The 288,358-nt window shown below is 43.1% G+C and overlaps 3 protein-coding genes across 13 annotated transcripts in view; all 3 read right to left on the bottom strand.

The window, feature by feature from the left end:
• Positions 1-52,428, bottom strand: part of PRR5 (proline rich 5) — a 76,436-nt gene extending 24,008 nt beyond the window's left edge. The window contains exons 1-7 of one of the 2 annotated variants that reach the window (XM_041484452.1): positions 52,308-52,428; positions 31,562-31,700; positions 20,247-20,360; positions 12,086-12,166; positions 7,044-7,092; positions 6,358-6,415; positions 1,187-1,278 (exon numbers count right to left, since the gene is read on the bottom strand). In XM_041484452.1, coding sequence (XP_041340386.1) covers positions 1,187-1,278; positions 6,358-6,415; positions 7,044-7,092; positions 12,086-12,166; positions 20,247-20,350 — 384 coding nt within the window. In that variant the 5' untranslated portion in view covers positions 20,351-20,360; positions 31,562-31,700; positions 52,308-52,428. Of the gene's footprint in view, positions 1-1,186; positions 1,279-6,357; positions 6,416-7,043; positions 7,093-12,085; positions 12,167-20,246; positions 20,378-31,561; positions 31,701-52,307 lie in introns of those variants that run through there. The other variant, XM_041484451.1, reaches the window with a different exon arrangement.
• Positions 52,429-102,140: 49,712 nt separating this feature from the next.
• On the bottom strand, positions 102,141-199,648 carry ST8SIA1 (ST8 alpha-N-acetyl-neuraminide alpha-2,8-sialyltransferase 1). Of its 2 annotated transcripts, XM_041484481.1 has the most exons (5): positions 198,882-199,648; positions 172,722-172,866; positions 144,660-144,769; positions 140,708-140,800; positions 102,141-104,587 (listed from the first exon to the last, which is right to left on the bottom strand). In XM_041484481.1, the coding sequence occupies exons 1-5, from the start codon at positions 199,124-199,126 to the stop codon at positions 104,101-104,103; spliced, it is 1,080 nt and encodes a 359-aa protein (XP_041340415.1). In that variant the 5' UTR covers positions 199,127-199,648; the 3' UTR covers positions 102,141-104,100. The 2 variants fall into 2 exon arrangements, with proteins under 2 accessions (XP_041340415.1, XP_041340416.1); XM_041484482.1 differs by lacking the exons at positions 102,141-104,587; positions 140,708-140,800; positions 144,660-144,769; positions 172,722-172,866 and adding an exon at positions 196,903-198,745 and having other exon boundaries at positions 198,882-199,145.
• A 13,958-nt stretch (positions 199,649-213,606) lies between these two features.
• C2CD5 (C2 calcium dependent domain containing 5) lies at positions 213,607-271,567 on the bottom strand. 9 transcript variants are annotated; one of them, XM_041484385.1, is made up of 27 exons: positions 271,402-271,567; positions 268,021-268,107; positions 266,462-266,633; positions 263,023-263,118; positions 262,366-262,521; positions 259,298-259,496; positions 256,590-256,741; positions 253,556-253,750; positions 251,186-251,271; positions 246,371-246,479; positions 234,034-234,148; positions 232,138-232,326; positions 230,223-230,414; positions 229,529-229,715; positions 228,411-228,575; positions 227,947-228,087; positions 226,233-226,296; positions 224,932-224,993; positions 224,389-224,487; positions 223,887-223,976; positions 223,572-223,659; positions 222,419-222,505; positions 220,724-220,774; positions 219,602-219,703; positions 218,598-218,788; positions 215,656-215,802; positions 213,607-215,015 (listed from the first exon to the last, which is right to left on the bottom strand). In XM_041484385.1, the coding sequence occupies exons 1-27, from the start codon at positions 271,489-271,491 to the stop codon at positions 214,896-214,898; spliced, it is 3,432 nt and encodes a 1,143-aa protein (XP_041340319.1). In that variant the 5' UTR covers positions 271,492-271,567; the 3' UTR covers positions 213,607-214,895. The 9 variants fall into 9 exon arrangements, with proteins under 9 accessions (XP_041340319.1, XP_041340320.1, XP_041340324.1 ...); XM_041484386.1 differs by having other exon boundaries at positions 232,231-232,326; positions 271,402-271,566; XM_041484390.1 differs by lacking the exons at positions 253,556-253,750; positions 256,590-256,741 and adding an exon at positions 257,697-257,821 and having other exon boundaries at positions 232,231-232,326.
• Between the last annotated feature and the right edge of the window lie 16,791 nt (positions 271,568-288,358).

Here is a 288,358-nt window from a genome sequence, read left to right as displayed (position 1 = left end):
GAGCTGTGAAACTGTTTCTCTTTCTGGCATTAGGGGCTTTTCCTTGGCTATACTTGGCTGTACATATGGGAGGTTTGGTATTCAACTGGTGTTGACTTAAGTCTGGAATAAATAAGCCTGACCCAACCCATTCCTTTTCACTTCCTAAATTATTTAAATTGAAGACAAGAAGGCCCCAAATCTGCTTCAGTTGCTAATGAATAGAATTTACAAGAGCACATAAGCACCAACTGGGCTTTTGGAAGAAACCTCAAAAGATGAGCAACAAGATCTATTTGAATTTACATGGGACTTAGGATTCTTAAATCCTCAAGGTTTCTTTGGAAATTCAAGTAATTATTTCCATCTGATAGGGGGTAAGACTTGTGTTACTAAAATATTTTCAAAGGCCTCAGATACACAACAGAGTCTAAATTCAGACTTCATACCTGTAACTGTCTGAAGATGCAAACAGTAATATCGTTAAAATCTGAGTAATCATTTTAGGCATAAAGTCCACTTGAAAAAATGGGAGAAGGTTTCTCAAGTTTCTCCAGATATACTCAGGCACCCAGTTCCCAATAAAATCTGTAGGCATCTCTGAGCAACTGCAAGGATCACTTGCACCTGTGTGGTACAGATTTCCTTAAGACTTCCGTGATAAACAATACTCCCTGGCTATCACTACATTAGATGATCAAGTACCTATTGTGCATTTAAAATTACTGGAGTCAAAATCTGTGCTCATCAAACTCCATTGACTTTTGCTGGCCATTTATCATAGCATAGAATTTGATCTCAGAAATACAATTCCTTTTCAAAAGTGGAGGTACTTCAAAGACAAAATTCACATTGCAGAGAAGGAAATGCATATATTTAAAGCAACAGAACTCAATGTATTTCACTGTGCAACACTTCAGTTTATCATTCATAACCTTTTTTGACTTTTAGTGTGATTGTCAGATGCACTAACCAGCCTTCCTGCACTCTACATTTGTTTTCAAAGTTCCCCTTCATCTTTTCCATCTAAGCCCTTCAAACCATTTGCATAAGTAACTTATTTGCATGACATGACTAAACAGAACAGCTGCACTGGGAGGCTGGCCCAAGGAGAAAGACTTAAGCATTGCATCAAGCTGCTGATGAACCTGTAAAGTTGCTTTTTCCAGTTTTTCAAGATTCTATGATAACAGAGTAATTTTTTCACCTGCACAGGATAGAAAATAGCCTGCAGCATGGGCAGGACATCACTGAAGAAAAAATCCCAGGTTTCAGCTAAGGTATCCAATAGCTTCTGCCCTGCAAAAACACAAAACAAACTAATGAAGAGTTTTGGTTGTTATCAGCTAGCTGGAAAAAGTAAAACATGCAGGAAACAATGTGAATCTGCTATATGCCAAGATGAATCATGCAGCAGCTACTATTAGTAGTATGGAAATAGTTTTCCATAGTGGTGTATCAGATCCTTCCGTATTTCTGTCTTTTCAGGTGACTCATCTAATATTGTTAATAAACTCAGAGTCTGAGGTTACTCAGGAAAACCCTGTGAAGAATGAAGAGTAATGGCCCAGGCTACATCTTCCTCTTGCACTAATACTTGCTGGATGGGACTGTGGAGGAGAGCAGGGGGAGAACACAGCAGGTTAAATGTGGAAGCATTCCTGCAGAGGAACTTACCCATCTGTGCTCCCTCCTGCCTTTCAAGCTGCAGGGCAGTAGAGCAAACCACGCTCTGTGGAGGTGCTTTGTAAAGCACCCTCTCAAACTGATCCCTTGTAGCTTTTCCACTGTTCCCTTTTCCACTTACACAGAAAAACTCACCCAAGTCCATGGAAAAAAACAATCATGTTAGGGCTGTAATTTTTACTCTAACTTTCAAGCCATGCAGTTAGAATTTGCTATGGGGCGAGTTCCCCACAGTCCTCACAACAAGGCCACCTCCATGTCCATTCCTTCCCAAGCTGCAGCCACCTGGAATCCTGCCCAGCAGGATCTGGAGAAGTTCTGGCCAGGCTGTACAACCACGCTGGATATTGAGTTCCTCACGGAACATTTTACACAACACAGAGGCAAATGCAGGAGCGAAGATCCCAGAGGAAATCTGGTTCAATAGGTGGGTTCTGGCTTCAGATCCCTGTTTCCCAAAATGGCCCATGTGACCTTGGACAAGCTCTTTATCATCCCTACAACCCCAACCCAACTGTGAGAGGAGAGCAATGCCCCTGCACCTCCACCAGCAAGTGTTATGGAGGACATGACATCAGAGACTGTGATGTATCCAGACAAGACAATATGACTTATCAGGAAGCAAATTCAGTAGCAATCAATCAATATTGCTGCTGGTGTCAGAATGTGATGCTATTCTTAATTTTTGTATTACAGCATTACTTGGAGCCTCATCTAGGGAGTATTTTGCTCAGAATTACACACATATCAAAATTATGCATGAAAGCAATCAACAAAGCTAACTGCACTCAGAGTTAGCCAATCTTTATTATGGGATACTTGATCCCCCTGCCTTTTTAAGCACATGATGAATAGTGACAACTCTGATGAATCTGCAACTCCTGAATTATTTCCATGTTGATGACTTTAAGTGCTTTCAGTGACAGATGTGGATCATCCTGCTATACTGTGTTCCACAAGCTGCTGGTTTGTGGAACACACCAAGCTCTTATTTTCAGCACCACCAGGCAGGAGTTCTCTCTGTGCTGCACACTCACGTGCAAGACTGAAAAAAGTGTTCTCTGTTTCCATTTTTAAAACATTTTTTTAAAAATCTGGTTTTCATTAGTTTTAATGAAATACAGCAGGAAACCAACTAAAAAGACTTCTAGCAGCTGTTAACAGTAGTAGTAATAATAATAATAATAATAATAACAACAACAATAACAACAATGATAGCAGTAATAGTAATAATAAATGTGCTGGTTTTGGCTGGGATAAGTTTCTTCCCAGTAGCTGGTAGGGGCTGGAACAGTGCTGATAACAAAAGGATGTTTTTAGTTATTGCTGAGCCACGGCCTTTTCTGCTCCTCTCCCACACCACCAGTGAGGGCCTGGGGGGACACAAGGAATTGGGAGGGGACGTGGCTGGGACAGCTTTTCCCAGCTAGCCACAGGGACATCCCAGACCATATGGTGTCATGGTCGGCATACAGAGCTGGGGGAGACGGAGGAAGGTGGGACATTTGGAGTGACTGCATTTTTCTTCTCAAGCCACCATGGTGCATCATGGAGCCCGACTTTCTTGGGATGACTGAACACCTGCCTGCCCATGAAAAGTGTGAATGAATGCTATTTTGCTTTGCTTGTGTGCATAATTTTTGCTTTATCTATTAACTTGTCATTATTTCAACACACCAGTTTTTTTCACTTTTACCCTTCCAACTCTCCCCAGCATTCCATGGGGGAAAGTGAGTGAGTACCTCCACAGGGCAGAGATGCTGGCTGGGGTCAAATCACGAAAATAACCTTGCATTTTAACATCCAATATTAGTGTCTGAAATATCAAAGTGCTTCCAAGATATAAACTAGATCATGAAGGAGAAGTCCAACCACTACAACCTGAAGGCAGAGTTTTAAAGAGTTAAATTTAGTCTGAGTTAAATTTAGTTCTAGTTCCCACAAGGTGAGGTTAAATGCCCTTATAAATCTGGTCCTTTTCCAATCTTGCTGCTAGAATAGTATTAAGTAATTTACTCTGTTGAGATAAATATGCCTTTACCATTACGCATTTATTCCATCTTGTGGGCAGCTTGTTTTGAGACGTAATGAATTCCTGCACAGCAACTCAGAAAGGCTGCAGAGTCCAATGATATAGGTGGGAAGGCCTTTTATTGAGGGAGGTGGAAGAATTCCTATGATTTGTTGATGATGAGCATCTTTCACATGAAGGAACGTGACTAACATGCGCTATCAAGGATAGATCCTTTTCTTATTGTCAGGCAAAGATCTCTACACTTAGTGTAAGCATTTGTTGGATTCCAGGTCTAAATGCTCATTTTTATGAAACACAATATAGTCAATTTTGTATGGCATAAAAATGCATTTGGTACTTTTCACAGAGCTTCTAAAAGTTAATTGAAACTCATGAAAGAAAGGTAAGAATAAATAATTAGATATTAGGAGTAAATTCTTCGCTTAGAGGGTGGTGAGGACCTGTGCCAGAGAAGCTGTGGCTGCCCCACCCTTGGAAGTGTCCAATGCAGGGTTGGACAGGCCTTGGAGCAACCTGGTCTAGTGGAAAGTGTGCCTGCCCATGGCAGGTGTGTGGATCAGGATGATCTTTAAGATCCCTTCCAACCCAAACCATTCTGTGATTTCCAAAACATTCTGCAGGACAAAACCCCTCCAAAGTGTGGGGTTTTTTTTCTTATGAAAACTTCAACACCAAGCGGAGATGGAAACTCAAACCACAGGATGGGGACAACCTGAGATTTGAGGGCAGGACTGCTGCTTCTGCAGACCCAAGAAGGAAGCCCTGCTCAGAACGGGAGCTCCAAGAGCTCCACGCTTCCAGCTCTGTCTTGGGTGTTTTTAGAGGCACGGGGACACTGACTACAGGATGGACTCTGGGGCAGGGCTGCATTTGCTGCCAATAAACACAAATGCCAGCCTTGGAAACTCAAGTCCACCAGCAGCTCCCCAGGAAAGCTGTCTGTCAGAAACAGCTCTGCCTCTGAATCAGATGCCTGAATTACTGCTACCTTCCTGTGACTTGCCAGTTTTAGAGAGATAACATTTCTGATCATAGACCTGGAATAAACATGACCAGTTTAATTCTCACCTTACCAGAATTTCTGACCATATCTTATGGGGTAACCACAAAAAAACAAAATTAGTTTAAAATCAGCAGCTTGCTGAAATTTGGTATTTCCTAAACATGGTCCTATATTTGAAAGCCCTTTAGTGGTCTCACATTTTAGGTTTTCATCTAAGCTTCGATCTCAAACACCAGATACAGTATTTGAATTTTTGATTCTCAAGCTGGTAATCCTAGGGGGGAAAACAGGATTGGACATAGTCTGTATCTCATTTGCTGATTTACTCATAAAACAACTTCCTTTGTGATTTACAAAGCAGCTATGAAGACTTTGCAATCCCTACAGCTCCCCTTGTGCTCTCCAAGCTGTTATTTTATATGACTGTGGAATCTGGTGTTCAGCTTAAGGACTTTCGGTACTTTTTTGTGGGCTTTGGGGTTTTTAATGTGATACTGGTTCTCTTTTTTGCGATGTTCAGGTCTACTCTCTTTTCATCAGAAAAGCTTGATTCCATAACACCACCTTAATCTGATCAACTGTACTGTCAGTAATGAAAGGTCACACCCAGGAGTTATCTGAGACTAATGAAAACAACAATCTCCAAGCTCCTGCTTAAGCAGTATATTTAGACTAAGTGACATTATGACTACAGATATGGAAAAAGAAAGATGCATTTCTTTGAAACTGCCTTCGTTACCCAAAGACCTTTAGAATGTTTACATGAGCAATAATTCTTGAAGCTATTATGAAACCATTTCACCATCTGATATACAGAATCACAGAATTGTTTAGGATGGAAAAGACCTCCAAGATCATTAAATCCACCCAAGAAGCCATCACTATCAAGGCCACCTCTAAGCCATGTCCCCAACTGCCACACCCACATGACTTAAATACCTGCAGGGTTAGTGACTCCACCACTGCGCTGGGCAGCCGTTCCAATGCCTGAACAACTCCTTTGGTGAAGAAATTATTTTATAACATGTAATCTAAGCTTCCCCTGGCACAATCTGCATGCCAAATCTAGTACAGGACAGTATATTTAACAATACATCTAAACACCACATAATAGCAGAAGACAAAATATTGGTGACTATAAAGCAACACACTGGGTGAAAGTTTATCCTTGATTTTACTTCCAGAGGTGGCACCTCCAGGTAGACAGGTGAATGAAGCCTTGCCTTTAAAACAAGAGAGACGGTGCCTGACCTCATTTATGTCAGCATGATCCAGAATAACTCTTAAAACAAGCTACAGCATTTTTTTGGACTTAGATACTTAAACTAACTGGGATCTTTGTGCTTAGTTTTTTGTTTATTACGTGTCTCAGTCTATTTTCACTTTTCCTGAGCAGGATGTAACTGAAAGAGAAGGAAGTGTCCTTGCTGGAGGCAATCCTTCCCTGACTCCCTCAGTGCTGCTCTAGGCAATCACCTCCCCTTTATGAAGGGTAATGAGAGCACCAAGGCAGGACCCAACAACAGACTGCAGGAATAGATTGAGACATGCTAATCCATAGTCCCAGGAAGATAGTGGAAAGCATGCCAGCGCCTCCAGAGTGCATCTGCTAAAACACCTGTGACATACATAGCCATGCTAAAATCCAAGTTACCTTCATAAAACCAGATCTTGTCCCTTAGGATCACCATGCCTTTTGTGAGCAGCTGATTCTGTAAATAAAAGACAGACTGCATTTACTCAATTCTGTACTTCCCCACAACCATCATATTTCACATTTAGATCATTCTTAACTTTAGACAGTGAAGGGGGTCTTTTATTTTAAAAATTAATCATCAAAGAACTCTTGCTGTGTCCATCTTATTTACCTCACTTGGGACACTTGTGAAATGATGCTATAATCACCTGCTCTTTTTAGGACAGAGGATGTATTTTGTGCAGTACAAAGTGATTCCAGAACTTCAAATAACTGACCTACAAAACAGGGACTTAGAGAAGCAGAAAGAATATTGCTTCAACAGACGGTGGTACCTACTTCCAAAAGTCTTTCCCAGTACTCTATTGCAATGAACTTCACTGGTTTACTACAGGACTTCAATTTTAAGCTAAAAACCAAGGTCTGAAATCTCAAGAAAGACAGCAGTGACCTACAGAAACACCATGACAGGTTGGGCTTTCCCTATCTAACTAGATGTATGTATACAAAATCCCAATCTCATTCACAGAGAAGTCAGTGGACATCTCTGAATGGTTTCAAGGGTCTCCAGGTCATCATTTAGAGCGGGCAAAATTATTAGCATAAAACAGAATTGGACTTAAATAAAGAAAACACAGGCCTACCTGCAGATACTCAGTGAAAAATGATCCCAGTTCTGTTTTCAGTAATTGCCTGTATTAAAAAGAGCAAGAAAAGAATCTGTGTAATCAGCAAATCACATTAGCTGTGCATTCCATGAATGAGGGCAAGTCACTAATAGCAAATTACTTTAGTATGAGCACAGAGACTGTCATTAATGACTAACTATAAAGAGAGCAAACAGGGTCAACAATACCAAGACTCAAAACAGCATTTTGCATGTTGAAAAATATTTGCTGTAATTTTAGATGCCTCAATTGCACACACAAAAGGAAATTGACGAAAAGAGGGTGCTTTCCATCCTATGTCCACTCAGGAGACTAGACAGCTGAAGTTTCATATGGTTTCAGTGAAAAGGCAGGGAGGAACTTAACAGTTCAGCTCTGCCCTTCGTGATCCCTCTACACTAAAACCTACAAAGCAACCTCAGAGAACAATTGAAACTCCCATGCAAAACAAAATCCCACAAAAACTCTCAAATTCAGAAACTGAATTCAACTCAGTCCATAAGCCTGTTTGTATCCAGGTAAAATTCACCACATGGCTAAAAAGGTGTGTTATTTAAAGCACACACGCTGGATGCTAGATAACTCTTCAGTCAGGTCACTATTTAGACACATAAATGACAGCTTGGACATTACAGAAATGCAGCCCCAGCTGGGTTTTCTGAACACATCTAAATCTCTTGAAAAGCTGTCTGCGTGACCATGTCAGATCCTATGAAGAACTGATGTCAAATGTGACTTAAAATCTAAACACCCACTTCAATTATATATTCAATAGCGTGTCCTTTATCCCTTTGTGTTGTATCTTTAACTGACAACTGATCAATCAAATTATTTAACTAGTAAACAATAAGACATCAAGTCCAGCATATCCCTATATTCCATCAAAGTCTACAGGACTTAATTCTGGTGTTTTTCCAACACATGCTTCAGCACAGCCTCTTGAGATCTCCTCCAAGTTCAGGGAAGAGAGGAGTATTTCTGTCTTGAGGAGGCTGAAATATGGTATCTTGGTTTTTTTATCCTAAAGCACATGTCCACACTGACCTCACAGCTCTGGAAGGTCTAGGCAGAAATTAAACAAAGAATAAACAGAGGGAAGGGCATTTTCAGATGCTCCTAAGCATCTAAGTCCTTTTCAGCTAGAAGCTTGATTAATTTGGACAAACTATTTATGGAGACAAGTTCTGAAAGCCAGCTGAGGCATTATCCACCCGATGCATTATCCATCCTCCATCTCCCGTTGTCACAAAGAGCTATTAGGTCAGCAGGGCCCTCGGCACGTGGCCGCAGTGTGGGAGGAGAGCTCTGGCAGAGCCCTGGGACTCTGCCCTGACAGTAACACTCACAAGCCCCTGGCAGGGGTTAAAAACCACCTCACTCAAAGGCTGCTCAAGTTCCAGTGCCTTAAAAGAAGTCAAGGAGAATGAGGCTGTAACAGCCAAATTGTAGCGTGTTCACTCCAAGTGGAGATTTCCTTCCAGTGAGGTGACCTTTTTCTAGATCGCAAGTGATGACACCAAAGGTTCATCACACTTTGAACAGGGACAGACAGACCATTTTTAGGTTGAACTAACAAGAAAGTTGCAGATTTGAATTTTCCTATGAGAGTGACAATTTATTCTCATGTATCTCTTTGTGCCTCTGTTTCAAGAAAATACTGATACTTGATGCTGACAGATCTTGCTTGGTTTTCTACCCTCTCCTCGCACTAGCAGCTCCAGATGGATTCCTCACAGGCTCAAAGAGGTGATGTGCAGCTACCTTTTCTTTTAGTATTTTAGGCTCTACTGATAAATTCTGGTATTTAGGTCAGGAAATAAAAATGTACGTTCTACTTATCCAACATCCAGCTCTCTGATAAAACAAGATCCCACCACACTTCTATTTTTTCCAACTGAAATCAAACAACCAGCTTGTAGGTAGTTATATGCACTGGAGTACACCACACCAGGCCTACATTTACATTGTTGTTTACAGGGCAAAAGAACTGACAGCACAATTCATGCATCTTGCTTTTTCAATCTGTAATAATACTTCAAGCTACTTAATTAATTTCTAGTGAAACAGTGAGGCCCTCAGGCCAGATTAGAACACTGGTGTTTGATATTCTTTGTATATATTCATTTAAAAGAGATCCACAGCAAAACTGGATCCAAGACATTGCTTGCAGCTTCTTTTTCATCCCTGCTTAATTTCCTTTAACAAAAACCAGTTAGGCTGTCAGATTCTGAATAATTCCAATTACTGACCAACCTTATCTAGACATGTGGATGTCATGGTGGAATCCAGGTAAAAATCTGACTAAACCTAAAGGAGATCCCTGACCAGAGAGCAGATCTTATTTCAAGTACATTTGATTTTTAAAGCAAGCATTTTGCACTCATATGTCCATCATTGATATCAACTCTTCATTGCCTGTTTAATGACTTAATAAATTGAGATGATATAAATTCCCTTAAAATGTGCTAAAATAGCTCCTGACTTTTTCTTTTCCCTGATGCTGCTTCATTGGTTCATGTTGAAATTAACTTTTGCAACATTACTCAGAATGGAAAGTGTAACACCGCATAATAGATGTTAAATAAAGTTGAATGAAGCAAACAAGTGATTTTATTGGGTTTGAACTCTGGCTGCAAAAGAGGAAATGCCACTAAAAATGTGCTTTGTTTGCATCACATCAGCATCCTGAAACTCAGAAAAGAGGCAGCTATAAATATGCATTAGCTTTAATACAGGACATCCAGCTTCCACTGTGTTTCCCTTTGCTTCTTTTTCTTGTTTTAAAAGCGGTCAAAATGAACCCTTTGAAATGACAAATGGTACATGAAATGAAAAAGGAGAAAACACTATTTGATTATTAATATTGCAGACATGGATCAAGAGAAAACTAAACAGTCCATATATGCATTTTTACTACTACACTTCTGACTCAGTCTCTAATAAATCACGCAGTAAGGGCCCAGAAGGAGGAGTGCATATGTCACGTATTGGGGATACTCCCAGTTGCTGGGACTTTACTGTGCTTCATCAGAGGAACTCAGGAGCTCCAGCAGTGTGAGAGAGACTCAACTCCCACACTGGTTTCATTGCAATAGGGATTCTGAGGGCTGTGTATGTGAGTTTGTATTTAAGGCCACTTAAATACAAATTCCTTGCCACAGGAATGCAAGAATGGTGTCAAAGGGCATTGGTGTAAACAAGTGGCAGCTCTTATGAAACAAACTTAAAAGAAAAGTAAATGGTACTGGACAAATTTGTACCCACTGTTGTTTCCATAAATAATCAGGGTTCCAAACCTCGAAACGTGTGTTCAGAAGTTTTACATATTTGTTTGCATGTGTGTGACACATGGTAGTTGAATATACCTGACATTCCAGTCAAAACAATGGTGTGCAAATATTGTTCAAATATTTACAGTTGATCTGCGAGTCAACTTGGATATTCAAGGGTTTATTATGAAAAATATTCAGAATCTGCTCCAATACAAGTGGTGAAGTAAAATAACTTCTTTTACTGGCCTGTAACTATTAAAAAAAGTAATGAACTAATTTTAACCATTTACCTGAACACTTCCACACTTGAATTCTGCCCAGTGGAAATAATGGACTCGTGGGAAAATGCAGGTAAAACAATCGTGAGGCAAGCATATACTTGTTCTGAGTCATGTTTATGTATCAGGTATTTGTATGCTCAATAATTACATCAACTCAAAGAAAGTTATTTTGAAGTAAATAGCAAAAGCAGTAAGACAGGTAATTTTTGGCATGTATCAAATCAGTGATTTCATCATCAGCTCAGGTATAAGGTACCAGGCATTCTCCCTGAAGTGAGCTATCAGCTGAGATACCAACAAAGCAGCATTATCCCTACCCAAACAAAAACAAAGGGCCTATCAAGTGCCCTTCATAAAATGGAAAAAAAAAAAATCAGTGCATTTTTAGTCAGCTTGCATGTTCAGCCACATGAGATGCTGTAATAAATTCAACTCAACTATGTTACCAAGCATCATTGTGGTGCAGGGTTTATAGCCAAGTAAATTAAAGCAAAATTTGGGCATATTTCTATCTATTTGTTGGTTCATACCAGATTATATTTGTCTGACACATCAGCAGAAAATTTCTCTTCTGTCCCTCACCAGCAGATGAGCACATTAAGGGAAATGCACTGGGCCAAGAAATCTCAGTCCAGAAGTTCCTTTTTTTGTCATTCAGATAAAGCTGAATAATTCTAAAGGCACTTACAATAATAACATTGATTAACCATTATTCCAGTAAGGAACTCAACATGATTGATGGATCATGCTAACTGACAGACATCCTAGAAAAGCTACTCTTTGTATGTCATTTTCTCACCAGCAATGTAACAAATAACTGAAGAGTGAGTTTATTTTAATTTCAAGAAGAGCAAACACAGGCCCAATATCATCTGGCTGGACTTTTCTGAAGATATTTTCACAATTAAAGGAACCAGACTGAGCCAAATATCCCAGACTGGAAATCAGACAGGGACAGATAAACCCAGAATATCTATGTATTTTGGGGAATATACTGGAGAGTCTGACTTCAGTGCCCAGACAAGAGTAGCAGTAAGCAGTAAGGGAAAGGGAATAACTAAGGATCATATCTGAAGACAGCTAGGGAATGTAATAAGCTGTCTATCTTTTGTAAGTGCAGATTCTTTTCCACCATTTATTTTATAAAGCATTGGACAAATTTCTATAAGGAAATCTGCTACTTTGCCCTTGCCAGTTAGAGGGTTTGGTAAGTAATAATAAGTGCTGAAAAAGTAGTAAAATGTGAAGTGCTACAAATCCAGATAACAGCTTATATCTTGGTAAATTTTCTTTTCAACTGTAGCTTAAATAACTGAGCGATTACTGAGGCAAAATGGACTGCACTAGTCAAAACTGCCACTGGGAGAAAAACCTGAGCGCTCTGCAGAAGTGTGCGCTGAGTGCGAGGGCTGGCAAACAGCACTGAGCACCTGGCTGGGAACGCCCTGCGCGGCCGAGGTCTTACCTGACTCCTTCATTGAGGTTGTACAGCTCATGGTCTGGGAGACCCTTACGCTGGAATACTGCTATCACTCCATTGTGGATACTGAAAGAGGACATGAAGAGTCATCAGCGCCCAGCAAGACCTGAGAAGGGTATCACCTCCACAATTATCCTAGCATTTCTGTCTAGACACTTCAGGACCTTTTAAAAGTCACAGATGACTTCTGGTACTCCACCCATCCCAGATGCCTAAAAGGAAATTACTGCCTAGAAAATAGGTAACATTTTTGAAAATCAGTTCCTTTTGATTTGTTCCAGCTCAGTGACTTCAACAGCTGCACATCTGAAATCAGTAATTTCAAAAACTTAGGCCAGTATTTTTAAGTACTTCAAGTATGTCAACTGTAACTTTTAATACACTCACATATTAAGTACATTTGAAGCATTTGAAAGTATAGTTTTTATCTCTGTGGCTCAGTACAGAGACAATTAACAGCTTCCATTGCACTGGAGTCTGTGCAAGGCAGCAGCAATCAGATTTAGAACTCTGGAAAGCAGGACAAGGACCAGACCTGTACAAAGGAGGGTGTGGGGTTGCTGTGCCTTGTCAAGAAGAGCTAAAGGTGGTCAGTATCTGGTATAAGGTGTCCAGGGGATTCCTGCTGGTGCAAGAAGAGCTTATCATAGAATCACAGGATGTCCTGGGTTGGAAAGAACCTAAAGATCATCCTGCCCCCCTCCCTGACATGGGCAGGGACACCTCCCATTAGAGCAGATTGCTCCAAGTCCCATCCAACCTGGCTTTGAATGCTTCCAGGGATGAGGCAGCCACAGCTTCTCTGGGGACCCCGTGCCAGGGCCTCATCACTCTCACAGGGAATATGGGAAATTCCTTCCTAATATCCAGTCTCAACCCACTCTCTGTCAGTTTGAAGACATTCCCCTTTTTCCTGTCATCACATGTCCTTGTAAAATGTCTCTCCCCTTTCTCGTAGGCTCCCTTCAGGTGCTGAAGACTTGGTCAGCTCTGGCCTGACCCAGGGCCAGATCCAGCTGCACAGGGCTGCTCCCACTGCAAGGGGATGTCATTGCAGGAGCTATGCCAGGCAGCAGCAGAGATTGCCTTGGGAATGACAGTGTCCACGTTAAACTTTCCCAGGCCCATGCTAAGACAGCACCTTTCAAAGCTGGCTGGGAGCAGAGGATTGGTTGGAAGGTAAACTCCACACTATTCACTGAGAGATTCAAAATGCACGCACACAATAGCAAAGAGATGCACTATCAGAAAAGTTCAGCCACCTTCATCTAAGGAGAAAGGAAATGAAAGTGGCAGGTGAAGGGTCTGACCCGCTGTGCAGAAATACAGATGCAGACAGAAATAAGAACAATAATCCTCTTCTCTCTTTTGTTCCTTTGAAGATGTTTCCAAGGCCTTACACACAACTGCTGCCACAGCAGTCCCTCTTTCCCCCCTACACCCACAAGCACAGATATACATTCACAATCTAACCCAGATTATTTTGGCTGCCTTATACAGACACACTCAATTTATGATTACTTGAAAATCGGCAGATAAATGTCTCTGGTGAAGTGACTTGGGTATTTTAACATTATGAGTAATACGGGAAATAAGATCAATGTAGTGAATAAAACAAGCAGTCTTTACACGCTCTTCTGATTCAGAAATGAACTTTGCAGTGTTCCCTGCCAAACTTCTGCAGAGAAGAATGACTAAATATCTCTCCTAAAAAGCAATGTGCTCTCTCTTTCCCTCTGGCACCCTTTTCTAAATGAGGGAGAGGTCTTCTCCCTCCAGCTTAACAGGTCCATTATTATTCCTCAAAGAAATAAGAGAGAACAAGCTTTTTTAACCAGAAATAAAGGGTTGTAAGCATTTAACTTACTGTCTGTACAATAGAACAACATCTACATAAAACATCCTAGCAGTGAACTTTTCATCTGCCCTGATCTCTCTTGTAGTGAGGGACAATATCCTTGTCTGGAGAACAAGTCTTGGCCTCCTTAAGTTGACCACCTGCCTTTCCTTCCCATCACAGAGAGCAATGCTTGCATGGAGGGTGCAGGATATAGCCCCAGCCTGCAGGTTATGTGCGATGCTGTTGGTGGCCTCAGCTGATGTAAGGATAATGAAAAGTTTGCTTAAATCTCCTTAGTTACCTTAAGCTAATGAAAAAAACAAACCCAGGCCTTGATTAAATCAATGGGTTTCTATAACAAGTGATTGCTTAAAAAGATTTGGTCAAAATGGTTCAAATTTTTGCTGTAAAGAAAATCTGAGCTGTTGCTTACACACAGAAATCCTGCAAGATGCTTGAGGTGGGTGAATCACTTGACCTGTGCCTTCAACCAGCAGTTGAGGCTTAAGTCAGTGATGTACATAATTAAACTTATATTGCAATAGTTAACCTGAACTGAAAATGCCTTGTAAACTCCCTTCTCTAACTCTTTTACAATGTGAAAGTTAATAATGGGTGCCCTCATGCACTAATATTACTGTGAACACCTCCTCTGTACTTGCTTTGCGTGTGCAGAGGGACACAGGAAACAAAAGAGTCCAATAGAGCCAAAAAAACTCCACAGAGCAGGCTCACTGGAGAAGGGGAAACCAGGTTGTGAAAACTGAAGAGATCTTTTTTGGGGGCCTGCCTTTAGAATGACAACAAAATGTCAGATGGCTCCAGTATTGTGTTGTACTGATCTATCCCATGGAAGCCACAGATTGCCAAAGAAAACTACCAACAACCTAGGCAGCACTCACAGCCACAAAAATCAACTCAGCAGCCTAAGAAACTTAATCTCATTCAAAAGACAACTCATTCCACATTTGACTGAATCTCCAGAGGACGAGGTGGCTCCAGCTGACCAAAATGGGGTGAATGGCAGCTCCAGCACACACAGCACAGACTTTCCCCACCGTTAGCTTCACCATGAAGGGAACTGGAAGGTGTAAATCCCTGAAGCACAGAGCTGTATGCTTGTTGATGGCACCCCCAACCAGCCTAACAGGGGCAGGGTCAAGGTGGGCAGGGTGGGGTGGATTATTCTAATTTTTACATAGTATTAATCAATTATAGGCTACAGAGCTCAATACCACCAAAACACACATTTCTCCTGGGTTGCTATTTGTCCATCCAGACACCACTAGGGTGGGAGGCTGGCTCCCCTCCAGTACCACCCATAACTCTTCTTTTACTGACATCTGGAAGCCAAGAAGGAAAAACTATTGTGATTAAAACAGTTTTCTGCCAGGTCAGAATCAGTTTGGCCACAGAGATGAGGAACAATTCCAAAGCTGGGCTTGCAAGTTTTTTTAATCCTGATCTTCTGTGTTTTCAGCCATGGCCCCCCCAGCTCAGCATTTCCAGGCAAAGCAGCAGGATTGGCCAATGTCGATATTCCATAAACATCACACAAGTAATTTTAGTTCTCTAAAGCAGCCACTGCCTTTGTGTGCAAACAGCGTAGGTGAAAATACCACCATGATTTTTATGCAGTGTTTGCAAATTCTGCCCTTCCCAGAGCTCTGGGTGAAGTCCAGAAGAAAAAACAATGCTGTGTGAATAATCACACCCTCTGACTACCAGGCAGTTAAAGACAACATTTTCACTTTCAAAAGGGACTAAATTAGTTAGGGCAAATTTCCTCTGCACAGTTACATGAACAGCTAATTAACAATAATTAACCTGATATACTTGCATCAAAACCTTCTTGAAGACACCCTTGGTTCCAGAGTAAAAGGTAATTTTTCTGAATTAGCTTAATCCAATTGGGAAGAGCCCATTTTCAGCACAGCTTCAGTCCAGCTGCAACTCCACCAGCTTTCCATCAGGCCTTGACCCTTCCAACATAAGCTTGCAGACACTAGTTCACTTACGTTCCTGGAACTTCTACCCAAAGTAAGGCAACCTGCAAAGAGGGATAGGCTGCAATTAAGCACTTGGTCATACAAGTGAAAATAAGCTGGTCTGGAAAACTCCCTCTTCAAAAGAGTTTGGAGGCATTGGTTCACTCACCTGACCAACTATAATCACAGCTCTTACACACCTAGAAATTTGAGACAGACAGGTGAAAGGACTTCCCAGTGTTACTAAGAGTTAATATCTCTATGGACTATAGGATGAAGAAGACTGGTTTCCTGCATTCAAGGAAGTATAAGTTATTCTGGAGGGCTACAGGGAGCAGCAATTCCCTACCACCACCACCACCTTCTGTTACAGCAGTCATGGTTGGAAAATGCTCCATGGAGAGCAGCGCTGGCTGGGCCAGCAGGAAGTCTCCTTCACCAGCCCTGTTCTCCCTCCCACCCCACAGTGAGATTTTGTCTGCCACACATGCACACAGAGTGCCAAACACTCCACAGAGGGCTTCAAATAAAGGGTCAGGAAAAAAAAGGTAATCCTCAGACAGGCAGAAATATTTTAAAATATTTCTAAATAAAAACTGAATAATGGAAGAAAGAGAAAAATATGCTGGTCTGGAATATTTTCTCCACTGGAAAAGTCTTCCTGTGATCTGAAAAAACATTTATCTTAAATTAGGAGATGAAATATCGTTTTCATGGCTGTAAAAGTTATTTTACAGCAAGTTGTTGTGCTTACTACAACCCTGTAAAAAATTAGCTCAGGCCATAATATCCTTTCAGACAGTCTCCCCAGATTTACTGCTGATCTCGCTAATGCCACATGCAACTTACCTGTTTCTTTGCTATCTCCTACACCTTCACGTTTCTGCAAATTTTCCATATTTTCTTACATCAAAGAGGATCTAAGAGCCTTTGACTAGAGGCTTTCTCAGAGAACAACTCAGACAGTATCAGCTCCTGATTGGGCAGTCTGTGCTTTGCTAGCTCAGAATGAAAACCCTGCCACGGATTTTATTTGGCCTGAGTGGGCCCCCTGGTGTGTGAGCTCAAGATTAAAACCCTTGGGTTTCTCAGTCCAATTGGTTTAGTCAGCATTCAGCCCTCATTTTTTGCCTGAAGCAGAAATGGGGGCTGGGGGGGAGAACAAGAATTGAAGACAGTGCTAGTGAAAAAAATCTAAACTATTTTAATCCAATGCAAATTCTGTGAGCTGTAATGAAGTAAATTGTTCCGCTATGTTGCCATTGGTTGCTAGTTAACTGCACTGTCAGTGTTTTACTGCACAGATCTGGGGTCCATGGGAAAGCAAGCTCTGAAAAAGCCATGATATAAAGTCTCATTTGCCTAATAGCAGGCAGCAGCTTGGCACCAATTTCCCTTTGATGTTACAGTGCTGAGAAGTTTCACTGCGCTTTAGTTCAGACGTGAAGGGAAGTCCTCAGGGAGGAAGTGACCTTCCTTGCTACCACGGTGCTCCGTTCCCCCAGTAGGCTGAATTTGGCTCCTTCAGGTTGTCCTGCCCCGGTGTCTAAATGCAGAAGTAATTCTCAGGTATGAGAATTCAGCCTGAGCTGAGACTGGTGTGAAGGGGGCAGAGGCAGTGGAGGGGACATTGCTGGACCATGGTGACCACACACAGAACAAGCGCAGAAGGGCAGCCACGCATGCACTGTCCCTCCGAAAATGCCCGCAGTGACAGAGCTGCTGTCCTGCAAAAGACTCCACTAGCAGCACTTCAGCTTTTCAGTTCCTGCTATGACCAGGGCAGCATCCTTGCTCTGCCTCAAAGATCTGCCTTTCAGCGTGGGATCAGCCTGTTTGTGCGGGGCCGAACCTGCTGCGTGTTGCGCTTCAACTCCCCACTTCAGTTCTCACAGACTCCATTCAAAGCTTCTTTGAAAAGCAGATACACACATGCCACACCCAGGCACAGCTGCTAACATTAGGCAAGAAAACAGCAGACATTTAAATATAGAACAGCCAGCCTTGGTGAGAGGGGAGAGCTCTGCTGGTGCATCTTGACTTCCTTGATCAGCAAGCTCTTATGCTTACACAGAATGAAACAACACAAGCAATCATTTCATTTGGAAGGAAAAATATTCCTGTAAACCAGAGTGCAAAGTGTCCTATGTTGGGTTTTTTCAGTTTTGCAGCAGAAAAATAAAAGAAATTCCACAGCCCAAAATTTTAAAAAGCCAGACCAGGTTTGTGGTGAGTCAAACTTTAGATGTCCAGGAACATTAGTCTCTCCAGGAGAGACGAACACAGATTCCCTCAAGACTAGACCCTATTATATATGTGAAGATGGGCAGGCACTGGTTATAGGCAGAAGGTACAGTAGATAATTTCTTAATAATCCAGTATCATTTAAGGTCTGGCCTTCCCCAGGATAAAGACCCAGTTTTACAGCCTGTAGAATATCTGACGTTCTTAAGAGCAACAGATGATACAAGTCTTTGTGAGCCTGAAACAAGAATTACCCTCACTCTTTCACTCAGAAGAAAGCCTTGCCCTGTTAAATAAGAAATCAAGGGCCTTTCCTTTGCCCGTGCAGTGCAACCAGCTCATATCTGCAATACCTGTCGCAGTTCTGGGCAGCTGTTAAAGCAGCACACAATGCACACCTGACCTGCACGACAACCCCACTAGTGCTGTCAGGCATTTCAGGGGAGCATGCCATCAAAAGGATTGACAGCCTGGCAATCCACGTGCTGGCAAAAGCCAACCCAGGGGTGGAAAGCATGGCTAGGTCTGAGTTCATGCAAAGCAGTGACAGGATGACTCACGGACACCTAGCCAAGGAACAGGCAATGGGACAGTTGTACATTGTTTGGATGAAACGTCCAGATGTCCAGCTCATTGACTGGCAAGCACTTCTGGCCAGAGCTGTACCTGTTCTGTCAAAATTACACTCTTGCTTGCTAACAAACTCATCTCAACTAGGAAAATCCTCTAGTCTGAATATCAGCAGTCCCAAGCTTGGAACTCTCCCCCTCCCAGCAAGCCGGGTGCCTGACCTGCTCTCCATTCACATCAGTCTCCACAGCTCCCTCCCCACATGCAAAACCTGGAAAAACTAACCTCTCCCAACAAAAGCTGTCATCACACCATCACAAAAAGGGTCTGGGGACTCTATTCTGTCACCTTGATCCCCTCCCAGGAGTCTCTTACTCCCCGCTGCTTCCCTTAGGGCTACTGGCCAAATAAAGTCCAACTGGCACAACCCAAGATGGCCCAACCCATCCTTGAACAACCACCTGCACATCAGGTAGAACTCAGGGTCACACAAACAGCATAATATTTGAGAAGAAACTCAGTCTCTTTTGTGATCAGCACAGTTTCAGATTTTAGTGCACTGCTGGCATTCAACAACTAATTCTTAATACAGACATGAAGCTACAAATCAAGTGGTGAGAAGGACAGAAGATATGATATTTTATTTTTCTCAGAATTTTAGCAAATATGTCTGTAGTTGATTGGTATTTTTCTTCCTACAGTTGTACCACCATACAATTATAAAATACTACAGATGACACTTTACAAGCTGTGATCCAGAAGGTGACATTTCATTTTCAAAAATGACCTAAGAATTTAATGCCTAATGATTTAGAGACTTGAATTAATCTTTTAAGATTGTCACCAAAATGGACATTAAGAGGCTTTCTGAATAGCTGAGCTAATTGATGCATTCCCAACATAATGTTTGCATAGGTATTCTTGTGAAACAGCCATAGAATTAAAATTTATAAATACAATAAAGTAAACAATCAGGGCTTATTTTCCCTGTCCAAAGTGCAGGTGCTTGCATGTGTACATGCACACATCTATTTGTACTAACATGAGTAAATTTAGTAGACTTTGTCATAACTATATCAACTACCAGCAACAGCCACAGATATGCAGATAAAAAGTATGTATTTTAATAGCTGTGCACAGGTAATTAGAAAAAAAACCAAAACCTAAGCCAAATAAACTTTGAATGAGAATATCTAGATAGACACAAAGTTATATTTGTAGCTGGACTCTATGAAACAAGTTATTGTCTGTCACAAAGGCTGAAAGGAAGGCAGGGACCCCTCTCTGTAACAATCCTTCAGAGAAAGATTAAGAGCGCGGGGGAAAGAGGCACTCCTGTGTTTATGTGAGTGGGAGCTCCAGTGCGTGTACCAGCCAGCCTGTGAGCCCGCCGAGGCGGGAGCCAGGCAGCCCAGCCTGCGGCCACGGAGCAGCCACTTGCACGCCAATGCCCCTGCAGGAGCACGGGGAGCCCGCCAGGAGCCAGCACACCGCGCGACCTTACCTGTTCCAGGTGGCGTTGGAGCAGGCCCGGCGCTGCTGGGTCCCCCGCTCATCCAAGGCTGCCTGCTCTCTCTTGCCCAGATCACTGAGGCTGGGCGAACTCATGAACTTCAACCTGCGAAGAGTCCTCATGGTCAAATGTGTGTTTGCGTGTGGCAGCTACAGATACACCATCCTGTTTACACACATACACACGCAGCTGGAGCAGCGGCAGCAGCAGTGCGAGCAGTTCCCTCCGTTTGCTGTTCAAAAAAGAAACTTAAAAAAAAAAGAAGAGAGAACCAGTCTCTACGGAGCACACCTCTGCCAGCAAGAAAACAAACCTTTAATCAGATCAACTCTGACGTCATCAACTGTGGTTAATAATTTCTCCAGTCCTTTCAAAAAATAAGTCAAACTTCTGGCTGCTGATACAGCACATTGAAGGGGCCCAGTGTAACCACAGCTGCCCCGAGCGTGAAGGCTTCCCTTCCCCGTGGCCCCGGGCACCGTGTCCCGGGAATCTCGCTCGGCACTGCGGTGCTCCACCTGTCATGGGAACTGCAGCAGCCTGGGGGGGTCTTGCAGCATTTCCCAACCTCTCCCACCTCTTCCTGCACTCATAAATGGAAACAAAACTGGAGGGCAACCGACAGGAAAAAAAGAAAACCAAACCACCAAACCTAAGTAACTAGCAGTGACGCACTGAGACTTTATTGTGAAGTTTCCTAACTGCCTGTGCCCTGCCACGTAACAACATTGAATACTCACACTCTCACTCATACGTCCACATCCACACCCTCAGAGGCTGCTCTGGCTCAAAGCCTCACACAAAGGATTTGCAAGCAATATAACTGCAGAACGAAAGTGATGGTCTGGGGTTTAGCATTTGGAGGAATTTTTGGTGGTGCACAGAAGAGCCAGATGCTTTGTCTTTCTCTGCCTTTTACTGGTTTTGTTTTATTTTTAAATTGTGATAACAGCTGCACAACTTGGGACGTACTAAGTTTCTACGAAAGCCCCATGTGTCTTATCTTCAAAGGAAAAATCTTTCTCTGACTGCAGCAGTGGAGCTGAAGGATATGCTGCTACAAGACTCCACCCCATGCTTAGTTTGCTGTCACTCACTTGCAGTTCTGTTTCAAATCCAGGAGTGCCTGGCTAATCTTCTGGGATAGTTTGCAACAGACTGAGCCAGAACGTAAGAACGGCTCTTCTGTTGCTACGGCATTGATCTGCAAAGTCTGGTAAGCCACAGAGGCTCCTTGCAGAGTAACCTCACACTCTGCAAAGCGCTACAATAGAAGAAACTATCCTTTCCTTTTTTTTTTTCTTCCTGTTTTCTACTTACTCTTTTCATCTGTGATAGCCTGTTGTCTAGATTTAGGCTATAACCAGATTTGTTGGTGTCCAAATAATAAGACAAAGCTTACATTACAGGAAAACAGTTTCTCACAGAGAGCTCTGCCCCATGTGCATCATATACTGACACATTTTAGTAAAAAATCAATTCCTCTCGCTATTCAACCAGGTCAGATAAGATTATTTCATATAAATATTTACTTCCAAAATTTGAATTTGGTGTTAGCTTCATGGGAACTAACTGCAGAACTACTTAGAGAAGAAATAGATCTATTTTTACCTTGTGCCACTTTTAGCCACAGTTGTTTTATCCAGCTGCTTGCATTAGCATTGTATTGATTGCCCTTTCCACACCAAAATTCTCAAGTATACAAACCAACATCACAGTAGATGGCATATAACATTTCATTTTGGAAGAGACCTGCAGCCCCACATCTAACCTATGGACAAAGACATTACTGTCCCCAGTCTCTTCCAGATGTTTAAATCCTTCAAATAAACAACAGTCTATTATGTACATGGCAGCAAAAGGAAAACAAATACAACCATATATATATATCTCCATCTCCATATTTTAAGGGATGAAATGTCTTCCACAGCATACAAATGAGGGAGCAAACACAGCTCCAGCAGAACACTGCTTTATCCAAATAGGATGAAGGGCACTCTATTTCTGTGGACATTATGGCTGGGGAGAGCAGAGGAACACAACTCAGCCTAAGCTTCTGCTAAGGGCTCAGATAAAATGTTTGTCTGCCCTGTTAAGTGAAACAACTAGTTAGATAAACAAGAGGCAATATAATTCCCTCTAATTTCATTTTCCACCTAGCTCAGTTGCTTTTCTGCTTGTCACTTGCTGTGAATTTGATAGGTTTTGCAAAATGTTATTATATTGGATTAGATCCTTGGATTTTTAAACTCTTTTGATTCCACCTGTATGATGAAATACTACACCTGTAGAAGTCATTCTATTTATATGCCACATCATCAATCTCAGTAACCAGTACTAGACTTAGAGCCAACACATGCACCAAAAACTCACAGGTCAGCCAGCATTTCAATCTCCTGAAAAATTTTTAACAGGGGACAGGCTTTCTCTACACTCCTTTCTCCATTTTATGATTACACCCAACCAAACGTTGATTTATGATAAAATAAATAATTTTCAACAAGGGCTACCTCCACCCGTAATTGCAGAGTAATACTTCATATTTACACCATGCTGTGAGTCCACAGACATGCTTGACTTCATCATTCATTAACTTGACCTAAGCAGCTCTTGGGAATGAAGGGAGAAGATAAAATCTGCACTTCAGCATTATGGGTGAAGAGAGAGGTGGTGTGACTTGCCCAGGCCACCCCATAAGCAGGTGGCAGAGACATCAGGAGATCCTGGACCTCTATTTCCCATTCCAGCAGAGGAACAAGTGGATCCTGCAGGGAATAGGTAGCTGGGGATTTCTGGGGTCTGGGCGGCCAGAGGGCAATCAGGAGACAGAACTCCTGGGAAGGGCTTGTGCTGAGCTGTGCTTCTGCAGCCCCTGGGGAAAAGCTCTCAACGCAGCGCTGCCTCCAGAGCAGCTCCGCAGCGCAGACTGCTCGCCACCGGCCATGGAGAGGGATGACAGCACTGCCGGACTTCCTGGGAGGGAGGGGAGGACTGGGAGACCTCCCAAAGGCTCAATAAGGAGCACTGCAAGCTTCTTAAATAGAACAACTGTACTCAGCACAATCTCAGAGCTGAGACTGTAAAGTACTGGTAGGTTAATTCATTTAAACCCAGCATGCCATACATGGCACTAATACCACTATTTAGCTCACACAAAACCTGCAGCTCAAAGTAAGTAATTTAATCAGAGCCACACAACCACCTCAGTGAGGAAGGCACTGCCAGCCCTAGCTCCTTCTCCTCCCCTCCAACATTTCTCGTTGTAAAAACAGGCCTGTCTTTACTAGAAAGATTCTTTGATCTGTGGGGCCCACCTCCTGCGAGTGACGGCACAGCAAGTCCCAGAGCCCCCAGAGTGCCAGAGCCACAGGGGAATTTCTGCTCACCTGGACTTCTATTTCAAGGCCTAAGACAATATAAAGGTAGACAAATACAGGCTGAAAGTTGAAGAGGATTTATGCACTAGAAAATATGTTAACATACAGATCCAGGAACTTGTATTAAACACTGCTTTTAAAATCACAAGGGTTACTCCACAGTTACCTCCTGATATGTCATTTATGTTTGCAATATTCCTCCTGGGACCTGTGGTTTAAAAGACTGTATTGCTATTATGAATATACGAAATTCATAATAAAGCTGTGACTGCTATGGGTCAGCATGTTTTAGACTACACCACTCTGCTACTGCAATGGCAGGTGAGCACTGCAGTGGTATTGGTACCAGTGAGAAGATATAAACAGTAAGAGAGTTTACCACGTCAGCTTTATTCACCATTCAGAGCTCTGCCATGAAACAAAAGAACTCAATAAATAAAAATTTTAACTGGAAAAGAAAAAAGCAGCCCACTACTTCACTTCATCTCCCTGTCTCTTTGGAGAAGAGAGCAGAACCTCCTGTAGTGATGCTGAGTGGTGTACACTTTGCAACCAAAGAAGAGAATGGTAAAGTGTCTCTGTGGCAGAAAGGAGTTAAAAATCTCCCTAGAAAAATGCATTTCAGTTTTTCATAAACTACACCACAAAACTTAGGGCATGCCTTGACACATGCCAAAGCTCAGGAATTAGTCCTCTGACAGAGCAGCACAGCCTTCTTAAAGGCACAGCATATCCTGCCACACCAGCAGTCAAGGGGTGAGGCAGAAAGGAAGGAGATGCAATCATCAGGAAAAAATAAAAAGAGCCAGGAGGAAATGAAGTTGTAAACCTTATGACTCATCAATTCTTCTTCTACAGTATCTACATAAAGCTCCTTTATCATCAGAAAAGAACGAATAAAGAGAGTAAAGAAAGAATGAAACCAAACAGGGTCTATTTGCACCCTTCCTCCTCCATCCCACTGACACTCTGCAACCTCTGGACGTAAAGACATTTTAAAGGATGCCTTTTTGTTTATTGAGGTTAGTCCTAGGACACCCTTGGTTTTGCTAATCCTTTATCTTATTTTTGCCTTCACCACAGCCAAGTACTGATTTGTAAGAGAGTAAGGTTCCCAATGTTTGGAACACTTCCTGTACTTCTGCATCCTGTGACCAACCATGCCTGCATGACCACAGCTGCCTCTCTTTGGACAGAGTTGGGCTTTCTGCCCCTTCACCTCCATGTGGGATTCACACATGGCATCTCTCTTTTAGGTTGTGACAAAGAAATGCTCATGACAGTATCTCCTTCCTAAGCAATCACAAGGTGACAGCCCAGAAGAGCCCTTTGTCTAGGGCTAGAAAGGGATGCTCAGCCCCTGTCACTACTTCTGCAGTTACCAGTCCACCCTGGAAAGCTTCAGACCTGACCTTCAGGCAACCTACGGCTGCTGCAGCTCCACTGCCTGCCTCAGATACACTGGCTTCCACCAAACCTGGCCATCCATGCCATGGCAGCCTGCAGACAATCCAGGCCCAGTTCCTGGACCTTCCCTTCCAGAAGTTTTTCAGTGTGAGGCAGAGCAGCCTGAGTGTGCCTAGATTTTCTCAGCAGAGAGGCTTGCATCTGACCAAAGAGCCATCCAGACTGCAGCAACCATCAAATTCTAGTTTCTTTTCACAGTCTACAGATGGATGACATTTATTACCTGTACACTCAGCCCCTCAGCCTCCCCACTTTGCTTCCTTCCTGCTTCTCCTTTACCCATTGCTTTTGTACTCCCTCTTTGGTTTTTGTCTCTCTTGGTTAGCTAATTCTTCCTCAGGCAGTTTTTTAATATAAAGGGAAAAGAAAATAGTTGATACTAACACAGATTTGCAAACCACTCTTCAGCTGGCTCTCAGGGAATCAGGGCTTCAGTTCACCTGTTTGGACTGTGAGCTGTTCTTTACCCTTTCCCTTTGGGGATTCACTCTGTTCTTCAGCCAGCAAAACATGGCCCTAAACTCAGATACAGACCCCAGTCCCCAGCATAATCTAACACAGGTTATGAACTGAGCAATACCTGCTGAAAGCATCCATGAAATCCCACGACCTTTGTCAGCAGTTTTTGGTTTTACAGAGCATAGCAATACAAGCAGCTCTTGAAATACAGTAGACAGCTAAATCTTTTTTGTCTTGTTCTTCAGGATAAAGGCACTAGGAAAGAATAAGGACAGGAATAGGCCTTTTACACCCCCATCCAAAATATCAAGCTTTCATGATAGATCAATTCTCATGGCTTGTAGTATTGCTCCTAGTTATCTCTGTAAAGGTTCTGGGAATTAAAGACAGTGCAGTGGTCCAAACAAATGCAGTTGTTCTGCTGGAGGAAGTAAGGACCAATGTGCTGGATTATACGGCCTGTGGCATTACCACCTTCCACTCACATGCCCCCAGGAAAGGAGATGGGGTTCCGAGTGCCAAATGTACCTGTTTCAGGTATTACTATTGCCCACTCAGTGAATTAACAACCCATTAACCCAGTAATCAGTATACTCCAAGACAAGCTCACAACTTTGCACTTAAACAAGAGCCAAAGCTTAAATTTTGATTTAGAAAGCAAGGTCTCAAGAGTCCTGCTCAGTAAGTAAATCAAACATTTAAAATACTTTGTGCTCTTATTACAAGATCATGAGACAGTGGAAAATTAATTTTACAAAGTAATTGAGCTCATAATACACATGAATTTTGCCTTCCGGAGCTCTATGTCAATTCTTTCCTAAATTGCCATCTTGCATAATGTTAATTGGCTCCCAGAACACCACAATCTTAATGCAGCAGCTACAATATCTCAGTGTTGTCTTCTACAGTTATACATTGTACCCTTCCTTCCAAATCTGTGAACCCTGAGAGATCAGAAGCATGTACTGCACAGTGCTATTTTTCTTATATCCAAATATTTCTGATTCAAAGTCTTCCAAGAAGGCTCTGATTGCCTTGGAAGGTCACCAAGACAAAGAACCCACTGCAGCAACTCACTGAGTTTCTAATGAGCTGCACTGGTGGGCAGCTGTTAGTTACATGTAATACCCTGTCTTTCTCTCAAAGCCATGATATTGCTTGTGCAATGTTCTCCCTGAGCATGGCTAGAAACATGAACTGTGCCTTGAGATTACTGTCCCCTCCTGTGCCCAAGGCAGGGAGGTTACTTCAGACCCGAGCAATGCATGAGCCAGCTGTGCTGACTTGGGGAATCTTTGACTCTGGTGGTATTACACTGCTGTTATTTGCATGGTACTATATAGCTCTTTGGAACAAATCCTGTAGTCCTGCAAGAATCAACAAAAGCCTGGTGTTCAATATAAATGGATTCCTTCAGAAAATTCATCATTCTCCCTTTGCTTCACAAGGATATCTTTCTGAATGGAAAAATTGCCAAAGAGATTTAAAAGACAATCCAAAATTGCAACATCTATCTGGTGCATTTGGACTCTGCAGCACTCAGTGTGATGGAACTTTCATAGGAACTTAAAAATGAGGACTTTTTGCCATCCTTCACACACACATCCTTCACACTGCCTCATGCTGAGACAGTCCCTTCAGACTGAGATATTGGGCAGTGGAAACAGCCAGAGAATAAAAAGCCTTAATTGCACAAATTATTTTACACTTGTACCTTTAAATCTTCATTTCACCAGGTCAGCAAGTCCAGTACTACGACCTCTCATGTATGTATCACATTCTGAGTGTTTTCTCAGGATGCTCTGGGAAATAATTTATCTCAAAGGGCAGAGTGATGGAATTTTTTAGACTCCACAGCAAGATTTGGAAGAACTCTTCACTGTCACTGCAGCTCATTAGCCAGTCTTAGTCTTCAATTGGACACAACATTATATCAACATCTGAGTTATCACGTAGGTGGAATGTAATCCTCATCATTTAACTTTTGGAGGATGATTCAAACCTCAGTGATGTGACCTGTCCTCCTGGAGAAAATGAAGGAGGAATGAAAAGTACTACTTTTACCTTTCTTTACTTTCTGCAAAATTCAATGTAATAAAAGGAAGACTTAAGCTGTTTTATGGTAGAATTATTTCACATAGTATTAACAGGCAGATCTATAGATAGAATATTTTGCTTGTACCTATGCTTTACTACTGCCTGTATTCGTGAGATGGCAAACAAGTAAAAGGATGAAAACTGGAAACAGCATTTGAATTACTTTTTTCATTTTGATTAAATTCTCCATAAGAGCTATGAAGAGAGACAAGATGCTCATGACCACAACATGAGCAACAGCAGTGTCGTGGCCTGGGAGGTCAGAATGGGGAGGTGCATTTAAGACACTCTTGGGATAAAGTTCTGTCGTTCCAGTTTCGTCTTCCATTTTTTTAAGCTCATTCAGCTACTAGAAAATTCTAGTACAGGAAAATTCAGATCTCATTCTGTAACTGCTGGAGAAAACGGAGCAGATTCAGGGTGCAATGCATCCTTTAAAGAATATTTCAACCTGGTCAGGAAAGTCATGCTGGGTTATGTCCCTGTCTCTCCACTGGCTATAAAGATACTATAATGTGAGTAGTTTGGATATGGATATGGTATTCCAAGCTGTAAACACCTAAAATTAGATTACATGAATGTCATCCCCAGGATTTTTTCACCTGACTGATCATAATACAGGTACAAATAACCTGGCATCCAATTAACGAATGTTTAATTTCCTCAAGTACATGATCTGACCCTGGATGAAGAAATCTTTGAGAGCTATCACTCTAAAAGCTTGGTACAAGCTCAGCTGGTATTTCAAGTTGGGAGATATTAAATTAGTATTTCTAGGAGAATCTGCTGCTGACTAAAGGCATTGAGAGATTGAGAGGAAAAGGACAAAGGCTTTCATGAAACAGCCTCAACAGAAAGACTGGCTAAGAACATCTTCTGGCTAGGGAATCAAATGAAATTTTAGGGAGACTTCCGCTTACAGTTATACCCTTCAGCAGTGAACAGTAATTGAACAATAAATGAAAAATACTGCCAGATTCTCTTCTTTGTATTTGGAGGAGGTAAAAAAGGGAACAAAGAAAGACTTACAATTTTGCCAGGATTTTCCCATAATACTAATTACTATAAAAGTTAGTGCTCCTCTGCTGTGACACAGTAAACCCGTCTAACCTCCTTTATTATCTCAACACTCTCCTACTGACCTCTGTCTCCTCATGAGGACAGCAAATGTGTCACTCTGCCATTTCTGACTGGCCCTGACATGCCAAGGCTTCCGCATGTGCTGGATTTGAAACCCGTGACATTTCCATGAAATAACACAGGACACATCCAGAAAGTAATGTACAAACCAATGTACAAACACTTACAAAGGCTGTGGCCTGCAGATGTAAACTAATGGGGGCCAGAAGCCACCAATACCTGTTACAGTACAGCCATACTCCTAAGATCTTTAGATTATAGCATACCACAATGAACAGCAAGTAATACTGATGACTATAAAAATATGTTGGAATATAAAATTTGAATACAATAAAACTGTAAACATTGCTTAAAGTTTACTATATTGCCAGCCAAATAATGAATTTTTGCAAAGAAAAAGACCCAACTGGTTATAAAATACTGGGTTTGCAGGGGGAAGGCAGTGATATTTCATTAGATGTTGATATTTCCAGTCAGCAAATACTCTGTCAGGGTGCTGGTAAGTTGCTCAAGGCATAATGTTGAATAATGTCCCCTTGCATGGTGGGAACTCTGATCTGACTGTCCATCACACTAAGGTTACAGATCACATGGCAATCTATAAGCAGTTTATAATAGGACAGTTTACAAATGCTGCACTAAGAACAAAGGGCTTACATGTGTGTCTGTTTATTCTGAGTTATTTAGAATACCAAGAATAAAAGGTTTAACAATGAACAAACCAAAGACGGGTTGTACACAGTCAATGTCTAAAACATTCCAGTGAAGCATGAAAGCAGCTGTTAGTTCTGCTGGCAGTGGCTGAATCTTCCTAGGAGTATTTGGAGTTGCAGCTGACAGAATACATGTTTGGTAGCAGATTAGTTGGTAGACTGTTAATTTAGCTAAGAGCAGATGTAGGTATTTGTTTTAGGGAGGGTTGTAAAGTTCAGAAGCAGAAATTTTCTGGGTATGCTTGAAATAATGCAGGCAGAGATAGCAGGGATTTCCTGCCTGAGTAATTATTCCCTCACCTTTTCCAGATGAATCACTTACGAAGAGAAAAGCAATGCCCATACTCCTCATGACTTGGGACTGTCAAGTTCCCATTGTACAATATCCCCTCTCTGCTACTGACATGCTTAACTCACGTGTCAGGGAGTCCAGAATGGCAATACCTAAACAGCACCCTCGAAATCCTAAGGGACAAGAAGTGCAGCACAAGTGAAAATGAGGGGGCTCATTGTCACCTCAGTTTGAAACACCTATGCCCAGTTTACAGAACAAGATAAATTGTGCTGTAATTTCAGCCTTGCACACATCCCTGGAAGTGTTCAAGGCCAGGCTGGACACGGCTTGGAGCAAGCTGCCCTAGCGGAAGGTGTTCCTGCCCATGGCAGGGGGATTGGAACAAGATGATTCTCAAGGTCCCTTCCAACCCAACACTGTGACTACGATTAGAGCCATGCAAGGTTCTGGCAAACTGCAGTTTACACAGGACCATTTACTCCTGCAGCCTGGGATGAGACCAAGTAACACTGTAGGAAAATGCAGCTATCACTGCAATAAATCAGCACAGAACAGGAATTCCCACTATTCCCACGTCACACAGATTGGGAAGAAAGCATGCATTACTACCAAGGAAATCAAAATAGAAGTTTTCAAGAGCCAACCCTTTAGAAAAGACCTCATTGCTTAAAAAACACCCATTAGAAAATACTTCATTCCTTAAAAAACAAAGGAAAAAAACCCAAAGCCATGGCAGAGGTTAGATTCTGCAGTTTAGTGATAAAGCAAATAAATATCTATATGTTCAGAAAGAAAATCCTTTTGCAGGAGGAAACTGACAATTGTTTTCTGGAAAATTTCTAAGTTGTTTCAAAAAAACCCAAGAGTTTCTACATGTGATGATAATGTTAAAAGGAAAACAGAACAACATCAAAGACAGAGTAAGCACATTTACTTTCTTTTCACATAAATGCACTTGCACACCACCATACACACTCCTTTGATGACTAGCATTTAACAGAAGTGATTTCAAGAAATCGTTAAAAATCTTTTTCTTCCTAAAAACCTTGAATCTCAAACACAAATCTAATTCTAACAATGAATAATAAAGGTCTGGCCAGGCCCCCCTGCAGAAAAGCTGCAGCTGTGTAATTTCTACAGCTCAGCTGTTCTTGCCACACCCATATATATATCTATATATCTATATATATATATCTGTGAATATATATATATTTATCAATCATATATGGGTCATTTGAGAATCACTTGCTGCTTTAATGCACACCCAGCCAGGGCAGCTAAATCTATTTCTGCAACACTGACTGTGATCTTGGGGAAGAGTAGCTGAATGCTCTTGTTCAGCTTGAGGGCACTGTGGGGGGTGACACCCCAGCCTCTCCATCACCCACTCTGGCTCTCCTCTTCAGGGTTTTTTTCCTCAAGGACACAAAGTTATTTAGAGGCTCCTCTGGGGCAGCAACAATTCAAGCAATTTTCTATATTGCTTGCTCACAATCCTGATTCAGCTCTAAATAGATTCTCAACTGAAAGCTCATGCATTGCATTTTTTCAGTTGCATTAAAGCTAGATGGATGCAGACTGACATGCACTGATGCTAAAGACTCCAAAGTACTGCACTATTATTCAGGTATTTTCCTGTGGCAGAAATTTTGGAGGAGAGATGTTAACCCTGTGGAGTTCAACAAAATGAACTTTCCAGGTGTCTGAATTTGGAAACATTTTCCAGTTGGAATTAGTATTGCAGAAACACATGCTTACCTGCTAAAGGAAGAAGAAAACAGGATTGAATAGTAAACAGGGAAGACTCTCCAGCAGGTTTCTGAGAATCAACATGAAAATTCTTGACAGGCAATACAAACTGGTTGAAAAAAGTCAGGCCCTTGCAAAAAAGTCACCTCTGCAACAAAAGATGAACAAAAGATCAGTATTGTAAATATTACTATTCTACAATATGTTTCAAGAGTGCACTAATAAACCCATAATGATACACACAGAAGTAAAATAAGCACAATAATCAGTGCTGTTCTACCTCATTGCTGACTCAGATATTTATTCTTGCACTTTTTTCTGTTTTATTTTCTTCATGGGGAGCAATTCATTGGCACCATCACTTATCTCTAAAGAAGGCAAAGAGAGCTTCCACGGGCACAACCAGGGCAAGCAGTTCTGTGTCCCAACATTAAAGAGGTGACAGAAGAAGGTTTGAAATATGCTGCATGACCTACTGTGATTAGCTTTGAAGAGAAGATATCCTGGAAGGCCGAAGAAAGCCTTAGATGAATAATTTAGAAATACTGGGAATTCTTTCTTTAGGGCTTTAAATGACGGGTACAATATTACTGCCTGTCCCGGGCTGGTCTTGAAGTGCCCCTCTGAGGTGACTATTAACACAGTTAACAACCCCAGAGTGGATAAACAGGGGAAGCACAGAATGAAGAATTATGTGACTTCTAACCCCAACATAAACATCTTCATAATAAAAACATTATTTTTTCAAATAACTGGCCAATAAATATAGAACACTATTAGGAAAATAATATACGTGTGTGTATATATAAACACATACATACATATATATGTACATGCACATACATACATGTACCATACACACAGATACACAGTGGTATTCACATGCATCCACATTCTGAGTATAGTTCTTCATGCCTTGCACTTTGCACAGTTTTTAGTACCAACTCTAACACACTGCTAAATTTAACTAAAAATACATACATGTCCTCTTTGGCTTAGTTCATCCTGGGTATAAGTCACTCTTGCTTTTGTTTTGCGACATTTCATACTCACTTTGCAAAGATGTGACTGCAGGTGTTTAAAAATATGTATTTTAAAGTTAATCTTTGCTGCACTTGAGGGAATGAAACAATCCCCTTATACTCCCCCTTTGTCTGCTCCACGGGTATCACCTTCACTCTTTTACCACTTATTTTAGGTGAACTTAGAGGTGTTAGCTGAAGTCAGAGCACTGGGCAAAGTCAGTGCATTTTGCCTGCAATGCATTCAGGAGCACAAACACAGCAGCTCAGCAGAGAGCCGCAGAACTGGAGAAATCACTCTCAGCTCGGAGGCTGCAGAGCCTTGAACTGGTGTCCTGAGCACCGGGGCCAAGGTGGGAAAAGCAACCTGTCAGCAGCACGCGGCAGTAACACGGCAACTAAACCCACACGAGGTACACACATCGTCACCCAGAGCAACAGCAACTCCTGTGCACACAGCTGGACACTGCACGAGTGTATGAAAACAGCCCTAATTGTATTGAGAAATCCCATTGATGTGCTGAGCCCGAGCAGCAGGCCTCAGCCAGAGCTGCCTTACAAGATGGACCCTGGGCACTGTGGCTGACACCATCAGTATTATTTAGCTAAAAATACATGACTGAGACGCTGATGCTGTCTGTTTAACACCAAACCAAACTGCTTTGGTAACTTTCACATAACCTTGTGTAGTTATCTGCAAGAAATGCAGCATTCCAAGGACCTTTCCCAACTGACATGAACAGACTTGGTTGTAGAGCATTTTACAGAAAACCCTCCCAGCCAAGGCGAGGGCCCTGGCCAAGCCCTGCTCCCTGCTGGCCTGGAAGTGTGCCATCAGGTCCAGGAGTTTCTGTGATAAAATACAATCAAGCCACTTGGACTTGCTCATTTGGGCCTATCAACGCTGGTCCCACTTTTGGGGTGAACCTGGAGACCTCACCTCTGGGTGGAAGCACTGTGTAGGATTTTCCCAATTGCCAGGAAGGGTTCTCCAGGTCCTTGCTGTGAAATGGGGCTCCCCAGCACTGTGGGCTCTGGATGATGGAGTGTTTAGGCAATTGGTGATGTATCTCTCTCTCTCAATCACTACTCTTTCTCTTGTACAGTAACAATTAGGTGCATTACCTTTCTTACTTTTGCTTGCTGCTAAAGCCAAGCATGTAGTGTTATTGGATTATCATTTCACTTTTCTGTTGCCTTAAAATTCACAGTAAAATAAGACCATTCTTTCCATTGTCATCTGTGTCCTTTAAATTGCCTCCATCAAGTGGCAGAATACCTCCTGACTTCAGACAGATATTATCAACAGAGAGCACAATAATAGCTAATTTGTTCTTAAAAAATGAAGTGCTTCTGGGTATGAAAATAGTGTTTTGCTTGGAGAACCTGCTTTGACATTTCTATGCTAGCAGATTAAAAAAAAATCCTCCATTTTGCCTACAACCAGTGATAATTTGATCAGCCAGGATAATAAACCTACATCATAGTGCTACTCTTTAGGATTTAAGGGGGTCATTTAAGAATAAAATTCCACTGCCTTTTTTACTTAAACTGACTAACTTTGATGATTAAATCTCAGCTATTCTATCAATGCAAGCATGAAGTACAATTTTTTTTAAAAACTTGTTGAAATACATTCATCTTGCCTTTATCTAACATTCAATATATCTAAACTACTTATAGGGTCAGGAGAAAAGAGAATACCTAGAAAAACTCAACTCATGATGCTGTTGCACAGAAGTTCTGGGAGACTGTAATTAAACATTCTGTTCTCCAGCTGAGCAATCAGTGCATTCTTTGGCAGATAAAGCAAATGAAGATTTCATTTGTCATCAAGTATCGATACCATCCCTTAAACCAAGCATTTCCCAGAAGCAGAATTTCAGAACTGCATGACAGTTTTCTCAGGCACACACTGCTGGCCTACCCCTCCACTTCACTCCAGGGATAACAGAAACAGGAGGCTCTCAGGAGAATCCCTGTTAATGACCCAAAATTACCTTCAGGTTGTAGCTTTAGAGACCTCCTGACCAGCATGGAAAGACATATGACTCCAGAGGTTTTTGGACCCTAAAGCTGCCACAAAATCCAGACGCATCTCAAACTGCCCTGAGCCACAGGGCAGTACAATTTCCAGGTAAATTCCACATGTGAGGCAGAGGAGGAAAAGGCGTAGTGTGGTTAGTGATGGTGTTTGTGAATTTGTTCAAAACCAAAATGTTACTCCTGGCAGCCTGTTTCTGTTGCATGTATTCTGACTTTGCTTTCTTTTGCATTAGTTACACTTAGTCTGCTTTTATATCTCTGAGGACATAAACTAATGAAGATCAAAACCTAAAGGAAATAATTCTCCTAAAAATCCTTTGTGCTACTCTTAAAAGAAGCCAGATGAAAAAGCTATAGAAAGTTCTGCATTAGAAAGTGTCAAATTTAACTCTGGAGACAAAGAGAAAGCTAGAATGTACTGAAAACAAAACTGAAAATTTAAGGGGCTGATTACAGGATTAACATAGCGTAAAAGCATCAATATATCCCCCATCTTATCTCAGATTATGACTTCTCAATACTCAAGGCTCCTACTTAAAAGCTCTCTTCACACTCACAGCTCCAGGAATTCGTATTTAGAATCTCTCATTCTTCACTTCCCATAGACTGACTCTGAAGCATTAGGGACTAATTGATCACAGGAACAATGATGCACAGATCCCTGCCAGCTGCCTACATGGGTGAGAGTGGTGATGTTCCACTCTGCAGGGAGCACCAAGTAAACTGCCTTTCACAGCACCCCAAGCTGAATTCATATTCAGCTAAGTGAAAGCACCTCACAAGCGAAGCTTCCAAATGCAACTGCAGCACTGCCGGCATTTTCACACTCCAAGCAGGCTGTGAATTTAATCCCAGAGGTAGAAGAGTAACACATTTTTGAAGGGGTGAACCACAATTTAACAAAACAGATAAAAAAACCCATCGTGATGGCAATGTTCCTCAAATTCATACACGCCTTTATAGACTGACGTTTCAAAATCTTTCTGTTCTGCCTTAATGAAAATAATAGAAAAATATTGAACAATTTCAGCAGGAAAAGACCAGAAAATCCTATTCAGTGTGCATAATTTGAAGTTCAATTCACCTTTGATGTATTAGTGCCTTGGTTTACAGGCTGCCCATTTATAAGTTTCACATTAAAGTCAACATCCCACAGTGATTTCAATAAAACATTAAAATTTCAGATTAACTCAAGGAGAAGAGCTCTTGGACGGGTGGGCACAGCATAACTAGACACTAAAAGTTCCCTTTGAACTGCCCATGAGCTCTTTCAGGACACAACAGAAAGGTCTCTCCTTTGCTTCCATTAAAGCACTTGAACTCATGAATTTTTGAAGTAGCATTTAAAGGGTTTTAGTGCTAGAGGATGCAGTGAGTGTAAACAAGGTAATTTTGTAGGAATTTCAGGTGAGAATCCACTAGATCTCCTTTCCTGGCTCAGGCACTTTAGGAATCTCAAGAGACAAAAACTGTCAACTGTTTCCCCCTGAATTTGAAAACTGAACAAATCCAGGCGGCAGCCTGGCACTACCTCTGCAGCAACATTTCTCTGCCCACCACAATTTAAAAAAAAAAAAAAAAAAAAAAAAAACACATTCCACTTCATCTTCCTTTGTTTTTGACTGAAATTCCAAATGCCAACATCACCATTTCTTACTGGTTTCCTTCCTCATTCCCAAGAACTGTAGGAGGTGGGAAAAGAAAATGGGAACATGTCAATTTGTCCTCCAATTTATAAACAATTCCTGTACGGTGGGGAGGTCCTGCTCAGAGTCATCCTCACCCAATGAGCCCAGTGCTCAGCCTGTCTGCTGAGGTGTCAGACCCCATGTGGAAAACACCTTCAGGAATAGCAGCTTCCTATTAAGAACAATAGCAACCCTCTAAGGAGATTAAGACAGTGATGGGTCCTGGGCAACTGGGACTCACAGCCAGCTTAGAGAAACAAATCTCACCCTTCTCATCCAAGCTACTGCTGCTGGCACGGCCAGCAGCAAACAAGCTTTGGAAGGAGCATGAGGAGAAGGGGAGAGAGGCATCTGACAACAGAGCAGAGCCAAGAGTGACTTCCAGTGCAGTAGGAATTTACAGTCTGCATGGCAAAAAAAGGAATTAAGTCACAACCCACAAACCCCCCTGAGAACTTTATCTGTCTCTTTTCACACTTCTGTAGACTTTGCTGAACATGCTCTAAGGATCACCAAGGTTATCATGAACATCTCTACTCAAACCACCAGGCTTCTGGCACATCACCTTTCAGGAGTTCACCTCTCACATCGCTCTATTTTCAGAGCACAGCTGGGCTTATTTCCAGGGTGGGAATCACAGAGCCTGACGATGCCAGCAATGGCACCAGATAGAGGCATATGGAGAAATGTAGTGGAGTTTTACAAGAGATACTCACAAACCCCAGTGGCAAAAAAAAAACACTCTGAGTGGATGGCAGGGATTGGGCAAAAGCAATGGAAAACATTGTAATGCTCAATTCCCAGGGCCACTATGACTACAGGGAAACTTAAAAATAAGGAAAAATAAAAAGGGTTCCATCCTTACATGGACAGCACTCTACTGCCATGAATCCGGAAAACAGAAGTATTTGTCACTTGCATTTAACAGTATGAGGGAAATAGGAAAAAAATTGAATATTAAGCAGGCGTTCATCCTAAGCTCATTAGAGATGGCTTTCAAGACTGGAAAGAGAAATTTAAGAAACGATGCCACTACTACTCCTTCTGCCCCACCAAAGCAAGGATGGTCACAGGACTGTGTTTTACTGTTGCTGTGTAAATCCAGTGGTATCAGCTCTGCTGCCAAGGGAGGTGAAGCTTTGCTGAAGCTGCCAGATGCAATAGTAAGATAACTTTCTGCTCCAGCAGTCTTGCAGATTTTGAAGAAAGGCAGCAAATAGCTGGGGGCAGCAACTTCTTATATTTCCTCTGACATTTCTACCACATTCTAAGACTCAGATTCTGACTCTGCATGAGATGGCAGATGCTTAGTCAAAAGCTTCCCCAGGAAACCCAGAAATATGAGAACACAGCCTGCATCTGCTGATGTTCTCAGAGCACACACTACTGCCTGAACCCCTTGAGAATAACAGAAGAAAAGGATATAAAAGAAGCTTTTGTCTCTCTCTCAGTGAGGCTGATATGCCTGGACATCAGAGAACAAATTACTGTGGGAGGAGACAGAGCAGGTCTCTCATCTTTTAGCTCACAAAGTCTGGGGTGGTGTGAGTGTAGGGCTTGGACTTCTACAGAGGTTGGCAAGTTCATGGCTCCATTGATTCTCCATAACTGAAAGCAGCCCGAGGCTGGATAAGCTGTGCACCAAAGAAGTTAGGACTTGGTGTGCTGGAGGCAGTATGTAGGGAATGGTTTTGTGGGAAATAAACTAACAAAAAAAGAAGAGCTGAATAGAAGTAGCAGCAATTACAGGGCTATCATAAAAAGCACTTGGATTCAACTCTGCTTTTTGTGCTCCTGCCATCACTAATTTATAGTCCCACACTGCAAATATATGTGATGAAAAGACTGCCATCCCATCATGACCTCCTTGAACAGTTTTGGGAGACACCTTGAGCCCCTAAACCGTATTCAGATTTTCTGTAATGACTCAGTTGCAGAGCTATTCTCAGGGATTTACAACTGCCTGAATGGTCCTTCAGGCTCAAGAAGGGACACTTGCCAGTGACTCATCTCTGGAAAATATTTATCATCATTAATAACTCCAGGAGAGGAGAATCCAAAATTGTGCTATGCTGGATTTTATTTTTTTAGGTTGGGTACACAAAGTATTCTTCTACGGATGTCAACAGTACTGGATCAGGACCCAGGTTGTCATGAGACCACCTGAAAGAACCTGTCCATCACAGAAAATAAAACAGCACAAGACGCGTTCCTAGCAGTCCCGTCCCGTTCGCGATTTGTACCTGGCCCCCGGCTGGCAATAAGGAGAAGTAAACCCCACATTCCTTGCCCTGGGTGAATCCTTCAGATACCTCTTGAGTGTCCAGCTGATATTTCAACAAAGCTATTTACAGCCATTCACAAGAGCACACTATACCTTTGGAATTTTTGTTTAGTTTTGTGTCTGTTACCTTGCAGTTCATGCTTGCCTGCTTTCCACAGCACTTGATGCAAAGAACATTTTCTTCACAATTACAAGGAGAGCATCTTCCACAAATCCCTGGAACTGGGACTGTCAAACTGTGAAGCTCTGGGTAGCAGACAGACCCTGAGCTAATGAAGCATTTTAACACATCCTTATTTTAAGCACAATAGTAGTACCACTGTAACTCCAACTGGCCATTCCCTTTTAGATAACCTATCAATGTTCCAAATTCCTATCAATTCCTAGTTCCTATCAGTTCCTCCTACTGTGCTGCAAAGATAGAGGATTTGATCCAGAAAAAGCATGTGTGCTGAAATGTTTGGCTCCCAAATGGTGTAAGCTTCTGAAGAGAAGTGCGAATTGAGAGGGAGAGGATTCTTAAGGTTTTCAAGCAGTTAGAGGCTTTGCCTTGCGGTATATTTTGTGACCAGGCTATTTAGTAGTATTAATCTTCAGCTAATTTGTTCACGATACAAGTCATTTGGCTGTCTGCACTGAGTGGAGAGACAGCAACCTGTCAATGGCAGAGCAGCTGCACCACTCCAAGCAGACAGATGGTGAGGATGCAGCTCAATTCTTTCCTCTCTTTATTTCCCTCCTACATTCTTATTTTAGCCAAGCCCCGTCTCCCCCCGCCCCCAGTTCTTTCGGCAGGGGGAAGGAGACTTACTTGGACCCCAGTGTGCTTAAAGAGCAAATTATGTTTTTGATCCAATTACTTCCCGAGTCTCTGTAGTAGCAATCTGTCCTCACCCCAGACAGAAAGCAACTGCTGTTGCACAGCTGGTCTGGCACCAGCAGTGCTAGCAGATGAATGGCAGGGCAGGCAGGTGTGATGTCAGTTTGGCTCATGAGCTGCAAAGAAATCAAGGAAGAAATCCCTGCCTGTTGCATAGGGGAATGTAATTTGGAAGCTGTTCCTGCAGAGTGGCTGGTGGTTAAATCTGAGAAAAGCCTAATGGATGAGTCCACTAATTCTTGGATCATGCCAGTTGGCAATGGACCTTTATTGGAGGACTGAAGGATGCTCTCAGATCCTCACAGGCATCTAGCTGCCATGGTTGTGGGCACACAAACACAAATGCTTCAGGATCATCTTGTGGGCAAGACTGGTATTAGATGAATTAAAGATAAATAACCTTACCACAAAAAGAAGGTAATAAAAGGAGCCCAAATTCATCAATATAAAGAACAACCTAAGACTTCTTCCCCATTCTCCTTCACTCTATAAAGCAACAAGTTATTTTGGATGACCCAACAGGTTGCTAGCTTGGCTGAAGTTCTATGCAACTTCAAGCTTTTTAAAATAAAAACCCTTTTCAGTCTGGGTGCTGGTGTCTTTTGCTTCTCCATTTTCATTTGCCAGGTTGACCTCAGAGACTTTCACTGTCATGTTGTCACTCCTACCAAAACTTCCAAGACCACTGAAATTTTCATACACGAATGAATGGATGAGTTTGTTTCCAGCAAAGGAAAAGGTATGACCTCCTGAGAGAACACAGACCTTCTGCTACTAACATTGCACTCTGTGAGCTTTGTGACCCTGTACGAAGGTACATGGACGAAAAAGAGACTCAGCCTCAAGCATCAGCCTCTCACCAGGCAAAACAGAGGAAAAGAGCTGATAGAAAAACAATACCATTTGGAGAGGAATGTAAAGGCGAACATTTTGCAGACTAACACATTATCCAAACTACAGAACCCTCCAGCTCTGCCAGAACAGTTAAATAGATTTATCTAAACCAGTCAAATCTTCTGCCTGGACACTGTCACCCTGTGCAAACAGATTTCCTAGAGGGTGCAAGCAGGAGGGTTAAAGCAGTCACCAACCTGGGAATCCCTCCTGCCCGGCCAGAAGAGGAGCAGCCAGAGCAGAACTACAACAGCCATCCTCACTGAAGCATCTCCTATCCACGGGTTAACCTGAGCTTTTTGATTTTACCTCAACTGACTCAGCTCTGCTCAGCAGACACATGCAAGACATGACCAACTGCTGGCAAAGGGGCATGACCAAACAGCCATAGCAAAAGGGCCTCTCCATATTTTAATTGGAGTTTGCAAAGTTGATGGCAGTGCAGCACCTTTGCTGTGCTTTATCTGAATCATCCATCAAAAGCCTCAATGCAAGTTTCTGATGGGAAAAGAACACAAACCTATGAGTTTTTTAAACACTAGTTCCAGTGCCCTGTCGCAAGCAGGTGACAACCCCGAGTGAGTAGCCATAGTAATTTAAAACCTGAACAAAACTGCTTCTTCGACAAAAGACGATACAGTTGAAGAGTTTTCAAGCTTCCAGGAAAAGAGAGGAAACACTAGAGATCCGATATGACAAGTAACTGAAGAACAACACGATTTAGATTTTAGATCCAGTGGCACAACCCAACCAGAAGATTTTGCTACATATGAAACCAAACTCTGGAAAATCTTACAAAATTACAATAGCAAAAATTAGGTGATAACTGAAGTGGAGGAAGAGTCTGGGTAGCAAGGCATACTGGGGAGCTTGTTGCATCTGTGATGGTGGACAATACCAACTGATAAGAGCTCTAACCCTCACAAAATTGCCCAACCTCTATTGAATTAGAGAGCACTGTTTCTCCACTCCTTCCCATCACGTCAGAGAACAGTGCTGGGAAGCTGCCAAGGGTCTGGGCAAAGCAAACGAAGAGGGGAAACTCCTCAAAAACTAATTCCAAACCTGAAAGATGTTCAAAAGCCTGCACAAACCTAAGCACCGTTTCTTAGACTTTTAATTCAGGAAAAACTCTCTCTGACCGTCAAGGGCAATCCCACCTTGAAGGTGTGATTACACTCAGTAAAAATTAACTGCAAGTTAGGCAATTATTCCCCCCAGGCCTTATTGAGCGGGCTCCTAAGCATTTACCAAATAGCCTAAAAGCAGTTGTATTGAAAGATTTAGAATTCTTATTTCTTGGGGTTTTCATTATTCTCAAACTGTGGAACCTCAGTAACAGACTCACAGACCCAAATCTGACAGAGGTAGCTGCTGTGGGAATGCAGCACAAAAAAAGATAATTAAGCATTAAGCAAAAATAGAAGCATGTGTTCTCCCAGGATACATTCTAGGCACAATCATTTATGGGTAACTAAAGAACAGTGAAAGTGTTTCCACAAAACCTCCCAGCAAGAAGCCAGATGACTCAAAAACAACCTGAAAACCCCTATATCCTTTCATTTTCAAACAATGAGGGAGAAAAAGTCAAGATGCCACAAAAGGCTGGTGGACTCCATTTATGCCATGCTGAGTCAGCATCTCACTAAATTCCAATGACATCACTGAGATGATGATAAGGCAGCAGTTCCTAAGGAAAGATGGGCCAGAACCTTGGTGCTATGTTCTCCACACAGGGTCAATGCAGATTTTTTTACTCCTCAGCAGCACTTTACTTAAGGTAATTTAAAAATTAGTTCCATGCCTCAAAATTAATTCAGCTTCTTCTCAGAAGAAGCTGAAAGACTACTATGAATGCTGTATGACTGCTGTTAAGTCCAGGGTTTTCCTTCAATTTGTTTATATACACACCAGAAATATCCTGATTTTGCAGAAATATTGATGGGATGATGTTTAGTAGCTCTCTCCTGCTAATTAAAGAGAGGGGAAAAGAGAGACAGTCTTTCTAAAAGGTTACATTTCTGTCATGACAGTGATGCTCAAAGAAATGAAAAAAAAAACCAAAACAAACAAAAAACCCACAAAAAACAAAACTAAAAAAAACCAACAACAACAAAAAACCCCCACCAAAAACAAAACAAAAAACCCAAAAAAACCAAAACAAAACAAAAAAACAAACAAAAAAACCCCAAACAAACAAAAAAAAAACCCCAGACAAACAAAAGGAGCCCCCCAAAGTGAAAGACAAAACCAAAATGAAGGGAAAACTCCTCCCTCCCAGCCCTCCAAGTCCATTTTCTTCAGGGATGGAGCAGTCTGTAGGCAGGCCTTCAAGGGCTGATTTAATATGCCTAAGGTGGTAGGATTTGACCAGACATCTTCAAGTTTTGTTAAAGAAACAAATGCAAGAGCCCCTCTTGCCTTGCCTGTCCTACTACAGTAACAGAAACAGGCTGAGCTGGATCTGGCATGATACTAAAAAAAAATCCAAGAGAATTAAAGAAGGGTGTAAGTGCACTTGTTTTCCTTCCATAGTCATCTTCAAGCCTTGAAAAGTCAGGTTAATCCCTCTTATACGTATTTGTTTCTAATCTTTACCAAATGTGACTTCCATCTTGGGACAAAGCTGAGAAAAAGGAGGCAGATAAAGGCTGGAAGAGAATGTGAAATCACCTGCAAAATGAGAGATTAACACAGATGCCTTTGTGCTCACGGAAAACATACAAAGAAATGTGACGGGGGAGACACTGCCAGGGAGCCCTGAAAGCACAGCTAACAGCAGACTGCAGGAGGCAGTAGGCAAACACACCGGAGAGAGTCAAGGATTTTTGATTCAGTAAAAAGCTCTGCTTGTTTCTGCTTGAGCACAAATACTCTCTGTGGAAACAGAGGACCTGCAGGCTTGGTATTCCCGTAAGAGGAAGGCTCTTCCCCCAAGATGACATTAGCCAGAATGGCTTCAGGTCCAAACACAAAGGCATTTTGGTGGCTGAACCAGAAATAACTGAAACAAAGGCCAGATTTCTGCTCTCCACCAGAGGCGGTGGGTTGAATTGGTGAGTTTTTAAATTGCTCTAGCTTCATGGTGACTTCAGAAAACCCAGGTTTTCTTGGGAATCCTTTCTGTCCTTGTTTCCTGCTGCTACTGTCCCCCACTGCACAACCTTGCTGGGACAAGGCACAAGGTCACAGCTGCATCCAGCTGTGCTGTGCCAGTATCCATCTTTCACTGAGGTACCAGAGAGCTGCACTGCACCTTACTTAGGTGAGGTACAGCAGAGTTGGCCATTCTGCATCCTTCCCTAAATTATTCCATGCATAAAGGACATAGTAAATCTTTCCCTTGTATTCCTTCAGGCTTGCAAGATTTGCTCTTACATTTAGTAGAAAGTAAAAGCCTCCAACATGACCTAGTACCTTAATTCACATGATTTTATCTTTAAGGCTGTTGAACAGTTCCATTTATTAAAATGAGCAACAGACAAACATAACCCCAGAGAGTAATAGGTTTACTCTAGTAATTTACAGTTCTTACATGGAAGAAACTGAAACTTAATCACAGAGGGTGGGGAAGAAGGAGGGATGGGAAGCAGGACGGTGCCAAGACACAGCTGCCAGTGCTGCAGGATTCAACTACAGCCCAAGATAGCACTGTTGGCAGGGGGAAGCTCCAAGGAGGAGGGCACATGGTGCTGCTGTACCTAAAAACTCAGTACTGAATAATCAGCACCTTTGGCTATTCTAAATGCACAGGCATCACTCAGCTCCGTACTCACTGATTTCTTACCCAGTGCTCCTCCAGAATTCACCCAAATCCGCAACAGGACAGTGCAAGCCCGGGCCACTGCAGCTACAAGACGTGAACACAGAGATCTCTTTGCATCAGGGCTGGAGTCACTATTCCCAGACATCTCCTGTCACCTCCCAGAGAGCCACAATCCCTTTTATTTCCTCACAGTAAGCCAAAACCATCATAAATTAAGAACAAAACTGAATACTGGTCTGAGCAGGATCTGCAGCACTCACATCCTAGAGATTTTTGTTCCCAAGGTAGGAAGATAAGGGCTTTGCTGTAGTCAGCAAAATAAAGTGTTTCTAAAGCATAATCAAAGCAAGTCTCTTAAACAGCTTCAAATATCCCCTATGACTTTGCAAATCCTGACCAAGGGCAGCATCTTGCAAGCACTTTATTCCAGCAGAGCATACTGTGCTGCTCAGTGGTATGAACTGTCTTCAAACTCCACTAAATCCACTGTTTTTTCCTGTTCTTTATCAGCTTAATAAATCTGCTCCACTGCTGTCTCATTCATACAGGCAGGCGGGAGAATGTGCATCATAGTACATGCAGGAGTTAAAAAAACCAGAAACAACACCAATAAGGGGGAATCAAAGCAAAGGCTTTTACTTGCTTATATCTGGGATCTTTGTGCTCTGCACAGAGCTCTGCAGCCAGCCAAAGCAGTAGCAATGACTACCTAAGTTCTGTCATGCCCCACCAGAAGGTCTCCTAATCACTGTGGCCATCCCAAACCACGACCTGCCTCCAGACTACATGGGATCCTGTAAGGAGTTGGGTCATAGCCAAAGATCAAATCACTGCCCCAAGTTATATGGATATTGTTTGGTAGGGCTTGTGGATAGCAAGCCATTCTGAGCTCTTCAAGGCTCTGCCAGGTTTTGAAAAACTCAGATGGATCCAGCAGGAATCCCAACAGATGCAGCCTTCATGGCTATGCAGCATTCTCCACATTCCCTGTAACAGCATGAAGCAAGGAGCATCCAAGGGTATGTCCCAGAGTTTAAAGCTGCATCCAACCTTCCCAGCAGCTGATGGGATCACCTCACAGAGGCCATCCAGGGTCTGGCTGGATATGCAGTCTCCTGGCTGAAAAGAATGGCAAGTCGCATACACATTTTCACCAGCTGTGTCAGTAGAAGAAATACATCATGTAGATGCATAATGTGAGCTTCTGGGAGTCACATGCCACGTAATTCCCCAAACAAGGTTACACCAGGCCCTAGGGAGGACACACTGCACACCCAGCAGAGCAGTGGCTGCTGGTTTAACAGTAGTGGCTCAGCTATCATGCTCAGTCTGCATACACCGAGTGTGTCTGCATGTTTATCCATGTACATCTGTGTCCCTGCATGGAAAACCAAAGGAAAAAGAAGGAATGCTTAAGAAATGCTTAGGAAAGAGTCTAGCTCAGTTAACTGCCTTACCATCCACAAGCTCCCACAAAATCATACTCCAGGCTCAAGTCTTCCCAGACTTCAGAGTGCTCCACACACAGGAGTCTGTGTTCAGCAATGCAATGATCTGCAATTTCAGTGTGCTTTTATCACTCTTCTTACCAGAACAGACTTAAGGACAAGAAATGAACCCTTCTAGTTTGACCACCTGTGGGGAAAGCAGGACACCCTTCTTCATAGGATTACACAATATTATTTTCATGTTATAAATGTTTTTCTTCTCCTGTTGTTTAACACTGTGAATGGAGAAGCTGTTGCAAGAAGGCGAGCAAACAAGGAGGCTAATAGGGATACACAACTTCCAAGCATTTATCAGCCCACTGGCTTGAATGAGAGCAAAAGCAAGGCAGAAAAGAGAGGAAAGAGCATCACATTTTTGCCTATGCATGCAGATGACAGTCTTTATAAACTTATTCTTGCATCTTCCAACAAGCACAAGAATTTTTTCAGCAACAATGGCGCTTCATTTTAATTATTTTTTTTCCCTAAGCTGGAGATTTACTTTCGAAATGTGGCTGAAGTGGCAACTGAGTGTCTGTAGAGGTCTGAGTACAAGGCAGTTAAGAGGAATCTCCCTCACATAGCCATAAAATGAAAGTGTTAATGTGCAAGGCAGGGAATGCACTTTGCTTTGTGTTTATACTCTGCCTAGTACAGGGTGGTCTTAGTGCCTCAGCCCAGGGGTTTAAAGGCAGAAAAAAAATCACCAATAAACAACAGATACTAAGGCAGATAAATGAGGAACTGGAACTATTTGTTAAATAAACATGACAAAGGCCAATAGAATTAGCATCTATGGGACTTTCCTTATGCTACAAAATAATTATGAAGGTCAAGATTAAAGTGTGAATGATCAAGAAACCTTCATGAAAATTCAGCAAAGATCTCCATGTATTCAGAGGAAAGTAATAGCTCTGCAATTCAGTTACATCTCTCATTAAGCATTGTTAAAAACTCCATGAAAGGGAAATGAAGTTAATTGAATTTAAATCAGCTAATAAATATTCTTTTGCATACTCTTTTCCCAACAAAAAAATTTAAGAGAGATTATGCCAGAAGTGTATTACTAATGTTAAAAACAGCAAAAGAAAGAATTTACTGTACATGAGTACAATAAGCTAAGCATAAACCTTGTATCTTACTCGTGGTTAATAATAATAAGATAATAACAAGATAATTCTTCAAATCAAATATTCAGGTAAACTGAGAAATGGTGACTGAAATACAGTATACATAGTACATGGGAAAAATTTACCTTTTAGCCTGGATTAATATTTTCTGTCTGTGTAACTGCAGACAATTCTGGTAGTCACACAGGCACACACTTAAGCCTGAGTATCTCCAGGAATTAGCTTAATGATGATAAATGAACAGAAATCATGCAGAATAAAAAAGAAAATCAACTCACACTGGAATTATACATGGCAGAATTAATTTGGGAAGCATGCTGTAATGCCAAATTTGATTCATGCTAGCAGATCTCACTAATTCAGGCCAACATCTGGTTTCTTATCTGAACTTTGCAAGCTGCTTCTCAGTTACACAAAACCGACTTGGATATTTTATAAGAACGAAGTCTTTCTCAAATTTTCCAATACTTTCTGTCATCAGGGATGCCAGAATTACCACAAGTATGTATTTTTCCTGGCACTGTGAACTGGATTGATCCAGACTCCACTGATAGGTGTCCTGGTTTGAAGGCCAGGTATCTGCCAGGGAAGGCGGGAACCTACCTTGGAATGGAAAATGTGACCCCCTTCCCTCCAAATCATTATAACCTTGAAATTAAGTGGCTTTTAGGCAAAGAAACGGGAAAAGGAGTAGCAGTTCCTTACCAGCACGTATGTGTGTACCACAGCAAAGGAGCGGAGCACGGACTGGGCCGCAGGGTGCAGTTCCGCTCGCAGCCACCGGGGGCGCTGCTGGCTCCTGGCCGGGCAGCAGCTGCCATGGCTCCCCGCGGCTGCAGGGGGCGCTGTGGCGCGAGTGCCTCTCTGCGGGCGGGTAATGGCGGGCGGGATGGACGAGCAGTATTTCCAGCCCAGCCCACTGCGCTCACCACTTCCATCACTTGCCTCCTTCCATATTCCCTCACCGCCTCTCTGCAGGTGGGTAATGGCGGGCGGGATGGACGAGCAGTATTTCCAGCCCAGCCCACTGTGCTCACCACGCTCACCACTTCCATCACTTGCCTCCTTCCATATTCCCTCACCATGTGTGATCAGAACAGAGTACAAGATGCTCCAGCATTTGTTTTACAGAATAACAGCAGCCAGCTGATGCTCATGTATTTCCTGGATCAGAGGCTAAAGAGGGAACAAGACCTATTAATTCATCCATACAAATCCAAGCTACCAGGGAATGACTGCCCTTTCAGCAGACTACAGAGGAGGGCTTAGCAGCCAGCTCCCAACAGAGGAGCTGACCTGGCAGCCTGAAGAGCTTTGTTTCCAAAACCTGCACCCTAACCCTCAGGCACAGCTAAGCCAGGGAAGATGGGACTCCAAATGACCAGCCGTGCAGAACATTTGTCCCAGCTCTGTGTGAGTGTTATACAACACCAAACAACGTTACCACCATTTTTCATGGAAGATTATTTAGCTTCATTGCAAGCAGCTTTTCTTGATGTTCAAGGTACCTTCTCTTTTGCAGCCCATTTTGTACAATCACACCCTCTTGCAAAGGCTAAGAGATTATGATTCTTGAGTAATCATACCTGAAATCAATGGAGTCTTTGCTTCTCAGATGATCTATGTTAAGTATTTTTAATCATTCCTCAGAAATCAGTCACTTTGCCCTCCTAATCAGCTCTTTCCGTTCCCTCAGAAACTTTCCAAGGGCAAGCACCTTACAGTAATGCCAGGGAGCTAAATATGCATCCAGACTGCATGTGTAAAGCCTGTTATTCTTCTATTCATAACTGGGATATCATGGACCACTGTGCCTCTGTGGAACTGCTGCACTGCAGCAGCCACAGCCAAGCACAGGCCTTTGATTTGTTCCAGCCCTGTGACTGCAGGTGCCCTTTCACACCCAATACACACATTAACCTACCAATCATTTTCTTCTCTCTTTCCAACCCTCCGTCTCCTCAGATTGTTCTGCATCATTGGTGTGTCTGCACAGCGACAGTTTATTGCCAATAACTGCAGGCACACAAGTTTGACACATGAAAAGGTAAAACTCACCAATCCCTTCTGATGCCTCCCATGGTCCCTTTCACATTCCTTTCTCAGCTGCCGTCATCCTGGTTTCTACATCTCACTACTCCTGAGCAGAAACAGGATTTACTCTTGCTCAGGAAATGTGGTGATGCATTTCCTGAACAAGCTGCTGCTTTGTCTGCCCGCACAGGCAACATAAAGGTACCTCTGTGGTGATACCCAGTATCTTTGGGATGACAGCTGTGCCCCAGTCTACTCATCAGCCTCCCAAGCAGATTGAATTTCATCCTAAGCAACACAAAGGAGCATATTGTGGCTATCTGATGGGCAGAAAGAGATTTGCACTTTACAGTTTCTGTGAGTTTTCAAGCAGTTGCAGGGTAATGTGACAGAAAGCAAACATATTTCACGTGAAAATATCTCAGAATGAAACTGACATCCCATTTGTTTTCAGAACCAGTCTTCATTTGAGATCCATAATCATTAAAAGAAACAATCTTCAACTCAATTGTGTGAGCAGAGGAATGCCCAGCACCACTGAGTGGCGTTTTCAGTTAGCTGTTAGGTTTCATTTAGCATTCTGCGCTGGTCTTACAGCTTGGTTTGCCTGGAAATTTTAAATGCAAATGTATTTCCAGGATGACCTGAGAGAACAATATCAGAATTTTACCTCACATGACAGTTCCTTGCTTAGTTCCATTCAGCTCCCTTTTTCTCATTCCCATATACACAGATTTGCTGCTGCTAAAAATATGGCTTAAACAAGAAAACCTTTACCTATCATTTTTTTTTCTGTTGAAAGACTTTCCCTCACTCTTCTGTTTAAAAAAACCTAAACCACAGCTTAAATAAGGCTTTAAAATTTCCTAGAGCTCCAACTTGAGACACAGAGTGAGCAAAGAATTTCTTTAATAGCAGGGAATAAAATTCATTAATTCAAATCATCCCCATACATTATTTTCCATCTTCCAAGGGCTAAATATGCACTAGCTAATTAATCACTCTTTTAACGACACCTCAAACTCACCAGCCTTATCCTATGAAACTGGGGGAAAGCAAACACCTCCAAGAGGATGTGCTGCTGGACAAGCACTTGTCATTTTCTTCTCTTCTTTGTGCTCAGTGTCAATGAGTCCCGAGCCAGAGATGTAGGCAGATAATCACCAGCTCTCACAATTCAACAGTTCCTTGAGAGGCTGCGACGGGGCTATTGGAGAGGCAAATTTTTCACTGACCTTTTTATGAAGGCATTTATTGAGCAGTGACATTGAACCACTTCAAACAGTGTTAAATGATCAGAATCAGACCTAACAGCTCTCCCTGACACAAAGATGTTGTTGCCCACGTGTGAGACCAGCCACTCATGTAAATGGAGGCACAACGTCAACGCAGCTCAGCAGTTTGTGCTGAGCTACATGGCATCAGAACACATTCTAGAAATTACAGTGCCTTCATGGTGCAGCAAAACATGCTCCAATTTTCACTTTAAAGAACAGCTTTTTGATTTGCATTTGTGATTTATTATCAAACACACACACAAAAGTGATACTTTAAAGGAAAATAAAGAAGTAGGCCACGTCAGCAAGCATGAATGATCTGAGCCTCCAGCTCTGGACCACTCTATCTTGCTGCAGTCTATATCCATATTTAACTCTACTGTTGAAAGAGGAAATACTATTTTTAGCCATTACCGATTACTTTTGTTCAGAGATTAAGTATCACATACTATTACTGTATTTACAGAGGTGCTCATTAATCCCAACAGCTTCTACCTTATAAAAAAAAAAAAAAATTAAGGTAATTTTACTGGCGTGCCTTATTGTGGCTAGATTTTACAACTGTAATTCTATCTGTTACACAAATTAAATGGAAGTGCCTCCAGAATGGAAGTGGTAGGAGTTATGACTGCAACCCAAGGATCAGATTTTTTTAAGTGCTCAGGGTGTGATTTTCTCATGCATTGAAGATAAAGAATTTGGCCTCACTGTCTCCCAAAGCACTCTGGATATAAAAGTTTGAATACTGAAAAGCAAGACCTGAAAATCTAGCAATTAACTCTGGAACCTAAATACAAGCTAGGAGTATTCAAAATCTGTCTGTGTCTTGGGTGATGAGTAAGAACTTCTGAAAATTCCTCTTACACTGGCTGCACTGCAATGTCTTTTTTACCGAGTTCCACTGGGACTGTGTCTTAATTCCATATTCCATCCAGAGTTTTCCCCTAATTAGATTATTAGTAAGAAACAGTGAGATGAAGCATGAAGTCACTCAATCAACAATGTATATTATAGATATGAAATCCCTGTCGATACATGTTTCATAATAAGCCACTTACCAGTAGTCTGCCACAGAGGAACTAAATTTATACACTGTATTCACCTGACTCCTAGAATGAAGTTTTAGCTCTGCTTTGGCTATGGGAGAAGTTACAGACAAAGAACAGTTTTGCCAGGCAGTACCAAAGCTCTACATTCAACTATGTTCTAGACGACAAGAGGGTCCATTATTCTGTAGCTGGCCTACAGTGAAGTATTCCTTTAATTAAAGTTGTAAGAAAGCTGCCTAATCATCACCTAATAATTGTCTTTCCCTAAGAGCTAACAGGTGCAACAGACAGAAGAAATTACAAGAATTTATTTTAAATGAAGCATCAAAATTTAGCTTTAGACCTATCTTCTATTATTCATCAACGCGCTAGTAAATACAAAACCTAATTGTTTCCTGCAATTTACCATGACTTGCTTACAAGTATGCCAGCTGGAAATGATAAGCATTAGGAATGCTAAACAATTTCCTTTAACCTTCTTTAAAGGCTGTTCACTCTTGTTGCTTCTGCAATATCAAAACACAGGCACACATCCAGCCTAATACATTGCTGAAGAACATGAAGACACCGGACTTTTACCAATGATCACTTAGGAGCTGCCAAAACTAACAACGACCGCACACACACACATTGAAAGGGACAAGCCCATCTCCTGCATGAGCCATCCGAGACTGTGCATTTCAGGGTGGAAACATGCAAAACAATTCTGCAAAAAAATCTTTTACTCATGCATGGAGGTCTTGCGTAAATAAAGCTTACAGCAGTCAGACCACAGGAATCACATTTACAGCCAACTCCAGTTACCTGAGATCGCTATTGCAGACTGGAAGAGAAGGAGAGCAGTGTCTGCACAAACACTGAACACTCACGCAGGGAGTAAAACCTGCGAGCCCGAGCTCCAGCGTTCCCAGGGACCTCCCGAAAGACCGCCAGGGCTGTCTCAGCGCAGCTCACAGCCGTGAACAAAGCCAGGAGCCCCCGCGCCCACGGCTCTCACCGAGAGCCCCCCGACCCTCCGCCCGGCCCGGGGGTGCTCGGAGCCGCTCCCCGAGCCGCCGGCACCGCAGCCCTGGTCCGCCCGGCGGGGGCCGAGCACAGACCTCCGCCCGCTTCGCCCAGCTCTTCGGGGCGAGCCCCGGCTTGATGGACCCGGCGGCGGCATCACCCGCTCCCCCCGGACCGCACGACCCCCACTCACCGCGCCCGAGCCCGGACGGCGCCCCCGAGGGAAGAGCTGGCGGCGAGGCCCGGCCCGGCCCGGCGGGGTCGGGGGCCCTGGGTGGCCACGACCCCTCCCAGAGCTCCGCCCGGGCAGCGGCTGGCGCACAATGCGCGGCCGCGGAGCCACGCCGGCGGGGCGGGGACGGGCGGGCCGGGGGGCGGCCCCGCAGGGCGGAACCTGGCTGTACACCAGGAGCTGGAACCGCCGGAGCCGCCCGAGCCCGGCCGGCAGGGCCGCCGGGGGCACCCCCAGCCCCGGAGTGGGTCGCGGCGGGTGCTGCGCCACGGCCGGCTGCGCTTGTCCCGGTTTGTCCTGCGGAGCAAGCCCGGGCAATGGGCCCCTTCCCTGCCCCAGCCACAGAGAGACAAGGGAGCAGCGACACACAGACACAAGAGAAAGGTGCAGGGGCAGGCAGCAGCGCATTCACGCGTGTCAAGGAGAAATGATGCTGCTCCAGGTGCTCCACTGCTGGAAGGCCACCAGGAATCATCACACCCTGCTTCCATTGGCACACAGACCCGAGTACGCAGCGGGCCCGCGGGGGTTTTGCTGGAGCACGCAGTGCAGCGTGGGGCTGGCCGGAGTGTGCTCCACGGCCCCTCTATCATCCCAAGCGGGTGGTTTTGCCGGAGCTGGAAGGGGTAGTTTTGATCTGAGCTATGGGATTTTAGGTACACGTTGCAAGGGTTTAAACCAAAGGAAGTTTTATAAAATCAATTCCACCTTGACTTTCAGCCACATCAAATCATAGCGTGGTTGGGATATCTGGCAGGCACTGGTCTCATACCTGCTTCAGCTGTCCTGCTTGAGGGAATGACAGTGCCAATAGCCAAGTTCAAACACATGACAGCTGTGTTTGCATGTTACTGCCACTATATCATGTCACAGTACCATGGGTTTCAACCTACACAGTCTTAGGGACTGTTCATGCTTCATAGTCTACCAGTGGAAGCTGGACATCACTATTTACCGTAACTATTTGATCCAGTTTGCATTTCAACTAGAATGACTTAAAATGGTGACAAGTATTTGAAGGAATCTAATAGAGGAGAAACAAGGATCATATAAAGGAGTCCTCCTTGGCAATGTTCAGGGCAAATTATTACACTTTAAAAGCAATTGTTACCTATTTCCTAACTGCAAAGAAAACAGCAGCAGTGTATGAGTTGTTATTGGGTCATCATCTATACCAGCCAAATTCATGAAATCTTCATGATTAAATGGTAACAACCAAATTCATGACTAAGAGTCATGTAAGCCATAAAACTACAATCCAGCATAAAAGTAAGCCATGATTTTTTATCAGCTTAAGTGACCCAGAAATCTGAGAAAGACAACTTTGCCCTTCCAAATCTTTGGTGGAGGAATGAGAGGAAATTCCCTGATTGCCCTTGTCCCTGAATGCAAGGAAGAGTTAATCTTAAAATTGAGCAGCAGTTTCTTCTCCAAATCTGGCATTTTTTTTCAAACAGTAGGTCCCTAGGACAAACTGAAGCCCATGGAAGAGACATTTTCATCACTGTCTGTTTTAAGTTGTCTCTGTTTTATAAAATCTAAACCAAATTATTAAAACACAATTATGTATCATGCAAAGGAACTTCAGTTGGGTCTTTGATCCAAGTGTTACAGAATCACTACTAGGCCATACTTTTTTGGTAGAAAGGGGTATCTGAATTTGTCATCAGAAGCCCCAAATACATTCATTTGTTTATTTGACAAAGCAAAAATGTACAGGTGACATTCTCTCTGGAACTTTGCCAAAAGCTTTGCTTTAAAAACTACAAGCAAACAAAAACCCAAGAGAAATTGGTACTTACAATGAACTTTAGTGATGACTACAGGATCATAGCTAGAGCTGAATGAGCTCTGTACTTCTCTGCAGCTCAGCTGCCTTCCATCAAAAGCCATGGGCACGAAACTTCTGGAACCTCTTATGGGATCAGAACCTCACTTGGCTGGATTAATTTGTGATTATGGAGGTAGGTGAAATACCACCCCAATATAGTGTCATGATGTGAGAAATATTTAGTTTTCACAGCAGGAAAAAATACCAAAGATTTCAAATAAATCTTGGTGCCAAATGGAGTCACATCAGCCAGAATACTTTGCTACCAGTCACACAAATCCAGCTGCATTAGAAAAAAATTATCACTAGCAACCTCTTCCTGCTTGGGTCTAATCTGCATACTTACACTTCTTGCTAGTATAAATGCAAGAGATAATGGGCAGAGTTTAGTGCAGCAGAACTACACTGGAAACAGTTCTAACATGGAGAAAATAGTTCAGAGAAAGCATCAACTGATCTTACTGCTCCCTGTTAGTTCCACACAGATAGAAGTGCATCAGGAAGCAGACTAGGAGTGCTATAAACTGTAGTCAGCCCCAGTTCCCAGGAGAGCAAAACTGCCTGGTGGAGAGTTATCTGTACATAGGAGCCAAGCATTAATTCTAACCCCTGCCAACCATGTTAATGTCCAGGGCAGCCTGAGTGGCAGCAGTAAAGTCCAAGGTGAGCAGTGAGAACATCTGTAGAAGTCATACTGGGCTGGGCTGGGCTGCCAAGCTCAAGGAAGGTCTTCAAGAAAGAGTTTGTAGGGCTTTGGGAAATGAAGGGTGATAGCTGGTAGTGTACTTTTGTGTCCTCAGCAGTTCCCAATTATCAAAACAAAGGCAAACCTCTTGCCTCCTGAAGTAAAAGCTGCATAACAAAGTTGTGGATGGAAGGAAATTCACACCACAACAAGCACAGGAAACCACAGAGCTGCAGGAAGGACAAGTTAATGGAAAAACGCTGATGTCCTGATACTGGGTAAAGGCTGTGGAAAAGTGCCATCTCACACTGTGAAAGAATATGACTGCCACAGTGGCCTTGGTTAAGCTGTAGCGTGCCCAGTCCAGGCAACTTCATTCCACAGGTTTTACTGGGGGCAGATATTTCCCTCCATCTGCAAGAACAAAAAACTCACTACCAGTCATCTTTTTAAACTCTTGAGGTAAAAGCAGAGACAGCTCAGTTTTCACCAGCTGGTTACAATTAATATAAGGCCAGATTTACTTTATTGGACACAATTACAGTGTTTGTGTGCACACTTGTTCTACATGTCCCGACTGTTACATCTAGGGATTGTTGTCAGGGAAGTTGAAGATGGGAAGCTCAAGGGGTGTCAAGATGACCTACAAACACAACATTTTAAATAGGGCTTATAGTACAAAATTACAGTCACAATAAGTGGAAAAGGGAGCCCACCGAGGCAACCAAGGCAGAAGTGATTAAATAATTTTCTCAACTGTAGGACTCCTGAGATAAAAACCTCTAACTTCTAGCTCTTAATGGAGCTGTAGGCCTTTGGTTTCCTCCATAGCCTGAATAGCTTAGTGGTTGGATGCTTGTCTCAGGCTTCTTCCCTTCTCTAACCACAAAGTAATTAACACCTTAGCATGGAAGCCTTTCTATTGTTTCTTAGCTAGTGAAAATGTTCACTACAGAAGTTGGTTTTTTTAAATCTGAAAAGGACAAATCTCTGATTAAGGATGTCTTCAGGCAACTTTGTCTTGGTTTTTGCCATCAGCCAAAGATAATACAATTATTTAGGAATAGAGTGGAATTTTGATTTGCAAAGGGATAATTTGTTTTTCAGTAGTGTCTTCTCTTCAAGAATACCACATGCTTCACTAATGTTAATTAATTGGTTCTGTCATAGCATCTAGCTGAGATGCTGATAACTATTTTGCAAAATAGCTGCAATAGCTAAAACATCAAAATGAACGTAAGGTTACTTACAACAAAAGAGGTGGTATGAGCTGCTGAAGGGTATGTAGCAAATCAGTGATGTACCACTGATGTGTCTGAGACATCCTCTATCGCCTCTTCTATTGCTTCTCAGAGGTTCAAGAACTTTCCAGCGTCAAGGTATCTCCAGGTGTCCTGGTAAGTTAAGCATAAGTACAGCAGTAGATGGCTGCCACCATGGTTTCAACACAAACAGGTTTGAACAACAGAACCACTTTTTGTTTTGGAGTTGTTTTGGCCAACAGTGCAGGATATATGAAATAAGCCAGAAGTTTCAACTTGACAGTCAGCAGGAAAGGAAAAGAAACTGTGGTTCAGCTGACATTTCAAAACCCAGCATCTTTGACAATGCAATTCAGCACAGTGTCAGCCTGAGCAGAACTCCTTGTAACAGCACTGTAGTACTCTGCAGAGGTACTGGTTGGGATCTCTGCTCTTTCTGCACATAGCACTGCTTCACCCACTCAGTGAAGTCTGGCAGGGTCCACAGCCACAAACCCGTCATCCCAGACAGCAGCTGACTGTGAACCACAGTGGGGAGAGAGATCCTCCTGTGTTTTATCTAGGCTAAACTAACCGGTATTGGGTAATTTTTGAGTGAAGCATTATTTAGGAAGATCTGAGATTTTTCATCCCAGTCAGTGAGTCTGCCCTGAGAATATGCAATGCACCTGAAGGCTGAAGATGTTTTTCCAGAATGCCAGGGACCCAAAGTCCTGTTTTGATTCAGCTGCTGAATTTGCAGGCAGGTCTCACACAGCGTCTGTAGGAACAAAACTACAACAGTGACTGGCTGCTTGAAGGAGGATCCATCTCCGTCTTTTCTTTGCAACTATTAATTTTAGTGTGAATTGTTCACTATGAACTGGGCAAAGAAACAGGCTCTTGCCCCATGACCTTCCCATTGGACATGAGAAAACTGCAGTGACAGTGTGAATCCTGTGAGTCCCTAGCACAAGATCCACCAGCAGAAAGCATCTACCAAAGAAGCTATTGCTGCCCTCTCACCCATTGCCACCCATACTGGCAGGGCCTTTGGAGAGAGGGTCACTTTTCCTTACCCTGCAGTAGGGCTGCACACATCACTGCCCCCATGTCCTTTCATTTCCCAAACCTCCCTCATGTTCCACACTGTCCCTGCCTCTCTCTGGCCAGCAGGTATTGGGACTCTGCCAGCCAGGACACTGTCTCATGACCTCCTCAAAAGCAGAGCAGCGCTAATAAAAACAAAGTAACAAACCAAAACCAGCCAACCAACAACAAAAGAAATGAAAACACACAAAATATAATAATTTGAATTTTGAAGTATCGCAGGAGGTAAAAGCTGTTTCTGCAATGCTCTGCTGCACATACTGATACAGGTAGTTTTTTGCTATCATGCTCTTGCCCTTCCAAATTTGTCACTTACTCAGGTCCAGGGAATTACTCACCAGATTTCTCTGGGTATCTTTCTAAGATTTTAGGTGATTAATAAATTTGGACTGCTGTTGGCCTTGTTACTAAGGGGTTGCCACATTCCATGCCAGTGCTAGCTGCATTTCCCTGATTACAAAAAGGGATTCTTAAGTCTCATATCATTAAAAGTTTAAGTGCTAGCGGTCTCTTCAGCTAAAGAGCCCACATGCATCATTTGCAGGGATTTCAACTTTCTACAAAAATACTTTAATTTTAAAAAATTTTCCTTTTATATTTTTGATTTGTTTTGTGAACAACTTGTTCATTGCTGTTGAGGCTCTTCCTTAAGGGAGCCTGTTTTCTTTTTTAAGTACTGTTTTTAGTACCCTGAAGAACAAACTTACAGTAGCCCTATATAATGTATTTAAAATATCAATAGCAGTGCACTAGTAATGGTGTAGGGAATAATACCTTCTTTAAAATCCATTCACCAAAATTACCTTAATAAATAACATTATTACTCTGATACTAGACTAAAAGGAATGAAATCATAAATCCTTACATATTTGCTGTTTGTTGAAACAATTCTTTAAAAAAATTACCATAAAAGTTCTGAAATTTCTGTAAGACTTCAACAGCATATCCTGTTTGTCTTTGAACAGACACTACTTTTTCCAAATTAAACAGTGTTAAATCTCTCAATGTATCCAGACATATTGTTCCCCTAATAACTGGCTGCCCAGAACTGTTCAGATCTGTTCTACATCATTTATCCTTTGGCTAACACCTGTTTGCAGCAGCACCTGTAGCTGACCTTTCTCCAACAGCAAATATAAATCTTATATATTTGAAGGTTAGAAGTTTTTTGAGCTTAAGCTGCTGGCATCTACTGGGTCCATCAAGCAGTGAGGCATCAACACAGACACCTTGGAACAACTCACTGTGAGGGAGAGGAGCAATAATGGAAGACTGAGAAAATTCCAGCTGTTCATGAACATTACTTCCTTCAGGAAGGAGCTGAAGACTTGGGAAGATGTAAAAACCAGGATGTCAGTAGGTAGCTTAATACTCCATCAAGATACAAAGTGTGTAGGTTTTATATTTTCGGAAGCCCAAGTCATATCCATGCAGAAAAGTACACACATAGATAGGAATGTAGCATTCCTGCCTAGAGGACAACTTTGCCATCATGAACAACTCAGCCTCCTGGTCAAAACATCAGGACATCTGCAAAGAACAGCTCTGTGTGAGAGAAACATCCTTGATGGTGGAACAAGATACAGTTAATAAGGCGGGATTTTTTGTGCTGTTATCCTGAGAGGTTCAAAGAAATTTAAAAGACAAAAATGCTTATCAATACAGAAAAATGACAACGTGTCCAAATAACTCCAGGAAAGGCCCGTGTGTCATCAGAAATGCTGCCTGTGTAATTTGATTTCTTTGGAGAAGACCTTTGCTCCATATTATGACCATTATCCAGCAGCCAAAACATACACAATTACATGTATAACCTTCCTGCTCTTATCTAATCTGGGTTTTTCAGCCTCCTTTTAGTTTTTAATTGAAACACCTTCCAAGTGACTGACTTGGCAGCCTCCTACATGCTGAATGAAAACCCACCTGCCAGAAGGATGGCTTTTGTGTTTGTATCTTTGGGTGGACCCCTGAAAATCAGAGACACTTGGGAGCCCCCAAGGAAAGAAGTGAAAGGTATTGATTTTAAAAGCCCCCCTTGAGAAGCAGCTGGAAGTTCACTGCATGGAGCATCCAAGATAAATGAGGTTGAAAAGCATCCCAAGAGCAACAGCCAGAGGTGAATGAGGTGGGTGGGAGCAACTGTAGGGCATTTGCTGGCTCCTACCTGCTCCCGTGGTGGGAATCCTGCACCTAGACCTCAGGCATATGTTGTACCTGCCATTAACACAAAAGCAAGGTGTGTTCTAAAGACTCATTAGAGCTTCTTTCCTCTGCACTAGAGATGTTATCTATGCCACATGCTGCTCTAATAAATATCTTTGTTTAATGAATAATGTGTAGGGGAAGATTCCATGATGTAGAAGACTGGTTAGAACAGCCACAAATCCACTGAAGAGTTTCAAAGTGATTTGTATAACATTTTTCGAGTTAGCTGTGTACTATTAATGGGTTTTTTTCCCTGTGGGAAGTACCTATTTTCCCTTTACTGTGGTTGTTTCTCACAGTGCAAGACAGTTTGTGCCCCAAGAGATGCCAGTGGAACAGAGGTGGCGAGGAGAAAAACCATACAAGGAGAGGTTCACACTTTAATGTGACCACTTCTCCAGGCACTTGCCAGTGCCCTCTACCCCTCAGGAGAGAGGAAAGCATAACCCACCCCAAAATATTGCAAAATGAAAATAAACATTTTGGGGAGGCAGTTTCTCAGTGTTTGAGGTGTGTACAATACATGATGGAGGAGATCATTAGGTGTCAACTGTTGTGCAAAGATCAAGGCCCTCAGAGCAGATCTGCAGAGACCAGGCACAGAGGATTGGAAACCACTTTATCTTTATGGTGAGCTCATGATTCAGTCCCATGATTTTCCAAAAATTTTGGTACAGGAGAACAGTGTCATTTACTACTAAAAATTATTGTCAATCTGGTCAGACTGCTAATTAATTTTATGCAAATCACCAGATTGTGTGATGGAATTCCAGACTAGACCAAGCTTTTATAGAACTCTCTTGACCTTTTCTTTCACAGGGAGTTCCTCAAAGACAACCTAGAAGGTGTCTTCCCTACACCAAAAACCCGACTTGTTGACTTTTTAGATCAGATGATGACAAGTGCCTAGAAGTCACTTGGACGGAGGAGTAATTTAAGAGGTTTATAAAGAAATCTCTCCCTATCCATTGTGTCCTAGAAAAGCAGACCATTGCTCTCAAGCTGTCTTTTAGGGGTTTTTGGTGGGTTGCAGCTATGCACACTCAGCTCTCTAAGATATTTTCTCTTACATAAGCAGAGTTTGGAGAGTGCTCACAGCTTTGCTCAGCAGCCTTTCATTTCCCCACTACGCCGCAAATTGCTGCTTTGCTGCTGCGTCTTCTGGTTTACCCCAGAACCCAAATATCTCTCTCCCTTGGCCAGATTCAATTGCTACATAAGGGAGGGAGCATCCTTTCTTTTTTCAGAGACCTCTTTACACACCTACTCTCCTCTTACAGGGAGATAACCTACAAAGCAAGGACAATCAAAATACATACTGCCTATGACACACAACTGTCACTCTTAGTATGCAGATGGCAATAATATTTGTTACTTACTGATCACCACATGATCCGGTGACATGACTTGACTTTCCAGCCTTTGCTTGTGGCAGCTTCCAGGACCAGCATGAGCACCAGGAAACTCACTTTCCAGCCTCCATAGGCAGGCCAGAGGGGTGCGTGCAGAGGGGATCACCCATCAAGGCTACAGGGCAGGAACAATTGATATGCTACAGATGAAGGTAAAAACAGAGGACATCATCAGATCCTCCCACAAGCTAGATTTAATGCATGAAGAGGAATGTGCAGCATTCCAAACTTGGAAAAAGGGCATTTCTAAAGAAAGCCACTTGCTTTGAGAGTATTTTAGGGGTGGTGGGTGTTAGATTCAGATTGTTGAGACATTGAATTTGTCAAAAGATTGGGAAGATGCTTCAGCCAAGAAGCCCCAAATATCTGTTGGGAACAGACTTCTCTTCCAGATCTGATGGAAGATATCAAAGGAGTCAACTTTAAAGTGGTATCACCATATCTACTGCCAGTAAATGTTCTGGGAGCATGCTATAAAACTAAAACTAGACTTACTCTATTAGATGTTATTTTCTGTCACAGTGGGCATCAGATAGGGCTGCAGAATCACGCACCAGCACAATCCTCATTTTTTCAGGAGGTTCCATAAATGTATGGTCCGTCATTGCGTGTGTATATGCTATGCACACCAAAATAATTGTCAGCAAAAGCCTGATGACTGAAGAAGTAAAGAACAATCTCTTCCTTGTTCTGCTAGCAGTTCAGGATTTCAGTACTTCACATTTTTTCCAGAAAGCACCTTTATTTAACTTATGCTGTACTTGTGCATGAGAAAATAACTGCCACACAGGAATCCACATCTCAGCTATACTATGGAGATCTCTGGAGCACCACCATGATAACTGCAAAGTGGGTGGAAGCTGTTCCACTTGCATGAGCAAGTGTTGTCTGATGACCAGAGTAGTCAGCAATTGTCTTGTCTGTTGTCCCCATAAAAAAACCTCCATTGTCCATGGAAGATCTTTCTGCCCAGGGGAAAAGGTTCTTGCTCAGCCCCAGCAGTGCAATTTCTGCAAGGTGCCCTTGAAGGAGCAGGAAGACACCAGAATCCATCAATGCTCCCCCAGCAGTCGAGACTCTTTCCACACTGAGGAGGCTCCTTCTGCAGCCCATGGAGAGAATGTGTTACAGCCATGTGTCAGCCAGGCAAGGTCAGCAACATCTGAAGAGAAGCCCCAGAAGCAGCCAGGCAAAAGCTGCCCAGTTCCCTGGGATGGTGTTTGATGACAAGGAGACATTGAAGGATAAAGCCTATGGATTCTTGCAGGAAAAGTCTTCACATCGTAGTGCTACCTCCACAAGCCGTCTCTCATCAAAATTTATTTCTCCTGCACAGGCACATTATTAATGCAGGCAATAAGCTCCTGGGACTACCAAAGTGCTGCCACCTTCTGCTTCTGTGCTCATTTAACCCACTGTGCCTCCTGTGGGTGTGCAGCTTTCCAGCAGGAGGGCTTGTGGCTATATTTTTAAAGATGTCTAAAGATGTCTAAAGGCTCACAGAAAGAAACTCCATAACTAAATGAAGACCATTAATTCCAGGAAGTGGACACACACAAAATTGGCTGAAACCAGGGGCTTCTGTGAGTTCCACCCGTCTTGCTAGCTTTTTCCCCTCAAAAGCACTAAATTACTTAAGAAAGTATGGCAAAAAGCCTCAGCAGCACACAGCCTCACTGCAGAAAATTACTCCTCACTCAGCAAAAAAAAGAAAGTGAGTAAAACAATGCAAGTGATTCATGTCATTCCACTTGCTTTTCAAAGGGCTGTGTGAGCTACAATTATTCATTTTTAACTGTATCTCACTACTGTTATGGATTCTGTGAACTGCCTGGCTGAGGCACTGCTGGCCCCTGATTTCCTCCCTGCAGAGACCCTTCACAAAATCTCATTACAAAGTGTATAACTTTTGTAATAAAATAAATTGTTTATCCACAATGGCATCACAGCTGGAACAATGAGCTGGGGGAATCTTTTGTGGAAAAGCACTGACTCAGCCCTCACAACATCCAAATTCAGCATTTTGTAGCAGGTGGCCACAAAACATGGAGACACAAGGTGAAGTTTGTACTGTCAGAACTTCCTCAACCTACCACACTGTGAGCTTCAAGGTATCAGTATTAGCCCCTGCGACAGGGATAACACTGGGGAAGAACAAAACACTTGAATAAAGAAGAGGATTGCCTTGAAAAACCTTTCTCTTAATCTTGCCATGTATTCATTAAGTCACACAGGTACAATTAAGCACAACTCTGGGCAAGCACATAGACCTAGAGAATTTGACTCTCAGAGAAACCAACAGTGGAGAACATACACACTCTTTTGAGGCCACTTTCACTTCTGAAACAGTGTTAAGTAGCCCCACTGTAAGCAAAAGTTCTCTTTTCCTGAACTACTTGGGCAGTAGACCACAACCTGTGTTATGTGAAGGATAGCAGATAGGTATTTAATTTTCCTCCACACAGCAGTCTTGCATATCACTCATGGGTGTTTCTGCTCCTTCATCTGGACTTGGGGTGAGCACCCTCTAATGAGCCCCTCTGCTAATGCTGTGCAGTTGTCAGGCATACATGAAAGAACTGATCAAAAATCTTAGATTTCTTCTTGAGCTTTAACTGATGATTTCCTTAATTAGAGCATTCTTTTGTTTTTTAATTCTTTTTTCTAAACGTCAAAGCTGGTTGCTTCAAAGGATCTTTTCAGTCACCCCTGCAAGAAGAGAGAAAATTGCTTAGAAAGATTAAAGGAAGCATGAGAGAGGGAGGTGCAGACTGACAGCACAGAACAAAATATTTAATGAATGCCTGATCCTACTCCCCCCACAGTGGCTCTGCAGATGAAATGGAAAGAACAAATAAGATTTTTGCATCTAAGACACAATCATGACAATATACCAGAATAGTAAATGCAACTTTTGTGACATTCATGAGAGATCTTTTGTGAAGTTCCTCTACTCCAATAAGGCAGATCCTGGCAGTTCCCTACTCAGGTATCATATTACTGATACTCATTCCAGTTCAGAAGAGCTTCAGAAAAGCCAATTTTAATTCTTCATTCTCAGTTCTTTTCCTGTTTCTCACAGCAAATTAACTTAAGCAGGATAGGCCTTAAATCACAACACCTCATTTTCTAAATACACACCACATAAAGTATTAAAGCTTTTGGATAGAAATGTATTGTTTGATGTACTTCTAATATTTTCATGCTCTGCTGCTGCTCCAGTGGGTTTCTGTTGTAGTGCATATAGACAGAGAAATGTGTACATGTAGAAGAATTCAGAGGAATGAAGTCCAGCTGCATTATTGTGCACATAAAAAAATATTAATCTTGCTTCAGCCTAGGCTATAGTGAATATCCATTGGCTGTTTTTAACAGCCAAAGCTGTGGACCTGATGTTTCAAACAGTCTGTAAATACAAACCTACTGACTTCAGTGTGACTCTGCATTGGAATAAGAATATCTGAACACAGCACTGCACCATTCCATGCAGCTGATCCAGAAAGGAAAATTCACACCAGCTTCCTCAAGCATTCACAGCTTAAGCTGCTTCCCTATTTGGAGTAATGCTTATGCTGCCTATGCAGCTCATAAGTAACAGAGGCTGCATTTTCTGGTGGGGAAGGGATGACTCAAAAAACTGACTTTTCGTGCCAAAAGCAGCCAATTTGATAAAACTTTCCTAAAAATGTTCAGCTTAAAAGCTGTGAAGGACTGGGAAATTTTAAGGCACTAAACACACCCAGACAGCTCCTCATTCTTGTAGGAGAAACCTACCCATTTCTAAAAATCTTCTTAGAAAAACATGCCTGCACTGTATTACACAAGTCTAAGAACTGTGGATATTTCTAGTCTAAGTCTGGTATTTTCCAAATACACAGACTTCAGGAAAAGACAAATTCAATAGCAAAATTGAAAAGACTCAAAGATCATGGTCTTTCAGCTTTCCCCTTTCCCATTTATAAGCCAGCAGTTTACCTGCCTGTGACCACATTTCAAAAAAGCCAAAATAAGGTATAAGGATGAAATGTGTGACTTGAGGACTGGAAAGCCTGTCCTCATTCCATCTCAAAAGTTAAGCACTTGAGCATACCTGATAGTGATCTAACAGTCTCCAACAGAGGAGACCCATGATACTAAATGGATAATTAACTGAATAGCAAATAGCTCTACAAAATGCATTGATTGGAAGTTGGAATAGTTCATAGCTAGACGAAAGACATCTCTTTTTTTGAGGTATCACACCATTAAAATGGTGATCAATGAGGGAACTACTACACTAGCATCACTTCCCAGGTCCACTCTGCAGTGACCTAAACCCACTCCAGCCCCAGCCCCACAACTGTTATGTTTGGCTTAGTTACCTTTTTGGATGCATTATAGGTGTAAACATATGTGTGCAGTCATATAGGTACATACCCAAAAATGCCACATGAGCCTAGCAAGACTGCTGCTTTTCCTAGCCCTAGCTGAGAAATACATGGTCTACACAAAGTGATAAACCCCGTAACCATCCTTGCCTCATTTCCTTGCTCTCCTTCTTTAGTTGGGACCAAGGATCTCCTACTCAAATGGTTTCTTTTCACCCTTTGTTTTTCCCTTTCACCTGAGTATTCAGGTCCTCCAGCAAGATCAGTGGCAAAAGCCTCAACCCAGGGAATTTTTACTTAGTTCAATTTATTGTCTATTGACACAAATTCCTGATCATTAATTGAGATCAATAATTTGAGGGGAAAGAGTACAAATACTGGAGACCTTTTAAATCTTTCTAAGAGTGGGCATTGTAGCGATCTGAACATAAATCTATTACATATTCCACACCTTGCTCCTGTCAGCTAGCTCACCTAATGCTATAATACCTGCTGCTGACTTTGCACCTTAGCCCTGTAAAACACACAAGCAAGAACATCATATCGATATAAACTACTCATTAAACCTTAGCATAAGAAATACAAACTCTGTTCCAAGATTAATGTAACTACAATGAATACTAATGTCTGTAAGCCAAACAGGGCTTTGTCCAGGGCCCAAGGGGATGGTGAACACTGTTCATTTGATAAGCACGAACCTTTCTCCTTTTGGGGAGTAAAATGAAGCACTGAGGGGTGCAGCTCTCCTGGAGCTTCCTCCATGTACTGTAGCATTAATTGAGATCTCACCTTGTCCCATCACTTGCAATTCCTTAACCCCAACCTCAAATTCTGCAGGGCTTTTCCTCTTACTTCATCAAACCCTCTCCCTCCTCAGGAATCTACACAAGTCCCTACAAAAATACTAGAAATGCAAAATATTTGCTTGCCTTTAGAATTCTAAGTAAAGAAGTTGAAGAGAACAGCTATGGTGTTCCATTTAATTTCTTTTCAGGCAATTCTGGGCAAAAGATGAAGACAGGTTCCTGACTGGGATTCCTAACATATGTCTAATCTTTACATCTCTTTGGCCTCAGAAAGAGTTGTGTAGAATGTACAGGATAGTTTGCTAGGTTTTTTTCTTTCTGCTAGTCTAAGGATATGATGCTCATCACAAACTGAAAAAAAATGACATGGGACAAGCTGCTTAGATTATTGAAGTATTAGCTGTGGATGTGTAAAAATTTTTTTGATTGCTGCCAAAAATTAGGCTAGAAGATCTTAAGCCATCTGCAGCCAGGGTGGAAACTCTAATGATATCACAATGAAAGAATAATTGGCTCCATGTTTACCTGCTTTTCTCTCTCTTAAAGAAGGAGACAAGTAAACAGTGAAGGCAGCAGGCTTCAGAAATAATTTTCTAACACAAATAAATAAATACATAAATACATCTTCATGCTTGAAAACTGAAATGCAACAAAAGAGAAAGCAATTTAGGTATTTGTCCTAAGCCTCCCCCACAGCAAAGAAGGCAGAAACACTTTGCTGCATTTCTTTACTTGGCATGCCCATATGGCAAGTGACAATGCTAAATCTCTGCCACACTTACTAGCTCTTTACATGTGCCAGGTTTTGCTTTTCTCTCTATTCACAGACATTCTCTGAGGCAGCCCTCTTTCAGACAGATTTGCAGATGAAAGAAACAGGATATATATTTTTAAGAGACCTACATCACTTAATGCAAGGGTCCTCCAAACTCTTCTAAGTCAATGCATTCTTCATCTAAGCTATTTATCATTAAATTATGCAAAAAAAAAAAAAAACCCCAGACTGAGAAAAGCAAAGAAGAAATGCGATCATGAATGGGAATACTGATATTGACCTGCTTGCAGAGATGAACTGTTCATGCCTTGGGATGCAGATGTGACCTGAGGACATGCCTCCCTTGCCTGAAGAGAGGCAAGTTTGAGATAAATGAAATCTAGATAGCAATAAAAATACTGGCTGATACAAAACCTTCAAAAATTACAAAAAAAAGGATTACTTTTTACAAAATGAAGAAAGCCTTACGTTCCCTGTTTGAAATTAAAACTATAAAAGATACATGTTTCATATAATGAGCTCTCCAAAAGAAATGGCATACACTTTACACAATCTTTCCTTTTATTGTCTACTTGTATCTTTGACTTGAAGTTGCATTCTGGAAAATTTTATTACAAGTAAGTAAATAATTACATTACTCACTTGTTATTAATTCTTTTTCCATATTCTAGTCTCCTATTCAAGGACTTAGGATCAACTCAGCAATGTAAAACCCAGGTACAAATCTTTGTATCAACACCTAGTAAAGACATGGCTGCAAAAGCTGCAGAAGGGATTTGGTGAGCAGTTATGGACCACAGAGCCAGTGCTCTAAATTGAATTCAGTTTGTGAAAAATTTGGAAGCCCTAAGGGGAAAAAAGCCAAAACAAACCAAACCACAGACCCAGGGAGGATTACTTTGGAATGCAATGCAGTGACTGTGATTGTTAACCTATTTTCAATTATAAATTCCTTAACACGTCTCATATTCCTTGTCCTATTTACAACAGAGCAGTCATCATGCTATTAGGTATCAACAACACCTAAATGATGAGCATGAAATTAAAGCAATAAGTAAAGAGTGAAAACTGGAATAACAACTGTAATCACAAAGAAATAAAGAAATAACTGTAGCTAGGTTGTCATAAAAAGCAAGTCTTGTAACAGGCATTCATGAATAATTCAACTTTACTGCCTTGGCTGAAATTCAGATTATTTCTGAATGGGCAGCCTGCCTACATCCCACAGAATGATGATGTCATTTTCTGCAAACCCACCCCTTGACTTGCCTAGTCCTACCTAGCCCTCCCTTGCCTTGCTTTTCATACACATCCCCTGTGCCTTGACCTGCCTCCTTTCTTCCCAGGCTTTGCCATGCTTTGCCTCCTTCCCTTTGACTTGCTTTTTCTTTCCTACCCCTCCCTTGCCTTGCATTACCTTGTATACACCCATTCCCTGCCGAAAACTGGAATAACAACTGTAATCACAAAGAAATAAAGAAATAACTGTAGCTAGGTTGTCAGAGATCAACTCAAAGACCAGCATGTCTCCCATGTAAAATGCCAACATGTTTTAAAAGGGAGGAGCTTTAACACAATATGAAATTGAAACGATTGAACAGATAAAATTTTCACAGTAATATATAATGGCTGAGGAAAAGCAAATCTGATAGGCCGTAGTTTGGCAGGGTGAATAGGGATGCCTTTATGCATATACTCACCAATACACATATTCTGAAGGGTTTTGAACTGCAGTCTGTAATCCAAACCTGTATTCATTTGGCTGCCACTCTGATCTCCAACACACTTAGAAAATACACTAATAGAGACTGTAACTTAAAATGAAAATATTAAATACAATGATTTGAGTCACAAAAATAATGGTTATAACAAATCCATATTATTGATGATAAATTCCCATGTCATTCATTTATAAATAGAAATATATAATTATGGGTCCAGTGCATTTCAGAAGAGTTGCAATAAAATTAAACTGTTACATCTGTTTTATGAGTGACCTGCATGCAATAAATGCAGTTATTTCTTTTATTTAAAAACCCCAACTCCCTAGAAATGGCTTTTTCTTTTCAGACTGATTTTTCTGTTCATTATTGCTGACCAAGCACATTCTGAAAACTCCCACATAAAGCACAAAGGCACCCTGACAATAGACACCCATATGTACCTGATAAATTCCACATGATTATCTAGTCTGTTACTTGCATTCATTATTGCTGATTTGCATGGAGATTTCCAGCTGTCTAAAGTTAGAGTGCTGAAGAAAGCAGAGGGATTGTATCCACTTTTGTTAAAAAAAAAAAAAAAAAAAAAAAAAAAAAAAAAAAAAAAAACCCTTTGCTTGGCCTTGCTTTGCCTAGCCCTTCCTGTCCCTGCCTATGCCCAGCCTCGCCTGCAGCTTCTGGGCCTTCTCCACCTACCACCCCTCTTGCTTTCCCGCACTGGTCGTGCCTTCCCTGCCCCTCCCTGGACTTGCCTGCAATTGCCTGTACTTGGATTACATTGCTTTACCTGCAAAGGCAAAAGGCAAGGCAAGGCAAAGGGCAGTAACCATGGCAAGGGGCAGTGGGCAAAGCAAAGCAAAGCAGCTGCAGGCAGGGCAGGGCAAGGGAGATGCAGGCAAGGGAAGGCAAAGCAAGGCAGCAAGGAAAAACCAGGCAATGGTACTGAAGGCAAGGTACTCACTCAGAGTCATTTAATGATGAGGTACCATGGGGAGGTAAACTACAGCAAGAGATTTCTTGTAGTTCCTCTCTTTGCAAAGAAACCAACTTTGGTTGTGCACAGCATGCGGTCTTGGTGGGTTTCATGGCTTTTCCTAATAGGCAGTTCTATGAGCTAGAGCTGTTGCGGTGGGAAGGCAAAAGCCAAGCTGTTGAGCTTTTTGTCCTGGTACCGTTAAAGTCTGAGCAGCCCCAGGTGCTGTTCAGTTCAGATCCTCACTCTGTGAGACTAAAGGATTATGATGAGAGACACAGAGCTGAGAAGGAAAGTGCAGACGCCAGGGGGTGTGCTGCTAGTTCTTTGTGTGCAGCTGAAGTTGTAGGCAGCAAGAGCTTTCTCAGCTGGCACTTTCGTGAGCTCTGTTTATGCCTGATGTTTTCAAGTTTGTAGCCAGACTGTGAGAGTGGAAAGATTTCCTAGGGCAAAGCAGTTCGTGTTGCCGTTTGAGTGTGGTGCAAAGAGGAGTTAGTCCCCGGAAGGGGAAGATCAGCGAAATTGTTTTGTCCTGACACAGTGGATTGGAGAGCAGTGACATTTTCAGCTTGGCTCTGCAGCACGTGGGGTTTCCGACCTGGGCTGGGTGCGCTCCCTTCTTCTGCGAGCAGACATCGCCGTCGTGTGGATGTATTGAGGAGCTCTGACAGGGGAAGAGCGCCGCCGTGCTTCCTGCCTCTTGGAGACTGACAGCATGGCATCCTGCATGCAGCGGGGAAGGAGGAGGAATCGTAGCCTTGCTGGCTGTGCAGTTTATAGGCTGCAGAAGAAAATGCAACTTCCAGCACGGCCTCCTTCTTTTAGAACCTGTTCTGTGGGAGCAGCTGCTCAGCAGGGAACTCACACCTACTGAGCGGCATCCTTTCCCTCAAGCTCCATGTACCACTCCACACTCTCACGCTCAGCTGATCTTGAACCCCTTCAAAACATCCACGGACTTTTTCTTTGTTGCCTGCGAAGAAAAAGTCCAACAACAAAAAGCCAGCTGCTCTGGGCAACCTCACAGGGAAGAATTTAATCCCAATATCCAATCTAAACCCACTCTCTGTCAGTTTGAAGCCATTCTCCCTTGTCCTGTCACTCCAGGCCCTTCTAAATAGTCCGTCTTCATTTATCCTGTAGGATATCTTCAGGTATCGGAAGGCCATAATTAGGTCATCCCAAAGCTTCTCTTCACAATGCTTCTCCAGCATTCCTTGCTAGCAAATTCTTGGGAAAAATGAAGGTTTAGATAAACATTTATTGCTCTGACAACTCTCGGCCACATTTTTGTCCCAAACCTAGTTTTTTATCAATGTGTTCAATCCTTTTCCTCATCATTTTAACTAAAGGGTTCAAGCAGAGAAAATTTATTTTGTAGGGATTTAAACAAGATGCTGAGCAATGCTGGAAAATGAATGCCCAGAAGGTAAAATAATGTTGCTCAGTATGGCCCTTAAAATAGCTCAAACTTGGGACACTGCAGCATGTCCTACTATTACAGAGCAACACCAAGAGGGATCTGTGTCCTAGTTTCAGCTGGGATGCAGTGAGTTTTCTTCCCAGGAGTTGGGGCAGTGCTGGGGTTTGGATTTAGAATGGGAACAACATTGATAACACACTGATGCTTTGGTTCTTGCTAGGTAGTGCTTACCCTAAATCAAGGATTTTCTGGTTTCCCATGGTCTGTCAGTGAGCAGCTGTACAAAAAACTGGGACAGATGAACCAAAGTGGCCAAAGAAATATTCCATAGCAGCATATAAGCTGGGAGAAGCTGGCCATGAGCTGCCAGAGAATGGGCTGGGCATCACTCAGTGAGGAGTGGTGTTTATTCCTCTCTTAGGTTTTATTCCTTTCTTTCTCTTCTTTTCCTTAATATAATAATTATTTTCATATTTTACTTCGTTCCAGCTATTAAACTCTTCTGACTTTTGCTTTTTTCCCCCTTTTTCTTTTATTTTTCTCACCTCACCCCACCAGATCAGCGTCGGGAAAGTAAGTAACTGGTACTTAGTTGCTGTTGCCACAAGAATCTGCTGAGCAGTTCTCCTAATTCTGTCTTCCTCTTGGCATTCCTGAAAGGACCAGTGTGGAAGCCTGTACTCAAACATGTTGACATATCAGTTTTGTTTTCTTATTGAGTAAAATTATAGCTGCACCTGGTGTATAATTGTGACATTTAGAATTCCCTTTGCACCACTCTTGAGTTTCTCTCCTATGACATGGATGATGTGGAAAATCCTAGTGTATGGATTTTGAAGCCCCAGCTCTGATTTATACATTGCTCTAAGGTAGGAATTAATGCTCTTCTCTGCTGCAGCCTCTTGGTGGCAACAGTGCAAGGCAACATTTCTGAAAGTGTACCAAAGGCTACATTTTCCTATGTTTTGTGTTAGGTAGAAATTCCCCCTGGCAGGTCTGGAAAAGGAGGTAGCATCTGGAAAAGTTTAACTCCAGATACTGACGTTTTCTATTTAGTCATTAGGCCCCCTTTGCTTCTGCTCCCACCTTCCCATCACTGACACCAGTGCTTGGCTTTCACCATGTATGCACTATTCCAAAGGAGTTCTGGCTGGCTGAGGGAATCCCAAATCTCAGACATCCTGGGCAGCTGTGCTAGACAAGGAGCAGTGTTCAAGTCAGAACAAGCAATCATGTTGTACTGAAGGGCAGGCTCTCAGCCCGTGCACAAGGTGAACACCAGTGTTAAATGCTAACACACCCCCGTGCTGACAAAGGCTGTATTCAGTCACCAGAGTACATGCAATAATATTTAGGGGCTTGATTATAGGTTCCAGTGACCTCTGCCTGAGGGGTTGAAGAGCTGCAGCAATTACTGAACCTCCTGTACATTACAGAGGAACTTCTATTTGACAAGTGGTCTTCACTTGACAAATCATTTTCCAGCACAGTAGGAGGTTAAATCTGTTGCCAGCTAACTCAGCTCCTACACCACTTTCCTTTCGGTTGTACAGGCACCTTCATGACTTTTTTTTCTGCCCCTTTGAAGAAAAGTGCATTCACAGAAGGTGACAGCTTATGGACTTCAGCTCCTGATAGGTTTTACGAGCCTATTCCTGGTATGGCATTTGCATTTAGTTGGAACAGTGAATTGCTATTGAATAGCATTGAACAGGAAGCATTATCAGCTTTTCCAAAGAGAAATGAACATTCAGGCAGGCAATTTTTCCTTCTGTATTCCAGGGTACTGCATACAGACATATGAACTGACTGTAAATCCAAAAAAGAAGCTTAACAGAAAATATAAGCTGTAAATTTTCTAAGACACTTAGTTCATTTCATTAGGAGTTAGCACCTGAGATATTATTATTGGTATGTCTCTTATGACTTAGAATTTATTTTCATGACATTTGATTAAACTGCATGCAAGGAATATTACTGCTGACTGAAGATAAAACAATATTTTAAACTTATGGTCTCTTTTCTTGCTTTGCTAGCACCACTTAGGTTTTGAAACCATGGTATACTTGGTTCATTGCCAAACTGCCACAATTTCTAATCACTACTAAGGGGGGGGGGGGGGGGGCCGGCCACAGGCCCTGAACACCAACGCCGGCCCTTTTCCCTGGCAAACAAAACTCACCGGGCCAGGTTCCTGATGTCACTTTGCTGGAGGCACTTGGCACTGTCAAAGCAGTCTGAGCTGGCGGTGGCGGCAGCTCGGCTCTGGGAGGCATCCTGCGCTGTGTGGTATTAGAGCCACAGGCCGCGTGTGGGTGCCCCTGGGGCCGGGCCCGCCGGAGCCCTGCCAGAGCGCACTGGCCCCGCTGCTCTGTGTAAAACAAAGAATTGTTTATTTTTGCCTATTTTTGGTAGTTTGTTTTTACTCATTTTTGTAGTTTGCCTAAACGTTGTAGCTTTCATTTTATAACTTGCTTTGCTCGCTTGATTTTGCTTAAACTTTGTAACTTTCAGTCTGCAGTTTTGTTTTACTGTGTAACCGGCTCTGGTAGCTTTGTTTTACTTAGATAGTAGAATGAAAGGAATGAGGAGTCGTCTTTACCAACAAACTGTGGGCCTGATGGTAGGAAAAGCCAGATATGGCAAGGTGAAATAAACAGTGGGGGAAACCATAAATTCCATAGGAGTTACCCCAATAGACAGACTGTTACTCAAGACCAAGCTAAACTTCTGGATTTAGAGAAAAAGAACAGAGACACGAAGGAAAAGAAAAAAGGAGGGAGGTGGTTATACATTACAAGGGGTCTTAGGTATTAGGTGTTCCGGGAAGTCTGTACCTCTCAAGTACCTCAGCCAGTGCGGAAAGAGAGAGGGAAATGTGGCCAGGAAATTGGGATAAAAAGGAGGCTGCATCCCCTAAAAATTTCAGGGACCCCAGGGGAAATGACACCTGGCCTCTCCCTTTCAAATAAAGTTACAGTACTCCTCTGTCTCCTTTTTGAACATAAACCTCTGGTGTTTGTGGATTTTCCTGAGACATAAAACACCCCAAAACCCCATAACAAATACTGCAGTTCTGAACAGTGAAAGGCAGGTGACAATCTTGCGTCACGAAAACATAAAGGACCAAAAAATAAAAATCAGGATTTATGTACTGATTACATACCAAGAGGGGTGGACTTTGCGTGTGATTTGGGGAGTTCTTTAAATATTATAATGCATATAAACCTGAGGGAGCAACGCCTAAACAAACATGCTTATGGAAAGGGACACCTCCAGCATGCTTCCAGTGCTGAATAAATTAATGCTTTCTTAACAGGTTACACTGTTAAGTGATTTTCTTCAAGTTACTCCTGTCTTTCTTTTTTCCTGAGCTCCCACCCCCACCTGAAGAGGTTTCTGGCTCACATCAGAGCATGCCCTAAAGCTGGGGGAGTCACTGCAGCCTCTCTGCCCTGCCCTAACACCATCCCTGCCAGCTGTGCTCGTAACTGCAGCAACTGCTCTCCCCCACCTTTTCATTTCCCTTGTGTCTCTGCTCTTTTTCTCTGAATCCAGGGATTTAGCACGGCCTTGGGTGGGTAACAATCTGTGTCAATCAGTGGGATTCCTATGGAACTTATGGTTCCCCTCATTGCTTCTTTCACCTCTCAGTGTGTGGCTTTATCAACCAGTAGACACACAGTTTGTTTGTAAAGACACCTCCTTCTCATTCCTTTCACAACCAAGCCCATTCTAGGATTCTATGATCAAATTTTAAAATAACCTGACGCAGTCATTACATTCCACCTGTTCAAGTCTTAGGAAAGTTTAAAAAATAAGAATAAGTTTCTCACATTTGTGCAGCTCAAATCCCTATTGCTTAAACTTGCATAATATAACATAAAAGATTTTTTTTAAGTTAAATCAAAGTAATTAAAATTATGATAAAGCAATAATTTCACTGTAACATTAAATATACTTTCCTGCAGTGAGAATGATTCATCTGCTCTGTATTTTTTTTTCTTTTTAGTAGTTTGTTCTATCACTAAATTAGACCTACAGCTTAGAGCCTGTAATGCACTGTGAGGCAAATCTGGGCTGTTGAAAGCAAGATTTATATGCTTAATAATTAGATATCTCTCTTGCCTTGCTTTAATTTGGTTTAGGAGACAACTCATATTTTGGTGTCAGAGTAATTGAATCATTACTTCTATTTTAGAAAAAGTCAGTCCTTGCAAAGGAACACACTGATCATAAGGGTGGCACAGTGTCTATCCAGGAGGTTATTTTTACTTGCTAATTCCATATCCCAGTGCGGCTCTGCCTTTACACCAAGGACACATCAGCAACACACGGATCCCACCTACTGCTATTTCATCTGCACTTTATCACATGTCACCTCACCTGTTCCTTCTCTTTTGGGCACCAAGAAGCCCCAGCAGTACTGAAAATGCACCAGGTCTCCCAGTAAAACTGAATTTGGCACAACGGCCCTACCACACCGGTTTCAGCTGTGACCAAGTGAACGATGAAGCTGCCAAAAGAAATCAGTGTGGGGATATGGGAGCCATGTGGCGCTATTCAACTAGAAAACCTTGCTGGGACTCTAAAGGAGGTCCATATAGACAGGAACAGGAGATGGGGGAGGGAAAAGCCCATCAGTCATATTTTTATAACAGTAAATTCCCTCCAGTTTCTAAAGAAAGAGGAAATTAGCTCTTGTGTCGTGGTTTAGGTTTCATCCCAACTGGCAACTACACCCCACAGAGCTACGTGCTCATTCCCCCATCACTGGGGTCAGGGAGAGAGTTGGAAGACTAAAAGTGAGAAAACCTACGGGTTGAGATAAAGGCAGTTTAATGGGTTAAGCAAAAGCTGTGCACAGAAGCAAAACAAAACAAGGAATGAATTCACTACTTCCCTTGGGCAGGCAGGGGTTCAGCCATCCCCAGGAGAGCAGGGCTCCGTACAAATTGAATAACATTAAGAGGAAGAAGCACTGTTGCACTGAAATTGTCTTTTAGGAGCACAAAAACTCAGGAGAAGTGATACCAAAGAGCATCAAACGTGTCTTTGAAGGGAAGGGTGTGTGAGGGAAACTCCTTCACAAGTTTTTTGGAGGGAAGTACTAAAGAGATGGTGCGAGATCTCACCACACAGAGAAAAGAGAAAAAGGAATGGGGAAGTGGTCATAGATATGGGTTTTTTCCTAATTTTTTAAACTGAAAACAACATCAGCAGATTATATTTCTATTCCCTGGCTCGGATCCCCTGTTATTTGCCACTGAATCATCCTGGATTCCTTATGATCCATGCCAGCCCATTCTTGCATACCTCTGTCTTACAGCACTACAGCAGGTGTACATTTCATCTGCCCAAAATATTCAGCTACCAGAGATGTGAAGACTTCTGGCAGTCAACTGTAATTTCCCCCCTGACCACAGACCTTCAGTTTTGTTTGTAATAGCAAAATCACGAGTGGTTAATTTTTGATGAATTTATATTTGTCCATGGAAACAGAGACAGATTGGCTGGAGGTTGTCTCCTGAATCAGCCAAGATAAAATCATCGGAACCAACAGGTCTGTTTTCCTTCAGTCCTGTATGTTTTCCCCTGACATGTGAATTTATGAAATGCTGATGCTATACTCTCCCTAAAGGAGAGCTTTCGTAAGCATTTTTCTGATTTGGAAAATGTGATTTGGAAAAACAACATTTTATTAGTGTATATGCAGTGGGAATAACACCAGCATGGGGAATTTGAAGCTTGTTGAGTGGTATTAGTTAAATGTTTGATATGTTTCCCAAGAATGTTTTTCACTTGAAAAGACAATTAATTTGTGCCTGTTGTTCACATCTCTGAGTGTTTGCTTTGCACAACAGCAAAACATCTGCAATGCTCTAGGCCAAACTAATATGAATTACCAAAAGAATTGTAATTTACCCATTTATACGATTGCTGTCAATGGTTTGACAGCTGAAAAAGTTCCCTGTTTTTAATTATCCCTGTAGTCAGTCTTGCCCAGCTGACTAATTGCTCCATAAATTATGGGTTTTCCATAGAGGTTCACACTGCATGGAAAAGAGGGAGCACTGAATAGAGCTTGATTAGCCAAAAGGTAATAGCCAAGTGTTCCCCTTGGGGACAATCAAATAAACTAAGTCAAAATGTGTCTTTTTGTTTCATCACTGATTATACAAATATACCTTGACTCTGTGTGTGTGAACATAGAAAATCTGGGGCAGAATGTCCAATGGATACTAAAAGAATACAGAACTGCTTGTGCTGCTTTGGAATGTGCAACTACTGTGGCTTCACAAACCAAATCTAAATTTAAATTCAAAAATTTACCTGCTCAGAGCAATGATCTATATTTTTGCTTAGTATCTTGATGAAGTTTTAAGTCTAGGCTTAATCTGTGTAAAAATGCTGCACTCCAAACGTACCCATTACAGCTGATTTGACATATGAAATCTATAAGAATATTAGGCTATCACCATATAAAAAAATAATTATAAACCATATGAAGAAGGGGAACAAAACCCAAAACTTCTTCCTGAATTGATGTAACTAAATTCTAGCCTTCTGTCAGGATAAAATGCCAACAGTGATTTTTCTTACTCTATTAATTCTGCATTCATACTGGTACAAATGCTTTGGGAATATTACAAGCTGCTTTGCTGCCCACATTACAAGAAAGTGAAAAAGTAGACAACTGAGAAGAACAATCTTTCAGTTGTTAAAGTGTTACAAACATTTTGCAGAGAGTCTTGAGGAGCTTGCATTTAAATACAGTGAGGCAGCAAGGGAACAATGATTGTAGGTCTATAGATACTTCTGGGAAGAAAAAGAAGTGCAAATACAGCTTTTTTCAACCTAGCAGGGAGGCACAAGAAGATCCAGGGACCTTTCTATGAACTCAGATGGCTTCAGAATAGAAATGAGGTGCACACAGTAGTCCTCTTTGGAATCCTGTAGCTGCTAATATTAAAAAATACAACAATTTTACTCCATCTCTTCTTTTCATGAATGGCTTTAGCCTATTTAGCCTTACCTTTAGCCTACTCTTTATCACAACTCAAACCCAGTTTTCTCAGTAGGTGTGATCACGGCCACACAGCTCTGCTGACCCAAACTGGGGAAGTTTTAGTTCTGTTGGAGAACATCTTATTTCTGGTGGTTCTGGGAAAGGTGGGGGAAAAGCTCCACATGACAGAGGATATTACAAGCCCCATAAATCAGGGCTGCTCAGTGGTCATTACAAAAGTTTCTCTGGTAGAGGTCCCAGATGCTTTAGTCCTGGAGAGGCAGGGAACCACACCGAGGAGGCTACAATGTAGGTGTTAAAAAAGCACTAAATTAATTCACCTCTCTGGTAGGCAGCAAATCAAGAACTCAAGGAGGGTGTGAACCGTGCTGCTGAGGGAAAGAGAACACTGACCTGTTCTGTGAAGCCTCTACAAAGAGTCTGGCCTGCCAGTGAGAAAATTTAATTGCTCTTTCCCCTCAAGAAGAGCCAAAATACTGACACACCCCCTCCTCCTCAGGCGACACCACTAAAAACATTTGTCCTCAGAATCACAGCTTCTCACACGATGAGGTGTGAGACCATTTCTGTGACCCTGGAATTATTACTGAGTGAAATTACTGACACGGGCTTTGCAGGGCAGCAGTCTTGCTGGGGAGGCAGCAGAAACACCCCACAACCAGGTGATCATTTTGCTTTCAGCTGCTGAGGCATCACAGCCAGCTCAACACTGGTGAAGGTTGCATGAAACCACTCATGCATTTTTATCCCAGCACTGACCAACAGCTTGGACAAAGTAAGAACATAATTTTCCTCCACTGGGTAATTGTCTCTTTAGGAAGACATTAGTAAGAATCATTCTAATAAAGTTTGTGGGACTATTCCAAAGAATTCAGTCTTACCCTTGGAAAAATGCTCAAGCCCTCTTAAAATATTAAGGGAGAGTACATAGTATATAAAATTTAAAGAGAGTAGGATGCCTAAGTTCTTGTCAGTTAATTCTGAAAAATAGGTTAGACTGATACACTGGTTGAATCATAGTTCCCGAGACAGAGCATCTGTAAGAGGTTTTTTACAAGTAAGCATAATTTCCAAGTCACCCTGCCACTACAGTTATAAAAGAGAAACATTTCTGCAAGCTTCCTTATTGATCTACAGTCCCATATTTTGTAAACAGCCCTCTGCTTATTAGATTTCTGATTTAATTGAAATGTATTAATTTATTTTTCAGTATTACCTGATGACACAGACAGGCAGGATTTACAACCCTAGCTACCATTTGAGCATTCAGAAATCCCCAGAGAAATCCATCTCTTCTGCTATTTACACATACAGCAAAGAAACCCAAGAACTATAACATGAACTATAAAATTTTCTTTGCAGATTTCTGAGACAGAATAATGTAATACTTTACTAAATCCAAAATTCCCTCTGTGCAGAGAGTGCAGAAGGAGTCAGGAAGACTGGGACCACAAAGGGACCCGCTGGTGTAGCCACACAGGAGTGTGCAGGCTGAGATTTTGGCACCAGCAGTGGGAAAAGGGGAGATGCCACTTCCCTGTGGAACAAATTGTGAGGCTGGAAAAATGTCACTTGGCCTAACTATGGCAACTACTTATTAATTGCTTTAAGGAGCAAAAAGGATGTCCAGACTTCATACATCTCAGCAAAACACTGACAGTGGAAATGGTGTATGTAGGTCTGCAGGAGAAAATCCTCCATATGCCTACACCTGAATTTCAGGATGACAGTCAGGGGACAGCCTTACTTTCCCTCAGACTTCTTTCCAAACAGCACACAATGAACAAGAAGAGATTCAAGCACCTGTGTGGGAGATTGTCTTATCATACAAGATAAAATGCATGTGTCAAATGCGTCTGGAAATTAAACAAAATCCTCTCCATCTTAAGTCTTGAGGCAGAAGAAGAAGTGAGGAGTAAGGGGGGGCATGGGTGGAGGGGGGGGCAGGGAGAAAAGAGATGAGTGTCAAGACTCTAGGGAGCTGTAAAAATTTATCCTCTTAAAAGTTGTCTCTTGGCTACAGAACAGAGCACGTGAAGGTAGGGTGTGTAACCTGCAATATCAATCCCTGTTTGTTAGGAACTAAGAACTAGGTGCTTTTCTGATCCTACCAGTCCATGGCAGGGGTAGAGATGATCTTTAAAGGCCCCTTTCCACCCAGGCCATTCCATGATTCTCTTTGCCTGTATGTTGTGTTTACCACACACTTACAACATGAGGAGGACGCTAAATACCTTCTTGTTCATGGAAAGCCAACAAAACAAGCCCTGGGGTCCCTGACTGCCTTCAGAAGGCCACTCTATCACATTTAGAGCCACTCTACTGGCTCTGTCACATGGCCACTGTCACATATTTAGAACCACTCTTAGGGGGGAGCGTAGAATAAATGCTTCAGAAAGCTGTTGCTGTGTGGATTCTGTTCCACAGCTCCTGTGAGAGAGATAAAATTTCAGTCTTATCAGAGTAACCTTGCAACAGCCAGCAGTAACCAAAAGCAAGTTGGATCTGGGGGCAGTTTTCATTTCACTCATCTATATTGAGGCTATACCAAAACAAAGCTTGTTCCATTGTTTTCTCCCCTTCTGCCAGCCCAACATAACCAAGGAAGAATCACAAAGGCTTAATTTCTCTTTTGAAGAACGAAGCCCTGCCACTCACACAAAGGCAGGTTGTCCAACTGACCCTTTTCTGTGCCTACCACAGCCCATGTGAAGTGATTTTTACTGGAAGAAGATGCTGATGTTGGCAAATGCTCCCCTCAAAGCTCTGTTCACCCTGGCAAAGATCTCCACTGCTCTGGTGTGGGAACAGAGTGGCTGGCACATCCTGGGAGCCTTGACAGGGCTTGTCAGCTTGGAACAAAATCTGGACATTTTGCACGCAGTCTGTGCTCTGAACAGCGGAAAATAAATAAATAAAAGTACCTGGCTGAGCACAACAGCCGTGTTTGGCTTCAGATCAGCAAAACTCATCCCATTTGCAACATGGGAGGGCAGTGTTTCCTTGGGAGCATCGCGGCTGCGGGAAATCCAGCTGCAGAGAACCTGGAGGTGAAGAGATGTGGAGATATTTTATTGTTATGCTAGGAACCATTTAACTTCATTAAAGGTGGCAACTAATTTAGGAAGGAGGCAAATTGTAATTTTGGTCACAAAATAAACCATCCCAGTAGTGTCCACAGCTGGACAGTCATGACATGGATGTTGTGGACAGAACAGCAGTGGGCAGACTCAGCTTCTTGGCTGCCTTTGGACCAGCACTCCAGGGCTGCTATCCTGGCATTTTCACAGAAGAGAGGGAAAAAAAGTTACAAATGTGAGCTGCATCTGAAGTAGATAAAAAGAGGAAAAAACAGTAAACCAAAAATTAAAGAGCGGTATCGACATAAAAGATAAGCTGCAAAGTGTCAAACTAAATCAAATATAAACAAAGACAGATTATCTTGGCTACACAGCAATGTGACTTTGAGCAGAGTTTTCAGCTTTTCTTTCACTTCCTTAAAAGTTTGTTTAAATCAAGCAAAATAATTCACTTTGATGGATTTTCCCCTAATCTTCTCATGGAAATAGAACATTCTGCTACATATTTTACTCTGTTTTGAGAAAAAATATTTCAGAGGAACTCAAATTTATGTGTTGTCTTCAACAGTTTGACATTTCCAAGCCAGGCAGTAGGAAACAATTCCCAGCACAAGAGCTTCTCTGTCTTTGAGCCAGTCCCAAGCTACGGTTCCTGTCCTATCCTGTCCTGGTGCAGGACCTTTAAAAGCTGCTAAAATCTTTTGTTTTCTCACATGGGTAAGGCAGGGGGATGTGGGTAAGCTCTGACTGACTCACCTCAAACTGAGTGAATCCAGGTGCTGTTCTTCATGCCCACTCTTGGGTGTCTGAGGGGGAAGACCAGGAAGCACTGACGGATCTCTCCACCTTGTCTCTAACTCCCCTGGAGCTACCAGTGGGCTGATGTGCACAGAGGCAAGGGGGCTGAGCCTGCTGCAGTGCACCCAGGTCTCAGCAAGGCATCTTTCTGCTTTTTGTCAGCTCTAACTCTGCTGTTGAGAGACCTGCCAAAATCGGGGTGACCTAATTGTGCCTGAGGGGAGCCTGCAGGAAAAATGGAGAGAGATTAGTTCCAGGGTCTGGAGTGACAGGACAAGGGGAATGGCTTCAAAATGAGAGGAGGTTTAGATTGGATATTAGGAGGAAATTGTTCCCTGTGAGGGTGGTGAGGCCCTGGCACAGGCTGCCCAGAGCAGCTGTGGCTGCCCCATCCCTGGAAGAGTTCAAGGCCAGGCTGGATGGGGCTCTGAGCTACCTGGGACAGTGGAAGGTGTCCCTGCCATGGCAGAGGGCTGGAACAAGATGATCTTATATGTTCCTTCCAACCCAACCCATTCTATGATCCTATGATATACCACATACCATAGTACCAATGGATTTTTTGATTTGAGGTAGAAGATATAAAGACATATTCTTCATCTTCTATAAAGAGAAAGCCCACAAGCCATGAGAAGCCCATGCCTGGGAGTCTGGGTTTCCACCTGTGCAAATCCTGAGTCAGCCCTCTTGGCTGATAATTGTGATGCTCCACATCTTATCATGGGGATGTTAGAAACTAAAAATAAGAAAACTCCAACCAATCTACTGCTTCTTCCTCCCACAGAGACCCAAAACTAGTTCACCTTATTTTATAAATGGCCCTGTTCCCGAGTCCAGATCCAGAAGACTATGAGAGCTTTGCAGATGCTTTTGGTTTACTTTTGTCTACCATAGCTAGTGACAAGTTTCTTGAGATTTGCAAAGCTAAAGGTATTATCCATTTCCAAAACCTTCTTTCAACAGATCACTTTTGTCTACCATAGCTAGTGACAACAAGTTTCTTGAGATTTGCAAAGCTAAAGGTATTATCCATTTCCAAAACCTTCTTTCAACAGATGGACCCAGAGACTACACCTATACAAATACATCATGCCCAGTGATTCCCTTGAGCCAGTCTAGCCCACATCCATAATTAATATAAACTTTTGTCCAGAACAAGAGCCTGGCACACAGCATGCTTTTGGGAATGGTCCCTGGATTATCCTAACTTTTAAACTGTGCCTAGGAAACATTTGGGAGACCCCAGCTGACACAGGCATGGGAAGCATGCTGACAGCTTCCCCGTGTAAGTGGTTGTGTTCCTGTGCCTGGGAGCCAGCCCAGGCACTGAGGAGTTTACTGGAAGGGATGCAGCCATAAAGTCTCTGGCAGTGACAAATCGTGGATCATAACTGTTCCTCACTTCTCCAGCATGGGAATCCACAGAGGACAGCCCAAACCACCAGGAGTGTCACACTACACTCAGACCATCACCTCCTGCTGAAGTGAACGCTCTTACTGCTACCCTCAGGTCATTATGAGACACAAAACGTCCTCACAGGTGATTAGACAAAAAGCTTTGTGCATGGCCCTCTGAGTGCTACACAAACTCCTTCCTAGCAGTGCTCAGATGCCCACCAGTGTCAACAGCTGTGAATGATAGTTCCATTAAACAATTCCAGGGGATTTGCCCTCCCAGGCCCCCGTGTTTGCTGGTTTACCCATCTCCCACAGAACAACAGGAGCCCTCTGCAAGGGATATTTACTTCTTTCAGGAAATCAAAACAAGTCATCTCCAGAGCCAGCTGTAATTTTTGGTAAGTTTGCAAGGATCAATTTTTGCAAGTTTAAGAGCCTGTCCAAGAGCAGCTCTTTTCTTAAAAAGTGTAAAGCAGACAACTGCTGAAAAGCAGGACCCAGAAATGCCACAGGCTGAATTTGGGGACTTCCCAGAATTCAGCTCAACTACCCCTGGTTGCAAAATCCAGACTGTAATCTTTGATTGTCATAACAAAAAGTCAAGATTAGATATTTAGCATTCAGATTCTCACATCTGAAACAGATGTCTAGAGAGTATCAGTAACTTCCAGCTCTAAACTCTCCCAAGGATTTCTATTTCAGATGTGCTTCTCCGATGCTGCTCTGGTAGCACTTGTCTACCATTTCATCTTCCTCTGGAAGTCTGTCTTTGCATGGGTGAATATATATTAACCCTTTATGGACAATGATCTGAGTCTGACAGGAATTTTAAGGACTTGGAGGGGTGTTGATAATTCCCAACAATTTTAACAGAAATGTATACCACTAGCAAGATTTTTCGACATTTATTTCTGGGCAGTTTTTTTTCTGCTCTTCTCAAGTCAAACTGAAACAGAGTTTCTAATTCCTTCTCCTTGAGATTTTTAGTGAACTGAGCTTGAACTCATCTTACACTTTTATTAATCCTGTGTAACTATTCTGGAAATCCTGTTACTCTTCCCTTTAACTTCAAATCATCTGCCCACAAGTTTTTTTTTAACATAGAATTGAACTTTTCCCCTTACACATCCATCTGAAATCAGAAAAGTCTGGTTTATATTCTATTTCATTAACTGCATGGCAAAGACTTACAAACTATTGAAAATTGATTAAAACATGAAGACATTCCTTGTAATGACATTTTATCTTGAGACAGACTTCAACAATCATTTCTTAATGAGAAGCAGAAGGGAAGAGAAAATATTTTCTGGCTAATTATGAAATAGTAAACACCCTGCTCTGTAATCAAACTGGAAAAAGAACCTATTCCTTCATGTGAGGAACATTCCCACCAACACAGCTGGTTCTATATTAGTCCATTATTAAGTAAAAATATATGTGCATGCCCACGTATAGCAGGCAGATTTGATAAGATATTTTTTAAAAGAGGATAAAAAGAAAACCAAAAGAAGAAAAGAAACACGGATCTAAAGATCTTGCCTGAATTGTTTCCCTTCTGGCAGAGCACTGCTGATGCAATGTCCACACAAGGCTCTTGCTCTGTGGAATGGACCAGTGACACAAACCCATCCAAGCAAGTCCCATCACTGCTTACTCAGTTACTCAACAACTGAAAAAGAAGCTATTACCTAGTTTGAACTTGAACCAAACACAGAGTATTCTATAATCCAGAAAACCATCCAGCTAAGACCAAAAAAACCAAAAATCAAAAAAAAAACACAACCAAAGAAAAAAAACCCCAAACCCATCTCCCCCCGACCCCCCCCCCAAAAAAAAAAAAAACCAAAAAAACCACCCCCAAAACAAACCAAACCCAAAAGTCAGCCAGCTTTAGTTACTGGACTTGCAGAACTCTTTTCTATTTACACCCCCTCTGACTCAATTCCCCATAGTTCAGATACCTTCCCAAACTTTACCTATTAAGTAAATATATCCCACTATCAATTTTACACTGGTGGAAAACAAGCAAAAAAAGTCAACAGGATGCTAAGTTGCATCAACAAGGACATGACCAGCAGAGATACAGAAGTCATTGTCCCACTCAGTGTTTGTCAGGCCATGCCAGGAATACCATGCCCAGTTTTGGTTCCCACTGCACAAAAATGATGTGGAGAGTCTGGAGAGGGTCCAGAGCAGGGCACAAAAATGATCAAAGGGCTCTGAAGCTGGTGTATGAGGAAAGGCTGAGAGAATGGATTTCTACAGACTTGAGAGAAGAATGCTTAGGGGAGATTTTAGGACCACATTCCAGTATTTAAGGGATGGCTACAAAGAAGGTGGAGACTCCCTTTTTACAAGGAGTCACATGGAAAAGATGAGGGGCAATGAGGACAAGTTACATGTATGGAGATTCCTACCAGTCACAGGAAGAAACTTTTTCACAGTTAGGTCAATCAGCCATTGGAGTTATGTCCCCAGGGACGTGATGGACCTGATGGACTCATCAACACTGAATATGCATAGGATTCACCAGGACAAGGGGCTGGGCTATCTTGTCTAGGCCGTGCTTTCACCGAAAAGACTGGACTGGATGATCTTTGGCAGGTAACAGACATTGTCTGTGACACGAAACAGCAGTGATTTTAATTTACAAGGCTTCTTTTTCTGCACAGAGAGTTTAGATCAACAATCCCACCCTGTTGCACAGGTTTGTGTTGCTATCAGTAAACCCTCAACATGACCAGCCTGTGCCAGATATTTGTGGAAGAGCTTGCATAATATTTGTTTCCATTTTCTAGGTACATCTGTTCTGAGCCCTCCCTGGTGCCGGCAGGGTTTGCAGAATTAAGCCATGGGGATCTATGAACTTAGAATTGCAGGAAGTAGGTAATACTCATCTGAGTTATGGATGGATACCAGTATTTGTCAGAAGGATGATGTTGGCATCATCTTCAAAGGCACTTTTTCGTAGTACTGGTTTTCTGTACTCCTTTTCCTCTTTTGAACTTTTTTAAATTTTTTTTTTGCCAGACAGGAATCTCTTTTTACACTGAATAAATAGTTATTTATAGTTCTTTTATATTCAGTGTGGTTGTCATGAGCTTTCTAGATTTCAGACCATCAAAATATGCACAGATGAAAAAGTATTTTGTTCCTCCAGGCTACTTATGTGGAATTTTTCCCTACAGCATCTGCCTCAGTCTATCAAAGGTCTTTAATGTAGAGCAGCAGATTTAGCAACGCCTCTAGGGTTCTGAGTGGGAACAAGTTTGGGGCTTAGAGGATCTCACAGTGGGGGAGTGGGCAGGGAACACCACAAACAGCAGGGCCCTAAAGGGAAGTAGAAGTCTGGGGACTAGGAAAGGAGCAAAAGGTAGGAGATGAAATGGAAGAGCAGAAGAAGAAATGTGAAGTACTCAAAAAATTGGGAAAGGTAATAGTTCTGAGAGGGCTTGGCCAGAGTGAGTGGGAGCAGGAAGGGATCTGGAAGGCAAAGGGAAACCAGCCCTGACCCACCATGGCCCAGTCCCACAGAAACATGAAGAGAGATGCTCCAGCTTCCCATTTTCAGGCACCCTCCCACTGTCCCACCAGCTGAGGACACACATACCCTCAACACTGCCTGGTTGTCCTCCTCCATGCCAGTCAGCACATTTGTACGTGGAAAAGCCAGCAGGGAGGTCCTTGGGCTATTGAACAGCCCCAATGAAGAAACAGCAGCAGTCTCACCACGTAACTTGTTGCCAGGCTGGCAGGGCAATGGGATCAAGGGAAATACTCACAGTTTGAAGAATCATCACTTCAGTTGGAAGGACCTTTAGAGGCCATTTGGCCCAACCCCATCAGATGTTGACAGCAGAGGTATCACTGACACTGAGGAAAGCTTTATGCACCAGCTCTGCATTGTCCCCCAGCCCAGCCTTTTATACCCCCCAGTTAATGCCCTGCACCTGTGTGCCCTCTGTGCCCTCTGGGGTTGGTCAGTGCCCCTGGGCACTCCATGGCTCGTTCCCTGCAATGCTGCTCACCTGTGCTGCACAGCTGGAGCCACTCAGGGATGAGGCCACAGCCCCACCACAAGCACCACTAACCCTGTGCCTACACAGATGTAGCATTCCCAACACTGATTCAACGGGAAAATTCCCTGTCCCAGCCTCCTGGACACCACATGGTCACTGGCCATGGCAGGTCTGCATTATTGACTTGACACCCAGTTTTCTGCCCTCCCAAGCCCTCTTGCCACAGGCCCTGTCCCCCATAAACACCACTGTCCTTGCTATTTTCCTGTTAGACATGAGCTCTGAGGACACCTGATAACTCTAACAATTATCCATCCCAACATCTGATAATTCCAAGAGCCAAACCACAACTGACAGGCCACGTGCAATCTAAGCCCCAAGTGTCATTTAATGGACCTAAGGCCACGGTGCTGTCACTCGCAATTTCCTTTTGTTGTCGTGTTTTTGTCACACTTTCCCCATCCCCAGACATGTCTGGTGTGCCACCAAAGCTGGTTTCTCTCACTTAGCATTTGTTAGCAGCCAGCTGGGGTCCGGATGGCAGTGAGTGGTGCGCTTGGAGATGGGCAGTGCGAGGAAGGCAAAGCACCTGATCTACATGGATGGGTTATAGTTTCTTAAATCGCTTTTCTGAACTGCTGAAGCCTTCAAATGAAATCTTCATTTTAATAACTTGAGCAAAACAACTTCTAAGAGACTTTTCTAAAAGGGACTCTGAAAAACATATTAAGTCAAGACAAAGATGCTCCATTATGGCACAGGGTTGTTACAAGAGAATGCAACTGAACTATTTTGAACTTTGTCTTCTCTCTCACATGCATATTTTCAGTTTCATCTCCTTACTGGAAAATCTCACACTCGCCTGATTTTCAAGTACTTTGTTTTAGTTTAGAATATTTTTTTAAATTTAAACACCGCAAAGAGCCTGATGGTAATTGAGCATACACAGTTGTATTTTATTTTTAGTGTCATGGCAGATAATTTTTATAACAGGGATTCTAAATAGCTTTTCCTCATCATCTATAATGTTTTTTGGTAGTTTGCATAACACAGTAAAAAAAAAAAAATCCTTTTTGGGAAAGTACTCTATGTCTTACAAAATATTTTTGCAGAATAACATGGGTACAGATTAATTTCAACTGGTAGATCTGCAAGTATCACCACTTGTAATCCTAAAGAGTGAATACAAAGCTCCAAGAAACTGATGCACAAATCCTGCCTGAAAATTACCTAGAATATATATATATATATATTTTTATTTTTTTTTTATAACGGCATTGACTTTTTCTTTGGCAGTATATACAGGTACTTGGGTTTTTATCCCTTTTGTAGGATCTATGCATTGCTGGTACTGGTTAAAAAAACCCTGGTTTTTTATCAGTTATGGGTACATAATATAGGAAAAATACAAAGGGGATGAACCAAAAATCAAAATATTGAAAATACTACAGTGGTCTTTTTGAGAACTAGATCAAAACTTTTGAGATAAGGACAGGGTCTAAACCACATTACAATCTTTCTTCTGTTAAATGCCTACAAAATAAAAGGAGTCTGTAGCAGAGTGGACCAGAGGAAATGATTCCACCTCCCATTATCTTTTGAGATAATTAAATGAGTTCTTTTTGTTCTTTACAAAAGGGGCCCATGCAGACCTTTTCATGGAAAGTAGTTGAGTCCTAACATTCTTTCTTAAAAATATCCAGATGTCCAAAGGGATTGCGTTTAAATCCCTCTCTAGTAAGAAGCCTGCATCAGATATCTGAAGCCTTCTCACCAAACCCCAGGATATATATGTGTATGTATATATACACACACATATATATGTATACAGAAATGAAATAGAACAATTAAAGAAAACACAAAAATGTTCTACTTTTAAATTTTAATTTCATCTGCTTAGCCCACAGATTTGCAGATCTTGAGGTCCACAGGGAAGAGGCTAAAAGCTGGAGAGGAGTAAGGCCTGATTTGACAGCCACTGAAAACAATGAAAAGAAACCTTGTAATTGAGATTCCATGAAATTCTAAGCCTTTTATCTCAAAAAGAAAGAGGAAGGACCAGAAAAGACTGCAGGGAAGAGCAACGGGGATAATAACCACAGCTGCTGGATGGCTTTAATCAAAAGCAGTAAGTGAATGGGGAGTCCTGTCTGGAGGAGACACAAGGCCATTGACAGATGGAGGAAAAGCCACACTACATGATGGGAAGTGTAATTACCCACCTGACTGGACAATACAGGAGGATGTTTTATGAAGTAGCAGATGGACATATGCAGTACCTCATGGTTGTGGCACACTTGAAATATTCTCTAAGCAGATATGGCAACACAAAATGTCACAGTGACCTGGGACCAACTGGAGGAACTTCTGGGCAGGGCAGCTTGTTTCTTTTGAGTCTTCAATTCTCTCTGCCAAAATTTTTGAAGTACATTAAGAATATTTTACCTTAATATTGGAGAGACTGCAAATAATTGGTCCTTGCAGAAAAACAGCAGCAACTTGACATGAAGTGGTTGATCAGTTTGAGGGGATAAGGAAGAAATCTGCAGCAGAAAATCACAAATTAAGGTTTATGTCCCAAGTCTCACATGTCTTCTCTGGAAAACCTTCTTCTTGAAGTTGTTAACTCATGCTACATACGATTTCTGTGCTCATTGGGAAGGCAGCACATGCTGCCTGATGGAGGCTGAAATCTCACTGTTGCTGAATGGGCTCAAGCAAAATGCCACAGCCAGCTAATAGATCCTGGTGTGCCTGATGCATCCACTCCACAAAACCTCTCAACAGAGTCAGGCAAAATTGCACCAGATGGGGATATCTCCATTAGCTCATCCTCATCAACACCACTGCAGCTCTCTCTGCCAGCTGACCTTGGCATTTAGGAGAAAATTTTCTACCAGACACCCAGATCAAACAATAGAAGATGTGCAGCACTTCTGCTAAAATGCCATGAAGGGATGAACTGGAAAAGCACATCAGTGAAACAGATACTTAGAAGGCAAAAAGTAACAGCCACACCAGGCTGTCCAAGTGGGGTGTGTCACTGTGTGCTGGAAATCTGGGTGGAAGAGGATTTAAAGTGAGATACCAAGAGAATTTTCTGCCTTGGATGTGCTTCTCTTGTCCTTCCCTATGACATTCAAGCATCTCCTGTCAAAACCAGGCAGAAGGAATTCTAAGGCCCTGATATTGACTACATTTTGCCTTTCCACAGAATATTTTCCTACAAGGGATGAATATCAATGTACCAAGGTTAAAGGGTTAGGAAGAAGAGGCACACGGCTAAACAAAAGCACCTGGGATCAGTGGTGTAAGGAAGGATTCCTTTCCAGATGGAAAAACTGCAAGACATCACTGTCAAGTAGCACTTCACCACCTCTAGGTGCAATGTACCTTCAAGGACTTGGATTCTTGACTGGGTTTCCCACATTCCAAGGCAATTTTGCCTCCACAAGAAAGCACCCACAAATAGATCCTGCACAGAAGGTTCCACCCATGGAGAGCTCCCCTGGCAGAACTCAGAGGCAGGGAGTTCTCCTTTTCTGAGCCCTCACTGACATCTGACCCTCCTTGCAACAGGAAGTAATCTAGAGAGTCACCTTGAGAGAGATGGCATATTAAAAAAAAGAAGAAATATTAACCAAGAAGAATGAGGAACTCTCATTTAATCACTGTGTAGGAACATGCATTTAGAGAAAGGAAATTAATGTGTGCCAGAGCCAAGGAAAGCCAAGGCATAATCTGAGGATTTCTAGCATAAACATAATCACTGGGATATTATCCTTGACTGGCTTCAGCAATTTATATCTGCCCACACCTGAGTAAAATGGAATGTAAAAGGACTCTAACTCATCTTGAAAGACAGCTTTTTGAAAAAGAACCATCACAGCTAAAGGAAAGCTGTCTGTCTTCCCCTCTTAGCTCAGAAGAGACCACCTTTGCTATGGATAATCCTTCCAATAAAATGAAAGCAGAGATGTTTGCTCTTGGGTACCTACCAGGCTGAGGAATCCTGCTCCAGCTGTCCCTGCAGTGGCCAGGACCATCTGCCCCTTTATCCTCATTGTTTCTGAGGGGGGCTGAGGTGGGGAGGTTTAAAATGTAAAGAGGAACAGGAAATTGCCTTGATTGATTGGACATATGGGGTTAGAGAGTGAGGAAAAGAGAGGAAAAAGAAGCCCCGCAAATACTCTTCATTTCTTAAAATGGTGATATTTATTTGTTAAGATAATGAATGTCAAATAATGAATAACATAATAGTTAACTCTGAAAAACTTCATCAAAATTAAATGAAACAATGAGCCTGTCCCTTCTGATCATGCTCATTAAGACTCCGCAGCTATGAAAAAAGGCATGGGCTACTATAAAATCATTATTTGTTTCCATCCACTTGCACAAACATTATAAATAAGACTTTCCTTATAAAAAAATCACAGAAGATGCTTGTGGCACATTTTGTAAAATGCAACTAGAAAAAGACAAGGTACTGTTAATAAATAATACATTCAATAACAAAGCAATTTTTGCTATTAAGAGACATCTAGACATTTTGGGGTACAGTCACCATGAAACCACCTGAAAAAGGGACATTCTTCAAAGAAGCACTGCACAGTACTTGAAAAATGAACAAATTCTACTGACATAATCATAAAAAATACGTTATTGCCGGGCAAAGAAAGATTCCCTTAGTCCTTGAATAGTGTTGGCTGACAGCAAACATTTGCTACATCAGACAGTGAATTAGATCGAAGCCCTAATCACAAGACTCAGAACAATACCACACTTTGGGATGTTTAACACACTCCACACAAGTACCTTTACCCCTGAGCATGCCAAAAAACCAATGATTTGAGATGTTCACCCATGTGCTCCTGTCATTTGAACACGATATCCAGCCTGTAAAGCTTACCCACATCAGAAATGAGACAATAAATATTACATGCTGGGCACTGGAGGTAAAACAAATTCATGGAATTATGCAATCTCAGGGGCATAATTTTTTGTTTATCTACTTTAAAATCACCTCAAGACATCAAACTACCACATTACCATCACATTTTTTCAATAAACTGGGCAAGAGAAGAAGGAATGCAAACAAAAGCATGAGAATTTAACAGCTAACACTGACATCCCACATCACATGGCTCCCTTGGGAATATTGTGTGAGAGAGCAAAAATGGCAACTGTGCCCCATCCCTAAAGAGCCAGAAGAAACCTTCCTGTCTGTCCTGCCAAGGCTTTGCATGCCAGCAGTCCTGTACACCACAGACTGATCCCAAATCAGCTTGTTTTATGCAAACACCGGGCTCCTTGCCAGCTCTCACTGAAGTTCTGGTAGCACCACTGATCCAAGCACACTTCCCTGAGCACTGCCCCTCCTCACAGCCAGGGCAGCTGCAGAGCAGGAGGTCCCAGATGTGCAGGTGGAAGCTCAGGGGAGGTGGCAGCCAGCACCCTCCAGCTGCAGGGAGAGGCCAACAGGAGCTTTCAAGCAGTGCTTCCTGGGCTGCTGCCTTCAGATGACATAGTCTGCTCCCAAGGTACAGCACCAGGGACTTGGGATAACCCAGTGATATTCCCTGGGCGCCTGGCTAGGCAGATATTCAGGATGAGTGCAACTCCAACAAATACCGGTGCTTTGTGAAATCACTGACTTCTCCTAAATACCCCTGTGAGGTAAACACAAAATTCATAATTTTGAGAAACCTTTGCCTGGCCTATTTCTGTTCTGGCCAAGCACAATACTTCCCCAAGTTTCTTTCAAGTGGCTGTGCCTACAAGAAATGGAAGGGAATTCTCAGAGTTTTAGTTTGCACTTCTGCTTCTACCCATAAGCAGCAAAATGTAACAAACCACAGTCACTTATCTCCTGGCACAGGCAGACTATTGGATGCAGGATGTGGGATGAGGGCAGGAAATGCAGCTGTGGCATCACCAGTGAGCCTGACTGATCTCCCAGCCAGTGCAGCCCCCTGAGCCCACGCCTGGGAATAAATCAGATGTGCTGGAAATACAAACACATTGTCCCTCCCAGTGCTGGAAAGAAGCAGGTTTAACTTTAGGAACAGAGCAGTTTGTTTATTACTATCCTAATGGAAAGGGCCGTGTTACCAAATCTGGGTCTGAGAAGGAAAAGCAGTCAAAAGGGGATGTGGTTCACTGCAAAACCTGCTAGCAGTATCTTCTTTCTACTTCCTTTATCTTTCCAGTATTTTTACACTACAGAGCTCCTACTAATAATCCATCTCAGGGAGACAACATTCACATAAAAAGACATGCAAGTTTTTACATTCATCATCATCCACATGCTACATTTCACAGTTCATTATCAGAGCAATGTACCGCTCTAGAAAAACATCACAGCAAGGCACCTTTCATTTCCTTGGTGTCTTTGTTTGCTTGCTTTTCTCTGGAGCTTTCCAAAACAGCCAGATGGAAACAGCATTAACACAGGTTAAAGCCAAGTGTCTGGTATGTGTAAAAACAAAAAAGTTTAGAAGTCCTTCTAACTTCCATGAGACATAAAATAAAAAATGCTCGCATTGGTGCCGAATGTTTTTATTATTTGGGGTTAGAGTTAGCTTTAAGCTCCACTTTGCAGAGGGTCCAGAGATTCATCACGTTACCCAGCCCAACAGGACTGGACACGTGTGCCCTGCTCCAGTCTGGAGACTGGGTCTGGTGAAATGGTGGGATGGTTACCCTGGCAAGCCAAGTGGAGAGGACCATTCCAAGTCCTGGCTCTCACTCAAGCCAGGGGTGCTGGCAGAGAACCCTGAATTCACTGCTCCAAAGCTTATAGACCTCTCTCCTGAAACAGCTGGAAAACAGAGACTGATACAAATCAGGATGATGTTATTTAAATGGCTCTCCTGTGCATGTTATATGCACAGTTGGTAACCACGGTGCAGATTTGGTCTCAAAATTTGCATGTGGCTTTAGTCCAAAATGTATCCAAAAGCTCTTCATATGAACAACTTGCCAGGGTCATATTGAATATGTGAAAATTCGGTCTGCTAAGTTTTGCCCCTAGGTGAAGATTGGGCCTGTGCCCATGGGGATGTAATTCCAAACATAACATTTGATCACAGTAAGGATTATTGAACACACTGAAAAGCAAACTTCAGATGCAATTTCAGCCTCACAAGAAGAAGTCCATGATTTGTCTGGTACAGTTTTACAAAACAGAATGACTCTATATTTCCTACTAGTTTCAAAATCATTAGCCCTGGCTGTTGTTCTTATGTAAATCAGAGTGAAACAATTATTAAGGATTTGGTTGAAAGTCGAAAGCAAATTAAAATTCTGCATCAGGTAGCTTTCAAAAAGCCCACTGAACTTTGAATATATCTTTGACATTCTTACCTCATGGTTATGGAACTGGGCCTGGATAAAAGGAACTGATCATACTAATATCTGTAGTTATTCTTTATATAATAGATGGCTGTATGATACAGGGGTCTGGCTAAATATGGAGTAGAGACTAGACAAGGTAGAGTCTTGTTAGTCTCTATAAAAGGGGGAGGAATAGTGCCAAATTGATTTTTGCCTGTTTCCTTTTGCATATATTCTCTGTATTCTTTACACACCCATTTGTAGTTCTGCAGCCTATTATTGTATTCTAGCTCGCTTCCCCAGTACATTTCCCTGCCCTGATGGGCAGAAGGACAAAACACATTCCAAGGCCCCTATCCTATCTTGGTTCTCCCTAGGAACCAAGCCTGAGACCAGCTCTTTGAGATGTATTTTTATAAACAAAGTTCAGTTCCCATCTAAGGGGAGGGGGGGCAGGGTTGAACTGGGGGAAATTGTCTCACCACTTATGTCTCTAATTGGTGATTTTTGTCAATTATGCTAATTTTCTGACCTTATAAAACTGTATTCAGCCCATGGGGCAGGTGTGGGTGTTCTGTGGATATTTTCCATGCCTGCCCCTGGAGGCCTCCAATAAAGACCAGCTTTTAGAATACCTATACTGACATTACCTCCAAAGTGTGTTGTTTTCTTTCTAGTTCTTTAAGGCATCAGTATCACCATGGCAGTTACAGACCCTTGTTAAAGCCCCCACCCCTTCAAAGGGGAAAACTCCTTATTTTTAACTGAAGTTGAAAGATATTTTGGAAATCAATTTCTATTTTATTGACACCTTACGATGAGTGTACTAAGATAGACAAAAGATTTAAAATGTAACTATGTTCAATTTAGGATAAGACCCAAAGACACTTGACAGTTCCATAAACTGGGGTTTATGAAAGCCAGAAAATCTTTCAGTTTTTAAAGAGGAAGATCATTTGTTGAGATTTCATCACTGAAAACATAAGTACTGTTATGAAAAGAGAATATTGTGCCCAACACAGAACAAAAGGGTTAAGACCAGCATTTGAGATTAGAATAATGCCTTAGATGTAAATTGTCATTTTAAAACACAAAAGAGAAGAAAGAAGTATTTCTTCCTTGCAAACACTATCAGAAAAGAAGAATTGCAGTTGAAAAGCAGGGGGAAAAGATCATCCCATTCCATCAATAAAATCTAATAAAATTATTTGATGAGTGGAAGCACTCACATACATCAGATCCATCAAGAGTAATAAATTGAGGATATCCAATTCCCAGTTACAGCCAGTGAATGGTGAAGCTTGCCAGTGCTGAAAAATCCTTTTTTCATTTTCACTTGGCTCATCCAAAGCACTTGACAAATGGAGCAGCTCATGGATCACTTCCACGAGACAAGGACAGGACACAGATCCTGACTGGATTTCAACCTGTGATGCCTTTGTGAGGCAGAAGTTTGAAATGCAGTGAGATACTCACCTTACAAAGGCAACCAACAAACAGCATAAACTGCTCAAGGCCTATACTTGTGGGGAAAAAAGAATTGGTAGATTACGGAATTATGATACTTTGACTAAGTATCATAATCTGACCGTGCTTTAAAATAATTGCAAATTTTCATAGAATGGATTCCCTCAGGTTTGAGAACAGTTAAAATCCAGGCAATTCTATTGAACATTCTATTGACATTCTCAGTCAGAACAGTGAAAGAGAGCAGAGAATCTGGTTTATAAATTGAAGGGTGTGGCTGAGAGGAGAAAACCTTATTTTCTCTTTATAAATGCACAGCTTTTCCCTGTCCTGCAATCCAGGTGTTCCCTGAACACAATGTTCCTGCTGTACTTCCAAACAATGGTGGAGGATTTTAACACAAAGCATAAATTCACTCACATAAAAACAGTAATGCATTTGCTTGTTTTCATTGTTCAAGACAGATAACCTCAATAAAATTTCTGGGGTTTTTTTCACTTTAATTCCCAAGCAAGAATTAATTAATTCTCACAACATCTGAGCTGAAAGTAATCTCCATTCACCTAACAGAGAAATCACCACAGGAAGAAAGACTTCAAAACTCTGGGATAAGTAGCAGTTTCCACTACTTCATTTAATTATGAGTTAATAGAGCAATTAGTACTCAGAAGATGTAAAATGCTGCATACAAATACTGATAAACCTGAAGTGGTTTTTGCCTCTCTGGTAATTTTTTAGGTTTGGGGCCAGAGGAAAGTTCAGTGTAGTGCGGAGAAGATTTTAAGCAACTTGTGAACAGAGCAAGTTTCACCCCAGCACAACAAGAACTGAGGGAAAGAGAAGGAAAATAATAAAGACCTAACATCAATTAACAGCTTTGGGTTCCAAGCATCTAAACCTATGCTTCCATCCCTTTACCTTTACCAGAAATATTGTGTCTTTTTGGCATTCATCTCCTTTTGATCTTTGCTTATTTCTTTAGTCACCACTACTAAATGGCAGCACAGAGACAGGCACAGATTTCAGAAGAGCTGAACCTCTGTCCTGGGCTTGGTGTTTTTCCTTTTTTTTTTTTAGTCTAAGGACACCACATGGGACAATCTAGAATTGGAAGCTTTGCAGAAATATGGACTTGAATACAAAGCTTGAAGTGCATAATAAGCTGGAAACCAGGGAAAATTCCCATATCTTTTAACATGGTTTCTTTAGTTATTAGTACATTTTAGGAGAAAACCAAAAGAGGATATTTTTCACATATCCTTTTCACATATCACATACAAAATTTTTGCATTTTTTTTCCTCTAAATGATTTGAAAGCAATTATTCAAGATAGTAACCAGCATCTGAGCTATAAACTTCAGGCTATTTTGTTTATATTTATGTAACTGTGTGCCTATCTGTTATTTAGGGAGTCCTCAGAGACCTCTGAAAAGGGTAAGAGCTCTGATTGACTTTTTGTTCCATTTTCAATGCAAGGTGACGTGTGAACAAGAAAAAAAAATCTCCTGTTTCTGCCTCTGCATGGAACAATTATTGGAAATGCTTACGGAGTGGGAGTTTCAAGAGCACTGAAAGCTGACCTAATCCAATATTACCTCCAAGGGGATTTCATTTGACAGAAATAAAACCACAGTGGTTTCTGCACTCTGCAGCATCAGGGAGTCACCTTCCAGTGACCTCCTCCCGCATGCAAGTCTCATACTCAGGTAAGATGGCTTTTGGATACTCAGATAAAACGATTTTTATGTATATGTTTTGTAACAGGCCAAGCCCTGCAGTGACCAATCGATAATACACTAAAGGACATAATTCCCAGGCATTTCCATGCTCCTTATGCCTTTCAGTACAAAGCCCAGGCCTTTAAAACCAGTCAGCACATGACTGATCTGTAGGATCAGAGTCCTTCAAGGGCCCTCACAGAATGAAGAAATATCACTCCACAGAGAGAGACATCAAGCAGGCAGAGCTGTGGCTAAAATAGATATAATTTTTTTTTTCTGTCAGTGCAGCACACTCTGTATCATCTGCCCAAACTGTACAACTCAAGAGGCAGCAGTCAACTCACGTGCTCAAGGGAGTCCTGCCAGACTACTCCAAACCAGCATTTTCCTGAGAACTGGACACCTCCTGGCAGTTTTACCCTGCATACGATGGGTACCCAAAAGGAAACTTGTGTTCCTGATGAAGGGAGTGTTTCTTTTCAGCACATGGAGGGCTTGTAAAAAAAAAAAAAAATCAAGCATTTCCTATAAGAACACATGCACAGAAGAAAAAATAAGTTGTGATTATGGCACTTTTGCAGACCACCAGAATCTTTGTTGGAGATATCTGAGACTTCAATTTGTGTCTCAGTACTGCAGATTATGCATTTATTTTCAATGAAGAATTTTCATTTACTATCAAGATAATCACCCAACAACAAAGCTCCCTGCAGAAGGAAGATTCCTTAAGTTATTGATAAGAATTCAGCTAGAAATGTAATATAGTTCTGTAATTGTTTCCTTCCAGTTAAGACAAAATGTTGCAACTCATCTCTGCTATAGGTGCCACCTGACTGAAACAATTCACTGAATATACAATCAGAAATCAGAAGGAGCTGTCCAAAAGGTACTCCAGTGTTTTATCGAACACCATCTTTTTCAGAAGCCCAGAGAACAATCACTAGAATAAACCCAGAAAACAATGACAATAAACTGCTTTCATGAACTCACTCTGGATTCACTCACAGGAGTTAAATCCAGGATAAAGAGGGGGAAAAAAGAGTTTAACTTGGGAGATGAAGGCCTCAAATGACACAGTAAATTCCACATGGCCCAAGTGCTAAAGGTTCCCTTGCTTTAGAGGGTCCCAGACAGGATAAAGAGTCAGCTCAGCAGAAAGCTGACCCCCACAGCAGAGGGAGTACACAGTCAATAATTAAAGATGCAGCTTTAATGGGCCTTCCTGAGACTTGCCAGGCGTTTCAAGCGCTGCTAGGGGCAGGCTGGTCTCCAAAGGAAGGAGCTACCACCACTTCCAGCAAGCCCAGCACTCCTGGCTGATTACCTGGGGTGATGATCTGGCCGTGAGCTGCATCCCCTGGTGCTGAGCCTGAAGCAGGACAAGGCTTACCATGCCATGGGTGATTTCCTGGGGTGATGATCTGGCCGTGAGCTGCATCCCCTGGTGCTGAGCCCAGGCAGGGGGGCACTGCTGGGCACTGCCACAGCCGGGGCTACCAGGAACAATCAGCCTTTTCCAGCAGGGGAAGAGCTCCAGCTCCCGCTCTGTCCTGCACAGCTGGGCCTCACAGCCCAGCTGGAGCGCTTTCACAGTCCTGCAGAGAGCTCAGAATGGCCAGAAGGAGCCTGAATCTGGCAGTGCCTCTCTCCTGGCTGCACCAAACCAAGCTTTTTCAATTAGCAACACATTTCTTCCCCCATCATAACAGATGAAGTGCAGAGTGAAATTCATTCTAAAGCACATGCATTAAGCTGAAGAGGCTGAATACACCAGGGCTCAGCCTGCTGCAATAAAAACTGATGAAAATGAACAATCAGAGAGGAATGAGTAGCTGTTTAATTTCCCAATGCTGCCAAAAAATATTGGCCAGGGAGGATAGGTTAAGCCTCCTGTTGGCTCTTTGAATTCCACTTAGGGAAATGAGTTTGTTAATATTTAACAAAAAGAACTCTAAGTCTTTTACTAATTGTTCTGTTCAGAAACTAAAAAAAGTCAAACACGACAGATTTCAAGAGCTAAAATATGGGAATTCAAGGGAACAGGTATTATTTTACACCAATTGCCTTGAAAAATACATCCTTCTGTCCTCTTTCTCTTCTCCATTGAGGGAATTACCAACACCTGGCTGAAGCCCTATTTTTTATTTGGAGCTATTTTGAGCTCTTGGTGGATATGTCAACAGTTTAAAAGAAAAGCTTGTTCAAACTACAAAACATTTGGCTGCCTTATGACAGGATTTTTAAAATCACACTTCTATCCCCTAAGGGAATGGTCGTCTGGAAGGATAGGGAAGAGAGATCCCTTAGGATGATGGTTTGGGGCAGAAATAGAAGTCCACATTAAGAGGAGGTCTCTGCACTCTAGGACAGCTACAGTACCCAGAATACCCCTCAAACAACCATGGAGATGGGGAACAGGCATTTCTGGACAAAGCCTGATGAATTTTGCTTACCTGGAAGAACCAGCTAATGGAAACTCCACCATGTGAGCTCTTGAAGAAGGCCATGACTCAAGACAGCAGCTGGTTAGTCCATTTTATATCTGTGTTTTGATGGGAGTGGCAGGAAAAAACAGCTTGTCCTTCCTATAACCTGGACTTCTTGCAATACTTACTAATCTATTAAGCTGAAGAAGAGTCAGAGAGGCAGCAAATGGTGACATTGCTGTCACCTCCTTAATTTTCCTCGCTTCCAGATAAAAAGTTCCCTTACACCTTAATTACAGGCAAGGGTGAGCCCGATACGAGGTCAGTATTAGTGAAGATGTTTCCAGGAGTGGTTTTCTAGAACTACCACATTTCAGAACACTAAGTTTCAAAAAGCAGATACTTTGCTTAGTTTCAGCTCTCACAGAGGTGCTAACTCAGCTGCCTACAAAACAACATGAATTTTGAAGAAAATAACACAAATATGAAAGTAGTCAAGTCAAAAAAAAGGCCAGTATTTCCATATTCTGTAAAACTTGAGCTGTAACAGAGGCTTAGACCTTTGACTTTAGTAGCTGCCTCACACCAAACTTATCTTCATTCCAGCAAAAAAAAATAAAAATACAACATTCACGAGCAAGAGTTCTTAGTGCTGTAACAAAATCTGTGCCAAAATTACAGATGTTTTTATTCTCATGAGCACACCTCCCACTCCCCTTCTCTAGGATTTTGATTTGCTGGTTTCTGTTTTGCTTGTCTGATGTAGAAGGAGCTCCAAGAGGCTTCCTAATCAACAGGGAGGGAAAGTTCCACATAGTTTTGTCACAAGTTCAAAAATTGGTCTTGATTTCCTCAAAACATATACAGCCCCAAAAAGATTGTATGAAGAGGAATTTCAGTGCATACCTTTCTTGTAAAGGTATTTAATTTATTCTCCTTACAAACACGGGACAATGATTGCTCCGCAGGCAGAGCAATACTCCAGCACTTCTGTCCCTTGTCAGCTCTATGATATAATTCATAACTATGAATATTAACAAGTTATTTGGCCAGCCTGAACCAGTTGTTATTGAAGATGAACTACAGTGGCTTTCAACCTGGCAGATTTGTGCAGCTTTAGCTACACTATCAGGGAAACTCAGGGACTGACAGCAGAAATAGAGGTGCTGCAGGAGGGAATTTCACTAAAAAATATTAAGATTTCAAAAGATTTCATTACAGCAACACAAGCAATGACCTCCCTCCTGCAGATGGATAAATTCTCAGGCCATTCCATGCCACACCGTGTTTGATATCAGTGTTCCTGCACATGGATTGCCCTCCTCTGAGACATCCCCAAGGCAGGCTCCGCACTCCACGTGGATGGAGAGCCTTCATTCCAACATTTCCTCAGGAAACAGCCACTCTTATGTTCCCAGCTGCTTGGTTTTGTCTTTTTGACTGCTCTTGCCACAGAAGACTTGCAGTGCTCTCCTGCATCTCTTTTTACCTGCTGGGCAAAAGGCTGATTGCTGGCCAGCGTTTCCATGGACTGACAAGTCAGCTAAACCAGATTTTGCCTCTAAAAATTGGCATTTATTTTTGTCTTTCTCTCCTTTTCTCAACTGCCAGTTTTCTGCAAGTTATAGAAAATTGTTTACCCTTGAAGCCATTACTCCCTCATCAAACGTGGTTGCCTTTGTACTGTGTGTGTTACACTCACTGTACCTAGATGTGAACAGGGCCAGAACTGAGAGATTTCTCCAGTGTCAGCCGCACATCACACACAGCCTGGGGCCCTCCTGCCCCCAGAATTCCTTGGAAGCTATCTCCTGGCAAACATCAGGACTGCAGACACCAGAAGGGACTCACAAAGGTTCAGTCAAATTCTGCCATAACAAGCAGCAAGGAAAATATTTTACTTTCAAATCCTTCCTCACCAAGTCCCCACACCATAGATAAAGCACTAATGAAACAGAATGAATTATCAGGTGAGGTTCCATCAGCGTGCTGACTGTACTTTTAATGAAAACATGGACAAAGATAACATGGGCTGTGAGGTACATTCAGATTCTATCAGAACAATAGCTAGGACACTCCAAAATCTCCACATTACCCTTTAGCATTGCCCTGTAATCCTACGAAACAGTGCCCACTTTATGCTTGGAATATCCTTATTCCAAAAGAAAATTTTTATTATGAAACATAGGTTTAAAAAGAAAAACATGACTATTTTTCCCCAGTTTCCTACACAGAGAGCTGAACTACTCATATTTAAAGAAGAGCCATGGATTTCACTTTTTAAAAAAAATTATTTATATCTATAGAACTTGCAGCTGGTACTCTACAACGAGAGACCTTATCAACACTTGAGAAGACACATCCCTCAAAATACTAGAGCTGTGGAGCTAGAACAGCACAGGAAGTTGTTGTGGAAAGTTGAACAGTTTTGTTTTTCCAACACCTTGATTAGATTTTCAGTGACAAGATAACAAGAACAAGAACACTGATTTGGATTTTTCATGTTAATGGTGGTAACAGCTTTCAGCTTAAATTGTGCTGCAGACTGAGTGGGGATTCTCCTCTTCTCCTCCAGTGCTAAACCAAAGCAAACAAACAAAACGATTTCTCATTTCCACAGTGAGAGGACCATCTGCTGCCCAAGTAATAACCCAAAATAAAACAGTCCTTCAGGCACTGTGCACACTGACAGGATTCACCACTGTGAGCAGGGCTGCCTTGCACCAGGCATGCCCTTCTCTTTTTTCCTTTTTCTTGCTGGCTGTGCAGCTTTTTGGTGCTCCCAAAGGCTGTTTTATTTCCCAGACTCTCTTTAAGCAGAGACAATCTCATGTGAGAAGTACAAGTCTTTAAGGCTAACGTTACAATCCAAGCAGAAGAACAAGTCACACGCAGAGAAACGATTTTCAAAACTTCGACTAATTTTAAATGACACTTACATTCATTTCTGCAATTTTTCCTGCTGTAAGCACATGAAGAACCTCATTCTGCATTCCACTGAACCCCTCAAATACCCTCAACAGTCCATGAACATCTGGAGTCCAAATGAATACAGAATTAATCCCTAAGGCTGGACAGAAAACAGGTCAGGAACCATCCCTGCTATGAAATCCTGCAGCGGGTCACTGAAATCAGGCTGCACTTCACTGCTGGTTTTGTAACATGCTTTCTTTTCAGACCAATTTGCCTTAACCACCTCTTGCCCACAGTACAGCACTGGCACAGTTGTAAGTGCAGTGACCTGAACCATCCTGATAATACCTACAACACATAGGTCTAGCCATCCTCAGTAGCAAGGCATTCCTATGACATTCTAACCAGATTCTTAGCACCTTCACTCTCCCAAGAGTCTGCAGAGGAGCTGATGGTACTCAGCTCCTTGGGCTTTTAAGCCCTTCCTTTTCCTTCCTCGGGGGAGGGGACGACACATCAAAAAGAAAAGGAATAAAAGGAAAAGAAACAAAGGAGTCAATGACACACACATGCTGTCCTACACACACACACACCCAAACAGAGGAAAAAAGCACGGAAAAAGGAAAGTTCTACAGGGTGCTGATCTGGAATGAAATGGAATTTGGAAGAGATAGTCATATTTGGCACTGTCAGCAAAAGCTTATGAGTGGCCCGGTGACTCTCTGAGCCTTAATGCCCTTTTTGCACTTGTCACTTAAAAACGTCCCTGGAAAGTTCAGCTGTGCTGCTTCTGAGGTTTTTTTCCCACCGCTGCTGAATGGACTTGATGGAGAGATACATTTCATCCTCTCCTAGTTCCACCAAGCACTAAACAATAAGGACATATTCCATTTAGCCTTCAAGTAACATTTTTATGGTCCATGCAGATCCCTTTAGAAACAACCAACATAAAACAGAACTCTGTCGGAGAGCGTGGAAATTAAAAACTGCTGATCTCCCGAACTGACTGTGATGATCCTCAGGCTGCAGGCTGGGTTAGAGGGTCCTCACAAGGTTCCAGCTGCATTCTCAGCACACCGCTTTTATGAAGGAACCAAAGCTGTAGGAACTCCTCGGGCATGGCGTGGAACCCGGAGTCGGGCAGGACATTGTCATAGTAGTGATGGCTGATAAACTTCCCGTGCAGGTCCACCGAGAAGGGCCAGAAGCCGTAGATTGTCACCTCCTCACACAGCCCCAGGGCAGCGCTGACCAGGAAGAGTCCCGTGGAAAGGCGCTTGGCGTGAATGCCTTTGCTCTTCCAGAACTTGCCGATGTCCCGCAGGAAGTTGGGGTTGGCAAACAGGACAGCCTGCTTGGCACCGAAATCCTCCAGGGTGTAGTAGACACGCAGGGAGGGCCCTGTCCCCGTTTTCATGGAGAAGGCTGGCATGTAGATGTAGCTGTGGTTGTAGACCTTCACGCTGTCCACAAAGGCTTTTCGGGACCACAGCAGATTCTGGAACCTGGAAAATCACAAGGGACAATGGGCTGGTCACACATGGGTTTTCCCAGACGTTTCACAATCCACCTAAGGGCTGCTCCTCGTACCCATATTTGCAACTCACTGCACACCTTTTCCAAGGCCAGAGAAAGTCCAGAGAAACTTCTGGCTGTCTGACACTGCCTCTTTTGAAAACAGACACCTGAATAGAGAGTTGAAAACTTTCTGGTATCCTGCTAACTCCAAAACCTTTCTGATTTCATCTTCCTTAAAAAAAACCAAATGAACACTGACAACATTCCATAAGACTCAATCCTTTTTGGCATCATCTGTCCAAAAACCAACTTAGATTTTTCATGTATGGGAATCTATAAAATAAGTTTTCAAATCTGTGTTGTTCTTGTTCTTAAAGGCAGACTAAAATAAGAAGCCAAATTAGATTAGGAGAGCAAGGTACATGTACAGATTATTTCTTTGATATCAGAACAGCACATTACAATTTGTTCAATTGTCAATAGCTATTTGCCAATGGCTGTTTTATTGCTGATGTTTGACTGACAAACTGCTCCACAGCCAGTGTCACGGACTATAAACTCTCCTTGCCATACTCCAAAGGTGGGGTTTCCTCCCCACCTTTATCACTTGACAATGTCCAAAGCCTTTCACTGCAGCTAGGCTGCTCCCCTGCATGTGGTCCCCATTTTTTCCTCAGCTCCCAAATGCCCACGTTGCTGCCTCCTCTCCCTGTTTCCTGCAGCCAAGGCAGATGCGTCATGACTAATTCCCTAGTCACACACCAGAGGAGTCAAAACAAGAAAATTAAGGCAGCAGCACTGGATTTTTTTTCCTTTCTGTTGTGCAGGCAGAAATAGGTATAATAATATGTTTTAAAGTGGTTATAAAGAGATCAATTTTATGCATAAACCTCTTTGAAGCTATAACAAGAATGACACAAACAGGTTTAAACAGAATGCCAAATGACCTCAAGAAGTATTAAACAAAATTTCAGCTGAAATGATTGGAAACAAAAAAACTCCAAACAGCTTCAACAGCACAGGAATGTCTCATAACATATGCCAGGTCTTTGTGTAGTCTTTGTTTTGGCAAAAAACAAACAAGCAACCAAACAACCCCTTGAAATATTCTTGATAAATTGAAAGGCTTTCTCAACATTTTTAACATTAAATATTTGGTCTCTTTTGCTACAGGTTTGCTACAGGTTCTTGCAAAACTTCCTGCACATGGTATTAGAATGAAGCTGGTTTGAAATCTGAATTCTGTCCGGCTCTTCACTGCTTCTCTGCTGATCTGCTCCTCCTGCATGGTGCTATTTGCTAATGGAGACAAAGCCACTGGCTTCCCAGCAAGACATCAATTCAACCCCAACCTACAAAAAAAACCCTAATAATTTCATAACTTATTGCATTTGGCACTCTCTTCTGTAGAACCAGCCAAGACACAGCTTAGTGTAGAAGGCCAGCCAAGACCAAGGTGCCATGGCAGAATTTCACTGTCTGCCTCTTCACGTGGGCCTCTCCCTCCATCACTATCAGCCCTATGACTGTTCCCCAAAATTAGCTTTACCAGCCTCTCTTCCCAAGGAGCAGCAGGACAATCTGCAGATTACCAGGTGCATGAGTTGGCTCCATCCTACCAAGCTTATTTTGTTTCCATCAGGACACTCTCACTGAAGGGGAAAAAACAAATTACACAAGAAACTTCAAGCTTAATACCTTCATTATTCCCCTAAGTGCCCAGACCCCCAGCACCCAAACTGTTCTAATATCCCTAATCACTTTGGAAAGGTCCTAAGGCCAACAGCAAGCTTTCAGTCCCTGCTCAGTCACCGGGCACTGCAGGCTCAAACTTCCTTCCACCGTAAAGGGGTGTTGAGCAAACACCTTGATGCTGTGGTCCTTGCACCTGGGCTGAGGAGGCACATTCACTGTCACCCCTGAAGCACCACGTCCTTCCCACTTAGAGCTAGTACACAAATTTTACTGCAGAGGGCAAACTCTTGTTGTAATTCTAAATCTGCATTTTCTAGCAAATTTACCACTCTTAGAAAAGCCCCAGGCAGCTCAGGATGAACACATTAAAACTCCTCAGTCTCAGAGGGCCAGAGACTGTCTCTGAATATTCATTTGCTATCATTGCCACAACGTTTGCAATTCTTCTGGATAAATGCCCCCAAAAGCTTTAAAGTAACAGGAAGTAAACAGCAGTGCCATGAGACCAGTGCATGGGAGGGATTCCACGCAGAAGGGACAGCAGCGTTTGTCACCCTGCTGCAAACTGTCCTTTAGGAACATCATCACCTCTGTGCCTCATTCCAGCCGTCTGGATGGCAGTGCTGCAGGCATCCTGCCCAGTTCAGCAGGTGGACATTATACAGGTGGCCAGGAGCCCATGGAGAAACATAAAACATGCTGATTATGGCTGGGCTGATGGTCTGACAGCCAAAAAGCTGCTGCTCATCTTGAGCACCTCACGAGGGAGCATATTAGAAACAAATGAAAATTTCTGTTACCTATTAGTAAAAATGGGAGCGCTCTCCAGCATTCTGACACTTCACAGGCTGGATAGAAGCTGAGAAATCTGGGATAAATGCTGTGCATAAGCAAGTTTCTAGAGCTGGTGCTGGAAGCTCAAGTGTGTTTTCCTTTAACTCCCAGTCCAGGCAGGGAGTCCTGCAGGCTTTGAAGGTACCACAGCACACCCATCCCAGCAGGCAGAGAGAAGCCGCTCCACACTTGACAGAGACACCAGGAAGGCTTTTCCCTTGAGGCTCTGTAGTGCCCACAGGAGCACGAAGGTGTTTGTGTCCCGCATGTCCTGGCACAGGCGCAGCCCTGGCATCCACAGGGGCACAACTGCCTTCCCTTGTGCCAGTCCTCACCCAGAGCGAGGAGCTGCTGGTTCCCGGTTAGTGCTGGCCTCTTCTGAGCGTTCAGTCCTCTCAGTGGCACAGCCCAGGAGCTGTGCAGCTCCACCACACACGCACAGCTTCCAAAGAACTGCATCAAACGATCTAGAGCTTTGCACAAGAGCGCATCTCAGGCGGCGTTATCTCCGCAGCGCAGCTTGGAGCACGAATCGGCTGAGCTGCTGTCAGGGCCCTGCCCTGACCTTCTGCAGTCAGGCTCACACAAACATCTGGTGAGTCGCTAGCATCTGGGCAAAACTGGAGCTGGAATCTTGCAAGCCCTGAGCAGCACCTGGTGCCTCCACAAGCAGCTGGGGAATTTGCCATGATATGTTCCAGCAGCTCCCAGAGAGGCACGAGTGACTGCGAGCCCTGGCGAAAACAGATCCCAGCAGGTCCAGCCCAGGCACTTCTAGTTCCACTGCACTCCTCAGTGGACAGTGAAAACTCAGATCACCGGCACCACATTTTTCTCTCAGGTTCCTAGGAAAGATCAACTTAAACCCAGCAACTTTCAGCAGCACATGGAGGCAGTGCCACACAGATATCAGAGACATAGTTTCCTTGCTAGCAGCTGGAGAATTCCCTCAAATGCTCTGCTCTACTTTTCCAGAGAAAAATATTCATCCAAGAGAAAACTGCCGTGGCACACTGTCATAGGAGAACAACCACAGACTTAGGAACATTTTTTTTGGGGTTTTTTTTTTTAATCTGTTTTTAATGTTCTTGTTGATGTTCTTTAGCAGATACTCAGGCACTGTGCCGCTCTCTGGTACTGAGAAACAGTTCTCAGCAACCACAAGGAATTTGCTGCAGTGACATTGAGCTAACCTTCTTGCAGATAATTATGGCAGCATTCCCTTGCATCTTGGTTTCTTTTTGATCTCCCCAGAGAGCCTCTATCTCATGCCTGTGACGATATCCCAGACACTGACTCTGTTGGCATCTGCAAAGTCACAGGTTCAGCATTCTGGATTAACTGGGAGTTGACTTAACAGAGGGGAAAAAATAAAATTACATAATGAGGGGAACAGCTCAGATGACAAAGAAATAGTGTATTATTTTAAAATTATGACAGATAGAGCTCAAGGGAATAGAGCAGAAGGCATAAAGACTTATATTTGTTATGTCCCTATGACAAACAATAACCTCACAAAAACTATTTAGCTAATTTGATGTCAGCATTAGCCAAGAATGGTTTAGCAGTTTGCTGCAGCTGTTGGACTGCTTATAGCTGGGGTCACAAGAATTCAGCTTGCAAACACAGATCTGAGCCTCCTCTGCTGTGACAGAGGGGTTGTGCTGCACTCATTCCTCAGAGTGCCATTCAAACAGCAGTGCCCTCCCTTATGCCCTGTGCTCTCACTCATATCCAGCAGTTCTTGATGTGCCCCCCTGGGGCTTGTGCAGACAATCTTACTGACACACAGGCTGTGTCCCAATTAACAAATTGTTTCTGTGTGCTCATTCCACGTGTGGGCACTTCAGCACGCTTTAGGTGCAGACTTTCTACTTGTCCACACAGGGAGCCAGAACTGAGCACTTAAAGCACTATAAACCATTTCTTATTTTATCCCAGCTTTCCCAGCTACACAAGCCACTGTTTACTCACCTTAAGGACTGCTACCTGACTTCAGGATCAATTGCAATCCCACTACAGTCAATGGCAAAACCAACCTGGATCCCCAGTGTTCTGTGTGATCTCGTTTCAAACACCTTCAGCAGGAGGGATTCTGTCCTGTTCTCACTCTGGGTCCCTCCACAGGCACCAGCCACCCAGCTGAGAGCTCGTGGCACGAGTGGGCTGATGCTATTCCCATATTTTCCTTCCCCTTGGTCCTTCTTCCCTGCTGGCTCTTCATGGACCAGAAGCTCTCAGGGGTGGCTGGCTCCCAGACTCAGTCCAGCTCATCCCTTCCTGCTGAGACCCCACACTGCTGCTTCTTATGGCCAGGGGCTTCCAGCCCCCAAGAGCCTGCTCTTCCCTGATACCAATAATTAAAGACAAATTTGCCTCATTCTGCTTCTCATAAACCTTTTGAATGGTGTTTTCGGATGCAGGGATTCTGGGTACTTCCACCATCATCTTTAAATAGCCAAAAGCAGGGGAAAACACTCTTTCCAGTGACTTTCTGGGCTAATCTGTTTCTTTCTGATGTACTGTCCTTAGCATGTGACCTTCAGAATGATTTGATGCATTCAGAAGGTCCAGTGAGACATGGCAGAGGTATGTTTTAATCCTTATGAAGAAGTAGGCTCCTTTTCTGACTGAATTAAGCATTAATTGGAGCTTTTTAAAAACCTCCACCCATTCCTCTGTGGCCCTGGAAATACTAGATATAGTGCCAAAGGAAAGCTGACTTTTTCAATGGAACACAGAGCCAGCTATCCTGTACAGCAAAACAATGAAACATTAAAATCAGTGTTCACTGGTATTTTGTGACCGTGTGTCATCCTTATTCTGCCAACTCAAATTAAAATGTGGTTTAAATAGCTACTCTTTCCAAAATCAGCAGAGGTAAACACCAACCCTTTCTGTTATTTGACAGCCTGCATCTTAGCCTTCAGAAGGTGAGATGCTCATCTTAGTCTGATTCTTTGACAATTGTGGCTGCTGTTGTCACACACAAGTGGAAATAATAAAAAAGGACAGGCAGAACAGCATGGATGTAAATTACTTGTATTGTTAAAATTGCTGCCTGGTGTTTCTACGTCTTCTGAATACTTCCAAACCCTTGCAGCTGAAAGTCAGGCAGATGGGAAAGTAGGAGAAGCAATGAAATCAGCTGGGGAAAACCCCAAACAGCACAGAGCTAGGTCTGATATATTTGGCATTGAATTTCACTGGACTGCACGCCAGAGAGAGCTGAGCAGAAACATAACCAGATCACACATTTCCTCAGGTTCTAATGGAAAAAGAATCACAACACAGCCCAGACACTTCAGGAGATTTGCTTTGGATTAAGACAGTGTCCCTAAGACTGCTGTGTCTTTGGGACAGCAACCACACAGAGAATCATCTCCTGGATCTTTCACTCAAACACACTGCAGAGACAGGTCCCTGTGGATCACAGAAACACAAGGCTAATAGCATTACACCTTCCTGATTGTGCTGGCCTCCTGTGCTTTGTCACCCAAACATGACATCTACCAAAGGACTGCAGCTGTGAAAGACCCATTCATAGCTGAGAACACTTTTGCTGAGTCTTTGAGTTCTTTCTTTAACATCATGACATCCTTCAAACATTAATAATTTGCAAATATCAGTGAAGGTGACATTCAACTACATCCTCTCTTCAGACTCTTGGAGCTCTCTCCAAAAAAAAAAAAAAAACTGGAAAGAGAGGAAAACAGCAATATTTGAATGAGTATTCTTTTTAAAGGTGCTCTCTGCTACAAAAATTATAGACTGAAGGAAATTATTTAAAACAGTAAATGTTTCAACAGGGATTATAGCAAGAACTGTAACTAGGATGTGCTCTCTTCTGAGTATGTAAGCACCCTTTTTAAACTTTAGTACATGAATCACTGATGCTTTCTGAGACCATGCCACAGCTGCAGCACAAATCCCTCTTAAAAACTGTCAACTAGAAGCTTGGTAAGAAAATCAGAAGTTCAGACCCATAGGAATACGTGGTGAATCTAAAATACTTGAAATGGGGTAAAATAAATTCACACAACTCTAGAATACATGCAAGAAATATCTGTATTTTTTCTGGTAGCTGCTCCCACTGGGCAACCTCCCCTGCTCTCCTAAGGGCATGAGCATTGCAGCTGAGCAATGAACCAGTGGCCACCCGAGTATGAACAGGGGAGGTGACAAATTGCTCTGGATCCAAACACAAGGCTTAAATTATAGAAAAAAAGAGAGAAACAAACAGCTGTCTGACAGACAGGGAAGTCCCTTCCAGTCCTTGGCACACAAAAGCTCAGGCCGTTTGTAAAATTCCTGGAAATAAGCCAGGGGAATTCAAACCCAAGGACTGCAGCTGTAGACCTCCAGAACAAAAAGGCTTTCCTGCCATCTACTACCAATTTACAGCCATCCTGGTGCTGTTCAGCCATGCCTGGAAGCTTTAGGTGCTCCTCAAGGCTTCCAGCAGGGTCCAAGGTGTGTTGATTGCTGCACACTGGGAAAGAGCCTTCTTTCCCTTCTGCAACTCACACACAGGGCCTTAAGGAAGGCTAGAAACAAAACCAGTATATTTTCAGCTGCACATCCAAGTATTTTCAGCTCAGATTTCCTGATACTGGTGTAGTTTGTCAGTGAAGTACCCTAGGAAATCTTACTTCCAAATATTTGCCTAATCTGTTTTCCTCTGCATCCTCCTAACCAATTAGTTTACCAACACATTTTTACTTCATGATTGCCTCAATGCCTTTGTCCAAAGCCTTTTAAAAATTCAAATATTCTCTATCTACTGGATATCCACATGCATCTCTTCAAAGAGCCCCCCAAGTTTTGCAAGAGCACAACGTTTATCCAGGTGTTCACTAATACTACCTTTTACTGTAGTCTGCACCAAGTCAGCTGGAAGAGATGTCAGGCTTGCAGATACACTTGAGCCCTTTTTCATTTGGACTGTTTTTAAACACTGATCCCATTTCTAACACCCTCCAGTCTTCAAGTACCAAGGCAGCTTTCAGTCAGGAAGTACACACACTGCTCTTCTTTCATGGGCGAGCCCAGTTCTGCCTACAAATTCACATCCACCCTGTATCCATACCTGAAATTCACTTAAAATTATCTCAGTCTCAGCCTGATGAGCCTCCCCATGGGCACAAGGGATGATCTCAGTGTCTTCCACATTGAGCAAAGGTGCAAATAATTCATACAGGCTCCTTTTTATACCTTTTTTTTTTTTTTATAGCTGGCTAAAAACTAACCACACACACAGAGCAGGTGGGGGTGGGTGTTTCCTGCTTCTTTTTGGCTTGTGTGGTTGCTGGAAACAGGCTGTAGCACTAGGCTTTCATCCCTCTGATTAGCTGTTCTTGGAAACTTTTTCTACCTGCCACATAGATAAAATATTTAATCAGCCAGAGCTTATTGTAGATTCAATTTTCTTTGGAAGCAACTCCAGCTTTTGGTAGGATGTTTCTCTGTTTCCATTAATCTCTTTTTTCTCTGTCTTTTAGTGATGTCTTTAGTAACTTCCTGTACCTTTTCTTAAGTCTTAACAGATGCTTCTGGAACTTTGTCCAGTACGATACCCTTAGGAGAGTCCATTATTTTGGGTAGATCATCAAGATTAATTTTCTAAGATGCTTCTTGGTGCTTAAGGCTGAGAATGCCACTTAAACTTCTTTTCAACACAATCAAACTGCCAAGGTTTTCCCTCAACTCTTAGTGCAGCCTGTACTCAATTTAAATTGCTGTAGCTACAAGAATCTTGACCAAAATAATAGAACAGAATCAAAGTACAGACACCTGAAATATGCTGGAGCTTTTTCTAATACCTTCAACTATTTTGAGATCTGTGCAAGTTCTAGTTCCTACACCTTTTTACCCTTCACTAACTTCATTTAAAGGAGCAGTGTAAAAGAAGTAAAAAGCAAACTTTTTTTCTAAGGCAGCAGGAGAGAACTGCTATTTGCTAGGACAAAATGATGCTTTTGAAAGCCATGGAGTACTTTAGAGCCCTCTATGCATTGCCTGAGGAAAGTGAAGCAGAACATTTAATTCCTTATTTCTCTTAGTTTCAAATTCCAGTGAAGATTCAATGGCAGAGATATTTATATAATTTAGGAGCAACTTAATAATTGTGGTTGGTGGTTTCCCCTATCACACATCTAAAGATGCTATGGCTCCTCTTTTTTATAGAATGTGCCATAACTCAGATGTGGCCCCACCTCCTCGCAATCCGAAATACCATGCAAAAATACCTTTCTCCCTTCTGCTCTCTACCTCAGGGAATGGTCAATTGCAATGAACTGGGATTGAATTGTCAGTCTGGATGGAGCTTGACTCCAGAAGACACCATTGGCACTTCTTTCCTATTCAGGCAGCAAAAAATAAGTTCCTTTTCTTTAATGCTCAGGGCATTTAATCCTGAATTACAGTAGAAATTCTGTCAAAGGACTTCAGACAATCATATTAATACTAAATAAGTTCCACGTGCTTTATGTGATTACAATAAACACCAAAGATACAAACACAGATTAAGCCACTATTTTGAAGTATTACTGACTAATCCAACAGAAACAAAAGCTACCATTGGTGCCTTGGCTCCCTGAAGCAGCAGTAACAAATTACCTTAAAAAAATGTGGATGTGGACCTAAAAGCCAGGCTAAGGGTGTTTTGAGGGAGGTATGGCTTGGGGTCCACAGCATAACTCAGACACAGGAAAAGAGAATACCTTAAGGGCACCTGTTAGAGAAGGCCCAAGTATTTTTCAGATGACTCCAAACTGTAGGTTTGAAAGTAGCTATAAATGTAGGCAGCTGTCAGCAGCTCCAAAGAACCTGAGGTGGGCCATGAGTCACCGGAACAGTCACAGCCATGAACTCCTCCTTGAGGAATCAGTCACACTCCCAGAAGACTTCCAGACACTGGAACGATCATTCAGGGATGATGCCTGACAGACCTTTATATCCCAACAGCTCAGCACACATATTCCTACAGCAGCAACTCAAGGGGTGAAATCCAGCTCCATGTTTTCACAGACCAGGGCCAGAATAATTTGTCTGGTGATGTGCAACACTGGGAAGCTCTTGCTGAGGTTTATATCCACAGGCTTTACCCAGATAATGATTTGGAAAACATACATAGTTTTTAACAAGTGACATAGCTTTATCTGAATTTATCTCAGGGCCAGAATTTCTCTTCCTTAATCTGCCACTCCAGCAGATTAAGCCCCAGTACACAGCACTGCTCTGCTGCACCAGGCTCAGCAGTAACCTCACATGCTCCAGTAAATCCAGCACTTTCCTTGCAATACCAACTACACTTTAGTAGTAACTACTCTTAACTAGTTACTAGTAGTAACTAGCCACTAGTAGTAACTAGTCTTACTTGTTCTAAAAATCTGACCATTTCTTCTGCTTTCTCCCACATCTGCATTTGACATTTTTATGTCAAAAATGACCAACCTAAGGAGCACTGTCAAATATGACAAATCCTTTACTTTGAATATACTTTGACATGGAGTAAAAATGCAATCATGAGGATCCTGCCTGGAGTCTTTAAATTGACACAATTCCCCCGGTATCTGTTGATTTACACCAGCTTCCATCAAATTAGGATGTAGCTCAGTCTTGATGATCTCATATGCCAGACATTGAAAGTTTCAGGGACCACCAGCACACTGCATTATTCAAGAAGCACACAGTGAACATACAAGCAAAGACAATGACATCATCTGGATGCACAAGGCTACGGAGATGATTCATCCAGCACAATCATTTGCATTCCTGAACCAGGTTTAATGTACCGGGGAAAATGAGGGATGGCAGCGGCTACGCTGGAGCATGAAGTGAGGAAAATAAACAGAGCGCCGATGCTCTGGCAAATCAGTGCTGGGTGCCGCTTCCAGAAGCCATTGCCAGTCCCATTTCCAACTTAATGGGCCTAGGAGCACGCAGTGAAAAGCAAAACAATTTGCAGGAGAGCATGCTGGTGTGCCTAAGGGATTTCCTTTCCCAAAGCCAGCCTGCAGAAGCTCTTCAGCCAACATACACCATCTCCTTCCTGGCAGGATTTGCCCAATGCCACCTCTGCACTCCCAGGTGCTGCAGTGACCTAGTTCAGCTGCACAAACCCCAGGTCCCTGGGTAAGCCCAGCAGCTGGGTCTTTTCCAGCACAATCTGACTCCAGTTGTTTGGGAACAGCTTGTTTGCAGGTAGCACCACCTACAGCTGGCCCCACCAGTCAGGGAACAAAGGATCGCCTGGGTTTAGGGGTTCTGCTGGGTCAGGGCTGCTAGGGCTGGGTCAGGGACAGGTGCTCTGGCAGAGCTGAGGTGCTGCAAGTGGACCCAAGGAGGAACAGAGAAGATGCAAAAAGCTCCTTGGAAATCCTGCAGTGTCAGCACTGTAAGAGATGCTGACTTCAGAAGGCTCTTAATGAGCAGTCCTGAAATGCTTCCCAATGTCCTGTAACTACCACAAAATCTGGGATAAAAAAAAAAAAAAATCAAACGCTAGACTGTCAGATGCTGAAAAAAAAAAAAAAAAGAGCAGAAGAAATCAGGGATTTCACCAGTGTCCTCCTGCCTCTGAACTATGATGATATTTGCTATATAAAAAGCTTACAGATGATCTTCAGCAGCTATCTCTGACTATAGTGCAAAATCTATGAGTAGACTCATAATTCACACTCTTGACATGGAGAAAAACTTCTTGCTCTGCCCAGAGGCAGAGAGCATTTTTCTTTCCAAGTCAAATGCACAGACAACTGAGTGCAGCCACACCTTCTCCACTCTAATTCTTGTTCTAAAAATTGTTCCTGCGAGAGCAGCAAGAACTTGTGCAAGTTCCCATTTTCAGGACAATGCTTTTGTACAGCCTTCCTGTATAACGCCTAGGGACACAGTGCTGTGACACTGTGAGAAACTGTCCCCTTTCCACTCAGAAGGACCTCGCAGCCAGCAGAAGAGCTGGATTCCCAACTGCTCCAGCTCCTGCCTGCAGGGAAAGAGGCAGGGTGAGGCCAGCCCAGGCTGGGGATGGGGCAGAGCAGGGCTGAGCTCCAGCTCAGGGAGGGAGGACCAAGGAAGGACAGGGGCTGAGTGCCTCCCTTCGAAGGGTCACAGTAATGTATTCCTCATGCTCACAGGAGGGAATGGAGTCTTGTATAATACTTCTTACAGCACAATCTGTGCACTGTCCACACTTTTCTGCTTTATTTTTACATTTATGCTGACTATAGTGCTATAGGCTTTCACATGCTTTCAACTTCCACACGCGTACAAGGTCCCACTTAAAATATCCTGCTTGTCATCCTCCAGGGTTGTATTTCCCTTGGGAAAGCTCCAGGATTCAAGTAGACACTTTCTGATTTACTGTCCTGAATCGGGAAAAAAGCCCTCAACTTTCTTCTGCAACATTCTGACACTTGAGAGCATGTTATATTTTCAGATATAATTAGCAGCCCATTCCCTACACAGAAACACCCCATTAAAAAACATCATTGCCATGTTTGAAAACCAATGATGATAAAGAATAAAATTCCAGAATCACAATATTCAAAACCACATTCAAAAGTTGTTACCAGTTCAACATTTCTAAATATACAGCAATAATTTAAGAAAAGCTCCCAAATAACTTAAAAACCAATTCGCAATAAAAAGCTCCTTATTTAAATTTCTTTTAACATTCTCCCTGAGCATTCACAGCTAAGCTGTAACTTAACCACCAGTATGTAAGAATAGCTTATTACATCCATAATGGAAGAAGTTACTTCCTTATTTTCCTTACACAAATCCTCCAATTTCATGAAACTTTTAAGCATCTGCACTGCTGTTTGCATGTTTGATGGGAAATTAGTGACTGTCCTTACAGAAGTACATGTTAGTTAAAAAATCAACTAAAGCTGAGGAGAGAATTGTGCTAAGGGTTTTTGTCCTAGGAAAATTCTGTGTGTGACCCACATGTCAGGAATTGGCTACAGAAGTGAATAAAATCTCTCCAACGTATTTTTCCATCCTCATCTACTCTCAAAGTTCCTTGAAACAGTTCTAATGTTTAAATTGCTACTAAAAGAAGAGGCAGAGATTCAGGTCCTACTTTTTAGTCATTCTGGGGCAGTTTTTCTGCCGTGAGAGCCACGTTATTCTCTGCCCTGCTGAACTGCACTGCACACCCTGCCAGCTTGGTTTGCCCCATCCTGCTTTATCTTTCAGCAGCACCACTTGGTTCTCTCTCAGCACAATGACAGCTTTTGGCAGGTTTTCTGTTCCTTGTCTAACAAACAAGCTATTGTGGGAAAAGGATTAAACCAAGAAGAAGAATTCCAGCGGATCAGCTTTAACCTACCAAATTGCTCCTCATATCCTGAAAACCACTGTCCTTTCACCACTTACTCTTTCAAATCAGGAATTGAAAAAGCATCATTGCCAGAGGCAACCCACCCCACCCCCCCAAAAAAGGATAAAGGGGTAGAAAATAAGTATTAAAGTGGCATATTTATCATTTAATTAACTAATTCTGTAGACGTTCTTGCCTGTGTTACATTCCAGACCTGATAGCAGAAAACTGCCATGAAAAACTGATTAAAATAAACTTCCTCAAAAAAAGAGTGGCTGAAATTAACAGGAAAGCTGTCTGTGCCTTTACTGTGAGACCCAAATAAACCAGCCAGAACTAATTTCAGTCATTCAACTTTTCACCAAAAAATACATTCCAGAGAGGGCTCTTATGTTCTGAATAAAAAGTAAAATCACTTGCTGACCTGGGATCTGACTTATTTTTGTGTTTATACTTGGACTTATATTATATTTACTTCCAGACTTTCAGTTATCACCACTGCAGACCATTTAGAAAAACTAAAAATCAACTAATTTTCTCAATTGAAAAAAATACTATCCTGAGAAGAACTTGTAAACTGCTTTTGAAAACACAAAAATTGTAAATGTTTTTCAATGAATAAATTATTCTTCTGAAAAAGACCTTTAGAAGTGGATTTTGCTGTGTTAATACTGGGGCAAATCACAGGCACTGATCCTGTGAGGATCACTGTATAAACAGGGAATGTTAATGAGCAAACCGCCCTGGTAACCCTTGAACTGCTGAACCCAGATGAAGCCCACCGTGCTGACTCTGACAGGGCACACACATCCTCCCAGGTCTGTTGTGTTTTCAATGAGACCGAGTGAAAAACACTGCACAAACTCCATGTCTCATCAGCTCAACTGGAGATCCAAAAAAGCTCTAATGAGAGCAAGGGAAAACAGCCAGAAGCAGACATTAAGATGCAAGTAAAAATAAACAGCTTGGAGATGGTGATGGAAAATGCCAAAGTAGTCTAGAAACAGATGCCATCAAAGAAAAGAGATTTCTTTCAAACAAAAGGGTCTGATCCCACACAGAGCCCCAAAGAAACTCCTGTTGACTTCAGCATACAGGAACACACAGCACAAATCAAAGAGGATACGAATTTTCTGCAAGGGAAGCTGTTATTTGATGAAAGAGGACTTACAATCCAGCTGCATCATTATCATAGCAAGAAACTCACTGGGATGAAGTTATCTAAATCTAACAAAGATTAATTCAGTATCACCCTGATACAGAACCCAGATGCACTTTTGAGAGGATATATATCACCTGAGGCACTGCATTTATCCTTGTAAACTCAGGGGATGACAGATGGGGCCATTAGGCACCAGCAGTGCACCCTGAACATGTTATGACAAGTAATCTGCTTACAAGCAAGGAACAGTCCCTTCTCTAATGGCAGGATCTTACACTGGACGTGCTGCTTGGACAACAAAATCATTGGTAACAAAGAATCTGCTTTGTTTCTGCGAGTGCAAACACCGACCACATCCCGATCCCTGTGCTGTGCCCCAAGTGCTGAGGCTGCAGCTCTGCTGAAGGACAGTGATCACTGGATGTGCTCACACACCCAGACTGGGGCTGGGGAGGCGTGTGCACAGAACAATGGATGGGAACTGCTGCCTGGGCAACGCTGCTGATGTCACGTCTGACTCCAGGACTCCATCAGGGCACAATGACCCCAGCAGCAGCATTTTGAAACATGCATCTCAGGGGAAGGGTAAAGGAAAGGAAGAGGGACTTGTTTCAAGCCTTTTGGAGCTGACAACAGTCTGGCAGCCTCAGCTAAACCCTGTGCAAGAAACGAGCCACAGTCCCTGAAGGATGACCACTCAAAAAACTTGCCTGGCCTTTAAATGCTGAGGCCCATAAATAAATAATGAAAGGACATGTGTGGAGACGTCTGTCATGCAGGAAGAAAATGGAATGATGAAAACAATTTCCCCACAGTTCAGGGAAAACACTGCAGCTGCAATTGTGGATGAAAACAAAGCCCCATCAGCACAGCCTGAAAGTCTGCGTGTACAGCACAAGTGCAGGTGGCCAAAGACCAGAGTGTCTGACCATTTCTTAACTCCCCAAGGCAATGTCTTGCCTAGCAGATGGCCCAGCCTTTTGCCTTTTCATAGTTAACACATTTCTCGAGCTGTTTAATTTCAAGAAAATTGCACTGTGCAAAATCATCTTTACCTTGGAGTACTTTGAGAAAGTTCTGAAATGAGGTGGCTGCATGGACTTACATCAGCCAGCAGATGCAACTATTCACACTGTTCATCATGCCCTCCCTGCAAAGCTGGGGTTGCAAGATAAGACAAAAAAAAAGGCAGAGACAAAAATGATGCAAAGGCTACACTGATCACCCAGGAACAGCCTGAGGTCAAAGCCATAGAGGGATGCTTTGAGAGGAGCAGCCTGAAAACAGAGGGAGAAAACTCCCAATAAAACATTTAAAGACAATTATGTGGAAAAAAGTGTTTAAAGCTAGCAATGTGCAATCCACAAGGGAGTCACAAACTGAGTTTAGTTTATGAGAGGGTGAGAAAGACTAAGGTGACCTAAAGTGACACAGGTTTACATGGAAATATAAACACATTTCAAAAATCTCTGTTCCCTTCTCCAGGCCATGATTCCTCCCAAAAGGAACAGGGTTTTCATGCTTTGCTAACATCTGTTAGCAAAATCTTTTCTCTTTTGTTAATGAGCATTAATCCAGACCCCAGAGGTCACCACTGTCCCTAGCAGCCACCTGATGGCCCAACGTGGCACAGGCAGCTCCATCATCCATCCGCCTGCCTCCTATTTCCAGGATCCCAGGGCCACTCAGCTGAGAGCTTCCTTCAGGGAAAGATCTGCTGGTGCCTGCATTTCTATAAAATTGTTCATGGCAAACGATGACATTCCTTGTTTTCTAGTTTTATCACTACTACCATGCTCAATAAAGGTGTTAGAAATGGTTGGCATGGTATGGCCCCAATACAGGCTCTGCAAGGAAAAGGTTACAGTTCAGGAAGGAAAACAAAGCAAACTGATAAGCACTGTTGAGACACCAAATAATATCAAAGAAACATAGCCCATACACTGTAACTACGGCCTCAGAGAATATGAGGCAGTTCAGATGTTTTTATGCTCTTTTATGACCCAGCAAATACAAAAGCCAAGGGAGTGGCTACACTCTAAACTCTCTAAAATACTGCAGCTGTAGAGATGTGAAAAACTACATTTTTAGGAGAATTTACAAAGAACTTTTCATACCAGAGCTTGTCCAAAGACATGAACAAGGCAACTGGAACAGCAAACAAAAGGAGCAGCAGAGCCTGCAGGCTCATCGCATTGTTGTTACATCATCTGAAGGGCAGAGACAAGGGAAAAAAATCAGTCTGTTCCTTATAGGCAATGAGTGGGACTCACTGCCATTTAAACACACACTGTCATCCAACGTCCACGCTGTTTTCCACGGAACCACGTGGTTCCTGCTAAGAGCAGAGCTTGGCAAGGAGTGAAGATGTCCTTTGGAGGACCTGAAGTCCCTTTGCCCCATCAGCAGGAGCAGCTACAGCTGCAAGTGCAGAGCACCTGCCTGACCTGCCCCTCACTGGAGGGAAACCAAGCAAACCAGAACTTCAGAGAGAGAATCTCCCATCAGGCCTGTCCTGCAGAGCTTTCCTGAACAGTTTTCACAGGATAGTAACAATTCATCCCCTTTGGTCCAGCCACTCTCCACAGCACAAAACCTCGCAGTGCCTTCACTGTGACCGACCACAAGGGCTTCCCTCAGCAAAGGCCAGGCAGCCTAGGACATCCTCTGGCACGAGGCTGATGAGAACATCATCTTAGCAGCCAGGCTGATGAGGACATACTGATTTTTGGTGGTTTGCTAGAATTTTCAGGTTCTGATGAGTGAACAGCAGTGAACTCACACAGGCTGCTCCCATTTCCCATTTCAAATCTTTTAGATTAATCTGCAGAGTGCTGAAACTCACACCTGCATCCATGTTCAAACAGATAATGGGGCTTGTGGAGGTTGAAAATTCTGGAACATCCATTCCAAAGGAAAGCTCTAGGGAAGAAAAAGCAAGCCTAGCCATTACCTCAGATGCCTAATTCTGCAAGACATGGATTTATAAATACATAAACGCATACTCTGATTTAATTTCTCACATTTCATTCAGTGATAAATGGAAGTTGAAACCATGACAGCAAGACATTTATTTTGCTTATGGGAACACTAGCAAAGTAGTAATTAAACTGAGGCAGCTCAGTACCATGCTTCCTCCCCCACAAACCTCTACAAAGCACCCTTGTCAACTGACTTACAGCATAAAGTAAGCTCTCATAATGTTTCCTGATAAATTATTTTGCAGCAAGTTGTGTTGGTTTTGCAGGACCTGGTTTTTGGTAGCAAGGGGGCCATGGAGGTGGCTCCTGTGAGAAGCTGCTGGAAGCTTCCATCACATCCAGCAGAGCCAGTCCCTGATGGCTCTGAGGACAGACCTGCTGCCAGCCAAGGCTGGGCCAGTTAGGGACGATGGTAACGCCTCTGTGGTAACAGATTTAAAAGAAAATCAAAGCGGGGCACTGTTTCTTTCTCACTAAAGAAGAGGAGGAGCTGAGAACATGCGAGGGAAGCAACCTGGAGACACCAGGGTCAATGCAGAGGGAGGAGCAGGAGGTGCTGCAGGGGCCAGAGCCGAGATCTCTCTGCAGCCATGGAGAGAGCAGGGTGAGACAGCTGGGCCCCTGCAGCCCCAGGGGATCCAGGGGGATGCAGAGATCCACCCACAGTCCCTGGGGATCCAGGGGGATGCAGAGATCCACCCCAGCCTGTGGCAGAGGTGCCCACACTGGGGCAGGTGGGTGCCTGGGGGAGGCTGTGATCCTGTGGAGACCTGGTGGAGAGAGGGGGCCCTGCTGCCAGGCTGGAGCAGCCTGTCCTTGGAGGAATCCACCCTGTGGAAGAGTGACCCACACCCCAGCAGCTTTGGGAGGGCTGTGTGCCCATGGGGGGACTCGTGTCACAGCAGTTTTGGGAGCACTGCTGCTCGGGAGAGCGGAGCCACGCTGGAGAAGTTCAGGCAGAGCTGTCTCCACAGGAAGGGACCCACAGCCCCACAGGGGAAGGACTCCTCTTCCTCTCCCTGAGCAAAGAAAGAAGAACTTGGGTGATGAACTGACCAAACCCCCAGCCCTGACTCTTGTGCTGCCTGTGGGAAGGAGGGAGGAGTTGGGGGAAGAAAAGGTGTTTTTAGGGGCTTATTTTACTTCTCATTATCCTCCTCTGACTTTGTTAGTAATAAAGTCACTTTGTATGTCGAAGTTGAGCCTGTTCTTCCCTTGGAGTGTTTCCTCCTGGTCCTTAACTCTGAAGCCTTCACTGAATTTCTCTGCTCTGCCCAGCTGTGCCAGGGCAGGGCGAGCGCCTTCCCCGGTGCCCGGCCAGTGCCAAACCACAACACAAGCACCTACCCTGCATTTCTCCCTCCCTCCTTATCTCCTACTGCCTTTTCTCACTCCCCAAGTCACATGAACTCTCAGATGTCACAAGACCACTTTCCAAGACTTCCTTTTTTAACATCTGCCACAGCAGACTAATGCACAGGTGGCTTTTGCCAAAAAATGATGCACAGCAACATGCACAGTGTTTGCAACAAGTGATTTTGCTGCCTGGCTGGAAACAAGACCTCAATGAATGACAAGGAGCTGCCTCATTCCCTGTGGAGCCAAGGGTATTCCTACCTTTGCTTCCCAGGAAGCCATGCCTGGCAGGAGCTAAAATCTGCTCTTGGAACAGTCCAAACTCTGTGAGGAAATGAGCTTTGAGCATCTTTGGGATTTCAAACCATAGCTTTCCCTCTCAGATCTCTTGAGCACTCATTTATTGACCTGCTTTCATTTAATTTTCACTGACACCAAGGAGAAGTGAGTGCAGAACAGCACGTAAAGGCCAAGCAGCTCTAATGCTTTTCACCCTCATAGCTGAAATGCCACATAAAATATTTCTTTCCTGGAAGTAGATCAACACCAGAAGCAAGACAGACACACCATCCCTTTATTTGTGACTGCTAAATGTACCAGACTTCTTACTCTGTCCTAGGGCTGGGGGAAGAAAGGGCTCCTTGCAGCAGAGAGGGAGATAAACAAGGACCTTGCACCCTGCTTAAGTCTGGAGCACACTGAACCAGGTGTTTGTCCCAGCTTATCAGGGCAATAAAAAAATCCTACTTTTTTTTTTTTTTTTTTTTTTTTTTTTTTGTGAATGAGAGAACATTTGTGGTTATCTGGAGAGAAAACTCTTGATATTAAAACCAGCTTTTTCCAATTCATTTTTAGCTGGCATGGCTGTTGTGTAATTCAGGGATCAACTTCCCCTTTTGCTGATTTAAAAAAAGCTTTACCGTAAGCTCTCCCTCTCATTCCATGCCAGGGAACTCAGAACCATCATCTAAGCTTTTGCAGTGCTGAGGCAAACAGGCTGGTGCCACTTGGCTGAAAAAGTTCTGTGGAGCATTCCAAACTGTGATGCTCCCTCCAGGTATCAGAGCCTGGCCCAATCCCGCTGTCCTTTGATCTCCCCCTGAACAACTCCGAGTGCCCTGCACCTGTGGGGTTTTCTCCTCAAATCACCCCCGACTTCTCACTTTTAAATGCACTTCAGGGGTGATTCCTTTCAAACCCCAGGGGTTATGGCGTGACAGGAACAACCCTCCAGGGCTGATGTGTGACTGCGAGGACAAGCCCAAAGATGTCCCCTTAAAAGAGGTTACAGTTCACAGTGGAAAGCTAAACAGAAACAGCTGGAGGGATTTTCAGAACTGCTAGAGGCTCTGACTCACATTCATTCCAAGATGATTCAAAATGTAATGACCTGCTCTCCCAGGGGTTTGTTCTCACCTCATGCTAGGGGTTACAAACTCCAAGGGAAACCTGGAAAATGAAACTTGTCAAGGCTGGTTCAACCCAAAGCTCTGCAACTTGGCCAAAGCCACACTTGGAGATGAATTGAGCTATAGAGCATGCACCAAACTCCACAAATTCCATCTCAGACCAGTAGCAAGCAGCTAGCAATGAGGCACTTCAATCCCTGTACAGCATTGGGTAAATAAATACACATGTAAGGCATAAGGCCCTAGTGTCTCTATGGAAAGGAGCCAGAAATTCAAAGGCTGCCTGAAGAATGACTATTCTGAGAGATTTCATCAACTAGTGTAAAAATACTTTTTCTGAGAAAATTATTAGTCACTCCTAAATTAGTTGGTTCTCTCTTAATCAGAATTTTTTTAAAATCAAAAGTTAAAGATGTAAAACTTAACTCATTAGCTCAATTTTAAGTCATTAGAACAGTATATAAAGAGGAAAAAGTATTTTCTCATTTCAGAGCAGAACTGAGTACCCAGCTGGTGGAGATTAGGATTTCCTAATGTCCTACAGGAGGACAGAAATTCCTGTTTCACTTCTGCTAGATCAGGGTGAAAGAGGAGGTAGGCACTGCTGCCACACGAGCTGTCTGTCTGTCCAGCTCAGCCACCAGCTCCTGGGCTTCACACGATTGCTCTGTCTGAGCCTACAACTGCCAGGTGCTACTTTCAGTTCCCAGGGCTCAGCTGGAAGATTTGTATTTCTCCCCTCACGTTTTGACCAGGTTAAACTGCTCTCACTATCAGTGAAACTGCACCATGCTGGACATTTCATCCAAGGAAAGGTAAAGGAGCTTTTCCTCATACTCAGACTGCTCCCAGTGTCCCCTGGCAAGGGCAAAATGAAGCAGCAGGAAATTAAAAACGGGATAGCAGAGTCCCTTTTTTCTAACAGATTGTGCAGCCACACACGTTGCTGACTGGCTGATTCCTCAAGAAAGGAATGTTGGTGTTTTGGTGGCCAAAAGCACATTGCTGGTTTATGGGGAGTCATGATAATGTCAGGTTACAACACATGAGGCAGCCTTCCCTGCTATCCACCATAAAAATGTCCCATCACACTCTCTATAGGAGATCACATGGATTTAAAGGCATAGGCATTAGAAAATGTACAGCAGGTGAGAGGCTTTTGGAAACACCAAGGTTTCTATCAATGTTAATCATTGCCAGAAGGGCTGCCTTGGTAATTCTGTAGTTCATCATTGAATAAAAACAAGAAATTACAATTTCAGGTAATAACCAGTAGATTCTGGTTCCTAATAAGTTCAGTTTTCCTACAAAACAAACCCAAATCCTGCTTTAAATTACATAATTGCAAATCCAGAGTAACTGATTTGGGAGATAGAACACTGCAATGAGAATAAAAGGCTACTAAGAGTTTGATTCAGAGTTTTTCTGCTTGCTGACCTTAACTGATGGGAATTAGGCAACATTTTCCATGGGCTCTTCCATTCCAAATCCTGAGATGCATATATAGTTAGCAAAGGTGGTCCCTGAAGTGCAGTACAGAAGCTGCAGACATTGTTCACCAGGTGAAGCAGCTTCTCCTGTCTTTGAGAAGCATCTGGAGAGGATTGGTTTCAGAGTAGGGCTAAGACAGTTCAAACTACTCCTTTTAAATATATTTGGCCAAAACCATAAATAATGCTGGAGTGTGGGATTTTTGTAATGAAAATTATCCCAGTGACACCTATTTTTCTGAAAAAATACTCAAATTATTGGCCTGCATTTTTAAGGAGTACAGGCTTGTTTATGTAATAGATTTCTGTAATAATTTGTATTTGGTAATATTTGACTGTGGACAGCTGGAAAGCAGACACAAGTGCAGATAATTTAAATGGTAAAGGAAATGGGGAATCTGTCTCTAATTAAGGGCTCTGGTATGAAATGGGCTTATGAATTGCTAAATTAAATAACCAGCCTTAGTTCAGTTCTACCTCCATCACAAATGAAGGGTGCAGTAAAAAGTACAAATACCTCCCAAGTGAGGTAAATCTGGTCCTCCCAAAGTGCTGCACACGCCTCAGCTTTGAGGAAGAGCAAAGGCAGCTCCCAACACTAGCAGCATTCCAAAGAAAGCCTGCTGTCTGCAGGGCACTCTGCCCCACTCAGGCACAAGGGACACCACAGAGTTCTGCTGGGGAAGCACAAAGGCACACACGGAGCTTTGGCAGCTGAGAGAGAGAGCAACCTCAGGAACTGTAGCTGTTCAGATGGTGAGCACTGGTGTAGCTCCCCTGGCTTCCCTAGAATGACATGGCTGCAGTGCAGCAGCCGAGGGTGTTATCCATCACCTGTAACTCCAGCTGTGCCAGCATGGCTAATCCAGCCAGACCTTTGAGCCAAGGCTTACATGGCATGAAGCATGCTGCTTAATGTCGTTTATCAAGAAGAGACTCATAGATAATTTCTGCATCAACTCACGACTCAGAGCTAAGTGAATGTGGCAGAGCAAATAAATCAAGATCAGAGTTATTAGGAGGGCTACTAAGTGATCCAAAGCCCACTGAGTGATCTATGTGCACATCAAAAAGTAATTGGAATAATTTGATTGTTGAAATGACCCATGTTGTGCAATTTGAAAGCAGTTTGTTATGAGCACTGAACACTCCATATTCAAGCTGTTCTCATTCCAAGTCCACAGTTGCTGCAAGATGGGAGATAGTTGATGAATTCCTACCTTTACAGTTTACTCCTAAAATCCTTTATTCAGCCATCCTTTCCCCTCCCCTCCTCCTTTACCCTAAAATTCAGGGCAAATTCACAGCAAATATTTTTAAAAGAAATCTAATTTCTTGTGAGCAAGTGTACAAAGGGAGGGAAAATCTAGGTTGGAACCAGCTTTTCTCACCAAGTGGAAGGATATGCACAGAAAACCAGTGACACCATACACCTGGCTCTGTCAGTGAGCCACCCTTCTGAAAGCTGTTCTTCCATCCTGTCCTCTTTCTTGAGGCTGCTGCTGCCAGAGCAGCTTGTATTTGCTGGTCACAGCCTATGCATGCAGCCCCCGTGCCACTGCATGGCTCGCAGCTCCTGGCAGACTGCACTAGAGGATAAGGCAAGGTACCCCGAGAGCCATTCCCAGACATCCCTGCCAAGGGCTGCAGAGGGTGTCCAAGGTCTGTCTGAGCACAGAGGGAGCAGGTGCCTTCCTAAGGGCACACATCAGCCCCACACATCATCCTGGCCAGCTATCCTGCAGCACTGGCAGAGTTTGGCTGCCCCCCACACAGATCTGCTGCTGCACCTTCAGCGAGGAAAGGGGAAAGCAATGCAAGAAAGAGGAGAAGCACATCTGGGGTTTACATCTTTCCTATCTGCCAACAGCCCCATCCCCTGCCCCCAAGCCTTACCTGCACCTTGTCTGTGCCTGCCAGTGCATCCCACTCCTCCCTGGTTTCAGCAGCAGCAATTTTCACTCCCTTGGGCTGGGAAGGACTCACTTGGCTACTCAGACTTCACTGATGGACCAGCTATCCACCATCTCCTCCACTGAAAGTTTCCAAAGGCTGGATTCAGCCTCTATGCACACCCTCAGTCAGACAATGTTACTTTACACTGAAAGCCAGAATAAATGGTTGAATAAAGCACAAACCAGAAAATGGGAGATAGATTACCTAATATTCCAGCTCAATTTAGGAACTCACCCTGTTCACAAAAGCAAAACCAGTCTCACTTCAGTTCTAAGCAGAAGATGTCATTTGAGTTCTAATCAAGGTCATCAGGAACTCCACACCCACTCTAAGAACCAGCCCCTTATTTGCCAGTATCATTACAGCCAATTTCTCAAACAAATGATCTAAAGCAAAAGATCTTTACTGACATCTGAAAGCTAGCACACAACATAAACCTTGCTTCCCAGTTTCTGCTCTTGACCACTGGAATGCTGCTGCCACTGCATCCTGCAGGGAATGAGAAGCCTTTATGAATACTGCAAGGTAAATAAAACATACATGGCAAACTCTGGTTCAGGGCTTCAGCTTTCCTACCTCTGTTATCTAAACATTGCCAGCAGAGCCACCTGAAGACAGCAAAACACAATTTGGAAGCTGTCTAACATGAATTTCCTTTGTGTGAAGAAGGAATTAGTCCTTTAAAAGGTAGTTCACTCTACAGGACAAAAATCTTCCTTTGCAACTGCTGAGCACACACAGGGAAAAAAACCCCATTGATATCTCACACCCACTTTATTCCAAGTAAATAATTTAAAATAATTAATCACTATTAATTTACTTTTTTAGTTTTTTTCCCCTCGGGATCCCAGGATTGTTGCTGATGGTGGTTATTTAAGGCTTCACACCACAGAGACCTATTTTCATGCAAGATAGCAAAGGGCAAAATGAGAGGAAGGGCAAACAGTACTGTGGAACTTAGCTGACCCAGCAACATCCAGGAACACTGACAAACAAAAGGAGGATGTTGAAGGTCCTCCTCTGCTGTGGCTCCTCAGTGACTGACAAAGAGACACATCCCTGATGGGATGTGAGCCATCATTGGATTCTAGGAAAGTAGGATGCTCAGGGTCCTGCCACCCCATGCCAGAGGAAAATGTCTTGGACATTAAGTTTGTCACTTGATGTGCACTTCTGCACCTGAGGAAGAAGCATCAGAGATGAGAGCCAAACTCTGCAATACCCTGCCAGTGTGTGAACAGCAATTAGCAACTCTGTGGACAGAAACAGATTTTTCTGGCAGGTCTCATTAATCTCTTTATGCAGATTTAATACTCATGAAAGAAACTGTGTGAGCGGCCAGGAACATGAAGTCTTCTTCACACAAAGTAGCTCAGCAAACATCTCTGATCAAAGACTGGGCAAAAACCCAGAGATACACTGCTCTGGGCTTCCCTGGTCACTGCTGGACTGTGACAGCTCCCTCGTGTTTCTGTTATCCTGTCTGAAAATGAGGGACAGGAGTATTTCGTCCACCTTCCTAAATGTGTCTCTGCCCCAGTCTGTAAACAGCAGCTTGACTTACAACTTACAAAAAATGCACCTTCTGAAGTGGGAGATCAAATCTTTAAAATCACACCCCACCAACAAACCCTTTGGTCCCTGCTCTCCATTACAGAACCAGCACCAGAGCCCTTCCCAAAGGCCATCTCAAACCTTGTCACACATGCCTTCATCCCAAAAGCTCTGCAGCTTTTCTGAAGGTTCCTTGCTGCCTGACACAGAAGGGTGAGATTCAGTCGTCATTCCCTGGGAGGGTGGCTGGGACAGGACAGGAGCTGAGTCCAGCCAGAGAGAGCTGGGAAGGAGCTGCATTTCTCAAGTGCCTCTGTTTTCCTCAGCAGTAGCCAGGCCCCTTTGTGCCAGTGTGAGCTCCAGGATTCAGAGCTGGTCCATGCCTGCATCCCACAGGGGCATGACCTGAGAACAGAACACAGCTGGGACTCCCGGGATACCCATCTGCTAAAGCCCCAGCTGGGCCAGCCCAGAGTAAACTGAGCTTGCCTGATCCTTGTAGGGATGCTGGGACGAGCCTGAGCTGCCCCTCTCCTGGGATGAGCCCTTCGGAGACCAACGAGCTCTGCTGGCTGACACAGCTGTGCTTTAATCCACGAAAGCACTCGGACCTCTACACGCAGCAAATTCACACTCTGACCAGCACAGAAGCTCCATCTTTCACTCAGATTCACAAGGTTTTCCCCTGGCTATTCATCCTTCATATCTGCCACAAATAATGGGAGCACTGATGCCCAGTCTTGACTGCATTGAGCTGGCAACCTCTGATATGTATCTGAGTAACTTTGTGTCTTGTGTTACAAAGCCCAGGTCTCACAAAATTGATCACTGCAACTGCTATAAAAGAATGTTGTGTTTGGTTGCAGGCCTTTCTAAAAATTTGTTTTACAAGTCAGTTACTTTCTTAAATACTGAAGCTTAACTCTTATTGTTTTCTTCCCATTGCTACTGCTCAACAAGCCCACTGTCAGGATACCTATCTGGCTACTTCTTGGATTGCCCTCTTGCCCAAACACTAGTCTGGCATAACCATAATGGAAAGTAGGACAGATTGGTCAGAAATATCTGAAAAGCAACTCTCTACCATATCAAGAGCAAGTTTATTTAGCCTAATGAATCTAAGAATCACACCCTTTTATCTCACAGAATGTAAGCAGATCTTTCTGTTACTGAGTTGACCTTTATAGAAAGAAAAGATAACTGAGTCATGTTTTATCATTTTATCCAATTACTCTATTTTTTCTCTTATTCTTTTTGAAAGTCTTTACTGTTGTCATTGGGCGTGAATAGAAAAGTGCTATGGGTATGTCTACAGACCAGATATCAAGTTTTTTCTAAAAACTGCTGAAGCACTACACGGGCTGCCAGGACTGGGTGGCCTTGCCTGAGCACAGGCTCATCTCCAGGCGTCCCTCACAATTTATGCCATTCCATGATTACATGAACCCTCCTCAAGCTTAGCTTTACAAAAAGATTTCAACCCAAACCTGCTGAGGTGTCAGCTGCTTTCATGGTGTATCTGCAGCACTGCCAAGACTTGGGCAAGTCATCTCAGCAATGCAAGTCTCCAAAGAGTAAGCTGAATTTTACAAATTAAGTGCTTAGATGTGGGGATTTAAGAGTCTACCTACAGTGTTTAGCCAGTCTCTGCCTGGAATGGGGCTGGAAAAGGTAGCATTAGATGAGTCCCTCTTAGCTGGACAGTAAATACAACCACGTGGTGGAAGCCTACATTACTGATTTACAGTACTTTACTGGCTAGTACAGGAGAGCAGAGACTGAAGCTGATCAGAGATCAGAATGAGGAAGGAAATCCTGACTGAAGTTTTAATGAGCTACAATCTTTTAAACCACAGGATGAACTTTTGCCATGGAAACAGTGGCAGGCTCAGCTCTCTGTTCTAACACTGTGCCTCATATCGGCGTTACTCAGTGCCAACCTGCTGCATGAAACAGGCAGGGCACTGAAAAATTCAGCTCAGAGTATTCTGAGTACAAATTCAGCACTGCTACTAATTAGAAACGCTGCTCTGGGCATAAACCCAGGCAGAAACACTCTCTTGTTTGTAGGGAAGGCCTGCCAATAGTAGCAGAAGTAAAAATTACCACACAAGAATCAACACCCTCCCACAACACGATAGAATAAATTAATTAGAAATGTAGTAATACAGGTATTTTTAGAGAATCATAGAATGGTTTGGGTTGGAAGGGACTTGACGGTCATCTATTTCCAACCTCACTGCAATGGCCAGGGACACCTTCCACTAGACCAAGCTGACATTTCGCACATTGTTCCACTGTGACTGTCCTACCTTTTTTCTACAAGGATAGAAAACATTCTAGTCTGAAAAAGCATTCCTTTTTCCTTCTAAATACAAAGTATCCATACCCCCTTAGGTATGGAGGCTGGCACAAATGAAGTTAAAAACAATAAAAAGATTTCCTGTACAAAAATCTCAAAGTAGCTAAAATTTCTCATTTTAAGACACTTGAGAAATCTCTTGTGTATTGTTTCAAAACTCATGTGACATAGACCCTTAATTTTAGTGTGCAATTTGACTTAGAGTCAGAACCTTAAGGGTCTGATTTTAGCACCCATCCTGCCCCAGTGAGAAGTGCACAAGTGATCCAAACGCACAGACAGCTGCCAAAATCAGCAATGCCAAATCTTACAACTCTATGTCCACACACCCAAGGGAGAGTGTTAAAATTACACTATTGGATCTTTTCAGTCCCACTTTACAGCTCCATCTTTTATTATCTGTTAATAATCCACTTCAACATTACAAGCTGTCTACACACTCTGATCTGGCTTTGTATTCTAATTTTTCAAATTTAAACTCATGGAAACCTGAGCTTATTTTATGATTACTCCCCAGATATTCAGGCTTTAATTAACATAAGTAAACACACTGAAAGCTTTCAGTCTCACAGGGATGACAAAACTGACAGGAGGTAAAGCTCAAATCAACACAGCATCCCTTGAAATGTCTGTGTGGAATTCATGAGAAGTCTCTGTGGTTATTCTTAGTCAGAAAACAGAACCAGAAATTGAAATAAAAGTCTTCCTTGTTTACAAATAATCCCAACAGCCTCCCACATCCCACCCTAAAATGCAGACACATCTCTGCTGTGTGTTTTCTCCACGTACATTTGGGAGAACAGAAACACCCCCGGAGCACCACAGACAGCAGGAGCTGCTTCACTCAGCTGGCTCCCCTGCCACCACCACCCACCTTCTGAGCCCTCCTGCCCTCTGGCAGAGGAATTCCTGCTTTAGGCTCTCTGGAGGAAGATGCAGGTGAGCTGATGCCCCTTTAGGGCACACACTGCACGTTTATTTGAATCTCTTTACGCCATAAAAATCCCACCTGCGCCCCAGGGAATCCAATAGAGCAACACCCTGCAATCACAGCTCACTGTCTTGGCTGCTCAGAGACCACCTTCAAATTCAACTAACTAGGAAGAGAAAAGCAAATATTTTGGGTAAAAAAACCTCCAAAACTTGTCTGTCTTTTTCTCCCTGTTGTGCCATTTTGAAATGTTGGCTCCCATAAATATTCTACCCATTTTGCATTTACACAGCTACCTAATTGTTCATTCTGTCAGCCTGCATACAAGTGGAACAGACATCTAGACAATAAAACCAGAACAATTCCTCCAGAGACCTCTTAATGAGCCTGTGGGCAGAGCTGCTCAACACTTTCTTCTCCCACTTGCCTGCCTCTAAGCATAAAAGCACATTCTAGAATGGTCAGAATGAAGCTGTTTACGAGGATTCTTACGGAACAAAAATCAATCAGGATCACAACTCACAACTTGGAGACAGACTTGGAAAGCTGGCTTTCATATCTTGCAGACCTTGGCTTTGAAAATAGGTTTTAATCCCTGACAATACTTCCCCCTCAATGATGGTGCCATTTAACTTCTTTGTCACCTCCTAGGAAGGGCCTTTGAGAATGGAGATATTTCTTCCATGTTTAACCATTTCCACTCTCTTTCTGTGGACTAAACTAAGTCAGAATAACTGATCTCTTCTGCCCTGGCAATCATAGAATCATTAAGGTTTGGAAAGACCTCTCAGATAATCAAATCCAGCCATCAACCACCACCATTTTCACCATTAAACCACGTCCTCAAGTGCCATAGCCACATTTTTTAACACTTTCAGGGATGGTGACTCCTCATGGCTATCTGTTCCAATGTTTTAAAACCCTTTAAATGAATTAAAAAAATATTTCCTAGTATCTAAGCTAAACCTCTCCTAAGGCACTACTTTGCTTTTTTTGTCATCTCCTAAGAACACGTGGAAAAAAGTCCCAAAAATTCTTCCTTAGTGGTTCTGATATTGCTCTGGCTATTTATAAATAAACTCCTGAAAAAATATTTCTCAAGGTCCATCTACCTTTTGGTTTACTGAAAAATCCCTGATGTTTGTGAAGCACTTCAGTGATTTACACTGCAGAGTCCATTCCCCTAAAGGACTCCACACCAGTGTTTCTCTCTCCATTCATCCTTTCCTTCAGCATCTATTCCTAGTGCTACTTAAAATTAATTCAGCCTTCTCAGGTGCTTATCTCATTCTCAGCCAGCCCCAGCTGTTTAATGAGAAAACAGACCCTAATTAATCCCTCTGACTCTGACATCTATGCTTTAACCTAAAGCTTTTGGCCTGCTCTCCATAAGGATAATTTCTACACTCCTATGCCCATCTCATGCATTTGCAGGGTTTTTTGGGAGTTTATGGGATCACATGGCTGCAGATGCTGCAAACTGTGGAAATTATTTAGAGACAGGAACAAAAGAAAAAGTGGGAATGTCACAACCCAGCAGGTTACAGAGAAGTAGCCATCATCTGTGTTCTCATTATCTGCAGTTATTCAGATTGCAGGATGCCTTGTATCTCCATTTAAAAGAAATATATATATACACACATCTGCTTTCCAATCGTATTTGAAAATATCCAAGAGATGCAATACTGCTAAAGAAATATAGGTTAATATTAAAGACTGTAAAGAGAGACTCGTTACCTAAACATGGATTAAGCACTTAATCTTTGTAGAAGTTAGTCTGAAAAAACCTGGGCTGTCCATGCAAGACACTAAAGTATTCCAATTACTTTGAAGATACTAGTCACACACTCAAATAAGGCCCTTGATTAACTATGCCACATATTGGTAGTAGGATTTAGAAGCTCTCATATCAAGTCCTACTGCAGGAATAGAAGGACAAAAAAACCTCACGTTAATTAAAAGCATGATTTGCTCAGGGACATAGATAGCTTTCCCATTTCACAGACCTAATAATGGAAAATCAGACAGCTGGCTGTCTCTCTGTTTGGTAGTGCTGGCAGACTCTTGGATACAGTGGTCTCAGGAAGACACCAGGAGGTGGGAGAGGGGGGAGGAATGAAAAGGAACAGTCCTCCTGCCATAGCTTGCCAAGAAAATGAAAATGTGTGAGACAATGTGTTAATGAATATCCGCACAGATGAGCAAGCACTGGTGATTTTGGTAAGGCAAAGATTTTGAAATTAAAATGTCATTCACAATGGAGATAACAATCATTATAAACAAAATCCCAGACAAGAAACCTACAAACACACGTGTAAAGTAATGCATCCTATTCCTCTCCAACCCTGCAATAAATACACAATAGAATTGAAATGTGAGGCTATTTCAATCACAAATCCAAATGGATTCTTTTAATCCTCATATCTTCTACCTCTACTTTATGACAACTACTAATAAAGCATTTATTTTCAGGAAAAAGCATGAAACCATGATTTCATGAGATCTCATTTATAATTTCCCATTTCATCTCCACATCAATTTGCCCTTTAAATTACTGTAAGATGGAGTCTTCTGTAGGATCTCTGGGAAGTTCTTCCTAACATCCAGCACTTGCTTTTGCTGGTGAGGTACTCTCCCTGTTCTCCTCAGTCTTTCCTTAAGATTAAGTAACTTTCCCTCCAAATTCCCATTTCCCTAACCCAAAATTTCACCCCATTGCAACAGCCCCTGACCTTTCTCTTTGGAGCCAAAGGTGCATTCTGAGACAGCTCTAAACCCACCAGTCCTTTTCCTGGGGCTGAGGGTTCCTGGATCTCCTTCCTGCATCTCCTGGTTAAGAGAGGAGAAGCCCCTGATTTAAATGGGGCAAAGCATGGCTGAAATAGCAGCAAACCATTCCCATCACAGGACTTTTTTCCAACTCCAGGTATTCCTACTCATCAGCTAAGAAAACACAAAAGCAAACCAGAAATTCTGGAATGTTTCTTTCCTGGCTCTGCCTTTGGCCTGGTGGTAGCACTGGGCCAGTCCCCTCCAGCCCCAGAGTTTTGCTTCCTTTTCTGTTCAAACAAGGACAAAAATAGATGCTCCACACAAAGAGAAAGTAAGGCAAAATTTATAAATGTAAAGGTTTTTAAAGAAACTTTCTATTAGATGAGGGAAAAAATTGATTACCAACAAATGGGGCTTCAAGCACCTCCAAACACAGAAGAGTTCATCACAGTCTTGCCTCTTAAGAAGGACTTCCCAGAAATATAATCACCTTGCTGTTGGCATAGATGTTCAGAGACTTTTGTAGAAGAACATGAAATGTGAATTAAAATAGTTATTCTTATCACTTTGGACTTCTTATCAATGAAGTAATCTGAGATATATTTAGATACCAGGAATGAAAAAAGAACCTCAATATGAGGTGTTTAAAAATCTGGTGACTAATTGATTTTACAGGGAAAGATCTTCCCATCACTTGACTTGTATAGACAGGACAAGATAAGCACAAAGGGTTTTCCTTCAAGACCATATTTTATGGGTAGTTTCTATCCTTCTTTTTCTTATCTTTTGCAACTACCAAGAAAGAATGTAACTACCTAGGAACAGAATATGTTGTTTTTACATGGAGACACACTGAAGAGGAATTGTCATGAAACATTTTCATGAGTGTAAGCAACAGGCATAAAACTGTACATTCGTTTGATCAAAGATGAAGGAAGCTTTTATCAAATAAAATTATTGCTTCAATTCCAGCTTTTTATTCCTAATAGTCTGCATCAGTTGGATTCAGAGATGTCTTCAGGACTGAATCCAGGAAAGATCATTAGCTGCCTTTAAGATGTAGGGGACACTGAAAAGCAAATTTAAGCCCACTCAAAATCCATGGGAACCTAATAAACAGCAGTGATATTTAACTGGCATTTCCAAGCTGAGAGGCAGAATCATTGCATTTGTTAGTCTTGAGTCTCATTCCCTCATCATGGTTTAGTGCAAGACACTGGATACAGCAAAAACTTGTCAAATATCACAGAGATCAAAATTAATTTACTGAAAGGTGAATTAATTTACTGAAAGGAAAATGTTCCCATTCAGTGGTGGAAGTTCACGCTTCCACACAGGCCATGGACACACAGCTCATGGATAAAATACTCCCCAAAAAACATCAGCTGGTCTAAAACTCCCTGTATGCTGGGAAACATCTATTTGGAGTATTATATCCATGTAATTGATGATATAAGTGTGCCTAGGTTGGACAGATAAGCAGACATGGAACTAGAAAGGAACACTGCTGCAAACAGCATCTGATTGCAGATTTAATTAGAAGCTTAGACAAATTATTATTGTATGACATTTGCAAGAGTTGTTGAAGATAAGAAATTCATAAAATTGACTTCTCCTAAACAGCCCGGATCCAGTGATTTTCAAAATGGGCAATAATCCACATCCACAAACTCTTTGTATTTCCTAGTTTAAAATCTTATGCCTTTGGTCAAAAATCAGCACTGCCTCTTAAGCATTTTTATGTTCACTGACTTGTCCCTCTCCACGGGTGTAAACAAGGGCTCGGAATATAGAAACAACCTCTGTAAGTGACATAACCTTGCTGATTTTTCCCAGAGTCTTAAGAATGGCTGTAGGCACATCACAGGTACTGCACTGCCTCTTTCCTAGGAGGGACTTATAGCAGCTAGGCTTGGAAAGAAAATAAAACCCAGGACAAACACAAAATAATCCTCTGCCTACAAAGCAGATCCCTGCAGATGAAGCCAAGCTGAGTAGGATGGTAGGGGAATGAACTGGAAACATCAAAGATGTGGGATTGCAGTCCCACAACAACACTCGGGGCTAGAGGGTGGGAGAGGTCACCTTGGCTCCAGGAGCACCTTTATGCAACATTTCAGTCTCAACTGCAACCTTGACACAGGCTTTGACAGAAAGGTTATGTTTTGAATGCAAAGTGGAAAAAGGAGTTTCACACAGGAGTGAAGGACTGTGAGTTCCAATGTTAACTGAAGAGAGACAACTGTGAAAAGTTCTAGACAAAAAAAGAAACTGGGACAGTCAACACACATCCTCTTACACTGGAAAATTTCTGCCACACTACATCTCTTGTCAGTTCTCCTGTATTACACTGATTCAAGTTAGGGAAGGACATTCCCAAAACCCAAATGAGTAGGACATTCAAAGGGTAGGACATTCAAACCCAAATGAGAACAGAGCAAAATATTTCACAAGTGAAAACTGTACTACCTGTCAGAAGTAGTGGAGCCACAACCAGCACTCAAGAAGGCTTCAGGCACCAGCTCTGTATTGTCCTCCAGCCCGGCCTTTTATACCCCCCAGTTAATGCCCTGCACCTGTGTGCCCTCTGTGCCCTCTGGGGTTGGTCAGTGCCCCTGGGCACTCCATGGCTCGTTCCCTGCAATGCTGCTCACCTGTGCTGCACAGCTGGAGCCACTCAGGGATGAGGCCACAGCCCCACCACATGCACCACTAACCCTGGGCCTACACCACCTGCAGAGTCTCATTTCCTGCTGAAAACAGAAAAGGACCTTGATCTCAAAGTTCTGCAAAAAGCAACGTTGAGAAGTTATCTTTAAAGTCAAGGTATTCCTAGATTAAAATTGTGACTCTTCCATCCTAAGGTGCTAAGTCAAGAGGGAAATGCAATATCTCTGCAATAACTGCTGCCAACAATTTTATTTTTTATAGGCACTAATTCTGGTTTTAGAGCCACACAGATTGCTTTCACATCCCTGGTATGAAAACTTTGCCCTACTCAACATGCATCACCATAAATTATCTGGTAAGGGTAAATCTCTTAGAAACCATGAATGGTGTTGCAGGACCAAATCACTAAACCTGCCACAAGACACTTGAGAGATAGAGATGTCAAGCCTTATCAATATCAACATACTTCAAGTAAGGACAAGAGGAGAGGGGAAGAATGGCAATGAATAATCCCATTATGTGATGCTAGATAACTCACAGCTTAGAAACAGATACATCAGTCACAAATATGAAAGTCTTTGAATTTCATCAAAAGTATAAGTAACCTTAATTCCTAAATAAGCTTCTTTCCATAGGAGTGATGACAGAATTGTCTTTTTCTTTTCCATTTTAACTTTCAAGATATAACCTTTATTTCCCCACTCTAACCTAACACACAGGAGATAAAATAATTACTTTGGGCAGCACACAGGAAACATCAGTCAATTATTTAAAAAAAAATTAAAATGTTTCTTCCTGACCAGGCAGAGGAAGCCAAGCCTCAAAGGAGGCTTCTGCCAATTTTCAGTGCTATGAATTTGTTCTCTGTGTCATTCTCAGTTACTGGCTGTGTATCTCCCCCTAACCAATACACATGCATTCCACAATTCTCTCATCCAGGGTCTTGCATCACAGTAACTTGTCCACTCACTTTGAACTGACATTAATCACCATGTTGCTTTCTTTCTCTCTTTTTTCCCATTTTCCACCCCCCTCCACTCCTCCTTGAGATATCCACCCCTCACAAAGTAGCACCTTGCTCTCTCCATCTGCTTCTTCAACCATCTCCTCATTCCATCCCTCCCCTCTTGCTGGAAGACTCCATGGTCTCTCCAGTGTGGCTCCACAGTCTCCTCCAAGCATCACTAAAACTCCTTCCCTTTTCTGTTCAAAACCAGGAGCTACAGTCAGCTTTCTACTCCAGACCTTGATAGAGGGGAGGGTGCAAAAAAGCCCTGCCTGAGTTAAATAATCCTCTGTCTTGGAAACTGTGAAACCCTCTGAAAGGTGGTGTTCCACACTGCTCCTCCTCATTTCATCCCAAACGCCATGGCCAAACTTCTTCCCTTGATGGGATGCTCTGACCATTCCATTCCACTCTTAAATCAATTAGCCATCTACATACCACAGCATTTTTAGACCCCCTGTCTCCAGATCCACTGCCCTGGGCTACTCCCTGGTTTTGCCTGGCACCTGGTGCCATCCCCTGCCAGTTCTGCTTGGTTTGCTTTGATCTCATCCCACAAGCATTTCTGTGCCTGCCCCTACTCAAGCACTCTCTGCCTGCAACCAGCTCTTGAGGCTTGTTGTTATTATTACTATTATTCCATTTCCCTCTTGCTTGTCCTCTCTGTTCTACTCTGTCAAAGACTGTCATCTCTGCCACTCACTGAACTACAGAACCCTTCAATGCCTCAAAGAGAGGAAAAATATCACATTTAAATACCATCAAACATCCATTTCCAAGCCAGTGCCTTTCTTTATAAAACACCTCGCTTTCTACCATGCATTTATTTTCCCTGCTTTGCTTCCTTTCACAAGCCTTCACCTGCCAGTACTCACATTATACATTTCTTTATGCAGATATCATTTCCTGCTCATCCCCTTGGTCCATATTTTTTTCTCTTGTGTTTTTCAGTGAACATGGCAGGTTACTACCAGATCGTGTTCTGCCTGAGAACAACCTACCTCATTCCAGAGGATAAACAAAGAACATGGCAATTAAAATTCAGGAAGAAAAAAATCAGAGAGATAGCACTGACATTTTTCCCCACTCTCATCAGCGACTGACATTTGGAAAATTTCAACCAACTCTAATAAACAACACAAATTTGTCCCAGTTCCCTAAGAAAGCCAAGCTTGTATGATCACACCCTGCCAAGCAGTTCTACCCTAACCCCTTTTACACTCTCTTAAGTCAGCATCAAACAAATAATGCTAAGGCAGTGAGACCCAGAGGTTCTGTGAGCTGAAACAAGGAGCAGCCCAAGTCAGCATCTTCATCAACGGTGGGATGCAGCAGCCAGCCTGCCTGGCCAGCAGAGCAGCTTGGGGCACCCACCAACACACCCCTCCCTGAGCTCCCTGCCTGCACTGAAAGCATCAGAGGTTTAGCCTTTAATTATTTCACCTAACACCAAACCATGGCCTACTGCACCTTTTCCAGACCCCCTTCCAGGATCAGATTATTAGGAACACAACTCTGATGCACCAATTTCTATAACACTGATGAAGCACTTTTCTTTTTGTCTACCCCCGATCAGCAAAGGAAAAATCTGCTCTCTACCTTTTTTGAATTATACTGGGATTTGCAGTCACCAGTTGGGTTTTGGATCCAACGTCCTTGCTGTATTCACTGGACAGAGGAGGAAGGTTGCACCTGCACACAAAGACAGTCAAGACTTTAGATGGCATTCAGGACTGATAGGCTTCAGAAAATGTAAAAACTATGTATTACTGGACCAGGCTACAATTGCTCCCTACTGTACCACACCTATAAGCATTTTTGTACCAGATTGTGGGGAAATATAACCTTTTTGCAGAGATGACATCTGTGTAGCTGCTGAGGAAAACCAAAGGCATGCACTTGACATTTCTGACAGGCTGTGGAGAGGCTGTTAGTACCTATAGAGGAGCTTTGTTAAAAAATCCAAACTCTGCAAAAGTTCTGGTTTTCACTCTGCTTTGTCTTGCTTACCAGTATCAGGCTTCAGACTGATAATACCACTCTATTACAGGCATTACAACTGGCATTTTTAATATTACACTGTGGGCTACCATCATCTTATAGAATTTACTGAGAAAACACAGAGGAAAAAAGATCAGGTGGCTTTTTAGACACGTGTGTCTCAGTTCTGCTCACAATCTTGTTCTGGTGGGCAGGGTAGTGATGGAATAAAGCCAAAGCAATTGAGTAAATTTACTTTGGGAAGCAGAGAATGAAAACTCAAACCAGAAGTAGAAGGAAACATCCACACAGTGAACAGTCCTAAAAGCTCTTTTTAAAGACCTAGGAGAAAGAGGAAGGTGCAGGAGGTAGAGATGAATTTACATTCAAACAGCATCCAACCCTGTGCACTGCCCCAAAAATTAGCCAGGAGAAATCTACTCAATACATAAAAACTGCACGAAAAACTAGTTTCCAAACACTATTAATTTAAAATTTCTCCTTTAAAACAAAGACATGAAGAGTGTATGGAATGCTTAAAAGGCAAAAATGAAATCATGATTCTCAAAGACAAACAGAATTTGGATTTGTTTTTTCAGAGAAAGGCTTTTAGGTGTTTATGTTGTTGGGGTTTGGGGTTTTTGTCTCTGCAGTTTTTGTTAAGTCAAAAAAAAAACCAAAAAACTAACCAACCAACAAGAACAAGAAAACAATCCCAGCCAAAACCACAGTGGTGCTATATCAGCCTCTATCTGCATATAAATACCAGCTCTCAACACCTTAAATTCTCATCATCAAAAAATGCCAAGGAAAAGGACAGCAATGTCCTAACTACATGAAACATAATGAATTAAATCACATTCACCAAGAAGAGAAAATGTTCCTGGAAATTCTGTCTCTTTTCATGACTGGATTTGTTAAGATGTATGCAATGTATTGAGATTCAGTCAGGAAACAGCTTCTAGTTCACTCTACCACAAATTAAGAGAAGCTAGAGAAATTCAAAGGAAGACAGAAAAAAATAATCAAAATAAGAGGTTTCAAAAACTGCAATCATGGATGGGAAGGGGAAAGGGAAAGGCCAGAAGCATAGGGAAATTTAAATTCTCAGACATAAATTATAAAATCTTAAGAAGAAAAAGTTCCTTAAAATAAAGTAAAATAAAAGTCAAACAAATATTTGTGAAGGAAGATTTATAGCTGATTTGCCCTAGGGCAGAGAGGTGGCAGATCACAATTTAATGCTCTCTGCTTTGAATAAACACAAGCTCTTAGGGCACGCTTTTAAAAAATCATTTTTGGTTCAAGTTGATTTAAAAGCACTATGAAGGACAAGATCTCACCCTAGTTTTTATCATCTCAGCATCTAATTAATGACAATTCTTTCATAAGCCAGTCACAGATGCATTATTTAAACACATCATCAGTAAGTGATTCCCACTTTACAGTGCAGGAAACATTAAGTAATGGCCTGAGAATTCACAGGAAACTGCAGGAAATCTGTTACTTGACCTTCCCAATTATTTTCTGGGATTGTTCAGCAGAGTGCTGAGTGTTCTGCAGGTGAGGAACACACTGAAGCACAAGACTCATACTAAGAAACTTAATTTTTAATTCTTACTGTTTTATCCGGTACTGAGAAGTAAGTACATGAAAAATAGAGTTAAAGACATGGCTTAGGACTACTGCCCAACACTTCTCTCTTAAAATAAGCATTAGCAGGTAGGGAGTGGGGAAAAACTCTTTTTTCCTTAGAAATAAGAATTAGAAACTTGAAAATCAGAAGAAGAGCCCATTACAAGCACAATACCTAAACATGGAGAGCATATGCACCTTTCTCATTGCATATACAGCTTGTTGTGCCTTAGGGGCTGAAAACTGCTGCTCTTTTCATGTCTGTGTTGGAACAACTGTGTTTGTAGAAGATGCTCAGCAACCAGATGAGTCTAAACTCATTAAATAACCTTAGCAGTTACAACATATGACTGCAGCCATCTTCTCTCACATGACAAAGCTTATGGAAATATACATAAGTGAAATCAAAACTCACGTGAAGGGAATTAACAAACAAGGGCAAAACCTGGCAGGACATTTCACACTGCAGAAATACTCTGAAGATATTACACAAATTTCTTTTTAAAAAATGAGAAGTGTTATGGAAGTCACCATTGTGCTCTTTCTCCCTCAGCTCTCAGATTACAGAAATGATATTTAGAAAAGACCAACTAAATTTTCCATAAAAATGCTTTCATGTCACTAATACAACAGAGCCTCAGACAGTGACTGGGACTTTAACAGGATTCTCCCTATCACTTATTTCTAAAACAAAACAAGCTCTGTGCATGTAATGGTTGCTTTAGTCTCCCTGCAGAGAAATGGGGTTTTATGATCAAGCTAAAATATCTGCTGTTTTGTTGCTTTCTTGATGGTTTTTTTTTGGTTTTTTTTTTTTAAGCTTCTGTTGTTTTTGTAACTGGTTGCTCCTACAGCATTTTAATTTCTAGAAAATACAGAATACAAGAAACTGCACACATGCTGCAGTTTCTGGTATCTAGCCTATGGAACACCTAAGGAGTTTTGCAGTAATGGCAGTCAGAGTGCTGCTCTCCCCCTGTGCTTTACATCTTCTCTTCTGTAAGTGCTCCAAGGAAACGCTTCCCTTGGCCTTTAATTTGTTCTGTTTCTTTGTGTTAACAGGCATTTAATAATGAAGGCATTTTCGGTCTTTGAGAGGCAAACTGGAAATTACAGGAATGGTTTAGAGCAAATTTGTAGAGTTTTATAATGAGTTATCAGGATCTAATAAGGAGATTTGTTATAGTGAGTGTTCATTATGCATCCATCAGAAACCCAAAGAAACTCCAGTTCTCATCTCTTTTGGAGCAGTCCTCCAGTTTCTCCCCCACAACGTTTCTCTTGTTCATGTTTATCAGGGAGGAACTAATTTCTGTCTTTCTTCCTTAAGGATCACAGACCTAGAAAGTGCCAAAGTTAATCACAAAAGCAGTAGCTGGTTCAACATCCCTCCTGACAGGTTCTTGTAAATTAAGGAAGGTTGGAGGGAAAGGAAATGTGAAAAATGACAAAAACCTCACATCAAGGGAAGTTTGGCATTTCCTCAGACAGCCACAGTTCAGTCTTGAGGGAAGAAAAAGAAGATTTTGGCTTGTAGCAGCTCAAGCCTTGCCCCATAAATCAGCCCCTGCTCGTTCTGAGGGCTGCACAGATGGCATTTCGTTTCAGAGGACAGAGCAGGATGAAGCACCATGGCTACCACTGCATAAACGATGAGAAAAGCAGCTCCTCAGCACCTCCCTGAGACACTGCACAAGCCCTCACAACTTCACTGACAGCACACGGTCCCCTCACCCCATATCCCCTCGCAGAACCAAGCCCAAACTCTTTTTTGCCTCTCCTCACACTTTGGCCCAAATTGCTTGTGTAAAGCATCCTGCAAAGGCAGGGCAACAAGGCAAATGATCATTGATTAATGCCAGCTGAACAGCTCTGAAAAGGCTGAGGCTGAGCAGCTGGAAGGGGGGATAATGTGTCATTAAGGTTTCTGTCTTACCGCATGACAAAATCTGCTTGATCTATTTGTTTGCCACAGCCACTCTTCTTCAGGATCCCACCGTTCCCCACCACGGAACATTTCTTCAGTGGCAGCTGGAAGGGAGTAGCCTAGCAACACAAAACAAGACCAGTTTTACAGAGGAGAACACAAACATCTTTGTAGCAGCCATTCCTGGAGAATCCAGGGAGGTGTTAGAGCTCAAAGTGACAGAAAGTGAAAAGGAGAATTAGGAGTGAAGGAAAAAAAGAGTACAGAAGTTAGCTGGTAAGTACATGTAGAACCAGTCTGATCCCCACTCCCCAAACCAGGACGCAACAAACATTACACAGAAGATGATTTTCTGCAAAACCAAAACTGCCTGTTCCTGATGCAGAACTGGCCAGTCAGGCAGCTCACAAGCCTTCCAGGCAAGCTGCAAGGACACAGGGGAAACAAGACAAATAGGAAAACAGGAAAAACAATCCATGAGAGTGATCTTCCTGAGCTGATATACAAAAGACACCTCTGAGGAAGGAAGGAAGGAACAGGGAAGGCTGTGATGACAGAAGTGTACTGGGAATCTGGAGCCACGCTGGCTCTCTCCATGGCTGTGTTGCTGGGACAGGTCAATCCAGAGCTTTAGGCAAAAATATCTGGAGCTTGACAGCAGCTCCTTAAACAGCCAGTTGCCCAGACACATTACAAATTAGTATCAGCATAAATTAAAATGGGACCATTTCAGCTGAGGGACCATTGTATGCTGCTCAACAGGGCATGAAAGTGCAAAGTCAAATGGTCATGGGATCCCGTGCACCAAACACATAATATACTAGATCTGCACAGTCCTCATTCCAGAGGATCCCAAACTATGGATGGGATATGCTCCTGTCAGCCATGTAAGCAGCACAGGAAAAAAAAAAGGTGGTGAAGAGACGTGAATTTGAAGCAGTGTGATTCAGTCACAGAATGTGATTTGTCTGCAATACAAGAGTTAATATTCTCCTCAAGCAAAAAAATCGTGCAGGGATTTTTATTTATCAAACCTGTCAAAGCCTGACTTTGCAGCAGAGACAGGAGTTACTGCACAGGCCTCAGAGAACAGGGATGCCAGGGAGAGAGGATGCAGCAGCACAGAACAATTCTCTCTGGGTGGCCTCACTTGCATGTACAGAGCAACATCTGCCATTGCATCATACATTCACCAGGCACTGCAAGACAGAACACGGTCCAGAAAGCAGAGCCAGGATTACAGCACAGACTCTGTGTTTTTTAGTACTTATTCCTGCTGTCTTATTTCTCTTCTTCCTGGATTTACTTGCTTTGTCTACCTTTCTCTGCAAACTAGACTCTGTTCAGCTTGTATAGAGTCACAACCTGCTTTCTAATGAAAAAACTAACCCTGGATTAACATATGCTTAAGCAGAAAAGTAAGTTTTAGCATCTGAGAGTCAGCCATGGTTAGGAATGCACTGATAGCACAGCAAGCAGTACTGAATATGCAGCTGCATTGTTGTCCTGCATCTGCCTTCTCAAGAAGAGTTAACTTACAGTTACTGATCAGGAGCATATCTTGAGTCTCAAAGGACATCTCACCCCTGAGGTGACCCTGATCAAATGAGAACTCACATTCTCTGTAAAGGGGGTGGGAAGCAGAGGAAAGGTAGACTAGGTGTGTTCTATAAATAACAGTACCTTTCCTAAAGATACATCAAAGCTCCCTTCAAGACAGCTGGTTATACAAAGGCTGTGCCAAACCACAAAGACAGCAGACATCAACCCTTGCTTTTAAGAGTAGTGGGCACTGTCACAAATTCTGTGCCTTTAGACTCCCCAAACAGACATTTAGAAGTTGTTAAATGCTTCCAAATTCTGAGTTGCAAATAGCTTTTAATATTGCTTGAGATGATTTGCTGTCCTTCAAGGGAGGTTTATTTCCTCTTCTGCTCAGAGATTATAGTACCAGTTCTCATTTGCATACATACTTTGGCATCCAGAAGCTGATCAAGTTTTGAAACTCTTGTCCTTCTATTATCCTGAACACAGCCTTGCTACCTGGTGTGTACAGAAAATTCCCACACTAAGATGAGGTAGCTCTATTTTTTATTTTACTTTGTACAAAGTAGGGAGCTTGGTGGGAACCCACACTGTGTAAATAGACAATTTCTACATTCTAAAAAACAATGGCATCAACACACATTGGTTCCAAATTACACTCATTTTTCATTAATCAAACCCTTATTTGCTGCTTATCATTATCTTTCTAATTCTTCTTCCCCCCATTTACTGCTTAGTCCTGTTAACTTCGCCCCTAGTGGCTCTTGTCCAAACAGCCTATTCATTTCAGAATAACACTCCCTTTCCCTTAAAACAAAGGATTAGCCAAGCCTATAAGTTTCCAAAAGTTTTACAATGCAACTACTTAATCATACCTGCCAAGGTATAGCTACTGATTAACAACAAAATAATTCCCAGGTTTGGATCACATCTTGGACTAGCCATCACTTGAGAGAGTCTGAGAAGCCAAAGAACAAGATCAGGGCTGACAGGGTGATCTGAAGAGGCCAAAGGAAAGCAGAAGGGGCAGATTCTATCCTCACGGTGGCTGTCCCTCTGCCTAGGCTGTGAAGATGCACTTGCTCTGTGCACACAGGAGGAGAACCAGGCTGGACACAGCTCCTGATGGAAAGCCACCATGCCCACAGACTCCCCCAGCAAAGTACTGAAGACTCAGGACATGGCACAGACATCAGAGTCCACACACCAGCCTTTAGCTTAAAATGTTCAATGGCCAGTTTTCCACAGGACAACACTTTTAAACTTCCTACAGGCATCAAGCAAAAGGCATCACATCAGTGCCATTACCAGCGTGCAGGGGTGCAAAGCCCAGGGATCAATTGTCTGTTGCTTGGTGGCATTTCAGGTGCTCTGGGCTCAAAGAAGAGCAATTACTCAGGATGACCTGGGAGAACCCTGAACTTGTTGTCTTGCACATGACTGGTTTTTCACACAGATCTGTGTTATTGCTGAGACTGCAGGGGTATTCCAGGAGTTCTTTGTCCAAACAAACACAAAACTGTCTGGTCACACAAAACTGATACAAGTCCTAGACTCAAGTGTTGCCCATAAGCAACTATGAATTTTTTTTTTTCTCTCCACAAAACCTTCTAATGCTTTCCTTCTTTACCTTCTACATCACTACACTTTGCTAGGCAAATTATCAGTTCATAGTTGACAGTGTGTAAACTCTCACATTAAAGGGACCCAGCTCTCATTTATGCTAAATGGTCACAAAAAGCTCAGCTGTTTTTCTCCTTAGAATTCTAAGCTAGCCTAACAAATGCTGGCTTTAGGCACCAGAGTTGTAAGAAAAGCATTTCCACTAATATGAGCTTCCTGAAATTGCTATTTTCATTGTCAACACATGTTATTTTCCTCATTCATAAAATTTTTATGAATGGCCAGAGTCTTGTGGGTGGACTGGAAAAAAAACAGCCTCAGTTTATTTAGTCTGACAGAAAATGTACCAGAAAACCACAAACTTATCCCCATTATTAAGCAAGAATTACCATAGAATTTACAAATACTTTTAAATAGTAACACGTTGCATATTGGGAATAAGCAGGATGAATTCCCTTGTAAACATAAGTCAAGTAATTTATTAAATGAATTGCATAAGGCATTTTTTGAAAAGTTATCGCCCAACAAAACCAGAGACAGGAAGGCTCCATTGTCTCATTTTCCCCTTTTTACACAATGAAACTCTACTGACAATCAGTGAAGGCATTCTAGTTCATATTCATGCAAACAAAAGAACCTGATCATCCACCTGCAAATTCAATGACAAATAAGCACACGGAGCAGTAGATTAAAGACTCCCAATTGAATATGGGACTAATTTAACAAAGCGTCTCTCAAGCAATGCACTGATAGGTTTCATCATTCATCTAAGCAGAAATAAATCATTGTCATCAGTTAAAAGAACACTACACATACTAACAAAAAATAATTTTAGATAACGCTACTCTAAATCACTTTGATTTCATTGTTAGATTGTTAATGCACTAATTTTTTGCCCACTCACTGACAAAGACTTTAATCAGAAACCAGCTTCTTACAGGAAAAACGACAGTATTCAGCCTCTGCTTTAATGCTGAAGATACAAAAATCACTGAAAGCACTGAGAACATAAATTGGACTAATTTATCTTTTAATAAGCCTTTTGAATTGGAAAGGGATGCTGTGATTTTGCTGTCCCTTTTGAGCAGGCAGCATCCTGATGGGAAGGGTGAGGTTGTAGTGAATTCCCTAAGCTGCACCCTGAGAGTCCCGGTGCCTTGTCAGCTGCCAGGCACTGCAGGGTGGCAGCAGCTCCTGCCCCGTTGCACAGCCCAGGTTTGGGCCCTTTGTGCCACGACAGCTTGGCCAAAAACCCAGCAGTGCCAGGGGAGGCGTGTCCCAGCAGGGAAATGGGGGATCTGCTTCTCCCATTCCTTCTCTCCAGCCAGCTGCCAATTCCATCCTAAGCAGGCACAGGAGCCCAGAGCAAGGAGTGACCAGGGGCAGCAGGGGAACAGGCACAGACCACAGACTGGTTTGGCTTGGAGGGACCTTTGAGGTCATCCTGGTCCAACACCTCTGGGCAGGGACACCTTCCACTGGACCCATCCAAAGCTCCCTGGCCTTGAACACTTTCCAGGGATGCGGCACCCACAACTTCTCTGGGCAGCCAGTTCCACTGCCTCACCACCCTCGCAGAAATAAACCTCAAATTCCATTTACCTAGTCCAAACCTACTCTCTCTCACAGGAACAGGTAGGACTCTGATTAAAATGTGACTATTACAAGAAGAGATGGTGGCAGTTACCACGAAGGAAGATAAAAGAAGAGATCTCACACTGGACCTCCAGCTACCTTCTTCAGCTGATTTTGGCACTGCCTGCTGGTACATGCTGAAACCTGCAGCTCGGTGCTTGTACCAAAGAGAAGTTGTCCTGGTGGGACAAGCTCCTCTGCAGGTCCCCATGACAGCAGTGTCTTTATCCAGCCCTGAGGTGGAATTCACATTCAAGCTTACACAAACTTTGTGCTCTCCACAAATATGTACTTGTGATTGTTTTCACAAGATTAGAACCTCAGGAGCCATTTACACAGGGACAGGGGCTACAAAAGACCACCTGGAAGATTAAATGCATTGCTGTGCTGCTGCAGGAAAAGCTCTGGTACCCAAAAAGATCCATGAACTGCAGAGCACGCTAAAGAGAGAGCACTTTGCAACATTATTCACATAAAGCATGGAGCAGCAGTGACTAAGCTGGCAGTCACTTTTAGCTCCAGCTGTACTTTAAGTAGGAACTTCAAAATGGTGTGATCTTTAACAGCTTTCTACCCAGCATGATGTCACTGCAAGGGAGCACTTGCTTGGAATTAAAAGAACATTTCAAATTGCTGATGTGACATTTAATTCAATAGAGTCAGCCTCCATACCACCAGGACAGCACAGTGTAGGGATTATGGAAAAAAATTTTGAAAAAGCATGTTTGTAGATTGGAACAGACTACTGACTGTATTTCATAGAGAGTAATTTAAACAATGAATGCTCTGGCAATGGCAAGGGTACCCTCCGTGACAAGACAAAAAGAATAAATAGGTGAGAAATTCCAAAGATCTGCAAGAGGGTCCTTTATGACCTGCAATGCATTAGGATCCCAAAATTTGATTAAAAATTATAAAAAGAAAACATCATTTGGTGATATTGTGGGGTGGGGAGGGTTTCTCTCATTCCAGGAGATGTTACAGTTTCCAACATTTCCACAATTGGTAAGTCTCAAGAAGAACTTGTATTGCCTCCTAAACAGCTGCATTTAAATGCTCTCCATTTAATGCGGAGTCTCCCAGTCCCAAGGAAATGGTAGAAAAAGAAAAAATAGTGTACAAATTCCTTGAGGAGGCCAGAACCCCTAAACAACTGCCTCTGCTGGCTTCCCTTATCCCCTTCTTGTTCTCCTGGGTGCCTCCTTTGATTTCTTCTGTTTAAATCCTGGGTGATAAGGCTAAACCTGGAGCCACAGGGCAAAGCACTGAACCCTTCAACACCCACAGCAACGCTCAGCACACCCTCCCTTTTCCCTGAGCTCCTGACACCCCCAGATACCAGGAGGAGGGCAGCAGCATGCCCTGGGTGGGACTGCCAGCCCTGCCAGCCCTGCTCTGGGGCAGGGGCACAGCAGCCTCCCTCCCACTGCAGCTGGCTCAGCTAAACACGGGCACTGCCCCCCAGACCACTGGCACCAGGTGGCACAAAGACACAGAGGAACAGCAGGCATTCCAGCACGTATTTCTCTGCTTCTCAATCTGCTCCAGCTCTGAGCAGAAGAGAAAAAGCTGTGTATCAACCTGTAAACACCAGGGCTGCATTAATAAAATGTTCTAAGCCTAAGCTTAGTGCACCAAAACCTTTTCAAGTTGTGACTGTGTTGCATGGAAACAAGGATGATTTCCACTTCTGGGAGGAAAGTTGCTTTTTTAATGTCATGCAACTCTATGAAACAATGCAAGTAGTTATCTTATGATAGTTTAATGAGTTTTCCTGCAGGTCTGGGAAAATGCAATATAAACTTCAAGGCAGTTAATCTCCTGCCTTGCAGTGCACAATATCCTGGCTGAGGAAGTTACTCTCTGCAGGCACACACTAACTCTCATGCACAAAAGCCTTTGTTAAAGTAAATAACTGTTACATTCTAGGTAGAGAAATGAAGATAAACCCAAATAATATGACTGCTGAATGACAAAGTCCTCCAACTCTTGCCTCTAAGTTCTCCCCAGTGATTTCAAGATGCACAGCTTGAGTAGCAAGCAGAAACCAGAAGAGAGCAGGGAAAACTGCAGGGTATCTGCTTACAATGTCTGGTGTAAGAAAGGTAAAGGATGTTGAACTGTTCTCTTGTGGCAGTAGGGGACAAGACAGTCAGCAAGGAAGATTTCTACAGATTTTGCGAGACCAATTATTGCTCAGTAAGGGGTACTGTTTAGTTTTCCCAGTTTTACAAAAGGTTTATCAACAATTTAATGTTCCTCAAAATCTTATTAGCAAGACACAGTATATGCACCAAATAAGGCTTGTTTCAGCTCATAAACAAATAAAAAGGGCTTCCAATCCTAATTGTAGAAAGGACAATAGCACTTACAGAAAGGAATGGATCTCTGAATTCCTGATCCCATTCATATGAATAAGCAGATAGAGCAAAGGTAATTAATCAGCTTCTACTGGCATCAAAACATGGATTTAGTTATCAAGGGAGGTATCAAAGTAGCAACACACTTCCATTTTGACAGCTCCTCAAACAATGAGCCTCTACAAGGAAAAGTTGCTCTCATCAACAAGTGATCCTTGCCTTTCTCTTACCTCTGAATAGCTCAGATGAATCACTGACATCTTTTGAGATGCATTAGTTAAAAAGACATCAAAGACAAGTAGCAAGGATTGAGCTGTCCAGGAAATTTGGAATTAGAGTTTAAACACTGAGATTGGTTCCTCAGCAGTGTGGAAAGACTGCTTATGTTAATACTTGCGCACTTCCATTTTTTTCTCCTCTAGTAATGATAAAAATTAAGCCTCTTAAAGTTTCACTTACCTTATCAATAAGGAGGCAAAACATAACTTTTAAGACAAATTTCAGACTTTGAGAACTCCAAGTTTTACAACAGATATGGAGGTTATTTAACAAAGTATCAACCTGCATCTTACACCCTTAGTCTATCCACACAGAAAACCGTATGGCACATGATCTGTCTGATGTAACTAACAGGACAGGAAAAGCTGACACACGAGACTTGAAAAGCAAATAGCAGCACATCAAGAGAGCAACACAGAGACCTTCAAGGACTGCACATCAGGCAATGGTACAGGTCTGCATTTAGAACACTTTCTTCAGGGCATCTTTCTGCAGTGAAGTAGGGGCAAGGTTAAAAGCCCTTGCTGGAAAGCCAGAAAGGAGGTCAGCAGCATCAAAGGATCTACACATAACTAGTGACTACTGACTTGTTTAAAAAGCCATGTTTACCAAGTAAGGAAGCAATTAGAGGGAAGTGCAGTGCCACGTAATGTCATGTCTAAAGGTTATGAAAACAGAAGTTTAGAAGGCCAAGGAGGTAAAGGGGAATAACTACTGCAATTACAGAACCAATGAAGTTTCCATTAGCTATTTATTTTTCTAGTAATGAAAACAGAACTCCTTAAAACATATCACATAGGGGCAGGAGAATAATTAATAACTTATCATGACTGATTTGCATGAACAGCAGTCACTTCTACATTGATAATAAAACACTTAACATAAGATTAAACAAGGAAAAGTGCCATTTCATTATATAAAGGTATAGCTTCCCTAAAAAGTAATCAGAAAATGTCATTTTTTTGCAAGATTACACAAAGCCTTGTCCAGAGAAGAGCAACAGAGCTGGGGAAGGGTCTGGAGCACAAACCCAGCTGAGGGAGCTGGGATGTTTAGCCTGGAGAACAGGAGGCTCAGGGGCACCTTGTGGCTCTGCACAAGTACCTGAGAGCAGGATGCAGCCAGGTGGGGTTGGGCTCTGCTCCCAGGTAATGACCTACAGCACAAGAGGAAGCGGCCTCAAGCTGTGCCAGGGAAGGTTCAGGTTGGGAATCAGGATGAATTTCTTCACTGAAGGGTTTGCCAGGCTCTGGAATGGGCTGCCCAGGAGGTGGGGGAATCACCATCCCTAGGAGTGTTCAAGAAACACCCGGCTGTGGCACTCACTGCTCTGGTCTAGCTGACAAGGTGGAAACCATTCAAAGATTGGAATCCATGCTCCTGGAGGTCTCGTCCAACCTAAACAACCCTGTGATTCTGTGAAAGTACTTTTGGGGCTAATCCCCTCCTGAGAGTGCGGCCAAACAGGGGAGCCAGGCCTGAGGGACCCAACCCAAACCAGGATTGCACAGTTTGCATTAGGATCTGAAATCTGACCTCGCACAAAGGCCTCTCCTCGCTGACTCGGTGCTTCCCTCGCTTTTAGCACCAGAGAGCCCACACGTTCTCCCGCTCCAGCCCGGGCTCTCCCGGTGCGGTGTGTTGCATCAGGACCCTGGACAGCGCTGGATTCCCGGCTGCATCCCCAGCAGAGCGCCTGGATCTACCCCCTGCTCCAGGCTGAAACTGGAGAACACCCCCAAAAGTATCAATAAACTGCAACTCTCTTCTGCCAGCTGAACGAACAGCCATGGAAATGAAGCTCCAGATTGAATTTCCCCACGGAAAGGTGGTTAAGCACGGGAATGGACTGCCCGGGGAGGTGTGGAGTCACCATCCCTGGAGGAGTTCAGGAAATGACTCAGTGCTGTGCTTTAATTGACAAGGTGGTGATTGTCAAAGGTTGGACTTGATGATCTTGGAAGTCTTTTCCAACCTTAATGATTCTATGGTTCTGTGAAATCACAGTAGCTGCTAGGACATCATATTATTTTGTTATTTTTAAGGAAGGTTTTGAGCTTCCTATCAAGCTAAAACAAATTTTGTATTTCACTTAAAGTAATTCCCAAACCTGCTGCAAGTCCAGGGTAAATAATGAACATCCAGAGCAGCAGGATGCTGTTAACACAATGGGAATGGATTGAATACTCCCTAAGTAATAAGCACTACACAACAGCAAGCTACTTCAGCCTAGAGCCTCTCCCTCCACTTGGTTTTTGGGGCCTACTTCAGCCTCATTTTAATGGCTAGGCTGAGGAGCGACAGCTTCCTATCAGCAAACATTTGAGCCTGGTGACCTGGAAGAGGATGGGGTAAGGAGCAAACAGCGTGGAGTGTACCAGCAGGGAGTCTGAGTCCCAACAGGGATGAGAGGTTGTTAATTAGGCTCACGCTGAACCCACTCTCAGTACTTGCTAACATATAACAGTATCACTCTAACATGATGGCTGCAGTTTCCATGCAGCATTTCCCAAGACATCCTTAGGCCAGACTTGTTTCTCTGGCTGAGAAAATGACTCCATTCTGCCTCTTATACTCACTCTGCTGCTTTAGTTTTCATCCTTTTACTAAGATATGCCATACAAGAATTGTCATGATCTTTCACCTTTTGAAAACTGAGTTGTCTGATTTTGATACTCCCCCAAATGAAGCTTCTACATTTTCCTTTAGCTTTCTTTATTCACATGATGGACCTTGTGGAAGACAGCACAGGTTGGTTGTTGGCTTTTGATAAGAGATCTATAAAACCACAGAATGGCCTGGGCTGGAGGAGACATTAAAGGTCATCTGGTTTCAACACTTTCCACTGTCCCAGGTAGCTCAGAGCCCCATCCAACCTGGCCTTGGATGCTTCCAGGGATGGGGCAGCCACAGCTGCTCTGGGCACCCTCTGCCAGGGCCTCACCACCCTCAGAGTGAAGACTTTCTTCCTAATATCCAATGTAAACCTACTCTCTGTTAGCTGGAAGCCATTCCCTCCTGGCCTGTCCCTACATGTAACTCTGCCCTCGGGTTACATCTTCCCACAGGATCTCTAATTTTTTTAGAGCTCTCTAAGTCAATTAAAGAGAGATATTCAAGAGTTGTTGCTCTCCACACATGTCTAGACAGCCTTTAAAGGGCAGACAAAAATGATAGCAAAATGGCTTTTTGACTGTTGTACAACATATTCTTAATTATGTCCAGCCAAAAAAAGTCCGGCTTAGAGACTTTTTTTTCCCTAGGCATAGAATCTCTTATAATATGATCGGTAATCAGAAAGTCAGATCAGGTCCTTTTCTCTTTTTTGTATCACTAGTAAATATTCTACACAAGTGGACCACCTAGTCCTTCCATTTTTGTCTTGGTCTTCTGACAATGCCATTCACAACGCCTAGAACCAGCAGATAGACCATCCCACTGCTAACAATAAGTTAGCAACAATATCGTGCTTTTTTCCCCAGCATTCAAGATTTTTTTCCCAGCAAGTAAGATTTTAGTGACTCTAGAATATGCAGAGACCAAGCAGATTAAACAGATTCCTTTTAACAGCAGACCCCTTGTAGTGTTACTTACATTTTCCTACCTTTCAACACAGATCTGTACTCTTTTCACCACAAACAAATGGGACTGTCTTGGACTGCCAGAGCCTACATATCCTCTTCTTTTTCATTCAGCTTCTCCTCTTTGTCAGCAAAGCAATGGCACCTTTGGGTGTTTCATGTCAGAGTCAAATCCCAAAGAGAAACCTTACCAGAACTACTGAGTTTCATTGAGCTTTTGTATGAAAATCTTGGAGGCCTATGAAGTTTGTAATCTTTCACAAATCAAATCAAGATTCAATTGAAAAGTTAATGGATTATTAATAAATTAATGGTCTACACTTTTCATTCATGAAATAGTTTAGTGGCAAAGCTCCCACTTAAGCAGCGAGAATTTTCAAGGTTTCATTAAGCCTGAAGAGGACACTTGTAGATACAACTGACTGGCAGACACAGCACTCCAAATATTCCAGTGAAGAGGAGGCTGTTTTACAGCACTTTGCTAAAGATAAATTAGCAATGATTCTACATCAGAATTCAAAATGGGCAAGTCTTTCACAGCGAGTTTGGCAAAGTGGTGGGTCACAGGCTACACTGTTTTGTTTAAATCACTTCTCCCACTCCTACTTAAAATTCAGACATCCAAACTCAATACAGCAAAGAAATGCAAGAGCTCCACTGAACTTGCAGTAATTCATATGTGCCAGGACTCCACACAGAACAAGCACAAACCCCACGTGTTTCAGAGCAGGAGCTCTACTCTGTCAGTCAGCCAGGGCTGGAAATCAAACATTCCCTCAGGAATTCCCCTCTGCAGCCTCACTGTGAATGCCACTCATCCCAGGGCACGGTCCAGGGAACAGCTCCTCACAGTTTGGTGTATTGGGTGAGTAAAAGGTGAAAAAATCCCCTTTCCAAGAGCATTGCACAGGAGGATGCAAGGTTCCGGGCAGCCAGCACTCAGCACTTCTCCTTTCTCCCAGCTGCCACACAACAACCTGCTCCAAAGATGAAGGCACACAGGCAGACAGACAAAAGAAAGGGTTTTTTTGTCTGCGTGCCTGTGGCAGAGCAGGTTGCTCTGAAGGACAGACCTCTAAGGCAAAAGCTCACACTGCAGTCAGACAAAACCCCTCTCTGATTCCTAACACAAAGTATTTGTTCATATGAAGAAATATCGAGCTCTAACAAGGAGAGTTTTCACTGGAGATTTCCTAGGTAGACAGAACATTTTCAGTTACTTCCAAAGTGCTGAATGATGTAATTGTATATTCCTATGCATCACACACATACATCTACAAAGAGAGGCTACAGCGATAAAAATGCAATTAGAGACCATAACATCTGGGAACAAGCAATAAACAGAGAAAACAACAAACTCCAAACATGAATGACAAAAATACTGCCATGACAATGTAATAAATATATGAGAAGAGCAAGTGCTCAGTGCTGACCCAGCAGATGAGGTAATAGCCTACGCAGCTGATTGGATAAGCCTGAACTCATTTTCTTTAAACACTGTTGTAATTTATATCCATTTTCACAGCCACAGCTTTAAAGAACCTAAAGCACAAGAGTAAAGCTCAGTCATTCAATTAACAGCCCAAGCAGCTGTGAGGATAGAAATTAAAATAATTTTCTCCATAAAAATCTGTAACTTCTACAGTGAATTTTAAATTTGAGATATTCTATGTATGAATTTCAAATAGATGATAATTTAGGCTAGCATTTCTCAGCATTCTGATTGCAATCCGGATGTGTGGTAGGTGTAATTTCTGTTTTGATTGTTCACAGCTTTCCAGGATTTGGCCTGGGATCTGAACTCCCAGCAGCTTTTCCATGGCACTCTAAGCACAGAATTCCAAACCCCAGAGAACCTACAGGCTGCAACACAGCCTCAACTGCATCTGCTTTATTTTCTGTTCCTTCCCTCAAATCAAAGTTTCTCTCCTCCATCCAAATGGAGCTACTGCAAGTCCCAAAAGAGTGGGAATATAAAAAGTACAGCGTAAATTGCTCTTAACACACCAGCAAAGACAAAAATAATTCACTTAGCTCATCATTTTTGCAGAGAGCTTTTTTATCCCTCGAACAAGTAGCTAGATATCCACTGAAGGCAAAACAAAGACATGGCAATCAAAAGACAAATTTTAAAGTAAAATCTGTGGTTTTTAAATTTACTCTTTCTGACAGGAATTTGGAGAGCACTGCAAATTAATTGATAGTTAGTCACATATGTTAGTGAAAGGAAGAAGACTGAAAGCATAATTTCAGAAAAAAATGCTCTTTGAAAGACTATCAGTTCTGGTGGAAAGGCTACTCATAAAAGCCAGCTGCATATCTTCCACATTTTTACAAGTTGTACTGTATTCAGCTTCTTTGAAAGCACAACACGGTATTAATATATTTGCCAGAAGATGGAAGAAACTTCCTAAACTTCCCTTTTCCAGGGAAAAGGGCTATGAAGTTACTGACTTGGACTGCTGCCAAGTCAGGAATCCTGTACAACTTATGTTTTCCATATTTATTCAAGTTTTAAGGAGATTTCAAAAATAAACCCCACCTGACCCGCTAACGAGATATTTAAGAAAATAATCTTACAGGGTTCCAAAACCATGCTCTGTAAAGCATTAAAATAACATAATTGACTTGAATACTCCACAGACGAATGTCATCACAACATCTCACTGACTGAGAATGGAACCAGAGTATTTCGCTGACCAGAAAAGATCAAAACAGCACAAAGAAACAAATAGAGGGAGCAAAGGAAAACACAATAACAGGATAATTTAGGATGGGAAAGACCTCCAAGGTCATCAAGTACAACCTTTGAGCCGTCACCAGCTTGTCAACTAAGCCAGGGCACTGAGTGCCACATCCAGCTGTTTCTTGAACACCTCCACACTCTTCACCATCTGAGGTCCTCTCACCACTAAATTTTACTGGATATGCCTAGAAGTAGCTGTGGCTTAGATCAGGCAAATACAGAATGCACCAAAACCTCATACAGGCATTTAAAACCCCAAAGAACTGTGCACTTTCCCCTTCAGCTATGGCAAACCAAACATATAATGCCCATCATATAACCTAGTTCCACTGGAGTTCTGCTCTAGGTTCCAGAGGCACAGTCTGGCTGAAGGGAGAATCCCTGCAGTGTCACCTGATGCCACCTCCCTGCTCAAGCAGGACCATGCCAGAGCCCAGGGACAGGGTGGTGTCCCAATGGTTCTGCGATATCAGCGCTGAGGGACTCCACAGCCTCCCTGGACACTCCTGGTCACTGCACAGGGAAGAAGTTCTTACATCCAGGTGGAACTTCCTGGGCATCAGTTCCTGCCCATTCCTCTTCTCATTGCTTGCCCCCCAGAGCAGAGCCTGGGCCATGCTCAGAGCCCTCCCGACATGTGGGGACACGCGGGGACACGGCTCCTCTCAGCTGGGGCTCCTCTCGAGGCTGGACAGCCCCAGCTCCCTCAGCCTTTCCTCAGAGAGATGCTCCAGTCCTCAAACCATCTTTGTTGCCCTCCAGGAACCCCTGTCCCTGTCTCTCCTGTCCAGAGGAGCCCAGAACTGGACACAGCACTGCAGGGCTGAGCAGAGGGGCAGCATCACCCCCTGACCTGCTGGCACTGCTCTTCCAGTGCACCCCAGGACACCACTGCCTTTCTTCTCCTCCGGGCACTACCGGCTCCTGCACAGTCTTTGGTCCACCAGGACCCCCAGGTTCTTCCCTGCAGAGCTGCTTTCCAGCAGGACCCTGCATTTGCCTTTGTTGAATTTTAGACAGTTGTTCCCTGCCCGTCTTTCTGAAGGGCTGGGGAACTCCTCCCAGCTTTGTGTCACCAGTGAACCTACAGAGTAAGCAACCTCAGATTCTGCTCGCTCCTCAGGTACCTGCCTGCAACCCCAACCATGGAAGAGAAGTGAAACCTGCCTCGTGGGATCTGCAGAGGAGGAGGGCCCTGCAAGAGCCAAGCATATAAAAAGCACATATTTTTAATAAAAGCACCTTGCTTTTGTAAAAAAAATACTACCTCTCCTGGCAAGGTTTATTTTATCTGTGTTCCTATACCTTCAAAGCCACAACAGAGCAATCAGAATAACATGAGAACATTATTTCACAGTGTTACTACAGGGAGAAAAAAGCCACCTAGACAACAAAAGAATAGGCAGCAGGAAAGCAACTGCAGCTCCTGCCTGACACCAATGATGAGGAAATCATTTTACATTCAGAAACTGACCATGAAAATGGGTTCTTTTCTAGAACCCTTTGAATTTCACTCCAGGCATGCAGATTCCTCTGGTATTGGACCAGTGCAGTAGTACTCCCACGGAAGGGGGCTGTCTGTCTATGTGCAGGATTCCTGGGCCCACAGCAGGATAAAGCAGAGGTGCCAGAAGCATAACACTGTGGGAAACAGGAACAAAATGGGATCTGTGCTCCTTGCCTGCATCCCTGCCTGAGGTCTGTGCTAAGCTGCAGGGACTGCACAGCGTGGCAGAGCCCAGAAAGCACTGCTGGGAGTCAACCAGTCCCCTCACTGTGAGCAAAAGGCCAGCCAGAAAGAGATCCTGATAAAGACTGAACAACAGCAGCAGCAGCAGGTGGGGGGACCTGGGGGCTGCCTAGGAGGGAACACAGAGACAAAAGTGTGGTGAGAAAAGCAGGATAAAGAACTGAAGCAGCAGAGCAGGGAGCTGTCATCATTCTCCACCAGAGAAGGGGACACTGATCCAAAGGAATACTGAGGGTAGCAGATGTCCTTGACAAAAGCCAGCACAAAAGTACACTGGAATGAGAGACTTTTGAAAAAAATACTGATTTCCTCTCACTCTTACCTGTAACAGAATTAACCACACATACACCTTTAGGAGAATGTACATGCTAGTTCACCTTACTTCTATATTACCGAAATCCCTGCTGCTATCAACAATAGGTGTATTTACTGCTGTTTTACATTTTTCCCCCTCTCAGTCAGACACCAAAGTTCAGCTCAGGCATGGAAAGATCCTGTCCCAGCTGACAGGCCAGAGTTTTGCTCCTGCAGATTTAAAGACAAAGTGTCTCTTATTAGAACTTCTGTAATCAAGACCTCCCTGTGAGGTGTCTTGGCAAGTCAGGTTTGATTTTGATCTCTTTTACATTGTCATCTCCATGGAGAATTTAGGGTAGCACAGTCATGTAGAACATTAGCTCTTGACAAATGTATGACAAAAACCCAATTAAGCTGGTGACACTATTTAGGAGCAGGGCAACTTACAGCCCAACCTGCTTTTCTGCAGCTGGAGATGCTCTGAAGGAATGAAAATGCAGCTCATCAGTGGGAAGATAAAACCAAGTGGGATATGAAAGAAGAAGCCCTGCTGAATAAAAAGGGCAGCATTTTTGCAAGCTCACCTATCTGTAAATATCTGTGCCTGAAATGACCTGGCAGAGCTGCTCCACCAGATCCCCTGCACTGCAGCTCCCCTCAGAGCCACCCGTGCAGAGTGGGCACCAGCCACCACTCCGAGGTCCCTGCCAGGGCGAGGTGGCAGCTCAGGTCACCTTACCCTGGGCAAATATCACCCTCAACTAGAGCTGGCAGAGAGAATCAAGTGCAGTGTTCCATAAAGAGAGAGCCAGCAGTGCTCACAGGAAGGGGAAAGAAAAGAGAAAATATAGCAGGGACGTAGTTATTAACATGCATTTTACAAACCAAATGAGTGTGAAAATCAAGTTTACATGGTTAGCAAGAGTAATATTGCATGGAGGTAACTGGCATATCAAACTTCAGAGTACAGGAAAAATGGAAAGAAGGGCCAAAAGCTTATATTTAAAAGAATAAAAACAGGTACTATATCTTGCATAGCTAATTACTGTGAATGAGGAGTTCCTTGCAGGATCAAAACGCTAATAAGCAAGCAAGAAGGATCTAATTTACATTGGAGTAGACCCATGCTGAACACTTTCTAGCTTTGCCTCGATGTTTTTTACCTCTGATGAACAAAGACCCTTTGAAAGCACAAAAAGCAAGTTCCTGGTCTACTTGGAAACGTTCTTTATTTTGCAGGCTTCACACAACAGCAGGTTTCAGAAAAGTACTCAGCCTTACAAGTGCTCAGTGGGAGCACACATCAAACTTTAGAGGGAAGCCAACATTGCTAATTCTCACTAGACAGGTTTTTTCTACAACTTCCTTGTCTCAGAGGGTCTATTCTCAAACAAACAGATATTCAACATGAAATTCACAAAACATAGGGACTACCTTGGCTCCATGACAACAACGTGGTGTAAATGCACACCTGAACATGGTAGTATCTCATTGTATCTCAAGAGAATGCTGCAGAAAATAACGTAGAATCAGAGAATAGTTTGGGTTGGGAAGGACCTTAAAGATTACTGAGTTCCAGCCCCACTGCCATGGGCAGGGACACTGTCCACGAGACCAGGCTGCTCAGAGCCCCATCCTTAAATAGTTCCAGGGATGGGATATGCAGAACTTCTGTTTCAGTACCTCACCTCTCTCATGGTAAAGAATTTTTCCCAATACCCCATCCAAACCTGCTCTGTCAGCGTGAGGCCATTCCCCCTTGTCCTGTCGCTCCAGGCACTTGTACAATGTCTCTCTCCACCTTTCTTGTGGGCTCTCTTCAGGCACTGCAAGGCCACCACGAGGTCACCCCAAAGCCTTCCCTTCTCCAGGCTGAACAATCCCAATTCTGCCTGCTTTCCTCCCAGCAGAGCTGCTCCACCCCTGTAATCAGCTCTGGACTCACTCCAACGGGCCCATGTCCTTGCCATGAAGGAATCCTCCTCCAGCCACACTAGACAAAGAGAACTCATTCACTACATAAAAACAATGGCTAGTGAAGGCTGAGAAATGGGGGGAAAGGAAAAACCAAGTAAGTGACATTATTTGTTACACAAGAAGCCACAATACCAAAATTATGAGTCCTTAGCAGAACTGCACTCAGCAAAAGGCTACAGGGCTGAATCCTGGCTGTGCTGAAGTCAGCAGGAACACTTCTGTTGACTCAGAAGTAACCAGGTTTCACTTCCCCTATTTTAACACATACTTTATTACTCATTTGGCCACCACAGTTCTTTCTGTATTCATATACTGGCCAGAGTATCACAGGGGCTCTCTAGGTCTCTTCCTTTTTTTTTGTTTTTTTTTTGTGTGAAGGAAAATGAATAGTGGTCCAACATCTCTATCTGCTTACTGTGTGGGAAAAAGGGATTTGGCAATATTTCTTCCCCACAAACTCTACCGGAAGAAATCCTCATTTTAATTTTCTCCAGAGGTCTTCAGGCATAGATTTACCTGTGCAATAACACCATGCATTGAATTTGAATGACCATGAAGTGCCTGGGGGAATTGTTATAAACGCATCATTCATACAAGAATTATTTCTCTTTGGCTTTCTCATTTTGACTGGCATAATACTGGATCACAGAACAGATCTCTGTAGCCTTTGCTTTTATTGTCTTTTTTCACCTAAACTGTCTCCTACTGAGCCCAGTCCCAGCACTTAAATTTGAAGCATTGCTCCACAGTATCAAGCCACACTGTGCCAAGAATAATCAGCAACACTAAGTACAAGCTTGTCCAAGCAGAATTAAGCTCTGCTTTGGTATTTGGTACTGATGTGTTGTACCATTCCAAAGGATAAAACTGAGAATATATTTCTGAGGGCACCACACGGTTAATTGGCACATATTTTCCTTACAGACCATTAGAAAAACAAAAACATTCAGAAGTTTAAAAAAACCCCAACTATTTGAGTAAAAGACTTGTTGTTGTTCAGCCTAGAGAAAAAGACTGTGGGGAGACTTGATAGCAGTCATATGTGGAAAAGAAAAGAAAAAAACATCTCTTAACTTATAGCCAAGGGGAACTTCAAGCTAGATGTCAGGAAATGTATTCTGTGCATAAGGACAGCAACCTACTAGATTGGACAGCCTGGTGGGTTGGGGAATTTCCATGAGCAAGCTGTAAAAATTATTAGATATTTCTGAAAAACATGAAAATGGTAGACTTAGATTAGATGTTAAAAAGGAATGGATCCTGGCACAGGGTGCCCAGAGCAGCTGTGCTGCCCCATCCCTGGCAGTGCCCAAGGCCAGGGCTGGTGGGAGGTGTCCCTGCCCATGGGGCACGAGAGGATTGTTAAGGTCCCTTCCAACCTAAAGCATTCCAATGTGCTGGCAGAGCTGCCAGCCATGGGCAGAGGCCTCTGAGCATCCCCTGCAGACAGTGGCTTGGCACAGGTTCCACTGGGATTCCACATGATCTGCCTTGTGTTTTGGTGCAGCACTGCCCCGTTGTTGGGGTTTGGCACTGGCCAAGCACCAGGCACCCACAACAGACACTCACTCACTCCTTCCCTGCCACTGCTGGGCAGAGGAGAGAAAAAAATTAATGAAGGGTTCATGAGCTGAGCTTAAGCCATGGTCTTGGACCTTACAACATCTGCAAAGGCAGGTATGTTTTTATGAAAATTGCTCTTCTCCACAACACACCCAGACTGGCACTGCCAACTGCCCCCAGCCCCAAATGCCCATGGCTGGCAGAAATCTCTAGGACAGTCTTTGAAAAAGAAATTATAGGGAAAAAAGGACACCATTTCTGCACTGAAAAGAACTATTTCCTTCTGCACTTGGGATTCACAGTTATATTACACAAGTCCAAATTCACTGGGCCATTAAATGTCAAATGTTGGCTCAGTTCACACCAGTACTCCCAGTTTCCTTGCCTCTGCCTGCCACTACAGACTAACCCTTTGGCCACCACATTCCAAAGCCACCTCAGGCTGGTAGTGACTGGCCAGTAGACAATCTGCAGCACAGATTTAATTGCCAAATTTTTCCTTAAAGACTGCACATGCAGGATTCATGCAGTGCATCCTGATGGAAGAAAGGCACTTGTGCATTATTTTCCCTGGGCCCAAAATGCCACTTGGAAGCCAGTGCCTGCTGCATGGGAATCCTCCAGGTGATAAAAGCAGCTCCAGGAGAGAACCACAGCCCTTCCCCTCCATGTCACGTCAGGTGATGAGGACTCTAAAGCAATAATGCCTGGCTACATTAAGTCCATTTCTGACCTGTGATGCAGCAGAGCTCTCGTTACATGTACAGCTGGGCTTACACTCCCCTCTAAGCAAGAGGACAAAGGATTTCTTGACAGTCACTGTATAATCTTCCTACAAGATGTGTAACTTTGCTACCCTTTCTTAATAGCTTCAGCAGTGGCAGAACCTTCCCTGACTTTGTCCAAGCCTGCAGACTCCACTAAGCCACACTTCCATCGGTGTCTAGGAATATGTGGGAGAAGGGGGGGCTGCACCTCTGCTACACAATAAAGACCTTCTGAACACAACCTGCTATCCTGCTATATTCCAGTAAAATTTACATGAGCCATATCAAGAAATCAAATAACAGCACCAAAAAAAAAAAAAAAAAAAAAAAAAAAAGGGAGAGGTATGTAGCACTCCATAAATTCATACTCATTATTCTGCCAGGTGGTAAGATCTGGGTAAAAAATGGACCCAAACCTACACCTCAAATAAGCCAGTACAGTTATTAAGCCTATTTTAAGAAGTATCTTACCAAAAAAGCCAACTACTGCAGAGAGAAAATTAATGTAATGTGCTGATCACTGAATAATTAAAATATATAGTCACATATATAGTAGAACATCTTTAAACTGAACAAGATGATTTGTAATAACAAAATTCATAAATAAAATAAAGGCCAAGAGGTGGACAGCATATAAAGGATGGAGCTTTCTCTAGAAGCAAAGGTTGCACTGCACCTGTAGGTGGAAGTCTCAGTATACAGCAAGTTCACTGTTCCTCCATGCAGAGGTCTTTCTGGCAATCTCCTTTTAGTATATTACCAGGTATATACAACTACAATAAAAAAAAAAACAAAAAAAACAAAGCAAACCAAACTGTGCTGCCTTTGGGTCAAACCCACCCTTATTTCTATTTTACACCCCCAGCCAGGCAGCTCATGTGCCCTGAAGTCACTTAGAGCCGCCGCAAGTCTGGTGTCCCTGCAGCTTCTCATCTGTGCCCACTTGCTTTAATTATTCTTTTGCTTGCAACTCTTCCTGTTTGTAAAGCAGCAAGTTTATATCCTCATAAAGCAGATGAACATTGACAAAAAGGCCCATAAAATTCCCAGGGCCTCTCTGTCCCTCTTTGCTCGCACTTCCCACTTCCTCCTCGAGTTCAGCCTTTGCTCTGTGCTTGGCAATCCCGCAGCATAACATCGTCAGCTGTGACCATTGGGTACTGTGAGAATGACCCTCCAGGGAGAACATTTCAGTAGTGCAGCCAGCGAGCAGAGACAGGAGCTCCTGCATTACCCAGGACAGAGTGATGGATGCTCAGCCAGCCGGGGTTTGAAGCAGAGGCTGAGTCAGGGCAGCCCATCCTCTGCCTGCGGGCCAGACTGACACTGCAGCCAGACCCAGCCTTCCCCTTCTCTGTCACATGTGGAAAGGTCAGCCTCTATTTATGTGTTTGCACCGACTTGGCCTTGCATTACTGCAGATAAACCCACAAACACCAGGCTCACCCCAGGCAGCCTGGCTGCAGACGTTCAGCAAGCCAGGCTGACCAAAGCCCACACCAACAGGGGACAGAAAGCAGCTCCTGCTCCACTCAGCTCACCTCCATGTTGCCTTCCTTCCTTTAATTACTTCAAATTAGACACGTTCCAGCTCAAGTTTTCCAGCACAAATTGGATTTTCACCATCAGGTATGTCTGCCCTTGTCTCCAGGGAGCAGCGTCACGAGCACTGACTCTTGCTCAGCTGAGCAGCCAGAGCACAGGATGCTCTACTACAGCTTTCCTGACACGCCACGCAAACTGGCCAAATTACACAGCTCTTCCTCAGTCAGGATGGAGCCATAGTGAAGGTAGGGGCTTCTCTTAACTAAATATTAAGCCACATTTTTATTTGGAGCACCCTGATGCCAATGGCTAAAGATTATCCAGGGCTGAAGGTGATGCCTTAAGTTTTAGCTTTCATATTACCCAGAATCTCTTCTGCATTCTGAACACCAGATCAAGTGTCAGCAGCTCTCCTCACAGCTCAGTCACACAGAACAATCCTTTTCCAGCCCCAGAACCAAGGACACTGCTGCAGCATCAGCCCAAAAAGTGTAAAACAACAGGGGATGGAGGAGAGGAAAGTGGGAGGGTGGGACTGCATCACCTGGGGCTGGAATTGGACAATGAACCCAATGTGGGAATGGACCAAGACCTGTACAAGTGTGAGAACTCCTGACCCATCATCTATCTTGGGTGCAGCCCTGGCCAGGCTCTTGCACTGCCCAAGGTGCATCCTTTGAGGCCTTTTAATCAGTTCCTGCTTTATTCTTTAACTCTGTCCAGCCTCTGTTCTAGGGAGCCTCTCAAGCACCAAAGGGAGGACTCCTGCTCCAAAAGAGCACAGTTTGTCACATCTACAGACAGTATTGCATCTTCCAGCTTATGACAAGCACCGTATAATACAATTGCTTGAATAATAAAATATACCAGTTGCTGTCCCAAAACACAATTTACATAAATACCTCTTCACCTTTTAGTATACAATGTTTTCCACATTTCCAAGAACTAATGTTTATCACATTTTCATTTTGAGTCAATATATGTAGCCCCAATAAAGAACAGTTTGCATATTAATGTAGGCATAGGGAGCAGGAAAAAAATGAAGGAAGAGAAAAAGTGATCAAAAGGGAAAGCACCAAGAAATTTCCCCAAATCCTAACTAAAATACAACTCAGAGGCACACAAGGAGGTACTATTTAGGCAGCAGAATAAAGGGAAATAGAAATTAAAGCCGCTTAAAAGAATGTCTGTAGACCTAACAATAATGTCCATATCCAAGGCATCAAGAAAAAGTACCACAAGTGACAGCCAATATTTCACTGTATTTCTCCAAGCAGTTCTTCATTACAGAGCATTACTGAGAACAGAGAACACTGCTAGCAAAACATTAACAGGGCACATCCAAAATGAACAGCAGGGCAGTAATTCCTGCCGGCAGCCATCGGATCCCGGCCCACACTGCCAGGAGGCAGTTGGGTGGTTTCCCACTTGGCTCACAGCTTTTGGATCACCTGGGTCTCAAACCAGAGTGCTCGCCCCAAGGAAGGGAGCACTGTCCTCCCGGAGGGGCTGACTTCCCTCACACAGCTCCAGAGCCCCAGCCCAGCCCAGCCGCTCCCCCGGAGCCTCCTGCTGGAACCAAAGGGCCCTTCCCCTCCTCGGGATGGTTTTCCTGCTGTTCTCAGCATGCAAAAAGGGAAAAAGCCTGCAGACTCCACACCAAACTCCCTTTCCACACCTGATTTTTTCCCCTGCAATCATTACTGATTATTCTACTTGCTGCAGGCGACACAAAATCTCTGGCTAAACAAAAGATGTTGTGAGCAACCAAAAACCAAATAAGCTCCCAAAATTTAACAGGCACCCTGAATGAAAAGCACAACTCACACAGCACAATCATCAAGTAAGTCACTGTTACCCAACACACCATTCAGAAAATCCAGAAAACATCAGAGAATGTCTCTATTTTCCATTTACAATTAGAGCAACTTTTTCTCTGCCTTTATATTAATGGTGGGAATTTAAACTTTAAACAAATATTTGTATTGTGTGTGATTTGGAAAATGTCATCTTTCTCCTGATCACAAAGTACCCAGAAACAGATGCCACATTTCCCAGGGTTTGTTTTTTGTGGCTGGAAGTTATTTCCTTTGGATTTCTCCAGCACCATTTGTGATGACTATCCATGAGGAGCTCAGTGCAAGTAGCCACTCTTGTAACTGACAGCTTCTGCAAGTGAAACTTTACAAGGGATTTGAGTAGCTGAGGAACCATAATTTAGTAATTTAAAATAATTTACTGGTACCAAAAGTGTCTAACTGCTTAAGTGAAATACAATGAAACTAGAACATTTTTTCCAATTAATAATTTTATTTTGCCAGATTAAAAAGTTAAACTTCTGAAATGTCTTTTGAAACATATTCACTCCTCTACCCTCCAAAACAATGCACAGCAGAGTAAAAAGTTACATTTTATTTAACTGGGGTTTTTAACCTCTTGGGGGATGGAGAAAGGTGATGTCAGAGATTTACCTCAGTTATTCCTTGCTGTAGGCTTTTGCCAACAAACACCAAAAATCAGATATTTGCACAGAAACCTCACTATTGTGGTGAACAGTTTTTTTCTCTCTAATGCTAAAGGTAGTCTCAAATTTGGTTTTGAAACTAAGGAGGACAAAGAGAGCATGGAGCGAAAAATCATTTCAAAAAACCACTTGCAACCAGGGCTTGGTGCATTTGCTAACCCCAAAGCTGCTGAGTGTTGGTTCACACATCTTTCATGGGGTTTTGAGTTACATCCAGCTCTTCCTGGGGTTACATCCTGCTCCCAGAGCAGCTGAAAGCCCCTGCAGCACCCCTGGAGCCTGGTCCCACCATCCCAGCTGTTCCTGGGGTTACATCCTGCTCCCAGAGCAGCTGAAAGCCCCTGCAGCAGCCCTGGAGCCTGGTCCCTCCATCCCAGCTGTTCCTGGGGTTACACCCTGCTCCCAGAGTGCTGAAAGCCCCTGCAGCACCCCTGGAGCCTGGTCCCACCATCCCAGCCCATGGTTACACCCCACTCCCAGAGTGCTGAAAGCCCCTGCAGCATCCCTGGAGCACCCCCGGAGCCTGGTCCCTCCATCCCACCCCTGCAGCCTGGTCCCACCACAGCCCATGGTGAGGTTACACCCTGCTCCCAAAGCAGCTGAAAGCCCCTGCAGCAGCCCTGGAGCACCTCTGGAGCCTGGTCCCACCATCCCACCCCTGGAGCCTGGTCCCTCCATCCCCACCCCCGGAGCCTGGTCCCTCCATCCCACCCCTGGAGCCTGGTCCCTCCATCCCACCCCCGGAGCCTGGTCCCACCGCAGCCCATGGCGAGGGCTGGCAGTGCAGCCCTGCGCGAGCCCAGGCTGCGGGAAGGGTCCGTGTGTGTCCGTCTGTCTGTCTGTGCCACCAGGGCAGCGCCCAGCTCTGTCCTGCTCAACGCACAGAGCACACAAGGTCACTCCCCAGCCACCCCAGTGTCGGGGCCAGCCTGGCCTCTCCTGGCTCCGTGCCACGGCCCATTCCTGCTCCCAAACACAATTCTCAGCACCCAGGGCTAAAACCACACAGAGGGGCACACAGGAGCTGCTTCCAGCACCTGCACTTAGTGCTTCTTGCAAAGCCCTGCCACATCAGATTTTGTCCTCATAAACTGAAATGGAGCACTGAATGACTGTTTCCACATAAAAGCTTTTCTCTTTTGCAAATTTCTCCCTTGGTGGTTAAAAACTTGAAAAAAGAAAAGTAGTAATATAATCACTCAAAGTCTGAGGAAAAAAGAGGCAGCAACAGAGCTGATAAAAAGAAACCCCAACAGCTGAAGTATTACATTAGAAAAAAAAAGTTAAAATGAAATGTTGTAACAGCACCAAAACCTTTCAACCTTTTCACTTCAAAGAAAAATTGAAAAACTAATGAAGTGATTCTAAATTTATATTTTCATGAAATAGCATTTCTAGTGGAAAAGCACTCTGTCAGAAAATGTTGACCCAGCTGTAAGAACTTTATCTACAGACTGCTGAGAAGAAAAATTCTTCTATTTTGTATTGCTCACATTCAGAAATAAGTGACACTTGACATGTTAACTTTTGATTTATTTTTCTACAACATGAAATACAGCAAGTTCCCTATTTAGTTTTGAGTTAAATTATCCTATAAGTTAGTCACTGGTTCAGGACTGAGAAATCTCCTGCAATCATCAAATTGCTCAAGCCCAGCAATGAGGATGGAGCCATTTTTATTTATTCCAGAGGAAATTATTTTTTGATTATATCAACATAGCTGTAGCCCTTTACATTCTTGTTACATCCCCATGGCATTTCAGAGTATTAACAGTGTTTTGTGAATTATTTTAAGCTTCTGGATACTTTTGAAAGGAATCTTCAGGAAAATTGCTTGTGAGCAAGCTAATAATAGACACCACACTTCAAAGCAGGAGCCTGAAAAATTTAGGCAAGTACTTCTCTTGAAACAAATAGAGAAGCAGAAAAATGCATTTAAAAATTTACTACAAATAAATCCTCCTTGGCTTTTAAGCCTTTCAGGATTTAGTCTCATAAAGGCCTACAAAATTCCTCTGGCCAAAATGCATGGGAATAATACATCAAATTAGAGGCAGTGGTACTTGCAAGGAACTGAGCAGTAATGCGGAGCACTTGTCAGAAACAAGCTGCCCATCACCTCAAAGGGACAGCATTCCTGGGTGGAACATTCTAGGGCTGGAACACAATGAAAATTCCCCCTCTGCAGCCTGCTCCTCAGCCTGACAAGCCTCAGGACATGAAGTCCCAGCTGCTTAGCCCACGTTGTGCCCCAGGAGCCTCTCTCTCCAGGACTTCCCAGATTTTTACTCTTTATCTCTACTCATGAGCTTTAGGACAGGTCTCAGGGTCCTGTGGACCACTGGAGCTGCAAAGACCACGATTTCTCTCCAACCTCTGTGAGGGAGCCCATGCAGCAAGCTGCTTGGTTTTAATAAAAAACCCCCAAATCTGAAATCCCAAATTTGTCACAAACCGGTGCCCTCCTCTGCCAGCCCAGGTGGGGATTTCCTGAAGCCTTGGACAGAACACACACTCTGAGCACCTGCTGCCAGCACCTTGTGGTGCACAGCTCTGCCAAGGATCCTGCTTTTCTCCAGTGAACAGTGCAATAGAGCAGCAACAAATGCCAGTAATGATCACAAACCAAGCTTACAGCCGCTGCTCTGCAGCACGTCACGCTCTCCATCAGTCCCCAGAAGTCCAGTCCAGCTGGGACACCCCTTCCTGGGCTGGAAAGCCCGCCTGCCAGGCAGGTCTAGCAGCTGCTCTCTGCTGAGCTGGGGCAGGCTGAGGGGGCAGAGCTCCATCCCCCAGCCCATGGCAGCAGGGACAAGTGACCGGATCCAGGACCTGGCACCCTGAGCAAGGCTCGGCTGGAACAGCTCCCCGGGATCGTTCAGCACAGACAGGGGCTGCTGCCACCTCCTCTGCCCCTCTCTCCTTCTCCACCAAACCAAATCATTCAGAGCAGTAACTCTGGTTTTGAGATCTAAAAACTACTTTTAAAGTTTTAGGTGGTTTTTTGTTTCATTTGCAGGATGAAGTTAACAAGTAAGAACTCTGCTACACATTCAACTGAAAGAGCAACAAATGAGAAGCCCTGTGTGAATGACTCAACACTGGGAGGCTGAATAAATCCCTATACCTTGAATTTGGCAGGTTAAAGTAGCAGGTAAATCAATTAATACAGCCAGAAGTTCAGCTTTCTTTAAGTGTGTAGCGGCATAAAATGTTTGTGTTCAACATACAAAATTCAATATAAAAAACTCACTATTTAATATCAGTTCCTGTATTAATTAAAAATACAAGCAGCAGCCTAGATCGGAATTACAAATTGCCAGCTCTCAAAAACGCTGCACTTAACCCAAAGCACCTTTGACAGACATTAATAACCAACCCCTTCCAACACTCAAAATCACAGCAAGCATCAACAAAGTCAAGCTGCGGGCTCCTCTTGCTGGGCTTACATTGTTTGCCACCAATGAACTCCATGAACTTGGAGGTGGCTGGGGACCCTTCCCACAAAGCTCTGTCCCCTCCTGGCTGCACAGGTCTGAACTGAAGCCACCGCAGGTGAGGATCAGGCTCACAGACTGCAACCCCTGACTGAAAGGCAGAAATCACCCTCTTGAAACAGCCAGAACCAAACTCTTCAGAAATCAAGACAGGTGACCCAATTTCATCCCTTGTGTACATTCCAAAAAGCAGCCAGGGAAGTATTAACATTCACATAACCAAAATTTTCAGACTGTAGAAGTAAAAAAAGCAAATGCTGTTTGGTATTGAGAAATGAAGATACAATTTCTTGATGACCTTTTAGGCTATTTATACTTATTTGAATCACGTTACCATTTAGCATTTTAATACTTAAAATGAAAATAAAACATGCTTACTAACCTGTGGGAAGAGAGAGTAAGTTGCATTGTCAATTGTGACAGAATATAAAAATTCCCCATCAAACCACAGGTTCTTTCCCATGGGGGAATTCATCTTTGTCATAGCAAAGAGCTGCCCAGGGTCACAGCATTCTTCCAGCAGCTTCCTAAAGAAGGGAACAAAAGAGTAAGGGCGATTAATTGGAGCCTTGTCACACCTTTGTTAATCATCACCCCACACATCGTGTTCCTGCTGCCCTCAGGTCCTCCCAAGCCACACTTCCCAGCCAGCAGATGAACCACGGCCTTCTTTTTTTTGCTTGCTTACAGAAGAGCCAGAAAACCTCCTTTTATTTCAGAAAATCTTAGAAAAAAATCTAAATTTTCATTCAGACTGACACACAAAAAAACCCAAGATTGAGCAAAAGAAACTCCATCCTATACAGCCCATTTTTACAGGTAAAGAACTTATGTCTCCAACACATATAGAAATCAGATAAGCTAATTTGAAAACTTGATCCAAGGTACATAAATGTTCAGTACCAACATTATTTTATTATTTTATTTTTTATTATTATTATTTTATTATTATTTTTTAGGAGCAGGCCTCCTAACGCCCCACAGTTCCATAGCTGGGCACGGCAGCGTTGGCACCTCTCTCCAGTCACTGCATGTCCTTGTGCTGCATTCCCAGCAGGGTTAGAGCCTCCCAGCTGGAGGGCAGCCTGAGTCACCCAGTGGGATGGATATATATAGAGAGTGCCTGTACTCGTTAGTGTCCCTGCTGAAACTCCATATCCTCTCACTTCCTCATGGCCCAAAAATACTCCTCAGCCTGAGTAGAAATTGGAGAGTTGGTAAGGTGGTTGAAGGTTATCCTGAAAATTTTGTACTACAGCACCCTCAGCAATTAATATCCTAACCCACAGATGGAAAGCTCTAAAGGTCCAGAATATCCTGTATTTCCAAAGCCTACGTGGCCCTAGGAAGGGTGACACCCACAGATGTATTTACAACACACATTGCGGAATTCCACCACTACAGTGCACTATTATGTGATCATACACATTCCCCATATATTCAAAAGGTAATCCCAAAGGGACTGGAACCATTTCCAGTGGCTGCACAGGAGCTGCAAGCAGAAAAACCTCAATTATTAGTGACTACTAAAATGCTTGGTATACCTGTTCTCTGCAAAAGAGGAGATTTTATTCAAAACCATAATGTCATCCACAAAAATTGAAATTTAAGCATTTTTAAAGTTTTAAAGCTACTTTTCATCTCTAAAAATTGGTATTTGAAAAACCAAATTTTTCCCTGACAAAAATTGATTTTGCTATAAGTCCGTAACTCTCTGCAAACGCGCGAGTATTCTTTTTCAGACACACTTCAACTGCAGTAACAACGAGTCCCCAGCAACAGCTTCCCTCAGACAGCGGCAGGTCCCCGAGATCCTGCAGACACAAGGACGAGCTGCCGCACGTCCCCAGCCAGGTGTGGCTCCCCCAGAAGGCTGGCACAGGTGACCCTCTGCGGCCCCTTCCCAGCCCGGCAGGCGTGGCTCTGGAGCTGTTCGTGTCCCCCTGGGCAGGACCCAGCACTGTGCCAGCCACAGCAGCAATTCCACTGCAAGAGCACCAATGGCTTCAGCCACAACCTCCACGGAAAGGCTTCACGTCACCCTCCTGCTGATGCCCACATAAAGAATTCAGCACAGAACTGTGAAAAACACATTACAGCAAATTTGAAATCTCCCGTTGAATAACCTTTGCAAGATGGTGTAAAACAGGCATGGAACACTGTTCCAAACACAAGTTCTCACAGTGGGGATTTTTCTGGCTGTCTGCAAACCAGTTTGCAGATTTCGGAAAATTATTTCTCTCTCAAGTGGAAAGAAAATAATTCTGCATATTTTTCTATCCCCACAGCAACTCTTGCAAAAAACGTAAGTTGATCCAGGATCAGCTGGAGCCATTTGTTACAAAACTGTATAGCACAATTAAAATTTTCCAGTGAAATTCTGCAACTCACACCTCCTCTGGAAGTTTGGTCTGAGAAAAAAGCACAAAGAAACCCCCAAATAACTTAGTGGAAAATTATCCAGGGAATGTTTTATATTCATGAATCTTCTCTTAGCCAGAGTAGACTGAAGAGCTAAGCAGCAGCTCTTTGTACAAGTCCCACCCTATTTATTAGGTGAGATATACATCCCTACTCCTTCCCATCCCCTAAAATGCCTCCTTCCAATTCCCATTGAATGCTTCATTAATAAACCTACTCTGAAAAGCAGCAGGGGTCTCCTGAAAGGGCCACAAATAAGCATGTTTGTAGCCCTTCCAGGGGCCAAAAATATTCTTGAAATCGTTCAAGAATAAAGCTGTGTGTATGAACACAAAAATCTTGTGCACTCATGTGTGCTCCCCATCAGAAAAGGATAATTTATTAAAAGTCTCTTTCTGGTCCAAATCCCAAAGTCACAAAGCAAGAAAAGCTTCACAGGAAAATTGAAAAGCAGAATGGATTCAAACACAAAACTATAGCAGGATACTTTGCAGGATCAGGGAGACTGAGCTGTTTGCTGAGCTTGATTAAGATGCACAGCATAAATGTTATTACAGAATGTGCAGAACTGCAGCAGCTTTCAGTCAGCAATCCCAGCTCACTGCAAGCATTCCTCCACTCACAGGACATAAACAATATGCTTTTGATTCCAAGTTCTCTCCAATTCAGAGAAGACCTGTAGGTGAGAGGACTTAATATTGGGATTGAAAAGGCACTGGGGGCCCTCAGACCCAGGAGCACTCAGGGGACAAATCCCTGCTTGTGAGAGAAGCAGGAGAAACATTCCTTGGGGAAATTTCACTTCAAGCCCCTCAGATTTCAGATGCAATTGGGCACCAGGCAGGTCATTAAGCAAAAGACAGCCTCAGCACTGAGGTCTTGACCTGAATTCATTCACAAAACTTTCATAAAACTCCCAAACTACTTATTCTCCACCTTAAGCTAACAAACTTTGCAGTCTGATGCCAGCTTGCAGACAGTTAATGCTCAATGCACCCCAGTGTGACTCATGTCCCAGTCAATAATGACACAGGAGCTATTTTAACATCCCAAATGCAGCAAATATAGTATCTAAAATTAAAAATGGACAACTCCATGGCATGGGCTGTCAGCCAGGAGGTCACAGCTCTTTAGCTGTCTCTTCTCTGTCTCCCCAGCATGGCACCATTTCTCCAGCTGCCTTGGATGCTGTCCTGCTGAGCCTGTAAGCAGCCCCAGCACTGTGCAAGGCAGGGGGAGCAAAGCTCTTCCTCCCAGCTTTTCCCTTTTCAGTCCATGCAAGTGAGATGTATGGACTGCATTCATGTGAAAGAGACCAGATTGGTGGGGAGCCACGGGGGAGCAGCAAGAGGAAGGCACCTTCACAAAGATTCCACAGGGAAGTGGTGGAGTCACCACGCCTGGAGGTGTTCAGAAAACAAGGATGGTCCAGAGCACAGGGATGGGGAAAGGGCAGAAGAGACTACAGCTTGATGCTGCTCCTGCAGCTCCCAGCAAGTGCCAGCAGTGCCCTCACTGAACACGGGCATTGATTCAACCATTGCACAAAAATGTCAACACGAGACTTAATATTTCGTTACATTATGGCTTTAATGGAGCATTAAAATAATGACTGAGGCTCACATCCAAGCCTAAGATAAAAATAATTTGTGAACTGCTTTAGTCAGACTCTGCTCAGCTGCCTGGGTTCAGGTGGCATCATGTTAACCTTGATCTGGTGACTGCAAAGCAGAGCAGGACGTGACAGCACAGCCTGACACAAACCTTCCCTTTACATGCAGCTCCCCTCCACCTCAACTTCCCTTGGTTTGCTTTGGGATCAAATAAAAGCCCAGGGGAAAAAAAAATATCTGTCTTTGGAGTTTTGGCTGGTGTCAAGACGACCATCAGGCCTTCACTTACAAGGAGGGTTTTGTGGAGCTGCTGGAATCCAGAGCACAGGATTCACTTGGGTTCACTGGGGAAGAGCTGCACAGATCCATTTCACTGCCATTTATTATTGCTTCCATCCACACTCCCCCCAGCAGAGGCAGAAAGCCCTACCAAGTGCCTCATGCAGTCCTGTTTGCCAGCATGTGCATCCCCTGCTGGAAATACTTCAGGGATTAAAGCCAGTAGTGGCTCTGAAACACATCAGGCTTGACCACTTCTAACAGTCTCAAAATCTAATCCTGGAATTCTACCCATTATGTCTTGGGTGCAATGTTTCAACAAGGATAACACTTCCCCATGTTTTTGCAACAAGTTTTGGTGGCAGGGGAGAAACCAAAAATCACTGCTTAATAATGTCTTGGTGTATTGTCTTTAGAAACCCTGATCAGAGTGTGATTTTTTGGGACTTTGGGTGCTGATTTTAAAGGAGGGAGGAAAAATAATCTAAAGGATGCTGCTCAAATTTCAGCCTCCCCTCTGATGAGCAAAAAGGTTGGAGTTTCCTGAATTTCATGCTATGAACAAAGATCTTTACTCTTTCCATAATTCCTGTGGCTAGTCTCTCTTTTTGAAGACCCACCCCTAAATCTCTCATTCTAAATAAAGCCTGGAAATATTATTTCTAGGGTAGCTACCCCCTGCTAACTACAGGCACAAACTAACCTCTCATTACTCACATATCCCACGCCATCCAAGAACAGACTAAAATCTGGGCTCATGTCCCATCTCCCAGAGCAGGCAGCAGCCAACGCCTGCAGCTGTAAGAGAGCCCTCTCAAACACCACATAATGACCATTTTTCTGGCCATTTTGTTGCTCCAAGCTGGCAGTCTGGGAATTTTATGGCCCTACAGAATTCTACAAAGCCATTCAGTAACAGCAAAATCACTGGTTCTACGGCAGTCAGTGAGCTTGGAGCTGCAGCTGACATTTGGCTCCTGAATATTCCGTGAAAACATTGCTGGGTTTGGTCACACACACTGAATTTCTCTTTCCTAGAATTCTCTTTTCCTAAAAAGCTCAGTCTAATCATTGCAACTGGGGATTAGCTTGAAGAATTCACTGAGACTGTGAGGTTCTCATGGTGCTTAAAGCACCTTACTACTCCAGGCATACCACCCCACTCAAGAGTAAATTGAAAATTATCCTCAGCACAACTGTCAGGGAATGTGATCTTGAAACCTCCCTCCTAAGAAAGAGCAGCTGGACAAGTACCAAATGAATAAGAGAATGGCCAGTGCAAATGCTCTGGATATCCACAAAAGCATACCAAATTGGGATTTTGGGACAACAGGCACAGATAAAGCTCTAGCTAAAACTAAGAGCTTTGCCAAATACAACATCTAAATCAAAACACATTGCTGTGCATAGGTTCACTTCTGAAAATACCCAGTTCCTAAGCTTGAACAATAGGTCTAAAAGCAATGAAAAAGAAATATGAAAAGGGTGGACAGCACAGAGCAGAACAGAGATAATCTGATTTACTCCCCAGCCAAGGTCTCTGCAATATGGTTACATTTTACAAAGACTGAAGTTATGACAGTATTCCTCCTCACATTTATTATATTGTTTCTTGGTAAGAAGCCTTCAGCCTGTTTCACTGCCACCTGCAGCAGTTTCTGGTGTCTGGGCTTGACAAGGATCATGCAATATTTCCCCAACTTCCTCAAGAGAGGAAAGTTGTCAGAACAGAAAGGTTGCAGACAGTAAATCATGCCTGGCACTGCAACCTGCATGAAAGGAAAGAGGTTGCACTGCAGAGACCACAGAATAAGGACAAGTCACGAAAAACATCTTCATTTGCTTAGCAACAGAGCTGCTGTGACTTTTTAAAGTAAGAAATTAAACTACAAATTAATGATAATTTGCTAAAAATTGCCAAATTAATAGTTGGGGAGGAAACTATGAAATCAAGAACTTGCACCTTTTTCTGCATCATCAGTATCTTTTTTAGAATTTTTTCCCAGCTTTTTTGAGGCGCCCAAAAGGGAAACAAAGTATTTTATTTAACCTGAGAATATAGTTTTCACTACCTACTTTGATTTATCCAGAGAATATTTGGGTTTTCGTTACCTATTTTAAAATCACTGCTCTGGTGCCACCCACGCAGTAGAGTTCACAGTTCTGTTTCCCAGACTGCAAAAGAAATATAAAACTGTTTTTCCATCCTGTGGGATGATATGGTTACCCTAGCCTTGCTGCCTTGGCCTTGAACAAACAAACCCTGCTGCCTTGCAGAAGGTAAAATCTGAGCTGTCAGTCACTGCACCTCATCTTCATCTCACTCATTTTCTTTAACTCTATTTTTTTTTAATATACAAGTGATACATTTTTCTTCCAGACACATTCAAAATGTTATATAAAATGGGGGATTCTACTTTGATTGTACATTTCAGCACATTTAGATTGGAGAAATACAGATGAGGCTAAAATTTGCCAGGGACTACCTTTTTGATTGAAAAATGTTTGTGAACTGGAAGAAACCAGGATGTAAAGCTGAGAGAACTGGGATTTTTCAGCCTGGAGAAGAAAATGCTTTGATATGACCTAATTATGGCCTTCTGGGGCCCGAAGAGAACCTACAGGAATGATGGAGAGGGACTATTTCCAAGGGTCTGGAGTGACAGGACAGGGGAATGGCTTCACACTGACAGGGACTGGGTTTGGATGGGATAGTGGGAAGGAATTCCTCCCTGTGAGTGGGGCAGGCCCTGGCACAGGTGCCAGAGCAGCTGGGGCTGCCCCTGGGTCCCTGGAAATACCCAGTGCCAGGCTGGATGGGCTCTGAGCAGCCTGGGACAGTGGGAGTGTCCCTGCCCAGGGCAGGGAATTAGAGTGAGAGGATCTTTGCGGTTTGTGCCAACCCAGGCCATTCTATGATTCTGTAACTGAGTGAATAAAAGCCTACTAGATCACCTGACAAGCTTTTAGTTTACCTTCCCTCCTGACAATTCTTTTACTTAAATATGGAGCAGCTTTGATCTGAAAAGCTACTGCAACACAGAACTGTTCACTTCCTTTCAGACAAACACATTTTGATTTGTCTTGTCTCAAATTCCTATGCACAAAGCCTGCTTGCAAGCTTTGAAATACAAATTATAAGGTATGAATTGTAGATTATAAATTCTAGGACTTGGTCAGATGAAGTTTTTCTAAGACTCCCATACCAGATGTATAAAGGAGCTGTATTATAAGGAAACCACTACAAATTGTGACTAGCAAAAGTGAAGATATCCACATTAGTCACGCAGTAAGATCTACTGGAATGCAGGATGTCTCTGAGCTGCCTGTATTGTTCCCAGCCACATCCAGGAGAGACAGCAGCAGGGACTTGGCATCCACCTGGGAGCTGCAGTGAGCAGTGACATTCCCTGGGGAATGAGGAGCCTGAGCTCAGGTGATGGTTTCTGGGTGGCAGACAAACCTCCCGCACAGCTGAAATCAGTGGCACTGCCCCTCTGCTCTGCCAGTGCCACCAGCAGCAGCCCCAAAACCAGCCCCAAAACACAGCAGGCACAGGGCTCACCTCACCCACGGCACTGGAAATGCAGAAACCAGCTGTGCCACAGCAGGCACAGGGCTCACCTCACCCACGGCACTGGAAATGCAGACTGAGGCACTGCAAGCCCTCCCTCCCCGCAGACACCACACGCTTTAGGGTGGGCTTCATCCCCGACATCACCTTCCTCCTCTCTGCTGAGCACCGAGGGGCTGCCTCAGATAAACACCTCTACATCTGGCAGCTTCATCCTTTATTCCAGTCCAGGATCCAGGCCAGCTGCTCCAGACCCTGGGAAGGCTTCTGCAGCAAAGGTGAGCTCTGAGAAGGGGACTGCAGCACCCATGGAAGGATCCAGCCCCATCTGATGGTTTGTCACCTCTGCTCACACATCCCTCACAGAATGAGCTGCAACAGCTGCACCGACAGGAGATTTTGTCACAGAATTCAGAGGCAAAAGGAGCAGGGCAAGGGAGGAGATTAATTGCTACATGTGCTATCCTTTTTTTTTTTTTTAATCTCATAAACCTGGCAGGAGGAGAGCCATTTTCACAGATATGAGGCGAAATGAATGAACAGCTGTCTTGCACAACAGCAGAACCATCAGCGGAGACAAAGTTAACTGCGTGAGGTGCTGCTGCAGGAGGGAAACCTCAGCTGTTCTCACCCCTTCCCTCCTTCCTTCCACGGAAATCGCTGCTTGCTTTGTGCCACCACAAGCACAGAGAAGTATTTGGCCTCAACAAGGGCACAGGGTGGCTGTTTTCTTTCAGGAGAAGGAGATTCACTAAAATTAATTGAGCAGCTCTAATCTTGCACTGTCTAAAGGGTTGATAGGTCCCACCTGGATCCGAGCAGTCAATTAGCACACCACAGTGACTTCTCCACCTGCTTCTGCAACCCGCTTAAAAGCCCTGTAAGTAATGCTCCTTGCAAAAGTGCCCCTATGCTCCAATCCAAAAAAGCCCACAGAGTGCTTTTCACTAATTTGATCAGCTCAGTCATGCCCCTTGATAAAAAACGTGAACTAGACAGAAAGAAAACAAAAAGTTCCTCTGTTACGCAGATTTCCTAAAAGCTGAGACAACAGAAATGCAGAGGAAAGGAATCCTCTTGCACTTGTCACTCCAAGTGGTTTTTGATGCAAAAACTGGATGTGACCTGGAGGCCATTGCCTACACACGTGACAGAGACAAGAATACGTAAAAATACCACAGGAAAAGGCATGAAAAACCAATGTATTTTCAAAGGGGCACATCTGGAGAAAAGCTTTAACCCACCAAAGATGGATGAATAAATCTGAAGGAAGCCCAGCTTTGAAGGGAAACTTGTTCCTCTCCTTTCTCAGAAGCTGCTTCCCACATCCCCTAACACACAGTTGCTCAGGAGCTGGAAGGGGTTTTGCCTGGTTGGAAGCATCCAGCTGATGCCTAGCAGCCAGCAGGGTGAGCTGATCGGCCAAACAAAATAGGAAACCCTGGGCTTGACCTGTCATTTATCCATTTTTTTATTAAAGTGGTATGAACTCACTACCCTTAAGACTTCTGTTATTCTGTTTAATTTGGATGAAATCTGCCAGTGAGAGAAATTTGTTAGAGTGAGTGGGTTCTGATTTGAGATTTCAGTTATATCACATTTCCTACTGACTGAAAAGACAAAAATAATGCATAAATGCCAAATAATGCCTTGCTTTAGCTTCCTTGAAGTGGACACTGACAGAACAGTGTGCTCTTTGTTGCTTCTGCACACCCAGAATGATACACCAGTTAAGCTGTAATAGTCTGATTTTGGATGAAAGCCAGGATTTAATGCCTCACCAAGCACTGACACTGTTCTGCACTCACAGCCCCAGCTGCTGCAGCCTCCAACATCACTCCTGCCAGCAGCTGACCACCAGCTGGCCAGGGACCCAGAGATGTTTCTGAGCTGAGTTCACTGCTCCTTCTGAGTGCTGACAGATGGCTTCTAACAGATAAACAGGAACAGCAAAATTATCACAGACAAACACAGAGCTGTTTTTCTGAAACACCTTGAACTTGCAATTCCTCTGTTTGCAGGTAAAAGCTTAACTTTTGAAATTATGCTAATGTATTTTAAACCTTGCCTGAGTGCTAGGTGCTGTGAAGTCAGCTTTACTGATGCAAACACTTTGCTAAAGGCACCAAGTAGATTGAAATAAAGGAAAGACATCTAAACTGGAACCTCTTTTTATCAGAAACTCCAATTCCAAGTTTAAGTCTCTTTTGGTGAAGTCCCAGAAAAAGTTACGTAGTAGTCATCTTGCACTCATATTGAACACCATCACAGTTGGATTATTTTGCCTCTTTACAGACTTAGTAAAAGGAGGTAAGATCTCACCAGCTCTGGGCTGAAATGCATCTGTTCTTACAAGGAGGATCAGCTGAGATGCTTTCAAAAATCACCTTCAGACACCTGTCCCAAGAACAAGAGGCCACATACCCTGTTTGTCTTCACACCTTTCTCTCCTGTAGGCCCAGTGAAACCCAAAAATCAAGTTTATTGATGATCACTGGGGATGATCTGTTATGATGAAACAAAAGCAGAAGCAAATGCTGGATCACAGAATTTCTTTTTGCTACTCTCCTACTTCCATTCCCAGGGGCTGAGTGACAGCTGTGTGCTGTATTAATTGATTTGAGATGGTCAAAGCTCCATTCTGCACACAGGAAAGTGATTTTTTTTTTTCTTTCTGAACATATCTCAGTAGCAAACACTGCCTTACTCCTGCTAGCACATTAGCAAGGATGAAATGCTGGTGCAGAAGTAATCTTTTGCCATTTGGTCTCAACAGCGCTGCCAGCTTACCAACTCTGTAAAATGCCTCTTGTGATTACCCACAGCATTCTCAAACCTCCTCTGTCCAGTGCTCCCTGTGGCAAAGAAACCCCAGGAGTCCCTAACAGGAGGTGGGGAAGATGTTTCCCAGGAGATGTTTCCTCCCACATCTCCTCGTTTCTGAGTCACTCCACTGCTTCACTGGGCACCCAACCTGAGCCAAGCCCCTCTGTTCAGCCACAGCACATCCCCTGCTCACCACAAACATCCACCTGGATTCCAGGGGGCACAAAACACTGGGAATTCCCTGAGGAGGACTGAAGCAGTGGGGATCTAAGCACCCTTTTGCATATAAACCTGTCATCCACATTTCTGCTCCTTAACAAAGGACATGCTGAGGCTTATCATCTGAGTTATTCCAGACCTAAAAAGAGATGGCAGAACTTCCCCCAACCCACAAGAAAGAATGCTCCTGTGTAAGCAAGGAACATAAACCTGGCTTTCACTACAAATATTCACGTGGTGCTGAAAGCAGAGTTTCCAAAACTCACCCTTCCAAAGCACCCAGAAGTTCACAGGCACCACTACAATTTGTCAGGGCTCTGGAACAGTCCTTACATATCATACATTATATAATCCAAACAGCTCCAGCCATCAAGGTCATCACATATTTACAGTATTCAACCCACTGCACGCTGCTTTGCCATTACCATCCAGCAAATGGCATTTGGCAGCACTCACTACAAACAGGGAGTTTCACAACACACCACAGTGTTCAGTGGTTCTGGGGTGGGGAGGTTTCCTGTGCAGGCACAGAGGCAGCAGCAAACAGAGCTGGCAGTGAAAAAGAAAGACAGGAAGCACATTTGGGTCTGTCCTAATCTAGCAGTTTGCTGTGAATAAATCAGAAATGCACAAACCCCATTGCCCAGAGCAATCAAACAGCTTCCTAGGGGATAAACATGATTTATGTACTAAGTTCCTATAGGCCTGAAGTCCTGGCAGAAAATGTAATTTACCCAACTTCCCCCTCTGCCCAATCCAGTGGCCTTTAACAAGCTAACACTCCACGTGAGATTAAAATTCCTAAAAGCCTGTCAAACTCAAACCACAGAGATTACTGCATGCTTTGACTCCCACCCATCTTGCCAAGGTGTTTTCTTTTCCATCCACCTCTCCTGCCTCTGCCAGACCTGTCCCCAGCTGCACCATCCCATCTGCCCTGCATCCCCAGGCATCAGAGGCTGGGTCTGGGAAACCCTGGGCTTCCCAGTGCTCTGGGACAACTACAGGAAATGCTCCTGCAGAAATCATGTCCGGAGTTTCACCTTCCCCTCCTCTTTCTGAATTTCCCATCCTTTACATACTTCTTTATTCTGAGAGAACACAGTTACAGGATCCATTAGAGTAAAGGTAGTAAACAGGAGATCTGTTGCTGTTCAGGGAGCTGCCAAGCATACTACAACAAAGCAAAACATGCCACCTTGAAATGCCTGCAAGAGTTATATATATTGCAACACTGTGAAATTCTAAATTAAAGCCAAGCCTGAAGAGTTTGACATATACAGCCACACATATCACAGGAAACTATTTTGGGTTGAAGTACTGTAGAATTCCTAAGTTTAATTAGCTGCCACGCTCCAGATTTCACAGACTACCCGTAATCCAAAGAAATCTAAATATTAAAAATACTTGAACTAGGTTCTGAAAAGATCTGAGGGAGGAATTTATAAACCAGCTCTTTCCAACGAGACATAAAACTCACACCATGCAGTCTCTCAGGCTAGTGCTTTCACCCAGGAATCCACATCCACAATTCCCAAAGAATGAGGCACAGTGCTGGGGACAAACCTCCTGTAAAAGACTCCAGGAAATCCCTGGATCACAAACTCTGGGTCCCCTGGGAGACCTGTATCTCCCTGAGAGCCACAGGAAGGGCAGCACAGAGCAATGTGAGCAGCCTGGGACACTGCTGGGGTGTGTTGGGGTCATTTTTGGTACAGCTGTTGATGGGGAGACTGCTGGGGTGTGTCAGGGGTCATTTTTGGTACAGCTGTTGATGGGTCAGCTGGCACCACTACTCACCAAGGAGAAAGCCCTGCTTGGGGATATATCATCAATAAAAGCACTGGCCCATGAAACACTGCATTCAGGATCCTGAGGGGAGGGAGGGAGGGAGGAGGGGTGGCAGATTCTCTATATTGATTGATCTTGAACTTGTCAGTTTTCACTGGAAACAGCTCATAATCCTTCAGGAACATTGTGGAAACTACGTGTTGGGAACAAGAGCCCCACAGCCCCAGGAGATGGCACCCAGGACATGCTCTTTCTGACCCCTGCATCCCCAGCTTCTTGGGCACACTGAACTGACTCAATCTGTGTTTTTCCTTCCTGCTGCCGAGTAAAAATAAAACATGTGCCCTAACAGGAAGATAAATGGCAGTCTCCTGACCTGCATGAGAACACTCCCACATTCACACCTACAGGATGTGCACTGCACTGAAGTTAACCCAACATGCTTCTTTCTCTGATCCAGCCTCAGCTCCCAGGCCTGATACAGCTGATTTGAAAGCATCCCCCAGCTGGGCAGTCCAACTGCCACCTTCCCAGGTCTCAAATTCATCTTGAAAATTCACCTTGCAGCTCAAGAATGCAGGACAAGTTACAGAGCTCTACCGAATCATGGCCAGTTGGTCTATGATACTCATTTCAAGAAACTCATGCAGTCAATTATTTGCAAAAAAAAAAAAAAAAAAAAGGATCAGTTCAAAAGCAACAACTGAACAATTTTAGAGAGCAATAATTCAGTTTCCACAGCAATTAAACTGTTTACTACAGGGTTGAAGATGAGCTATTTAGTTTTCAACAGCATGGTGACATTTTATTTTCTGGTACAATATCAAAATCTAAAAAATCAACCAGATAACAAAGCAAATTAGTACAAAAAGGGTGTGTGAGCCAAAGAAGAAACACATTTTTAAAGTGATTAAGCAGCAATATAAGACTAAGACAAATATATTTAAGAACTAACCATTCCAAGAACATCTGCACTTTCTTAATTAAGCATAATGAAGGAATTGATTATGTGAGCTCCAAGAACATGGAAGGTTGATGTAAGTAAAAACAGTAATTTGGAATGAGGTGTTGAACTAAGTTAGCATTTTGAGACTTCATTTAGCCTTCACTAAGAACTTGACACATTGATTTATTTGGGACATCATACTACTACTGCATTTATTGCATGACTTCTCTGCAGCATTTGGTGCCAAGCCTCGACAGAGATAGGAAACAAAGCTAAAAGGACCTGATGTAGTAATTAGTGCTGCTAAAGACATTTCTGTGTTTTTATGCACTGCAATAAAAACCCACTATCAGCTGATTTATACTGCACACCTCTCACAAATCTCCAGCAGATGCCACATGGTTCCTAAACCATTGGGAACTGGGCACATTTGGGGCAGGAGCAAAATTATGGAAGTGCTGCAGGAGAGAAGAACAGCAGCCAGCCCTAGAGCATCCCTGCTCTGCACTCTGCCGCTGCAGGGCCAGCTCGCCCTGGAGAGGTGCTGGCATTGCACAGCAGCCCTGCAGCACTCCCTGCCTGTCCCCACACACCCCTCACCTCCCCAGAGCTGCTCAAAGCTCAGAACCAGAACTGGCCAAGTGCACATGGCCAAGGAGCTCTGCAGTAGCCGAACATCCCCAGCAGAGTGAAGCTTGGAGCTTTCTGAATGCACATTATGTATGCATCCATTTAATGCCAGCAGCGTGCATGATCCTACTGGAACAGACAGTGAGGAGTCACCTCATCAGAAATGCATCCAGACAGAACAAAGCATGCCTTTGTTCTGAAATCTCACCCCAAAACCATAGTAACCAGCCCCGTTTTGGGATGCTGCAATTCATCATCCCTCAGCCTGAGCTGCTGGTGCCCCAAAGGGCAAGCTAACCCTCAGCAAACAAGGCTCACTAGATGCCAACCCTGTGGACTGTCTAGTTGGCAAAATGCAATCAGAGAATGAAAAAAAAACAGAGCAACAAATGTTGTTTTCCTGTCTTTTTGCTAACCATATGGACATTTTCCCTACCACAGCTCTTAAGTAGGACAGGTACCAGAGATAGCTGCAGTGAGTGGGCTGTACTCCACATATTTCATCACTCCACTTCCAAATCTCACCACTTCAGCAGTCATCCCTAGAGCAAAATGATTCTCCTCTCTTGTGGCATGAAAATGCCCTCTATTATGGTTTCATAGCTCTCTTATACCTCCGGCCATTGAAACTGGACCCTCAATTTACTCAAGTGATCTGCTTGCATCTGATACTGGAGCTTCTTCACTGAAATTATAATTTACCTCACGCTGTTTTAATTAATCGTTACTTCCTTGGGTAATCTTGCTTAACCAACAGAACAGTCCTTAAATTGTCCACTTCACTGAATGTTTTACCCTTATTTGATTGCTTTTCTGATTCAACCACATACTTGTTCTCAAATTTCCTAACTATGGTCTTTCTCTGCTATTCTGCTTCCCATAAACATTTCTTTATTTTATTCTCTGCTCTTTACGTTTCTTCTGCAGTGCCCCTGCTGCTACAAACTCCTTGTCCCTACTGTGTTAAGCCCTCTATCAATCTTCTGCCTCCGAAGGCTTCTCCATCTCACCGCCTTCCCTCCTGCCCCCCAAGAGCATTTTCCTTCCTTCTGGAGCACTCCATTCTGCAATCCTTTCCTTCCAGCTGACAGGAGGGCTCTGGCACTTTGCCAGGAGAAAACTCAGCCTTTAAATAGGAATATATGAAGGGAGGCACCCTGCCTGAGAGCAGCCAGGACACAGCCAAAGCTGGCAGAGCTGTGCCCTGAGAGCAGCCAGGACACGCCAAAGCTGGCAGAGCTGTGCCCTGAGAGCAGGACATGGCCAAAGCTGGCAGAGCTGTGCCCTGTGCCCTGCCCAGGCTGGGCAGCACCTGCTGCCTCTCACTCCACACTCCTGTCACTGGGGATGGAAGAAGCTGAGGGATCTGGGACACCACCAGAGCCCAGTTTGCTGCACTATTTATAGAACATATTACTCTTTGAAGTGGGAAGAGCTGCTGGTGAGAGCTGAGGTAGCTCTGGAAATGATCCAAAGCATTAAGGCAATCCTTTCCCCAAACACCAGGGCACAAGTCATTCTGGAGCGGGCACTCCTGTGGCGTCACCTGCGAATTCCCAAGGGACAGCAGGCACAGCACTGCCTCCAGCAGGGAGGGATGCCAGGGCAGCACCAGGGAACAGGGAGAGCTCCCAGGGGTGCCTCCCCTCTCCTCTTTCCAGAGGAGCTGTACCAGCTTGCTCAGGGAAAGCAAAAGCCCAGAGGACACAGAGTGCTTCTCACTAGGAGTTAACTTTATGAAGGTTTCTGGTCTTTTACAGTATTAACATTTAAAAGCTGCTGCTAAAAAGAGCAAGCAAAAATCCTAAACATCCTTCAGGAAATTTATCCAAGATATCTACTCAGTACGAGGATAAAAGTAAAAATTCACTAAATAAATCATTCAACCTACTTAGTCCTGCAACGAGGCATCTTAAGGCAGGAATATTGCCTGAAAGTTGGTTTTAAAACACTTAAAATCATGTTTATGTGCTCAATCCCTTGTCCAGTGTGTTTTGGGAGATCTTCCTCTGCAATACATTCAGCCCATTCACTTTAGACCCAAAAAGGTGGTGATGAAATGACAATGCCTGGCTATTTGTTCCTCAGACTTGTTTAAAGCTAGTCTGTTCTTAGCATTTATGCAGGGTTTTGAGAAATACCTCTACACTGGCACCAATTCATGAGTGGAAACAACTTCTCAAGACTTTGGGGTTTCTTTTTAATTTCTCTAAGGCAGAACAAGTTATTGCTCTTCCATGGAAAGGAGTAAGATTCTCACCAGGCAGACTGCAGGGCCACACGAGACACCACCTGAACCCAAATCACAAAGCTGAAAGTTCTCTGGAAAAGAACTGATTAAGCTCTAAAGTGCTGAGAAAGCTCATATTCATGGAGGTGAGCCCTGATTTCAGGTGACAGACCCTGCCCACATTCTCCTGGTTGTGCCACAGAGAAGAGCCCAGCAGCAGGGACTCAGCTTTTCTCCGTCATGCAGATCTGCTGTTCTGCAGCAGATGAGAAAACTGAATTTGTACTAAATTTGTAAAACCAACTCAACATTTTCCCACAGATTAGGTGGGGAACAACAACAAACTCAACCCTCTTAGTACAAGACTTTCAGTAGCAATGGCCTGTTAGACAAGTGAAGCACAAAACAGTTTGTTTGTGAGAGAAACAGTTTGTAAATGAGAGAAAGCATCAAAGAGCCAAGGCAAAAATAAACATGTTCTCAGATGCTGGACCCATTAGCAGTTACTGAACTACATTAAATAAGTGTTTTCCGCTTGTTCTGTTGTATAAACAGATCTATCAAAACACACAATTTCTCTATTGATAAAGTTCCTTGTTGCTGTCACCATTTGTGGATCAGAAAGCTCCAACAGCACTCTGCCATTCCCTTCTGGATACACTTAAAGGCAATGGCTGGAACAGGACAGGAAGAATAACTGTGCCATGTGCATTTCATCCAGCTGGACATACATAAACCTGGAGATGTTCAGCATTTGTCCATAAGGCTCAGCAAGTGTGTTTGTGCTGGATGCTTGCTGGCTGCCAAGACAAAATGTTCAATAATATGACCTATGAAGGAATGCCCAGATTGGTTTTGTTTCTCTTATTCCCTTCACTGTTGCAGTTTCCTTAATTAAAAAATACATCTAATTATAGGCTGATATGTAATTCTCACTATAGCAATCCCTAGCACTTAAAAACTGTGAGTCAGGCCCCCAAAATGATGATTAAGCACAGAAATGAGGCATCTGAATTACAACAACCCACACTGGATTTTTACTTGCCTTTTGGGGGCAAGTCACCATTCACATTTACAGCTCTCCCCTGCAGTTATGAGAACTGAAACATGCAGTTTCATTTCTAGCCCACGAAGGCAAGACTGTCACAAAGACCCCTGATTGCAGGAGCTGGCACAGGGTGGGCATTCTCCAAATTACACTGAGTGCCCCTAGCCTCCAAACAGATCATTCAGCATCCTTTGCTGCTTTGCCCTGAGGGAGGAGTTAGCATCACCAAGCCAGGAGAAATTCTGCAGGGGGGCACCCCCTGGCCTGCTGAGCCCCAGAGCCTGAAAACAGCTGGAATCCTGGTCCATAATCCTAAATTAAGACCATCACTGTGATAAACCTTAAACTCCTTTCCACATAACTGAGGAATAGTGGTAGATATATAAACTACAGGTGAGCTCTACAGACTTACATAGACAGACCAAAGTTTCTCAACCCATTTCTTAATTATATCATAAAAATTACAGAGGTCTAAAAGCAAATAAAACTTAAATACAGTACGCATTTATCTCAAAATTATTTTTCAAATCAATCTTTAAACAAGCTGTAGACAGAATGTTCACTTCATCATTCCCATTCTCATCTGATCCAACAGCCTTCCTCTGCACCTGCCTCATAAATATTGCATCCCCTTCCTACCCCATGTTACAGCCACACCCTAGAGAAATTAATTCTCATGCTTTTTACATTGCCATTAGGAACTAAATAGCACAACACAGGGGACTGCAGAGTCTGAACCTCACTCAGACAAATAAAGAAGGCAACATTGCCTGAGTGGATGGCAGTAAATCACCCACAATGAGCAGGGGTAATCTAGAGACTGCATTCCAGTTAGGAATGTCTGCTGCAGCATTCACTACTGCTGGCTCAGTTGTGGCAGAACTCACAGGTGGAGCAGCAGTAGCAAATCTGAAATTCACCAGTAGCTGACAATTCATTCTTTACACTGTAACTGTGAGCTACTGTCCAGAAACAGGGATTCATATCCCTAGTGGATGCCACACATGGAATAAAGAGCTCTACTCTCTCTGAAATAGATAAATGCTTCAATGGACGTCATAGAAAGAAGAAAAATACTAAACCAAATGCATTTTCACCCACAACAGGTAGTGAGCTGGTACCCCAGGCTCCAGCAGCAGGAAGAGCCAGCACCCACCAAAGCCTCAGCACAGGTTTTGGGGCACCCCTCCAGGAGCACTGCCACAGCCTGCCACTCACCAGGCAGCCCTTCCCTGGAACAGCAGTGGAGCCAGACCAGCACCAGAGAAAGCTTCGAGGGTCTTCGAGGGTCTGTAGCTCTGCATTGTCCTCCAGCCCAGCCTTTTATACCCCCCAGTTAATGCCCTGCACCTGTGTGCCCTCTGTGCCCTCTGTGCCTGGTCAGTGCCCCTGGGCACTCCATGGCTCGTTCCCTGCAATGCTGCTCACCTGTGCTGCACAGCTGGAGCCACTCAGGGATGAGGCCACAGCCCCACCACAAGCACCACCATCTCTGTGCCTACAACGTTCCTTTAAAATTCTTTTAGTGTGTTAAAAACTGCACTAACCCATGGGAAACTCACCCCATTCATCAAAATTCATAATCTGTGTAGCCAGGATCTTACTACGCACATTCTTGGAAGGAAAATCCTTCCGAGCACAGAATGTCTCTCTGCAAGCTTAAGGCACTGTAAAAATAATAGTTTCTGGACAGTGATAATTATTCACAGAATTCCCAACCAGCACCAGTGGCTGCCTAGACCTGAAGTTCAGTTACAAGAGATAACCATGCCATGTACATAGTTTCCTCAATTCCCTTTATAACTCTGCTTCCTTTGCTGTCCAGAGGCACATGGGGAGCCAAAGCCCGGGGTCCCCTGCAGTTAGAAGTAGGAGCTCTGAAACCCAGGTGAGTAACCCAAATAGTCTTCATCCAAACACTGAGGCAGATGGAACAGAATTCCCAGAACTGACATTTGGCCAAGATGGACCACACAGGAAAATATTAAAATCTTTTCACTGGAGAAAAAAAAATTATGTCTTGTTTGTCTTCCATCTCTGACAGGAAATATAAAGCTGTTATTTCTCTATTACGGCAATGGCCACTCCTGGCATTCCAGAAATATGCAGAGCAAGTTTTTCCCACAAGAAAGCAAGGAAAATAGCTGATAATCTGTTTTCCCAGCACTCCTTAAAGTATAGGAGATGTGTATAGCAACTATTAAATGAAAGCTGGTGGTGCTTCCTCAGAGCAGAGGCAACCTGATATGTAAAGCCTTTATCCGGCTAATACGTGAAGGCAAACCCTGCAATTTACCTGGAAAGCCTGAAAACCAACTTCTGGAACATCAAGGATGCAAAACAGCAGACGCCCTGATCATCAGTGGGAGTCATACTGGAGAAGGGCATTGTTAGTTCAGATGGGGAAGGAGATGGAGAAGTAAATAATTTCACACGAGTTCTTTGTACCGCTGCTGTGAACGTTAATTGGACAATTATAAAAGGAGCCACTCCAATAGTCTGGGGCTCCCCTTAAAGCTGAGGAGGGCCTCAAGCAGCCTAAGAATGGGAATAGTCTGAAGAAGAGGTGGAGGGGAAAAAAGAAGGAAAAAATATAAACACAATGGTTGTTCAGGAAATGTTTGGGATGCTCTCAGTGAACATGAAAGACATTAAAAATGTTAACCATTTCTATTCAGCTGTTCCCAGGAGTTTTAAAAGCCTCACTGTAGCCACATATCCATTTGAAAGGAGCATCTCTAAACCAAGAAATTAAGGAGGGCATTTTCCAGCAAATGGAACAGAAGTCAAAATAAAAGTCTGTTGATGTAACGCAATAACAAACAAAAACCCCACACCATTCTGCTAGCCATAAAATATTGTATAACAATCTAATTTCATAACTTTCACCTTTATCCTAAATGGAGCAGTGGGAAAGTGACCTCCAGAATCCTGGTGAAAGCTGGGATTTAGTTCTCCACAATGTAATTCACCTTGTTAAAAATTTCCAATACCATTAAGGTCAAGGCAACGGCACAGCTTCTTCACGAAGCTCAGAGCTTCTGTAGCAAATACTTCACAGAAAAAAAACTCTTTGCCAGGGTCTAGGGACTTATCAGTGCCTTGTCCCACCCCACCTGCTGTTTATGTAATCAGGTTAAATTCCAAGACCTGGGAGAAGAACCTCTGGTCTTCTGTATTTAAAAATTGTGACGTGACAAAAGCTGAATCTACACCAAGATTTACAAACACTACTTAGCTTGGATTAATGTGCTTCAGTCTGAATTTAACTGTGTGCAGCTGTGTTAAAATGATTTAGCATCAGGAGCAATTTCCTTGCTTTTTGAGAACCCCACGCAGCATTCAGAAAAAGATTAACGTATATCCAGGGATTTAAAATGTAAGTATTTTTTGGTGCTCAGAAAACTGGAACAACAGAAGACTGCAGTCCAAACAGCTTCTTCATTTCAGTGAGGTTCATCCACACTGGGGAAAGACAAATTCTAAAGGGTGAAAGACAATTCATTTTCCATGCATTTACCTACCAGCAACCTACTAGCTTCAAAAATTGGAATGTTCATATATGTCACTGAACACACATCAAATGGGAGCAACACTTTTGGCTGCTCTGAGGATGAAAATTACGAGAGGAATAAATCACTCATTGCTCCATTGTCTGGATGATTCAGTGCCCACTGCACAGCAAAGAAAAGGAAAATCTAAATGGGAAAATCCATACATCCAGCAGAGTCTGGTGTGTACATACCAGACTTTCGGGGCCCCAGCTGGGTAACCTAAATTCCAGCAAAGTCTCTGCTCCTCCTGTTCCCCAGTGCCTGGCTGAGGGCCTTTGGCTGCTCCCAGCTAGCAGGAAAGAGCCTCAGGCAGCTGGCTACATCCTCCCATATCTATTGGCAGACTGGGGTTTTTACAAATCCAAAGGAAAGCAGCAATCCAACAGGGTGCAAGATACCCGGGATCTCAGCAGTCTGTTTCATCAGAACTGCAAATCAGTCTGTAAGAAAATGCTACTTAGGGTCAAGGAAGGAGGAGAGCAGGAGCTGGAACTCAGGAATTGAAATCAATTCCTGTCTTGCCATGCACAGCTCTCCCCTGCAAAGACACTGTGAGCTAACTCAGATAACTATTTCTCATTGTTTTCATGTCATTCAGGTATCCACCTTGAAGATATGGAGCCAAGCCTCTCTACAGCTTGCTTTCTTCAGCACAGCCTCCAAATAATAACATGTAATAAGAACATTTATTTCCTTTCACCTTTAACCTGCTCTTCAAAATCGTACCTCTTCACCAAAACAGCTTCTCATCTCAGCTGGAAACCACAAATTGCAAATACTCCGTTTATCCCCAGTGATGCAAATACAACAGAAACAACAACAAAATCAAGTAAAATGTTGATGAAAACACAGCCAGGCAGTAGCAACACCTGCTAGGGACAGAAAAATGAACTGGTTTTGGCTCAACACGTGGGCCTATCCATTGGTTTCAGGGCAGGGCTTCCCAGGGCATAGAGGCAGAACTAACCTAATCCAGCATCTCCCAGGTCTACTCCTAGCTCTGTCCTTCATATGCATCTAGGGAAAGCAGGGATAATTCTGTAGCTGATGAAGCTGTTTAAGAAGGGCCAAACTCTAACCTAAAGTCAGCCTGAGCAATACAAAGTTTAGTCTCAGATTTGCCTTGAAATAGCCCAATGAGGATCCCAAGACTCAGGTAATTTGCAGTGCTGCCATAAAAAGAGCAGGAAAAAAAGTCATCTGAACTAAGGAGAACCTTGCTGACTCTGCAATGGCATCTGCCATACCCAGCTGGGGAGGTGACCTGGAGCTGCAGCCCTGTGCCCATGCAATCCAGGATGGGCAGTGACTCAGGGGCTGCTCTCCTGTGCCTGCTCTCCAGGTGCAGACAGGAGCAGCTGGCAGAGAGCACCTGGCAAGGGGGAGCTCCGGGGGGAAAGCCCCTCTGGCACCTGGGAGCAGAGCAGGGCTTCTGCAGGGCAGCAGCAGCAGAGGCTGCACCCCTGTGCATGTCCCTGCTGCCAGCACCAGAGCCTGGCCTCTCTGTCCAGCCCAGCCACTGAGCCTGGGTGAGTCCAGGGCTGCAGCCTCTCTGCTCTGCCCGTGGAAAATGGACAAACCTGCAGGGAAGGAGGGGGGAAGCCACCAGCCAAGGTGAGCACAGCCAGTGTCAGAGGGGACATCACTGGAGAGCAAAGACAAGCTGTAGCAGATGCTCTGGGCGAGAGTCAGGTCATGAGCAGTGAGTTCACAGGGGACATCTGCCACCAGTTTGATCAAGTCACTCCCAGAACCATCCCTGGTGACCTTTCAGCATCACCCGAAACTGAAGCAGCAGAAGCAGGAACACAGCTAAATCTCAGTGAAGCCTTTCTGGTGTCTTGCAGGGACTGTCCCATCTCTTCCTGAAGAGCCTCTAATGCACTCACCATCATCCAGCCCCTCCAGGGACTCCTGGCAGTCCAAACCCACTGCCCCCACAGCACCCCACTCCCTAGAGGAGCTCCACCCTCCACAAACAAATGAAGTGTCACATAAACACACAGTGCTTGGCATTTTTGGTGTATGGAGCTTGTAAGGCAGACAAAAAGATCCAGTTCTGCCTTTAATGAATTGCAGCATTTTAAACAAAATCATCCTAAAGGTATTACTGTATACAATTTACTTCAGCAAACAACAGACAACAAGTAAAAACATTTTTGCCTAAATAATCTCAGCAGCACTAGGCCCTAAAAAACCCCTAATGAATCTGGAAAAACAATTAGGGCTCAATAACATTAACCACCTCACAGGATGACAAGCCATTTTACTGTGGGCAGATTAGACACATTAGCTATTAGTGGCTCTAATGATGGTCTTACTCCTATTTTGACCACTTTACAGCTCAAAATTGAGCAGTTTTACCATCTGACAGAACATTCAGCATTTGTCAGACAGGAGATGCTTTCACTGTATGACTACCCCAAACCTCTGGTCTCTTGAAATTTAAAGGCATCCGTGGCTATTTATGCAGGTATTTATATTTGCAAAGCAGTTCTGGAAATTCATTCAAACACAAAACCCCCATTGAATCATTCCACCAGAACCAGGCCAGTCTGGTTCTTGCATGAGCAAGAGCAGGGGTCAGATCTTTCCATAAGGTTTCCGGCTGTACTGAGAGGAGAAGGAAGCAGCACTGGAGACTGAGGGGCCACCCTCAGTCTTGGTTGCCAGGGTTCAACCCAAGCCACCCCAAATTACCCCGATGCTGCTGCTGAACCTGCTAAATCACTTAGTGAAGTTGTCCTTGCTCCACGTACAGAAGGCAAAGGGGGAACAGTCTTTCTGAGGTTTGAAAGATATGATTTCATCAAATTAATTAGCCAACATGCACTTCAGCAATAGGAGTCCCGTGAGTGTATGGCAGGAGAAAGTTCCAAACCTGGCAGGTGTTTGCTCTGTGTAGCAAGAACCTGGCTATGCAATACCAAAAATGCCACTCTATTACACAAAGCAGCACTGGATTTTTAGCCAGATTAATTCCAATTTGTGCTCTAAACTGAGTGAAACCAAAATTGTCTGCTAACCAGAATGTGGCAGGAGGGCTAGGGAGAACAGCAATTAACACTGTTCTTAAATAACATTTTATTAATAATACATTAAAGCACGCTTAATATTAGACTATTATGGAAAGCCATATTACTTGAAAGTTCAGATGCAGGTTTTCTGTGAAGCTCTATCCCTCCTTTCCCATTCCAACAGAGACTGACATTCTCTGGAATTTTCCAGCAGAAAGTTAAATTTGGAGTTTTTACAGCTGGCTTGCTTAGGGACAGCAGGACAAGAGCAAAGAGTTTCTGTTAACCTCAAATACACAGCAGCTTGTCTGACATGGGCTTCAGCTTCAAAATCTTATATCATGAAGAGAAGGAAATTAAAGCAGCAAAAATAGAGTTCTACTTCACAAGTGTTGGAATAATACAGTTCACTATACTCACTACATATCTCCAGCATACAATTTCTCTTAAAAACCACTTTTAAAGCAGATTGATTTAAAGTTCATTGTATTTAGTGCTGTACCAACTCATTAAGAGGCTCAGGCAAGAAACAACAGCTCCTTTTATTGCATGAGACTCTTCAATAGCATCTCTGAGAAAATCACTATGTTTAGAGAGTAGAAAAACATATGGGCAAGTGGAATAGCTGATAAGCCACGCAGAGTTTTTGTTACTAAACCATGTGGTGGAAATGGTCTAAAACTGTTTTGTAAACTGAAACTGCAGCAGCACTACCAACCTTCAAACAACATTTGGTTCTCTAACATGACAACTAATAGACCAAACTTTTTCCTACATAACCTGGGGGGTAATTTAAAAAAAAAACAAAACTGGATTCATCTACCCCCAAAACTGGGGGAATTTCGTGCAAAGGATCAAGATTAACTAATAGTCAAGAAGATCAGTGTAGCTTCTAGTGTTAGTTAAGTGTTTTAGGAGAGGGATCCTGCATCTGGACCTTATAGCCAGTTCTGTATTAAAGGCAGGGCTTCTTCCAGGCCTGCCTAATGGGATAGTATCAGCACATTCCTGCTTATCACCCATCATTGCTCAGATTTCCTCCAGGCTTTGGGGCTAACCAGCAAATGTGCATTGCAAGAACTGTAAGCTTTCTGTTATCCCAGCAGACAAGATGTTAAGCTTGATATTAACATCAGCTCCAGTTCATGACAAAGGCAAACACATTCAGAAAATACTGAAGAATTTAAAATAAAACTGTACGCCACTTAAAAACAAACAAAAATATTTTTTAAAAGGGACAATAAGTTCCTTGAATTTTGGATCTGAATCATTTTACTAAAGAGGGTATTTCTGGAGGCTGTTTGATTACCACTCACTCTGATCTTTAATTTGCTTGGAGGACAGGGACAAAAAACCAGCTTCCCTCTGGGAAAGGGAGGGAAATCTGCCTCTCGTCCAATTGCCTCTATTGTACCAAACATGCGAGAAATTTTTGAGGGGATGCAAGTCTCCACTGCAGACGCTTTTAAAGGAGAGTGATTAAAAAATCCTGCCCAGCGCAGGGACCCGGTCGGTTTTCTCGGCTCGCAGCTGTGGCAGCTTGGTCGCGGCATTCCCCCTCTCCTGTGCAGCTGGGCAAGCGAAACGGGCCCCGAGGATTATCGCCATTTCCCAGCCACGTCAAGAGCAGAGGAGAGAAAAGGTGCCTTTTCACGTGGCTTCTATAATAAACCACACGGAGCCAAGGAGCGGCGCGGAGCCTCCCGAGCTGGAGCGGGCTCTGGCGGGGATGCACGTCCGCGGAGAATCCCTGCATCCAGCGCAGGCATCCCGGAGCCCCACGGCCAGGCTGTGCACAGACATCCCTGCGCATCCTGGAGCCCCACGGCCAGGCTGTGCACACATCCCTGCGCATCCCGGAGCTCCAGGGGCCGGGCTGTGCACACACATCCCTGCGCATCCCGGAGCTCCAGGGGCCGGGCTGTGCACACACATCCCTGCGCATCCCGGAGCTCCAGGGGCCGGGCTGTGCACACACATCCCTGCGCATCCCGGAGCCGCACGGGCCGGGCTCTGCCGGCAGCCCCGGGCTTTGTTCGCAGCCACGGGCGCTGCCGGTGCCTCTGATATCCAGCCAGCGAGCAGCATCCCTTTGTGCAGGCGAACGCCGCACCCTCGGAACCTCTCCCCTCGCACGGCTCTCCCCGCGGGAACGAGCCTCCATCCCCGCGCCGAGCCCCTTCTCCTCGCCGCAGCCAACGGAGCCACCCCAAAAAAAGTTTTGCCGGGCAGAAGGAGCCCTGCCCGCCTGCCGCCCGCTGTGAGAAAACAAAGGGTCGGGGAAGAAAGAATAAAGTTGGGGCTCGGGGCTGGGGAGCGGGCCGGGCGGGCTCGGGCCGCGGCCGGCGGTCCCCGCTGCCGTCCCCGCTGCCCTTGGGCCGCGCACGGCGGTACCTGAACAGGGCGACCGCAGTCTGGTTCCTCCTCCACGCCTTGCCCTGCTGCAGCAGCACCCCCTGCACGATCTCCTTCTCGTCGGGCAGCCGGTACACGGGGAACACGTAGAGCCAGCAGAGGACGAAGACGCCCAGGGCGCTGGCGCCCACGGGCAGGCGGGTGCGCGGCCACTTCCACGGCAGCCCCGCCATCCTCCTCCTGCTCCCGCAGCGCCGCCGCGGCTCCGGGCCGCGCTCCCACATCAGGCCCGCGCCATGCGGAGCCGCGGGCGGGGGCCCGGCCCGGCTCGGCTCGGCCCGGCCCGGCTCAGCTCCGCTCAGCCCCGCTGCCCGCCGCCATCGCCGCCGGGGGAGCGGGGCTGCTGCTGCCGCTGCGCCGCGGCTCGCTGCTCTCTGCGGCGGTGGCGGCTGCCGCCCTTCCTCTCAGTCATTTGGTCCCTCGCGTTCCCCGCCAGATGATGCTCCGCCGCTCCCCGCCCTCCCTCCGCCTCCTGCCGAGCCCCTCGCTGAGGACCGACCCGGTAAATTTCCACCCCGCCCCGGCCGCGGGGCGCTCCGGCCTCGCTGCCCGGCCCGCGGGGGAGGGAGGGAGGGAGCGGAGACCTCGGTGCTGCGGGCTCGGCTCCGCCGCCACGCCCGGCCCCCTCGCCGCGGGCACCGAGCGGAGGGAGGGAGGGAGGATCGCAGGCTCGGAGGGAGGTCCCGCTCCGGTCTCGCCCCGGCTCCCACCGGCCGCTCTCCCGCTCCTTCTCCTTCCCTCCCGGAGCCTGGCTCTGTTCCCCGGCAGAGGCCGCAGCTGCTCCAGCGCGCCCGGCGGCACCGACCCCTGCCCGCCGCCGCTCCTGCCGTGGCCGCCCCGGGCCGCCCCCAGCGCTCCGGACCTGCCCCGGGCTCCAGCCGAGAGCCCCGGGCCGCGATCACCGCCTCCGCCCGCTCAAAGCGTGTCCCGCACGAAGGACATCCTACAGAAAGTACACAGCGAAATCTGCGCCTTAAGGTTCTCCTGGGAGAATGCAGCGAAGCGGGAGCGCGGCAAGCCCAAGAGCAGAGCGTGCCCTGCCAGCAGCAGCAGCTCCTGCGGGGAGCGGCTGAGGGCACTTTTCATCTCTCTCCAGCCCGGAGATGAGGAGCTCGGGGGCACACCTCGCAGCTGTTCTGCAGCTCCCTGGAGGGGAAGCAGAGGGACAAGCGCTGCTCTCATCTCCGTGGTGACCCTGAAGAGAGCCGAGGGAATGCCATGAAGCTGTGTCAGGGGCGTTTGGGCTGGATCTCAGGAAAAGGTTCTTCACCCAGATGGTGCTGGGCACTGTAACAGGCTCCCCGGGGAAATGCTCGTGGTATCAACCCTGACCCAGTTCAAGAAGCATTTGGACAACACTCTCAGGCACACGGTGGATCCTTGGGGTTGTCCTGTGCAGGAGCAGGAGCTGGATTTCGATGATCCTTTTGGGTTTCTTCCAGTTCAGGATATTCCCTGATTGTCTGTGCCCCTGGGGTGGTTGGGTCTGTGAAGAGAGCACAGTGAGGGGCTGATGGTGCTCCAGCCCTCTGGGGCTGCTGCTGCCCTGCTCAGAGTGAGGGAGAGCTGGCAGAGAAGCCACCCTCAAACCAAGGAGCAGCAGCATGACCCTTGCACACCTATGGCAGTGCCCAGCTCAGGCTTCCCATGGGGAATTCATCTGCACACCAGGCTGAGGGTGCCACAGCCCTCAGCCCTCCTAAACCGCCAGTGCCATCGTTGGTGCCAGCAGAGTGACCCCAGCAGTGGAAAGCACCTCTCTGATAAATCAGGCTGAAACATGGGAGGCACGCTCCACTCCTCTCAGCACCTCAGTGGCAGATCTGACTTTCAGAGCCCGCTCTCTAGTGCCTGGCACAAAGGCAGATTCAGCCCTGGCTGGTCCCATCCATCTCCAGGCACACCTTTCAGACCCTCTGGAAACACTGCAGGCTACCACATAAGCTGGGTGAGCAGCCAGCTGCTTTCCAGACCTTCAGTCTTGGTTGTTCTGGGGCAACTTTCAGGGCTGAGTAGTAATTAAGGGAATTAAGGGGTAATTGGGTGAAGGAACGAAATCAAGAAGAAAGTTTGATACAGTTAGTTTGCTATCTCCTGGGCCTAAGGCAGCAATACAATGCCATAAATACTAGCTGGGTGTTTCAACAGTGTTTTCAGCTAGAGATGCCAACATGCTTAGTTCTGAGTGCAAAACTAAATCTGGAAATCTCAATGCACTTTCAGTGATTGAGGAAAAGAATAACATTCTCATTCACAGCATGTTGCTGTGTAGAAATATACACTGACAAACAGAACATTTACTTCATGATGTCTAATGAACATAAAAATGCCAGAAACATGTAATTGCAGAAGAAATGTTATTTTCATTCCTATTTGGTATGCTACAGTTGTCTGGAGTGTTAGAGGTGTTCTCTCTGGACAAAAATGGGAAAAGAAACTGAGCAAGGCATTTTGGTTAGCCTCTAGAAAAAAACATTTAGAACCAGGTAAATATTTTCATTTTGGTGGGGAAATTATTTACCAACAGCAGAATAAACCAGAATAGATGTTCAGTCACATCTGTTAAAAACAAACGGGACCATTCAGTCTCTGGAGACTAATTCAAAACATAGTTAGAGCCATTAAAAGTAAAACAAAGAAAGTGATTGAAAAAAAAGATGAACAGAACTGTATCCCAAATTAGGTCCTGGCTGTTTGCTCACCTTTGGCTGAGAAGAGACAGACTGGAGACTCTGTATTGCTTTGGAAACCAGAAAGTGGAAACGAACAAGAGAAAGCAGGAATGACTTATTCTTTCAATGTGCAAACTGCTTGCAATGAGTTAAAGCACACCCAATATACACAAGATTTTGGGATATCTTTTATTTGTGATCCTGTGGGAGGTTCCTAAGCGTTTCCTGCCCTGTTTTGTGAGTCCCTTTCAGCGTGAAGGCCCCAGGCAGGCTGCTCACAGGGCTGGTGCAGGGCAGGCGCTCCATCCCCGCCCGCTGTCCCCGGGAGCAGCGCAGGGGAGGCGGAGCTGCCGGTGCTGCCCTGACCTGGCGGGGAGCGCAGGTGCCTGCCCCGCTGCGCTCCTGCACGGCCGGAGGAGCTCAGAGCCCGCTCTGGTACCCTGTGCAGCGTCATCCCTCGCTGTCCTTTCCGCTGGCACGGAGCCCCGAGGCCAGCACACCGCTCCTTTCTGCTGGCACTGACGGCTGAGGGTGGACAGTAAACAGAGGGTAAGAGAAAACTGCCAAAAATGAACCTTGCTTATGAGCGAGTAGCCTGAAACACTTCAGCGACGCTTTGCAGTTGTTGAGAAGATACAGAGATGGTGCGATCAACAATCCGTATCTTTAAATTGAAGCAGAAAATTGATATTCACACATGATTCCACTCTTTTGAACTCCATTTTAGGGAGAATTGATGGTGAGTTTAACCTCACCTCCATTACTTGGTTCCAAGATCCCAGTCAGAAGGGCCAGGTAATCCTGGGCAGAGTCTGTCCACTACAGGAAAAAAAAAGAAAAAAGAAAAAAAAAAAAAAAAAAAAAAGAAAAAAAAAAAAGTTGTTCTGAGAGGTGCCTTTAAAAATCAGCACAGGGAAAAGCAACGATGGAATAAAACGCCTTTTAAACTCTCAGGGGACACAGCCTGCTGCTCACGGATGGGAAGGAAACGCCGTGCTTGTTTTCCCGGTTTCCCCCCAAAATGCGGAGCAGGATCCCCTGCGTTCCCTGCTGCGTTCCTGCGCTGCCCCTGCGGGTGGAGCTGGCACTGCTCAGCCAACACCTCGCCCAGCCACAGATTCCAGGCTTTCTTCTTTCCCCTGCTCCCAGCCCAAAACACTGGCGAAGATTAGAACTACATCCTCCCAGAGATCCAGCTTTCGCCTGCTTTCGTCTGAAGCATCGTGCACTCCTACAGGCATCCCCCTGTACCTCGTCTTTGCACTCTCTCAGCTCTCTCGCTTCCAAAATAACAGGGAATTTCCCTCCACTTCAGCATCCCACACACTCTCTGTTCTGCAGAATTTAGCAGAGGAGTTGCACTGGAATCAGTTTTCAGGGTATGGCATCCCTTTAGTGGATGGAAATGTCACCATGCCATATACCTGGCAAATCCATCACCTTCCCAGTGCACCCCGTTACCACCTGACTAAAACTCCTTGCTCTGCTGTGCCCTCTGTTCTGCAAGTATTTCATGCTATGTTAGTAGAGTCTATATGAAAATGGGATGTTATTTTTCAAGGGAAAACGAAGCTGAAAGAAAAGTAAGCACTCTGTGTGGAACCCCAGCCCTTATTCCCCACTGCCATAAATAACCAGTGCTCCTTTGGTACGGGGTTGTTTTGGACCCAATGTACAACTCAAAAATATTCAGCAATCATCGCCTGTCTCTACTATCATTGTAGGCCAGATTTTGTGCGGTGTCACCTGTGAACAGGCTGATTTCTCTGAATTCCTTCTGTTCACACAGATCTAAAACTGGCATCTGAATCTCAGAACAGCACAAACACTGAACTGTATGAATGGATGCACAGTTGCCCTGTTGGCAAATTCCCACTATGCCTCTCCCTATCAGAATTTACTCTGCAGCTCTGTTGAAACCACCCACAAATCTATATCCTCATTTTAAGCCCCTAATTTGACAGAGAGTTTTATATAATCCTATTAAAGGGGAGAATTGTAAGTACAATATCAAATTAATTCCTGCGAAGTCCTGGTGTCCAAAAGCTAACCAGTTTTTACCTGGCTTGTACCAGTTGTACCAGTCCTCTGAAAAAACATTATTTTTTATACAAAAACAGTTTTGCCACGTTTTCCCCTCAGCTGTCATGTTGCAATAGTACCATTACTGTGACAACATCTGCACTCATCCTTCCAGCTGCAGGGGAGTCAGAGTGCACAAGAGTGAAGCACAAAATGGGGGAGAATGACTTACTGATGAGAGACAGAGCTCATTCTCTAAAGCTGAGAACCTCTTAGATGAGCAGGGTTGAAAGGACTTTCAAAACATCTTTTTCTGCCAGCAGTGATGTTGGCTGGTAAAAAGGTGGAACAAGAATGAGTGAAAACATGCTGGAGTAATTGACAAGGAATGTGTCAAGGCATTAGCCACAAGTACTTTGCTTTTTGGTTCTGCATGGAAAGAAGGTTTTCTCATAAAATGGAATTTTATGTGTTCCTACACAGGCAATTTGTACAACCTTACCATTGCTGCTGTACATTATTGAAGTAAGGCATAAAAACCAGACTTCTGTTCTACAGCACTGGCTTCAGGATGCCTCTTTAGCATGTTTTAATGCATAAAAACCAGAATTCTGTTCTACAGCACTGGCTTCAGGATGCCTCTTTAGCGTGTTTAATGCATAAAAACCAGAATTCTGTACTACAGCACTGGCTTCAGGATGCCTCTTTAGCGTGTTTAATGCCCATGTAAGACGTGGGTGGGCAGGAGCAGCAGTAAGGTGAAGGTAATAAGTAAGTACCTGGAGATTCTGGGAGAAACTCCTGCCTGTGCAGCTCTATGAGTTTGTGCTCACTGTTAACAGGAGTGAGCTGTGCTGCAGTTAATGGGCTTGATCACAAAAACAGCTACTCAGAATGGTAAGGGACTTGCTGGGGTAGGACCAATTAAGTTCTGTTCAGCCTAGAGAAGAGAAGGCTGCATGAAGACCTCATGGCAGCCTTGCTGTATCTGAAAAGGCTGAAAAGGAAGCTGAAGAGGGACTTTCATCAGGAACTGCAGTGGTGGGAAAAGGGGGAATGGGTTCAGACTCAAACAGGGGGAGAATTAGGTTAGATTTACAGAGGGAACTCTTCCCTGTGAGGGTGGTGAGGCCCTGGCACAGGCTGCCCAGAGCAGCTGTGGCTGCCCCATCCCTGGAAGAGTTGTGTCCCTGCCATGGCATGCTCTGAGCAGCCTGGGACAGTGGAAGGTGTCCCTGCCATGGCAGGGGGCTGGAACTGGATGATCCCTCAGGCTCCTCCAGCCCAAATTGCTCTATGACTTTGTGTATTAGAACTGACATGCCAAAGATCTTGTGGCTGGAATTACTCTATAATGCACCATTTGTGAAGGCAATAAAATGCATAGAACATGCACACCCACATGCACAGAGACTACAAGCACATCTCTGAACAAACAGGCTCTTCCCTTGTAAGTGCAGTTCCTTTTCCTTGGGAACAGATTCTTACCTCATGTCTGACATTTGCTGAAGTTTCAATTTGAGCAGTTGCTGTCAGGAAGCCATCATTCATTACTTAGTGTTGGTTAAGAATCCTGTTTGTGAGAAGGTTGTGTCTGATACAGAGGGGGACATATTACATTTGGTCTCACAATAAGTAATCCCTCTAGATCAGGATGAAGTGGATAGAAGAAAAGCAGAAGAGAGGAAAAAGCTTATTAATGTTGTTGCTCTTCTTATCACAAATGATCCTTAGCTCTGGCTAGGGAGGAACCTGAATTTGTGTGAGGCATCAGGAGACCCCTTCTCTGCTGAGAATTAACAGCAGATCTAGGTGCTGGGGTTTGTTCAGCTGTCAGCCCTGGAAAAGGTGACAGAGAAAAGGATGAAGCAAGAAAAGAGGATGCAGAAACGTGTTTAAAGACAGCTTTCACCAAGGGTGGCTGAAACCCTCAGAGCCTGCACAGAGACTGTCTAGCAAGGAGCCCCACAAATGCTCTGGCTGTGGGTGGCCTCTGGCAAACACTCAGAGCCCGAGCACAGGCTGCTGCTCTGAAGGGTGCAGGATCATGGGCCAAGCCACATCCAGCATCCACAGGACAATGGAAATCTGACTGCAAACTGAGCAAAAAGCCAAGGCTTCAGTGATGGAAGTGAAACAGCCCGGCCGGGTGGAGGCTTCAGGCACAGAACCAGGGCAGAGCTCAGGTTCATTGGCAGGTTTTGCACTGGCCAGATCTTCCATTAACCCATACATCAAAGGCCAGAGTTCCTGGCCTCATAGAAGTCTTTCCAAATACATTGAAATACAGTTGTGTGCAGCAGCAAATGCATACAGCAGCTTTGCTGTACTGGAACCAGAACCAGGACCTCCTCGCATTTTTAAGGAGGCCTCAGAAGTGATGTTAAACTTTTCTGGAAAGAAGTTTTTATTATCCTTATCTGCTTTTAACAGAGAAAACAGAGACAGAGACTTGAAAATATTTGATTGATGACCGAGGTAGATTTGTAACAGAGACTTCTTGAAGCCTAGTGCAGTGCTGTGGGACACACATTGCAGAGAAATTCAGCTGTGACTCAAACTGTTGGGTGCACCAACAGCTAATATTAGTGACATGCTTCAAGATCATCATGACTTTTTCTTCTATGGCCTCCAAATTTAAGCAGCATCACTTCATTGGGACCCAGGCAGAAAATGTAAAGTTTGGTTAATGGGCAAAGAATAATGAAAATTTATTCTGTCTCTTCACAAATATAATTAAGATGGAAGCAAGGCTCGACACAGAAATTGTCCGCCAAAGGACAGAGGTGAAACTGAAAACAGCTGGAGTATTCCTTTTCATGCTGGGTGACAATCCAAACTGCAAGTGAAGGAAGAGGGAAATAACTGGGACTGGGTGTGGTTTCCAAGGGAAAGCAGCTCCCCCAGGGATTTGCAGTTATTGCAGAGACAGCATCGACACCATGGCTGAAAACTCCAGAAACGCAGGAGCAGGGACAACCTGCACATTCCCCTGCTCAGCTTCAGCTGTGCTTTGCACCCCAGACCACAGCAGCTCTTCCACAGTCGTCAAATCAGATCCCACCGTGGACTGCACACACAGACATCTGCAGCTGTGGGGCTTCCTCATTCTTGTTTTTCTCCAGGTCCTTACTCAAATGTGAATCCCTTTGAAAAGACTGAGGGGCTGTGCTTTCCCTCTGTTGTGAGGTTAGTCCTATAAACCATTTGAAAGCAGGGAAATAACAGTTTTCTCTCTTGAGAAGAGACCCAGGAGATGGATGGCTTTGTCTCACAAAATGTCACACTGCCATGCGTGTCAGGCAGGGAGTTTCACAAGTCACTCATTCAGCCAGCTGCTGGGAGAGAGTCTGAGAGAGAACATAAACTGCTTGGGAAGATAAATATCAACAAAGCCCTTTTATTTGGAGACTCAACATACTTTTCCAACTGCCTGCTCACTTTGTGGGAAATATGACATCATAAGTTGACAGTGTTTTAGCATTGTTGCACAAAGAATAACCTTTTGAGAGGGTAACAGAAAATTGCCAGTGTATCAGAAATTGAGCAAAGAACAAAATCTTTGATGTGCAAATAATCAGTCACCTGGTAGCAGGTGTGATTCTACCATCATCAACATGATTTCTGCTGAACTGGAAGGATCAAAATATACATTGCTGTGTAAAATAAACAGTCTGAATTGAGATAACACATTATTGAGTGCAATTCAAAAATCAATTTTTAAAATAAAGTCATTACTTGCATAGCATGATGACTTTTGCAGACTTGAAGATTCAAACAGACATAAAAAATGCTGAGGAAAAAAGCATAGTGAAGTGCCATGCAGTGCTTTGAAACAGCTTTGGAATGAAGGCCACTTAACCAAACTACACGAAACCACCGAGCTCCTTCATGTCAGGACAGGAGGGAGCTGTAAACGGTGGCAAAAGCTATTATTTTAGTCACCGTAATCACAAATTGAGAGAAAAAGAAAGACGTGGATATCTCTTTCTGGACTTGCCTTCCGAGAGGAAATGGAAATGAAAATGGAAATGAAAACATTATTTCTGGATCCCCAGGGCGGAGCTGCCCGGGCTCTGCAGTCCCACAGAGAAGGAGCCTGTCCCTGCAGGAGCAGAGCCACGATGTGCAGGATGGAGGGGATTTCTCTGAGCTCACCCCGCATTCTCCAGGTGCCTGCCTTCCCCTTTCCCAGGGTTTGTCCCCCAGAGAGGAGGGGACAGCTCTGCCCGGAGCGTGTGCTGCCAGCGGAGGGGCTGCGGCTGCTCCCCCGGCCAGGGGGTCACTCACACCAGCGGCTGCCGGCCGGGGCGGCAGGGCCGGGACAGGCCTGGGGAGCTCGGTGTCCCCGTGCCGGGACAGGCCTGGGGAGCTCGGTGTCCCCGTGCCGGGACAGGCCTGGGGAGCTCGGTGTCCCCCGGGACAGGCCTGGGGAGCTCGGTGTCCCCGTGCCGGGACAGGCCTGGGGAGCTCGGTGTCCCCGTGCCGGGGCTGGGCCGGGCAGGGTGAGGGCGGCTCCAGGCGCAGCCCGGCCGGGTCCCACGGCGGCAGCTGCCACAGCCCTGCGGCAGGAGCTGCCACTGGCGTGTCCCGCAGGAGCAGAGGCACATCTCCAGAGGGTGACACCACCGAGCACCGTGGATGTCAGCCTCCCTCCCTGGGAGGCAGGGGAGCTGAGGAGGGATTCCGGTGGGAACGTGCGCTCACACGCCCGGGATTTGCGGCAAACCGGAAAGTCTCTCCTCGGCAGCAAAGAGAAAACACAGCTCTGCCCACGTGCAGTTCCACACCGCGGATGGAGCTGTCAAAATACTTCCCACAGCTGAGACCTGGAGGACAGGCAAACACTCTGCTGCTGCTGAGAGCCATTGCTGGAACCAACAATGGGCTGTGCTCTGCACTTAAATAATTACAGACATCCTGCAAACATCTTGCATTTCTTTTCCTTCCACAGATTTTCCACGCTGTAAATGTTGAATAAGCAGATAACTGCCCAGATGGAAATCTGGGAGCTCTGTTGGCATCTGTTTGTGGCTTTACAAGGATAAGTTTGTTTAGGGAGGCTGAAGAGGAGGTGGATGTGGAAGGACAGCCAGGTAAATCTGCAGGTGATGCTTTTATCAGCACAGAACTGGTGGAACAAAGATGTTCTGTCACGGGGTCACAGGCTTTATTTTGCTGGCTTTGGAGCACGGGTGAGGGCTGCAGTCGGGCAAAATCTCAGCCCTAGGATTTAGCTATAGCCTTTGCTGCTCTGCCTTGGGTGCCATCTAGATTAATTAAAAAACTGGTTTTTCCTGCATGACACAGATTGCAGGAGCAGATTCCCTTGGGTTTTCAGTCAGTGTATGTCCAAACAGTGTCTCCAGATTTTTGGGTGATGAGTTCAAAACATTCTGGTGCCTAATTCCAGTGATTCATTTTGTGATTATTCAATATGAAATGCCCTCAGGTGTCAGATTTCCAGAGGGGTTAAATACTCACAACTCAAATGATTCAGTAGCTCTAAAATACTGTTATAAAACCATGGGAAGATCATATTAAACCTAGAGAAATTCAGCAAGACATTTCTGAACTAACTACCCATCATCCCTTCTAATAGAGGATCTTTTAGACCAACTTCAGCCAAGTGTATTACCTAGTTTCACAGGGAACTGAAACATTTGTCACAATATGAAAAAAAATGGGGAGCATTTAGAGTTTAAGTTGATTTTCAGTGTTTCTGTTAAGATTTTCTTTCCCCTGATTGTTAACTTAAGAGCACTGTACAGCAGTGTCCTAATTCACTTAACTCCATTTTCTCGTAGGATAGAAATTAACCCACACATAAGTTAAATATTCCAAAAATAACATCATTACCATGATATCAGGCACTCACTGCTTTATTGGTTTCTGTGTCACCTCTGTGTCAGACCAGAGTTCGATTTCCAATGTCTCCAGTTCTGTACCCTGGTTTGCAGCAGGTTTTGTGCTCGTTTCTCTGCAAGCTGTCCAGCTGTGCCTCTGGACTTTTTGCTGGGTCACCTCCAAGCATTAACTAGAATTTTCCAGCAGTTAAAACCCCATGGAACCAGATGCACACGTTTGCATCTTTCGGGAGGAATCCCCACAGCACAAACATGCTTGCAGTGCTCGTGTGTGTTTGCGATTGTGTACATCCAGAAACAGCAGAAATGAGTTTGACAGAATCACAGAACGGCTTGGGCTGGAAGAGACCTCGGCCATCACCCAGAGCCACCCCTGCCATGGCAGGGACACCTCCCTCTGTCCCAGGTGCTCAGAGCCCATCCAGCCTGGCCCTGGGCACTGCCAGGGATGCAGGGCAGCCACAGCTGCTCTGGCACCTGTGCCAGGGCCTGCCCACCCTGCCAGGGAGGAATTTAATCCCAGTATCCCACCCAAGCCCACTCCCTGTCAGTGTGAAACCATTCCCCCTGCGCTGTCACTCCAGGCCCTTGGGAATTGTCCCTCCCATCCTGTAAGTGCCCTCAGCACGGCAAGGCCACCAAGGTCACCCCGAGCTGTCCCTTGTGCCAGCAGAGCTGCTCCATCCCCTGCGCCCCGAGCCGCCCTGGGCTCCTCCTGTGCTGGGTCGGGCTGGCCCAGCCCTGCAGGGCTCACCGAGGGGGCAGCGGGGCACAGCCCCTCCGTGGTGAACTGGAACGCTAAGGAACAAAACAGTCTGTGAACATTTCACTGCCTCCTCCAGCTGAGACCAAGAGTTCATTTTCAGGAGTTTCCTTAATCCCAGAAATCAAACCTTTCCAGTCTGTTCTAGGTGTTTGAAGGTTTACAGCTCAGATGTCACCACTCAGAAATTGTCTCAGCACGTTGGTGTTTCCCCTCTTCGTTCCAGCCACACATTCTTTGCATGACTGCATTTTTTCACTAATTCTGACTGTTCTGAGGCTTCAGGTGCCTTCAGTCTCCTCATTTTAGCAACTGAAGAATTTTTTTGGACATGATGCCAGAGAACAGTCAAAAAGTGTTTGAATTGCCTGTCATAAAGGCAGTCAGGGCTAACAAAATATGAGATTTTCCTATGGGAAAAGTAAGCATAGCTGATAAAATGCATAGAAGTAATATTTGTATTTAATTTGATTGCTTGTCGTCTCCATATATCATATTTTCCTTTTCTCTTGCTGCTTCACTCCCACCTATTGTCATAATCTGCAAATTACTTTAGTCTGAGATATTTCCCGTGTGTTAACTGCATTTCATTGGCTGCCAATTCAGTTTTCTGTTTCTGCACTTACATTTGTATTTAGGAAACATGACGAAAATTAATATCATAATTATACCATTCAAGCAAATCACATGAATTAAATCTGTGTCTAGCCAGCCAAAAATATCTGTGGTTGTCACTGGAGTGTGCATTTTTTTCCTTCTCCAGCAGCATCATGAGACAACGTTGTGGTTTAAGGCCAGCCAGCAGCTGAGTGCCAGAGTGCCCCATCCCTCTGGGAACTCTATCCCAGATGAAACCTGGGCAGACAGAGGGACAAACTGCTCCCTGTGGCACTCCACGGGCAAGGGCTCCATAAAGAACAACACCCAAAACCTTCTCCTTTTGAAGCACCATCTTTTAACTGTCTCACTAAATATTTATTCTGATTTCCTCAGAGCTCTTGCAGAGCTGTGGCCCTGCTCATCTTGAACGAAGGCACTAAACCCACACACCTCCTTTTGCGTCTGCCCAGCTGCAATCTCCTTTTTCCTGAACGTTCCCGTGTCCCAGCACCACAGGAGGGCATCTCCTGCTCCCCTGGAGGTGTGCACTGCGCTGCAGCTCCCGCAGGGATGTTCCAGAGGCTGCTCTGAGCCCTGCCCGGGGCTCAGTGCAAAGGCAGCCCGGAGACATCACTGGTGAGATCACACAGCACTGACACTGCAGAGGGATTTCAGCCATGGGCCCTGCAGCTCCCCAATGGCCAGGGCACACAGCACTGACACTGCAGAGGGCATTTCAACCATGGGCTCTGCAACTCCCCAGTGGCCAGGGCACACAGCACTGACACTGCAGAGGCATTTCAACCATGGGCCCTGCAACTCCCCAATGCCCAGGGCACACTCACCCACCCTGCAGAGGGCATTTCAGCCATGGGCCCTGCAACTCCCCAATGGAGTGAGCTGACAAGAAAGAAACTAATGGAGCACTGCTGGACTCTCCCCAGAGCAGCCGTTTGCTATCAAACAAACCATGCCTAACCCAACCAAGGCATTAATCACTCCCAGCCTCTAATGTCACTCCCTAACAGCTTGGGCAACTCTTTGAGAAGGCTCCCATCATCTCCTGTCAGAGTGATCTCTAAAGTACAGCCAGGGTGCTTGAGAGATCAGCTGCTGGTCCCACACACCTTTTTAACTGCAGAAACTCAGGACTTGTGCTTCATTAAATTCAATGAGATCATGTAGTCGTTTTATTGCAGGGTATCAGGTAAAATCAATCAGGTTAAATTTGAATTATTGCTTGCCCTGGGATCTGAGCAAATTTCTGTCCAGGCTATTTTCACATTCCCATTGAGTTTGGACTCTGATTTAACTGCTGCAGTACAGACCCCTTTCATTTCAGAGGGGCCTCCTTGGATTTTTTGAAGTCTAAACTCCGAGTTCAGACAAATCATAACAAATCTTTCTTCCTAGGAAGTAAACGACAACTTCATTGAATCTGATGCCACTCTAATTAAGTATTAAAATAATGTCAGTTTATTTGTAGGACAGGTGACTGCAAAACCAGTGTCCATGTGTTGGAGGTTAGGATTTTTCCCTTGTCAGTTGCACAACTGACAAACAAAGTAGAAGTGACAATTTGGTGACTGTTTGCAGTTTAAAAATGGGTCTGCCACTTCTGGAATACTAACTGGAGAAGCATTAAAATTTCTAGATAAGAAAGCTGCTCTGTATCTAAAGAAACCGTCTAGAGGAAGCTGTGACATTTAAACAGCCAGAAATGAAAAGATGGCATTAATGCTTCCATAGAAGCAAGCAGCACCCCTCCAAAGGGAAAATAATCAAACCAGTTTACTTCAGTGTGCTACTTCAGATATTTCAGCTGAATGCTCATGCTGTACACAACTTTTTGTGCCAGTCCAAGACCTTTTGAAGTTATTCACATTCTGCCATTAGCTACAAAGGGAAACAAGATTTGCCTTGCAAAACAATCAGGAGCTGCAGCTATTTACAGGCAAATTAATTCATGGCAGCTTTGGTTGCAACAGCTACAGAATTTGGCAAGATGATTTAATTGTGTTAGTGATGTGTTCTGCTAAGGGCCAAATTCACACACTTCCAATCTAAAGGATAATTAACCCCCAAAATATCAGAATGACAGGATCATAGAATGGTTTGGGGTGGAACAGCTTTAAAAGTTGGTCTGCTGGGAGGAGAGGGAGGTGTTGAGGTTGTTGGGTGCACGGTGGGAGGGGACACCTCCCGCTGTCCCAGGCTGCTGAGCCCCATCCAGCCTCACCTGAAAGCCTTGCAGGGACCCAGGGGCAGCCCCAGCTGCTCTGGCACCTGTGCCAGGGCCTGCCCCACTCACAGGGAGGAATTCCTTCCCACTATCCCATCCAAACCCAGTCCCTGTCAGTGTAAGCCATTCCCCTGTGCCGTCACCCCAGGCCCTTGTGAACAATCCCTCTCCCCCTTCCTTGTGGCTCTCTTTGGGCCCTGCAAGGCCACCAGGGTCACCCCAAAGCCTTCCCTTCTCCAGGGGAGCAGCCCAGCTGTGCCAGCCCCTGGTGCCAGCAGAGCTGCTCCATCCCTCTGCTCGCCTGGAGCTGCCCTGGGCTCTGCAGCAGCTCCAGCTCCTCCTGGGCTGGCCCAGCCCTGCAGGGGCTCAGAGAGGGGCAGAAGCCCCTGCCCTGCTGCTCTGGGCTTGGATGAGCCCAGGACACAGAGAGGCTGTAACATGCCACACACAAAAGATTCCTCTGAGGAGAATGGGGGTGGGACATGTGTGGTACATCCAGCTTACAAATTTACCTATGCACACACATTGAGACAGTGAATTTTATAAAGATATTTATTGAGCAAGAATGATTTTCATGCTCATTTACAATGAAATAATTAGTTTTAACAAATAATCATGCCATTGCTTAATTTGAACACTAAACAGAATATTTACATTCAAGTTTACATCTTAGTTCAAGTTCCATGTACAATGTTGTCAGAATTAAGCAAGAATGCATCTTCAAATCAAAGTTTTTTTTGGTGTGTTTTTGTTTTGTTTTTGTTTTTTTTTTTCAATAGAGTATCATCGCCTTTCAAACTTCTACTGGAAATGACAAATTTCCTGTCTTTGCAGTGCCCTTATTTCCCAGCTACAGCACTGGAAAAGAACAAAAAAACCCCAAACACAAAAGGAACCTGCAGGAACCAGTGTCACACACATAAATCAATCTCCAATTAGCCAGACATTCAAACAGGAAGGAGGCTGCAGAATAAGCTCTGCACAACTGATTTTTGGGGGACTGTTTATGTCATCCTTGAAACAGATCCTGACCTCAGGACAATTCTTTCCCGAAGTCTTAAATAACAGAAGACCTGCTTTGTCAACACTGAAGTGAACATCTTCTACTAACACCAGACACACCCTGGAACTTCTGTTGTGTTCTGGGGTTTTTCTGTCACACCACAGGGATGCCCTGGGTCACAGCACTGTGGTCTGGCAGCTTTTTAAAAACAATTAAAAAAACGAACAACACCCCCCAGCTCCCAAAGAGAAAAACAACAACAAAAATGAGAAAAAATACTTTCAATGAGCAGAAATTCAAACTGAAACTTTTTGGTACTGCTTTTTCCTCTTCACACTCTATGATGTAAAGGAATTTCAGAGTCCAGCCCATGTTTCCTTGGCCTGCACACAAATCTCTCCCTTCTTCATCAAAGGTTCCCAAGACAGACTTCCCAGGCACCTCCCTCCCACCCTGAGCTGAGCCAGGCAACATTCAAACTCAGAAATGGCTCTGAGTGACAACTGACCAGGGTCCCACTGAACAGCTCAAAAATGGAACAGAATTTTTCCTTTCCTTCCACAGTTCCATGAAATGCCTGCTATTCTAATCCACGTTCTCCTGTGAGTGCTTCACCTGGTTCCACAGGGCAACAGAAGAACCAGAGCACACCTGCCAGCTCACTGCTCTGACTTACTTAAGTTACATGACAACAAAAGAAGAGTGATTGTCCTGGATTTTGGCTGTGAATGTCATGGAGAGACGCTGACTTTGAAGATGCAAACCTAAACATTGCCACGTTTGAAATAACCTTTCCACTGAGCAGCCTCTGCCCTGCTGTGCCTTCACGTGGTGACGTCCCCGGCGGAGCCCGCGGGCTGCGCGGCCGGAGCCGGCAGCGCCTCCAGCTCGGACTCCCGGACAAAGACCACGGCATCCCCACTGACATTGATCAGACACTGCGCCTGCCAAGAGACAGCCCAGTCACAAACAGCCACACACTGCGTCTGCTTGCAGCTGCTAAAGGCAATACACACAACAATCAACAGGGACAGGGAGAAGGACGAATTATTACAATTTATTGGTGAGGAAACCTGCGCTGCGTTTTCTTTTCTATGAGCTCACTTGTGTGCTACCAAACATGCAGATGGACTCCTGGGAGGGGAGACCACCACAGTGACATCTGCATATCCTGCTTTCCTTACTGTTTTGAACATATTTGATTTACTAATATTCTGTTATTGTCTTCACAAATCACGGTTTGTTCCTTTGTGTACAAAATGGAGCAGTTTACATCAGCAACTCCAGGTACTTTCACATGGAGTTAGGATGGAGATCCTACACTGCAACATCAGAAATACCAAGCAAGTCCTGCAATTGACTTATTCTAGCAAGCTTGGCTCTTTTATCCATCTGGGTATTTATGAAGCGTCCTCATAATTTTGTGTTAGTACAAGAACACTCTTGGATTCTTCAAACATTATCCAAGATATCAAGAAATGTTGTGCAGCTACGGCTTTACAGCACTGCTGGTTTTTTAAGACAAAATGTGTACTTGTATCATACTAACCACAACAGCCCTTGTCATTTCCCATCCCAATGTACCTGATTTTTGTTTGGGTTCTCCATGAAAACACACTGCTTCATGATGTATGACACAACTGCATTCCCTCCCAGAGCTGCAACATGGGCTCTCACCATGGCAAACACTTCAGCAATAAAAGCGTGCAGGAAACCACTGACACCACCCTCCTAGAATGGAAAAATACACATTACATGTGATATTGGGTCTAGCTACAAGATGCTGAGTACTTCTCTTACATATTTATCAGCTGAAAAAGTCAGTGAATCCTAAATGGTGTGGAGAACTTAAAAGCCATTTGCTGAAGGGTCACAGCTACAAATCAGATGCAGAGAGACCATTCACAGGGGCCTGGAGTGACAGGACAGGATGGAATAGCCTAAACTGACAGGTAAAGATGGGATATTGGGAATGAGGAATTGTTCCCTGGGATGGTGAGGCCCTGGCACAGGTGCCCAGAGCAGCTGTGGCTGCCCCTGGATCCCTGGCAGTGCCCCAGGCCAGGCTGGACACTGGGGCTGGAGCACCTGGGACAGTGGGAGGTGTCCCTGCCATGGCAGGGGGGTGGAACAAGAGGGTTTTAAGGTCCCTTCCAATCCAAACCATTCCATGGTTTATGAAATTCTTGGAAATTCCCAGTAAGGAGTGACCATTACCTTTGATCACTGCAACTTCATGTAGGTTAATGACTGTCATTGGTTCTCAACACTCACTCAAGAAAGGATCCCTCAAAATAAGAGGTAAGCAAGGATAGAGCAGAGACCTGAGCTATCCAAGCTGTTCATTTTTTTATTTTCCTACTTGAAGTGCAAAGGAACTTCTAGCCATCTCATTTCATTAATTTTTTTGACTTGATGATGCTTGTTAGGCATTTTTACTTCTTTGGTGCAAAACTGAAGAATTTAAATTGATGTCAAAGGAGAAGGAAAACAACAAATATGGATTTTCCTAGAAAATCCTTAAGAAAGAATATGAGCAATTACATTGTGGGGGAAAAAATCTATTGCACACAAACCAGGCAACTAACCAAAGAAATAAAAATCCATGAAAATGCTGAGAAAAGAAACTGATCCAAACAGAGCTCACAGTTGGTTCAAAATACATACAAAATTCCAAACTTCCAAGACCACCAGACTTCCCACATGACTCTGTGTACGTGTGCCACTGCAGAAAATGGAAGAGGCAGGCAGAAGAAGAGATTGAACTAAGCTGAATTTCTAAGGGCTGTGCTCATTCCTGGAAGAATGTGCCCTGAACAGACTCATAAAGGCATAAAAAACCACATCCTGGATGAAAATTTACAAACAAGAAGGACAGGTATAATTTTATCAAACCCAGCATAAAGCTGGAATCAAGTCAGCTGCAGCAAGAAATCAAAATGCAATACAAGTTCATAATTCTCAAGGAATTTTGATATTGTCCAAGTTTTTTAAAGGTAGAGCAACTGATGGGGAAAAAATATGAATTATAAACCTAATGCAACACTGGATGGCAAGAGGTAACAAAATGATTGTACACACCCACCTGTAAACAGCAGAGCCTAAGAGCAATGGATGAATCTGACTTGAAATTATCATTAATGTTTCATTCTATCATTAATGTTTTATTCTGGTATATACTTCAGCACCACCACAAGCAAAACATAAAGCAATACAGAGAAAAATGCTGGTCATTACTTTCTTGCAGGACCTGAACCACACTGCTGGAGTTGGATATAATGACTGCTCTGTTCTGACTCCATTGTAACTCAAGGCAATCCTGTGGTAAGAGTAGTTTGTGCCTTAGCCTGTGTAGCTGAAATAATTTAAATTAGCTCCCCTAGGTGCTGGAAAGAGCACAGTGACAGCACCCCAGGACTGTGCAACATTCCAGCTCCAGGAAGGAGCTGAATCACACACCTGAGTGACCTATTCTTGCTGGGATCTGCTATCACAAAGCTCACCAGGCACTGAATTTGTACCTACAGAATCTGCACTTAGTGCAGGAATGTCCTGTGACCATTTCCCTGCTCTGACATCCTTCTGAAAACACTGTCCTTTTCACACAGGGATTTCTCAAGTTAAAAGGGGAAGTTAGAAGCAACTTGCAAGATCTAAAGAAAATGTTTGTCTGATCCAAGTTTCTCTAGAGTTCACAGCCCATTTTCAGGAAGACTGATCATTTTTATTAACATCTGCTCTGTAATTTCAGCAATGTGTAATTAGGAAAAACCAGCAAACACTTCAGCACTGACAAAGCAGGCAAGAGGTACACTCTCCTTCTGTGGCCAAAAGCAAAGATACAGCTACTTCCCAGAAGGACAGGAAAACTATAAGGAACACTGCTTGCTTTGGACATGCTCAGAGGATTATGTGTTCTCCCAGCCCAGATGGAGACCAGGGTTTGAACATCACCTCTAAGCTGGCTGTGTGGTCACGGACTCGTGGTGTAATTTTTGATGCTTAGCACACAAAGTTTAGTTACAGAGAATGCACAGAATGTAATGTTAAAATTAAAAATCAGCATAACATTTTCTATGATATGGGCAATGTTATTTTAACCAAAGAATTAACCAAATACACTGTGAAAGTTCCTCACTGAGCTTGCTAAATGAGGGAAGAATAGACGATTTATTTTTTTCTTTAGCATTTAATTTGAGTTCAAATGATCCCAACTTCTACCACTATTGGTCAAAGACACATTTTTTCCAACTGTATCTGTTTAAGAACTCACTGGTTTAGTGTTCTACCCAATTCACCAGCCATGGCAATTGTTAACTAACCCCGTGCTAACAGTGCCAAACACAAAACAGCTTCACGTGCTCCTGACAAGAACAGCACAAAGGAACTTGCTCTGCACTCAGCACCTTCCCCCAAGTGACAAATTCTATTCCCTGGCTGTGCCACACCTCAACTCAAACCTCTGATTCTTACAATTAACAACAATTGCTCCCTGACACAAAAGGAACCCCTGCCACGCAGCTCACCTCACGCAAAGAAGTGGTTTCTCGTATAAAAAACATGTTGATTATCCCGAGGTATTTGGTTATCTTGGCCCCAGGGAGAAAGGAAAGAGGTGTCATCTTAACAACTGAGACAGTGGAATTGGTGCACGACGGGACAGAACGGTGCCGCAAGTATCCCTCAGCCAGTGGACTCGCTTTTTCAAGGGAAGTAGCTGAAAAATGGGAAAAACCAGGAGAAAATAACTATCAACATCCATCCTTGTTCCTCAGAACACAAAAACTCTTCTTTATGGTTTTCCAAATAGCTTGGTGACAACATTCAGCTGCCTGTGATGCTCAGCCATATACGTGAGAAAGGAAATCACCATGCAAAGCATGCAAGAGAGACAAGAAGCTGAAATGGCATTTATTGAAAGAGTGGCATTCCTGCGAAAGGAAAACATTGAGGCGAGCAGCTGCACGTACAACCATCAGTTATAATGTGAAGGTAAAGGAAAAAGTGCCAACATTTTCAAACATGTATTCTGCTGGAAGAACAAATTACAGAAGTGTGAAAGTTGTTGTGTTTCCCCAGTGCAGCATTTTCCATTAAAACAGGTATTAATCTCTGCTAATTTAAGCAAGATAGTCAGACCTGTGGCCAAAGAACTACTGAAAACCAACTCACCACTTGCTAATTTAGTGACCATTGCCTTGACTGTCCCCTTGGTGATTGCTTCCTGTTTCTCACCCCCAATTTTCCAAGATCATACATACACCTACATCCATGCAGTGGATGTTATACAATTAGTAGGCGTACACATGTACGGAGAACTAATTACAGCAAGACTTTATTTTGCTTTTTATGCTACGGTTCATCAACCCTACGTGAGGTTACAGAACAATGCCAGCAGTTTTCACCCTGGGGAATTCATTCCACATGTGATCTGCAGTGCTACTGCTGGGCAGGGCACTCCACTAAGTCACCACTGGGAAATCAGAGATATGTCTCAGATTATCAGAACGTGGTAGAAACAGCCGCCTACTTGTCTTAATTGATCCGCGCCTTATGGTCTGAGCTTTCAGTTTAATGAGCTCTATCCAGCTGTTGCATCTGTCTGCAAAGGAACTGTAATCAACTGACGTTGCTGGAAACACAGACAGAAAAACAAAAGAAAAAAAACACAAAAAAAATGTATGGATGATGTCTCTTGCTCATCTCAGTGCTCCTTTTTGAGGAAGCAGTGATTCCTGTCTGAGAGAGAACAACCATCCGCCTGCAGGTCTGTCTAAAAGGAGAAGTTACAGGGCAGGTTTGGACTTGTCCAAACCAAAGTACCGATTTCTGGTGATGTCCCAGCTCTGAACCAACTGCCTGAGTGGGACTTCAGCACTGAAAAAACATGCAAATACAGTCATTAAGGACTTATACTAGATTAGGTTTTTTTTATACTCTCAATTTAGGCTGTAAGTTATGGCTTTTTAAACTTTATTTAAGCCTTTTTTAACTTTCATTTTCATTGCTTTATTTTCCTTACAAAGAGCTGCTGATCAGGATTTAAATTTCCCAAATGTCTTTATCAATAACAACTAACCTACAGAGTGAGAAAAAACCCAACCCTTTGGTGATGAGGATCAGAGTCACAAACTGAAACAACACCTCTGTTTTAAACACAAATCAATCTTCCTTTCAGAACAGTCCTCCTTGCCCCGACACCCTCCCTCCAACACCCCTCCCACTATCATTACCATAAGAAGTAAGAGTTGTTTCTGCTATGACTTTTGGTATTAGTTGCAGGGGTGTTTGCATATCTTTAAAAAAAAGGGGGGGTTGCAAACACCGTTTCTTCATTGTCCTGAAGAAACGGGAGGAACACATGCTAACTTCAAATTAACACAGGCAAAACAGCTCTCTTCCCAGGGACTCATTTTCTGCCAGATAAAGTTATATCAACGTACCTGACAGAGAGGCTGTTATTATTAACAAATTTAACTTTAATAATGAAAAATCACATCAAAATATTAGGATCTCATTAAGCCACACCAGAGCATGCACCCTCAGTTAAGTAGTAAACACTTCCTGCAGTAAGACACATCCAAAAGGAGTATACCAATATCCCAAGAACGCTCATTCTGTTCTGGCAGATGGCTAAATTCAGGAAACTCACCTCTCTGAGCAGCAGGAATACCTGTGTGGGAGCTTGCACCCTCCAGGACTTCTAACAAAACAAAATTAATTGCATTCAGATCATCTATTAAGCAGAGTTACAGGACAACAGCTTCCAAGAAAGATGGGAGGGACTATTTCCAAGGGCCTGGAGTGACAGGACAGGGGGAATGGCTTCACACTGACAGAGTGGGTTTGGATGGGATATTGGGAAGGAATTCCTCCCTGTGGAATGGGGCAGGCCCTGGCACAGGTGCCAGAGCAGCTGGGGCTGCCCCTGGATCCCTGGAAATACCCAGTGCCAGGCTGGACACTGGGGCTGGAGCACCTGGGACAGTGGCAGTGTCCCTGCCAGGGCAGGGGGTAGCAATGAGATTGTCTTTAACAACTGGTCCCTCCCAACCCAAACTACTCCACGATTCTGTGACCCTTATAAAAGATTTTAGAGTCAATGAAAAAAACCACCCTCTATAGAGTATACTGTGTACTCTGATAACAGAGTTAGTATAAATAATTCACTTTACTAAATCTACCTTGCAATTTTAATATGTTTATTCATCAAAAGTCACTACTGTATAAGACTGTAAACCACGACTTTTAAAACAACAATGCAACAGAGAAGTAGAAATATATTAAATAATCTGTTAAGTAAATGTAACTACAATGAGGCTGTGAAGAAATGACAGATGGAACAACCTTCAGGCTGAAGTGCTCTGCCTGCAGCACGGTGTGGGATGTGGAGAACAGCAGGAAAAGGGGTATGTGGGAACAGGCTGCCCTCCACTGGTCAGTGCCCAGCACACGCCGAGCACAGCCCAGCAGTGGCCACACACACCAGCAGAAATTTGTGGATAGCTTCTCTTTTTGATAATAAAAAATGTAGCAAATTAAAAGTTAAGCATTAAGAAAAAAAAAATCAAGAAGAATCTTTTTGCCGAAATTAATCTGGCCTCTAAAAATACAAGTAAGTGTGGTAGGCACCCTTCTTTACACTAAAGAAGTAACAGGCAAAAAAGGGAGCTCAAACACTTACAGTAACTCCCAGATATTTCATTTCACCTCAGTAACCATTTTGGTAGATAATCCAACAAGAGAGAAGGAATTAAAGACAGCTGATTTCAATGAATTGAATTTTTAATGCAGTCGTAGAAGAACTGTGACAACCATTCTTGAAATGCAGCTGTATCTCAGGTAAAATAAAGCAGCTGTTTAACACTACAGTGTGCTGCACTGTACAGATTATTTACTACACAAGTTTAGGATCCTTCACTTAAAGGAAATTTGCATGCAACCAGTATCTGGTAGATAAAGTATTTCCCATCATGAAAACAGTGAGATTAATTCTGTGAGGCTGAGGAAACATGGAGGTACTTTATATGGGCCATTTACAGTATGGGACAAGCCTAATTATTAGGTAACTGATAGTTTCATCAGATGACACCCAACACCCAGTGGTCTGCAGCATCTTCAATATCCTAAATGCAAAGGTGGGAAATAGAGACAGAATGATCAGCCAAGCCACCTTCTGTGACTCTCAGAAAACTTCACAAAAGGAGTAAATATACCCATTATGCTTAGGCAGCAAAGCACATTTAAAGCCTGTGAAAGTACAGACATTTTAAAGCCTCTACAACTATGAAAGAGCAGAACTCAAAGTCCATAAAAAACAAGTTTAATATTCTCCTTCTTAACTGACCTTTAGCTGGAGAGAATGGTTGAGAAGAAAGGGGATCAGAGCAAAGTTCCAAGGGAAATTGTAGCTGTTCTTCATTGTCTGTAGATGCTTCAACAAAGAAAACATGGCCAAGTGATAATTAACCCCCAAAACAAGATTTGCCAGTAATTACAAGCAGAGTCAATTTGGTCAGGTCTGACTTGAAGAGGTATTTTCAGCATGTGCAGAAAGTGATGCAGTTCTGCAGAAACAGGTGTGTGAGAACAAATCCAGCTGCAACATCCAACAGAGCTTGTGCTCCATTGAAGGGGATTTGAACTTTTTAGGAGAAAAATGAAGTCCATTCATGCATTTTTATTTTGATTCTGCAGTTGGATCTACATCAGCTATTATAATAAAAATTAGCACTTATTTCACATGAAAGGAAACACTTCACTGTACTGAAGAAGTCAGCTATAATTCATGTTTTAGAAACACATGGCTCTGTTTTACTAATTCCAGTCTGGAGAATTGAGTATCCTGACTGGGTATCCAGAGCTCTGTCTGAATTCCCATTTCAGACTGCACACTTGCATTTCTAGCATAAGATGGCACTTCATTAGCAAGGTGACACATGCAGATCACAGCAGTGTCTTCCATCCCCTCCACCTGCTTCACTGAGCTCCAAAGCTATTACTGACCTGCTTAAGGATTTTCAGAAGGTAGGAGTTTTTTTAAAAGTAATACAAATACTTCATTTTCCACCTTCTTTAAGTATAGACAAAATTTCTACTTGCAAGAACAAGTATTCCCTGATGATTTACACATGTTCCAAAAGACAACAAAAATATCATCTGTTACACCAACCTTTCAATCAAAGTAGTATCATAGATAGAATAAGAAAGTATTATAAATTTGTTGATTATGTAAAATAAATGCATAATACTTGATAAGTATTGTAAGTAAGTCATCCTGCTGGAGGTCAAGTACATGAGAACTCTAAAAAACCTCTATGTGTTGAAAGACACTCCCTAAAAAATATGTATATTTGAACTTGATGATACTTGTGGATCCTTGCAGGTCCCTTTCAGCTCAGAATATTCTGTGGTCTGTGATGTGTACAGGTAACAGAAATTAAAATCCAGACTCATTAGGCACTGGGGATAAAAAAGGAAAGATGCCTCACAATATTTACCTCTTTGCTGTGATTTTTCTGTAGGTGCTTTGCTGGCTTGTAGTGCTTGGTTTTTGTCATATGTAATGGCAACAGCTGTGACTGCAATCTGCAAATCAGAGATATTTGGCATATTAGGTAAGTTCATCTCTTGTGCAATCTGAAAAATAATTTTGCAAACAAGCAGTTCTTTGCATAGAAACATAATAGGGAAAAAAGCCATGCAGGAATTCACCAGGCACAGCAGTAAATGAAATGCCAGCCCAGCTCACCCTGAGCAGCAAGCATTACTAGGGCTGTGCCTGTGGCTGAAGCTGAAGGCAGCAATTCCCTCACCTGAACCAGCTCATCCTCTGGCAGAGCCACTGTGAAGTTCACATGGCAAAGGCAGCAGGGAACCATGGACCGCAGCTTAAAATACAAACTCTGTGGAGGACAGGATTTCATTCTGTGTTACTCAGGAAAAAAAAGGGTGGTTTATTTCAGAGAAATTGGGGACCAAAACTCTTTTCATAGAAGTCATCTAATGATGTTAATTTTTTCTTGAAGAAGAATTACGTGTGTGCAAAGTCAGGACAGAATGCAATTTACTGTGGAGCTGTCTTTCTCCTTCTAGAGAATCCTGCTAGTCTAAGGACTCCTTCAGGCTCCACAGGCTCTGGAATTCCCTGATATACTAAAACAGGCTGAACCTATCTGAAACAGAAACTCACGAGCTAATTACAGACACTTTGCAGCTATTTCCAAAATTATGAGGCACGTGTTATTTTCACTATAGCTGAGTTTTACTTGGCTCCCATTTGAACACTTAAAAAAGTATTTGAAATAAGATTCTTACCTTCAACAGATTCTCACAGAGATCATTAAAGTTCTTATTGAGTGTTTGATTGGTTGGGTTAATGTTGCTTAATCTGGACACTCTAACTGCTGTGAACATCTGAATTAGAAACAAACATGGGGATTTTTTGCCAACATATGCAAATATATTTCATCCACTGTCTTAAACCCAAACTCATAAAGAAGGAAAATAATGCAAAATATGTTAACATATATGTTCAATAAGTAACAAAAGTTAGCTAAGCAACACAGTCAATAATCTGTTCCCTTTAAGAGGCTTCAAACCTGTCCAAACCTTTCAAAAAGCTAAAGTTCAGATTTACTGTAATTACTTTCATATTTCTGTGTTATGCTGTTACATGACAGCATTAAAAAAAAAACAACAAAAGCCCAGGTTCTTCTACCTTATTGTTCTTACCAAAAGACTACTTTTATTTCTGTCACAAGGGTTTCCTTTGAATTTAGCTTTCAAAATATATATTTAAATTACTACAGCATATTTCAACACCATTTAGCAAAAAGTTTCAATTTTGAATAACCTTACTTGAATTTCTGGTGTCCAGTTATTTATACCAGGCATAATTTCTGTGTTGCAACTGTAGAAACCTGTGAAAAAAATATTTGTGAAAAAAAATCTATTTTATACATTGCAGTATAAAAATACTTGTAAAGGAAACATATGTGACAAGGCTTTGCAAGTATTTTCCCTCATGTGGTTTTGAATATTGAATAATACACCAGAAATGAGATCAACATTCAAAAAACAAATACAGAATCTCGTAGGAGGGGCCAACACCCCAAATCCACAACTGCTCCACCTATTTCTCTTAGATAAACTATGCACAAATGAGGAAATTTTTTAAAAAGGTGTGATATAAAACGCTACAAAGCCAACCTTTAATAGAGAGCACAGAAAAGGCTCTAAGGGAACTACCATAGTGACTGATTGCAAATGGAAAACAGAATTATAGTGACTAAACAGCAGAGTAAAATAAGCTACTAACAGGAAGTCAGCGATTCTGAAATCCTGAAGATAGAGTTAAATAAGCAGAAAAGAGGCCAATATGGTAGGACCTATATAAAAGCACAAAATGAGCCAGAAAAGAAATAGTGTAGCAGCTTGCAGAGGGTATAAATATTAATAGGCTGTCTTTCAGAACATCAAAAGCAAAAATTCTGTTGAAGAATCAAAGATTTAGAAAGGAGATAATAACATGAGAGCATTGTGTGTGTGTGTGTGTGCCACTGCTCTCCTCAGTGTGTGTGTGTGTGTGTCACTGCTCTCCTCATTCATAACTTACATGCAGAAGAGGACAAAACAAGATGATGGCTGATGGCCTTAATTTAGGGCAATAAAATCAACTGCAGCAGAACTCGATAATCAGTGAGGAATAAAAGACTTGGTGATAGTAACAGATAACTACAAGGACAGTTCTGAGCTTGACACGACTAGATTAACACTGGTATCAGTTATTAGGAAGGAAACAAAGACATGGAAATTCACAATGACAAGAGGAAGGACAAGGAAAAATCAAATGTCCAGAGCAATTTCTATATAATGGACACCTATATTTGCCTCTTATCCAGATCCAGCAGTTCTGTTAGGGAAGGTATGACACAGCTTTACAACAATAAATAGCATAAAGACAAGTGATACCAGGCAGTAATTAGTTCTCTATTCTACTTTCGTTACCCTGAAACCTACAAATCCATAATTCAGTCTAAAATTCTTCAGAAACAGTAATACTGTCTTAGAACTTTTAAAATAATTTTTAATAAAACTTGTCATATTTTGTCATTTTGCAGCCTCCAGCATAAATTAGGGAAGTATGGTTGTAACTATACCAGAGGGTGGTGGAACATCTGTCAGTAAGGAGTGCACATCTTCCATTGCATCTGTGTCATCAATCTGCAAAAGGGGAACAATTGAGAAAATCATGTTGCTGTGCCAGCAAGAAGTTTCCAAAAGAAATCAAATAACCTGCATTCCATTCAACCTTTAACACTCTTCTTTGAGATCAGACCGAGAGCCCTGCTTCCTGCTGTAAATACTTCTGCTGTGTCTTTACATTCATCCTGTCCTACTGACCTGCAGGAGACCCACACTCACCTCTATCTCCCAACACTCTTATCAAGTGTTTTAGGAATGGTTTATAATTTAACTCCAGTATTGAAGGGTTTTCTGTCAAGTAATGTGTCTTCTTCTCCCTCTCCATGTAAAAGGGGTTGTCTTTCTTTTCCTTCAAAAAACAACCCAAAAACTAAACAAAACCAACGCAGATAGCTTTACCTCTCATAACTGCCTTCTCAGCCTCTTTCAGCACATCCTCATCACAATGCAATTTTTACTACTTTTTCCTATATAGCTCCAGGGAACAATGATTTTACTCTTGAAAGTTTTGTCAGGAGTTTAACTAAATTTTCTGGAACATTGTTTCTGATATCCAGTTAATCATAAACCAAACTTCTCAAATAAGACAGTAGTAAATGACTCCACAGATAAAAAGTATTTTTTCTATAAATGCCTTACAAAAATCCTCAATTTTTTACAAAGATATTCAATCCTTATTGCAAAAGCACCAACCAATCTAAATTTATTATCCCAAACTGTCCCAACCTGTTATTTTTTCACTCTCCTTCCATACTTCTGTTTTCAAACAAACCCCTGTTATAGTGCTCCCTCATTCTTCCCATGTACAACCTTTCTTCCAGATTATTTTCTATGAAGATGGTGATTTGAAGATGAACAAAGCCTCAGATGTGCCTTAGGCTGCAATTACAGGCTGCATTTTGAAGTGGTTTTTAGTCAGTGATAGGTGTTTGTACTGTCTGTATCTACAGGGTGATCAAAACCCCAGCCTTCAACACAGACAATGTTCAATCATGTCTTTGAATTTTAGTGAACAGAGAGTAACACACATCTATGCCCTTTATTGATCTGCAGGTGTTGCTCTTTCAGGCTGCAGCTGTAGAAAGAACTGGAAGGTATTGTCACAAGTTGTGAATTCTTAAACTGTGAGAAGCAATAGCTGAAATTCAGGAAATCTTTTATGTGCTCTCTTGGCACATGCAGTTTTTCAAATGCTTTGAATACAATCCATTCTGGAAACCAATAATTGTGAATGTTCATCTACAATGGTAAGAGCTTTGAAACAGGAAGAAAATACAATCTTTTTATTTGCTAAATATAAAGTGTGGCAACACAGAACCTCAGTGTTTATAAAAACAGATCTTGAGTTTTTGGTTAGTCTGATCTGCTGCTTGAAGCAAGCAGAAGGACATTTTTTAACAGCTCTTAATTGTTAATCTAGAGACTGCTACATATTCATGAAAAGCAGGGCAATCTTTTTTCAGATATTCTGTAGACAGAGCTGTGCTCTAAGCAAACAGAGTAAGGACAAGAGACAAAGCAAAATCTAATGCTTCACTTTTTCTATTGATACAAAAGGGCAAAAATCATACACAATTTAAGAACTGTTCTTGGAGATAGCCAAGAAAACTTTAATACAGATTTCAGGGCAAGGAAAGTATGAACATGAGTAGTGAAAATGTTTATCACCTCCAAGACAAAAGCATCCTTCTTCCCATGTGAAAGGTCAAGCTCTGTAACTTCATCAGAGCTTTCTGACTGAGATCTCAGCAGCCTGGAACGCTGTCTTGGCTCTGGAATGGGAGACCCAATAATTTCTTCAGGTAACTCCTAAAAAGAATCCAAGAATTAAGAGATGTTCTGCCCAGGTTAAAAAACATTCAACTCTACACAAGTTATTAACAATTCTAAGAATCAGCTCATTCTGAAAATCATTCTACTGAGAAATGTATCTAAATAATACCACAGTGATTTGGCTATGTGGCAAAGGGATCTGAAAATTCCAGCAGCTTCCAAAATCCAGTGAAAGAAGTCTGTATCTCTCTTAGTAAATAAACTTACGTTCTGAATGACTCAGTAAGAAAAAAATGGATATACAGTGCATATATTTGAATCAGAATGCTTCATTTTTTAAGAATAAAAGATTTACTTACTGGAGGATTAATCTCATAGAGTTCCTTGTTCTTTGCTATCGTATCATTTATTTTCTTTTGCATATGGGATATGTGCTGCTCATAGGTGCCATCATTTGGAGTCTTCCCAGCAATCTGAATGCCTCCAGGTGTTGGCAAAGCTGCTAAATACACACCTGTAGCAGACTTTTTAGAAGTCACAAAGAAAAAGACAAGTATGAATTCCTAATATTTTCATATAAAGCTTTCCATAAAGCTACTGCTAAAACAGCATTGTAACATGCAAATTACAGCAGCATCTCTTGCAAATAAGCAAATGGATCTCTCTCTTCCGTTCACTTATGTAAAAACTTCACTATTCTTTTAGAAAACTCCCTCTTTTCCATTTTTCATGGTGGAACTCTAAAACTTGCCTAGAAATTCTAAAAACTAAAGCCCCTGCCCCAGTATGTTTTTCATAAACAAATCGTGTTTTTGAGTTTTTGAAGATCTAAAATTTGGCCAAACCATTTACAGCATCAGTGAGGTTGTGACAATCCTATTTCTATTTACAGGAAACAGGTCATGAAAGACAAAAGATGCCAGCCAGAATTACCCAAGCATCCCCTGATGCAGGAAGAAGCAGCATATTTCACTATTCTAATCCAGCATGAAAGAATGGGGTTAGAACATATTGTTAATGAACATCTCCTGACTTTGTCAAATCTATAATTTATTTCTTCAGTTCCATCAAAAAAAGGCAACTGAACTTCCCCTTATTGCCAAATAACCAAAATATTTACTGACAGGCTTAATTGACTTTATTCATCACAGAACTGCAGCTCAATTTGAAGGACGGGGATCCCTTTGACAGGACTTTTAAAGAATACCATCATTTTTCTACACTATGTGCCAATTAACTGTTTGAAGTTTCTCTTCCTCTCATTCCCCTTTTTAATCTTGTCTTTTACCATTTTCAAGAGATCTGAATCTTCTTCTGCTGTCCTGATCAGTCTGTCCTGATTTTACAATAATTAAGATGCTGGGTTTTAAAATGATGTTTTAATGTCTGATGACTCTGAACCCCACAAGACTTGCATGTCTTCCTGAAAACACACTGTAAGAAAGCAGAACCACCCCAGGGTTCCAACAGTACTTACTGCCAAGCCCATCAGCATGTTTTCCCCCACAGTGATCTGAATTCTCAGCCCAAAGAGGGCATTCATTCCCCTCAGCTTGAGCTTGTTCATCAGCTGTGTGTGCACTTCGTACTCCATGAAGGGCAGCAGGTTACTGATGGAGGTTGCATTTGCTTCAGCCTGAGCTTTCTTCTTCAGACGGCACAACCTGGCAACACAAGCAGCACAGAGAGCTCCAGTGGACCTGGGGAGGCTCAAAGGGACCACAGGGCATCTGCAGCTCTTTTTCCTCACTGTATAACCTAACACAGCTTCTTTTCATTCTTCTAGATTGCTGCAATAGTACAATAAAATGCCAGTTCTTTACAAGAACTCCTTGAGGCAGTGCCATCTGGAAACTTCTGCTTTCAGCTTTTCTTCTAGTAAGACCCCCAGTGCAAACATCTGTTTCTCTTGCTGCAAGCCCCAAACATTTCAGGCACAAGTAAGAAAATTACTGCTGTAATTTCTAGTGGTAGAACTTTCAAAATTCCTATGAATACTGTTTTTCAAGACACACATTGGAAGGGAGAAAAAAATCCCCAAACCAAACCAAACCCAAGTGCCCTCACAGCTCAAGCATTACCCATCAAATTTTACATCAAATTTTAGCAACAGGAATTCTTTCAAAGGCCTCCCAAACCTTACTAGACTAAGGAAGTATTTTGACAGATACCTGGCTTGAATAAGACATCCCTTCCCAACAACTATGGCCTCTACAGGAAGGTCAATTGTGGTGAAAAGGACATCGGGAACTTTTTGCTTCCTGCAGTTGTAACAGTAAGTGAGGTGAGCAGGAAATGGCATGTTCAATTCATCATATGGGATATGGCAAAATCCACAACCTGGTGGTGAAGCTTCTTCAATCCTAAAAATACATTATGGAGAGAATACTTAAAACATCTGCATCCTGGTAGCCACGCTCAGTAAGCGCACGCGTGTATAAACACCTACAGAGACCTGCTTAAATCACACACCACAACTGAACTCTGCTCCACTACACCAGCGTGACAAGTATTACAACACACCAACCACAAGAAGGAAAGGTTGCACATTACTTGCTGAAATGCTATCAATAAAACTTGAATTGAAACTTCTTATGCAGGGATTGAGAAAAAGGACATTCAGTGACCAGCAGTTCATAAAAACCTGTAACATCACTGAACTGGCTTTAAGCAGTGTAACTTCCAAATATAATCCATGATACAACAGTTGTACAAGGAATTTGCTGTAACAAACACACCAAAAATTCCCTTTTTCTCATTGTGTCCAAAACCCCATAAGAGCAGAATACAAACAACAAATCAATCATCTTTCTGAGGAGCAGCACAATAAGGTATCAGGTAAAATTAATTATTTCCTTATAACACAGTCTCTCCCCCCATGAGGAATACCCAGGAATGACCACTATAAAAATATGAACAGGGAAAGCACAGGCCAATTGCATCACTGCAAATTCACATCAACAATTCTTCTTCAGTGACTTGGAAGAGGTGCTTGAGCAAGTCTGTCAGATTTGGAACACTAGTTATCATAACACTATGACAAACTGCATCACTGCAAATGGATTCTCTTTCACATCAACAATTCTTCTTCAGTGACTTGGAAGAGGTGCTTGAGCAAGTCTGTCAGATTTGGAACACTAGTTATCATAACACTATGACAAACAGATCTTGAGTTAAGCATGAGCTTTGTCTGTTTACCTGTTTTACCTCCCTCTGGCATTTCCAATCCATGCCAAGACTCTTAGTAGCACCAAAACACATATTTTGAAAAAGGTATTATTCTCTTTATATTATGAATATGGTATTTCTTTCTCTCCATCATATAGTGACTACAAAACCAAGTATTTTAGTTCTGGCTACAAATTTTAAAACTCTATCTACACCAGAAGACAATGGTCTTCTGCTGACAAAGTAAAAGAATAATAAATTCTAAATAAACCATGCTGACTGGTTTATTACGGAAAAAGCAATGCAAGTGCTAAAGTGTAATAAATAGCCTTGCTTACACTTATAATTATTCCTTGAAATATTTGATTACTATCCTGAAGAATACATAATAAATTATCAATAAGCATTAATTAATCTTTTTTCCCCAAAAATAACTTTGTGGCAATACTCATTCTTCAAATTTTATTTGCAAGAGCAGAAACAAAGGAAAACTTCATGTTTGGCCTTCAGTTTCATGATTTTGCTCATCAATTTCAACACATACCTATTTTGGAAAAATCAGGCATTGTATTTGTTTCATAATCAAGCTACTTTATCTCCCACACAGAAATAGTATTTAATGGAGCAGATATACACACATTACAGACACAGCCACTTCTGGCTTGTGTAAGTTATCAAACATCTGTCATTTCTTACGGTGTGATACAAAACTGAGAAAAGAGACCTGAAGAGCAGCGAAGGAAAAAACTGAGTTATGATCTGTGTTAGTAGTCAAACGTGTTACCTTATTGAGACTGTTAGAAATAAAAACAGAGTATCTAATGGGTGCAGAGCTCCATTACTCCTGTGGTGGTTGTTGTTAGTGAAAAGCAGTAAAGTGGTTGGTCCCGCATCCTGCACTGTAACACTGTAACCTACCCTAATAGAGAAGAACTATCTTGGCTCTGAGGAAAAAAATCAACCTCTCCCTTCTCTGACCCTATGGAAAAGAAGCCAGGCTGCCATGACAACCTTTGTTCCAAACAGCCTTCCATGGTGCCATCCTGAAGGAACCTAGGGTTCAGTACAGCTGCTGTGCCAGATGCGGACAAAATACAGACCTCTTCACTATAAGAGAAAAGAACAACAACAGAGTGAATTCCTACTACTTAGTGGCTGCTTTTATATCAAATTATCAGAGTAAAAGGCTACTACAAGTCTCAATGAAGTTCAGCATCACCACTAATTCTGTGCACTTGTGCAATTTTCTCCTTTAAAACTCACAAACAATCCTCTTCTGGTATTTAAACCACAACCACTGCGTAAGTACAAGGTGAAGGAGGATTGAACAGAAAGGCTTTTCAGAGCTTTGCTTCATGTTGCAAATAAGACAGCAACAGAGAGGCTAACCAGGTTTAAGTATGGTTTTCAGTTCCATGGCTAACAATGCAAAGAAATACAGCAAACCATCTAAACAACAAAAAAACCAAGTCAATTTTTTACCAAAGTAAAAGGGAAGTGGGAGCCCCAGGATCTTATTAACATTCAATTTTCAAAATGAAGTTACAACTTAACACTGACAAGGGTGCTTCTTGAAGGATAAAAAGTGTCAAAACAGTAAAATTTTACTAGGAAGAATTACAAAAATGGTACATTTTGCATGTAAAGTAACCAGCCATATTTAGGATTTAGCTGAGTTCAAGCTCTCAGGACGACCACAGAGCTTTAATAATTCTCAAGTTGTTAAATAAGAAACAAACCTCTAGTATTCAGTATAAAATACTATATTAAAAAAAAAGTAGAGAAAATATTTCCCATTCATTTTCTAGAATGATACACGTGTCTTACTTTAATTTGTTGTTTCTCTTTCCAAAATAATTTTTCATACACAACCTGTCTGGCAGACCAGTACTTACACACACAGGCTTGTGCTTTAAGCATGGAATAAAGCTGAACTGGCAGTAAGTGCGGGAACTCCAATAAATATTTTATCAATAACCAAACACTACCACATTAAATTCCTTTGGAGAAATGCCAGCATCAAATAACCCAATACCTGACTGCCTGTCTGTGCTCTAAACATTCTTTCCCCATACTTAGGGGAGAAAAACTAACACAAACTACTCATGATTTTTATAAGAAGATTGACAAGCAAAGGAATAAATGCTTCATTTTGGTGTGTTCATCCCTCAGTGATGGAGTAATTGAGGAAAATATGGTAAAGCAAAACTTTTCCAACTTCTCTCCTTAAAGCAAATTTTTAGTCCTTTTACCTTAAAATATTTAGGCAAAATCAACTCAAAAGAAAATAAATTCAGATGTTTGAATTTGCTTGCTACTTCCCAAACACAATTCAAAACAGTGAACCAGAGCAATTTTCTGTTTAATATCAGCAGACACACCTCGCTCCAGGGCAAGCTTTTTTTGGGCCTGAAATGTGAAATTTTCCATTTAAGTTCTGGTCTGCCAGTTGTTATCCAATAATGGAACTTCAATACATATACTTTTAGGAACAGTCGTATGTAGGTAGATTAGGTTTAGAAAACTTCATGGATAAATTAATATTGTTACGACAAAACAAATTGTAGGTTTTAGTTTAAAAGAAAAAATTGTAACATTCATTAGAAAAAACCTAAAACCCAGATCTAATATATAAAAAATACCTAATATATATAAAAATAGCTAACAATGAAATTTCATAACCTCACTTAAACTCTGTAAAGCAGTTATAGAACAGACAGTACCAACAGTCCTACTGGAATAGTTAACTTTTAACACACTGATGATGAAATACGTTCTCTGTGGCATTTTGAAAATCAAATCATCATGATTTACCAAATGCTGGTTGATTCACTGTAGCCCACTACAGCATGACAACCCAATGCCTTGGCATGGGATTTTATTTCTTGTCTGATTTCTGCCCACCAGGCATCCCGCGTCTCCGGTTCATCTGAAAGACAAAGTATAAATCAGTTCACTACTCTGGGCTGTGCCGACACAAAGCTTCATGCAGTTAACCTGAAAAGCTGAGGCTTGCATATGCACGTGCTTTCAATGTGGACACCTTCTTTCCTTCCTATTTATCACACTTCAAGGAAACACTAATGGGACTTGTTCACTAATTATCTTGTTTCTCCCTTATTATTCACTCATTATCTTGTTTCTCCCTCAGAGAGCAGGTTCTCACAAATTACTGCATTCTTCTCCTTGTCCATATAACACTAAAATACTGTAGATACTGTTCCAGTCTCTACCAGGTTTTAGTCCAAACCACACTCTCAGCTTCCAACACAAGAGCAGTGTGTAACCTGCAACAAAGCATCACAGATACTCTGTAATGCTGGAAAACTAACAGTAATGAAACTGTATTTCTAGTAGTAAACTAGTATTTTACTTGGTGTCTTTGAAATAACCTCAGAAAGTTTTCCTACTGGGAGCAGTTCTCTCTGCTAACCAGATTGTGAAAGTGTTTGCCCAAAACCGTATCACTAATCAAACAGACAGCTCTGTGGCTCTGGCTGTGAGAAGCCATACGGATTTGAAACTACTTCTACAAATCCAACGGGAAGAAATACAGGATGTGTGCTGTCAGTGCTGTTTTGAGTCAGTATCCTGGAAACTGCACCTTCCTTCCATCCCATGAATGGATTCCAATTACCTTTACTGTCCTCAAGGTTATATGTTAAATGTATCCTGCCTGCTTTCTTGAAAGACAAGATACAAAAATACAAAAAGAGCGTGCTGCTAGAATAAGTTCATGCAGTCCATTTATTTTTTAACTGCTCAGCAATTAGTTCCCACAACTAAAGCTCTTGTCTTAAAAGCTTTTTACATATGGAGCCAACAAATACTGAATATACAACTAGAATTTTTCAGCTGTTTCTTGCCTGAAAACTTACCTGTTTCAATGAATGTAGTTAGCAACTGTGTTAATTGTTGATACAAAAAGGGAAAACCAGTAACAAACAATCAGCACTCAGATATTACCAAGGGTTCTGAGTAGAGAGATTCTCATGGAATTTCCCTGAAATTAACTTCTTAGCACAGATACAAACTTCTGGCTACTGAGTTCTCCTTGCTGAATCATAATTTAAATATCAAAGTCAAAAACTGGAATTTATTTGGAACCAATTTTGTACTACCAGGAATATTTACCAACACAGTGTATGATAACCATGTTATCATACACTTGGTTCTCTGACAACATGACAAACAAAAATGCAAGATGCAGATATAGACATAATTTAAAAGTTACTGAAAAAGAAATATTGTAAAGTAAGATGCATTCATTCATGACTTTACCTCAACTTTGCATTTAGAACTAGGCTCTAATTTTTCTGAACTAAACTAATGATTATTTTCTAATTCAAAGGAAGAGCACAGAGGTCTGTATATTCAATTATACCTAACTTTAGATGGCAGTGCTTGTGTAACTCACAGCACTGCACTGACCAGCAGCAGCCTGGATTCTCAGACTAATGTTTATTCAACCTTTGTTTTAAGAAATGAGCACTGAACAGAAAAAACCTTACAGTGAGAGTTCTTAGGAATGTTCTCTGCAACCAACAAAAATATACAGGTCAGGACACAAAGCAAGGGATTTCTAAGAACTGTATCAATCGTTCTGTACCCCAAGTTCACTTTAGCAGGTTTCAGTGCACTACTGGCAGGCTCTTGGGGTGCTGCACTTCACTCTCAGTGTGAAAACACTGCTTAAATCCTCTCCGTGACTGGGGAAAGAAATGCTTAAGGTGATACTCAGCAACCCTGACTCAGATTCCTGGAGCACCTGCTCGTCTCAGCTTTGGAATTCCTGAGATTCCTACAGAAATACTCCATCACACGCAGGGCTGGAGCTCCCAGCTCAGCTCTCAGAACCACCTGTGGCACAAAAAGTGGGAAATGCCTTCTCTTTGCAGGCAGCCCTCTGGACAGAGGCTGCCTCTGCTGCCAGCAGGTGACAGCAGCAGGGCTGCCTGACTGAGGGACAATCTCTGGCAGTGGATGGTAAGGCCAGGCTGCTGCACCTGACAAATGCAGAGTGCATGGAAGATGAGGGACCACAAGCACATTCTGTGAAAGTTCTTTTTAACACTTTTTGGTGAAATGGACATGGATCTTGGCAGCAAATCCTCCTTTCCTCTCCAGTCATGGGCCAGAGACTGTTCTGATAAGCAATGTGCTTCTCCTTATTCATGAAAAGTCTAAGAAGCAGCAGAAGTGGTTCTCTGACCATGCAGAAAAACACCTGCTCAATGAGACTGGATCACAGGCAGCTGGTTATAAACACTGACTAAAGAGCCACACAAATTCTTGTACTCCACAGAATAACACCTGCAAAGAAGAAAATACCCGTTTTTCTAGACAAAAATCGCCAATTTCCAAAACTACAACTTTTTACACCTTTTGGTTCCATCTGGCAAAAACTGCTTCTACTTATCACCAGTGACATTTCAATGTCAAAGTGCAAGAAAATGTGAAGTCATGATGAGGATTTGAGAGTTAGCAAGAGGTGAAGTAACTGAGGATGAACACAAAAAGTGCTGTGAAATAAAGGTAAGATTGATAAAGACAAGAATGACATTGAAAAGGAATGTAGCCACAGTGAAAACTGAAATGGAATGAGATGTTGAAAGGAAACAGGGATCCTTAAAGTGAACATAAAAGGTAGAAATAGTGACGGGTCCCAAATTCTATGCAAACATTTAGCTTTCCTCCACAAAAATGTGTAGTTTAAATTATTGAACTTGAGACTTAATTTTCTTACCTAACATCTACAAGGACACCTTACCATTTACAGCAAACACATACTGTTGTGAAGTTGCTCAACACCGTGTCTTGCTAAAACAATATTTAACCCTTTATTCTAAGAATCTGTTCAATATCCTCACTAACAAAACTATTATCTACAGAAATGTAATGGATCATTTTCATTCTTTTGAGAGGTAAGAAGTATTTTCCAGCCGTTGTCTTCAGCGTTAACAGGATCAGGCCCAATATCTTTCAAAGAATCCAACAATTTCTTATCGAACATGAACAAGTATTTCTATAAGAGTCATGCAGAAAAAATTGTTTGTAAAGAAGACTGTGACCTCTGCTTAAGATATTTGACTATTTTTTTGTCCAGAAAGAGGCCAAAAAATAACAATTATCTTTATATATAAATACTGTAAATTCACAGTATATATGAACTTACCTTTGCGTATTAAAACACAAAATAATCGTCTACAATTAAAATCAAACACCATGACATTGCAATAATAGGTTGATACAAAACACTGAATGCAGTGCAATGTGTAGCATTCATATTCTTCTGACATTTTCACAAGCAGCCTTTTTTGACACATGAGCCACACGATTTCACATGGGGATGCTGTCGTAGCATTTACAAGTTTAGTAAAGCTAAGGATTTACATAAACAATTAGAGGAGTTGGGGAAGCAGGATGGCATGTGTCCAGCACACTCCATGAGAGTGCCTGTTGGTTGTTTTGCTAAGGCAAAAGCTTAAGAACTAAGGGTTTGCAAAGCAGATTCAGCAGACAGGAGCCAGAAACGGTGGGTATTTTGGCGCATGCTTGGATCAGGTGACAGTACAGACTGAAAACTATGGCAGCTCACTGAAATGGTTACAGAAAGTAATGGCCCTGGATTCTAGGTGGAAGCAAAAAGGCAAGCATACAGAGCACTCAGTCACAAGCTTTTCTAGCAAATGTACCGAGTAGTTTGGACCAAGGGTTCTCTACAACTTCAAGCAGAAAGGTTTGCAGGAAATTCCACTGCTAATTATGTCCCCTCTGTGGGAAACCAAAGGCTTAACACTAAACTTACTTTATTAATGTTTCCAAATTGGCAGGATATTTATAACCAAGTGGAAGCAAAGCACACTGTTTCTATGGTTGAGGACTTGAGAAACAATACTGTCAAAAGTACAGTGTTCTATAAAAATCATGCCAACTCAAACCTCCTCCAACTGAAACTTTTCAAACTGATTTTATTCAGCAGTTTTGTAAGATACAAACAGCACTTCTGTACCTGGAATGTTCTTCGAGTTAGCTCTATCCCCCACCAAGTGACCCATCTCCTTTAGAACACAAGGCTGAACTGTACTATCCAGGGGGCAATATCCTGTATAAATCTTTCACCTAGACACTGTCACTTCCTCATTCATAGGAAGCAACACCTTTCCCAAGTTATTTGCTAAAGGGTCACTTGTACAGGTTCTTTCAAGATTTGGCCAGAAGCTGCATTTTGATAGTCCATATAGATTTTCTGACACTGGAGGCAGATTAAGGAGAATGGCCTCTTAGTGACACAGTTCATACCCAAGAGTTGCTGTATCCTTAAAGCTGAATCCTTGGACAACCTGAGGAAATTACTCCAAAGTACAGACTGATTCATTTCAACCAGTTTTACATTGCATCATTTAGTAACTATTTACATGTATAAGGCAATACTTTGACAGAAGGACAATCATCCAAGGAAAATTTTCATGATCTATAAATGACTCATTGTTCTGTTGTTTCAAAAATGGCAATGGAAGTCAATATTCTTTCAAATTCAATCTTTCAATCTTTCACTAGGCAAAGCCATTATCCACACGTTCAATATTCCCTTATTTTCATATCTTCTTAATTAAAACCCTACTAACAGCTTATACAAAAAGATGTGTGGTATTTTTGTGTAGGCTTGGCTGGTTGGGTTTTTTAACAGACACCTTTGTTAGGTTTATAAGCAACCTTCCCTGGACCTTGAAGTTTTATTTAATCCCTTCTGGTTATCCCATTAACACTGACATTATCAGTTTTCTAAAATATTTAACAACTAAATAACTGTACAGAAACATAAATCCTCTGGTCCGTAACGATTAACACAAAAATCAGGTAGCAAATAATTAAAGCTACACCAGATTAACCTAAAACTTTCAAAAAAGTTTCCAAGCCCCTCCATCCTTGTTTAGAAACACCACTCCCTATATTCATCTGTAAGACTAAAAGATGCACAAATGAGAACTTTGTTACAGTGAGTGAAGGAAGTAGATGGCAGGGATGTATCACAGGAAAACTAGGACACCCTAAACTAGGGAACGGTGTAACCACAGCCACAGGGAGCAGGCACATTGCTGTGTACAAAGTTAAACCCCAGGTGAAACACCCAGCCTGCCCAAAGTTACTGCCAGGCAGCGCTGTGCCCCACGGAGGCAGCAGCAGCACACACCTCGCTCCTAAGGCACGCTGCTGAACAGGCAAAAGGAGAGCAGAAAGCTGAAGGAACTCCTCAGTGCCTCGGGGGACAATTCTAGGAACACTCAGACTGAACTGCACTTACAGGATGAGATGTTGGCTGGCTGATGGAACCAAACCCTTTCATGTGCAGGCAGTGTTCCTCTGCGTCTGTCAGGCCACATCACTGCATGAGCAGCGAGTCTCAGAGAAACCACACAGAAAATCCATGTATCATTCCTTCAGTGGCAGCTCACTGTTGAGGAGTTGCAGCTTTAATCCCAAAATACACTCCAAGATGGAGAAGCAGAAGGGTTGTTCCCCTTATGGTTTAATACAGCCACAAGAGTGGCTGTAACTTTTTCTTTTAATTGTAGATAAAAGTCTGATAGGAAGAGCACAAGCTGAAAAAAGTATCATCTAAAAAAAATTTTTAAAAATCTTGTAATGATGTAAAAGCAGCAGTAATAATTTAGTGCAGAGCTAAAAGAAACCACCATGAGATACAACCTAAATAAAATGAAAAATATAATGTCAAAATATAGGGCATTTGAAGAAAAAATATTCAGAATATATTAAAAATTAAGCATATATTAAAAATTAAAATACTTAAAAATGAAGGCTTAAATTGCATCATACTTAGGATTATAAAAGCTCAAAAATACTGCCCAGAAATTAGAAAACATTAAATATAGGACATAAATTTGCCTCTGGAAAATCATTTCAATACATCAATATGTGCCTTTGTTACTTCAGCTTTTAGTGATTATTTCAGTCACTCATCCTAGAAGGTGACTCAGCAGGTAATAAAGAAACTACTTACTCTATTTTGTGTCTCTGTTGCTTTGTCACTTGGCACAATAAGTACAACCTATTTTAAAACAGGAGCAATCTTCAAAGAAAAGCTTGAAATGACTACAGGAAGGGGCTGCTACCCAGAGCTGGGGGCACTATGCTGGAACAAGGCAGGCCCTTCTAAACCCCATTTTATCTATTTTATTGCTGCAGGAAGGGGATGGCATTAGCTGGTATGACATGGCACTGCCTCTGAATTTCCTATTCCTTGTCTGCACTTCTCAGGAATGCAGAGCCTCTGCATTCCTTATTTCTGTGCACCCACAACTGTTTATTCTGTCTTAAGACACTTCTTTGAACTTCTGGATGCAAGGAGACTTAAAAAGCAAATCTCCTGTGCCTCATATTCATTATCCATCAGCATCTATCAGTTTTTCCTGTAATCCTGCTACAGTCAGCTAGAACCTGTGCCTCTTCCTACAAAACCTCAGCAGACATTTTACAAGGCCATGTAATTATGCAGCAGTTAGGAAGGTGCTGGTTCAACCAGAATCATTCTGGTTTTCTTCTACACTAATACACCTTGAGCCAGGCTGAGAGTTCTACAACTGTATGTTTGCAACCACAGAAGCAAATACCAGAAGGCTGAAAAAACTCAATGCAATCCGAGAAGGAAATTTTATGAAGACAATAGTTTTAGCCAAGCCCTGTATTCTGAAATTAGGACAAGTTATGTGCAAAAACACAATTTTTGCCAGACCAAGGTTCTCTCTCTTGTGTACTATCAATTCAAAACCAAAGTGTACTTGTGCAATAAGCAATGGCTTTTTTGGAGCACTTGTGCAAAGAAAAGTTTCTATTGGCTTTCACACCATTAGCCAGAATTTAGGGAGAGTTTTAAAGCAGTACTGAATAGATGAAATAGCATTACTTTGGTAGGCAAAGAATTCTAAACAAGGATTTGAAATGCCAAGTTTATTTAGGAATCTCTAGCAGAACATGTGAATACTGTTCTGTGCTCAGTGACAGTGACCACCCTTTCTTCAGTTACATAAATACCTACTTAGAACTCTCAAAAAAAACCCCCAAAAACACAGTCCCAATGTAAATGATTTCATTACCATAAGGGTGTATATTCTTCCAGAAATCATATTCAAACACCATTCACATTAACCACAGAAATGACTTGGGAACATTCACTCCTCTGGAAAGGCTGCAGAAAACTGGAGTCAATTATTATCACATGCCTCATTCTTTTCAGAAAAAACCTCTGACAACTGCTTTAACCTCCCATTTTCATTCAACACACACTGATGGGCAAGAAGCCAACCTGGAAATTTCCCAAGAAAAGGCAAGAGGTCAACCTCAGAATGCTGGGGCTTTTACTACTTGATCTGAAGGATAACCACATCAGACACCAGCAGGCACATTCTGACATTTCCTACTGTGCTCCTACAACTGGGCCACACTTACACCCAGAAAGCAGCCTGAAATGTCATTTGCACATTCTCTGTATTTCTGTGGAAGAAAAACATTCAGTTACAGAAACAAAACATTGCCAAGCTTTGCTCTTGCACTTCCTCTATACAAAACTAACTCTGGAGAACTTCACACTCCAACAACGAGACTGGATATCACACAGGGAGCTCAGGAGATGCTCAGGAAGTTTTTATCAATCTTTTATCTTTCCATATTTCTGACTGCTGGAGCTGAAAATGCACTGCTGGAGCAGCTTCCTGAATGAGGAGTTTAAAATTCATTTATGTGAGAAACGATATATTGGTGCTGTGAAACAGCCATATGCAAAAGCAGCCTCTACTCAGCAAGTTCTTGCACTGCCTAACTTTGTGCTCTGTATTTAACCTTTAACAAAGGTCAGCCTCCTGGATTGAGGACTCCTTGCACGTTTTTATACTTGGAGTTTGTTCTTTCCCAGAGACAGCACCAGAAGCTATCTTCCACTGCATTATGTGCCCTCTTTTCTATGAATTTTTGCTCGACTCCCTACTTTCATTTTGCAAATTCATCTTCATATCCACCTTTTTGTATTGTACAAACATTTAAACAATTCTTCATTGAACTATATGCAGTTCCCAGATATATAAGCAGCTTCTTTTCCATTCATGAAATAGTCAGTCTTTACTTCCACGTCTGATTTTCAAGCACCTTCAAATCTCTGATGTTTCCCTATCACTGGATGCTCCTGTCATATCTCACATACAATTAAATCATTGGCAAGACAAAAAAAAAGAAAAAAGAAAAAAGAAATATCCTTCTGCACTACACAGTTACTAAGCAAGCTGAAATGAAGCCTGAACGTTTCCCAAAAGGAAGATAATTTTAGGCCACTTATGGTTGTGATTACGTTCTGTGTCCAGCAGCACACCTAGCACTGCAAAGGCCCCACGCACACTGCCAGGGACAGGAGTGCATCCTGCTCAGTGCCAAAGCAGCAGGGATAACCAGCTCTCTGCACACCCACTGACCCAGCCAGGCTGCAGAACACAGCCAGCTCTCAGGAGGGATTAACTCCACAGTTACTCTTTGGTTTACACCTCTCTACTCCAACCAACACCTCTAGGTAAAAAGCACATCTGGGGAAAACGTTTCACATACACATAAATGCACATTCATTTCCCTGTAATCTCTAAAAAATTTAGACAACAGTTATGGATATTCCACCAAGAACTGAATTCCTGACTTGCGCTTTGCTTCCTAATTTGACATTGTGGATCACTTTCTAGTCTAGTTCAAGGCATGTTTAGTGTCTGTACATAAACTCATTTACTCCATTATTCTAATACAATTCTTTCAATAAAAACATCCTACTAAAGAAACTGGAAAAGCAACAATGAATTCCAACTTTTCAAGGTCGTACACAGTACACAAAAATTTTGACACATTTTTAACACCTTGGATCAGACTATGCCATACCAGTCACAGACCCGAGAATTTTATAATAGTCTTTTCATACTGAAAGTTAATTTTAAAAGATTATCACTTTAGAACAAGCACAGAAAACCAACAGTCAGAAAAGCTCATAATCATAATATTAAAGGATGCTTACTGTAAAAGAGACAGCAAAAATGAGCCAATAGTTTTGAGCTCTCCCTATTTTTGAACAATTTGCAGAATGAAAAGTGTCTGATTTTTAACAACTGCACGTTTAAAGTGAGTTTTAGAGCACGACACAGAGCTGCATGGCAAGAGTGAATTATCAAGAAGGAAGGTTTCTGGGGAAGCAAGCCCTCAGAGGTCAGCTTTGTACCTTTTTATGGTGCCAGCTTTACAAACATCAAAGTCTGACAAGGCCACTGGCTTGGATGCTCTATGTAGGGAAGTGATGCCTGCCTCTCTTGCACAGATGTTATCCTTCCACAGGGAAAACATGACAGAGAGAAGTCTTTGCTGCACCTAGACTGCACCATCTCATCCATGCCTTCTACAGCTGCATGAGGAAGTTACACACTTTGGTTACTAAGACTGCATAAAAATAAGAATATTGGGGCTTTTTTCAAGCTGGGTAATGAAGCGATTAAAAAGTTTTAAGTCCTGTAACTGGCTGCATTTTGCAATTCAAGATTTATGAACCAACAAATCCTAGGCTACATACTACTCTTCTCTTGAAACTGATAATCTTTTTTTTCTTGGATCACTTTTATATCTATTATTATCTATAATACAACTTCTATTTTAGAGCTACTATTAAGAACAAACACATTCATTGATTTCCTGAAATTAACAGGAGGAAAGCCTTTGTTGAACAAAGTGCAAGCCCATGCAAAACAACAAACTAACCAACAGTTAGTTTTGACCCAAATTGAACCAATAGGCCAAAATAAACACTGAAAACCCATTACATAAAAAAAAACCCAAACCAAACAAACAAAATAACACCTGACATGATCCTAACTGTGTAAGGAAGAACCCATTCTCTTAGCCTAAATTACTTCCTTCATGGATGCTGAGCTGAAAGTGGCTACTAAATAAACATCTGAACATTCAGCTTTCCAGATTGATATTAAATTATTCTTAGCAATACTATTTTATACTAAAACAATGTTTTGTAATTTTAAAGAAAGTCTTTAACAACATGAAAACGTGACATTTAGGCATTTGATGATTAAACATATTGAAATTTGAATCATTAACCTAAATATCCTAGAGCATTTCTAATAACTTCACTGAGCTGCCATAATTTCTGTCAGCATATGTAGTACTGAATGACTAATAAAATACCTGAATTGAAACTATTCCAGTCTAGCAGTTTGTATGATCTTGTGTTACCCATAATTCCGACAAAGGCTGAGTTCAAAACAGCAAATTAGTAGATCAGTTATAGCAGCAGAATAGTGAAAAAACTACCAACAAGAACACAATTGACAAGACCACTCCACAGGAACTGGAAAGACACAGACAGCAGAGTTAATAGAGGCTGAAATAGAAAGGGGAAGAGGAGCATGCTACAGCAGTCTGGCACTAGGTGACTGAGTGGACAGTAATTGGCAGTTTTGTCCTACTGGCACATTCTTAATCCACCTGCAAATGTTCTCTCCTCTTCCACGTTTTCCTGATTCATTAATCTCCCAGTTTATTTCCTTCCTTTAATATTTTACAGACTTGTTTGACTCAAATGCTTCACGATCATAACTATATCAGATTTTTTTTTACTCCTCCACCTTCCCTCCCACAGCCACGTGCTTTCATTCCCCCTTTTGTTCCCACTATTTTGCAATGTGAGTTCCAAGGATCGTGCATTTTACATTCACTTGTCAGGAGCAATCTGCAAGTCTCACAAACACTGCAGCTCTGCACCCACACATCTCTTCTTGCCTTATGGCTTACAGGGCTTCCAGTCAGCTGGTAAAAAGGAAGGAGGGCATAATGCAAGAAATTAGTTTTTAAAATTTCTGAGCAGAACTGCTTTTTTTTTTATATTGTCTTACATCCATCACACAGTAAATTTTGCACATAAGAGATCTGTATCAGAAATCTGTTGAAAACAGAGAATCCTAAAATAACTTTGTGGCAAAGAAAGACTCATATATTAATTATACTTAGACATTTCTTTTAATCTTCTCTTCACTGTATAAACAGACCTTAGAATAGGAAAACAAAAGAGCAACATTGTGTACCAATATACTCGAAAAGTAGGAGGATCTAATGCAAATTAAGTCTTGGATTTAATTTCATGTTGCCAGTTTACTGAACCTTTAGATCAGCAACAATCTGCTCTACCTGCCTGGAGAATTGCTTGCCTTGGGCCATAGGAAGAAAAGGAAAATATTCCGTTTTTTGTACTTGTTTTTAAGGATGTATTTGCATAAACTTCCTTTTATTACTCCTGACTAGTGCATGCAAAATCACTACAGGTGCTATTTTTACTCTGCTCTGCATTTTTAAGTGCACTGTCAAGTCCAACTTTTTGCAAAGCATTCCTCATCTGGTTTCAGCAACTAAACCAACCAAGTCTTCAGAGTCAAAAGTCACTCAGCTCTAACATTGGAACTAGGACATGCAAAGCACACGTGCTCTCGTGCTGGGGTTCCCAGGAAAATAATAAATAAAAATCTTCAAGTACTGTTCAGTAAAGGCTTCTAAGAACAGAAACAAAGCTGTAAAGGTTAAAAACCATGTTGTGAGCTGTAGCCATTAGTCCTTTAAGATTTCAAGGAGCTGAAAATGGGAAAACATTCATAGTTAAGATCAAGCATTTAATCTCATTTTTGTTTGAATGGAAAAACTTGCATCAAGTTTTAACCACAAAAAGCGGCAAAAAATTAACCCCACAATAATTCAAAGCTAGTTTTCAGTGCAAAGTTACTGATTCAAAGCATTTTATTACCACTTTAACTCGCTGGAATGTTGCTCACTAAAACCACGACCATTGAGTAAGTCACTTCCCAAGCCCCAATGGCTCTCTGCAATGCACTGCTTTGGCTGTGCACTGCCACAATGGATCTGTCTGTCCCCAGGGTGTCACCAAGGCTGGAGGGCAGCCCATGCCAGGCAGGTGTTCCCTTGCCAGGCCCCCATTCCCCTGCCAGGCAGGTATTCCCGTGTTCCCGTGCCAGGCAGGCCTGTGTGTCCATGCCAGGCAGGTTATTCCCATGTTCCCGTGCCAGGCAGGTGTTCCCATGTTCCCGTGCCGACCTACCGGGATTGTGGATGCGATCCAGGAGCTTCACGGAGCGCGCGCTGACAACGCCCCCGACGTGGACCAGGAAGCCTGGTGGGAAGGTGGTCAGGGTGAAAAACGGGAATTCCTGTTGGCATGAAGAGGAAGCATTACAGGGTGCAGGGAGCAGGCACCGAGCTCTCCCTCGCCCGACACGCGAGCGAGGCGGGTCGCGGAGCCCCGAGCGCTGCAGAGCCGCGCGTCCCCACCGCGTCAGAAAAGCACAGGCTCCACACACTGAAAGAATACTTTTCCCCCACAGAGTTGTTTCTCAGCACAACAGTGATAAATAATCAAAACTTTAGACATTTAGATTAACAAAATCTGCATTGAACCACTTTTACTGTGGCTGCTGAACGCCAGAATTCTTCTTGCATTAGCTGATAAAAAAAAATTTCTCCATTTTTAGGTGTTCTTGTTATAACTGACTGCAGTTTGATTCTGAAGCACGGGGTGAAACAAACTGTAGAACTGCAAGAACGAGGACAGTCTGTTACAGGAAAACATACCTAAAAAATATCAAAGGACTGCTCTGCTTGTAAGCTCTAAAAATAACAAGTAAGTATACATTTTTAAAATAAAACATAACAAGTGTACTTAAACACAAGTTTAAGTACAAGTTCTTAAAGATAATTCACTTCCAGTTCATAAGTAAAATGAAGAGTTAACGTTCAGTAACTACTCCAGCTTTTCATTCATAAAAGGGGCAAAGTAACTAATAATGACAATTTTTCAAGAGACATATGATGCAGTAAAAGTCTTATTCAAAGAAGCTGAGCCCAAACCTAGATTTTCATTGCTCCAGAGACATTCTGTGATATGTCTAATATATACATAATAGCACACTTATGGGGGAAAGGCAATAATTCATGTTCAGCAATTCTAAATGAAGAAAGCAAAAAAAAAAAAGATGAAAAATCATGCAATCATGTTTTGTATAACTGTAACTAATTAAATGGAACAAATAAACTCCATATTTTTATACGAGAGAAAGGAATCTATCCTGTACTTTCTCACATACTTGGAAAGAGTACAATTCAATCAAGCTTCTACCTGAACAGCACACGTGCTGCAGATTCAGTGAGGATCAGGCTCTCCCAGCAATACATGGCCTGAAAAGCCATCTTAATCTAAAGATGGTTTAAACCCAATGTAGGTTTAAAAATTAATACTTCAGGATTCTTGCCACCCTTCTTACAGGAACTCTTAGAACTTTAAAAACATCCTACAAACTTCAAGTTTCCTGGATTTTCATATTGCTTAAACTTTCAAAATTAAGAGGCAAACTTTGAAATCAGCAACCACAGCATCAATAACCAGAAGAAAAACAATCCCAAAAGCCAAAGCCTGCAGTTTTGCCTTGAGATGCAATTAACAAGCAGGAAGAGTTCAGCCCAGGACTCTGCCAACCTGCTTGACTGATGGGTCTCCAGGAGCAGAGATGGATTCTAGAGAGGATGCTGTGAAGATTCCCCCAGGAGGTTCTAACAGATTGCCAAGTGCCTTGCAAGTTATCACAATAGTCAAAATACTCAAAATACTGCCTTCCCAGGATGGCAGAAATGAATGAAGGAGTGTTCTGGGTGTGCCACCTCTATGAAATTCCACTAAGGCTTTACTACATTTACATTCTGTGTATACACACACTCCCATTTACACCGGGCTGAAGCAAAGTAAACAATGCTCCATGCTCGAAAGCTTGAGCAAATCCAATGTTTTTAATCTATATGGAAATTCAGAGGTTTTTCCACTTTCCATAAGGCTGTGTACTGCAAGTAACCTTAACGTGTTCACACTTCCACTTTGTCTGATTGCCTACACTAGAAACCAGGAGTAAAACTTCAAATAACAACTTGGTTTTATCTCAGTAAATACACCAATACTCCCAAGCCTGTATTATGACACATGAGAACATAAGGTGTTCTATCAGAACCTGACTCACTGAATCATTCTGACACAATTCTGTTAACAACCTCTCATTCCTTCTGACACAGATGGAACTCCACCAATTCATATAAAGACTTTTCTTTTTCTATTTAATCTAGAGTTTTTTAAAATTTTGTTATTACATTGCTCAAATACAAGTTCCAGCCTCAATTACATGTTGTAAACTGTAGTAGCTCAAAATTCTAAATCTACAGTTTTTTTCAGGGAAAATGGAGATTTCAGGGAAAACCAGATGCAGTTCCCATATTATAAATCCCCTCTATTACTGCAATTTGCAAAGGACTCCTTTACTTCAAGGTGATGCAACCATGAAGTATTTCAGTATATGACAAACCAGGATGATTTCCAAGCTACAGATGAAGATGACCAACCATTTTACCAACACCAATTCAGTACTCCACAGTCACTGATTGCACAGGCCATCAAAGAACTTCACTTTTAATCCTCAAAACTACACAGAGATTCTATAGCTGTGTTTGGGGCAAGTTTGAGAAGGTCCCAGTCAAATCCTCAAACACCTGCTCAGCACAATGAGATTGCTCAAGCTCTTGCAGAATGGAAAAACAGGAAGAAACCAGAATCTGTCCAAGTAGAAGTGAGAGACACAAAATACCACTGAGAGCAGCTTTTGGCCATTTCTACAAAAATATAGGCTAATTTTTTAGGAGTAGAATAACATCAAATTTTCATACTGATGGACATGCAGAATGTATTTTTTTAAATTAAAAATAGACAGAAAGACAGCTGTGCTGCAGTTAGTCTTGCTGTCTACAGATGTCCAGGGAACTGCTTACAGTTATTAATGTAAAATGTAACATGTGCCTGAGTTTCCCACAGCTGTATTTTCTACAGGTTTATTTCAGGGAAGAAATTGAGGAATATTACCCTTTTAACCAACTCTGTTCAGTTTGCAGTTATGGTTATTTAAGTAATATACATTACTTAAAAAAAACACATTTGGTTAAAAAAAGCTCTTGAGACATGCAACTAAATGAACTCATTTTAAGGTACCTTAGCATTACCACATACCAGAATAATCTAAGACTCAAAAGAACTATTTGAGCAACCTGGTCTCATGGAATGTGTCCCTGCCCAAAGCAGGGTGGCTGCAATAAGATGACCATTAAGGTCCCTTAAACTCAAAGTATTCTGGGGTTTTATGATAGCTCTAATACATGTGAAACTGCATTATATATACTGAATTTATTCTTCCTTTTCCCAAATATGTTCTATCCTAAGTAATCCAGAAAAGTAAGTGTTTATGTGCACTGTTTATGTGTGTCATACTAAAACAGACAAAATAACTTACAGATGTTATTCATATATACCAAAAGAGGTAACACCATAGCAAAACCACATCCCACGTGACATTTTCAGAAGACGGAATGAACATTTTTAATCAATTAACTGCCCACATGCTTTGCTGCTACATCACAATCACCATCAATAACAGATTCAACACGCCTCCATCCCATTTTACAGTATCTTTTTTCTACTAGACAATACACAGATCTTATCAAAATAATGTTCAAATAATTAAGGCTCTAAAAATACATTAAGGGCTCTTAATTTACTTTTTTATTGTCTTAAAGTTTCCTACGGAAATAAAAAGATCAGCCATGGAACATCTGAAATGCTAGCAAAATCAAAGGTAAACAGAAAAAAAGACTTGTTTTAAAGCATTCCTTCAGCCAAATTAAAAAATTAAAAGCAGAAAGCCATGGATTTGTATTCATACTTAAACTAAAAGGTTAACTGAAACGAACCAACATGCAAAATACACCGATCTAAAAAATGCTCTTAAAAACAACAAAGTTAAAAAATTCTGCATAAACAAAACCAGAGAGAAATCTGCCAAGCCTCACAGAAGGCCGTATTTCAGATGCTGCCTTGGAATGGCCCGGAGCCGAGGAGAGGGCCAGGGGAGGCACGCGGAGTTCCAGGTACCCGCCTGGCACAGAACCTGCGGGGCGACGCTCCCTTCGCCACGGCAGCGCACGGGACCAGGAGAGAATCATCCACTGGCTCCACAGGGCAGCTCCCCACGCACACTGCCCACCTGCAACTGCCCACCTGCTCCCAGCTCACTGCCTCAGGCAGTCAAACTGCAATGGATTTATTCTGAGGGCAAATACACCCCCATTTCTTCTTTCGACACACCTCATTATCAACATTTTGATCAAACAGTATATAGCTTGTAAAAAAAGTTGCAATTACTCATTTCAAATGTGAACAATTAATTAAAACCTCTATTTTCATCATATAGTCCACTCAGTATAATGACAGATGGCATTTTCAGTCCAATAGAGGAGAAGTTCAAATCTATAAATGCTTTTTACTGCTTGGCAAGCAGTTCAGGTTCAAGTTCCCAGTTAAAGGCTTCCTCCTACTCCATGAAATGGGGCACAAGGTATCAACTCCATTCCCAAAACCTGAAACTTTTCCCAAACTCAAATGGGATTTTCAACTTGTTTAAAGCTATGCCAATGTTTCTGAATTTGGCTTCTGTAAAACCTTTATCATCATGTCTTTACTCAAGTGTTAAACTTAACATGCACCAGTACCTTTCAGAGACCACACAACGGTAATCTCTCCCATAACTTCTTAGTACCACTGGAATTACTTGAGTGCTGTGCACAGTTAATTGCTCCACTTTTCCCAGTGCTCTAGTAATACATTAATATTTAAATAATTTCTGTATAAAAGGGCTATTAAATAGTCAACACTTGCAGTAAGTTCAGACCTAAAATTACATGTTTTCAAACAGAAAGTAACAGCAAACATTAACTTACTACAGTATCAATTTTCACTTCAGTAGACCAGAAATGGAAGTATAAAATGCCTTACCCTTTGTTCCAGAGCTGACTGAGTCTGTTGTCTTAAAAGAGTTTTAAACGGCCCCCCTTCTTTTCCAGCACTCCCACTGCCCATTCCTGAAGAACATCAGTACAAATGACATTCAAAGAAACACATATTATAATTTGTAATCCAAGGGTGATTTCAAAATAGATAAAAATGAGTCATTGAAAACAGTCAAATTATCCCATTCAATTTAATTTTTAAGAAAAAAAAGCATCAAAATTTAAATTTGGTTTGAGGGTTGCTCTAGGTTTTCCTTTTCACAGAACTAGCAGTGATTTTATAGTATTTGAACAAACCCCCCCGATCTAAGATTTTCTCCTGCTGTCAACCTGAATTAAAATCAACTTTAAAATATAAAAACTTAAAGATGTGGATTTAAAATTCTTTCTTACAACATATTTTTTTTTTTAAATTTTCTGGTTATGACTTTTTGCCTATGATTTAAATAGAGATCTAATTTTCACATTAAGTTTTTATATAACCAGATTATCTGCCCTTATCAAAAAGAGTCTCTCTGTCAGACTACTCTATAGTTGTGTATCTCTCACTAATATTATTACAATATTTTTATTGAATAGAAGTAATACAAATCTGGTTTTCAGAGAGTTTCAGGTAACTAAACCACCTTTCCTAACTACAAGTAAGAAGAGACTGTGCACATAATTACAGCAGCAGTTACACAATGCACGATGATCAGGAACAAGAAGAAAGTACAAAGGCAATGCATATCCTTTGACTTGAATATAAACTCTGAAAAAATTTACCAATGGTTTTACACTATGAAATACTCACTCATTGATTCATTCAAATAAGCTAGGGGCTGCTACTGCTCAGCATTTAAAACTACACTTATTTGGTGACGATATTGGCACACACATAACCCGCAGGTTATCCGCAAAGGAACAGGAGATAAACTCCAGTGTTGCTCAGGTGCTAACTCTCTCTTTCCTCCTTCCAGAGCTCCAGCTGCAGCCTCCCCTGCCACAGGAGGTCTGTGCAGAGGAAGCAGGTCAGGTGCACGAGCATCCTGGCTAGAGGATGCTCCTGCAGCAGCAGAGCTGCAGGCTGTGTCTGACGGCGAGCTGGGCTCGGTGTACACAGCACTGCAGCAAACACGGCTGTGCTTCTCCTAAAGCACACACAGTGCTGCTGGCTCACGTGTGCTTGGTAACACGTCATGCCTAAAACACATGATCATTGCCATTCCTTATGTCTCAGTCTGTCAGGGCTAGCATGACAAAGCAAAAAGGAGCCCCTAAGCAGCAGAGGAAAGCGGAGTGTAAAGAACAAAAGGGTGTCAGGAGCAGGATGAAATACAAACACCACAGTGCAAACAGTTAGAAATGAAGCCAAGATTTGCTTTCCAGAATTTGTAACTGATTCAACATGCTAATTCCTTGCTAGCCTTTTCCTTCTGATCAAGTATCTGGTAAGGATGAACAAGAGTGTAAATATACATTGAAGTGCAGTTATTTGTTTTTACCAAAGACTGGGAGATCTAGAAATAATACCAGACTTAATAATGTATGTAAATTCATTCCTAACTTCATTCATTCGTTTTCAAGAGTTACTAAGCTACCATTACCATGTAATTAGATATTAAACCACTACAATTTTCAGTGAGTATTTTTAGCTGTTCTTGGATAAGGAAACAAAACTATTAGTATCTGTATAGTCCCATTAAACAAGATTAAATTGCTTTTACTATTTAGCATGGATTCTAAACATCACTGTCAGGGACTATACAAGACTAAATACAGACAAACATAGCATAAATATTACACATGAAACAAACTCAAAAAATACAAACTAACCAAAAGAGTTTCTACAAAAAAGCGAAGTAATATCAACGACTATTTAATTGAAATCTATAAAAATAATCCATGTCAGTGAAATGAAAAAGTGGGCAGGAAAAATAAAAAGCATGGGCTTTGTTTAAAAGGTTAAATTAAAAAGCAGAGTTGGTAGCATCTGACAACCATTATTTCAGCAAATTATGAATGAATTCACGAGCAAGTGCAATGAGCGTTTGCTCCATGCAGAACAGGAGCAACAACGTGAATGAATGGGATCACAAATAAAGTGAATCATTTCAGTCCAATTAGCAAAGGATATTTTTCAAGAGTAAAGAAGTAATTCTGTAGCATATATGACATTGTTTCCAATCCTCTAAGAAGTTCTGAAGGTGTTTCAAGCTTCTAGGGCAGAGGTGAGAGATGGAAAGCATAGTCATGTAGCCAGCAGTTCTCAGAGGCTAGCTGAGCAAACCCAGGGTTATAGAAGCATCTGTGTGTTAATCACATAACAACATTTCCTCAAAAGCTTGTTTAAAAGGCCATAATAGATAGATCCTACCAGAAGCAGCCAGAAGCAGCTCTTCAGTGAAAGAAACACTTTTCCTCAGAACAACTGGGCTGACATGGCTAGAGTGTAGAGGTTTAATGCTAGACCCCGAGAGGAGGAGACAGGACTTTTTAAGATGTGGGGAATCACAAGAGAGTGTAGGGGAGCTGGGAAACAGGAAAATCCTAGGTCCCTGTGGGGAAGGTGCTGTGGAGGAAAGTAATAGAGACAAAGATGTAGATTCAGAAGATGACTAAAGAAACGGACAAAAGAAATCAAAATGAAGCATTTTTGTTTTCTCTAAATGAATCAACACTTACTGCAAATTATTCCTTGACATACAAAGAAATGGAATGACAATACAGCTCCACAATGTACATGAGAAGCGTGTTTTTAAAAATCATTACTTGATTAACTTTATTTTGAAATTAATTTTTTAGAGACATGGTAATTAAACATTTTAAATGTCAATCAAAATTTGATAGCAAATAGCATGGAGTAAAACCCAAACAACAGAGTCTCTGCACACACTTAATCTGATTACTTGCATTATCTCGGTAGAGAAGGTTGTTTTCCAAAGAGGTCATGCATATGTTTTATGATTTTCTAGAGTAATAAATCTTGAGAATTCTAAGTTCCCATCAAGTAAAGGAGTTCCCACCTTCCCCATTTCCTCCAAACATATGCCATGGCACATCAGAATGCATTATCTGATTAAAAAACACCATGCTTTGTGTCAGCCTGATCCTGTTCATTTCTAGTGGTATAAAACATATCCCTACTCACAGAATTCTAACTCCAAACCCAAATTCAGCAAATGTATTTATAGACCAGAATGGGTAACACAAGCACAACTGCATTTCACAGAAGACATCAAGGTAATATTCTCCAGATTTGGAGCTATTGAAAATTAGATGCTTAAGCAGATGCAGGTTTCAGCCTCCAGTGTTTTGTTACTCATACTGGAAATTGTGGCATCTGCACTGTTTCTCCAGGTTAATCTCCACCTCTGACACGTCAGCACACTAACTACCTGGCTGAGAAATAAAGAAGAATACAACATACTGCAGAAACAGCAGAAAATATTTTTTTCACATCAGCCAACCTGAATAATGGGCATCTCGAACCTGGTAACATTTGATGTGTCACATGAGGAGTCTGCATTTCTCTAACTTTGTTTAACTGCTAAGATCACCAACTTACACACTGAGATACGTGAGCTTGCTAAAAGCCTTGGGAAATGAAAACAGAGGTCTAAACATACACAGTAATTGTTAAGAACAACATACTGAATTCAGTATGCTATCAAAGTGTCTTCTGCATATCAAATTTTGGGTAAAAATAAAACAAATTACTCATGAGATGTTGCCCTTTTAATCTATTAAGATTCAAAATTGAGTTTGTCATAGCAAGATACAGCATGTTTAAATGTAACTGGAAAATCCTCTTTGGAGAAGTTTCAGTAGCAGAGTTAAAAGCTGCCAAAAAGACAGTGCTAAGAAGCAAAACTATGCCCACAGTGTGCTTTAACACTAGAAAGATATTTTTTAGCTATCTTTACATACTTGAAAAATCCCTCCAAATAAGAGGCACCAGTGACAATCTGTTTCAGTTCTGAAGGAACTGACTAAAGACAGGATTTATCCACCTCCCTGATATTGCCAGGAAATACGTCAGGCTGCTGCTTTCCACCCTTCACACGTTCCCAGTGAGTTGCCACATGCCCAAATGCACAACACTTACATCTAGAAAGATGACCACTTATGTTACATTTAAATCCTTGACATGACGTCATCTTTACCATGGAAAATCTGATCCAAAGAAACAGGTTTTCAAATATTCAGGAAGCCCAACACCTGAATTTGGGGTGCTCCCAAGTAATAAGCATCCAGTTATATCTGCAGGTCCTTTAAATGAGTGACCACCACAGGTTACCCAGAGGGCAGACATCCTTTACAAAGGACAAAAACTAAAGTGTGCTTTTTTTATTGCTTGTTTGTTTTAAAAACGGGACAGAGAAAACAGCACTAAGAAAGACAGCTTGCTAATTGGGAATATTTTTAACACATCTAGGGAATAAACTGCACAAAATATTTATTACAACTCCATTTGGCTGCAACAGTCAATTTATCTGCTAGGAAAAATTCTTGAAAGAAGTTCCATCAAGTAAAGCTGAATCAACTACCTCAATATGCTTAAAATTTGTCTAATTAAATGGAGCCAAGAATGTTCTGAGCTAAATACCACAATTTAAAACATCACTTGAAAACCAACCACACTTCTATAAACAATTCTACAAAATACCTCACCTTATCTTAGCAAAATTCACAGCATTGGTCATATAATGAAAAATAAACATACAATAATTCTTTGAGTTTTGCTGACATTATTACTGACATGATTCTAAGCACAGACTAAAAAATAAGGAGGGAGGAAAAAACGAGTTGAAGAAATTATGATAAAGCAATGGAAAAATAAAAATGCTTTTTGAAGATGGCTGGATTACTTCTAATGTAATTTAAGCTACCTCCAAAGCGTATGCTGTGTATGTAAAGCTATTTCCATACACCAAAAGAACAAAAAGACAGTGGCTGCTACATTTCTAGTTTTGAATTTGCAAAAGGGAGTTCAAAATTAGATAAATGTATGCAGTAAACTTAGGGCACAACACAGCAGGCTTGAAGGCTTACACAGTTTTAGTAACACCTTCCTTAACATATTGCGGTGAGAAATACACTCCTATGATCTGTGATATGAAATGGAGGAAATAAGGAAAAGGCAATTACTTAGGACTCCCTTCATGCTCTGAGATGTTTTATTTTGACTTGAGCACAGTTGTGTTACAAAAGTAATTTTCATGTTATCCAGGACAGTGGAAATAGAGGCAGGATTGAAACCCTGCAGAAACCCTCTAGAGCTTGAGGTGTGCTGTGTGAGGTCTCCAATTTTCACATCATTTTGATAACTTAAATGCCAAAAAGCAAAAGGGGTTGAATGAAAATATAAAAAGAGAAACACAAACAAAAAGTGGGTGGAAGTGCCTTACCAGTTTTGGGTGTCAAACTCAAATCTGTGTCAGAAGAAGAGGACTGTCGACTGTAGGACTTGGAAGGTGAAAAGGAATAGGTTTGGTTTTTCAGAGGGGTGGAGGGTCCTGATGAATATGTATTGGGATTGGGATCTTCATTGAAAGGAATCCTGCCAGAAGAAGGTGGAAACATATTCAGTAATCCTGTGCCAAAGGACCTGGCTGACAGCAGCATGATCCAAACACCAGGATGGGACTGGGGCAGGGCCAGCAGCTATTCCTTAGGTGCGAGGCTGGGAATGAGGCCAGAGGCAAAGAAATGCTGTTTTACCCTCTCAGCATCCTACAGACAGATGCTCGTCATCTACAATGAAACAATTAAGCCAAATGAAAGGCATGAGATGTGACAAAAAATTATATATATATATGCAAAATAAAAAAAAAATTGAAAAGTTTATGGCTTAAAAATCTGGTCAAATACACAATGCTTTGAGTTAGTTTAATATAAAGAAAAAATGATTTCAAATTATAGCTGTGTTTATACATATTTATACGCTTATGTATATACACATATGCATTTTAAGGTAAAAAAAAAAAATGTTTCCTTATCCTATAGCATCAGCAGCATGCCACAGCTAAAAACAGAGCAAAGAGGAGAATCTTTATGGGAACAACTCTATTGACAAACAGTTTATTTATGCACAGCTTGACTTACCTGCTCTCTAAAACCATCTCTTCCACAAATGGCACAGACCCTTCCTAGAACCATTTTAAAACCTACTGTATCTGAATTATGTTCGAAAGCAATTATGAGCTCAAATCAATGTTTCCCAGTTACACCACCTTATTTTTTAGTTAATGTCACAGGAAGCAAGAGCACGCTAAAGTGAAGAGTGTGGCTTTGTGGAAGAGACTCTGAGGCATCTCCAAGAAACTATCCTGCATTTGCTCGAGCTGCAGCACTCTGGGTGCTTCTTCCCTGGTAACAGCAGGTGTGTCCATGAGGAAAGGAGGGAGGAAAGACGGTAGGGCGGTACCTGCCTACACTGCCTGCCTGCCTGCCCTTGGGAGCACTGTGCCTGTGGGCTGCCTCTCCCCAGCTGTGGAGTGTGAGCAGTCTCGTACCAGTGTAGATGAGAGTGGGAACAGACACAGAGAAGTTCTGAGTGAGCCGTGAGCCAGTAGCAGTGTGAATTGGGCTGTTGTGGGTCGAGCGGCATCCATGGCTCGGCGGGTGAACCAGCGGAGACCTGAGAGAGTTTGCAGCCAGGGCGGAAGAAAAGAAAACAATACATACAAACAGGTTGCAAAGTTACGTTATCAATGACTTCAGGGAGGTTTAGATAGAGGAGAGCTCTTACTCTAAGCAGACTCTAAGAATTCCAATTCCTAGCATGCAAGAGTCCAGATGAAATAAAAGCAGGGAAAGGAACAGCTTAAGCACTTGCTTGTGACTGCATCATTGATTTCTGGCAACAGGCCACCGAGTTAGTAAAGCCAAGAGTAAGAAGAATCAAATTAGTTGATTTTGCTGCCTTAGAGAAACATTCCCATTTTTTGAACTGAGACAATATCCATCACTGACTTGAACGTGGGTAATTTGGGAGGTGGAATTTCCACATTTTGCTGCAGAGTGAAAGCCACTGGTTTATTTATGGGTGCTTTTTAAGTTGATAATTACCAGGTCTACCTTATTTGTTTTTAAACACCATGCTGTTGCTCTATGCTGCACTCTATCCTGAAGTTCTTTTAAACTTTAATTTTTTTAAATCAAGACAAGTCAAACAAGCTATGCCATGAAATAGAAAGCAGTAATTTTTAGAAGTGAGCTCATATTTTGCAAAATTTTGCAGAGCAATTGATGCCTGCACAACAAAAATGCCTCATCCCTATTGCAGTGACACAACAGTTCAAGTTAATGAAAATGGCTACTTCAATGAATACATCTAGAAACACAGGATAAGTAATACACTTCTGGGTGCAGTTTTTTCCTTCCTGTATTGCTCTACCAAACAGAAAATCACTGATTTATCCATGCAAAAAAGTAACAACAGTTGAAAGAAGACTGCAAGTATATTCCTATTAATTTCTATGCATATCAAAACACTGCATTCAAACTGTTTGGTGCTGCAGTACATATGACATAAATCACACAATTATAGTTCTCATAATTAAAAGATTTCTCTGCAAGTTCACTGTCTACCTGTTTTGCCACAGTCCTTCTTGTTTTACAACAGCAAAAAGCAAAGCACACAATAAAAGATGAGACCTCTTTAGGGTCGTTGTCTCAATCACAGACAGAACGACCAGAATTCAAAATTTATCTTCTATTATATGCTTATAAACATTTAAACTTGAACCAAAGTTGTATTTGTGAGACGTCCTCACAAAAATGTTCATTGCACAAACAGAGCATCAAAGCAGAACTAATTACAGTTAAACTGGTGGATCACAAGCCAAGGATATGTACTACTATTGCTACATAAATACAAAGAAAGTCATCTTAAGTAAGAACTACCACTCCAGCTTCTACTGAAATAACAACTCATCCAACCTAAAACATTCCAGAATTGTGGAATAAAAAACTTATTGCAGACAAATAAAACTACAAAAGGAAAACAAATTCTGGGGAAAAAAAGAAATCACTCCGGTTATGAAAAACTGAATGAGTATGAAAGGAAGAGAAGTGAAACTTGTTTCCCTACAAGCTACTAATTCATACTTACTCCTTCATTTCTTTGGATGGGGAGTTACATGCAGGTAAAAATGCTGATGTGTTACTTAATTTATCCAACGTGCAGGCTGTTCCTATGGCTCTCACTACGAGTCCAGACTCTCCCTCCAAATCAAAACACTGCAAATAACCAACAACAGCGTTTCCTCTCATTTCAAGCACCTTCAAGCCAATCTTCCTTTGCAGTTCACCTACAAAACAAAAGGTAAAGAGCCCAGGGTTGCAGTGAACTTCCATTCTCTTTTGTGGTCTTTGATTCTGACGTCTTTGAAATCGGTATGAACAGGCATCTGCAATGTCTTCATTTACCAATTTAGTTAAGCATATTTCAACTTAACTCCCACCTTTTGCCCCTCTACTGCAAACCAAACACCAGCACTCCTAACTGCACACTAGGACTGAAAGATTGTGACTGTAAGGAACTGGTCTGCCATTGATGCTTTCTTAGGAGGACATGATAAAAAATGAATGGCTCTGTGTAGCTGGATTGCCTTGGTAGTAACTCAAGTGGAAAATATCATCTCTCTTCTTACAAAAACAAAAGATCTCCAAAATCCTCTGCTAACAAACCAAAAAACCCTCACCTTCACAAAGGATGGCTTAACAGTCCTAATGTCACTGCTGCTGAGAAATCAAGTGGAATGAAATGGTCAGAGAATCACAGAATTTCCTGAGCTGGAAGGGACTCACAAGGACCATTTAAGTCCAACTCCTGGCTCTGGTTTCTGCTGCTTTCTTGAAGTTTGATTCTAAAATTACCAGCACAAGTTACTCTTGTAAACTTCTTAACTGAAACCATGCCTGAACCACTCTTGAAAAACCCCTAGGGTTGAGATAGAGTATGAAAGTTTCTTTTTAAGTTAACATACAATGACAAAGATCTGTGAAACATCCTGGCTCACCCTCAGAAGTTACAGATTTCAAGATTCTTTATGTGTGACCACCAATAACAATATTGCAGTAGCACACATTTTATTACATGAGGTGAAACAGTATTCCTGTGAGGACTTTTGGGTTTTTATCCTCTTATCTATGCCATGAATAAAATCTAGCAGAATATTTTATCCACCTGCACTATTTATGCATAGCAAGAATTATACATATATGGATTCTATAAACTAATATGGGGGCTACATTAACAAAAATGTCCTCATGTTAATTATGACAACAGTTTATTCCACTTTTCCCCTCACAGCATGCTGGTCTTTCCAATGAAGGTATATCTCTACAATCTTTTATGTTGCCCACTTATTGAAGATCTCAAGGACACCTTCCACTGTCCCAGGTAGCTCAGAGCCCCATCCAGCGTGGCCTTGAAATCTTCCAGGGATGGGGCAGCCACAGCTGCTCTGGGCAGCCTGTGCCAGGGCCTCCCCATCCTCACAGAGAAGGATTTAATCCCAATATCCCATCCAAACCCACTCTCTGTCAGTGTCCTGTCTGTCCAGGCCCTTGGGAATAGTCCCTCCCATCTTTTTTGTAGCTCCTTTCAGGCACTGGAAAGCCACCAAGGTCACCCCAAAGTTTCTCTTCTTTAGGCTGAATAATGCCAATTATCCAATTCTTTCCTCAGAGGAGATGCCTGAGAAACAATGAACCAAGCCTGATTTAAAGGAAGGGACCCACAAGGACCATTTAAGTCCAACTCCTGGCTCTGGTTTCTGCTGCTTTCTTGAAGTTTGATTCTAAAATTACCAGCACAAGTTACTCTTGTAAACTTCTTAACTGAAACCATGCCTGAACCACTCTTGAAAAACCCCTAGGGTTGAGATAGAGTATGAAAGTTTCTTTTTAAGTTAACATACAATGACAAAGATCTGTGAAACATCCTGGCTCACCCTCAGAAGTTACAGATTTCAAGATTCTTTATGTGTGACCACCAATAACAATATTGCAGTAGCACACATTTTATTACATGAGGTGAAACAGTATTCCTGTGAGGACTTTTGGGTTTTTATCCTCTTATCTATGCCATGAATAAAATCTAGCAGAATATTTTATCCACCTGCACTATTTATGCATAGCAAGAATTATACATATATGGATTCTATAAACTAATATGGGGGCTACATTAACAAAAATGTCCTCATGTTAATTATGACAACAGTTTATTCCACTTTTTCCCTCACAGCATGCTGGTCTTTCCAATGAAGGTATATCTCTACAATCTTTTATGTTGCCCACTTATTGAAGATCTCAAGGACACCTTCCACTGTCCCAGGTAGCTCAGAGCCCCATCCAGCGTGGCCTTGAAATCTTCCAGGGATGGGGCAGCCACAGCTGCTCTGGGCAGCCTGTGCCAGGGCCTCCCCATCCTCACAGAGAAGGATTTAATCCCAATATCCCATCCAAACCCACTCTCTGTCAGTGTCCTGTCTGTCCAGGCCCTTGGGAATAGTCCCTCCCATCTTTTTTGTAGCTCCTTTCAGGCACTGGAAAGCCACCAAGGTCACCCCAAAGTTTCTCTTCTTTAGGCTGAATAATGCCAATTATCCAATTCTTTCCTCAGAGGAGATGCCTGAGAAACAATGAACCAAGCCTGATTTAAAGGATGGGATGGGTAACATGCACACTGTATCTGAAATAGTGCAGATTTGCTCACATGCTGCAAACAGTTCAGAGGGTGAAGTTCATTACTCTGAGTCAAATTTCTAGTGAGACTCCTCATATGGGTTAAGAACATCTCGGAAAAAGTTTCACAGGTTTTGACCTTGCTAAAAGCAACCAAAAATTTAGGCAGCCGCATGGCCTGACCAAGAAGTGATAAAAAGCCACCCCAAAAGCCAGTCACGCTGTCCATTGGCTAGAAACACAGAACAGTCAGAAAGAGAGGGGACTGTGGGGGGAAGCAGAACGAGAGCAGCACGGTGCGGAGCTCGCCGAGGCCGTACCTGACATGAGTGAGATGAAAAGAGAGGGGACTGTGAGGGAAGCAGAACGAGAGCAGCACGGTGCGGAGCTCGCCGAGGCCGTACCTGACATGAGTGAGATGAAAAGAGAGGGGACTGTGGGGGGAAGCAGAACGAGAGCAGCACAGTGCAGAGCTCGCCGAGGCCGTACCTGACATGAGCGAGATGAGCCTCTGGCGCGCCTCGTTGGACGCGCGCGGCGTGCGGATCCTGTCGATCCACTGGTACTCGGGGTCCTCGTTCACCACCAGCTCCTCCACGAAGCCGTGGATCACCACGGCCCGGTAGCACTTGGGGATGGACGTGGCTGGGACAGACACACACAGCACAGGGGTCAGAGGCACGGCTCTCAGCCAAGGACAGCAAGAAAAGCCTACAGTAACACGTCAGAAGGATTTCAGAAAGTTTTCCAGGCAATTTTCTGTGAAAATGTGGACACCCCCGGGAAGTTTTGCTCATGAAATCATGGAACCCTGTACAGATAACTGTCCAGTGTACCAGTTACAGCATGTACCATATGAAAACTTCTCACTTAGGCCTCTTTAAAAGGATATGGACCCAAAATAACACCACGTTGTATGCACAGGCACTGAAATGCAACTTATGGATGTTTAAAAATCCCATCAGTTATTTACGTTCTTTTGAAACATGAACAGTAAAAATGTGTTAAAAAACAAAAGCAATTTGTGTCAATGTTGTCTCCACTAGGTTTATGCAATGAGCTGGTAAGAGAAGGGAGACAGAAGAGGCATAGAAAGGAAAGGAGGGAAAGCATTTTTGTCCAAATAAACTTGTTTCCTCTACTTACTGCAAAAAAATTTGACTCCACAGGATGACTGCCTAAATCTGTTTAAATCATTGAAGAGATCTACTTTCACCACTACGTTGATCTCCCCACGTATACCTATCAATAAAAAAACATGAAATACCAGAAGTTATAACACTTTAACCGCATCAGTACAAAACTAGCCCTAGAAAGGATTTCCTGTTATTAGTAATCAATGCCAGAGGAGCAGGACACCACAGCCTTGCCTCCCAGGTCTGCTGCAGAGGCACTGGCTCAGAGGAAGCTTCGAGGTCTGCCAAGCCTGGGAGGGTGCAACAAGGAAAGCAACGCTCCTCAAATGCCTATCTGCACCAAGGAGAACTTTATAAGATGGGAATGGGCAAAGAGCAGCCACCAGCCTCTTGACGCTGCAGCGGCCTCTGCTGCAGGAGGTGCTCTCTCTGCTCAATTTCCTCCCTGAAACAATTTCAAAATTGCAGTAAAGCTCCTCTCTGAAGTTCAACCCAAGGAGAAAGATTCATGTGGTTTTCCAGAACCAAGAAGTGGCACAGGAAGTGTTTGCAAAACACTTTAACTGTGACAAGAAATATAGGAAAAAAAAAGGTATTATAGCTCTTTTAGACAAAGGTTAACTTTCAACTATGATTAAACCTTACTATAAATGGAATATTTTCTAACACAGAACCATTCCTTTTGACTTTCACTTTCCTGTTCAGAGCTTTTTCTTCTTTTTCCCCACCCCGTAACAACCACTTCACATATTATAGGTTCTGACATATTGAGGACTAAACTTCTTGGCGAGTCTGATCCCTCATGTCTTCAGAAGCCTTTATCACATCAGCATAGGACACCGAAACAGCAGCACTGCTGTTCAACTCAGACATTACTGCAACAAAACCAGCTGCATCTCCCTTCCCAAATGCCAACAGAGAGAAGCCTTCAGTTATAACAGAAAATGCCTCAGGGTTATCTATTTTTACAAACAATCATGGTCAGGTGAAAGAAAAAAATTCATACAAACTTATAAACATTTTTTATTTATTCTTTTTTAAGGAAGCATCAGTGCTTGCCAAGAGTCAAGATAATTGAAATCTAGTGCTATGAGCATGAAAATATAAGAATTCCAATTTTACTTACACTGAAAAAAGCTGTGAAATACCAACTTATCTAGAAAAATACAGAGATATCTAACTCTCTCTAACCTACCAGCTGTACACATCCTACAACAAGTGTTTGCATAATTTAGCTCCAGAAGAAAATGTGTGATAGGAAAATGTGCACAGGATAAAAAGGTAATTAAAAAAACAATATTTTTGCAATATTTCTTAATATTTCCATTTGCTACAACTGGTTTAAATGCAAAAAATACTGTGCATCACTTGTGATGAGCATCTGGTGAACACCATTAATTACTTCCCAACAATGAGTTATAATTAGCTTTGAACATCATTAGGTCATTTAATTCACCCTGAATAATGGACAAGGGGGACAATGGCAGTCACAGAGATGTTCTGCACTAAGGTATCCAAGCAGCAAGTTCATTGCTCTAAAATGACATTGGCTCTCTGAGACAAAAGCTGTGCCATTAAAATCAAAAGCAAAAATATCAGTACCTTTATTTTCTCATACCTTCAAGACATTCTGATGAAATCCACCTAGCACTGAGAGCACTTACTGCAGGGAAAAGGAATTTCATCCTGTTGAAGATCTCACATCCTTGTCCCTTCATCTCAATTGAAGTTTATCCCAAATTCCAGGAAGGCACACTTCAAGCAACCCCAGCAAAAGTACACTTGTTTAGCAAGCATGTGGTAATTGGACAATAAGTCTGAGTCTTTTTTGTAATCTGAAATTTGCAGTAACCAGTGAGTATTTTTTCCCCTTGTCACAAATCCTACGGGAGGCGTTCTGCCAAGCACCAGTCTTTACTCCCCTGCCAGAAATTCTCTCATGTCAAAAATAAGGGAAAAAAAAAGCCAGGAAAGTAGTTTTCCAACTCCAAAGCTGAAGTGATTACAAATTTCTGAAGACAGTTTACAAGACTACAAGAAGCAGATTACGTTTCAAAAAGGCTGTTTTAAATCAGCAAAGCTTACCATGAATGGTGTCATAAATTGGAAACCAGCCCGAAATGACGGTGGCTGCCTCGCTGTAGAGCAGAGGGTCGATGTCTATGTACACTTTGCCAATGGCATCGTTGGCACTGTACGTGTCGTGGTCGAGAACTGTGATCTGGAGAGGCTCATCCTGCAGCTCCTCATCATCCACCTGCAAAGAGATATTAACAGACATCCGTGTTTAAAAATGTGCAGGGGAACACTGCTGAGAAACAAACGCAGAGGAGAAGAGAGCCAGTTATGGACAGTGACCTGACACAGACAAATCTGTAATGTCAGCTTCCTGAAGCTAAACAGCACTTGGTTTTATCCTTCAGAGACTGGTGAGATCCTGGAAACAGAGCTGTCACTGGGAGAAGAACAGAAAAGCACAATTACAGAGATTATTCATCTTAAAATTCCACAATATTTTAAGTCACACTTAGAATATTGTCCACCTATCTCCACAATACTCACTGATAGATAAATAAATAAAACAAGGAAGAAAGGAAAAGAAAGAAAGAAAATTTAAGATAAAATACTTCAGAGGACTATTATGCTCTGAAGTTAAGATTATGGTCTTCCCATTACTGGCCAGTGGCTTAAAAGCAGATTATTTTACACAGCCTGTGGTAAAAGCTCAGTAATTCTACACATGCAATTTCCTAAATGCAATAACCCATCTACAGATAACAACTATTTTCTAATTAGCTTTGAACATCATTAGGTCATTTAATTCACCCTGAATAATGGACAAGGGGGACAATGGCAGTCACAGAGATGTTCTGCACTAAGGTATCCAAGCAGCAAGTTCATTGCTCTAAAATGACATTGGCTCTCTGAGACAAAAGCTGTGCCATTAAAATCAAAAGCATCATTACCTTTATTTTCTCATACCTTCAAGACATTCTGATGAAATCCACCTAGCACTGAGAGCACTTACTGCAGGGAAAAGGAATTTCATCCTGTTGAAGATCTCACATCCTTGTCCCTTCATCTCAATTGAAGTTTATCCCAAATTCCAGGAAGGCACACTTCAAGCAACCCCAGCAAAAGTACACTTGTTTAGCAAGCATGTGGTAATTGGACAATAAGTCTGAGTCTTTTTTGTAATCTGAAATTTGCAGTAACTAGTGAGTATTTTTTCCTCTTGTCACAAATCCTACGGGAGGCGTTCTGCCAAGCACCAGTCTTTACTCCCCTGCCAGAAATTCTCTCATGTCAAAAATAAGGGAAAAAAAAAGCCAGGAAAGTAGTTTTCCAACTCCAAAGCTGAAGTGATTACAAATTTCTGAAGACAGTTTACAAGACTACAAGAAGCAGATTACGTTTCAAAAAGGCTGTTTTAAATCAGCAAAGCTTACCATGAATGGTGTCATAAATTGGAAACCAGCCCGAAATGACGGTGGCTGCCTCGCTGTAGAGCAGAGGGTCGATGTCTATGTACACTTTGCCAATGGCATCGTTGGCACTGTACGTGTCGTGGTCGAGAACTGTGATCTGGAGAGGCTCATCCTGCAGCTCCTCATCATCCACCTGCAAAGAGATATTAACAGACATCCGTGTTTAAAAATGTGCAGGGGAACACTGCTGAGAAACAAACGCAGAGGAGAAGAGAGCCAGTTATGGACAGTGACCTGACACAGACAAATCTGTAATGTCAGCTTCCTGAAGCTAAACAGCACTTGGTTTTATCCTTCAGAGACTGGTGAGATCCTGGAAACAGAGCTGTCACTGGGAGAAGAACAGAAAAGCACAATTACAGAGATTATTCATCTTAAAATTCCACAATATTTTAAGTCACACTTAGAATATTGTCCACCTATCTCCACAATACTCACTGATAGATAAATAAATAAAACAAGGAAGAAAGGAAAAGAAAGAAAGAAAATTTTAGACAAAATACTTCAGAGGACTATTATGCTCTGAAGTTAAGATTATGGTCTTCCCATTACTGGCCAGTGGCTTAAAAGCAGATTATTTTACACAGCCTGTGGTAAAAGCTCAGTAATTCTACACATGCAATTTCCTAAATGCAATAACCCATCTACAGATAACAACTATTTTCTTTTAGGACTGAGACAGCTATTTAACAAATTTTTGTGTTCAGTGTCACAAACCAAGAATTAAGTTTGCTAACTGCAATGGGATGACTCATCTAAGTGTTTGCAGAATTGTGATATTGCCTTAGGGCACGGTAAATGAACCAGAACTACACATTCAAGTGTTTTAATAATTAATTTATTCTAAACATAATCCTCATTTTCGAAGTAGTCAAAAAATGAAAGAAACATGTAAACATTGTTCAGGGCATAATGTCAAAGGACATCAACAAATTAGATCCTGGAAAGCAACAAGCAATTACAGGAAAATGCTGAGTGCCCTCATTATTACATAAGGAAACGAGAAGAGAGTGTCCAACAATTGTTGTCCAAGCTCTTTATTTTGTAATCTTCACACAGGAATTTTCCGTTTTCTCCTTTGCATTATCTTTGCGACCAAATGTAAGACTTCAAATACCTACTAACTTTCCTTGCTCAAAATTAAAAAACCCCACCAGAACAGCGGTACTTTCACATGTATGTATTTATTTACAGACAGTTGCACTGATGGCTGTGCTGACCAAGGCTAACCCCGGCTGCACCTCCCCACCTTCAGTGCAGTGCTCTCTTTTCCAGCAGAACGACACTGAAGCTGGATCCAGCCTGGCAAGCTTTTATCTGCACAAACACTCCTGAGAAGCCAGAGACGCCCTTAGCAAACAAGGAGCCACTGGAGCTGGCTCTGCTGAGAAGGCTTTGTGCATGTAAACACAAACACACTTCAGTGCTCACGCTCTCTCTGCCGGAAATGCAATTGTTTAATTAAGGCAGCTAAACCAGAGTGTCTATACAGTTACAGGCAAACTCTTAAAAATACTTACTTCAAATTTGAACCACTCAGAATTCCACTGAGGATTAAGTGATTTGGGATACACGTCTGTCTTGAATGTTGTATTTCCAAATTTCACCTGAAAACACAAACATTCAATTAGCAATTACAAATATTAATACAAAAAACCTGAAACTCGTTTAATTGACATAGGCGAATAATTTCAAATACATATTTCAACAAATAATTTTGTTTTCACTGAGTGGCTTTTAAACTCAATTTACATATATCAGTATCCACGTGTCTATGACACTTCCAATCAATCTCTCTCTCATCCTGTCATACTACTAAAATTGTTTCTTTGCCTCCTCAGTCATTTGAGAGGCAAAAATATCACTTATATTGGCTACTCAAAGTCACTTTACATACACTCCTTGCCTTCTATAAGGAAAAATATTCTAAATGTTGGTAGTTTGTGACCTATTACTCTTCTCTCTAGGATTTCTCAACCATCTTCACTGAAAATTGATTAAATAAATGTAAAAACAAGTTGGATTTGAGATATATAGAGAGAGGACTACTAGAAATTGAATGTTTTCCATACTCTTATTGCACCATCAACCACATAATAACCCACTTCAGCAGTACCCATATGGTCTCTGCAGGCATCTATTTCAGGCTAAGCTCATTTGGGTTTTGTGGGGGCTTCTTGTTTCCTTTTTTTAAGTGAAACAATTTCTGTGATGCTCCATCTATCAGGAAGCCACACAGCACAAAGGAAAAGCCTTTATTTCACTGCAGCTTTCATTTCAAACCATTTCCAAACACATGCAGTTCTCTGAAGGCTGCCTGCACCTCATCCCAGCCACTTACAAACACTCAAAGTTACATTTTCAAATTTATTCAAGATTCTTAAGGAAAATAATGACTAGGCAGATAGAGAAGAAATGCTGGAGTTAGAGGTTTTGACAGCTTTTACCTTTTAACAGGCTAAAGGCATTTTGGAAACTGAACTCAGGCCTGGATTTGAGCAGTGAGTGTGGTCCTGCCCGAGGCAGTGTGAAGTGACCACCGGGTACATCTCAGTAGCACAGCGATTCTTTGGCACAGGGGCAATCCCACTGGCTGAAGTACAGTAAAGCACCGGCTGAGCGACCAGTTAAACACCAGCTCTGACTGCAGGGCTGCCGGCACCCAAGGGCCCTGAGCTGCACCCAGCCGACCTCAGGCGTTATCCCGGGGCTAAATCAGCTCCCTCGGAGCCCCGGGCAGCCAGAACTGCACTCCCCACAGCTCCAGCCAGCTCGCTGAGGCTGCACAGACAATAAAACTCCACACCGCTGCCCACCGTGCAAAGTTAACAGCACGTTTATGGAAGAAACGGCAATAAACATTCTGAGCTGGGGCAAGGATCACTGTGCTCAAGCTACTGAAGCCCAAGTTTTGCAGAACCTGGGCCAAGTAAGAGCTCTTAAGTCTCTCCTCATTCTCTTTTCTAGTTCCAAGTTTATATTGCAGTATTTAAGAAGGAAATTTAAGGTTAGTAAACAACTAGAACCTTAACATGTGCTTTTCGTTCTATTTAAGGAAGAACACATTGGAAAGTTTCTCAGCAATCTCACACAGAAAAATGAAACAATAGTTTCATCTCAACTTACTTTGCAATAAGTCTCACCTGCTGCGTTGCCTTCTCCACACACGGAAAGGGAAGTTACTTCACACAGCTCCTAATTAACAATCCTAGAAGCAAGGCCCCCATCTGTGTATTTCTACACCCTTACCTGTGCCAGGGCACCCATGGAACTGCACATCAACCCAGCCAAGCAAACTGATCTTGATGAAAGTGTCTATTTTCCTTTTCTGCTATGCTAGTGTTTTACTACATAATTCCAGCAATCTGCTTTGCTACACCGACAGCAGGGCTGGGAACAGTGACCCACAGAAGAGGAGAGCTGTTTCTCCTAACACAGAGTAAAACCAGGCCAAATGAAACTCGGGGAACTGCATTTCCTAGCCCTGTTCTCCCTGTCCCCTGGTAGCAAGCGTCAGAGTTGTTGTAATTTTAGACTGGATTAACAGGCAGCCTACAAGAGAAGCTTTTAAAAATTAAAACCTGACCACTGAAACAGCTGACAAAACAGTGAAACCTAGGTTTCATGTAATAAAATAAAATTACGTACAATTTCTGCTCCACTGAAAGGCTGAAATACATCCTCATTTACCACCAGTTTACTCTCCCATTAAGCAATGCCCTTAGAGTCTAATGTCACCCCAATTTTTAAGCACCAAATTAAATCACGACTTATACACCCCAAATTTACTTTTGTATTAACATTATCATATTTTCCAGAGTATACAGGTCTAGAAAGACATTCTGTCTTCCTACCTTAATTCTAGCATCGTGCCAGCTTCAACCACTCTTTTGTGGCACACCTCAATCACTATTTGTGGCACAAGACACGCATTTCCAGAGCACACCATTTTTAAATAGTTCTGATTTTTCTCACAGCCTAAGTCCCGAACACATGGAATGCTTCTGAAATGTTCTAAGTCATTCATATTGGAAAAAAATGAATCAAAAAAGACAAGGATCATGTAACAGAAATCATAAAAAGGCTTGGTTTGGAAGGGACCCTAAAGTCCACCTCGTTCAAACCCCCTGCCATTGCTCAGAGCCCCATCCAACCTGGGCCTTAAATAACTCCACTTATTTTGTACTTCAGCTTGTTTTACAATCCCTTCCTGAGAAGGGCCCTACATATTGCCTGCAAACTACGTGACTGCAAAGAAGGCTGAAGCTAGATACTCTGGGTGCAATGAAGTGATTTAAACACGCAAATAATATTAAGTACTTATTGACTAAAAGCCCACTTTGAAAACATTTCAATATTTCAAATGTTTTAAAAGGAAAGATGAACGTTGGCCTCAAAAGTAAAGCCTGTACAACCACTCGTATATTCAATAACATAACTGATTTAAAGGCGATTTTATTACTTCGCCATCCTCCTTGCAACACGTCTGTCTAACCAGAGACTCGGTTAGGCTGGAAATGCCCCCTGCGATCCCCGAGCCCAGGCTGAGACCGACCGCAGCCTCACCACGGCACAGAGCCCTGAGCGCCGCGGGGGACGGCGGCTCCACAGCCCCTTCCGATGCCCGATCAGCCTTCCCGGGCAGCCCCTTCCGATGATCGATCACCCTTCCCGGTCAGCCCCTTCCGATGATCGATCAGCCTTCCCCGGGCAGCCCCTTCCGATGATCGATCACCCTTCCCGGGCAGCCCGTTCCGATGCCCGATCACCCTTCCCGGGCAGCCCATTCCAATGCCCGATCACCCTTCCCGGGCAGCCCCGCCGCTGTGCCGCTCCCCGAGCGCGGCCGGGCCCGGCAGGTGCCTCCCCGCGCGGGCCGGGCCCGCTCCCCCGCCACCCACCTCGACGAAGGCGTCGGTCAGGTCGCTGGCGCGGTCCATCACCGGCAAATGGCGCCCCGCCACGATCTTGACCTTCAGCTTCCCCGGCATCTTCTTCCTCCCGTGCCTCCCCTCTCCTCCTTCTTCTCCTCCTCCTCCTCCTCCCGCGGCCGGAGCGACAGCGCGACCGCGCCTGTGCCATGAGCGGCGGGCGCCGCCTGCGCATGCGCGGCGAGCCGCGGCCGCGCCGTCCCGGGCGGCGGGAGCGGAGCCGCGGGAGCTGCCGGGGCCGGGAGCGAGCTCGGGAGAGCAGCCAGGGCATCCCCCCTGCCGGGGCACGGCCTCCAGGGCAGGGCACAGGGAAACGTGCTCCGGGGGCTTGGGCTTCCTGCAGAGAGGGACACAGCCCAGCAGCTGTTCCAGGGCTCTGCCATTCAGTGTAAGGAGGGTTCCTCACGTTGAGATTAAATTCCTTGTGCTTCACTTCATGGCCATTGCTAAACTCCTTGTGCTTCTCTTCATGGCCAGCGCTCCTTGTTCTGCCGCTGGCACCAAGTCTAGCACCAAGTCTGCCAAGTGTAGCGCCGTCCTCTCGGCACCCATTTGAGACGTTGACGTGCACTGATGGATCCCCTCTCAGTCTTGTCCGGAATAAACAGGCGCAGCTCCCAGCGCTGCTCCCGAGCCCTCCCCATCTCCGTGTCCCTGCCGTAGCCCCCAGGTGTGCCCTCAGTGGGGCCGAGCAGAGGGCAGGATGGCCCCTGGCCTGCCGGGCACGCTGCGGAGCGCCCCGACACCACCGCGCCCCTGGCTCAGGACACACTGGCTGCCGTGCTCAGCTCCTTCCCCGCACAGCCGCTCTCTAGCGCATCCCGCCCCACCCGTGCCGGTATTTGGGCTGTCCCTCGCCAGGTGCGGCCCCTCAGCCGGCCTCGTTAAAGCCGCGGGACGGCCCTGCCCGGCTCCAAGATGGTGCCCGCGGCCTCGGGGCTGCCTGAGCGCCGAGCTATCGATGGCGGGACCGGACGGGGCCGCACCCCCTGCATCCCGCACCCTGCACTCCTAATCCTGCATCCCGCACCCAGCACTCCCCACCCTGCACTCCGCACCCCCTGCATCCCGCACCCTACACTCCCCATCCCGCATCCCGCACCCCCTGCATCCTGCACTCCCAATCCTGTATCCCGCACCCTGCACTCCCCATCCTGCACTCCCTGCACCCCGCACCCAGCACCCTGCACTCCCTGCATCCCGCACCCAGCACCCTGCACTCCCCGCACCCAGCACCTTGCACTCCCTGCATCCCGCACCCAGCACCTTGCACTCCCTGCATCCCGCACCCTGCACTCCCTGCATCCCGCACCCAGCACCTTGCACTCCCCATCCCGCACCCTGCACTCCCAATCCTGCACCCCCTACATCCCGCACCCAGCACCCTGCACTCCGCATCCCGCGCTCTGCATCCCGCACTCCCCATCCCGCACCCCGCACTCCCCATCCCGCCCCCCGGGGGCCTTGTGCCCGCTGCAGCAGCCTCCACGTGCTCTGCCCTCCCGAGAAAGCAGCCGCTGCCCCTCGGGGGGCTCTGCCCTCCCCAGGAGGAGTTGCTCCCATGAATACCGGCTCAGAGGGAGCCGGGAGCACACGCGCATCCCCAGACACTCGGTGTGAGCGTCCTGAAAAGGCTGAAAACAGCACCCCGACCCCCCCTGCCCGTGGGTTTGCTTTGTTTTCTTAATCGAAAGACAAATATTTACAGTATTTGAAGGATTATGGCTAGATTAAATGGAGTTTAGTTATCAGAAATAGGATTTGATAGGGTTCCCGCAGCCAGGTTGTAACTCTGTGGTGCCTGAAAAAGCGCTTTGTTTAAGCTTGGCGAGAAGCAGGGAGCAGGGCCGGGATGGGGCAGGCAGGAGAACCGGGAGAGACCCTGCGGGCGTGGGCTGCGCTGCTCGGGAGCAGGAACATAGAGGAACCCTTGTGTTCTGGCTAAGCACTCGGCTGTGGAGCCAAATAGTAGATCTGCTGGGATTATTTTCCCTTCTTTCTAATCTTACAAAAAGACTAAATAATGCTGTGGGCTGGAGCGCGATACACCGAACAGATCATATGACTGAAATGCAGCAGGGTGTGGTGTAGGGAATTAAGGTGTAGAGGACCTTTGGCTGCCTGCAGTGCGTCCCACCAACACAGCGCTGTGACTCTCGGGCTGGTTTGGAAGCTGCCCTTGGAACAACCCAGACTGTTGCAAATATTCATCATAAACAGGCTAAACGCTTGTTTTTAACCCATCCCTGCATTTTTACATGGAATACTGTAATGAGAGGGCAGGAAGGGACCGGGGCACGAGCCAGCTGTGCCCATGTGGGCTGGGACCTGGATCAGCCCTAGTGTGGCTGGCTGGGCCAGAGCAGGGACTGTCCCTGTGCCTGTGCCTGGCAACGGCTCACCACAAACCTGGCACGCAGCTCCCTCGGGATGAGGAAGTTTTTGGGGGGCTGGAGCGTGTCCGGAGAAGGAAACAGCTGGGAAGGTCTGCAGCACAAGTGCTGTGAGGAGCAGCTGAGGGAGCTGGGGCTGTTTAGCCTGGGGAAAAGGAGGCTCAGGGGCACCTTGAGGCTCTGCACAGCTCCTGGCAGGAGGGACTGTAGTTATGGTGTTTTATGAAAAATCCTTTCTTAGGGTTTTCCTCTCCTGAGGATCTGAAGGCCTCAGGAAAGAAATGTAAACAATAATGATGTGCTGCTGTGGAATGCAACAGGTGCATCTGCGGCTGGTGCATATTAGTTGTTTCTAATTAAGAGCCAATCACAGATGCAGCTGCATCAGACTCTGAGAGTCACAAGACTTTGTTATTCTATTCTATTCTTGTTCTTTGTAGCCTTCTGATCTTTTTTTTCTCTCTGTTCTTTTAGTATAGTTTTAATGTAGCATTTTAATATAATCTATATCATAAGGTAATAAATCAGCCTTCTGAGGAAATAGAATCAAACCTTGTGTCTCCACACATAGGGTGTTCACCTCAACAACGGGGGAGTCAGGCTGTGCTGCAGGGAACAGGACAGGGAATGGCCTCAGGCTGTGCCAGGGGAGGGTCAGGCTGGCATCAGGAATTTCTTCATGGAAAGGTTGTCCAGCATGGAATGGGCAGCCCAGGGAGGTGACAGAGTCCCCGTCCCTGCGGGTGCCCAAGAGGTGACTGGATGTGGCACTCGGGACTCTAGTCTAGTCCTCAAGGTGGTGACGGGTCAAAGGTTTGGCTCTTGGAGGTCTTTTCCAGCCGCAATGGGTCTGTGGTTCCGAGACTGCTCCTGACGCAGGCGTCTCGGTTCCAAAGGCGCGTGTCCGCCAAGGAAGGCGGGAATGGAGCATGCGGCCCCTTCCCTCCGGATTATTACAACTTTAAATGAGGGGGCTTTGGGGCAGAGCTCTGGGGAGAGGACGGGCAGTTTGTTGCCGGTGTGTGCAGTGCACCAGGGCAGAGAAGCAGGGCAGAGAAGCACGGCACACCGGCGGGCCCGGCCCGGCCCGGCCCGGCCCTGCCCCGCGCCGCCAGGCGGCGCTGTGCGCCGGCTCCGCCGAGCCCCCGGCCCGCGGGGAGGGACGGGACGGACGGACGGGATGGATGGGAGGGATGGGAGGCACGGGATGGATGGGAGGGACGGGAGGCACGGACGGGGATGGACGGGCTGCACGGTGGGGATAACTGCACCGAGTCCGGGAGCTGCGCCCAGCTCTAATCCCCTGCCCGGGAGACGCCCCCATCCCTGCTCCCCATCCCGGGTCCCGCGGTCCGTCCGGCAGAATCAGTCCCGAGTCCCATCTCCGCTCCCCATCCCGAGTCCCGCGGTCCGTCCGGCAGGAGCAGTCCCGGGTCCCGCGGTCTGTCCGGCAGGAGCAGTCCCGGGTCCCGCGGTCTGTCCGTCCCCCCAGCACAAACCCCCGGCTAGGTGCCCAGCCGGCCGCGCCCCTCCCGTGCGAGTCCTTTCCCTCTGAACCATCGATGGTTGTGGTTTCTTAGCCACGGATGGAACAACGTTCCGTGAGAGAAAGAAACAAGAGGAAAAGTCCTAAACCCCGACATCAGGGCAGCTGTGGTTAGAGCAAAGACCCAGGAAGGAAATCGGGAGCACGAGACGTGCTGCTAATGTTAAGGGTTTGGTTTAGACCAGAAATGAACTTTTAGAGTGGAATCTCCTGATCTCGCCTGCCTAACTGTTGTTTTGGCTCGCATAATCGAGCAGTCCTGCAGCATACGGACTGAGAAGTGTGAGGCAGCAGTACACCAAATACACCGGGGAGGTGTTTTAGGGCATTTGGGCCGTGGCAGCAAATTAAACCAGGATTAAGTAATCCACCAGAACTGTGGGTGGTGGGTCCTCAGCACTGCTGCACCCCAAAAACGGGGCCATTGATCCGCTGTACTACTTGTGAACACAACCATTCTTAACTTCCCTGTCACAGTAAAAAACCACTGGGACTACAGAAAACCTCCCAACATTCCCTGTTGTCCATGTTAGGTACAGCACTGTTTGGTATGTTTTTATTTCTGGTGCACTGCTGTAGAGCCCAAGATTGAGGGAATGTAAAACAAATTCTGGACTTCAAACAAGTAAAAACAACATTAAAGTAGACTTTGTCCTGTGTTCTTTATTTCTGACAAAACTTGTGTTTATCTGCTGCTTTTCTAACTAGCTTCACAGATGTTGCCTAGTGATTGTCTCCTGTTCTCTGGGATTATGAAATACAGGGATTAATGCAATGCATATTTCTTTCTCGAAAGACTTCTGAGGATCCAGCTTTTTCAATGGAAGATTCTCTTAGTTGAAGGACTAGAAATCAGAAAACACCTGTTTTGGGAGCCAGTTCAAATCTGGCTTTCAGGTACTTGGAAAGACAAATTAGACATGGCTTTATGCAGTGAGAAATGTGCTTGGTGTATTAGACCTACCTCGGGGCTGAGGAGTTTCTACACTGGCAGAATGAGACCTGGCTTTCCATAGATTAGCATGTTACTTCCCACCTTTCCTGCCAATGGCATTCCAGCAGGGACTTGTGAAAGGTAGCAGGGACTCAGCTGAAAGTATACTCAGAGCCCTAGAATTTATAAATTACTTGAGGCTTCCAAAATAGCATTAAGCTCCCGTTGGTTTTAGGCAAACAGAATGGATGTACTGTATGTACATGCTCAGTAATATGCGTGCCAGAACTCCACAGAAAATACTGAAAGGTGTTTTTTCATAATAAGGAAAAAATGAGATGTGATACCGGACTTTGCATTTCAGTATCTAGATTGTTCCTTGCTGAGGCTTTTCCCTTCTGCTTAGAAGTGATGCTTTAGTAAGTCATGACAATAGAAGTCCTCTTTCAACTACTGTATGCTTAAAGGACAGCATTGTCTTCCTTGAGCAGGTGTTGTTATGTATTAAATGGCACTGTAACTCTGCCAAACAACCAAGAATATTGCTAATTACAACATTAAAGGCGTCTTGTGTGGAACAGTGAGTGTCAGAAAAATAGGAGAGTTTTTTGTGGGTGATTTTGCCACTTAAAGGCAAAACTTCTTTTTCATTTTCAAGTAAGAGAGAGAGTTTGTGATAGCTGTGCATGTTGAACCCTTAGTTTGGAAACTGACACTTCAGAGATAAGGTTTTCCTTGTAACTTCAGTCTGCTGACCCATCCCACCAGGGCAGGTTTCAGATATATTGGTTTACCACCCAAGATGCAGATTAGAAGGTGGGGTCTAGGTTTTCCTCAGGTTACAGCAGGACCTGGGGTGTGGTGGGCTGTCTCTTCTCCACAGGGAAAAGTGCTTTTGGATTATATTGCCTTGAGATGATTTAAACAGAAACAAATGAAAAACTTTTTGGAGGGGTTTTATTTTGTTGAAACACAGAAAAAATGCTTTTACCTCTGGCCCACAGAAGATACTGGCTCTGTTTCTACTGCAGTTACTGCCATAAGTACTCTTTGAAAGAGGAATCTCTCAGCTACCATCAGCACAGGGTCAGATTTTGGTTTCTGGAAATATTCCTGTATTTCTCTGCAAAACTAACAGCACATTTCAAATCAATCCAGCTCAAATCTGATGGACACCAATCCAAAAATATTTTTAATAATGCTCATAGGGGTTCTGTATCCAGAGTCATGGATCCTCAGTAAAGAACCTCTGCATCCCAGGAAAAATCCCAAACTTCCTCCTGCTCTGTACGTGCTGTTCTGTGTATCCACTGCAAGGATTTGGGTGGGCAAATCCTGGGACAAGGGCAAGGCCCAGTCACTTGTGTTTGTAATCACCTGTGAGTGTGTGCCTGCCGCTGCAGCCCCGGTCCCTGTCATTGGACTGGAAGTGTGAAACCCTCCCTCAGTAAAAGCAGCCAGGTGAAAGAGTCTCCCTGCCACAAGGAGATGGGGTTCCTTGTGAGCAAGGGCTCTGATTTGCCCTGGAGGAGCTCTCTGCAGTCAGACTGCTCAAAAACAAGGCTGGAGCAGTGTGAATGTCTGTTACCATGCACTGGAAGAAAATCCTGCTAGCACAAGAAGCTCTAATATGGCAGTGTGGCAGGGAAGCCTGAGCAGGACCAACTCAAACCCAAATATGTACTTCATGTTGACTCTCAGTTACCATTACCCTCACGCTGCCAATTCTACCACTAAATTACCTAGTTCCACATCTATGTGTCTTTCAAATATCCCATAATATGTGTGAAACAAGCTTGTCCAATAAACTCTAATTCCAATAATATTCAAAGTGATATTCCCGTGAAGATCTAGTGAATTGAATAAAACCTTGTTGTCCTTTAAGGAAAAACAGAAGCCAAGAATTATTCTCAAGGCTTACATTCAAGAGGGTAAAAATAAAACCCATATGTCATAGTCCTAAAATTATATTTCTGGGTGTTTTTTTATGTACACTTGTTTCCTGCATATCAAAGGAAATTACTTCCTTTGGAAATGAGATCTGAACACTTTGTATTCTTCTGAATGCGACACCTTTCCAGCAGTGCACTCATGTCAATCCTGTGTGGACTCAGCAGTCTGGGGTTTGGTCCATATCAAGCATAATAGATAATAATGTGAAAATAGAGAGCCATTCAAATCATAAGAATTTTAATTCTGTTTCAATATACTATTGCTGTCTGAAGGTCTCGATTTCCATCTAGACTTGAAAGAACTGGATAAAATAAATATTCACTAACACAGGAATGAATGCAATTGCCTGCAGGGGGAATCAAGCAACTGGATCCGACGCCACCTTCTCAGGCAGTAATTAGATCTCATTTCTCTTTCTCACAGTTCTGTGAGGGAAATAAGATTGCAAAGGACTTGGTGCTTTTTATGAGTGGCAGTGGCATAACTGGGATATCAGTTCACAGAGACTGAATCAGAACCATGTGCACATGCTCAAGCACAGATATTGAGTTACTCTAGAATAATAATAGCTGCTCAGAGTCCTTCCATGTGCAGTGTCCCAGTTAATTAGTCAACACCTAGTAAATAATTTAATTAAATGCAGTTGTCAGCAGCAGTATTTATACCTTAAAAAAATAAATAGTCCTTCAGTGACACTTTCAGAATTTCTGCCTTTTTTCCTTTTAAGAGTCGAGATAAATGAGATATTTAATTGTGCCAGTAATATGTATTACCCTTCCACAGTTATTAAAACAGTTATATTTGCTGGTTATGTTACATTACATTTCGTTATGTTATGTTATGTAGGTATTTTCCTTTTTCCTGCCTAAATGTAATAAATAGATCATTTATTCAGGTCCCACACCCAACGATGGACATATTAAAGGATGTCTGTATTTATATATTGAAATTGCTGCCACAATCAAAGGTGATGATTCTGCAATTTTGAAGTACTGTAATGCTTATTAAAGCCATTGTCCCTGTCTCATCAGCAACTGTGGCACAGGCAGGAAGAGCACAGAAGTGCTGCTCCTCTGTGCTGCCAAGGAGATTATTTTAACTGTAATAACTGCATGAACTTTCCTTAGAATAGCCTTCAAGATACTCCACAAGATATGCAAGTTATTCTCTGGTGCATTAAGGACATTAAATTGGATTATAATCAAAACAATAAATCTTCATATTCTAAAACATGGAGTGAGTGAAGCTCTTAATAACCATGTGATGCTTTTGCTTCGTGTGTTCCACTTGAAATGGACATGGTGATGTGAGTTATTAAATGTTCAAGTATTAAATATATCAGAAATAAAACTCATTAACAAAGCAAACCGCTGAGTTTTGGTTTTAGAAGCATGTAATGCCTCACATCCGGCTTCTTACTAAGGTGGAATTGAAGCTGGTGTCTACACAGTGATACCTGTTTGTTGTCAAAACATGATACAGAGGGGTTTGTGTTGTGCCAAGCCAAAGGAGACCAACGAGGCTCAGGATCTGAATTCTGAGTCTTCTTATCCATGGCTGATGGGTTAATGGAACAAGAGGAATAATTCTAACAAAGCAAATAATCACTTTAGACCTATCTTTGTTCCTGCATGCAGTCCCACCTGAGGTCAGAAGGAAATATCCATCAATAGACAAAGCAGAGAACTGCAGGATAACCCCACAAACCTTTTAAAAACTCTTAATTTGTATATCTTTGTGGATTCATTTAAGTGAATTATCTACAGTGGAAAGAAGATAGAAGGATCATTCCTTATTATCCAACAGGAATTATACAGTTCACTTTCTTGATTATTAGCCATTTGAACAAACTCTATTTACCATCCTAATTCTCAAGTAAAACTCCTGTCCAGTACAAGCTGGAGAAGCCAAAGGAGAAACCTGTAGCTGCTGCTTGTTCTCTGAGTACTGCCTTAATTCATCCCAGGCAGAGCTGTCTTCAGGGCTGCGTTTGACCCTGCTAACAGAAATTTATGGGGCTTTTGAAATGCAAGGACAGTGTCTTCAGACTGCCTTCAAAGCACACAAATTCCCATTCCTCAGGCCTGGGCTGCCTTTCTCTGCTTTTATCTACGGGAGAATGATGGTCATCACCTTGGAATTATTTCTTGATAGCAGCTGAGGGAGATGCTGCTTTGATTTTCTTAGCCAAGATTATTAGGAACAGCATGACTTGAGAAATACTTGCTAAATAAATTGCTTAATTATACAGAATTCTGCAAAATGACTGTGCATCTTCCTAGCACCAAAGCACCTAGCAGCTGGGAAAATTCTGCCAAAATTAAAATTAAAGAAATATTAAACCAAAATAAGGAGACACACTGCTGTATTTTAGGAAGTAACGAAAAAATTCCTTCTCTGCAGCAGCTACATGAGAGTTTTCATGCACACAGGTATATGACTGCCATTCTGTAAGAGCTGTATCCTACAGTTTAGGCTCTTGGAGTAAGAAAGATCTCCACTATCTTGCTGTTATTAATATCAGGACTAAGAACAGACCATCCTTTGCTAATTTTAGCAGTCTGAAAAAGGCAAGGAGGAATAAAAATATTCCAGTACATCCATCCTCATTTTTGAACACGTTCACTACATTTGTGTCATAATTTTACACTCCCAGTCTTGAGATACTTCACAGATGACTTTTCAGAGTACGAAAAGTTACTGGGCTTCCTGATCTTATTGCTGTGAGTGCTGAAGCCTCCAGTGAAGAGATCTATATAATCAGTTTGCAAAGGACAACCATTCCAAGAATTTGTTACAAAGCATAGCTGTGATCTGTGGAGGCCCAATTCTAAATCCAGCAAATTAACTGCTAGTACGTGGAGTTTCCTATTTTATCTGCGCCTTTCCTTTCCAGTGATTTTCCATTTATGCCAGAGATTATCTCAAAGCACTATGTTAAGTGTGAGTGCCTCAGATGAATAGATTAATCACTTCATCAGCCTTCACTTAATTTTGGAGGATTGTTTTGAAATGAAGACAGATCTAATATTATTTTAACCTCGTTTTTGTTTGCATGTGTGGGGGAACAGCTTGATAGCACCGATCTTCAAGTTTAAAAAAGCACAAAGTGTCTCAGATAACATTTGGACCGTTTTTCTTGAATACCTGCCATGTACAGTCGTGCTTAACAGACACGTGCACGCAGGGCTTGGCTTTGGTTTGCAGCTGCCTCTGAGATAAGGAAGGTGTGACCTGTGCCAGCGGAGGAGCTGTGCTGCAGAGAGGCTCGAGTTCATGTGCAGCCACTGCTGGGGGCTGCTGCTCCGTGTGCTCGGGGCGCTGAGGGTCCAAGAGCTGAGCCAAGGCTGGGGAAGCTCTGCTGGGAGTGCCTGCTGTGTTACCCTGAGAGGGAACTCAGGGAACGCTGTGACTGTTGGGCACACACACACAAACACACTCTGGTCACTGCCGGACTCTGGCACTCCTCTGAATCCTTGCACACGTGGGAGCAGGGGAGAGCTGAGAGGCAAAACATCTTTGGCAGTGATGCTGCCAAGGTGGGGAACCAGCAGAGAGGTGTGGAAAGGATGGTGACTCCCCCTGCCATTTTAGATACTTGCCTGTCCTTCGTAATCCACGTCTTGCAAGGTTTTTTGCTCAGGGATTGCTGGATAAGCAGCATAAAAATGGTTTCCATGGACACTTTTTGTTATCTGCTTGCAGCAGAGGAGTAACAGCTCAGTCTTTCAGATGCAGGTTCTGCAGCTCTGATCTTTCCCAGCCTCTAGCTGAGGCTGTGCTATCAGAGCAGCTGTAAGAGAAGTTGTATTTCAAACCTCTCTGTGATACTGAGTGGCTCCCAGAGGAAAGGGAACCTTCCCCTCATAAACCAGAGATGTGTCACTTTCATTTTCTATTCAGGGTGGTAGACATGCCTTTTCCAGACAGCTGCTGAAAATGACTTTGTTGTGTAGTAAAATGCAATCCTGACGCACAGCTTTGTTAACTGGCAGTAGCTAAATTGTGATGAACAAAATCAGGTTGTTGAAATTGGTGCAGCTAAGAAGTAATCTGGAAAAAGAATAATTCTGTTACAGCCATATGGTCAGACGCACAGAAGCATCAAAACTCTTAGCTGGGGGTGGGCTGGTTGCATGCTGGATTGTACTTCTCTGCATAACTCTCCTCATTCCAAATTGGAACAACTGAAAATACTGGGATGCTGCATTTAAAGTACAGCTCCAGCATTCCTGGGAATGTCTGGTATTCCTTACAGACGTTACACTACCCAGCATTGGGTAGAAGAAGCCTGCTATTTTTGATTCAGTCTCAAAGAGGACAGAGTGATTAGGATTCTTGTGATTTAATTATGCTTGTTGTTTGGTTGGGGTTTTGTTTTTTTATTTTGTTTTGGGTTGTTGTTTTTGTGTGTGTGTGTGTGTGTGTGTGTTTGTGATGGGTTGTTGTTGTTGTTGTTGTTGTTGTTGTTGTTGTTGAATTGAGACATTTCTTGTCCCCACTGTTCATATTTGAAGTCTGTTTCAGGAGCTCTGTGCACAATTAGAAATTTCCAGCTAGAACTCCAGTATCAGTTTATGCCTGGTTTATTTTTGGCATGCTAATGTTGTTTTGTGGCCTAAATGTACATTGTGCCTTCAGGACACATCTGTGCAGTGTGATGAATGGTTCTGTCCACACACAGCTCTGCTGGTGCTGGGTGGAACTAGCCAAGCTACAGGCTTCTCTCCAGGAAGGTGGGCGTCTCCAATCACGTTGGGATGCTATTCTCCTTTATCCATACTTGTTTTCTTTTTCTGGTTCGTTTTTTAATGTGTGAGGCCTGAGTTGGACATGGTGTTTCACCTGAGGTCTCGACAGTGTTTGTGCCGCAGTCCCCCTGCTTCTTTACCTCTGGATTTGCAGGTAGTCCCTGCTGTACCTTTTGCAACACATCCTGGGGTTCCCTCTGCCTGTTTGACAGGTGTATCAGACGTGATCAGAAATGTATTCACATCAGAGAAACAGACCAGTGCAAAAAGCAGAGCAGCGCCCGTGCGCGGTGCAGTCACAGACACGAACCTGCTCCGTGTGTGCTGCGCACGGCCATGCAGCTGTGCCTGCATGTGGAGAGCACAGAGAGCTCTGCCCACACCAATGCAGCTGTGCCTGCATGTGGAGAGCACAGAGAGCTCTGCACACACCAATGCAGCTGTGCCTGCGAGTGGAGAGCACAGAGAGCTCTGCACACACCAATGCAGCTGTGCCTGCCTGTGGAGAGCACAGAGAGCTCTGCTCACGCCAATGCAGCTGTGCCTGCATGTGGAGAGCACAGAGAGCTCTGCACACAGCGATGCAGCTGTGCCTGCGAGTGGAGAGCACAGAGAGCTCTGCACACAGCAATGCAGCTGTGCCTGTGCCTGTGAGTGGAGAGCACAGAGAGCTCTGCTCACACCAATGCAGCTGTGCCTGCCTGTGGAGAGCACAGAGAACTCTGCACACAGCGATGCAGCTGTGCCTGCCTGTGGAGAGCACAGAGAGCTCTGCCCACACCAATGCAGCTGTGCCTGCATGTGGAGAGCACAGAATTCGGGCTGCCCACACCAATGCAGCTGTGCCTGCATGTGGAGAGCTCAGAGAGCTCTGCCCACACCAATGCAGCTGTGCCTGCGAGTGGAGAGCTCAGAGAGCTCTGCACACACCAATGCAGCTGTGCCTGTGAGTGGATAGCACAGAATTCTGGCTGCCCCCGCCGCCCCTGCAGGGCTGGAGCTCACTGAGGCACCAAGGGCTGGTGGCAGACGCTTCCCTCAGATCTCCGCGCCAATGCTCAGCAGCACTTGTTCTGAATACTCAATGTAGGAAAAGGTTCCGGTGCTTACACAACACCAAACCAGGAAATTCAAAGCGTACTCGAGATGGCTCCGTGAATATTTTAGCGTTCTTTTGAACATATCCACGATGCAATATATGGTTCCCAGTGCAAATTCCTGCAGAGGTGTGTTTGCAGGCCTGGTGGCTTTGCACCACGGACACCAGAAGTAATCCAATGCCAGATGGTATCAGTCACCCACTCCTCTATTACCAGCTGTATCCAAGAAGCAGAGGTTTCCAAAAACAGGTGAATGTGTTTTAATATTCCCTAAAAATATACAGCGTGCAATAAAAATGTTTGGAGAAAACACCGCCTCCTGACTTTTGACAATTTAATTCATACTATATGAGAATGACATTTAATCTCCCTTATCTTAATTGTCCTTAACTTGGTATGTGCAATAACTGCACTTATTACCATCAGCTCTAAAATTATTCAGCCACAAAATTTACCTAAAGTGCCCAAAGCACTATTTTCTGTATGCCTATCTCAGCTAAAAAAATGCCTTTCTTTAATTTATTCTAAATTAATTTCACATAAATGTTATTGCATGAATTCCCTGTTTTGCTGATAAGGGTCACAGAAGTAATGACTGGTTTTTGGAAAAGGTTTCCATAGACTATACCTGTGGAAACAGCTTGTCTTATTTTTTAAATGCCTGTACTTCTTTCCCTCACCCTGTGTTCACATGGAACAGCTTTTCCTCCTGTAAAACTGGGATTACATTTGGGCTTTTGTAGGAGAGGGTCACAGACATGAGCCATGGCTGCCTCTGTGCCTCTTTCAGCTGCTTCTTGCCCTTCAAGCCTGAGGTTCTGTGTCATGCAGCTTTTCTGCCATCCCCCCTGCCCCAACAAGGTTGTGTTTTCCAATACAGTACTCAAAAACCCCAAACCTTGTACTAATTACATTTCTTTTTCTAACCTTTTTCTGTTCTTGATTATAGTTTCAGCAACTGCATCAAAAGTGCTTTGTTCTTGTATTTGTATATGGGAACAATCTACTCTGATTGTTCCCGTACAGAATTCAGATTTTGCAATGCTCTTTTGACCAAGTAAAACCTCTTATTTGTGATCTTTTCTATCCAAGAGAAGCCTCACTTTTTTTTTTTTTTTTTTTTTTTAAGAAAATATCTAGTGAATTATGAGGATCAAATGTGAACAGCTAACTGAGGAAAGAATGCTGAAAAACACCACAAAGATGAAAAGGGCAAATTAAAATACACCAGAGAGGAGCAGATGCCCAGAATATTCCTGGAAGCAGTTAAGGAGTTTGCTTTATAAAAGAGTAAGCAAGGGAGATGTTATTGTAGGGAAAATAGCTTTGGCCACAGGTTTAGGTTTTGGCATCAATTTTGGTGATAGAAAAGCTTTCCTTCTTGGTGGAGGAAATGTAAATCCCTGACTGGCAGAAGGTGAACAACCAATAAGCTGTGACCTGAAATTTGTCAATGGGATTTTAAATGTATTTTTTTTTAAAGTAGATTGTGAAAGTTCAGATATTTGGGTTTGTTCTACTTCCTTCATCGCCCTGTGGTGCTTGTAAGGAAGATGTGACTGAGGCTGTGTCAGAGCTGGTTTGGGGACACTTTAAGAAGCACACAGAAATTGACCTTGAACCAATGACTTTTTGCAACTTAGCAAAGCAAAGGAAAACAAAGATTTATTGAACTGGAAGTGATTGTCCCAGCTGCTATCTCACGAATTCCACTGGTCCACCACTGAGGGTCTGTGAACAGCACTCAGGTTTTTATACAAACACATAAATCTGGGCAATGAATCCATCAGATGACAGCATCAGTCATGTACCCTTCTAACATTCCTTCAGTACTCCTGCTTTTGTGTACTTGTGGCTTTTTACCACTTGGAGCTTCCTGCTCCCAAAGGCAGTGGGAAAGAAACACCTGCAAAGGTAAGCAGGGAGTTCAGTGTTCACGGAATGCTTTGGAAGCTTCCTTGTCATAGAGGCATCATGAAAAGATCAGTGCACAGCTTTTAGCCTTTCTCTTACTAATACATTTTGATAACATCATCGACAACCACACATTAATGGCTTCCCACTGCTGCTTTCCACTGTAAGTAGTTGCTGGTGGGGCCAGAAAGATTATTTCCTGTAAAAAAAAAAAAAAAGAAAAAAAAAGAAAAAAAAAAACAACAAAAGATGATTATCAGGAATGCTGTTAGAATGTAAAACACTCCTAGAGAAACTAAAAGCAAATGTCTCAAGTTCCCTACTTTTTTGCATTATAATGACTTGTAGCAGACATTCAAAAAAGCTGCTGACTGGCTGCTTTGCTCCCTGTAAGCATTCCTTTAATGCTGAAGATTAAATAAATACATTGCTACCAAGCATGAGCAAGTGATTTTTAACAATTCTTATTGCTAAGAAGAGGGAGCTGGATTAGAAAAAATGATTCCTCTGAGAAGTAATACCTCCAAAATAATCTTTCGGTGGAAACCAAAAAAAAAAACAAAACCCCAAAACAACAAAAGAAAACCAAACAATACAAAACCAGAAAGAGTCTTAATTAGCAGAGCTTGCTGATATGCTGTTCTTTAAAAGTTAAATATGTACATCAGTTGGAGATAGGATATCAAATATCAGTAGGGAGAGCAGCAGGAAACTTTTTCCACTGGATGAAAGGGATAAAAAGAAGAAAAACAAGTCTCAGTTGCAGGAACAGCTGACTAAGCGCCTGACATACTCGAAATACAGCCAATTGTAACAAATACCAGGGAAATCAGTATCTCCTAAACAAAAATTCTCCTCGCTTGGAAGCTTCCAATCTAGATAAAAATGGAGCTATCAGAATAACCCTGAAGCCACAGACACACGGATCGCATGGAACCAAAAGGCTGCAGCTGCCTGCACAGGATTTTCTGTGCCCTGGGAGTGCTCAGCCTCCAAGGAGCGCGGGCAGGGAGGCCCAGCTGACACAGAAATGCAAAATTCCAGAGAGCCACAAAGAATCAGAGGCACGGCTCCACACCTCCGGTGCGTGGGGGAAGGGGAGGCCCGGGGCAGCCCCAATGAATATTCTTTGCTTTTCACATGGTAAAAGCTCGGTGGATTCACAAAACCACAAACCTTGCTAGTGTGCCGCATCTTCAAGTGCAGACTGCGGAGCTGGATCTGCTACACAATCCAAAACATTTTAAGGGAAGAGGAGCAAGAACCAGAACCCAGGAAAGCCACTAAAGGTTCTGTGTTTGCCTACACTGCAGCGAGGCTTGTTTTCTTTCAAGATGTTTTGAGAAAACTTAAACTCTGAATTACGCTAGCGCTGGGAACTCCTAGTAAGACACAATGTTCTTGTGGCAATTGTTGTATACCTTTCTCCTTGATTACCCTCCTGATTGCTTCATGCTGATGTCCAAGCTGCAGGGGCCAGGGAAGCAATTCTCCTCCCCTGCGGTCTCTGTGCTTCCCGTGGCTGTAGAACTCCGGAGCCCTGTGGAAGGGAGGATGGAGAATTGAGCAAAATTTGCCCCTTTACCTTTGGTATAGTTGCAATAACTTTGTTATATTTTATTTATTTTCTATCATACTACTCTTTTACTTTTCCAAGAGGAATACGTAGCTTTGTTGTCCTTAAACCTGAAATGTAATGTAACTAATGTTCCAAGATCTCCCTTAAGAAAAATATAAATGAAGCTGACTAATTTAGTAATTTTCTATGCTTAGTGACAGTTGCAAACAGACAAGTCTGTAAGAGATATTTACAACCTATGATTAAATATCAGGCTGTTCTGAGCTGTTCTTCTCTTGTGCCCACGATACTCCTTTTGCCAGCCCCCTGAGAACCAATGCTTTGGGAGCAAATAAAATCCCTAAGGTGAATAATGAAATAATCCTGGAAACAATAATAACAATCTGTAGGGCTTTCAAAAGCAGCCTGACATGATGACCTACACATTGTAGGCTTCACCTGTTCAGTAATTCCCAATTATAGGATTTGAAACTATCCTTGGTATTTAATGGCCTAGTGAAATTCTAAAGTTGCTCCTTCTTGAATCATTAATGGAGGGCAGACACAAAATCTGCTCACGTTAACCTTAATTCTGTAGGAAATGGGCTTTGAACAAGGTTGGAAGCAAGACCTAGAAAGAAGGTGCACACAGGGGCACCAAAAGAGCATCCAGCTTGGAGTCTGCTGGACACATGGGGCTCAGCACAAGCTGGAATGCTTATGGAAAGGATGCTGTGGTGCTGGCCCGGAGTCCTCCTGGTCATCTGTCAATTTAATG

The sequence above is a fragment of the Pyrgilauda ruficollis genome, unplaced genomic scaffold, assembly GCF_017590135.1.
Source record: "Pyrgilauda ruficollis isolate IOZ18807 unplaced genomic scaffold, ASM1759013v1 scaffold66, whole genome shotgun sequence".
Lineage (NCBI taxonomy): Eukaryota > Metazoa > Chordata > Aves > Passeriformes > Passeridae > Pyrgilauda > Pyrgilauda ruficollis.
This window is presented reverse-complemented; position numbering and strand designations above follow the sequence as displayed.

Bases quoted from the DNA above. Each gene is read 5' to 3' on its own strand.
- ST8SIA1 (XM_041484481.1), bottom strand. From the start codon at position 199,126: ATGTGGGAGCGCGGCCCGGAGCCGCGGCGGCGCTGCGGGAGCAGGAGG. The intron at 140,801-144,659 runs GTAAGACAGAAA...CTTTGTGTGCAG, and splicing joins CAAGCAGATTTTGTCATGCG to GTGCAACCTTCCTCCTCTGT. The intron at 104,588-140,707 runs GTAGAGAGCAGA...GTGATTTTCCAG, and splicing joins CCCAGTATAATTCAAAAAAG to GTTCCAGAATCTGCTGTGGT.
- C2CD5 (XM_041484385.1), bottom strand. From the start codon at position 271,491: ATGCCGGGGAAGCTGAAGGTCAAGATCGTGGCGGGGCGCCATTTGCCG. The intron at 246,480-251,185 runs GTAAGGCATTTT...TCATGCCAACAG, and splicing joins AGTCAGCTCTGGAACAAAGG to GAATTCCCGTTTTTCACCCT. The intron at 224,994-226,232 runs GTATAGTTACAA...TTTTTTTCACAG, and splicing joins AGATGTTCCACCACCCTCTG to GTTTCTACAGTTGCAACACA.